The 288,358-nt window shown below is 41.8% G+C and overlaps 2 protein-coding genes across 4 annotated transcripts; one reads left to right on the top strand and one right to left on the bottom strand.

The window, feature by feature from the left end:
- The first annotated feature begins 106,788 nt into the window (after positions 1 to 106,788).
- LOC112227911 (cadherin-7-like) lies at positions 106,789 to 224,776 on the top strand. The gene is made up of 12 exons (XM_024392908.2): positions 106,789 to 107,008; positions 115,351 to 115,951; positions 150,553 to 150,847; positions 159,493 to 159,612; positions 171,356 to 171,523; positions 173,157 to 173,341; positions 173,996 to 174,249; positions 175,452 to 175,588; positions 184,335 to 184,456; positions 210,989 to 211,106; positions 218,533 to 218,784; positions 222,468 to 224,776. The coding sequence occupies exons 2-12, from the start codon at positions 115,706 to 115,708 to the stop codon at positions 222,980 to 222,982; spliced, it is 2,412 nt and encodes an 803-aa protein (XP_024248676.1). The 5' UTR covers positions 106,789 to 107,008; positions 115,351 to 115,705; the 3' UTR covers positions 222,983 to 224,776.
- A 40,201-nt stretch (positions 224,777 to 264,977) lies between these two features.
- On the bottom strand, positions 264,978 to 287,178 carry cdh19 (cadherin 19, type 2). 3 transcript variants are annotated; one of them, XM_024392911.2, is made up of 12 exons: positions 286,905 to 287,178; positions 280,657 to 280,908; positions 280,262 to 280,442; positions 278,934 to 279,053; positions 277,274 to 277,441; positions 273,628 to 273,815; positions 272,728 to 272,981; positions 270,957 to 271,093; positions 270,448 to 270,569; positions 270,058 to 270,175; positions 268,921 to 269,172; positions 264,978 to 267,473 (listed from the first exon to the last, which is right to left on the bottom strand). In XM_024392911.2, the coding sequence occupies exons 1-12, from the start codon at positions 286,908 to 286,910 to the stop codon at positions 266,944 to 266,946; spliced, it is 2,328 nt and encodes a 775-aa protein (XP_024248679.1). In that variant the 5' UTR covers positions 286,911 to 287,178; the 3' UTR covers positions 264,978 to 266,943. The 3 variants fall into 3 exon arrangements, with proteins under 3 accessions (XP_024248679.1, XP_024248678.1, XP_024248677.1); XM_024392910.2 differs by having other exon boundaries at positions 264,979 to 267,473; positions 280,262 to 280,556; positions 280,657 to 281,051; positions 286,905 to 287,177; XM_024392909.2 differs by having other exon boundaries at positions 264,979 to 267,473; positions 280,262 to 280,556; positions 286,905 to 287,177.
- Positions 287,179 to 288,358: the final 1,180 nt, after the last annotated feature.

The raw sequence follows: 288,358 nt of genomic DNA, 5'->3' as shown, positions 1-288,358 counted from the left end.
CTTTTATTTCTTTCATCACATTCCCAGTGGGTCAGAAGTTTGCATACACTCAATTAGTATTTGGTAGCATTGCCTTTAAATTGTTTAACTTGGGTCAAACATTTCAGATAGCCTTCCACAAGCTTCCCACAATAAGTTGGGTGAATTTTGTCCCATTCCTCCTGACAGAGCTGGTGTAACTGAGTCAGGTTTCTAGGCCTCCTTGCTAGCACAAGCTTTTTCAGTTCTGCCCAATTCTATAGGATTGAGGTCAGGGCTTTGTGATGGCCACTCCAATACCTTGACTTTGTTGTCCTTAAGCCATTTTGCCACAATTTTGGAAGTATGCTTGGGGTCATTGTCCATTTGGAAGACCCATTTACGACCAAGCTTTAATAACTTCCTTGCTGATATCTTGAGATTTTTCTTCAATATATCCACGTCATTTTCCTACCTCATGATACTATCTATTTTGTAAAGTGCACCAGTCCCTCCTGCAGCAAAGCCCCCCCACAACATGATGCTGCCACCCCTGTGCTTCATGGTTGGATGGTGTTCTTGGCATGCAAGCCTCCCCCTTTTTCCTCCAAACATAACGATGGTCATTATGGCCAAACAGTTCTATTTCTGTTTCATCAGACCAGAGGAAATTTCTCCAAAAAGTACAATCTTTGTCCCCATGTGAAGTTGCAAACCGTAGTCTGGCTTTTTTATGGCGGTTTTGGAGCAGTGGCTTCTTCCTTGCTGAGCGGCCTTTCAGGTTGTGTCGATATAGGTCTCGTTTCACTGTGGATATGTATACTTTGTACATGTTTCCTCTAGCATCTTCACAGGGTCCTTTGCTGTTGTTCTGGGATTGATTTGCACTTTTCGCAACAAAGTACATTCATGTCGAGGTGACAGAATGCGTCTCCTTCCTGAGCGGTATGAAGGCTGCATGGTCCCATGGTGTTCATACTTGCGTACTATTGTTTGTACAGATGAACGTGGTTACGTCAGGCATTTGGAAATTGCTCTCAAGGATGAACCAGACTTGGGAGCAGACTGCGATTTGTTTCTGAGGTCTTTGCTGATTTCTTTTGATTTTCCCATGATGTCAAGCAGAGGCACTGAGTTTGATGGTAGGCCTTGAAATACATCCACAGGTACACCTTCAATTGACTAAAATTATGTCAATTAGCCTATCAGAAGCTTCTAAAGCCATGACATAATTTTCTGGATTTTTCAAAGCTGTTTAAAGGCATAGTGAACTTAGTGTATGTAAACTTCTGACCCACTGGAATTGTGATACAGTGAATTATAAGTGAAATAATCTGTCTGTAAACAATTGTTGGCAAAATTACTTGCATCATGCACAAAGTAAATGTCCTAACCGACTTGCCAAAACTATAGTTTGTTAACAAGAAATTTGTGGAGTGGTTGGAAAACGAGTTTTAATGACTCCAACCTAAGTATGTGAACTTCACTGTGGGGATGACGTCGTCGATGCACTTATTAATGAAGGCAGTGACTGATGTGATATGCTCCTCAATGCCAACAGATGAGTCCTGGAACATATTCCATTCTGTGCTAGTGAAACAGTCCTGTAGTTTAGCATCCACTTAATTGGACCACTTCTGTATTGCGCACGTCAATGGTACATCCTGTTTGAGTTTTTGCAGGTAAGCAGAAATCAGGAAGATAGTTATGGTCAGATTTGTATGCGTGGGAGAGCTTTGTATACGTCTCTGTGTGTGGAGTAAAGGTGATCTAGAGTTTTGTCGCTTCTAGTTGCACAGGTGACATGCTGGTAGAAATGAGGTAAGACAGATTTCAGTTTTCCTGTATTACAGTTTTTCTCAATTGCTAAAAAAAAATTCTGAAAACTTGCTCCATTTCCTGAAAACATTGAACACAAAACCTCATCTTCAAGCAGTATTTACATAACCTCTGACTCCTCTCGCAAAATGAAACATTCGCCTCAAAACAGTTTTACCTGTGTTTAAAATCAAACACTGCTCTCAAATCATAAACACGTGATCAAAATGATATACACACTCACGCAGTCAGTAAACAATACACCGAAAAAATAGAAAACTCATTGTTCAAAACATTCAATTCTTAGGGAGAAGTACATTTTGAATTTTAAAAAAAAATCATATTTTCCATCATTGTCTTTGTCACGTTCTGACCTTAGTTCCTTTTTTATGTCTTTGTGTTAGGTTGGTCAGGGGTGAGTTGGGGTGGGTAGTCTGTGTTCTTTTTTCTAGGTTGTTATATTTCTATGTGTTTGGCCTAGTATGGTTCTCAATCAGAGGCAGGTGTCGTTCGTTGTCTGATTGACAATCATACTTAGGTAGCCTGTTTTCCCCATTTTGGTTGTGGGTGTTTAATTTCTGTTTAGTGTCTGTTCAGTGTCTGTTCACCTGGCAGAACTGTTTCGTTTTCTCTTCATTATTATTTTGTGTAGTGTTCAGTTTGTTCTATTAAAACATGACTAACACTTACCATGCTGCATTTTGGTCCTCCTCTCCTTCCACCAACGAGAAGCGTTACAGTCTTTTGATGAACAAAAACATGTTCTATCATAGTAGCTTAAAATGGATCAGAAATTACTACTCTGCTTTGCTCTTTGCAATTTTGTTTTTTGTTCTTCCTCCTCCTTGTACCCCTATTTTTTACAGTACTGTACCCTGCATCTCACAAACTTGTCCTTTGTCTCTGTGATACTGTAATTCTTGTTCTTTGTTGATATGAACCTGCAACCAGTCAAAATCTATTGAGCAGTCAGTACTGTTAATAAATGGAAAGCACAATGTTCAGGGCCATACAATTTGTCCATTGTACAGTATACAGCCTACAATGCACTGCACTACAGTATACAATACTAAAAGGGACAAAAATCAAAGGAGTAAACATGTGATCAATGTGCTTCTTCTTGTCTTTGAGCTGGGTCAGGCCAGAGCACTTTGTCGACATCACAAGCAATATTGTCCCTCCTGAGGCAATGGGGGAAGAAGCCTCTTGTGTGCCATTTCCAGCCCTGACATGAGTCTTCACCTATCTCACCACAGGCTAAATCCATGGCTTGCAGCAGATTTACTCTGGTGTAGGGTTGTCTATCATACACTTTCCATCTCCAAGAGGAGAAAAACTCCTCAATCGGATTCAGGAAAGGAGAGTATGGAGGGAGGTACAAGTTCATAAACTACCCATTGATGTTAAACCATTCCCTTACCTGAGCAGCTCGGTGGAAACTGACATTGTCCCACACTATCACATAGGTGGGAATGGGATTCTCATTTAGCTCTTGATCCTGCTGCTCTTGAACCTGCTGCTCAAATAAAATATCTCTTAGATTGGCAATAAATCTTAGAAGGTGCTGGGTGTTATATGGCCCGAGTGTAACATGGTGATGTAAAACACCATGGTTGCTGATAGCACCACAGATTGTAACATTGCCACCTCGTTGACCAGGGACTTCAACAATGGCCCGCTGTCCAATCATGTTTCGGCCTCTCCTTCTCCTCTTTGTTAGATTAAAGCCTGCTTCATCGACAAAGATGAACTCATGGGGTCTGTCCAAGGATTCCAAGTCAAATAATGTCTGTGTAGAAATACAATATACTGTATGTAGGATTTTGTAAGTCGTACAGAGACAGTGCTATACTGTAGAACACAATTAGGCTTCTGATTCACATACATTGTATGTACTGAAGAGTAATGTCATTCACATAGTATGTGTTAGTACTGTAGACAATCTGGATTACAGTAAATGTTTCTGAATGTACACTTACTTGCACATACTGAGCTCGCAGTTCTTTCACCCTTGGTGAGTTGCGCTCAAAAGGTACTCTGAATACTTGTTCCATTCGCATCCTTTAACAATGGAGGACACGGTCAATTGTGGAAATGCTCACACTGTCGATTCCCTGGAAGTGTGTGCTGTCTTGTATCACTCGTTCCTGGATTTCTCTTAGTCGTATTGCATTATCTTGAAGGACCATGCCAACTATAACGGCCTCTTGCTCCCGAGTGAATATAGCTGTCCTTCTACTTGTATGTGGCAGCCTTGCAATTCTACAAAAAGTAGTTGTGCAGTTACAAAACATATTCATGCAGTACAATACATACAGTGATTCACTTTACAAATGTCTATTGAAACAGCTGCATATAGTGTAGTACAGTAAATTTGCAATTGCAAAAATACAGTAGTATCCTGTACATGTCCTTACTATGGTGGACACAGAAAATCAGCTCAAATTGGGTTGCACTCTAAGTCCTGCTTCCCTCATTGTCAGTCCATGGACAAGAACATGGTCTATAACTGTTGCTTGAATTTCATCAGATATTTCCACTCTTTGTCTTCCTCCTCATCCTCCTCTCCCCTTTCTTGCCCTCCTCCTCCTCTTCCTCCTCGTCGCCCACCTCGCATACGTCCTCGTCCTCTCACATTGCTTCTTCTATCCATTCTCAGACTTTCCCCTTCCCACCTTCAACAACCTGTTTGCTCTCTGAACTGGCTTATATTGGTTGTCACACCATTTGAAACAGGTTAAATCAATTTTGAGTGGTTGTGTTCAATCAATGACATGTGTTCTCTATTTGTATTTGATTGTTGCCACTTGCGTTTACCAGTATGAATGACATGTGCATTAGAGTGAAGAATGTGTTTTGAGAATGAGAATGTGTTTAGAGTTTTGCTGAAATGTCTAAGTGAGATCTCCAAATTGTGTTTTACCATGTGAAATGGTTTAAGGTATTGACAACAGACTGCATAATTAGCTAAATGAGTCCAGGCAACTGATAACTTTGCTCAGCCAATGGGTTTTAGTGTTTTAGCAATTGAGAAAAACTGTACAATCACCGGCCACCAAGAGCGTCGCTTTTGGATGAGCATTTCTTCTTTTCTTTTCTTCTTTGCTTATGGCCCTGTACAGCTCGTTGAGTGGGGTTTGTGGTGGTAAATAGGCAGCTATGAAAAATACAAATAGTATGGTCTACAACTTATCATGAGGTATTCTAACTCAGGTGAGCAGCATCTTGAGACTTCCTTAATAACAACCAGCTGTTGTTAACAAAGAGTAAAACACCCCGCCCTTTGATGTTACCTGATGCTGCAGTTCTGTCCTGCCGATATGTAGAAAAAACAGCTAGATGTGTATTATCCATGTCCTTGTTCAGCCAAGTTTCAGAGAATCATAGGATATTACAGTTCTTCAGGTCCCATTGATAGGATAGTCTCGAACGGAGCTTGTCCAGTTTGTTCTCCAGTGATTGTTTATTCACCAACAGAACAGAGGACATTGGGGGTTTATTTACTTGGCGCCGTAGTTTCAACAGGGTGCCTGCACGTCAGCTTCTTTATCGCTGTCTCTTTCTCTTCCAGTTGTTGGTCATTAGGGTCTAGTCCGGGGTGATCAGTATGTCCTGTGCAGTCGACTCATTGAAGTAGAAATCTTCATCCAAATCTAGGTTAGTGATCGCTGTTCTGATGTCCCGAAGCTCTTTTCGGTTAAATGAAAACGGTGGCGGAAACATTATGTTTTAAGAAAAAGTTAAGATCAGCAACAACAACAAAAACATAACATAGAAGAATTTGTCAGGAGCCCGTAAAACGACCACTATACATTCCAGTGCCATTCTGTTAGATAAAGCCTACATGAATTCTATCTACTTTTGAAACACATGCTGTGCCCTAGAATCTTATAATCCTTTAAAGACACTGCTTATTTAAACATCTAAAAGGTTGATTGAAGTTACAAACTCCTTTGTGGAATATTATGATTCTACATTGTGTAAAAACACTACTTTCAGTTTGCACTAGAAACAATCTGTTTTCTTTCTACTAATTAAGGCTGGAAATGGCCAGGGATTGAATGGTATGTATTTTGATTCGAACAATTCTATATGCATTGCGATTCGATGCTGACATTTTATTGCGATTTGATGTTCCAAACACATTGTTCAACAAATTGCTCAAAATGCTCATATGCTGCAGAGGGACAAGAGAGAGCCATGATAAAACGTGTTTTGATCAGTCATGGTAATAAAAGTCCAGACAAATGTTGGCTTACCATTGTTAAAATTCAAAAGGCACTCGCACAAATATTTAGGAGCAGATGAGACCAAAATGGGCTCACTTTAGAGCCCTGTGTGCTGATCATTCTCTGTGTCAGGTTATCAAGGGTGCCCTACAGAACAAGGTGAAGATCATGACTAAGAGCTCCTCTATAGATCTCGTCACCGAGACAGACCATAAGGTGGAGAAAATCATCATCCTTTCTGTCAAGGAGAAGTTCCCCACACACCGTTTATGTTAGTTTTTTTATGTATTATTTCCCCGTCTTTCTGTGGATCATCTATATTGGAGAGGAGTCAGTAGCAGCTGGAGTGGCCTTTGTGTATACAAACAACCGCAAATGGATCATCAACCCTGTGGATGGCACCACAAACTTTGCACATTGGTGAGACCTCTCTATAGCCACTACTATATTTTAGAACTATGTAACATATGATACTGTAGCTACTGGTCAGATATTAGTTGTCATTAGATATTGTGTTGATGGTTCACTATGAATGTTAAGGTTTCCATTTGTAGCGGTGTCCATTGGCTTTGCTGTCAATAAACAGGTAAGTTGTTGGGGAATAATCAGAATTAGTTGGTAACATAGGTAAGATGTTTTATATTCATCATCTGTTTGTAAGTTACTTCTCATCAGAATGTTATTTTTGTATAATACTGTGGCGGGGTTGCAGTATCTGTTCTATGTCAAGACTAAGTTACTTGGGCCGGAGAGAGGGGAGAGGTCAAGCGTGTATCTCTTGGCTCCACAATGTCTGTGTGCCAGTCAGTGTGTCTCTGTGATCTTGTCAAGATAGGATGGATTTGATATGTGGCTGTGTATATGGAGGATTTGTTTATGGTTCTGAGTTTGAGAAAATAACATAGTTTAGGAGACAAAGCTGAACGATAAATTATGCCTATGCTGTCTGGCTCTGTGTGTCTCTGCTATAAAGGATCTCAGTTGCAATGTGTAAGGGACTCTCAGAGAATTCATTGATAGACACTGAATTGATCTGAGAGTCACATAATTAAAGATGGACTTTGATAACTAACTCTGACTTGTGTGTGGTTTGCTCTCATGATTTGGTAAATAGAGGAAATTTCCACGACAAAGTTCACACCTATAACTGATGCAATTAAATTAATATGCAATTCATTAAGTGAACAATTCTAAAACCATTCCTGCTTGTTACTAATGGTAAGCCCAATCACTGATAGCAGTTGCAACAGTGCTTATTGTAACAGGGTGGATATTGCCTGTTAATAGTCAATTGCCTGTTAATAGTCAACCCTCATTGACTCTGCCCTATCTTTTTCAACATTTTCATAGTGCAAAAGAGCTGTTCAAAGTGCAACATTTACCATAAACCCTACATAATCTGGCATCATGATTTAATTTGAAACGTTTCTTCAAAGAGTGGTGCAGTGGTCTAAGGCACTGCCTCTCCATGCTAGAGGCGTCACTACAGACCCTGGTTTAATTCCAGGATGTGATTGGGAGTCCCATAGGGCGGTGCACAATTGGCCCAGCGTAGTCCGGGGTAGGCCGTCATTGTAGATAAGAATTTGTTCCTAACCGACTTGCTTAGGTAAATAAAGGTTACATTTCAAAAAATAAAGAGGCAACTATTTATTTATTGCTCAGTTTACTCTACTCGTGCTAAATTATTGTCCCCTTATAATGCACATTGTTGAAGGAAATGCTCAAATTTTTAAATCATGCTGAATGATTATCCCCCTCGAGTCAATTGACTCACCGATTCATCTATCTAAGTAACATAATAAAATAATCTCCATCAAAACCTGTCAGTTTAAAATAGAGATGTCTGTTTTTTGCATTGGCTGCGTCTCAATCCACTGCATTCGCCTATGGAAACCTTCCGCATCTGTTGTGGATGGTGGCCGAGCTACAGCTGTGTTTGTCAGACCATGAGACATCCCAAATATCGGTCTTCTCACGGACACATCTGTAGCGTCTGAACGGTTTGGCCTATTATGACCACTCTATGGAAAGGGGAGATTCAACCCCCAAAAGTGTCATGGGGTTCATCTGAAGCTAACCGGTATCGGTTAAAAAAAATAAATGGAAGTATGGACGTAGCATTGTGCGTACCCAAAAAGGGGTAATATATCTTTTTATATAACATTTTTTTTAAACAATTTTCTACATTATAGAATAATAGTGAAGACATGAAATAACTATGAAATAACACATATGGAATAATGTAGTAACCAATTTTTTTTATTTTTTATTTAAAAATTTTTTTTGTTTTTTTTTACAAATTTGAGATTCTTCAAAGTAGCCACCCTTTAACTTGATGACAGCTTTGCACACTCTTGGCATTCTCTCAAACAGCTTCATGAGGCAGTAACCTGGAATGCATTTCAATTAACAGGTGTGCCTTGTTGCAATCCTGTTAACGGGATGATATGACAACAGCCAGTGAAAGTGCAGGGCGCCAAATTCAAAAACAACAGAAATCTCATAATTAAAATTCCTCAAACATACATGTATTTTATACCGTTTTAAAGGTAATCTTGTTGTTAATAATCCCACCACAGTGTCCGATTTCAAATAGGCTTTACGGCGACAGCACCACAAAAGATTATGTTAGGTCACCACCAAACCACAATAAAAACAGCAATTTTCCCAGCCAAAGAGAGGAGTCACAAAAAGCACAAATAAAGATAAAATGAATCACTAACCTTTGATGATCTTCATCAGATGACACTCATAGAACTTCATGTTACACAATACATATGTATGTTTTGTTTGATAAAGTTCATATTTATATAAAAAATCTGAGTTTACATTGGCGCGTTACATTCACTAGTTCCAAAAACATCCAGTGATTTTGCATAGCCACATCGATTCAACAGAAATACTCATCATAAATGTAGATGATAATACAAGTTATACACATGGAATTACAGATATACCTTTCCTTAATGCAACCACTGTGTCAGATTTCAAAGAAACTTTATGGAAAAAGAAAACCATGCAATAATCTGAGACGGCGCTCAGAACAATAGTCAAATTAGCTGCCATGTTGGAGTCAACAGAAACCAGAAATTACATGATAAATGTTCCCTTACCTTTGATGATCTTCACCAGAATGCACTCCCAGGAATCCCAGGTACACAATAAATGTTTGTTTTGTTCGATAATGTCCATTATTTATGTCCAAATACCTTATTTTGTTTGCCCGTTTGGTATACATATCCAAACGCTCGTTCTGGTTGAGCGTTACTTCGGACAAAAACTTCAAAAAGTTATGTTACAGGTTGAAGAAACATTTCAAACTAAGTACAGAATCAATCATTAGGATGTTTTTATCATATATCTTCAATAAAGTTCCAACCAGAGAATTCCTTTGTGTCTTGAGGAGCAACGGAACGCAAGTGGATATCATGTGGAATTCGCATGACCAGAAAATGGCTGACTGCCAGAAACCTGTTCATTCTGTTCTTATTCAGTCCCACAACACAGTAGAAGCCTCATTCATATTCATATAGACGGTTGACATCTAGTGGAAGCCCTAGGAAACTTCATTCATATCTCAAGGGGATTTCAATGGGAACTGTGTTGAAAACCTACCAACCTCAGATTTCTCACTTCCTGTTTTGATTTCTCCTCATGTTTTGCCTGCCATATGAGTTCTGTTATACTCACAGACATCATTCAAACAGTTTTAGAAACTTCAGAGTGTTTTCTATCCAATACTAATAATAATATGCATATATTAGTAACTGGGACTGAGGAGCAGACTGTTTACTCTGGGCACCTTTCATCCAAGCTACTCAATACTGCCCCTGCAGCCATAAGAAGTTAAAGTTAATTTGTGGAATTTCTTTCCTTCTTAAAATGCGTTTGAGCCAATCAGTTTTGCCGTGACAAGGTATGGGTGGAATACAGAAGACAGCCCTATTTGGTAAAAGACAGAGTCCATATTATGGCAAAAATAGCTCAAAAAAGCAAAGAGAAATGACAGTCCATCATTACTTTATTAAGACATGAAGGTCAGTCAATCTGGAAAATGTAAAGAACTTTGAAAGTTTCTTCAAGTGCAGTCGCAAAAACCATCAAGTACTATGAAGAATGCCACAGGAAAGGAAGACCCAGAGTTATCTCTGCTGCAGAGGATAAGTTCATTTGAGTTACCAAATTGCTGCCCAAATAAATGCAGACACATCTCAGCATCAACTGTTCAGAGGAGACCACGTCAATCAGGCCTTCATGGTCAAATTGCTGAAAAGAAACCACTACTAAGAGACCAATAAGACCAATAAGACCAATAAGAAGAAGAGACTTGCTTGGGCCAAGAAATACGAGCACGAGCATCAGACCAGTGGAAATCTGTCCTTTGGACTGATGAGTCCAAATTTGATATTTTTGGTTCCAACTGGTGTGTCGTTGTGAGATTCAGAGTAGGTGAACGGATGATCTCGGCATGTGTGATTTCTACCGTGAAGCATGGAGGAGGAGGTGTGATGGCGTGGGGGTGTTTTTCTGGTGACACTGTCTGTGATTTATTTAGATGTCACGCCCATATCCGTTTCACCTGTCCTTGTGCTTGTCTCCACCCCCTCCAGGTGTTGCCCATCTTTCCCACTTATCCTTTGGGTATTTATACCTGTGTTTTCTGTCTGTCTGTGCCAGTTTGTCTTGTTTGTCAAGCTTACCAGCATTTGTCCTGTCAGCTTCTGTCTTTTCCAAGCTTCTCTTTTTCTTGTCCTCCTGATTTTTGACCCTTGCCTGTCCTGACCCTGTACCTGCCCGCCTGACCATTCTGCCTGTCCTTGACCCTGAGCCTGCCTGCTGTCCTGTACCTTTGCTTCTACTCTGGATTATTCTACTCTGCCTTGACCTGTCGTTACAACAAACATTGCTACTTCACACAGTCTGCACTTGGGTCTTGCCTTGATACCTGATATTAGAATTCCAGGCACACTTAACCAACATGGCTACCACAGCATTCTGCAGCGATACACCATCCCATCGGGTTTGTGCTTAGTGGGACTATCATTTGTTTTTCAACAGAACAATGATCAAACACACCTCCAGGCTGTGTAAGGGCTATTTGACCAAGAAGGAGAGTGATGGAGTGCTGCATCAGATGACTTTGCCTCCACAATCATCCGACCTTAACCAAATTGAGATGGTTTGGGATGAGTTGGACCGCAGAGTGAAGGAAAAGCAGCCAAGTGCTCAGAATATGTTGGAACTCCTTCAAGAGTGTTGGAAAAGCACTCCAGGTGAAGCTGGTTGAGAGAATTCCAAGAGTGTGCAAAGTTGTCATCAAGGCAAAGGGTTGCTACTAAGAATCTAAAATATATGTTGATTTGTTTAACACTTTCTTTTTTACTGCATGATTCCATATGTATTTTTTCAGAGTTTTGATGTCTTCACTATTATTCTACAATGTAGAAAATAGTAAATTATTCAATATGTTTCTATGGGCTATAGTTGTAAAAGCCAAATTCAACATTTATGCAAATATTTTGTATATATATATTTTTCTCCTAAAATTCTAAATCAAATAGCTAAATGAACCAGTGTGACCATCTTAAAACAATTTCATATGTCAGTTTATAACCCCCCCAACCCCTTCAAACAGCTTAGACTTATAAGGGTTTTAATGAGGTTTACAGTATTTACTGCACTAAAATGTCACTCTGTAAGTGTTACATTTATTACAGTGTCTTATCACGGTGGCGATTCCCTTTCCACCAGTCAACGTCAGTACAACATACTGTGGGGAGTCACACTCTCGCAACTTAGGTTAAAGGATCTACAATCACGCCTGACAGGCTTGGATTCATTCCTTAAATTATTCCTCTCTTCATCTTGTTGTGAACAGGAACGATTCACGGCACTAAAATAAACAATTGGAACGCAAGACTGTCAAACATGGCGCCAACTAAACTATCCCTAAGAGTGGTAGAGCGTGCTCACTGCCTGAATGTTGTGTATGGAAGTTTGTATGGGTCTCATAAGTTTCCTAATCACAAACAATTTGTTATTCTTAGAATTTCCTGGCCTGGCTATACCAAAAAGTAAGATGGCCAATGCGACCGAAACAATGAAGGCTAACCAGGTTCAGGTTCGCGGCCATGCCCCAATTAATTAAAAGAAACTTACGTTTGTTGTCTTGTATGTCTCGGCTCGGTGCCCTTGGTCGAATCACTTTGTGAGACTAGCGGACAGCTGGCATTGTTCCCCTACTAATCCACGGCACAGGTTCTGTTGGCAATTGTGTGGCATTCTTTAGGGGCTTGGTGGTTCTGATTCCGACTATCTCTCCTGGATGCCCATACCACGGCTGAGTCTGAGTTGCGGGTAGCGGAGATGTTTTGGGTCATTGGACGCATTCCGTGGTGTTCACATTGTCAATCTCCCCAGGGTATGAGTAATACATTGGGCCATTCACTCACTGTCCACAAGGGGGAACCCTCCCCATAGGTGGCGCATTACTGGGATAAATTTCTGATTTCTGCCTGTAGCTCACCAATCCCTATAAAGTAGGTGTCTAGTGATACAGGTTATGGACCCTGTAGGCGATTTGTCGTCGGTAGCAGAGTCGACGGAACAAGCAGGGTTGGACACGACCCTGTTGTTTTCCCATACACAGTCTCTGTGGTTCATATGAACCCCGAAATGAGCTGTCTTCCTCCAGCTCTGCGCTTTTTATTCCTTGGAATTAGAGTTGATTACGAATTGCCCCTGTCTGTTGCCACAGAAGGGGTCTATTTTTCAGAGCTGTCTGTCCCATTCCCAGCTAGGTTACAAGGCACTTTGTCGCCAGTAGGCTGCCTTTGACTGGTCAGTAGGCTAACCTCCATGATAACATTGTGACAACAGGCTAGTTGTTACAACAGTACCCCCAGGTGGCACATAAACACAGTTTTTTCAACTAGTTTTTTCCACAGTGTTCACGGGTGTCAAAATTGTTGTGTCTCCCACATGTGAGTTAGATGAAAAGTGTCGCTTCTCCACGGTTGTCAAAAATGGTGGTTATTTTTCCATTTCCAATCTCTCTGTCCACAAGGTGGCGTCCCGCCTCTTCAGATGACATTACATGGGAGGCTCACGCTCCGCTCCGACCAATGGCGCGCATGCGAAGTGTGGCCCTGTATTATGCGAACAGTGACTTCGGGATACAGGTAACAACTCAGCGCATTCCGTTTCTGGGTCTCGAGCTAGACACTCGCTTATAAAGTTTTTTGTTATCCATATGGAGAGTGAGAGGGTTCCGGCTCTGCTTAGCCAAATTTCGTCTTGGTCACACAATGCGTTTTCAACAGTGCCTACTCCTACTGGGGGTGATGGCTTCTGTGATAGAAGTCGTTCCCTGGGGCTAATGTTGATGCGGCCCTTCCACGCTGAGGGCTAGCCACTCACCTTGACTCATCGCGCAGCCTAAGCTGGTTGCTTTGTGTGGGCCATGGCCCATCAATGGGACCCTCTTCTATTGTGAGGGGGCTCCCATGGGTTGAGATGTATCACGACAGACGCTTTTGTAATAACTTGTCTTGGTTGGGTTCATGTGAGTGACTGATTGCTTGCACAAAGGAGGAAACCACAATAGCACTCCCAAGCAATTTGGCATTATGCCCAGAATATTGTTTTGGGACTAGATAAGTGACACAATGTCTCAGCTTTGAGGGAAGAAGCCTTGTGAGGTATCAGTCAGTCACATGCAGGAACCAACGTTAATAATGAATAATGTAAATCATGCTTATAACTTGTTTGTGTAGCAGTATAAAAGGACTGATAGGGAACGCCCCCTTTCCGAGTTTTCATCATGCTTGTACTGAGTTTGTGAACCTCTCTGCATGTTAAATAAAGATTGCTTCGTTTTCTTTGACTTTGAGTCCTTTGTGTTGAATTTCAACGACAGGCTCCTGACTGTCTGAGTAGGTGGGGCGGGGCTGAGTGTGGGTGTATTTTTCCAAATTCAACAGACATGCATTGTATTAACCAGACTGATAGTAGCTAATTTCCAATTTGTTTAATTTCTTTGAACACTAAATAGAATAAGAATGGAGTTTTAAGTCTACTCAGGATGGTTATAGCCAGACTATCACATTGGCCCTATACCGTAGACCAGTGGTTCTCAACTGATTTTGCATGGGGACCCAAATTTGGGTCGTCAAACCCAAATTTGACGACCCAATATTATGGGGCTGTTGTTGATTACATTTTATAATGTTGTATTGCAGCTGCCTTCTTGGGCAGGTTTCACTTGCAAAATAGACTCTGTCTCAATTATGGTGTTAATGAAGTCATTACACAGCCATGTCACCTGGGGTGGCAGGTATCCTAGTGGTTAGAGCATTGGATTAGTAACCAAATGTTTGCAAGATCAAATCCCTGAGCTGACAAGGTAAACATCTGTCATTCTACCCCTGAACAAGGCAGTTAAACCACTGTTCCTAGGCCGTCATTGTAAATAAGAATTTTTTCTTTACTGACTTGCCTAGTTAAATAAAGGTTTAAAAGAAATTCACTGAGAAAACATTTATTATCAATTCAAGAGAAGAAGCCATTAAATTAGGCGACCAGTTCAGGAGTGGGGTGTCATAAATTATCAGACTCAGAACATGAAATCAAAACCAGCCCAACAATGTTAATGTCAACACATACCAGTCCAATTATGTTAATGAACAGTAACACATACCAGTCCAATTATGTTAATAAACAGTAACACATACCTGTTTCAAATTGAAAAAACAACTATCATTAGGAATTCTTAATCATCAATTATCATGTCAATAGTTTCACAATCTTGAAAAGGGTTTTTAAAAGTGTATGTTTTTAACCAGTTCATTAAAATGTAATATGAATGTCAGAATTAATTAACAATAATAGTTTAATTAATATAGGGAACAATAACTCATTAACCTGTTTATTTATTTATTTATTGTGTGTGTGTGTGTGTGTGTGCGTGTGTGTGTGTGTGTGCATGTGTGTTTGTCTTATCAGACCAGAGGATACTCTCCCTTTACGCTGCTCCAGAACATTGGCAGTGTCATTTCCGGGAAGCGAATGCTCAGTCTGCGATCAAACGACAGCTCCAACAGCAGAGCCTCTTCGTTGCTTGGCAACGTGACGCTCCCCATCTCTACTTGAAAGGGGTCCGGTATACAGTCGTCTTGTCTCCTGTTCTTGAAGTGGCAAAACTTTCCCTGCAGCTTGACAAGATGCTGTTTAACGGGGTTTTTTCTTCAGTGTGTTGCCATGCGCTTTGTTGATCAGATTCTGAATCTCGAAATCAGTATTGGGAAACATATCCTCCAGTTAGAAACATGATTTGCCCAAACAGTATACTTCATCTTGAAGCCACCCACTTTGTCCCTCTGTTCAAATCGATTGTGTCACCTCCCATGCATTGACACATTGAGATAATTCACATTATCAAAAATATCAGCCAGGTAGGCAATTTGTGTGAACCATTCCACACAATCGAAATGTTCGTGCAGAGATGACTTGTTTTCCGAAAGAAACGCAGAAATCTCCGCTTGAAGCTCATAAAAGTGACCCAAAACTTTACCCCTGGCGGACCTCTGCATGATAAAGCACATGCTGGTGCTCGCTCCCCATATCCCTGCAGAAGGCCCGGAAAACACCTTCTTTTCGTGGAACTCTTTTTGATATAGTTGACACACTTGATCACAACCTGGAGAGTTGCGTGGAGCTCTGGCACCATGTCATTCGCTGCCAATGCATCCCTGTATAGGAAGCATCTCTCCAGGATCCGCTTTACTACCGGAGTGCTTTCCCGTCATGGCAGTCCCACGGAGCCCAGGTACATATCCACTGTGTTAAAGACAGGCTCTGCAGAGTTGGTCTCTGACATAGACCGTTAGAATGGCATGGTTAGCCACATCCGTGGATTCATCGGGCGTAATGGATTCATCGGGCGTAATGGATTCATCGGGCGTAATGGCCATTTGCAATAATGCTCTCTGATGTCTGGCGCGTTATGTTCTCAGACATGTCCTGGATTCTCGTCATGGTGTCTCATGGTGTCGTGGATTGGGGCATGGTTTTAAGTTTGTTGGCGGCTGACTCTCCCAAGATTTCAATGCACATATCATTCGCAGCAGGGAGTATGAGATTCTCGGCGCTGGTGTGGGCTTTTTTTGCACATAGCATTGCGCTGGGCCACAAGGTAAGATGCGCGAAATGCCTTTTCATGTACCATGCATACTTTGTTGAATTAATCTTGCGAGGCCTCCAGATATTGACATTTCCTTTAAAAAAAAGTCAGCTGTTTTATCTTTGTTGCTTGGATGCTTGGTGCCCAGATGGCGTTTCATTCTGGAGGGTTTCATGCTCTCATTATATAGGACGCACTACGGTCTACTCACCCTGTCTGTCTTCTATAAATGGGTGTGTTCGTCAGTTATAGCGAATTTAGAATGCACCCTACGTAAAATCATATTTGATAAATTCGGGGTCGTATTTTCTCTTCTTGACAGGGACCGGGTTGTCTGCCTTGTTGTTGACATTGGAAGCGGCAGTAGATGAGGGAGCAGCACGTTTTAAAAACGTGTCCATGATTTTACTCTGACAGCGAGCCAACATGAGTTAAATGACAGCTAACTATCCACATGTGCAATACCTGCAGAACAAATCTGCATAGTTAGCTGTCAATCAAGCTAGCTGTCAGAAGATCTGTATTATCTGATTGGACATGTCACATTTAAAACTAAACAATGTTTCAGAATTACAATTTTATTGCACTTGAGATGTATGTGTGTGTGTGTGGGGGGGGGGTGTCTATGTGTGTCTGTGTGTATTGTATTGGTCAATGAGCGAGTCCGAATTTAGCTAGACATTTCACAACTGCCGACGCACTGCACGTGGAAAGTCAACAACAATAAGGGGTCCTCACGGTATCCTTTCAAAATATAGTATCGGTGCTACGGTTACCTTTCAAAATAATATTGATTTGATTTGATTTTTCATGCACAAGTCCCGCAACCCCTTAAAATCCTCCCCCGACACCTATGTGGGTTGCGACCCCACATAGGTGTTCAGTTCAGAATAACGGCCTTAGACCATCTAGCCCATCTATCCTATTTAAAAAGAACTGAAACAGAAACAGATCATTTGGTTCCATTTAAACATATTTATTAGTGAAACCAAAGTGCTGTAACATATACAGTATAAAATAAATCAGATAGCCTAGTACACAGACCAAAACTTTTCAAATGTTCAAATTAAAAGTATATTGCACTGAAAACCATGGACAGTGGGTTACATCACAAATTCTATACAATTGACAGCAACATAATAAACTAAAGCACTGAACATTGGGAATTAGATCAGAATTACTGCTAAGACTTGATCCATACATTCAATAATAAAATAGCTAGGTATTCTAGCCTAAAAAACTAAAACAATCCATATGTTCAAATAAAAAGACCTGATTAACATGACATCAATAACACAGCCACATCCCGAATCCCCGGTACCGACACATTCAGAAATCAAAAGATGGTTTAGTATTTAGTTTAAAAGCTCTGACAAAGGCCAAGAAAACAATAAACACTTTTTAATGAGAAAACAGTCATCCATTTTGGGTAAAAAAAAACAAAAAAAACATGTAGCCTGTGATGCAATACTTGTGATCATTTTAAGGAGGACAAAAACTACTTAGCCTACATTTGAACACCACTGCATCTTCCCAATTAAGTAGCCTAGCTTAGTTGTCTAAAATGTTAATTTTTGTAACACAACACAATGCCAAAGGTGTGTCAAGTTGAGGGAGTGTGCAATTGGCATGCTGACTGCAGGAATGTCCAGAGCTATCGCCAGAGAATTGGATGTTAATTTATTCACCATAAGCAGCCTCCAACGTTGTTTTACAGAATTTGGCAGTACGTCCAACCGGTCTCACAACTGCAGACGTAGCGGGCATCATGTGGGTGAGTGTCATGTGGGTGAGTGGTTTGCTGATGTCAACTTTGTGAACAGAGTACCCCATGGTGGCGGTGGGGTTATGACAGTGGAGACTCCTCAGAGGAGGAAAGGGAGGACCATCCTCCTCAGTGATTTACATTAAAATAAATATAGTGAAACATTAAAAATATGATCCTTTTTAGATAAAACTGTACAAAATACATTCACATGTCACCATTTAGACCATTCACAGGTCTAAAGTAGCATCAACAGAACTCTGTAGGGTAGCACCATGGTTTAGCCAGAGGACAGCTAGCTTCCATCCTCCTCTGGGTACATTGACTTCAATACAAAGCATAGGAGGTTCATGGTTCTCACCCTCTTCCGTAGACTTCCACAGTAATTATGATAACTTCCAGAGGACATCCTCCAACCTATCATAGCTCTTGCAGTTTGAACTGACATGTTGTCCCTCCAATCAAAGGATCAGAGAATGAATCTAGTACTGAAAGCATAAACTACAGCTAGCTAGCACTGCATATAATGTGGTGAGTGGTTGACTCCAAGAAAAAGAGAATAGTTGAACAGTTTTGAACAGATTAATTTCTTCAAAAATGAAGGAGGAGCTAGCTATATTTCGTAAATTTGTTTCACTTACTTAGCTAGCAAATGCAGCTAGCTAGTTTAGCCTACTCAAACACCCGCCTCAAACAGAGGGATGCTATGTTAGCTAGCTGGCTATGACTATCCAACACTTGAACTCTCCAAGTCAAGGTAAGCTTTTGGTTTTACAAATGTAATGCCACCAGGGCCTGCCGGTGTAACAGTTAAACTGCCTACTAAACTGTACTGCAGGATTGTAGCGGGTTTACGAATGCTTTAGTTATATTTGCTATGTTGACTATTGAATTGCTTTAACTAATATGGTGTCACAGCATCATCGGATTGAGCTTGTTGTCATTGCAGGAAATCTCAACGCTGTGTGTTACAGTGAAGACATCCTCCTCCCTCATGTGGTACCCTTCCAGCAGGCTCATCCTGACATGACCCTCCAGCATGACAATGCCACCAGCCATACTGCTGGTTTTGTGCATGATTTCCTGCCAGACAGGAATGTCAGTGTTCTGCCATGGCCAGCGAAGTTCGCCCCTGGTGACTAAGGTGAAGTTGTGTCCATATTTGTCTTTCACCCCGAAATTCATGGCTATGGACTTCAGGCCCTTCGCTTTTAAGGTATTTATCTTTTCGCCTCCTCCTTTTGCTTCTCCTTTTACTTCTGAAGAGCAACAGAGGTTACATGCCCAGTGTCTGGTGCAAGATTTAATAATGTATATTGAAACGGATTATCCAGTTATGTAACCATCCTTTTGTCTGTTTCGCTAATCCAGCTCCTGGCAGGGTGCTCTTTAAGCATCATCTCTCCCACTGGATAGTGGAGGCTATCTCTCTGGCATATATCAGCAAGGGGCAAGGGTTACCTAGCGGTGTGTGTGCCCACTCCACCAACAGTCTGGCAGCGTCTTGAGCGTTTTTAAAGCAGGTTTCCCAAACTCGGTCCTGGGGGCCCCCCCTGGGTGCAAGTGTTGGTTTTTGCCCTATCACTACCACTCCACAGCTAATTCAAATACCCAACTCATCATCAGGCTTTGATTATTTGAATCAGCTGTATAGTACTAAGGGAAGAAAAAAACAAGACTTGCGCAGAGCGGGGTCCGCAGGACCAAGATTGTGAAGCCCTGGTTTAAAAGGTTGACTATAGGAGATGTTTTTTCTGTGGCGAGTTGGGCATCACCACACACGTTTGTGATGTTTTATCACTTGGATGTCACTGCTCCCAGTGTGCTTACAGCTGGGACAGGAGAAAGTCCCTAGGCAGGCGCCTTATGCGTAATACCCAGACTGCAGCAGTATTCGAAAACAACATAATTTTATCATTATTCTTAGGTATGTTCTATAGCATCTAACAAATATTGCACAAGCTAATACAAACATAGACCATGTGTGTTTCATTTCTTTGTTGCAGAGATAAAGAAGTTGATGATCATCAGTGAGCTGGGTTCTAACAGATAGCCAGAGACGGTGAGCAAGATCTTTTCCGCTATGCAGAAGATCCTGTGCATGGGTGAGTGCTGCTGAGGCACCAGTCTCCCTCTACACTCGTCATCCTTTGGATTCTCTAACCTTGCCAACCTACACTGCCGTCCTATCATGAGGCCAAACATACATGAACTGTTCTCCCTAGTTGTTGAGGTCAAAGTAAAAAAAAAGAAGGTATATCTCATAAAGTCATGATTTGTACACAAGTGAATATTGTTTGCAGATGTTCTTAACCAGAGTGACTTAACTGCTAGACTACCTGAATAGTCTGGAATATGTTAGTAATTAAGGTCTTAATTAACACCCAATCCTCCTCCTTTATCTGTCAGTGGTACAGACAATCAACCGTAATAACTACTGAGTGTGAGGAATTGGCAATAAAATATTGTTGATAACATTTGCCGATTTTTTTCCATTTACAAAATTTTGACAGTGTATTTATGCCCTTTGAATTGTTTACCATATATTTGCTGTCTTTGAGTAGAAAACCTGTAATTCTGTGTAGTATTACTTAAACGCTGTAAATATGTGTGAATATGTGGATTGTCCATCCAGGAGGTCCGTTTGACTTGACATCTAGAAGAATGCTTTCAGCCAACAACAAACCATCGCCGACCGTATCATTAAGGAGATAGACATCTTCCCAGCGAAAAAGGGATGACGCTCCAAAGGAGAAGAAGTCACAATGTTTCTGCTGTTACAGTTGTATCTTGATATTTTTCAGATATTTGCTTATGCCGGTAAAGGTCCACGTTCCAATGGTTAAAGTCAGTATCACTTCATACCTAGCCTGATCCCAGATCTGTTTGTGCTCTTGACAAACCCATTGCTCATTGGCGTAACAATGTGACAAGGAGTTGGCATGACAACACAAACAGACTGGCACTCAGGCTACTTCAAACCCATTGTGAACCAACAGTCTTGTGTTGATGTCAGAGTTTACAATGCCAAGCAGCCTCATGTCTTCAATACACAAGGGGCATTATATAAAAACTTGAATTGTGTGTTTCCATACTAAATGTTCATGGTTTTCCCATGTGTATTAATGTGTAGGCCTACTGGTATGTCACGTTCTGACCTTAGTTCCTTTATTATGTCTTTGTTTTAGTTTGGTCAGGGTGTGAGTTGGGGTGGGTAGTCTATGTTCTTTTTCCTATGTTGTGGTTTTGTGTTTGGCCTGGTATGGTTCTCAATCAGAGGCAGGTGTCGTTCGTTGTCTCTGATTGAGAATCATACTTAGGTAGCCTTTTCCCACATGTGTTTTGTGGGTGATTATTTTCTGTTTAGTGTTTTCTACACCTTTCAGGACTGTTTCTGTTTTCGAATCTTTCACGTTGTTATTTTGTATTTTCAGTGTTCAGTAAAATAAACATCATGAACACATACCACGCTGCACATTGGTCCGACATTTCATACTCCTCGTCAGAGGAGGATGAAGAATTCCGTTACAGAATCACCCACCAACCAAGGACCAAGCAGCGTGGTATCGGGCAGCAGCGATCTCCGGACTCCTGGACATGGGAGGAGATTTTAGACAGCAAGGGACCCTGGGCACAGGCTGGGGAATATCGCTGCCCAAGGGAAGAGCTGGAAGCAGCCAAAGCAGAGTGGCGGCATTTTGAGGAGTTGGCACGGCAGCGCAACAGAGACAAGAGGCAGCCCCAAAAATGTATTGGGTGGGGGCACACGGGGAGTGGGCTACATCGCAGCGCCTCGTATCGGCCGGGCTAGAGTGGGCATCGAGCCAGGTGCTATGAAGCCGGCTCAGCGCATCTGGTCTCCAGTGCGTCTCCTCAGCCCGGGGTAACGCACGGTGTCCCCAGTTCGCCAGCACAGCCCAGTGCGGTCTGTTCCACCCCGCCGCACCGGCCGGGCTACGGGGAGTATCCAGCCAGGACGGGTTGTGCAGGTTCGGTGCTCGAGACCTCCAGTGTGCCTCCACGGTCCGGTCCATCCAGTGCCTCCTCCACGCACCAGGCCTCCGGTGGCAGCCCCACGCAACAGGCTGTCTCTCCGTCTCCTCCCTCCAGGTGCTCCGTCCTGTCCAGCGCTGCCAGAGTCTCCCTCCTGTCCAGCGCTGCCAGAGTCTCCCTCCTGTCCGGAGCTGCCAGAGTCTCCCTCCTGTCCGGAGCTGCCAGAGTCTCCCTCCTGTCCGGAGCTGCCAGAGTCTCCCTCCTGTCCGGAGCTGCCAGAGTCTCCCTCCTGTCCGGAGCTGCCAGAGTCTCCCTCCTGTCCGGAGCTGCCAGAGTCTCCCTCTTGTCCGGAGCTGCCAGAGTCTCCCTCCTGTCCGGAGCTGCCAGAGTCTCCCTCCTGTCCGGAGCTGCCAGAGTCTCCCTCCTGTCCGGAGCTGCCAGAGTCTCCCTCCTGTCCGGAGCTGCCAGAGTCTCCCTCCTGTCCGGAGCTGCCAGAGTCTCCCTCCTGTCCGGAGCTGCCAGAGTCTCCCTCCTGTCAGGAGCTGCCAGAGCCGCCGCCTGTCCAGCGCTGCCAGAGCCGCCCGCCTGTCCAGCGCTGCCAGAGCCGCCCGTCTGTCCTGAGCTGCCAGAGCCGCCCGTCTGTCCTGAGCTGCCAGAGCCGCCCGTCTGTCCTGAGCTGCCAGAGCCGCCCGTCTGTCCTGAGCTGCCGGAGACACCCGTCTGTCCTGAGCTGCCGGAGCCGCCCGTCAGAAGCTGCCGGGGCCGCCCGTCAGTCAGGAGCTGCCAGAGCCGCCCGTCAGTCAGGAGCTGCCAGAGCCGCCCGTCAGTCAGGAGCCGCCTTTCACTCCGGCGCTGCCGGGATCGCCCTCCACTCCGGCGCTGCCGGAATCGCCTGTCACTCCGGCGCTGTCGGAGTCGCCCTTCATGGAGTCTCCCACCTGTCCGGTGCTACCGGAATCTCCCGTCCATTCGGGGCCCGCTGCTAGGGTCCCCAGTCAGAGGTCAGCGGTGAGGGTCGCCGCTTTAAAGGCACCACGGAGGCGGGTAAAGAAGTGTGCAAAGACTATGGTGGAGTGGAGTTCACGTCCCGCGCCAGAGCCGCCACCGCGGACAAATGCCCACCCAGACCCTCCCCTATAGGTTCAGGTTTTGCGTCCAGAGTCCGCACCTTTGGGGGGGGGTACTGTCATGTTCTGACCTTAGTTCCTTTATTATGTCTTTGTTTTAGTTTGGTCAGGGCGTGAGTTGGGATGGGTAGTCTATGTTCTTTTTTCTATGTTGTGGTTTTGTGTTTGGCCTGGTATGGTATGGTTCTCAATCAGAGGCAGGTGTCGTTCGTTGTCTCTGATTGAGAATCATACTTAGGTAGCCTTTTCCCACTTGTGTTTTGTGGGTGATTATTTTCTGTTTAGTGTTTCTGTTTTCGTTTTCGTTTATTTCACGTTGTTATTTTGTATTTTCAGTCTTCAGTAAAATAAACATGAACACATACCACGCTGCACAATGGTCCGACATTTCATAATCCTCGTCAGAGGAGGACAAAAAATTCCATTACATGGTACTTCTCACAGAAAGACCTGAAGGAAGAAAGCATATCACAGTGACCATAGGAACACTGTTCCTTTTTTTCACAAGATAAATTTTTTTATTGCATTATAACTTACTTAACTTTGCAGAAGGCTTATTCATCATCATTTAAATTGTCAAATGTATCTCACTTTATCCGCCACCAATTTATATCAACTACCTAGAAGTTTATAATTGGGTTGTTACTTTATCTTTCCAATTGTTAAATTGGCCAAGTTCAGGGAAATTTATTTAATTAAAAGTTGACAAAGTTATATAGACTCAGGTGTGTTTTGGAGACAGTCATACACGGTTAAATATTGATGAGTGTGCTGCCAATCCTCAGAAAATGACTGGAACAAAGTTAGTGTAATGCTCAAGCTGTTGGTCAAGGAGGTTGATTATTTCTTGGAACAGCAGACAGATACAGTATACCAACCGAGATGGAATCTTTTGAGAGAGTGGCTCAATTTATTGAAGACTCCCCAAAAGCAGATTGAATAAACAGTGGCTTACAGTACTTCTCAGGGTTATTGTTGAAATTATATTTTTTACCTATAAGTACCATCAATGTTTAAGAGAAAGTAGACATTTTTCTATCAGCAAGTCATCTGACCTTCATCCACCCCTGGCCATGTTAAGACAAGTATTTCTACTTTGAATAAGAGGGACATCTTTTAATCTCAATTTAATAGTTATTGTCATTTATAATTTAAACAGTGCATCTGTTTGCTCAATGTTTTCTATCTTACTTAAATGTTATTATCTGATGTTATTATCTGATGGGATTCTCTGCCTCTAACCCTATTACAGGGGCTGGGTCACTGGCTTACTGGGGCTCTCTCATGCCGTCCCTGGAGGGGGTGCGTCACCTGAGTGGGTTGATTCACTGTTGTGGTCATCCTGTCTGGGTTGGCGCCCCCCTTGGGTTGTGCCGTGGCGGAGATCTTTGTGGGCTATACTCAGCCTTGTCTCAGGATGGTAAGTTGGTGGTTGAAGATATCCCTCTAGTGGTGTGGGGGCTGTGCTTTGGCAAAGTGGGTGGGGTTATATCCTTCCTGTTTGGCCCTGTCCGGGGTGACCTCGGATGGGGCCACAGTGTCTCCTGACCCCTCCTGTCTCAGCCTCCAGTATTTATGCTGCAGTAGTTTATGTGTCGGGGGCTGGGGTCAGTTTGTTATATCTGGAGTACTTCTCCTGTCCTATTCGGTGTCCTGTGTGAATCTAAGTGTGCGTTCTCTAATTCTCTCCTTCTCTCTTTCTTTCTCTCTCTCGGAGGACCTGAGCCCTAGGACCTGAGCTCCAGGACTACCTGACATGATGACTCCTTGCTGTCCCCAGTCCACCTGGCCATGCTGCTGTTCCAGTTTCAACTGACCTGAGCCCTAGGACCATGCCCCAGGACTACCTGACATGATGACTCCTTGCTGTCCCCAGTCCACCTGGCCATGCTGCTGCTCCAGTTTCAACTTCCACCTGACTGTTCTGCCTTATTATTATTCGACCATGCTGGTCATTTATGAACATTTGAACATCTTGGCCATGTTCTGTTATAATCTCCACCCGGCACAGCCAGAAGAGGACTGGCCACCCCACATAGCCTGGTTCCTCTCTAGGTTTCTTCCTAGGTTTTGGCCTTTCTAGGGAGTTTTTCCTAGCCACCGTGCTTCTACACCTGCATTGCTTGCTGTTTGGGGTTTTAGGCTGGGTTTCTGTACAGCACTTTGAGATATCAGCTGATGTACGAAGGGCTATATAAATAAATTTGATTTGATTTGATTTGATTTGATGTCAGTGAAATCCTCATGAGTGTAATACTCTGACGACACCGCTCTCGTCGCATGTGCGAGCGTTGCAAAATAAATGTAGGAACCTATGTTATTCAATTATTGCACCCACACTGCTCATGCGCCCCAACGAGCGTTTGTGGTGCCAAGGGCTAAAATTAGAAGTCATTCCTATTTCTGACGCAGATCATGCTGCAAGTTCTGCCTCTCCCGTCTCCTCATTGGTTTATAGAAGCAGGTACCCACGTGCCATCTTCTCATTGGTTATACCCACATGGGTGATTGATAGACTAACTGTTTTGCCTGTTGTCATGGTAATACTATGAAAGTGTAGATACCAATCACCATATAAGTTCAAAGATGAAAAAGCATGGAAGGAGGAGAGATGACTAGAAACGATTTGGTTGACTGTTTTATGTGTGAATTAATTGTCGGAGTAGAGGACCTTGTGCATTTGAGGTAAAATAACAACTCAATGTTTATATCCCAGGACAAATTTGCTAGCAACAGCAAGCTAGCTAAATAGGACAAATTAGCTAGCAAGTGCAAGTTAACTAGCTAAATTGCCGTACATGTTTAATGCTTTTCGACCTGTCCTCAAATTAATGTCATTGGTTCAGAGTTTGTTTTGATATTTTAACCTGTGTGTCGTGATCGCCTTTGGTGTAGGGGACAAAATAAATGTATGCACGATAGCGCACGATGGCGCACAATAGCGCACGCACGCAGCCTCTTTGGGTTCCGTGTAAGTACCTTCATCAAGAAGAAAGCAATTATTTTCACAAAGTGTACTAAATGTTCAATACAACCTCTATACGTTAGAGCATTTGGTCTGCAGAGAGATAATTGAGATTGATAACATTTGAAAATATAAAGTCAGCATTGCCGTTGGAGCTCTGCTATTTTTGCCAGTGCTCTCATCCTTGGCACGGTCACTAATATTAGTATTTTTAGTCTTTCAAATCTCAGATATTTGCTTATTTGACTCGCACAGTGAGCTTCCAACCACTAGAGGACAGTAGTATATCAGCCATTTTGAATGGTACCAAAAAGCTGACGTTATATTAGTAATTTAGCTTGCAGTATTTTTTTTAGGAATAATTAAATTATTATGAATTATCCTTGTGGAGTTATCATTAGTTTCAGTCATAATCATTAGGTATAAATGACATTGCATCTTCTGAAGTTCTTCAAAGCTGCTGAGTCGACTGGTTTTCTGCCCTGAGGATGAAACTGAGAGAGAGAGAGAGAGAGAGAGAGAGAGAGAGAGAGAGAGATAGAAAGAGAGGGGGAGGGAAGCTCTTATGAAATTAAACTATACTGAACAAAAGTATAAATGCAATACATAAGGTGTTGGTCCCATGTTTTATGAGCTGAATAAAAGATCCCAGAAATGTTCCATATACAAAAAGCTTGTTTCTCTCAAATTGTGTGCACAAATTAGTTTACATCCCTGTAAGTGAATATTTTTTCTTTGCCAAGATAATCCATCCACCTGACAGGTATGGCATATCAAGAAGATGATTAAACAGCATGCTCATTACACAGGTACACCTTGTGCTGTGGAAAATAAAAGGCCACTTTAAAATGTGCCGTTTTGTCATACAACACAATGCCACAGATGTCTCAAGTTTTGAGGGATCATGTAATTGGCATGCTGACTGCAGAGCTGTTGCCAGAGAATGTAATGTTAATTTCTCTACCATAAGCCGACTCCAACATCGTTTTGGAGAATTTGGCAGTACGTCCAACTGGCCTCGCAACCGCAAGACCACCTGTAAGCACCCCAGCCCAGGACTTCCACATCCGGCTACTTCACCTGTGGACTCATATGAGACCAGCCACCCGGAAAGTAACTGTAGGTTTGCACAACCAAAGAATTTCTGCGCAAACTGTCAGAAACCGCCTCAGTGATGCTCATCTGCATGCTCATCATCCTCACCAGGTTCCTGACCTGACTGCAGTTCGGCATCGGAACCGACTTCAGTGTTGCAAATGGTCACCTTTGATGGCCACTGGCATGCTGGAGAAGTGTGCTCTTCATGGATGAATCCCGGTTTCACCTGTACTGTGCAAATGGCAGACAAAGTGTATGGCGCTGTGTGGGTGAGCGGTTTGTTGATGTCAGTGTTGTGAACAGAGTGCCCCACTATGGTAGTGGGGTTATGGTATGGGCAGGAATAAGCTACGGACAATGAACACAATTGCATTTTATCAATGGAAATTTGAATATACAGAGATACCGTGACGAGATCCTAAGGCCCATTGTCGCTCCATTCATTGGTCACCATCATCTCATGTTTCAGCATGATAATGCATGGCCCCATGTCACAAGGATCTGTACACAATTCCTGGAAGCTGAAAATGTCTCATGTCACCCATTGAGCATGTTCGGGATGCTCAGGATTGACGTGTACAACAGCTTTTTCCAGTCCCGGCCAATATCCTGCAACTTCGCACAGCCATTGAAGAGGAGTAGGGCGAACATTCCATAGCGAAACAAATCATAAATAATGAAGTATAGAAGGGCTCCCAAATTGATAGACATATGTTCACTTACTCATTACAAGCAAAACAAACTTAATTGAAACATACAACAACAAAGCAGACTGCCCTTGGCCATAAAACTCTGCACAAATCTGCAACTGCACATTTGTATTAAAAGATGCTTTGAATGAGGAGATTGATAGACATGTTAACTAATGGTTTAGAAATCTAAATTAGCTAACTGCAGCATGCTCACTATTCCTTGCCCTTGATTTTAATCTATGAATGTTTTCACGTATGAGCCTATCTACCAGTTGTTGATGTCTCTCTGTAGTGCAGATGAAGTCTGTGATGTCGCAACAGAGATGTTGCATGTCTTTCAAATGACAAATCCAATTTCATTGATCAGAGAAATTCCAACCCCAAAACTCAGCAGTGGTTTATCAAGAGAGTCAGATGACTGCTATAATTAATCACTTCAAGATGTGAAGCAGGTGTTTCCTATTCAGTGTTTTATAATAAAATGGAAATGGTGTTTTAGTAAAGACATTTATTTAATTGAGGCAATCGGGTTGTGGTAAATGTGTTATATTGAACACCTGTGTATTGGCGGAGTTGGTAATTGCTTGATGATAAAGCATAACATTTCCTCAGTGTCTCTAATCTACCCATTTAATGCAGATGTTGCACACACAAATACAACAGAAAAATGACTAACAGGTCAAAAGCAGTTAAGGATCTTCTTACAATTAACTCCCAATCAAAGACGCTGTAAGAAGCAGCAAAAAAAAAAAAACTGCCGAAAAAAGAAGACAAAAGAAAAGAAGAAAAAACAATGCGAATAGAAGCAAAAACAGTCAGTCAGAGGACGGGGAGAAAGCACCCAGCAAAGTCCAATGCAGGGAATGTGCTAAGAGCCCATCTTTCTGCTTCAGTGGACCCCAAAAACAAAGCGGGCAGGCCGTGGCAGACTTTTGGTCCTAGTGGGCATGCAGTAGAAAAACATTTTTTAACACCAACTCACAAATAATCAGGAGAGAGGAGAAAGGCAATTAACAATGTTATACCTCTTCTCATTATCCGAGATCAGCCCAACTGATTCTCAGTTGCTTACGGTGTCCTTCAGATCACACAATTAAACAAAAACCACAGTGCTACAGTAGACTTCCCATTTTGGTGACTTACTGGAGCGAATGAAGGCTATGTACAGGACTTGAACCCCGTGACCCTATTTTTTCCATTACCTTACTTTGTTAGTCACTTGCTTTGGCCAATCTGTTTTTTTTGTTGGCAGGGTCATTGATATGCTAAGTATCTAACCACTGAGACCAAGCCAAATGAATTAGCTTGTCCTGGCTACCAGCCAGCCAGGCTTGGGGCTCACATAGTCCCCTTTGTATTTGGTTCTACATTTTTGTTTGTTTGAAATCTGGTTGAAAAGTTGAAAGGGCTATTGATTTGTCCCTATAGTGCTTTACGATAGGATGAGTTGATATATAACTATCTTTGAGTGTCAGTAAATGATTCATCATCTCATTGTAATCAAGTCCAGTTCAATTAATCATGTTCCTTCAGTGCATAGAGCATCGAGTCTTTAACCCTAAAGAGATACATATTGTTTTTCTAGATTGATGTGAGTTTAGTCATTGATATGACAAACCCCCAAACATTCCTACATACTAAAGTAGTACAAAATGCAATAACTACCACCTTGGTAGTCGCCCTTGTCGTTATGTGGATTGTCATGCCTACGTCTTTGGTCTCAGTGCAATTCCTTTGATGTGTTAATGCATGGCATGTTTGCTTAAGTGGTCCATTTTGCCTCCATGTTGATGAATCATTCTCCTTTGTCTCGTCAATCCGCCATTATCGATTCCTTTAAACAAATGCTGCCTTTGCTTTTTAAACCTGAGATTTAATTACATCTATTGGAGCTGTTTTTTTTCTTCTTCAAAGTGAACACACTTTTGGCACGATTGAACTTTTGCTCCTCTTCTAATCGACCAACCAATTTCCCCTTTGTCACCACCTCACTAGACAAGAGACAGCATCAGAAGAGACGTCCCAGCACCTCTGGAAGAGTACAGTATGACATCAGAAAGGGGCACACCACCAACAGTTAGCCACCATACTACAGGAAGACAGGGGTACTGTGTTACACTCTAATGCAACACACGGTCTCCATTGAATTTCCACGTGTGATTCAAGTTGTTTGAAATGTTAGGAGGAGGAATCAATAGGATCCACTGGCACTAGATAGCAATTAGCCGTTAGAGCTGTCACGTTTGTTTGGCCGGGGGTGGCAGACAGACCAAACAAAAATTAAGTCGGAAGTGAATGCTTCCTATATACGAAAGTCATTTCATTATTAATAACTGAGCAAAGAAAACTCACATCACTCTGATCCAGCTCCCATCGCAGCCCAATGTGTTGCACACTCCATTGCCAATTTTTTAATAGGATGGGATTGTGTTCATGAAACTAGAGCAGAGGTAAGACTACACAAGAGTTTAGAATAGGGCTCTTTCCTCTTAATTAGAAAAAGTAAGGGGAGGAGGGGATATTCCCGTTGAACAATGCTTGAGTTGATACCCATTTTGTTCAAGCTTGGCTGAAGCCTGTTTGGGTGCAACTTTTTAACGCGTGAGTTGTATTTGTCTCACAGATATTGTCCTACATCTGCTGTTCTACTCACAGATGAGCTTTTACCTTCTGCATTTTACTCCCTGTTGTGCTAACTGTGCTGAATTGTGAAATATATTTGTATAAAATGAGTGCTATTCAAAAGAGAAAATATAGAATCATGCCAGAAGGTATTTGTTCCAAGCTTTGTCAGCGGTGAGTTAGACCTCTCCGGACAATAAGTAGTCACCCATAAACTCAGCCCTTGTGTGGGTGGACTTTAAGCCCATGGGCAACCATGTCACCTTGTTTTACCCAGGAGTCTGTGAGAGCAGCCAGTACTCACCCACCCTAAGCACTCCCCAGGGAGTCATTAAATATGGGGAATGACCACAGCCCTTAAACAGGGCGTCCCCAGAGGCAAATCAGCCCCTCATTTGCATTAGCTAGGTCTCTACACCAATGCATATTATTTGTATTTTCCGAGGCAGTGCGTTGTACATTGTGTGTGCATCTCTGGCAAAGATATTTGTACACAGAACCTAAATTCATGTTGCTTTTGAATCACCACATTCAAAAATTATATTCAAATTATATTCTGGCCATAAAAACAGTTGGTGTGTTTTGTGGATAATGCATCTGTAGATTACTTCACACAGAAAAGAGGAATCAATATCAGTTAACCCACGATAATATCCCATAGTTTTAATCAGAGATGATGCTCAACCATAAAGATGTTGGTTTAAATAACAACAGTTTATCTCATTTATAGCAGTTGCTAAATGTAACAATAACTTAGTGTGCTAGTTTGTTAGTGTGTTGTGCAATAAAGCAGCTCTTTTCATGGCCTCTGCCTCCTGCTTACCTCCCATAGATCTGGTAATGGATACAGCCTCTATAGGATTCAGGGATGGGCGGCTTGCTCACCTGTTAAATAGGGCTAGCTCGTAAGTCCATCCTCTAGCAAGGCTTGACGAAGCATGGCCATCCCACTGCCAGAAAACCAGCAACAGAGGGTTTGTTATTTGTCTCTCCTCTCTTGTTAGAAAGGTTTTTTTGAACATTTGAAGCGTTCAAGGTAATTAGGCCTCTTTTTCAACCGCTTCCAAAATACTTTGGTCACGTTCAGTCAACAGATACAGTGCCAGCGAACAATTACTGTGCAATCGATGGGAAACATGTTTTAATGAATACGGTTTGTTTGAGCATAACCGCGTCCACCAGTGCTCTGTTTTGAATCTCCACAAAGAGGGAACACAATGGAAATGAACCTTTGCATTTTCCATTGATATTACTCTGGCTGCTCCAAGGGAACAGGCACACCGCAGAAGGCGACAGCCATAAAAGATGTTTCGTCTGCCAGTCTGTCACAAAAGCAGCATGTTACTATGTGATTGACAGAGCGTTGCTAGCTCCAGGTCCTTGGAGACTTCACTGGGTGGTGGTGGTGTTACAGAGTCACATCTCTGGAAACCTCTCATTTTCGGAGGCAGACAGAATGAGTAGAGCAACCGGCATGGTCTCTCAGAGCAGATCATACCAAGGTCTTGTTAGCCGGTTATGAGGGAAACGCTTTACGGTTGATGTCGAACAGAAAGTCTGTCCAAGAGGAAACATTCTGAAATGAAAACAAAAGAGTTGGAATGATGTATTGTAACTGGCAATGAAGTCCCGCAGCATTGAGGCTTGAAGAGAAGGTCCTGCCAAAGGCCCACACCAGAGTCAAGAAGAGTAGCCGGGAGCTTCGCCAAAGCACTAAGATGCCATTGTCATTGACAAACATAAGGAGAGGCAACGCAACAAGATTTCAATTTACTTACAGTAATATGTTCATAAACTTTTCAATTGACATTACATTCTTGTCTTACCTTTTGTTGTGGCTGGCAATGTGACATTCTTGCTCTGTAGCACCACATTTACTGTAAATATACAGTGCCTTGCGAAAGTATTCGGCCCCCTTGAACTTTGCGACCTTTTGCCACATTTCAGGCTTCAAACATAAAGATATAAAACGGTAGTTTTTGTGAAGAATCAACAACAAGTGGGACACAATCATGAAGTGGAACGACATTTATTGGATATTTCAAACTTTTTTAACAAATCAAAAACTGAAAAATTGGGCATGCAAAATTATTCAGCCCCCTTAAGTTAATACTTTGTAGCACCACCTTTTGCTGCAATTACAGCTGTAAGTCGCTTGGGGTATGTCTCTATCAGTTTTGCACATCGAGAGACTGAAATGTTTTCCCATTCCTCCTTGCAAAACAGCTCGAGCTCAGTGAGGTTGGATGGAGAGCATTTGTGAACAGCAGTTTTCAGTTCTTTCCACAGATTCTCAATTGGATTCAGGTCTGGACTTTGACTTGGCCATTCTAACACCTGGATATATTTATTTTTGAACCATTCCATTGTAGATTTTGCTTTATGTTTTGGATCATTGTCTTGTTGGAAGACAAATCTCCGTCCTAGTCTCAGGTCTTTTGCAGACTCCATCAGGTTTTCTTCCAGAATGGTCCTGTATTTGGCTCCATCCATCTTCCCATCAATTTTAACCATCTTCCCTGTCCCTGCTGAAGAAAAGCAGGCCCAAACCATGATGCTGCCACCACCATGTTTGACAGTGGGGATGGTGTGTTCAGGGTGATGAGCTGTGTTGCTTTTACGCCAAACATAACGTTTGCATTGTTGCCAAAAAGTTCAATTTTGGTTTCATCTGACCAGAGCACCTTCTTCCACATGTTTAGTGTGTCTCCCAGGTGGCTTGTGGCAAACTTTAAACAACACTTTTTATGGATATCTTTAAGAAATGTCTTTCTTCTTGCCACTCTTCCATAAAGGCCAGATTTGTGCAATATGCGACTGATTGTTGTCCTATGGACAGTCTCCCACCTCAGCTGTAGATCTCTGCAGTTCATCCAGAGTGATCATGGGCCTCTTGGCTGCATCTCTGATCAGTCTTCTCCTTGTATGAGCTGAAAGTTTAGAGGGACGGCCAGGTCTTGGTAGATTTGCAGTGGTCGGATACTCCTTCCATTTAAATATTATCGCTTTCACAGTGCTCCTTGGGATGTTTAAAGCTTGGGAAATCTTTTTGTATCCAAATCCGGCTTTAAACTTCTTCACAACAGTATCTCGGACCTGCCTGGTGTGTTCCTTGTTCTTCATGATGCTCTCTGCGCTTTTAACGGACCTCTGAGACTATCACAGTGCAGGTGCATTCATACGGAGACTTGATTACACACAGGTGGATTGTAATTATCATCATTAGTCATTTAGGTCAACATCAACATTAGGTCAGAGATCCTCACTGAACTTCTGGAGAGAGTTTGCTGCACTGAAAGTAAAGGGGCTGAATAATTTTGCACGCCCAATTTTTCAGTTTTTGATTTGTTAAAAAAAGTTTGAAATATCCAATAAATGTCATTCCACTTCATGATTGTGTCCCACTTGTTGTTGATTCTTCACAAAAAAATACAGTTTTATATCTTTATGTTTGAAGCCTGAAATGTGGCAAAAGGTTGCAAAGTTCAAGGGGGCCGAATACTTTCGCAAGGCACTGTAAGTATCATAGTAGCCAGTAGGCGTTGACTAGCCATTACGCTTGTAAACTATTAAACAATGCGAGCAAGATTTCCTCTAAAACATATTGGTTAGCTAGCTACACCTATTGAATAATGTACCCAAACCATATTACACTCTTGAATAATGCAACAACTCACAAGCAAGTACAGTTTTAGCTTATTAAAGTTACCTTAGAACAAACCAGGCATTTTATCAATATCATGGAAGTCATTATATGATATAAATGATCAATTGTGACTGAAAATGTTGATACCTTGGTGAGTTGATCAGCTTCTTGCTGCATGCTTCTTGCCTTGATGATGTCAGTTGAGCTTCCCTAAAGCTAAGGTGACAATTTCAGAAAGCCCAGGACCGAGTTTGGGAAACCGTAGCCTAACCAATGGCTGTGCTGTTTAGGTCTACGGTGGCAGTTCAGGGGGAGAGTCAAAGGCTTCTTCAGTGAAAGGCTGTTAAGTTAAAACCAAGACTTAAATTCAGGGGACATGAGAGGGTATGCCATAGGCCTACCTTTTATTAAAGAAAATGGCAAAAAGCACAGGCCTTTGTTAACTTAACATTTTAAAGAAAAGAAAATGGATTATATAAGGTGATCTATAACAGCGCTTCAGTCCGAGGTGGTTAATGCTAGAAACAAGCTGTAAAATATGACGTGACTCCAATGCATATGGGGACATCATTGTCTATAGCCGAGGAGACAAAAAATTTGACTTTGCTTGGGAAGTAATCTAATTCTGTCACTATCAATTGAATAAGCTATTCACTTTCTGTACAATAGAACATGTTTAAACCCAGACAGCTTTTAGGGAAACACTTGTGACCTTCTCTCATTGGGTTAAGAAGAAGAGTAGCCAGCAGTTAAAGCTTACATTTCTCTGCGTCTGTAGGGCTACTCTGTCTGGGGTGGACAGGCAGGCCTAACTTTTGGAAGTACCATGCTCAGATTCCCAGATGTAATTATTTGCAAACAGGGACAGTTTTGTTGCAAACAAGACACATTCATTTGGCATTAGAGAAATATGATAAGATGAACACATAGACCTATCTCTCTCCATTCTTTGTTATCCTCACAAATAATCCTGATAGGTATCAGTCTGGTGTTTTCTGTAATGACCTTAGTGATCACTGTTTTACAGCCTGTGTTCGTAATGGCTGCTCTGTGAAACGACCTGTCCTGATTTATCATAGACGCTTGCTAAAAAAATGTAATGAGCATTCCTTCCTTCATGAACTGGCCTGTGTAAAATGGTATAGAATCATCTTGAAAAATGTCCCTCTCCCCACAGGTGTGATTACTACCTCTGAGGGTTGATAGCTTGAGGTAGTCACCTCATACAAGTACTTGGGAGTATGGCTAGAGGATACACTGTCCGTCTCTCAGCACATATCAAAGCTGCAGGCTAAAGTTAAATCTAGACTTGGTTTCCTCTATCATAATCGCTCCTCTTTCACCCCAGCTGCCAAACTAACCCTGATTCAGATCACCATCCTACCCATGCTAGATTACGGAGACGTCATTTGTAGATTGGCAGGTAAGGGTGCTCTCGAGCAGCTAGATGTTCTTTACAATTCGGCCATCAGATTTGCCACCAACGGTCCTTATAGGACACATCACTGCACTCTATACTCCTCTCTAAACTGGACATCTCTGTATACCCGTCGCAAGACCCACTGGTTGATGATTATTTATAAAACCCTCTTTGGCCTCACTCCCCTCTATCTAAGATATCTACTGCATCCCTCATCCTCCACATACAACACCTGCCAGTCACATTCTGTTAAAGGTCCTCAAAGCACACACATCCCTGGGTCGCTCGTCTTTTCAGTTCGCTGCAGCTAGCGACTGGAACGAGCTGCAACAAACACTCAAACTGGACAGTTTTATCTCAATCTCAAAGACTCAATCATGGATACTCTTACTGACAGTTGTGGCTGCTTTGTGTGATGTATTGTTGTCTCTACCTTCTTACCCTTTGTGCTGTTGTCTGTGCCCAATAATGTTTGTACCATGTTTTGTGCTGCTACCATGTTTTTCTGCTGCCATGTTGTGTCGCTATCATGTTGTTTTAATGTTTTGTTGCTACTGTACCATGCTGTGTTTTCATGTGTTGCTGCCTTGCTATGTTGTTGTCTTAGGTCTCTCTTTATGTAGTGTTGTCTCTCTTGTCGTGATGTGTGTTTTGTCCTATATATTCCTTCTTTTTTTAATCCCAGCCCCCGCAGGAGGCCTTTTGGTAGGCCGTCAATGTAAATAAGAATTTGACTTGCCTGGTTAAATGAAGGTAAAAAAAAACAACAACCTGTAATTTTGGTCATTTGTGTGTCATAAAAAAATTATGGCATAAAATATTTATAAAAGGCCATTTGTTTCGGACCCGCAAATACTATGATAGATTAATGCAATGCTTTTACTATAAAGGAGCTCTTTCCGCCCCTACTCTTGGCCAAGGTGGTTTGCGAACCCATAACCTTCTGACCCTCAGCCCTGTCAAAATTCCCATGTTGCCATGTAATAATTACAAGATGAAGAATAGTTTCTAAAACTGCATATCTAAGGCTCTGCTCTGTCCAAGAAGTGATGGTAAACGAAAGACTTGTTCTCTGCTATCCACTGTGTTTTAATTATTATTTTGGGTATAGTATCACTTGTTTTGGAAGTGTTCAGGGAGGGTTTCTCCATATGATTATAAATAAAGTTCACTCCCATAAAGTCTGAAATATAGTAAAAAATGTCTATATATTTCAGCTGTTTCAAAAACATTGCTCTGCTATTAGTATTTTTACTGTATGAATTTTGGGCTCAACAAGTTTACTTTGGGTCCTGCTGCCGTTGCTTAGAAACAAATCAAGCTCTCCACATTTTAATGAGCAATTTTGTAATTCACACACTCAAAGTTGCCATTCCAAGGATGCTAAATCAGGTGCAGTCATTGTTTGTTGTGATACTTGTTTGATTGGAGCCAAAATTCTATATATTCCATCACCCTTACCCCACCCTTAACCAGACGATATTTGCTCATGCAGTTTGTGGGTGGATTAGAACTAAAAGGTCAGACTCACGAACTCTGTTGATTACAGTCCCCAGGGAAAGCTTGTTATGTTCCATATTATATCACCACATAATTATATATGTAGAAATCACTACTTTGCATTGGTATACTAGACGTCCTTTAACAAACATTAGTAAAACTCCATAGCTTTCTTGAAAGCTTCAATCGCACCCCTGGGACTGTGGTTCTTCCAGTGATTAGAGTAGCTGAACTCTCAAGGAGTCTGCTCTTTCAATGTGGTCTCAGGGCAATTTCGTATTATTCTGTACGTAAATCGCGATACACCATTTAGTATGATATATTAGCCTGGATTGCTAGACCGTCGCGCATTACGCCCACCCATCCTCTCCGACCAACCTCCATACTTTCATTTCTGTCTAAAGTAACTAGACCATTAGTAGGTATGACACATCTTGGAGGTGCTCATAAATACATAAAGTGTGTTTCGTATGACTCTGAGGCCAAGCTGGCTCTTTGAATTAAGTCCCCCTCCCCCTTCTGATACACAGCTAGCTGGGCTGATCTGGAGGCTAATTGGCCCCTGGGTCGGGCGAGCAGTGTTTACCAGTGTTCCTCTGAGAGCCAGATGAACCGTGGGGGAAGAGGGAGGGTGCTGTGGAGGCTCCCCTTAAGATACAAGTCCCCTTTAACTCCCCCAAATTACATTCAAAAACCATGCCCATGCCCTGCCTCTGCTCATAACCCAACCAGCCATGGAAGACAACCTTGAACTTCACTTTTGGGCAGCAGGTAGCCTAGTGGTTAAAGTTTTGGGCTTGACACCGAAAGGTTGCTGGATCGAATCTCTGAGCTGCCAAGATAAAAAATGTTATTTTGCCCCTGAACAAGGCAGTTACACCACTGTACCCCGGTAGGCAGTCATTGTAAATAAGAATTTGTCCTTAACTGATTTGCCTAGTTAAATAAAAAATAAAATAAATAAAAATGTGACGTGTCTGTCAAAGCTAGTATTTGAAGATCAACCTTTTATATTTTCTACAGCAAAGCAATTTTATATGTAAAGTACCTAAGGCTTGTTTTTTTTTTTCGTAGACAGGTACGTTCATGCTATAATTTAGACTGTATTGGGAAGACATATAGGCTCAACGTGATTTGGTATGTTGTGATATACAAATCAGGGGTGGAAAAATGTTGCTCTTTCCACAAATGAATTGGGTCCACATCTGCTGTACATTAGCCAGACAGCATTCCTTGGAAACGGGACATTCATTTCAATTATGGAGAAGAGGATGAGTGTGAAGCTGTGGACATTTTAGCTTGTCTTGCATTTTTTCAGAATTGGATAGGGAGGTAGGTGGGAGACACAGGAACACAGTAGCAACGTGCTCCAGGCGCATGGCATTCACACCCAATGAAAGACAAATCTATTAGAGGTAAATGCCATGAACGCCAACAGAATACTAAAATATTTCAGAAAGAAGGTTTCAGTGTGGAAGTCAATCTAGTCCGCACTGCTGGAGAAATAACATTGTCAAAGTGTAGGGGGGAAAAAATAGTTTTGTTTTGCATATGCATCCACATTGTCGAAGTAGCTCCGCTATTACAAAACCATTCATCATAGAGATAAGAACGTCTGTTTACTGAAGTGTGTCAAAACAACCTCACCTAGTCCCTTGTTCAATAGAAAACCTTTTTTTGCAAAGGAAATTTAACCAAATAGTACACTGCCAAAAAAAACAACCACAGAACAAAACTCTAGGTATTACAAAAAACACTGCAAAAATCACAAACAATGTGTGTAATCATACATACATCCCCTCAGATTTGGACCATTAATATTGTTCCAAGATCGTTTTTGCATTTCATATTTGAGGTAAAACAAAATCAACACACTCTTCACCAACACGAAACCTCAATTTACATCACAAGCAAAACAAGTGTTGGCTGGTAATGGACCAAACCTTGGCAGTCTTGTCCAGTTGATACTTCTGGGCTTTCTTTGTTTATTTATGTGGCGGGTGAGTCCACTTCCCTGTTGCTAATACCCAATTAGGGAGATGATTATTGATCATAGTGTTGAAAGTCTCCCCTCTCTCAGGATGGGCTCGGTCAATAGGTGAACGTAATGAGCAATCCTGCTTGTTTACAGATAATACAATAGAATACGAGTAGGAGGGGATCAGTGGAGGCTGGTGGGAGGAGCTATTGAAGGACGGGCTCATTGTAATGTCTGGAATGGAATTAATGGAACAGAGTCCAACATGTGGTTTCCATGTGTTTGATACCGTACCATATATTTTATTCCAGGCATTACAATAAGCCCATCCTCCTATAGCTCCTCCCACCAGTCTCCTCTGGAGGGGATACATATGTATAAAATTATTATATTAAAGGACACGAACATCTCTCTAAAAACAGATAAAAAGGCCCACAGAGAAAGTAATAGCTAGTTGTTTTTGTGCTGCAAATAGATACATTAAAGTGTACACAGACACACAGGGATGGACGTATTAGATACATGTTATACTGCAGCATGTCAGTAAATCATAATATCTGCCACAACATAGACAGCAAATGTAGTGAGGTGAATGTGTCTCAATCCTTTATACCACACAACATGGTAGTAGATGCTCTCAGTCACCACTGCCCATAACTCTGTAGCTTACAGTTAAACAGCAGTGAGCTTGGCCTTGACAATACCCATAGAAACCACTAGCAGCCTCAGCACATCACTGAGACCAACAGTGCTAAGTTTTGCAAACAGAGCTACCTCCCAATGCTAGAGGTTGTGGTCACAGATTCCTGTTCAGCCCCATGGTGGTTTCATATGCAAACTGTAATTAGGAGCGAATGCCACCAATGGTCACGAAACAGCGTGAGTGTCACTAATTACCCACTGAAGGCAATTATCTCGGTACTCTTATTTATTTTCCTGCACCAAACTTGGTTATGACCAGAAACTGCCTTACAAACGAACTGCTGTGAGCTAGATTAGCCTGTTGCATGGGACTCAAAGCTGCCTGGCCCATCAAAGACAGCTGCACCACAGTCTGGTTTTGAAGTTTGGTGAAAGGCGTGAAATGGCTCCCTGGTCCGATGCCTGAGGAGCTAAGCGGGGTAATGATATAATGATAGCCAATCGTGTGCAATTGTGTGCTTCTGAATGAGCGCTTTGTCCAAGTCAGTGTGATGAGGGAGTGTGATAGAGAATCCTATCTCTGATAGGCTACATGTACGTTTACAAACATGACCCATTTAAAGTCAGGCATCCCTTGTTTGTTTTAATTTCAACTAGGCTATATGCCCCAGAATAAGCACAACAGCTTGAGTATCAACACAACATCTGTGCTATTACAGTACTGAAAGAAGCTTTGAAACCACAAAAAGATGTCCGAAACACTTTATTTATTGCAGTAACTTCACCTCACCTCTCCCTTAGAAAGTGAAGGCTTCACTCTGCAACGGCCCCCAAAGAGAAACCTCAAGCAAACAAACAAACTTTTCTTGTGCTAATTTACATAGCTAGGTTAAGCTTATGTAAAAGAGATGCATTATGAGTGCTTTGGAGGCCCGGAAACAAACACTTTCACCTCCCTCCTCCCCTTTGACAGGCGAGTGACAGCTATTTAAATGCAAACTGTCATTAACAAACACAACCCTGCGCGACACCTGCTTTAATCACAGCAACAAAGGCGCAGCGAGTGGCCGGGCAGGAGCCCCCTCTCTGTGTGATATTCAAATGATGGGGAGGTGCAGCGCACAAAAACAACAACATCAAAGAATAGGGAGTGCAGAGAGGGAGATGCTGCACTGTGCGCCTCCAAGCACCCGAGTGTTAATCAGCCTAATTTTCAAAGTGATTAAAAGAAAAAGGAATCACACGAAAAGTTATTGCATCACCACTGATGCGAAATGTCCTCCTCCAGTCCAGCAGCAACAAACTTTACCTCATGCCAAAGGCCTGCCATTCAATGTCTGTGCAGTCAAAATGGCTGCCATGTTGACCCTGTTTTAAGTAACATTTTGGGTGCCTGTGTGGGTGCACTTATGTGGCCTACACTTTTCCTCCTCTTTTGATTTATTCAAGTCTTTCTGTAAAATAAATCAATTAAACATTCCTATGGAAATTCCACCACCAATATAATAAAACGTTTGTCAGATCTACCATGTGCAATAAACTTGATGTGGATACATGTGTTTGATTCCGATCTTTATCGCTGTGTAATTTCCCAGCAGCAACAGAGGGTGTGTGTGTGTGTGTGTTACTATAACTTTGGGACCAATGTAACCGCAGTTATTAGACATCTGCTGCCATCCCCGGAGAGAATAAATCAACAGCCACTCGGAGTAATCAAATTGAATCACCAAGTCACCAGTCTTCTGGATATCATTCATTGACAGAGGACATAACATGTATCTGTGAGAGACTGCCATGAATCTCAACCCATAAATAAAGCAATAAATTGTCACCTTATGTTTGTAGGTCGTGCTTTGACTTCCACAAGCCATGAAATAGAATTTGTCCTCAAACCACAGGTAGACCTATTTCGAACCCTGAAAATAATGATAATGATAATGGTAGGAGCGTCCCACATTTGACAGTAGGGACTAGAAGAGTTGGGGCGGGGGGCTATAGTAATTAACTGCATCATCATCATAAAATGCAGCCTGAGAGATGGAATCTTATGGCTTTGTGTAAGCAAATACCTAATTTCATGTGTTCAATAGCCTATAATGAAAGTATTTCTCAAGCGAACAGCTACTGATGGTATGATTTTTAAAAGTAAAATAATTGCTGCATACTTAACCCTTAACCTCTTTAAATGTTTGTTTCAAGGCTATTGTGCTGGTCCCATAGTAGTCTATTTCCCCTCTCAACTGTTCCCTGTCTTCAACTCAACTGCCTCCAGAATGGATAGGCATAAACACTTTCTTTTGTGCCAGCCTCCAGCATGTACCTCACCTTTAGTTCTTATACAATAGATTTTAAGTGGAATAAGCATAAGGAGAAAATAACATGGTCCTTGTTTGTAAGGAAAAGTAATTTGGCCCCTAGGAATTGAGTTTGTGTTTTATCTATTCTCTCCCTTCTCCACCCCACTGGGAACTACAGTATGTATTCAACTCCGGCTCAGACCTCGTAATGCCACACAAATATGCTCCTTATGATCTGAGTCATCTCGCTGAATCATGGGAATTTTGTTGAATCTCTATATTGACTGTGCTAAAATAAGAGAATGCATACATGCAATGGCTTCTAATGCACATCTTCTTACACCATTTTTCTTACACATCTTTCATGTCTTTTACTTCCTGGTTAATGAGATTTCCTCAGGCGTTGCTACAGATGTTAAAGGGATAGTTCAAGGATGGTTTCCTTACCCTGTAATACCCAATTCTATGGACAAGGTATGACAGAAATCCATGCTTTCAATTCATTTCCCTGGCACTGTTTCCACATGCTAATAAGGTTTTGGCATTTGTGGTACAAATTCCATTCAAGTTATGGGACCAACATTTGCATTGTTCACAGATCATGTCCAAATCATCTGAAAGTATGTACAATTGATGGTGAAGCTCAACAAAGTCCATTATAGATGATTTTAACATGATACATGAAAAATGCTAACATTGTTCTCATGACTTGAATGGGATTTGTGGCACAAAGCAAAAGCATTTAATGTTAGCATGTGGATACAGTGCCAAGGAAACCAAACCAAAGCATGGATTGCTGCCATACCTTATCCATAGACTGCTTACAGAGTAAGGAAACTAATAAGTAATTTTTTTATTTGGGTGAACTATCCCTTTAAGCTCTGAAAGCGTGTGCCAGTAACATTTGAATAGACACAAAACCAACCTGGTCCTTTCCTGTTCCACTAACAAGTTCTCGAGCTCTTACCTTGGCACACAAAGCCCATAGGCTTTCATCAGATAAGGATTTGCGGGTTTTCCTTGCAGCGGATGTGGAGAAATCCCCAAAGCCCTGAACAAGACAATCCAGATGACATTTTTAAAAGGGTCTAAGGGAACATTTTCTAATAGAATAGGAACAATACCAGGAAGTCTCTTTCCTTAAAAGCCATGCCATGAAAGTGGTTTAGTTTAGCAGTTAAACAGACAGCTTAAATCAAAAGTTAGTTGTTCCGGCACCTTAGACCCACTAGAATTTGCATACTGCCCCAACAGATCCATGGATGACGTAATCGCCTGCACACTGCCCTTTCCCATCTGGACAAGAGGAATACCTATTTAAGAGTTCTCTTCATCGACTACAGTTCAGCCTTTAACACCATAGTACCCTCCAAGCTCATCACTAAGCTCAGGCCCTGGGTCTGAACCCCGACCTGTGCAACTGGTAACTGGTTTCTGGACTTTCTGACGGGCCGTCGCCAGGTGGGAAAGGTAGGCAACAATACCTCCGCTATGCTGATCTTCAACATGGGGACCCCACAACGTTGCGTGCTCAGCCCCCTCCTGTACTCCCTGTTCACCCATGACTGCTTGGCCACGCATGTCTCCAGCTCAATCATCAAATTTGAAGACGACACAACAGTGGTAGGCCTGATTAACAATAACGATGAGACAGCCTACAGGGAGGAGGTGAGGGCCCTGGTGGAGAGGTGCCAGGAAAATACAGTGCCTTGCGAAAGTATTCGGCCCCCTTGAACTTTGCGACCTTTTGCCACATTTCAGGCTTCAAACATAAAGATATAAAACTGAATTTTTTTGTGAAGAATCAACAACAAGTGGGACACAATCATGAAGTGGAACGACATTTATTGGATATTCCAAACTTTTTTACAAATCAAAAACTGAAAAATTGGGCGTGCAAAATTATTCAGCCCCCTTAAGTTAATACTTTGTAGTGCCACCTTTTGCTGCGATTACAGCTGTAAGTCGCTTGGGGTATATCTCTATCAGTTTTGCACATCGAGAGACTGACATTTTTTCCCATTCCTCCTTGCAAAACAGCTCGAGCTCAGTGAGGTTGGATGGAGAGCATTTGTGAACAGCAGTTTTCAGTTCTTTCCACAGATTCTCGATTGGATTCAGGTCTGGACTTTGACTTGGCCATTCTAACACCTGGATATGTTTATTTTTGAACCATTCCATTGTAGATTTTGCTTTATGTTTTGGATCATTGTCTTGTTGGAAGACAAATCTCCGTCCCAGTCTCAGGTCTTTTGCAGACTCCATCAGGTTTTCTTCCAGAATGGTCCTGTATTTGGCTCCATCCATCTTCCCATCAATTTTAACCATCTTCCCTGTCCCAGCTGAAGAAAAGCAGGCCCAAACCATGATGCTGCCACCACCATGTTTGACAGTGGGGATGGTGTGTTCAGGGTGATGAGCTGTGTTGCTTTTATGCCAAACATAACGTTTTGCATTGTTGCCTAAAAGTTCAATTTTGGTTTCATCTGACCAGAGCACCTTCTTCCACATGTTTGGTGTGCCTCCCAGGTGGCTTGTGGCAAACTTTAAATGACACTTTTTATGGATATCTTTAAGAAATGGCTTTCTTCTTGCCACTCTTCCATAAAGGCCAGATTTGTGCAATATACGACTGATTGTTGTCCTATGGACAGAGTCTCCCACCTCAGCTGTAGATCTCTGCAGTTCATCCAGAGTGATCATGGGCTGCATCTCTGATCAGTCTTCTCCTTGTATGAGCTGAAAGTTTAGAGGGACGGCCAGGTCTTGGTAGGTTTGCAGTGGTCTGATACTCCTTCCATTTCAATATTATCGCTTGCACAGTGCTCCTTGGGATGTTTAAACCTTAGGAAATATTTTTGTATCCAAATCCGGCTTTAAACTTCTTCACAACAGTATCTCGGACCTGCCTGGTGTGTTCCTTGTTCTTCATGATGCTCTCTGCGCTTTTAACGGACTTCTGAGACTATCACAGTGCAGGTGCATTTATACGGAGACTTGATTACACACAGTTGGATTGTATTTATCATCATTAGTCATTTAGGTCAACATTGGATCATTCAGAGATCCTCACTGAACTTCTGGAGAGAGTTTGCAGCACCAAAAGTAAAGGGGCTGAATAATTTTGCACGCCCAATTTTTCAGTTTTTGATTTGTTAAAAAAGTTTGAAATATCCAATAAATGTCGTTCCACTTCATGATTGTGTCCCACTTGTTGTTGATTCTTCACAAACAAATACAGTTTTATATCTTTATGTTTGAAGCCTGAAATGTGGCAAAAGGTCGCAAAGTTCAAGGGGGCTGAATACTTTCGCAAGGCACTGTATATTTATATTCCAGTCTCTGACATTACTCATTCTAATATTTCTATATTTCTTAATTCCTTTGGATTTGCGTGTATTGTTTTGTATTGTCAGGTATTACTGCACTGTTGGAGTTAGGAACACAACCATTTCTCTAAACTCGCGATAACATCTGCTAAATGTTAGCGTGTACAGTACACGATCAAAACAATTTTATTTGATATGATTTATAGGCTGTGGGCTCTGCCCCCGTTTCTCCCATATCCAAATCCATAATCACTTCCTAGTTTGAAGGAAATAATGAGTGGGAAGTGTTTGGTTAATAGGAAACTGTTTATAGTTTAGATGCCCCATTTTTTTACTCCTTACAAGAAATAACTTTCTCAAAGATAAAGATACATTTTCTTTGCGTGGCCTGTAGGAATTGACTTGGCTAATTTCCAAGAACCAAAATGTGGAAGGCTATTTCTAGGGCCTACTTATAGTATATTCGGGGAAAATAGTCCACCTTTGGATTATTACACAAATGAACAACTGATGGGTACACTATGATGCTAGCTAAATCTATTCAAGATTTTCTAAAGCTAGCCAGCTTAATTTTTCTTCACATTCCAACTCAGGCTTCAACCATGCTATGAAGGTGGATATTGATCATGCACCTACCGCTAACTCAAGCCAGGTTTGTAACAGGCTTGTAACTGTGCGTGTATGTCGCACATGGATTGCCCAATGAATCAAACGCCCGAACTCTTGATTGAGAAAATGCTGAAACAGCAATCCATGGGTGAGTCATTACAACAATTTAGTTTTTACCGATATCAAAATGAATGAAAAATTATCCTGCAAATTCAGCCCCCCCCACTCTTATCAATAAAAAAATATTATTTAAGTCATACAAACATTTTACAGTGCATTAAGTTTAAAATGAATCCTGTCGTTACTGAATAACACAAAATAACATATGATTAATAAAATATTTAATCAGTCGTCTTCCTCAAATTAAGGGGATGTTGTTACAATCTTTGCAAGAGGGAGGGAATCGGATTTCATTGGTCCTCAACTCGCAATTAAGACATTCGTGACAAAGGGTAGTTAGCCTGCCCTGGAGCTGGTTAGAGCTGAAGGATTCGCTACCATAAAAATGTATCTGGTTAAAACGTGTCAACGGTTATCCCGAGTTGAACTCAGAATTGACCAAAGTCAATTCACATTCGCCCTCAGTGTAAATCTAAGTGCAATACGTGCTGCTCTGTTCTGGACCAACTGCAATTTGCTTATGTCCTTCTTTGCCCCTCACATGACCACACAACTGGGCCGTAGTCCGGGTGCAAAAAACGAGGGCCTGTACGGCCTGTCTGGTTGATTGAGATGTCAAAATAGCAGAGCAAGCATTTTCATAGAAAGACCTCTTCCCATTTTAGCAACCATTCAGTCTGTATGTTTTGATCATGACAGCTTCCTATCTAGGGTTACACCCAGCAGTTTAGTCTCCTCAACTTGATCAGTCGCCACATTATTCAATAAAAGATTGAATGATTTGTCCCAAAAATTATGCTTTTAATGTTTGAAATATTTAGCACCAGCCTATTGATAGTTACCCATTCTAAAACTGACTAGCGATCAATGTTTGTCACGCCCTGATCTGTTTCACCTGTCCTTGTGCTTGTCTCCACCCCCATCCAGGTGTCGCCCATCTTCCCCATTATCCACTGTGTACTTATACCTGTGTATACCTTCTGTTTGTCAAGCTTACCAGCATTTGTTCCTGTTAGCTCCTGTCTTGTCCCAGCCTCTATTTTCCTCGCCCTCCTGGTTTGTGACCCCTGCCTGTCCTGACCTTGTACCCACCTGCTTGACCACTCTGCCCATCCCTGAGCCTGCCTGCCATCCTGTACTTTTGCTCCACCTCGAGATTACTGAACTCTGCCTGAACCTGAGCGTGCCTGCCGTCCTGTACCTTCTCAGGATTATCGACCCCTGCCTGCCTTGACCTGTCGTTGCCAGCCCTGGTGGTTACAATAAACATTGTTACTTCACACAGTCTGCACTTGGGTCTTACCTTGATTCCTGATAATGTTAAGGGTGTCAATTATTTATTTTTTACTGTCGTAGCCGATGAATATATTGTTAAATTGTCAGCGTACATACAGTGCCTTCAGAAAGTATTCACACCACTTGACTTATTCCACATTTTGTTACTGCCTGAATTCAAAATGGATTAGATATTCACCCATTTACACACAATACCCCATAATGACGAAGTGAAAACATGTTTTTAGACATTTTGCAAATGTATTGAAAATTAAATACAGAAATAATAAATGTACATAAGTATTCACACCCCTGAGTGAGTCAAAACTTTGTAGAAGCACCTTTGGCAGAGTCTTTCTGGGTAAATCTCTAAGAATTTTCCATACCTGGATTATGCAACATTTTTCAAATTATTATTTTCAAAATTCTTCAAGCTCTGTCATTGCTTGATGATCATTGCTAGACAACCATTTTCAGGTTAACCTGGTTTTCATCTACGATTTGACCTGTGCTTAGCTTCATTTCATTTATTTTTTAACCCAAAAAACTCCCCAGTCCTTAACGATTACAAGCACACCCATAACATGATGCAGCCGCCACTATGCTTGCAAATACACAGATTTGCCCCTAATATAACACTTTGCATTCAGAACAAAAAGTATTTTTTTTGCAGTATTATTTTAGTGCCTTGTTGCAAACAGGATGCATGAGTCAATTATGTCAATTAGGTTAGTATTGTGGAGTAACTACAAGGTTGTTGATCCATCCTCAGTTTTCTCCTATCACAGCCATTAAACTCTGTAACTGTTTTAAAGTCACCATTGGCCTCATGGTGAAATACCTGAGCGGTTTAATTTCTCTTCAGCAACTGAGTTAGAAAGGACGCCTGTATCTTTGTAGTGACTGTAGTGGTATACCATCCAAAGTGTAATGAATAACTTCACCATGCACAAAGGGATATTCAATGTCTGCTCTTCTTTTTTTTTACCCATCTACCAATAGGTGCCCTTCTTTGTAAGGCATTGAAAAAACTCACTGGTCTTTGTGGTTGAATCTGTGATGAAATTCACTGCTCAACTGAGGGACCTTACAGATAATTGTATGTGTGGGATACAGCAATGAGGTAGTCATTCAAAAATCACGTTAACCACTTTTATTGCACACAGAGTGAGTCCATGCAATTTATTAGGTTATTTGTTCAGAACACTTTTACTCCTCAACTTATTTAGGCTTGCCATAACAAAGGGGTTGAATACTTATTGACTCAAGATGTCACGAATCCCGCTTCCTGAGTCTGTGTTTGCCTGTGTTTCTGTCCTGGAGTGTGTTTCCCGTGTCCTGGAACGCATCCTGTCTGGTTGCCGGGCGAATTAGCTTGTTGGGAGATCGATGTTCACCCGCACCTGTATCCCATCAGTAATCTGCACACCTGTCCTGATCATCACCTCTCCCCTTCAAAAGCTCTGACCTGACATCCATTCCCTGCTGGATCGTTAGCCATGAACAGTATGTTGTGCCATAGTATCAGCCTCAAGTTGGATAGAATTTGTTTTGTTGTTTTTTACGTATTACTTACCATAAAATTACCTCCGTTTGTTCTGTCTTCAGTTACTCACCCGGATCATTTACCCCATTCCTGCCTGGTCGTCGGAGGATTCCGCTACCCCATTGGATCCACCTATTTACTCCCATCAACTCACCACCGCTGCCCGCTACGCCACCTGGATATATCTACCCATTCACATTCACTTGTAAATAAATACTCACCTTCTTCCTACTCTCCTTGTCCTGGTCTGCTTCTGGGTTCGATTTTGAAAGAACGTGACACAAGACATTTCAGCTTTTTATGTTTTATTAATTTGTAAGAATCTTGAAAACATGATTCCACTTTGACATTAAGGGGGACTGTGTGCAGGCCACTGACCCCAAAAATTCAGGCTGTAACACAACAAAATGTGGAAAAAGTTGAGGGATGTGAATAGTTTCTGAAGGCACTGTAGACACACAGGATTTATTTACGGTCAGTGGAAGGTCATTAGTAAAATCAAGAAATAATAATGGCCCATGCCGGCTGCCCTGCCGTACACCACACTCAACCGAATTTGCATTAGAGAGGCTTAACATCAAAGAAAAGCCTTGGTTTTCTATTCGATAGTAGGTAACTCTATACCCATGCATGATAAGGGAGAGGATGTAAATCCATAATATCAAAATTTGCACTGAAATCTAACAAAACAGCTCCCAAATCATATTATTATCAATTTCTTTGTATTTGTATTTGGTCAAACACGATTTTTCCAAAGGATTGCTGAGCACAGGCTGATTTATCAGCAGTTTGAACCATTAAAGGGTGCTTTGCCATTCTTGGGCAGCAGAATGACCTCTGCCTCCCTCCAGGCCTGAGGGCACACACCATCTTCTAGGCTTAAATTGAAGATGTGTCATACAGGAGCTGCAGCCTCCGTAATTTGCCATCCAGGTTGTCGGTACCAGGTGGCATGTCCTTATTTATAGATAGCAACAGTTTTTTTTACCTCTTCCACACCATCTTTGCAGAACTAAAATGTACAGTGGTTGTCTTTCATTATTTGGTCCGATATGTTTGAATATGAAGGCTCAGCGTGTTGTTTGCATGTCATGCCTAAATTTGCTAATCTTGTCAACAAAAATGTTGTTAAAGTGGTTGGCAATATCAAATGGTTTTGTTATGAACAAGCCATCTGCCTCAATGATTGATGGAGCTGAGTTAGCTTTTTTTGCCTAGAATTTCATTTAAGGTACTCCAGAGCTTTTACCAAGGGTGCAACTTTGGTTTTAGAAGTGGGGGGGTGCATAACTTATTTTTAAAAACTCTGAGAAGTCCGCGTGGTCCTAAAGCATACCTTTGCCTCATTTTGTATCACATTCCAATGATAAAAATGGGGGGGGACAAAAATGCAATTTCAGAATGTGGGGTTCTCCCCCCGTCACCAGTGAAAGTTGCGCCCCTGCTTTTTACTATCATTCATTATATAGTTTAGTTTATATTTGTTTCATTGTATAGTTTCTTCTTTTTGTTTAGTTTAGTTACCTGATTTCTCAATTTACTGTATGTTTGCAAACTGATGTGGTCAGACTTCCATTTGCCTCTTCCCTCTTAGCCATGCAGTTCTTCAATTCATCATCTGTCCATGTGAATTTGGCAGTTCTAACAGTCAGATTCTTGATGAGCACATCAGTAACCGGAAGAGGCAATTTCATAAATGCTTCAAGCACTGCGCCAGGTTGTTCCTCATTACACATATCAGACCAACAAATATCTTTCACATCTTCACATAGAAATCATTGCAAAACCTCTTGTATGATCACTTATACACAAGTCTTTGGCACTTAGATTTTTCTAGATATGGCTATTATAGTATGTTCACTACATCCGATGGGTGTGGATACTGCTTTAAAGCAGATTTCTGCAGCATTAGTCAAATGTGGTCAATACACATGGATGATTTAGTTCTGTGTAAATATCCTGGTTGTTTGACTGATAACCTGAACCAGATTGCGGGCGTCAGTTAAAACTTCAAACTTCTTTTTGAGTGGAAAGCTTGATGACAACCAGTCAATATTTAAGTCACTGAGAAAATATACCTCCCTGTTGATATCACATACATTACTGAGCATTTCACAAGGCATTTGGTGAGGCAGAGGAAGGCCCTAAAAATTGTCAAAGACCCCAGCCACCCCAGTCATAGACTGTTCTCTCTACTACCGCATGGAATGCGGTACTGGAGTACCAAGTCTAGGACAAAAAGGCTTCTCAACAGTTTTTACCCCCAAGCCATGAGACTCCTGAACAGGTAATCAAATGGCTACCCGGACTATTTTCATTGCGTCCCAGACCGCCCCAACCCCTCTTTTTACGCTGCTGCTACACTCTGATTATCATATATGCATAGTCACTTTAACTATACATTCATGTACATACTACCTCAATTGGGCCTACCAACCAGTCCTCCCGCACATTGGATAACTGGGCTATCTGCATTGTGTCCCACCCTCCAGCCCCTCTTTTACGCTACTGCTACTCTCTGTTCATCATATATGCATAGTCACTTTAATCATATCTACACGTACATACGGCCTCAATCAGCCTGACTAACTGGTGTCTGTATATAGCCTCGCTACTTTTATAGCCTCGCTACTGTATATAGCCTGCCCTTTTACTGTTGTTTTATTTCTTTACCTACCTATTGTTCACCTAATACCTTTTTTGCACTATTGGTTAGAGCCTGTAATTAAGCATTTCACTGTAAGGTCTATCTAAACCGCTTGTATTCAGAGCACGTGACAAATAAACTTTGATTTGATTTGATTTTTAATGTCCCGTTGGTAGGATATTCGTGATTGTGCCTCGTCTAATTTATTGTCCAATGATTGTACGTTGGCAAGTAATACTGACGGAAAAGGCAGCTTTCCCACTCGCCGTCTGCTGATCCTTACGAGGGAACCTTCTCTGTTTCCTCTGTACCTGCGTCTCTTTCTCTTGCCAATGACGGGGATGTTGGCCGTGGCGGGTGTCTGAAGCACATCCTGTGCGTCCTGCTTGTTGAAGAAAAAAATCTTTGTCTAATCCGAGGTGAGTGATCGCCGTCCTGACATCCAGAAGCTCTTTATTGTAATAAGATACGGTGGCAGAAACATTATGTACAAAATAATTTACAAATAACGTGCCAAAAAATCAACACACATAATAGCACAATTGGTTTGGCGCCTGTAAAACTGCTGCCATTTCTTCCGCCGCCTTAATTATAATAAGATCCATTTAAAAAATCTAACTTCTGACATTTATATGAATCATTCCAAGGCCACAGATGTGGGATTTCAGATAAGACAGACTCTTTAACACAAACATGTTACGATCAGTAGGTAACCCTCTATATGAAATAGCCATGTGGTTGCATACACCGCTACCGATTGTACTGGAGTGTGAGGCCAGTCAAGGCCTACCTACATTAAATTCTCTTCATTAGTCCTATTCCTCTAAGGAAGTGAAATATATAGCCCCAGACACAACCACCTACTCTCATTAAAAACCCACTACCCAATTCCACTACTTTAATCCTATCTGCTCCTGCTCCTGCACAATGCCAATGGCCTGGGAGGACGGGACACCACCCCTCAACACACCCTGTAACTCTTCTGAAGTAAAATCTTGTATACCCAAAAACATCTCTGCAGCTGCTACCACAACATCTATTATCTGTGATTTATGTTTGATTTGTGCTTTACAATTGATACTCATTGCTATGCAAGCTAAGAAGCCAACCTTATAAATCACTCATTGGCCTATCCCTCTGTGCTGGCACAAACCTACTGCTTACTGGAATCCTCTCAGGATCCCCCACCCTTGACCCATCCTTCTCTAATTTCTTCACTGCCTCAGCATACGACACCTTTTGCACTACTCTGACTCTGGCCACTTCAACCTGCCTCTCTCTCACCAGACATATTTCCGATCCCCAGCAACATGGGCACCCCTACAGTTAACACACACAACTTTATCCACCGAAACTACACAATCCTCTGTCCCATGTCCCCCTGCACACTTTCCACATCTTGGAATCTCCTTCCTACACACTCCTGCGACAAGAACATAAATGTTGCACCTGAAACACTGCAGTGGATTCGGCACAAAAGCTCTAACAGGATAACTGATATATGCTAAAAATGACTTTGTCGGGTAGAGACTGACTCAAAACTCAAAAGGACTGACAGTGACTCCTCTGTTTCACCACGTTCCCTACTTGGTCTGCAACACAAATACATTGTTGCTTAATTAACTAAAACAGATTTTGTATAACCTTTGTTGTACTGCAGCAACCTGTATAGTCTGCTCTCGTAATTGACATATTCCAAAGACCTAGGGCGTGTTCCTCTGCCCAGGCATTGCCAGATGCCGATGCATGCCAGATCTTACAATGTCTGGATAGATATTTTACGTATCAGCTAACCACATCACATGTTATAGCAATCTGGTGCCAGACTGCACAGTCGATGACGTGGCACGCGACCATTGGATGTTCCATGCATCATCCGAGCAGGGGAACGCGACCCTAAGGTTTAATTGAATGGTGTCAGCCATGTCATATGGGTCCGTAAACAACAATAACTTGGTAAAAGGTGTGTGTTTGTGTGAGTGTATGCACTATGCATCAAGCTTGTGGGTTTGAACAGGAATGCTCTCAGACTTGAATCTACTAATGTCTATGGGGGGGTCGGTGGGCTGGAGTAGGCCCACATCCGAGAATTCATTTCTCCCAACCACATACAGTACATGTTCTGCCACAGGGAGACATATCTGGGTCCATATGATTTAAAAAAAAATATATAAATATTAATGGGTTGAGGTGGTAGAAGTCAAAGTCAAATAACCAACCAGTCTGTATGCATGAGTAACACTGGCGTCTGACAACAGCGGTGAAACTTGGACGAGGAAAAGCTTCCCAACGTCTCCCCCAGTCAAGACACCGGAGGATGACGCCTCAAGACAGAATCACATAAAATATGGAGAGAGATTCATTAGAAAGGAGGTGCGCCATTTCAGCCATACATCATAGCTCAGTCGCCAACACCAGCAGACACTCTGTCTGAGATGCTAGTGTGTGTGGGTTGTTCTATGTCTACTACAATTATGGTAACATATTTAGATGTATCACTACTACTCTTGTGTATCATAGCCCACATATGTGTAATTGTCTTTCTCCCACTCCCTCGCTCTATTTCCCTTCTTCCCTGCTCTCTCTGTCCTTGGCTCCCGGAGTCCTTCACCTTGACTGCATATGAATTGTGGGAGTGTGGTTGTTAAAATGTATTTCGCCGAACATGGGGTACGCAGCTGTTGATGAGGTGACTGGGCAGCACAGGTTCACCACCCTCTCTCATTAGCTCAATAGAGACTTCACCATTAGTATCTATGAGGCTGTATGATAGAGCGATGAACTGACAGTGCCCATTCCACTACACATTCCACCTTACAAGCTGTTGGTTCACTTCAGCCCGTGCTTGCAACATTGCAGGTGTGCGCATTCAACTAGAAAACATTTAAGTATACAGTAGCTCACTGTACTTACTGTACAGTATGTTTACATACATCTTGTATGCCCGGTTGATATTAGTTAATTATTGCTCCAATATGGTATGTAGTTAATGTGACACTAGCACCTCCCCTCTCTCCAAGTCCTCCTAGAAAGTACTGACGTAAGGCTTTTTTTTTGTTGAGAAATAGTTGTTCTACAATGTTCTCTCCTGGGCTTCTATTTTTAATTATTCTCAACATATATTATTATTATGCATCAAAGGGTTTCATCAGCAATTTTATCATTGTTATTTTATTATTTTTATTTGGAATTGCATTACCTTACTTCACATAGTGGAAGTGGAATGAGAGGACTCTCTTCTGCAACACAAAATAACATATATTCATAATTGTACAGCTATGGGTCACTTTGCACAACATTGTGTCACTCTCTATAAAGTCCCCACGGATGTCCAATGCAGCCAAATGCAGTGGTAAGCAGAACAAACCACCATTCCCGAGATTTAATTGTATTACCCTTCCCCAGCGCTCGCTCTACCCAAGTAATGTGGATGACAGTCATTTTACTTTAGTTTTCCTTTTCTGTGATTGATCAGACAGAATAAATTATGATTAATGGATAAAGTAAATGGAGACCATTCAATGTGTTGCTATGAATCCTCCCATCCATCTCCAGGCCTCTCCATTGTTTGTACTGTGGGCAGCAGGCATTAGGAATCTCAGGAAAGCAATCAATTTCTCGCTGCATATTAGCTTTATCCACGTCCTCCTCCATATCCCACAGCCATGAGGAGGAAATTGTCGGAATGACAATGGATTAGCCACAGGCACTTTGAATGACTCAGCTAAGGAGGGGACAAGAGTATCTTGGTACCTTAAGGGAACTTTAAAGGATCCTGGATACAAATTCCACTGTCTTAAAACATTTAACTTAACCTTCTTCACTGTCTCCTGTCCCTTGTTGCAGGATATGCTCTAACTCTGTATCAAAAGGAATTGCAGCATAGGCTACTGTAATCATATATTTGTCCATGAAAAATTGGTCAATAACCTAGTTCAATAACCTAAAGGTAGGGAAATTACCAGTGAACGAATAAGCCGGCTACCATTGTGAGAGGACATCGCATTGTGAGAGGACTTCCAGTTAAGATTTATGTGAAATGACTCCGGAGATAAAACTGAGCCTTGCGGGGTTCCTGTATGTACTAGCCCATTCATGTAATTAACTCTAAGTGTTCCCCATTAGCTACGTCAGTTAATAAGTTCCAACGAGTAACATGGGGAGGCAGGCGGACCTCTGGCCCTGGAGATGTTCAACACAGATGAGGTAGAGAACAGAACTGGGCCTTGCCTTAGGAGCTCAAAACGGGCTAAATGGAATTGTCTCTCATGGTCATTGGGAACTAGTAATCTCCACTACTGTAGATAAGATAACCTTTTGTATGAATCACACCACTACATCCCAAAGATCTTTTCTTTCTAACAAGCAGTACAGCGCCAATCTGTCTTTCAAAGCTCTACTGAGGAAGGGTTAGGGGGAATGTACATGTAGGTTGCTGGTCAGGGAACATGGTCTTGTTTGTAGTTCACAAATGAACTCTGTTGTCAAGATTGTGTTAGCCTACTGGACTAAAGCCTGGACTGTACAGTAGCTCTGGGATCTAGCAGAGGTCTTCATTATTCATCATGTGAGCGTACAGTACCCTGTAAAACCATTATTTTATTTTCTGAGTAAATTACTGTATAATCAACAGCATCATACTGTATGAACTGAATACAGTAGATGACCGTAAATTACATTGTATTGTGGGAAAATATTAAACGTCCAGAAAATGTTTTAGGTATTTTGGACATTACTGTAATATTTGAAGTATTTTCTACATTACGTTAAATATGCTATGTAAAATACAGAAGCAGTTCACTTACTGTATTTGTAAGTGTTCAATCAAATCACATCCTTTAAAACCTTTCTGGCGCAGGTGTTGCTGCTAATTTCACCTCGACAACATCCGGTGAAATTGCAGAGCGCGAAATTCAAATGACAGAAATAGAAATATTTAACATTCATGAAAATAGAAGTGTCATACATCAAAATAAAGTTTGACTTCTTGTTAACCCAGCCGCTGTGTCAGATTTCAAAAAGGCTTTACGTAAGCACACCATGCGATTATCTGAGGACAGTACCCCACATACAAAAGCATGAAAAACATTTTTAATCCAGACAGGTGCGCCACGAAAGTAAGAAATAGCGATATAATAAATGCCTTAACTTTGAAGATCTTCTTTTGGCACTCCAAAAGGTCCCAGATACATCACAAATGATCCTTTTGTTTGATAAAGTAGTTCTTTACATCCCCAAAAACTCAGTTTAGCTGGCGGACTTCATTCAATAATCCACCGGTTTCCTTCCTTCAAAATGCATACAAAATGAATCCCAAACATTACAAATAAACTTCTACAAACAAGTCAATCAACGTTTAGAATCAAACCTCAGGTACCCTAATACGTAAATAAACTATACAATTTAAGACGGAGAATCGTTATTGTCTTTACCACACACATGAAAACACTACAGCCAAAATGGGAGCCATTTAGAAAAACTATAAATTCTAGCTCATTTTTTCCAAAAACAAACCTGAAACTCTTTCTAAAGACTGTTGAAACTTTAGTGTTTTCTCGACAAATCCACAAATTATATGCATATCCTAGCTTCTGGACCTGAGTAACAGGCAGTTTACTTTGGGCATGCTTTTCATCCAGACGTCAAAATACTGCCCCCTAGCCCAAAGAGGTTTAAAGCTGGGGTATTCAGCTCTTACCCTTGAGGTTCCCAAGCTTGCTGGTTTTATGTTCTACCTGATATTTAATTGCACCCACTAAGTCAGTTCCTGATTTGAAGGGAACAATGCAAGTGGAACTAGCTTCGAGGTACAGAGTTGAGTTTGAGTGCTCTAAAGAGAGAAATCAGTTTTGCTGTATTGGAATGGATGGTAATTCCACCCCGCAGAATACAACACCATACCGTATTTTTGTAGCGCCAAAAACCCTTTGACCACTAGTGGGTGAATGGTATTGTTGTATTGGCTCATTAACATATTTTGAGGCGTACCTTGTTGGAGGCTACATTTGTTGCACTCATTAGTGTGCAGTGCTGTACCAATTTAACTTCTATGTGGATATATTGACCCATCAAAATCAAAATCTATAGGGGATAGATTGGAGTGACATTTAGTCTAGAAGGTCTGCATCCTGGGGTGTCACCTCTTTGCTGTTGACATTGAGACTGGTGTTTTGATGGGTACTATATAATGAAGCTGCCAGTTGAGGACTTGTGAGGTGTCTGTTTCTCAGATTGGTCACTCTAATGTACTTGTCCTCTTTCTCAGTTGTGCACCGGGGCCTCCCACTCCTCTTTCTATTCTGGTTAGAGCCAGTTTGCGATGATCTGTGAAGGGAGTAGTACACAGTGTTGTACAAGATCTTCAGTTTCTATGCAATTTCTCGCATGGAATAGCCTTCATTCCTCAGAACAAGAATAGACTGACGAGTTACAGAAGAAAGTATTTGTTTCTAGCCATTTTGAGCCTGTCATCGAAGCCACAAATGCTGATGCTCCACATACTCAACTAGTCTAAAGAAGGCCAGTTTTATTGCTTCTTTAATTAGAACAACAGTTTTCAGCTGTGCTAGCGTAATTGCAAAAGGGTTTTCTAATGATAAATTAGCCCTTTCAAATGAAAAACTTGGATTAGCTAACACAATGTGCCATTGGAACACAGGAGTGATGGTTGCTGATAATGGGCCTCTGTATGCCTATGTAGATATTCCATAAAAAAATCAGCTGTTTCCAGCTACAATAGTCATTTACATCATTAACAATGTCTACACTGTATTTCTGATCAATTTGATGTTATTTTAATGGACAAAAAAATTTGCTTTTCTTTCAAAAGCAAGAACATTTCTAAGTGACCCCAAAACTTTTGAACGGTAGTGTATATATACTTTGTGTCATTACACAGTGATTGCTTTGATACTGTATTTAGATTACAGTATGTACAGTATACTGCACCATAAAATACAGTAACCTACTTGCCAATTAGCTGCCTGTAAATTACTGGAAAATTCCCAGCAACCCCTTTACAGTGTATTCACCAAACCACAACTGCTACACATGCAGAGACAGAAAGTATGTCAAAGTAGCTGGATATTTGGGCAGATCATACTGACCTGCTCCACATCTTCATGTGTTAGGTGAGACATCGAGCATTCCAGACAGATATAATTTTTTGTTGTAAATTTCATGAGTTTTGGTGGTGTTTTTGTACAATGACTCATTCATGCTTCTCTTCTTTGTCTTTTCTCTCTTTGATCTAAATAATGAAAATGTTACGTGTTGCCTTTTAGCATTCCTCTTGTATGTCAGAGTTACAAGGCAGAAAGCCTGGGTCACCGATGGCAGTAAAGATTGACATCAAGGTACAGAAGAGGGGTGGGGATGGTGCTGGGGTGGGGGGTAATGGAAAAGCTGTAAGCCTTTGACTGACTCTCGTGAATATGGTGTGTATTAGTGAAATACTGTAGATGCTATACAATGTGCTATTCTGTCTCAATCAGATTCTGTAGAATATTGAGAATATGCTCACCTCTATTTCCACAGACAGCCAAGTTAAATCTTTGAGTCAGTGATTGTATTTAATCTTGATATTTCCCAATCCAGCCTGAGTGAAAGAATGTGTAGTTGAAGAATTGAAGAAGAAAAGTCTTATTTTATGGAGAAAACAGACAAACACAACAAACAAAAGCATTCAACCACTTTCCTTTGAACCTCTACCAAGGTTTACCTTTGAGAGAATAAGAATAAGGCTGAACCCACCATACCAATATTTACACAATTCACAGTCTTTGTTTACCATATGCTCATATCCTCATATCATGAGAACTGGAAAGATCTACTGAAATCACTCTGTGGTGTTATTCATCCATGGGAAAAAGAGCTATTCAATCAATCAAAACAAGCGCCATAAGAGCCAAATGAAAATCCTAGCAGCATTGTCAACGCATGGGTCTGTACGGAAGGGTTGGGCGGGTGGCCAGTTGTTTCTCTAGATCTCCTCCTCCTATAGTTCCCAACCCTCTGCCTCTCATCCCGTCCTCATCCCGACTTATCTTCTCCGAGCTCTGGCTGCGGCAGTAATTAAGCACCAAGCAGCGTTATATCTGGGGAGATACTGCAACGAGCTACCACGGAAAATTAGGCTGCATAATAATGAGGGGTAAGGGACACAGCACTGCTACTCGTCTACTGCCATATTAAGATGAAAGGACTTTCACAGCTAATTGGAGATGTGTTAAACTGCTGGGCGGCCCCTCCCCCCATCCCTAACCCCCCGTTTCTCTACTCACCCCGAGGAAATGTCTATTTCGTTTTTTTTACTGAAGTTCTGTGTGCCATTGCCATGCAATATCATAATTTTTCACATAGAAAAGGATCTGCGGTGAATAATTTAAACACAACTGAGTTAGAATTTAAACTGAACAAGTTATAGGTCCTACTAGCAATTGCCTCTTGCAAAGCTGTTGCTCTGAGCCAAGGTGGGCAGATTTTTGGATTGGTCAGCAATTTACTTGTACCACCTTCTAATTGTGATCGATGATTGATCTTTGATTCCACCTAGCTGTCACCAAACATTAAGGATGTTGTCCTCCATAAGGAGGTTTTTATCTGGCTGTGCCGCAACAATGGCATCAGCAGCATGTCAGAGAATAATTTGAGTAGATCTGGTACTTTGCCCTGCAGCGTAAAGAGATACTATTGTAGTTGTGCTGGAGCTATGGTAAAATACCCCTATGTGTCATATATAGATACCTGTGTTCACTAAAGCTAATTACATGACAGCAATCTAATGTTCAGTAATAGACATAATGTAGAGATATTGTACATCAGAACCTGAAAATACCCTTTTGATATGCTGAGACTGTCATTGTAAACTACTTTGTACTTTGATTTAACTTTGAACAAAAATCCACATCATATCACTTTGCACATTGTCCCTCAGAACAAATTCCACAAATTTGAACTCAATTCTCAAATGTGAATTGAATAATTGGATATTGAAAATGTTCATAACTTGGACCTTCTTGTTGCTATTTATACTGAACAAAAATATAAAATGTGTCATGTGTGAATTGGAAGCAGGGCACCTATCAAGGGTTTTATCTCAGGTGTGGTGCTAGAAGTCAAAGCAAAGGATATATGTGAAGAATTGGATCAAGTGGTTGGTGCACACCGACTGACCCTCATGGTGGATGGAGTGAGGAAGACCACTCCATCAATTCTATTGTTTTTTTGATGAAGAGTCTTTCCCTTCTCACGTGTATTTGTGTTTTAAGCGATACCCTGTCAGAGCCTTCATGCCCAAACCCATGCAGTGTGATGAATGCGTCAGGTGTATGTTGACGGGATGGAAATTGTATGCCAGCTGAGCCTAAATGCTGCAATTGTGATGGTGAACATGCACCCAAATTCCTGTGTCACCCTCCTTTCGTTTTTTGCCTTAAGGGAAAATATGTTTTGGTATTTGCTTCATTATTCCATTGTTGACATAGTCCAAACATGTTTTGCTTGTCAGCAATCAAGTTTTCAAAATATGTAACTTTCAAAATACAAAAGTCATCCCTGTATGATGCATTTTGCATAATTTTCAAAATACAGAAATCCTTCCCGTATGATTGTCAAGCTGGAATAAATCATTCGGGAGACAGGCGCAGGAATGCGTAATAGTTTTTTTTATTAAGCCCCAAATTATGGCGTGCCGTGTAAAGGCATGGGGACGAAGCCGAAACAAACACGTAACAAAAACACAGGGTAGAAACCCAAACAAAAGAGCGAGGAGTACATTGAATAAATACACACGCGCACAATGATTAACCCATGGGACGAGACCCGTAATCATCTGCGCATTACACAAGGGCACAAAAGCCCAAAACACACAGCACAGGTACTCATACGCACCAACAGACAATGTAACAATAATCGAACAAGACCATGGAAACCAAAGGGCCCATATATACAAATACTAATCAGTGGGAATAGGGGACAGGTGTGCGTGATGAAAGCTCCAGAGGGATCGGTGACAATGATGCATCATACATACTATACTGTATGATGCATCATACAGGAATAATTTCTGCATTTTGAATATTATGCAAAACAAATTTCAAGATACACTTGAAGTCGGAAGTTTACATACACCATAGCCAAATACATTTAAACTCAGTTTTTCACAATTCCTGACATTTAATCCTAGTACAAATGCCCTGTCTTAGGTCAGTTAGGATCACCACTTTATTTTAAGATTGTGAAATAATAGTACTACTATTAATAGTAGAGAAAAATAGAATAATAGTAGAGAAAAATTGATCAGCTTTGATTTCCTTCATCACTTTACCAGTGGGTTAGAAGTTTACATGCACTCAATTAGTACTTGGTAGCATTGCCTTTAAATTGTTTAACTTGGGTCAAACGTTTCAGGTAGCCTTCCACAAATTTCCCACAATAAGTTGGGTGAATTTTGGCCCATTCCTCCTGACAAAGCTGGTGTAACTGAGTCAGGTTTGAAGGCCTCCTTGCTCGCACATGCTGTTTTTATTCTGCCCACAAATGTTCTATAGGATTGAGGTCAGGGCTTTGTGATGGCCACTTCAATACCTTAAATTCTTATGGCTGGGGGGCAGCATTGAGTAGCTTGGATGAATAAGGTGCCCAAAGTAAACGGCCTGCTCCTCAGTCTCAGTTGCTAATATATGCATATTATTATTAGTATTGGATAGAAAACACTCTGAAGTTTCTAAAACTGTTTGAATGATGTCTGTGAATAGAACAGAACTCATATGGAAGGCAAAAACCTGAGGAGAAATCAAAACAGGAGTGAGAAATCTGAGGTTTGTATGTACTCAACACAGTTCCCATTGAAATCCCCTTGAGATATTAATGATGTTGCACTTCCTAGGGCTTCCACTAGATGTCAACGGTCTATAGAAATTTGAATGAGGCTTCTACTGTGTTGTGGGACTGAATGACAGCAGAATGAATCAGGTGTCTGGCTGTCATCCATTTTCTGGTCATGCGCATTTCACATGATAGCGACCTGCATTCCATGGCTCCTGAAGATACAAAGGAATACTCCGGTTGGAACTTTATTGAAGATTAATGATAAAAAATATCCTAATGATTGATTCTGTACTTAGTTTGAAATGTTTCTTCGATCTGTAATATAAGTTTTTGTCCGACGTAACGCTGACCAGAACGAGCGTTTGGATATGTATACCAACCGCGCTAACAAAAGTAGCTAATTGGACATAAATGACGGACATTATCGAACAAAACAAGCATTTATTGTGGACCTGGGATTCCTTGGAGTGCATTCTGATGAAGATCATCAAAGGTAAGGGAATATTTAGCATGTAATTTATGGTTTATGTTGACTACAACATGGCGGCTATTTTGACTTGATTGTTCTGAGCGCCGTCTTAGATTATTGCATGGTTTGCTTTTTTCCGTAAAGTTTTTTTGAAATCTGACACAGCGGTTGCATTAAGGACAGGTATATCTATAACTCCATGTGTATAACTTGTATTATCATCTACATTTATGATGAGTATTTCTGCAAAATCACTGGATGTTTTTGGAACTAGTGAATGTAACGTGTCAATGTAAACTCCGATTTATTTTATATAAATATGAACTTTATCAAACAAAACATATATGTATTGTGTAACATTAAGTCCTATGTGTGTCATCTGATGAAGATCATCAAAGGTTAGTGATTCATTTTATCTCTATTTGTGCTTTTTGTGACTCCTCTCTTTGGCTGGGAAAATGGCTGTTTTTATTGTGGTTTGGTGGTAACCTAACATAATCGTTTGTGGTGCTTTCGCTGTAAAGCCTATTTGAAATCGGACACTGTGGTGGGATTAATAACAAGACTATATTTAAAACGGTATAAGATACATGTATGTTATGAGGAATTTTAATTATGAGATTTCTGTTGTTTTGAATTTGGCGCCCTGCACTTTCACTGGCTGTTGTCATATCATAACAGGATTGCAGCCCAAAGAGGACTTTGTTGTTCTTAAGCCATTTTGCCACAACTTTGGAAGTATGCTTGGAGTCATTGTCCATTTGGAAGACCCATTTGTGACCAAGCTTTAACTCCCTGACTTATGTCTTGAGATGTTGCTTCAATATATCCACATAATTTTCCTGCCTCATGACGCCATCTATTTTGTGAAGTGCACCAGCCCCTCCTGCAGCAAAGCACCCCCACAACATGATGCTGCCAACCCCGTGCTTCCAGGTTGGGATGGTGTTCTTCGGCTTGCAAGCCTCCCCTTTTTTCCTTTTTCCAGTTCTATTTTTGTTTCATCAGACCAGAGGACATTTCTCCAAAAAGTACAATATTTGTCACCATGTGCAGTTGCAAACTGTAGTCTGGCTTTTTAATGGTGGTTTTGGAGTAGTGGCTTCTTCCTTACTGAGTGGCCTTTCAGGTTATGTTGGTATAGGACTTGTTTTATTGTGAATGTAGATACTTTTGTACCTGTTTCCCCCAGCTTCTTCACAATGTCCTTTGTTGTTGTTCTGGGATTGATTTGCACTTTTCGCACCAAAGTATGTTCATCTCTAGGCGACAGAACGCGTCTCCTTCCTGAGCAGTATGATGGCTGCGTGGTCCCATGGTGTTTATACTTGCGTACTATATTTTGTACAGATGAATGTGTGTAATTTCAGGCATTTGGCACTGAGTTTGAAGGTAGGCCTTGAAATACATCCACAGGTACACCTCCAGTTGACTTATATTATGTCTAAAGGCACAGTCAACTTAGTGTATGTAAACTTCTGACCCACTGGAATTGTGATACAATGAATTTTAGGTCTGTAAACAATTGTTGGAAAAATGACTTGTGTCATGCAGAAAGTAGATGTCCTAACCTACTTGCCAAAACTACAGTTTGTTAACTTAACCCTTTTAGCTAACCTTTCCACAACCCTAACCCTAACCTTAACCCTTTAATCTAACTCCTAAACTTAACCATAACACCTAACCCCTAGCCTCACTTACAGTAGCGAGCTAGCTAACGTTAGCCATCTAGCTTCGTAACATAGCATACGTTTGCAAATTCATTACATATTGTAAATTTTTCACATTTGTAACATATAATAAGAATTGTAATTCATAACTAAATGGGTGGGTTCTACAACAAGGACGACATACAAGACATCCTCCAAACACCCCACAGGGCCGACATCGCCGTTATTTGCAAGAGGAAGCCAAGAAGGTACAGAGGACAAAGAGGCAGATGCCTGGTCAGGACCTGGAGAAGATGACTGGAAAAGATGCCATTATCGTCAATACAACTCGCCAACATGCAATCATTGGACAATCAATTAGACGAGGTACGATCACGAATATCCTACCGGGACATCAAGATCTGCAATATCCTATGTTTCGCGGAATCGTGGCTGAGTGACGACATTTATATTCAGCTAGCGGGTATACGCTAAACCGGCAAGATAGACGAGGGGGGTGGGGTGGGGGGGGGGGGTGGACTGTGCATTTGTAAACAACAGCTGGTGCACGAAATCTAAGGAAGTCTCTAGATTTTGCCCGCCTGAAATAGAGTATATTGTGATAAATTGCAGGCCACACTACTTGCCTAGAGAGTTTTCAGCTATACTTTTCGTGGCTGTTTATTTATCATCACCAGCTCACATCATCACCATTATCCCAGAAACCCTAGACCCACTCCAATTTGCATAACGCCCAAACAGATCCACAGACGATGCAATCTCTATTGCACTCCACACTGCCATTTCCCACCTGGACAAAAGGAACACTTATGTGAGAATGCTATTCATTGACTACAGCTCAGCATTCAACACCATTGTACCCTCAAAGCTCATCACTAAGCTAAGGATCCTGGGACTAAACCCCTCCCTCTGCAACTGGATCCTGGACTTCCTGACAGGCCGCCCCCCAGGGGGTGAGGGTAGGTAGCAACACATCTGCCACGCTGATCCTCAACACTGGAACTCCCCAGGGGTGCGTGCTCAGTCCCCTCCTGTACTCCCGGTTCACCCTCGACTGCATGGCCAGGCACGACTCCAACACCATCATTAAGTTTGCAGATGACACAACAGTGGTAGGCCTGATCAATGACAATGACGAGACAGCCTATAGGGAGGAGGTCAGAGTCCTGGCCGGGTGATGCAAGAATAACAACCTATCCCTTAACATATCCAAGAATAAGGAGATGATTGTGGACTACATGAAAAGAAGGACCGAGCACGCCCCCATTCTCATCGACGGGGCTATAGTGGAGCAGGTTGAGAGTTTCAAGTTCCTTGATGTCCACATCAACAACAAACTAGAATGGTCCAAACACACCAAGACTGCCATGAAGAGGGCACGACAAAGCTTATTCCCCCTCAGGAAACGAAAAAGATTTGGCATGGGTCCTGAGATCCTCAAAAGGTTCTACAGCTGTAACATCGAGAGCATCCTGACTGGTTGCATCACTGCCTGGTACGGCAATTGCTCGACCTCTGACCGCAAGGCACTGCAGAGGGTAGTGCGTATGGCCCAGTGCATCACTGGGGCAAAGCTGCCTGCCATCCACGACATCTACACCAGGCGGTGTCAGAGGAAGGCCCTAGAAATTGTCAAAGACCCCAGCCACACCAGTCATAGACTGTTCTCTCTCTGTTCTCTCTCTGTCCGGGGGTATCCTGTCCGGGGGTATCATCATCGGATGGTGTCTCCTGACCCCTCCTGTCTCAGCCTCCAGTATTTATGCTGAAGTAGTTTTAATGTCAGGGGGCTAGGGTCAGTCTGTTATATCTGGAGTGTTTCTCCTGTCTTATCCGGTGTCCTGTGTGAATTTAAGCATGCTCTCTCTAATTCTCTTTCTCTCTTTCTTTCGTTCTCTCTCTCGGAGGACCTGAGCCCTAGGACCATGCCTCAGGACTACCTGGCATGATGACTCCTCATTGTCCCCAGTCCACCTGGCCGTGCTGCTGCTCCAGTTTCAACTGTTCCGCTTGCAGCTATGGAACCCTGACCTGTTCACTGTGATTACTATTATTTGACCATGCTGGTCATTTATGAACATTTGAACATCTTGGCCATGTTCTGTTATAATCTCCACCCGGCACAGCCAGAAGAGGACTGGCCACCCCTCATAGCCCTGTTCCTCTCTAGGTTTCTTCCTAGGTTTTGGCCTTTCTTGGGAGTTTTTCCTAGCCACTGTGTTTTTATACCTGTATTGCTTGCTGTTTTGGGGTTTTAGGCTGGGTTTCTGTACAGCACTTTGAGATATCAGCTGATGTAAGAAGGGCTATATAAATACATTTGATTTGATTTGATTTACTACTGCATGGCAAGCGGTACCGGAGTGCCAAGACTAGGACCAAAAGGCTTCTCAACAGTTTTTACCCCCAAGCCATATGACTCCTGAACAGGTAATCAAATGGCTACCTAGACTACTTGTATTGTGTGACCCCCCCAACCCCTCTTTTTACGCTGCTGCTACTCTCTATTTATCATATATGCATATTCACTTTAACTATACATTAATTTACATACTACCTCAATTGGGCCGACCAACAAGTGCTAACCGCACATTGGCTAACCAGGCTATCTGCATTGTGTCCCGCCACCCGCAACCCACCAAATAGCAACCCCTCTTTTACACTACTGCTACTCTCTGTTCATCATATATGCATAGTCACTTGAACCATATCTACACGCACATACTACCTCAACCAGCCTGACTAACCGGTGTCTGTATGTAGCCTCGCTAATTTTATAGCCTCGCTACTGTATATAACCTGTCTTTTTACTATTGTTTTATTTCTTTACTTACCTATTGTTCACCTAACACCGTTTTTGCACTATTGGTTAGAGCCTGTAAGGAAGCATTTCACTGTAAGGTCTTCCTACACCTGTTGTATTCGGCCCACGTGACAAATAAACTTTTATTTGATTTGATGGACATCCACAAATTAATACACACCATGCGAAACATAACATATCATACTAAATGGAGTATCTCAGATTTACATGCAGAATAATATGAAATGCTCTGAGACCAGGTTGAGTGTGTATATCATCACACTTTTTTAGCATTGATTTAAAGCTGAAATTTGTAACTTTTGTGGTGATCATTCTCATTGAAAGCAAGTCCAAGACGCGGTAGATCTGTTCTATGTGCACTATTTCTATGCTTCCTGTTCTTCAGTAACCTTTTTGTGTCTTTTACTTTTGGTTTTGTCCACCAGCTTCAATTTTTAAAATTTTTGTTTGAAAAGGAAAATGATGAATTAATGATAGCAGTTACTTTTTTATCATTGTTGTTGAGGAAAGAGAATCTAATTGATTGATTAGTCACTTTAAAGCACATGCTGTTTTAGGTTTGCGATTTTTTATGGTCATGATTTTGTGTATCATTGAAGCTAATTTAACACCATTTGTTGTTAAAGAAAATGCTCTACATGTGATGCTGGTTAGTGACTTGCACTGTTTTTTCAACATGTTATCCATCATGTCTGTATCCTGTCGAAAAGCATTAAGCAAAGTATTATAACTGTCAAAATATTTTTGCACCCTACAGAAGTCTGAATTACCGTGCAGAACTGAGAAATATCCCACAGTTCATTTTCCACAGCTTCATGAAGACCTTGAAGTGTGAATAACTTTGAGGGAGGAAGGTAGCCTTAAAAAGAAATAAAGAAAGGTAGGCTAACTGTATTATTGGCTTTGTTCATTTATTTAACTGTGTCAGACAGGTTTGAGGTGTTAGCCGGGTTTGCAATGTAAGATGCTGATTCTGAAATACTGCCGGCCTCCTGATCAACTCATTTTTTTTTACGATTAAAATGTTATTCCTGCATTAGTTGGATCCTTTCATCTGTCAGGCCTCATTGTGGCATTTGGCTAATGACTGACAGTGATGGCAACTGTAGACGGAAGCTGAGGGCTGCACAGAATTCGCTCAGATGAAATCTCTTCAACAGCAGGAGATGGAAGAAGTTTCATTAAGAAGAAATGAATTGAACAAAAATATAAACACAATACGTAAAATGTTGATCCCATGTTTCATGAGCTGAAATAAAAGATCCCAGAAATGTCCCATACGCACAAAAAGCTTATTTCCCTCACATTTTGTGCACAAATTTGTTCATGTTAGTGAGCAATTATCCTTTGCCAAGAGAATCCATCCACCTGACAGGTGTGGCATATCAAGACGCCTATTAAACAGAATAATCATTACACAGGTACACCTTGTGCTGGGGAAAATAAAATGCCACTCTAAAATTTGACATTTTGTCACCCAACAGAATGTCACAGATGTCTCACAGATGACTTTTGAGGGACCGTGCAATTGGCATGCTGACTGCAGAGCTGTTGCTAGATAATTGAATGTTAATTTCTCTACCTTCTCCACTGCCTCTAACGTTGTTTTAGAGAATTTGGCAGTACATCCTACCGGCCTCACAACTGCAGACCACATGTATAGCGTCGTGTGGGTGAGCGGTTTACTGATGTCAACTTTGTGAACAGAGTTTCCCATGGTGGGGTTGTGGTTATGGTATGGGCAGGCATAAGCTACAGACAACGAACACAATTGCATTTTATCAATAGCCATTTTAATGCACAGAGATACCGTGACGAGATCCTGAGGCACATTGTCGTGCCATTCATCTGACGCCATCACCTCATGTTTCACAAGGATCTGTACACAATTCCTGGAAGCTGAAAATGTCCAAGTTCTTCCATACTCACCAGACATGTTGCGTTTATATTTTGTTCAGTACAGATAACTTGATCAGTGTATTCTACTTTATCACATCAATATATCCTTAATAGCCAAACACGCAATAATCTGAAAATCAATAGCATTCCTGCAACAAGAGACTGATTCAAAGAATACCTCTCCTAACAAACACAAATGATTAAACATGGTTTGTTTGCAATTTGAGTTTATAATACAGAACAATATGGGGTCAATGCAACCATGTATACATTATAATAGAGTGACCTGGTCATAGGAGCTCTCTGAGGCTTCTTCTTCATGCTAATGACTCCTTTTGCATCATGCCCAGAGGAGAGCTAAACCAAAGTATCTCCTTTTGACCCAGAGCATAATGAAATGTCTCTTTGTCATGCTCTCTGACAGAGCTGATGCTACTGTATATTGATGTTGGCTTCTTTGCATGCACTTCGGAGGGAATGAGAGATTAAATTATAGTTCAAAACCAGGAAGAGGAAAAAAAGGGCAGCAGTGCCTAACCTCGTCCTCGACTCAACTCCCATCAGCTGCATTGTCTCAAGTAATTACATTTACGAGAGAGTCAGTAAGAGAAAGAGAAGCCTCGTGAAGACGAGGGATTCAACTCTGCCAACAGATGTTTGTGAAATTAAAAGACTAGCTACAAAGAGAAAGAGGTGATTGGGGAGAATGAGGGGTACGAAAACAGCTAATTGCAATCTTGAGACAGTGCGAGTGAAAGGGGTTTGAATGCATTCTCTATTTGCGCCCAGGGCTAGAGGAGGCAATGGATAAGCCTGATTTGTACATTCTATAGAAGAATGCTGCCTCAGGATCAAGAGTGAAACATTTTTGCGGTGCCTTTATCTCTGTGCCACACTCCAAAGGGCCCTAGTGGAAATTACTTGGAATGAGGGATCCCCAAAAGAGAAAATCACAAACGGCTCCCTTCATTGAAGTGCTAAAGTACACTGAAAAAAAGGAAGGTTCTTAAATTATTCTTCCTCAGCTCTTAAGGTTCCTTGGAGAACTCTTGTACGATGAAGAATCTTTGAGTTAAGTGTGGGGTTCTTGATGTGTCATCTACGGTTCTTCAGAATTCTAAAGAGTTATTGAAATGTATTGCTGCCTGCAGATGTGTCCCTTTCATAACACACAGCAAATGGTCCAGTGTTAACTAGTGTTGCTTTTACAGTGTGACATATCTAGTGTTGATTCAGGCATTACATTTTCACTGTAATGAGTTAAATTAACACTCAGAGGTGTAAAAAACAGTGTTGGTGTTAATAACCAGTTGAACCAAAACTTCACCGATAATTATTATATGTCCCAGCATGCTCTAATGCAGGTTGATTTTTAGATATATATTTTTAATTAACAAAAAAACAACATTTCTTGATTAGATAAGTTTTCAACCTCATGAGTCAGTACATGTTGGCAGCGATTACAGCTGTGAGTCTTTTGGGGTAAGACTCTAAGACCTTTGCACACCTGGATTGTAAAAATCTGTCTTGCCTAGTTAAATAAACGTAAAATAAAAAATGAAAACATGAGAATGATACTCAGCGATGTGTTGGATTTGTCCCAAACATAACACTTTGTATTCACGATTTCTTTGCACTATTGCCTTTATTGGAAACAGAAAATATTTGCATTATGTACAACCTTCCTTCTTTTCACTCGGTCATTTAGTTTAGTATTGTGGAGTAACGTCAATGTTGTTCATCCATCCTCATATCACATCCATTAAACTCTGTAACTGTTTTAAAATCACCATTGGCCTCATGGTGAGATCTCTGAGCAGCTTCCTTCCTCTCCAGCAACTTGGTTTTATTTTTATTTAACTACGCAAGTTAGTAAAGAACAAATTCTTATTTACAATGACAGCCTACCCCAGCCAAACCTGGACAACGCTGGGCCAATTGTGTACCGCCCTATGGGACTCCCAATCACAGGCAGTTGTGATTGAGCCTGGATTTGAACCAGGGACTGTAGTGATGAATCTTGCACTGAGATGCAGTGCCTTAGACAGCTGTGCCACTTGGGAGTACCCAACAAGGAAGCCTGTATCTTTGTAGTGATTGGGTGTATCGATACACCCGAAGCGTTATTAATAACTTCACCTCTCTGAAAGGGATATTCAGCATCTGATTTTTGTGGTTGAATCTGTGCAAAGAACCATCTCATCTAAGGTTCTTCAGAGAACTTAAAATGGTTCCCCTATGGTGTCACTCTGAATAACCTTATTTGGTTCCAAATGGAACCTTTAATTTAATTGTTGTTGGACCATTAAAAAATCCTTACACTCTACACTCTTAAAAATAAAGTGTACAGTGTGCTCCAGTGAGTGTTGTGATTGCTGGGGTGTGTCAAGACATTACTTTTGATCTAATACTCTAGGGACATCCCCCACTCATCATCACCTATCCCTCCAAAAAGCAATGCTAAAATGCATCACCAGCAGTACTTACCCCTGATACTTTAGACACTACATTTAGTATCTTGTATTTTCAGGCCTGCCTAGAAGACAGCGATGCCTGTCCAGTCAGGTGTGATGATAAAACAGCAGCAGGCAAAGGACTATATGAAATAAATTGCCTCAGGATGGGGATCCATTCTTTGTATCTCCCCTCAGATTCCCTTAAATGACCTTGGTTAAAGACCATCACTTTGTTGGGCCAAACCTGTCACATTTCATCAATCTCACTGCTGAAACTGAGCTGCTCCCCACACGGGATGGCAGTCAGGAAAACAGGAAGATTGGCAATGCCACACCTGTGTGAAATGAACCTAGAGCACAAGCTATCATAGAGCATAACCAACATTCGATTGGTGCAACTCAAATCACAAACGTTTGCATTGTTAGTTACAAAGTTCTTGAAAGCAAACACAGGCAGCACACATTTTTTTCCCCCTACCGCTAATATGTGACTGCACTACTTGCTATTTGCAAGATTAATTGCCAATTGTTCATTCTAGAAACTAACCTTGGCTACAGTCTACCATAAAAGGTGAAACTCAGCAAGTCGTGAAAGTTTGCTTTTGAAAGTAAATGCAAACACAGGCAGCATAACATGTTTTGTACCGCTAATATGTGGCTGTAGCCTACTACTTGTTAATTACCAGTTATGTTGACAGTTAGATTACACTGCAATCTGTGGGGAAAGCTGCTTGTGATTTTTGACATGTGCAAGATGGCTTTATGAAATGGGAAGGAACACACTGAAGTTGAATGACCGCTATGAAAGGCGGAAGAAAGCACAACAGTAAAGTTTCACGGTAGAATTCCGAACGAATACATTAGTCCAGTCTGACAGATGAGTCTTAATTGTTACCTCTGGCAAAGGGACTTCACACAAGAGAACAAAAGCTGGCCTCTCGGCGCCATGCTTGATGCAATGTGACGATGACCTTGCTGCACTGTCCCCTCTGCAGATATCTTTACAAGTTTACGCTGACATACTCCCACGTGGCTCTTTTTCAGGTATATCTTGCTGACAGACTGATTTAGTTAACTCTGTCTGAATTTCATGGTTTAGACTACTGCAGTAATGTCGCTTGCTTAAGATACATTCCTCTTGTTCATCTGTCCCTTTTTGATTGTTCTTTCTTTCTCTGTACTGTATATGGTTTATCCTTGAATGCATTTGAACTAGGTCAGTTACCCTGTCCGTTGCCTCATCAAAGTTAGTTTGGTTTCTTTGAACGTTTCCTTTTGTTCAATGACTGCAGGACTAATATTACAGGTTTTGTAGGCACTGCGTTTGGATTGTCTGCATTGGTTTCGTCCTATGTTGATACTTGATTCATGGCATGTTAGTACATCAGGCAGTCGCTCTTTGATGTTAGCATGATGCTAACACATTGCAGCATGATAAAGCCATCAGATCGGGGTAACGTCACTTGAAACGCTTTCCCTATCTTGATCTACCACCCTCTCCACGGTTGCCTTGTCTATTCTCATGCTTTTGTGATTGATGTCTCAATCCATGTTCACCTGAATGGTGGAACCAACCAAACATGCTGAATCAAGGGAACAATCAGCATGCTTCCCTCTTCACTTGAAATGTTACTTAAGCTGCTATCTCTTTATTTCATTGGTCAACATATCGATGTTCTCTCCTCTGCTTTAAGGGATGTGTGAGAGAGGTTAGAGCACTATCTATGTTGTCAGGGGAGAGGAATAGAATCAGTGGGGAGTCTAAACATCATTCACTTGCTCAAGATTCCATACGGTGAGCCCCCCCCACATGATCGACAGTAAACAACAGAGTGCATCTCACAATGCAGGATGTACACTCCCCTACGTATTTATTTGGACAATGAAGCTCAAATATTTAATGAATTGTCTCTGTACTCCAGCAAATGTTTTCTATGAGGCGAGAGTACAGACCTTTTATCTGAGGGTGTTTTTATACATTTCTCTTTTACTGTTTAGAAATGAAAGTACTTCATCTATCTAGTCCCGCCATTTGAAGGTGTCATAAAGTATTTGGACAATTTCACTTATAGCGTAGTACATTTTGTCAAAAGTTTAGTAATTGGTCCCATATTCCTAATTTGCAATGACTACATCAAGCTTGTGACTCTACAAACTTGTTGGATGCAATTCCAGTTTGTTTTGGTTGTTTTTCGGATTATGTTTTTGCCCAATAGAAATGAATGGTAAATAATGTATTGTGACATTTTGGAGTCATTTGTGTTGTAAATGCGATTATAAAAAGTTTTACATTGATGTGGATGCTACCATGATTACGGATAATCATGAATGAAATTGTGCATAATGATTAGTGAGAAAGTTACAGATGAACAAAGTTCATGCCCCCAAAACGTGCTAACCTCTCACTATTACCAATAACAGGAGAGTATGATATTTGTAACTTTCTCACTCATCATTATTCACAATACACTCACGGTTATCCGTAATCATGGTAGCATTTACATTAATGTAGAAGTGTTCAGAAATACTATTCTTATTTACAATAAAAGTGACCCCGAAATGACACAATACATTTTTGACCAATCATTTCTTTAGCGCACATCCAAAATGCTGGAGTGTAGAGCCAAGTTAAATCCAAACAAAATACGTAGGGGAATGTACATAAGGTCACTTGCTCGATTTTTGTGCATACCTTTATTGGGACTCTAAGTGTAAGATAGAATTTGCTCAATAATGCAGATACTGTCAATGCCTCTACTACTACTGCTAATATTAATACACATTTAATTCAGAATTGAATAGGACAACAATTTACGTTTTTCTTGCACCTTGATCCTGATTCTATCCTGTAAACGTCCATGTCCAAATCACATGTGGAGGTCATCTATAGATGCACACAGATGAGCCAAGCAGCTGGATATCTTCCTGGCAGAGAGGTAAGTGTGTGTGTGTGTGTGAGTGGTGGTGGTGTGGTAGTGGTGTAAGTGGGTCTTGGCTGTGCGGTGCAGTGCAGTGGTTCAGTGGTGGGCATCATGGGGGTGTTAGATGAGCCATTGATCCGTCCCAGCGTGCCGTCCCAGCGGGCGTTGCCTTCTCTCACACCACTCTCCCCTCCTCCTCACCATTGACTTCCTGCCAGGACGCACGCTGTCACGGCAGGACCTGACATTTAATGATCCTCAGATGGAGTAATGTCACATTTATCACTTGCGGCCAAACGTGACGGAGCAGAATCTGAGTGGTGAACACAGGCAGAGAAACCAAACAATAAACTGGGGAAGAGAGAGGCCCGGCCACTCATTGGGGTTCAGTAGAAAATAATACTACTGTAGTGACAGTACAACAGGTTTGCCGTGTATAAGCTCTGAACATGACTCATTGAGTCAGAGGAGCGTTTTGCTGCGATATAAAGCTAGCATAGCAACAAATTCGCCCTTAATCTTAAACCCTCGAGGCCAAGTGTACTCCATATTATACCACATTTAGAACACGGCACTCCATATTTGACCTGCATTAGTGGGACAAATATTTACGCCAGAGGAAGAACTAATAATGTCCTCATAATGTACATTGCTCACTTGACCCCGTCAATACAGTATTTTCACCTCTGGTTCTTACATATAGAGTACCATATCCTTTATGGGTGGCTGGCAATTACAATGGACATAACATGATTGGCACAAAGGTCTTATTAGTTGATAATAAACCTGTTTAATGGGGATGTCACACCAATGATTAAGAAGAGAGGCTAAGTGAATACACTGAGGACAGGGGTAATGTCAGTATGCAAGCCTTCACCGATCTTACCTCACCTGGGTGATGTCTTTGTAAATCTAAAGGGAAAGAGATGAATAATAGATGAATACTTTTTTTTTCAAAACATAGTAGGGAAACCTGATAAAGGGGATAGGGTGGGCTTAGTTTGGATACTAGCTCCGAAATGGGTCTGACTAGTTTGTGACAGGCTTTTGAAAATGTCACCTTTCACCTTGATATCATTCAGCATACAGCTCAGGCACCGGGCCCGTTTGCTGATCTCGATAGCTTGAGCATTAAGAGAGGGAGAACAGTTCATTACCAAGCTATAAGGCTGAAACCCATAGTGCAAAATAGTACAAAGGAATCCCAAACACACTTATTTTGCCCGGCGACTCAGAGGTTGGGTAATTATGCATCCCTCCCAGTGACATATCGCAGCATAGAGAAACTGCTTAACTAATTCTCAGCCTCCCTCCACAGAAGAAACTGAACGTAAAGGGGACTATGGAAGAGATGTGTTAATTTACAAATGGCTTCAGGAAGACTTCATTAAGACGGCTGCAGGAGTGGAGAAAGTGCTGAGTCCTGGAGACACAAAATATTTATTCATCGGCACATTAATGTTTAATTCCTTTTTTCCTATTTTTAAATGGAGGGAGAATGGAGATAGCTTTGAAATTTGACCCTATATGTAAAAGTATAGGGTGACTATGGAGTGCCTCGGGGAAGTGTCATCATAGTCATAAAAAGTACATTAAGATCTGGCAGGGAAGAGGTGCACCTATGAATAGTTAGAATTATTCTAACCATATTCTCCTCGCCTCCCTATGCACTACTCTGTCTGTTGGAGAAGGCTCAATCTGTTTGCTAATTCAGAAAAACACAAGAACTACCCAGGGATGATGTGGGTATGCCTGTGTACTGTATTGGTCTGTGTGTTTGTGTGCGCGTGCATTGCACGTTTAGTATGTGTGTGTGCGTGCGTGTGTGTCCATGTGTGTGGTGATGTAGCTTTGCCATATCACAGATTACTAATGAGCACCAATAAACCTGAGCACCTGACACTGGCCATGAATCAATTCCTTTAATTACTCTTTGACAGTATGAACAGGTAATCACTCTACAACCTGTAGATGACTATTGATACATGGCGGATAGATGACGCTAATGTGGAACTTTTAATACTTAGCAATTCAAATGTATTGTCAGGTCACTATATCATCACTCTCATATGATCCTAGATATTCCTAGTATCTTAAAAAAATCTAAAGAAAGCCTGCCTGCTTGCCTGCCTGATAAAAGACTTGGGTTCGTTGTTAGACAACATTGGTGTGTTTGGTAGAGCTCCAGTCTAATTACAGAGCAACAAATGAGTTGCCAATCATGAGAATGTATTGTCGGCTCTTATCTGAGGAACCCATCAAGTCCACCCAATTAAAAGCTGCGACAAGAGAGAGACAGCGGCAATGAACGGGCCTCTCATTCAGTTAATTCATGATTGCCAATTAAAACAGAATACAGCACAAAGTTGTAAAGCTGTCAGAAGGGGCGGGCTAAATTACCCTTTTCCACTTTGAATGATGGATGCTTTCATTTTTTCTCTCCCTTATCTTATTTATGCTCAAGGCAGAAGGGGGAGAACAAAAGTGGGAACAGTTTAAAGTGTGTGTCGCTAATGACGAAGGTGCCGTGTCTTCTTCGACAACACATGACAAAAAAGTGTGACTTGCGTCGCCATCGGTGAAGGTTTGTTTAGCTTGTTTTCTCTCTCAAAACAGTGTAGCTTGCTTAATTAATTCATAGATATCTGTGAGACTTAAACAGACAGAGGACAGGATGCCATAAATTACTTCACTGTTACTTTCACTAACACCATGTAAAAGAGCTAGCTCTGAAAGCCAAATAACTCATCATCGAGCTGTTGTTGGTATTCCAGACCAATGTATTACAATGTCCTAGAAGATCTGCTTATGACATAAACCATGATCGAATTGTCATATAACATTTCCCGTGTCAGTTTCCCAGACACCGATTAAGCTTACTTCTGGACTAAAAAGCACTTTACATGGAGATTTTCCATTTAATTGAACATGCTTTTATGTCCAGAACTAGGATTAATCTATGTCTGGGAAACCAGCCCTTTGTGTCTTTGTAAGAATCACAATATCAGAAGAATCAGCAAAAAATATCAGGATAGGTCTAACAATAAATCACTAGTATATTGTAATTTGTCAAAAGCATTCATCCAACAGGTTAGATCACATCTCTGGTGTGTGATGTTAGGCCGTAAGTGCCAGCATTAAATGTAATTGTGTGCACAACAGTAGAATAGAAGATGAAAGGGTACCTTATCCTGGCTGGGAGAAACGCCTTGGCGGTGTCTGCTGCACCATTAGCCACTGTTGCCATACTATTGATGGTTTAATTAAAACATGTCAGCCTAAAATATGTCACATTTTTTAAAGGCTTAAATTGATAGCTAACATTAATATCCACTTTCTCAAAATGACTTTTAATTTCACAGGCCAAATTTGAGCTTGTGTCTACACTGGTTTGCCCTCCTTGTTCTTGCTCCTTAAACAATGTGTCAAACCTGGGTGACAATGACACTGATGCTCTGCACTGTGCCGCCGAATACGCCAAGTATGAATGACAAGTGTGCCTAAGAATATCAGTAAACACAACACCAAATTGTGTTCATTACTGAATAATCATCATATAACCATTAAGGTACCGAACATAATAGAGAAGGGAAAAGTAACATGACGTTTAATTACAACCTCCAAACAAAGTGGCTCTAATGCACATCATATCCATTGAAGTACTCAGACTGACCATTACCTGCTAAAGATAATGTTGAGAGTGCTGCTGATGTCCTCTATGAAGTCTGTCTGCCCAGGTATACTCCATTGGGGCCTTTTGTTTCGCCCACTCTTCACTAATCAATATTCTTACGAATGTGATGTCCTGCCTGACCTGGTCTTACAAGGTGTTACCAGCCCCTTGGAGCACTCATGTCACATGACACCTCCCCAGTGGTGGAACAAATACCCAATTAACATACTTAGGTAAAAGTAATGATAACTTAATAGAAAATGAATCAAGTACGTGCTTCTAAACCTGCATTGCTTGCTGTTTGGGGTTATAGGCTGGAGTTCTGTACAGCACATTGAGATATCAGCTGATGTAAGAAGGGCTATATAAATAAATTTGATTTGATATGATTTGAAGTTAAAGTAAAAGTCACCCAGTAAAATCCTACTTGAGCAAAAGTGTTGAAATATACTTAAGTATCAAGAGTAAGTGTAATTGCTAAAATATACTCATGTATCAAAAGTAAAAGTATAATTCATTTCAAATTCCTTATATTAAGCAAACCAGAGGCCACCATTCTTGTTTTTTATTTATTTACGGATAGCCAGGGGCACACTCCAACACTACAAACAAAGCATTTTTGTTTAGTGAGTCCACCAGGTCAGAGGCAGTAGGGAGGACCAGGGATGTTCTCTTGATAAGTGCATGAATTGGACAATTATCCTTTCCTGCTTAGCATTCAAAATATAATGAGTACTTTAGGTGCCAGGGAAAATATATGGAGTAAAAAGTATATTATTTTCTTTAGGAATGTAGTGAAGTAAAAGTAAAAGTTGTCAAAAAGACAAATAGTGAATTAAAGTACAGAAATCCCCCCAAAAAACAACTTATGTAGTACTTTAAAGTATTTTTTACTTAAGTACTTTAAGTCACTGCTCCTCCCTCCATCAGTGTTAAGACAAGGCACTGATGTATTTTCTCAAGCTATCAAAGATCTAGGGTGAAATACAATGATTCCCCCGTCACCCCAAATTTCTATAAGTCTACAACATATCCAGAAGATGAGAATAAACTACTCTCATGCATAGAAATTCATAGCCAAACATACAAATAACTGCCAAAATAAAGGAAACACTTGAGTGAATGAGGAATACAACGTTTATTGAAAGCAGGTGCTTGCACACGTGTGGTTCCTGAGATAATTAGACAATCACATCATACTTACACGGAACCCAAACTGACTGTACGCGTGTGCCATTGTGCGCCATTGTGCATTAATTTATTTTGTCACACCACACCAAACGTGATCACGACACGCAGGTTAAAATATTAAAACAAACTCTGAACCATTAATTTGGGACAGGTTGAAAAGCATTAAACATTTATGGCAATTTAGCTAGCTGGCTTGCACTTCCTAGCTAATTTGTCCTATTTAGCTAGCTTGCTGTTGCTAGCTAATTTTTCCTGGGATATAAACATTGAGTTATTATTTTACCTGAAATGCACAAGGACCCCTACTCCAACAATTAATCCACACATAAAACGGTCAACCGAATCGTTTCTAGTCATCTCTCCTTCTTCCAGGTTTTTTCTTCTCTGGACTTTATATTGCGATTGGCAACTTTCATAAATTAGGTACATTACCACCACTGAACTTGTTCGTCTTTCAATCACCCACGTGGATATAACCAATGAGGAGATGGCACATGGGTACCTGCTTCTATAACCCATTGAGGAAATGGGAGAGGCAGGACTTTCAGCGCGATCTGCGTCAGAAATAGGAATGACTTCTATTTTAGTCCTTGGCAACGCACATGCTCGTTGGCGCACGTGAGCAGTGTGGGTGCAATAATTGAACAATATAGATTTCTACATTTATTTTGCAACGCTCGCGCACGTGATGTTGTCAGGGTATTAGGGTCACGTATAAAAATGCCCAGTCGCCCATTATTTTGGCTATCATGGCTAGAAGAGATCTTTGAAAGAGGGATCTCAAAGGAGCATACAGGTGTAGGATCTACATTTGGTAACTCTTTTGATGCTGAGAACATGTAGTGTATTTACTGTTTAAAAAGTCTTATAACATTTTTTATTTCCACTTTAAAATGTCAGACTTGACTTGCCCTTACAAAAAATGCATCAACCCCTACAAAAAATGTCCATTCATTTCAATCCACATAATAATTCACATTTTCTGTTGCTGCAGGATTATTTTCCTGCTGTAGCAAACTGGCTCAAATTAAGATCCTACATCTGTAAAGGGTTTAAAGTATGTGTGTGTGTGTGTGTGTGTGTGTGTGTGTGTGTGTGTGTGTGTGTGTGTGTGTGTGTGTGTGTGCGCGCGCATGTGTGTGTCAGTCACCAGTGGCGCAACTCCATATTAAGTTTTTGTATCCTTTATATACTTTATTCCAACTATTATGTTGGTGTTTCCTTTATTTTGACTGTTACCTGTAGCTTCCGAGGTAGCTTGTTCGAAGTCCTCTTATAGCTTCACCATTATTACCCCCAGAAGAGATTCTCATGGTGCGAATGCAAGAGATAAAGCTATCTTACCTAGACTCCATTGGTGAGATAGTGATTATTCCCATTGTAAGTTGTGAAAATCCTTAGACAACAGAGTGAGGATTACCGTGACTGTGTTCTAGTGAAACAGCCAGGAAGGAGAATGGAGAAAATTATATTTTCAATTTCGGCTCCAGTGGCCAGCCATGTATGGATCCACAGGGGAGGAGCTCGGCAGGTCAAGCTCTTTGTAACAGATTAAAAGGGGGTCTCACTAATGTCACCTACCCTGGGAATCAATGATGTGGCCCAGGAAATGAAAGCAGTGACGGACCGACACTAGACAGCCACATCACATCAGGCCCCTGTCACTGTGTCTCACAGTGTCCACCCTGGGCCCTTCGTTTGATCCTGGAGGCTCGGCCAACCCCCAGGGGCCCCCTGTCAGTCTGAGTCAGCGTGGACCCCGTCTGCACACTCCAGAGGCGTGGAAGCCCCAGGGGCACTCTCAGACAGGCTTAGGGCCATATAACACCCGGTCCCTGGCTCAATCAACTCCTTCCAATCTGGACTGCACACTGCTGCACCCCTGGACAAATAAACCTCTCTGCTGTGGATAGAAAAAGAGAGAGCGAGAAGAAAGTGTTGTAAATGGACTTCTTCTTGAATGTAATCACACCTGTGACCTCTTGAGAAATGTAAAGACTTGCGTTTGAAATAGGAGAGAATAAACTGGGATAAAAATAATGGATTAATACTGAGGGGTTACTCATAGTACTTCAAGTGGTTACTATGAAATATGAGACATGTTTGTCCTTGAGGGAGAATGCACTATTATTCACATTGACAAGCAGCAATGCTAATCTTTTCTGCAATCTTGTTTTTATGCTCTGATTGCCTCAATTCATCAAGGAATGTGCACTAATGATTTGTTGTCACGATCCTCCTTCAGAATATTCTTCAGAGTTGTAACTCTATGTAACTTTATGTAACTTTTTGGCACACACACACACACCCACACAAATACATGCACACATACATACATACAAACACACACACACGCTAACTAATGTGTGAATCTGATATCCAGTACATGAAGCACACATGTTGTGTTGTTTTACTTCCCTGCAATACCATCATTCCGTTTGAACTAATTTGGTAGTGGAATGTATATATCAGTATTTTACCTCACCCATTCCATCATTGAACAAAATTGCATTTCTTAAATGAATATGGCAAATGGTCCAAAGAGCAAAAGTAATTGAAAATAATAATATTTTTTAAACAATCTTTTCCCATCAAGATGAATACGTTTTTTAAAATACATTATATTACCTCTGAACAATCATGAAATTACCAACGAGGCATAATTATAATATAAAGAAATCATCTAGATAATGAAAAATGTATCATATATAAACCTGGCTATTATTCCCATTTTGCCCATTTATCTAATCGCTTAGCTTTAATATCTAGGCAAATGATCAATCACTTTCAGGGCATTCTCTGTTGTCTTGCTGATTACTACTTTTGGAAATTGTGATCATATAACCCTTTAAGATGACTAGCTAACCTGGCTAAGTAAACAATAAAAAAATACTGTATATTGGTAAGTCCCCCCTCTCTCTCTCTCTCTCTCTCTCTCTCTCTCTCTCTCTCTCTCTCTCTCTCACTGATTGACTCAGCAAGCACACTCCCCATTCTAAGAAAAAAACATGTTGATGAAACCAGAAGACCTCAGAGTTAATCAACAGCCATGCTTCATTTGGACGGGCAGAGTGGGACCTAATCTAATGAGTGTGTGTATATGTGTGTATGTGTGTGTTAATTCCTGGTAATTCCTGAAGACCCTATGTTCTCATCCCCGTTTGTTCAAGTTTTGGAATTGGTTAATTGAGCCTACCAGAGTGATATCCCAAACACCTATTCACTTCCGTTCTCCTCTTATTTCAGGGGGTGCTGATTATATTATGAAAACCCATCCATGGTGCTGGATCCACGGGTACCACAGGAGGGCATGACTCCTTTTTGACTGTGCCAAATCCCAATTCATACAGCGCTTTTGCAGGAACAACTCCAACTGCGTTGTTAGTAGATGTATTTGCTTTCCTCCTTGTCTCACAGGAAGAATGAGAGGCCTTGTTTCCCTGCTGCATGGTGGCCAGAAACACTCCAATTTGTTCAAGCAAACAGAGCACAGATGCTGGGGAAGCTTTGGGATGAGGAAGGAGGAGCGAGAGGAGAGAAGAGAGGTGGAGGTAAATGAGAGGATGAGGGGGGTAACATGCTCTTTGCCAAGCAGGCAACCACGAGGACCATCCCATGTGAGAGTGAATGCAACAGGCCTCAGCAGTGTTTTCAGCCTGATCACTGGAGCATGTGAACACACACTTCCCCGTGGTAGAAAAGTCTTTCATTTCAAAGCCAATGCTTCTCTCTAACTGTCTCTCCTTCACTCTCTCTTTTTTTCTCGCTCTCATACACACACACACGTACACACGCACAGTAATACACAAACATGGAGACACTCTTTCTGTCTGGTTGACAATGGGAGAGAAAAACTCCTGGAGATGACACAGCCAAGAGGTGCTGTCACAATCTTTTGGAGCATCTGTTACCTTTCTAAGGAATCCTGATTGAGAACCCAATCGCTACATTGACAATGAAAGTCAGACAAAACACAATGGGAGAGAGAATAACACATGATTGTATACTGTTAAATGGAGTCCAACATGCTGATCCACACATTCATCCCAGGTTACACTTTTGTGCCTCAATGTGTACAATATCACAGATCAAAGGGGCTACTAAGCGTGCAGGCTTTTGCTGTGGCCCTCCTCTAACACACCTGATTCTACAAATCAGCTGCTCACCATGCAGGACTTTGATTAGCTGAATCACTTGTGTTAAACGATGGCTAGAGCAGAAGCCTGTACACCCAGTAGCCCTCCGGGAGGAGGGTTGGCCACCCCCGTATTATGCTGCATACTCTCTCCCTCTGCAGACTTCATTTCCTTTTTCAAGACAATCACTGTAATTGAGGCAGCTGTGGAATATAGGCTAATACAATATTTGCCCTGGCCCTTACTTTTTCCCCCACTGTACTGTAACCGACATATCAAGTTACACAAGCTGTCATGGCACTTTCTCTCTGTCTTGTCTTCGTCTTTCTCTGGCCGGCAGCGCCCCGTCTGGAAGAAGGCAATTGTCGAGAATGACCCATGCGCCTGTACACTATTTCAACACACTTGAATCCGAAAATGCCCGTTTATCAAGTATTACGTTCTGTCGGCCTTGTTTTTTGTTGTTGTAATTTCCATATGGAGAGAGAGGTGGTTACCACCAGTCACATGAGGGACTGACTCAGCCGTTTCTTCACAGTCATCTACAAGTCATGTCATCTAGCTGTATGTCCAACATTGATGATGTCACAGAGTAGCAATTCAGGTTGCACAACAATGGTCTTTGGGTGCCTCCAGTCTGATGCAGCTCATCTAAAAAGTAGGTTTAATTTTAAGTTGGGGGAAATCAAGTATTCACAGTCGTCTCTATGACCAGCCAACCAGGGCTTACAAAAAATCTTAGCCCTAGGGAACAGGAGAGAGGGAGATTAAATTAGTGTAATCTGAATGAGGATTGCCTGAATATGGTGGTTCAGGGAGTGAGTGATTGTATCCGCCTGTAGCTACTGTCCACAGAAGGTTGGTGGCATCTTAATTGGGGAGAACGGGTTCGTGATAATGGCTGGAGCAGAATCAGTGAAACTGTATCAAATACATCAAACACATGGTTTGATGCCATTCCATTCACTCCCTTCCTGCAATTATTATGAGTCGTCCTCCCCTCAGCAGCCTCCACTGCTATTGTCTGTGCTCCCATAGAAAATGAGTATATGACCATCCTAATCAATACCCTGAATCCACAGTGATTAGGTTGTTTCTAAGTTTGGGATAATGTAACGCAATTTAATTTCAATCAGTTTTCTGTCTATTTTTGTCACAGCGGTGCATATCTTCTAAAAGGGCGAAGAGTCGCTGGCCTCATCTCTAGAACATCAAGGACCCGGTTCATTTATGCCTATGAGCTCTGTGCAATTAGAGACGCTAGCGCGCTCAGATAGAGTAACATGAAGTCACAGTGGGCAAGGCCCCTCTGCCGCCTTATTAGCCAGACACAAAGTCTCCTCTGATGTGGCTCTTTCTCAATAAGAAAACAATTAGGCTCATCTGTGCACTGGCCTCTGTGCAATTACAACAGAGAAGGAATTCTTAATGATAACCATGAGATGGCCTTGAGTTGGTGCAGTCAATCACTAGCATGGTGGATGGGAAATGTAATGTTCCCTTTCAGTCGGTACTCTTGGTACAACACAACTATGGGGTGTCGCAGTCTCGCTACTTCGACTGAAGAACTAAAATCAGGTCTGACAAGGCCAATGAAATCTGTGCCTCGCTGGAAGCCCCGCATCCGAACAGGCGATAAGACAGAGACTTGGATTAATTCCTTAAATTCTTCCCGACACAGGTTAAGGTTAACAAGCCGGGTTCGAGGTCACGACCATACCTAAATGAATAAAAATGGTCTAGTTGTCTGGCTCCAATCAGTTTGTTTGCGAAACTGACACTGACACGGCTGACACTATTTCTCTAGTCCACGGCACAGGTTCTCTTGACTGTCGTGTAGCATTCTTGAGTATGTTTTCAAAAGTGACTTCCTCTCCTCTCCCAGGTGCCCATACCTCAGCTGAGTCTGAGTTGCGGTACGTGGAGATGAATTGGGTCTTTGGTAAGAGCTAATGTCTTGTCTGCCAGGGCGTGTTGTATGCTCTAGCTGCCTGTTTTCAACCCGGCTCCTTTGCGCTCTGTTGCCGGTAATGGAAGGCTACTCAAAGAGAGAAGTCTGCCAGGTTCGGTGGGTACCCCGTACCCCCCACCTGTTTCTCCTCGGTCAAGCACCGCTTGCCTCTCGTCCCAGACTTGTCAGTGAAGGGTCTGGTCCCACCTCGGTGATCCAGTCCTACGTAGACTTTCGAGACCAGGCTAGCTAAACAAGCGCTGCATAGCGTGCTAGCCAGATTAGATAACACACCGAGACGAGCTAGCTACTACTAGCTATTCCTGCCTCCCCACAGTGGATAGCTCTCTTGTTTAGTAAATGGAACATGTTGCGATCAAAGAGGCTAGCTTGCTTAGACTAAAAATCCTCCTGCTAATGTTGTCTAGCATGCTTAACTTCCGACAAAGGGAACTTACTAGCTTTCCTCTGCCGTTATGGCAACCCCATTCCTATTTCCAATTACTGGAGTTGGAGGGAGTGGAGGAAGCGGGGCTTGTGTGCACCTCTGATGAGGACGCAACCCCCGGAGTGTGGGTCCTTAGCACAGGTCTGAGCGACGGACCAATGGCAAGCATCAATGGGGTTGTCAAGCTTATGAAACTGGCAGGTAAATGCTGCCAGGAGATGGCAATGTTTCAAATAGGCCTAGCTTGTGCATCAGTATCATTAAATATCTAGTATCTCTACCAGGGCTCTTCAATGTCGGACCTGGAGAGCCAAAATACTTTTTGTTCATCACCCTCTCCTTATAAATAAGGGACTAATTCAGACCTCAGACATCAGGTGATTGCAATTAACTACCAGATAGAATAAAAAAAAACAGAAGTTGTTCTGCCCTCCAGGACAGAAATTGAACAGCACTGCTCTAGACAGATAGGTTGCCTCCAACAATATACCAATGTTCCAGCATACACGGTACAAGTACCCGAGTCAGAACAAAACGTCACCGCCTTATACACTTGCTGCCATTGTGTCAACATCCAAGCCGGACACAAAGTACTAGCAAGCCAGCGCAGGTTATTTAACAGAGTGATCTGCTGTTCCAGATTTCGGCTCAGTAGTGTTGCAGTTCTACTCTTTTTACTGACTCAGATCTTCAGATAAAAGAACAAATCTTTCAATGCATTTTGTTCATTTGATTCAGTAATGCCAAGAGCACACAAGACCTTCTACTGGCAAACAATTAACCAAAAAATCCAATGAATGATTATTCTACAAGCCTCTCATTCACCAAAGGGGGCTTATTGTAAATTTAATTTGTGACTGAGACTTATGTGTGCTTCAAACAATGTAAATTTGTGATTACCAGGTACACAAATACGCATATTTATTGATAGCTTTGAAATAAGGTCTCGTTGCGGCCACAACCGGACTAGACTTAGAACGACTCTTGGCGGAATGCCCTCGGCTTGACTGCCTCTAAGGAGATTAGCACAATACCGTTTGCGGACTGCAGCAGCCCCCCCAAACTATTTGTTCTCGAGTTCGAGTGTTTGTGTTTGTTTTGGTTCTACAAAGCTGTGTACCATCGATAACATTCAATAAATTAATTGCATTAATTATTGCACCATGCGCTTAATTATGAGTTCTAAGCATATATTGTTCTTGGTCGACGTGTTCAAACTATTGCATTTCATGCCTTAGAAAGCTATTAAGCATATAAGTGCAATATCATGTCATTTTTTAAAGAGGGGAGTTAGGCTACATGCGCCTACGTATATGTTGTCCACAAATAACATGATCGACATGTTTGTAAAAAATGTGTTGCCTGTTCTAACAGTATTGCAAATATGAACACAACACAGACAGGCAAGGAAGTCTAGCGATGTCATGTTTGTCATAGCTGATGAGTTACATGCAGCTATTTAGGCAGGGCAGATCAAACACAAGCAAGACACAGACAAGCTGTCAAAATAGCGATTTAATGTTATTTTCTCGTCATCGTTGCAAACGTTGGCTAAGCAAGAGGCAGACAGGCAGTCAAAGTATTAGTGTTCTTTTTCCAGGAAATCTGGCTAGTGGCTACTACATGGCAAAAACTACAATTACATTTTTTTCAGCGGGGACTCAATTTTTTCAACAATTCCCATTTTTTCAACAATTTCTGTGGACAAAATGTTTTTCTCCATACTTTCTCGTGTCACCATCCCAAATATAATGGCACAACCTTAATATCACTACATTACAATTTTTACATGAACAAATAACATTCAATACATTACATTTTCATCTCTTATCAACATGAAAAGAAATCAATAAATATATTTACTAAATTTTTAAATATATATTATCTTTCTCAAAAAAATGGTATATTGTCGCATGCAATAATCTGTACTCTATCCAAAATCAAACAAAACATTTTGTTGAGTGCATTTCGCGTGGCTAGTTTGCATCATCTACCTTCAACATTTTGTTTAGAATCGCTATGTTTGGAAATGTCTGCCTTCAGGCTAGGGAAACAGTTACATTTTTCAGGCTTGACCCTCTTGCCCAAACTCGTGATTTGTTGGGAGAGTTATCGTTTCGGAAGAGGACATTGACCGGAAAAAAATTGTTCCTCTGAAATTCCCAAGACAATCCGACATCCTCCCCAGACTGAGTGCTGTTGCTCTAGTCTGGGATTTCCGAGACTATGAGATATCGCTAGCTAACAGGGAAATACTACAACATACAACATGGCTCATAGCCTCCCATGCATAGGCTACTTTCTGTCTCTTATACTAAAACTAAAACTAAATCATATAAAAAAACGAAATAGAAATGATTTTATCAAACTGAAGCTGAATAAAAACGAGTAAATCAAGTCGTGAAATCAAGTCATGAAACCTTAACATAAACCCTCAAATGAGCTGTCTGTCTCCAGCACAACACTTTTCATTCCTGAGAATTAGATTAAATTACGAGTTGATTTTATCTGTTAACACAGAAGGGGTCGGTTTTTCAAAACTGTATGTCCCATTCCCAGCTAGGTTTCAAGGTGTGCGGTCATCAGTACCTATGGACTGGTTGGTAGGGTAACCTAAATTGTTACGGTTTTCTAGTGGTGATGAAGGAGAGTCGGACCAAACTGCAGCGTGTCGATTGAGATTCATGTTTATTCAAATAAAGAAACACGAACACTACACAAAACAATAAACGTAATCAAAACCGAAACAGCCTATCTAGTGCAAACTAACCGAGAGTACACATAGGACACTAAGGACAATCACCCACGACAAACTCAAAGAATATGGCTGCCTAAATATGGTTCCCAATCAGAGACAACGATAAGCACCTGCCTCTGATTGAGAACCATTCCAGACAGCCATAGACTTTGCTAGATAACCCACTAAGCTACAATCCCAATACCACCACCAAAACCCCAAGACAAACACACCACAATTACAAAAACCCCATGCCACACCCTGGCCTGACCAAATACATAAAGATAAACACAAAATACTTTGACCAGGGCGTGACAGAACCCCCTAAGGTGCGGACTCCCGAACGCACAACCTAAACCTGTAGGGGAGGGTCTGGGTGGGCATCTGTCCGCGGTGGCGGCTCTGGTGCTGGACGTGGACCCCACTCCATAATTGTCTTAGTCCACCTCCTTAGTGTCCCTTGAGTGGCGACCCTCGCCGCTAACCTTGGCCTAGGAAACCTAACAACGGGCCCCACTGGACTGAGGTAGCTCGGGACCGAGGGGAAGCTCGGGACCGAGGGGAAGCTCCGGGAGTGAGAGGAAGCTCTGGAGTGAGAGGAAGCTCAGGAGTGAGAGGAAGCTCAGGAGTGAGAGGAAGCTCAGGAGTGAGAGGAAGCTCAGGAGTGAGAGGAAGCTCAGGCAGGTTGATGGATCTACCAGATCCTGGCTGGCTGGTGGTTCCGGCAGATCCTGGCTGACTGGCACTTCTGGTGGATCCTGGCTGACTGGTGGATCCTGGCAGACTGGCGGATCCTGGCTGACTGGTGGATCCTGGCTGACTGGCGGATCCTGGCAGACTGGCGGATCCTGGCAGACTGGGGGATCCTGGCTGAATGGCGGATCTAACTGATCCTGGCAGACTGGCGGCTCCTGGCTGACCCTGGCAGTTCTGGCGGATCCTGGCTGACTGGTGGATCTGGCTGACTGGCGGATCCTGGCTGAATGGCGGATCTAACTGATCCTGGCAGACTGGCGGATCTGGCCGACTGGCGGATCCTGGTTGACTGGCAGTTCTGGCGGATCCTGGCTGACTGGTGGATCTGGCAGACTGGCCCTGGCCGACTGGCAGATCTGGAAGACTGGCTGATTGACTGGCAGATCTGGAAGATCTGGCAGACTGGCGGATCTGGAAGAGTCTGGCGGACTGGCAGATCTGGAAGAGTCTGGTTGACTGGCAGATCTTGGAAGAGTCTGGTTGACTGGCAGTTCTGGAAGAGTCTGGCTGACTGGCAGATCTGGAAGAGTCTGATTGACTGGCAGATCTGGAAGAGTCTGGTTGACTGGCAGATCTGGAAGAGTCTGGTTGACTGGCAGATCTGGAAGAGTCTGGTTGACTGGCAGATCTGGAAGAGTCTGGCTGACTGGCAGATCTGGAAGAGTCTGGCTGACTGGCAGATCTGGAAGAGTCTGGCTGACTGGCAGATCTGGAAGAGTCTGGCTGACTGGCAGATCTGGCGGCGCTGGGCAGCCTGGCGGCGCTGGGCAGCCTGGCGGCGCTGGGCAGCCTGGCGGCGCTGGGCAGACTGGCGGCGCTGGGCAGACTGGCGGCGCTGGGCAGACTGGCGGCGCTGGGCAGACTGGTGGCGCTGGGCAGACTGGCGATGCTGGGCAGACTGGCGGCGCTGGGCAGACTGGCAGCTCTGGCAGACTGGCAGCTCCTTGCAGACTGGCTGCTCTATGCAGACTGGCATTTCTGGCTGCTCCATGGCGGCGCTGACAGCTCTGGCGGCTTCTGGGCAGACTGACAGCTCTGCAGACTGGCTGCTGGGCAGACTGGCAGCTCCTTACAGACTGGCAGCTCCTTGCAGACTGGCAGCTCTCTGGCTGCTCCATGCAGACTGACATCTCTGGCTGCTCCATGCAGACTGGCTGCTCCATGCAGACTGACAGCTCTGGCTGGTCCATGCAGACTGGCAGCTCTGGCTGCTCCATGCAGACTGACAGCTCTGGCAGCTCCTTACAGACTGGCAGCTCCTTGCAGACTGACAGCTCTGGCTGCTCCATGCAGACTGGCAGCTCTGGCTGCTCCATGTAGACTGACAGCTCTGGCTGCTCCATGTAGACTGACAGCTCTGGCTGCTCCATGCGGACTGGCAGCTCTGGCTGCGCTGAACAGGCGGGAGACTCCGGCAGCGCAGGAGAGGAGAAAGGCTCTGGCTGCGCTAAACAGGCGGGAGGCTCCGGCAGCGCTGTAGAGGAGAAAGGCTCTGGCTGCGCTAAACAGGCGGGAGACTCCAGCAGCGCAGGAGAGGAGAAAAGCGCTGGCTGCGCTGAACAGGCGAGGCACACTGAAGGCCTGGTGCGTGGTGCTGGAACTGGTGGTACTGGATCGAGGACACGCACAGGAAGCCTGGTGCGGGGAGCTGCTACCGGAGGACTGGAGTGTGGAGGTGGCACAGGATGGGCTAGACCGTGAAGGCGTACTGGAGATCTTGAGAGCAGTGTTGGCACAGGACGTGCAAGGCTAGGGATGTGCACAGGAGGCCTGGTGCGTGAGGCTGGCACCAACTTCACCAGCCGACTAACACGCACCTCAGGACGAGTATGGAGCGCTAACCCAGGTGCCATCAAATCCCCAACACGTTCCGTCGGGCGAATTCCATGCAAAAAGCACCAACACAGCAACTCCCTCATTTCTCTCTCCTCCAATTTCCCCATTAACTCCTTCACAGTCTCTGTTTCGCTCACCTCCAACACCGGCTCTGGTTCTGGTCTCCTCCTTGGCTCCTCACGATAAACAGGGAGAGTTGGCTCAGGTCTGACTCCTGACTCTGCCACACTCTCCCTGAGCCCCCCCCCAAGAAATTTTTGGGGCTGATTCTCAGGCTTCCATCCGCTACGCCGCGCTGCCTCCTCATATCTGCGCCTCTCAGCTTTCGCCGCCTCCAGTTCTTCCTTGGGGCGGCGATATTCTCCAGGATGCGCCCAGGGTCCTTTACCGTCCAGTTCTTCCTCCCATGTCCATTTCTCCAGGTGGTGCAGCCTCTCCCACTGCAGCTGCTGCTGCTGCTGCTGCTGCCTGTTAACACGCTGCTTGGTCCGTTGGTGGTGGGTGATTCTGTTACGGTTTTCTAGTGGTGATGAAGGAGAGTCGGACCAAACTGCAGCGTGTCGATTGAGATTCATGTTTATTCAAATAAAGAAACACGAACACTACACAAAACAATAAACGTAATCAAAACCGAAACAGCCTATCTAGTGCAAACTAACCGAGAGTACACATAGGACACTAAGGACAATCACCCACGACAAACTCAAAGAATATGGCTGCCTAAATATGGTTCCCAATCAGAGACAACGATAAGCACCTGCCTCTGATTGAGAACCATTCCAGACAGCCATAGACTTTGCTAGATAACCCACTAAGCTACAATCCCAATACCACCACCAAAACCCCAAGACAAACACACCACAATTACAAAAACCCCATGCCACACCCTGGCCTGACCAAATACATAAAGATAAACACAAAATACTTTGACCAGGGCGTGACATAAATAATACTATTTTTTTCCATGGGTCTTTTTTTAATGCGTGTGGTCCAGCTCTGGTTGCCAGCCAGTTACCGGAATGCATCTTACTGCCTAAACTGAGTGAGGCTCGTTGTGACAACAATACCCGCAAGTGACACTGCCAATCGGGGAACGTTACTGATCGCCGGAGCCCTTGTACCCAAAGTGGGCCAGGCTTTAGGCAAACCTTGGCACATGAACACAGATTTTCAACTAAAGTTATACAGTGTTCATGGGTGTCAAAAGTGTTGTGTTTCCCACATGTGAGTTCAATGAAAAGTGTCCCTTCTCCAAATTCAGACACACAGTTGTTAAGAGTGGTAGAAATGGAACCAGTATCTCCCAGTCCACAAGGTGGCTTCTCGCCCCTTCAGATGGCACTTCACGGGAGGCTGGATTATGCGAACTGTGACATCAGGGTACAGTCTGCAATTTGTTGTGCGTCCCACGCGCCTCTGCGGTGTCATCACCTCAATTGTTCCCAAGGCAGTTGTTATGTATACATTGTTGTTTTAACTATAAGTGTAAAATGTATATATTGTGTGTTTTATTGTTCCTGGAGGCTGTTGCCATAGTGATAACCAAAAGATACCCGTGTTGCCTCACTCCCTTCTCCAAAAGCAGGCAATCCGAGTGATTCCTATGTCGGAGAACCAGGATGGCTGGTGCAGATGGCATTTCCTGGTTCCGAAAAGGGTCGCGACTTAGAGTCCAATTCTAGACCTACAGTGCATGCCCTCAACAGGCACATCAGAATCTAAACATTCAGAATACTCACGAGCCACCGCTATTACAGTGGATTGGCTGGTGGCATCAGAGTCGAGGGAACAAGCAGTGTTACACACATCCATGCTATTGACCCGTATTCAGTCTCTAGGCTTCATAAGAAAACAGAAAAAGAGCTGTCTGACACCATCTTAGTGCCTTCCACTTCTCGGTCTTGAGCTAGACTCAAGCCTGTATCACACTTTTCTTTCCCTATAGAGGGTGTCTGGGCTCTGCTCAGCCCAATTTTTACTGGGTCTTACAATGCATTTTCGCCAGTGTCTGCGCTTACTGAATGTGATGGCTTCTGTGATAGAAGTCGTTCCCATGAGGCTATTATTGATGCAGCACCGAGGGCTAGCCACTCTGAATGTGTCTCGCCTTAACCGGTCGCATCGGGTGTCCCTCTGCTATTGTCACGGGCTCCCATGGGCTGATTTGTATCCTGCAAGATGATCAGGACAGATGCATCCCCCTAGGGTGGACAGTGGTGCGGAGCGAACTGCATGTTGATTACCTGGAGCTCCTAACATTGTATCTGGCGCTCAAGCACTTCTTCCTGCATTTGTCAGGGCAACTTGTGTTGGTCAGAACCGACAGTGTGTCAGTAGTAGCGTACATAACCTTGGCTCGCTCCCTATTCCTGGGAAGCAGTGCACACATACTCTCGCTTCGGGCCACGCATAACCCCGGTTGCCTCAAATGGGCCTGGCCCCCGAGAGGGCCAATCTGATGGTTACTTCTGAACATTATTGCTACTATTCAGTCCACAAGGGTGCCCTCCATAAAAGGGCTGTAAGTGGCAAGTGTTTGAGCTTTTGTGCCAAGATAAAGGACGTGTTCCTTTTCAGTGCTCTGTAAGGGACATCCTAATGTTCCTAATGGGGGGTTTCGAGCAGTCGGGCATTCACCACTATAAAAGTGTACATGGCCACTATTTCAGCATCTCATGTGGGAATTGACGGAGCCGTTGTGCGGTTCCTGAAACGTGCGCACTGTCTCAGACCAGTCTTTACACCTATTGCGCCCAAGCCCCTTTTGAACCTCTGGGGACAGAAGATCTGAATATCTTCTCCTAGTGTTCATGGCTTTGGCCTCGGCTAAACGTGTTTGGGAACTCCACGTGTTATCCGTACCTTCAGGGCGAAGGCCACTATCCTACAGGTTCTGAGCTTTGGAGCTATTTCCCTTTGCCTCCTCCTTTTGCTTCTGAAGAGAAACAGAGCTTACATGCCTTGTGTCCAGTATGAACTTCACGCATGTACATTGAGCGGACCCGAAGTTATGTGACCAGATTTTGGTCTGTTTTACAAATTCAGCTCACAGCAGGGCGTCCTTTAAGCATCGTCTCTCCCACTGGGTTGTGCCATATGGCAGCAAGGTTCAAGGGTTACCTACTGGTGTATGTGTCCACTCCACCAGGGTTCTGGCACCATCTTGGGCAGAATTTAAAAGGTTTACTGTAGGGGATATTTGTGCTGCAGAAAGAAGGGCATCACACCACCACTTTTGTGAGGTTTTATCGCTTAGATGTCACTTCTCCCAGTGTGCAGTTAGCTTACAATGGGACAGGAGAGGGTCAGGAGAGGGTCATTAGGCAGCACTCAGTGTGCACAATACCCAGACTACCACATCTTGCCATGAGCCATTTCATTTGGTGTCCATTGGGGCCGACTTTGGGAGGGATATCAATTCCCCATATTTGTATTGCACAGAGAGTACCAAATAAAAGGGAACGTAACGTTATGACTACAGATACTTTTTCCAGAAGGAGGAAAATTAGGTACAATACCTGGGCTACGTTCAGTAAGTTTTTACGTTCTGGAACATTCAATTGACATCCGGGATTGTAACATACCCTGTTTCACTGAAACATGGCTCTCTGGATACATGGTGTCGGAATCAGTACAGCCACTGCGATTCTTTGTGCGTCGCACCGACAGGAATAAACATCTCTCAGGGAAGAAGAAGGGCGGGGGTGTATGTTTTATGACTAACGACTCATGGTGTAATTGTACCAACATACAGGAACTCAAGTCCTTCTGTTCACTCAAGTCCTAGAATTCCTCACAATCAAATGCCGCCCATATTATCTCTCAAGAGAATTCTCTTCGGTTATTATCACTGTAGTGTATACCCCCCCCAAAAGCCGACACCACGACGGCCCTCAAGGAACTCCACTGGACCTTATGAAAACTGGAAACCATATACAGTATCCGGAGGCTGCATTTATTGTAGCTGGGGATTTGAACAAAGCAAATTTGAGAACAAGGCTACCTAAATTCTATCAGCATATCGATTGTAGTACCTGGGCTGGCAAAACACTGGATCACTGCTACTCTAACTTCCGCGATGCATACAAGACCCTCCCCCACCCTTCGTTCGGCAAATTCGATCACGACTCCATTTTGCTTCTCCCCTGCTATAGGCAGCAACTCAAACAGGATGTTCCCGTGACTAGGACCATTCAATGCTGGTCTGACCAATTGGAATCCACGCTTCAAGATTGTTTTGATCGCGCAGACTGGGACATGTTCTGGGTAGCCTCAGATAATAACATAGATTTATACGCTGATTCAGTGAATGAGTTTATAAAGAAGTGCATAGGAGATGTTGTTCCCACTGTGACTATTAAAACCTACCCTAACCAGAAACCGTGGATAGATGGCGGTATTCAAGCAAAACTGAAATCGCGAACCACCGCATTTAACCATGGAAAGATGACCAGGAATATGGCCGAATATAAACAGTGTAGTTATTCCCTCTTTAAGGCAATCAAACAAGATAAACGTCAGTATAAGGACAAAGTGGAGTCACAATTCAACGGTTCAGACACAAGATGTTGTTTTGTCTACAGGCAATCACGGACTACAAAAAGAAAACCAGCAACATCATGGACACCGGCATCTTGCTTCCAAACAAACTAAAGCATTCTTTGCCCGCTTTGAGGATAATACAGTGTTACCCACGTAACAGACCAGCTGGCTGGTGTGTTTACGGACATATTCAATCTCTTCCTATTCCAGTCTACTGTCTCCACATGCTTCAAGTTGGCCACCATTGTTCCTATACCCAAGAAGGCAAAAGTAACTGAAATGAATGACTATCGCCCCGTAGTACTGACTTCTGTCATCATGAGGTTTGAGAGACAAGTCAAGGATCATATCACCTCCACCTTACCTGTCACCCTAGACCCACTGCAATTTGCAACCCGCCCCGATAGGTCCATAGACGATGCAATCACCATCACAACACACACTGCCCCAACCTATCTGGACAAGAGGAATACTGTAAAAATGCTGTTCATTGACTACAGCTCAGCATTCAACACCATAGTACCCTCCAAGCTCATCATTAAGCTTGAGGCCCTGGGTCTCAACACCGCCATGTGCGATTGGGTCCTGGACTTCCTTACGGGCTGCCCCCAGGTGGTAAAGGTAGGAAAGAACATCTCCACTTCGCTGATTCTCAACACTGGGGCCCCACAAGGCAGGAGAAGACATGGGCGGTTGGAGGCTGCAGGATCCAGGGGGAGCCAATCTGGATGGGAGTGCCGCATCGCCTCTGGTGCCTCCTGACCATTTCTGATTGATTAGGGAGAGCAGACTAGCAGAGCTCCCAATGTCACTCTCCAATTAAATAACTCTCACCACTGAACTGCTGCCGCCTCCTTTCCTGATCAATCTCTCGCGCTCTTCCTCTCTTTCCGACTTGGATTCTCTCTTACTATCAGTACATCCTCCCTCTCTTGCTCTAGCTAACACCTAATTTAACTTTTTAAACATCTGTCTATCCATGATATCTCCCTCAACTATTTCTCCCCATCCCTCTCTTCCACTCAACCTTATTTTCCTGCCTTCCCCTCCCTAATTTCTCTTTTTCCACCACTCGGACCCATACATCCACCATCCTCTCTCATTTAAAGGTCAAAATCTGGTTTTTCATGAAATTGGATGATATTTGGATGAAACCAGTTCAAAGTATGATGACTAAAGTATGAAAAATGACTGTTGTGTCTACATTGATAAAGCTTGATCATAAAGTTACTGGTCCCCTCCCCCATGTCAAACACTTGGATTCAGGAGCAGGATTATTAAAGGGTAGTTAGCCATGTGAGAAAAATACATTTTTCTTTGATTTTCACCATTTCTATCCCCCCAAAAATATTATGAGTGATATTTGAATCACTCAAAAGGCTATTTTAGATGGGAATCAGAATGACTGTTAGGGACATTTATGCTCTCTCACCTACTTTTCCAGATCTGGCAGAAAGAGGCTGCTTTTTCTATTGGTTTGGGTAACTTCTTCAGCTCTGTGCACTATGGTACATCATAGAGGAGACAAGGATGGAGAGAATACCTAGATTCTACCATGGCAATTAAAAAAGAAGCATGCTTGTCAAATAATGCAAGAGGTAAAGAACAGTAAGCACAAAACAAAAGACACAATAATATAATTATCTAAAACGTCCTCTTTCTCAGGTTTCTCTCTCTCTCAGGATTCTGTCTTCAACTGTTTTTTTTATTTCACCTTTATTTAACCAGGTAAGCTAGTGGAGAACAAGTTCTCATTTGCCACTGTGACCTGGCCAAGATAAAGCGTAGCAATTCGACAACACAGAGTTACACGTGGAATAAACAGAACATACAGTCAATAATACAGTAGAACAAAAGAAAACAAAAAGTCTATATACAGTCAGTGCAAATGAGGTAAGTTAAGGAAATAAATAGGCCATGGTGGCGAAGTAATTACAATATAGCAATTAAACACTGGAATGGTAGATCGGCAGAGGGGAACCATCTAGTTGTGCAAGTACATATAACTTTCCATATTCCTTATTAACTTCCTCTCAGTTACAGTATTAGTCTCTAGTTTAGCACTACCAATCCCTAACATGAACATGCTCAGTCCTCCCCTCCCTTAATTGGACATGGCATGTGCGCATATATACATTAGCTGCCCTCTCTGAGAAAGAACAATGTTCTGGTTTTACCCAGCTAATGACATTGTGATATAAAATAACCACCAACCCTGATACACAGACACCATCATGTTGGACTATTAGTCTACATCTGTGGCTTTGATAAGGGTGGTCTCCTATTGTGTGCAAATTGTGTTATTAAACACAGCTTTAATTAGAGTCACTGGGCTATGTCCCAAATGGCACAGTGTTCCCTATATAGCACATTGCTTTGACCAGAGCCCTATATAAGGAACAGGGTGCCATTTGGGATGCAACCATATTGTAGCTAAAAAGCTGTGGAACAAATGGGTAATAGCATATTGGTTTGATCCCGAGGTCTGTCAACATAGCATAGACAAGCAGCATGACTGTATTGGGTCAGTCTTTTACTGCACTCTTTGTTGCCTAAGGAGCCCAGTTAGTGGCTAATTGGATGAAAAACCTAACTTTCTCTAGATGGGAACCGAAATATGTATAGGTTGTCGCGAAAAATGTGGAGGAACGGTAAAACTATCAATTTAAAAAATGTGGAACTTGCACTGCAGGCCAAATTGGAGCAGCAATTTAGGCAAATATTTAAATAATGTAAAAACATATTGCACTGTTATGATTTTTTGGGGCTTACACATTACTGGCAGACAATTCAATATTTCAAGACCATAATTAAAATTCAGATTGAATGGACTATTCTAAATATGATTCCCTTTCCAGTCCAATTATTTATTCATCTTCTGAAACAAACCGAAACCAAATGCTCAATAGCGGGTTCAAAGTGAACCACAAGACTTCTGAAAGCTCATTTAAAAAAAGCATAGACAGAAACATCTAAAAACATAGGCCTCAAAAAAGTACTGACAGACAATCAATGTGAATAGCTACTGTACTGAAGTTTATTAAAAGCTTAAAAGCTATTTGCAAGTTTAGGCCACCTGGATGGCTTGAAATGACATAAATTCCATGAGTCATCATAGCCCTATCTCCCTGTATGTATTTATTTTAAGTTAGCTCAGAGTCCCATCAAAACCACAAACATTTAAAACACTTTAGATGGTGCCATCTGCCGCCACTGTAAAACTCAACGTCAACAAAACAAAGGAGAAGATTGTGGACTTCAGGAAACAGCAGAGGGAGCACCCCCCTATCCACATCGATGGGACAGTAGTGGAGAGGGTAGTAAGTTTTAAGTTCCTCGGCGTACACATCACGGACAAACTGAATTGGTCCACCCTCACAGACAGCGCCGTGAAGAAGGCGCTGCAGCGCCTCTTCAACCTCAGGAGGCTTGAAGAAATTCGGCTTGTCACCAAAAGCACTCACAAACTTCTACAGATGCACATTCGAGAGCATCCTGTCGGGCTGTATCACCGCCTGGTACGGCAACTGCTCCGCCCACAACCGTAAGGCTCTCCAGAGGGTAGTGAGGTCTGCACAACGCATCCCCGAGGGCAAACTACCTGCCCTCCAGGACACCTACACCACCCGATGTCACAGGAAGGCCGTAAAGATCATCAAGGACAACAACCACCCGAGCCACTGCCTGTTCACCCCGCTATCATCCAGAAGGCGAGGTCAGTACAGGTGCATTAAAGCAGGGACCGAGAGACTGAAAAACAGCTTCTATCTCAAGGCCATCAGACTGTTAAACAGCCACCACTAACATTGAATTGAGTGGCTACTGCCAACACACTGACTCAACTCCAGCCACTTTAATAATGAGAATTGATGGAAATTGATGTAAAATATATCACTAGCCACTTTAAACAATATAATATAATGTTTACATACCCTACATTACTCATCTCAAATGTATATGTATATACTGTACTCTATATCGTCTACTGCATCTTTATGTAATACATGTATCACTAGCTACTTTAAACTATGCCACTTTTGTTTATATACCCTACATTACTCATCTCATATGTATATACTGTACTCGATAGCATCTACTGCATCTTTCCTATGCCGTTCTGTACCATCACTCATTCATATATCTTTGTGTGCATATTCTTTATCCCTTTACACTTGTGTGTATAAGGTAGTAGTTTTGGAATTGTTAGGTTAGATTACTCGTTGGTTATTACTGCATTGTCGGAACTAGAAGCACAAGCATTTCGCTACACTCGCATTAACATCTGCTAACCATGTGTATGTGACAAATACATTTGATTTGATTTTGATTTGAGTTAGCAGCACTGTAAGACTGTTCTGTAATTTCAACAGTAAAACACTGTAAAATGGACAGAGGTCAAGAACAATTCAAATCAGGTTTTTCAGTTTGACAGTAGGGTGTCAGCAAATACAATTAAAAGTTTACACTTGTCGTGTCTTTGGCTATGCCGGATTAAGTGATATGACATGCTATTCTATAAAATAATTTCTCCGTAATTAACATTACCTGATTGAGCTAATCATGTAAATTTAATTAACTAGAGACTCGGGGCACCACTAAATAATATTTATAGAGCTGATATCTTCCGAATAAACTCTTAAAGACCTGGTAATATTTTACATCAATAGCAGTCAATATTAATCGTCACCTTAATTCAGTCTCATCTGAAAGTTGTAAATTCTTGGTTATCTTCACGAACCCTGGCTAACAAGTTGAATCAGCAATACAAAATTGAGTTTAATTATTTATTTACTAAATACCTAACTAATCACACAGAATTACACATACACATAATTAATCATAACTTGATTACAAATGACGTCATAAAGGAAAACGTCCCTAGCAGGCGGAACAGATATGACAACAAAAAGGGGCTGGGTTTGAGTGAAAGAGTGGGAAGAATGAGTAACAAATGAAGAAGCTGTGCTATCGTAAATACAGTATCTTTTGCATTCTAAATTACCGCCCATTTGGAAAAGGAAAATGCAATAAATATTTACTCTGAGCTGCGCTTCGGTAGGCTGGTGGTAGATGGAAGGCCGTGTTGCCAAACCGAGTCCTTTGTCCTTTGAAGAATGTCTCTGGTGGTCAATTGAATATGTTGTAGTAATGTCGTTGTGTGATAGACGGGATACTCTGTCTGTTCCTTCCGAACCCTCGTTTGCAGCTGCTGTTGCTAACTCAAGGGCTAGAAGGTATCACTTCTGTAGTGAATAAGAGTTCAAAGTTCATACCATTCGCAACCAAAGCTCACGCTGTTGTTGGCTTCGTTCTGTAGTTATTATCTGAACCATTCTGAAATCGACCCGTCGTCCTCACATCCTCGGAACAGGAGGTTATATTGTCGTCAAGGCTTTATATAGGAAGGGAGAGGAGGGCGTGTTTTTATAACCCATGTCCCTTCACAGGGGCGGGCCACTGATTGAGCAGAGCCCTAACCTTATAAAAACACATCTCACATGTTAGAAGCTAAAATCACATTTCATCCCATCACGAATAATTTCATTTTCAAACATTTAAATTGAACAACAATTCAATGTGAATCTGATAACTCAGATGTTTAGACTTTCCACTGTAGAGTTTATGTCATCTTACCATTGATGAGAATGTCTCAGATGACAACCAAACTGACATCATATTCATTAAGTACCACCGCATATGTTCAATTGGTCGGCTTACCAGAATATAGTTTATTTCCCCCCACCTTCTGATGTTCCCAGAATCTCTATGTTAACCAAGGGGCTTGCAAATGTAACATCAGTAGGGTAGAGAGAGGAAAAAGGGGGGAAGAGGTATTTATGACTGTCATAAACCTACCCCCAGGCCAATGTCATGACACACTATTCATCCAAGGCAAAGATACTCATATGTCTCCCCTTTCCTCTGTCTGGTGTTAGCTAGTTACTGGTTTGCTAGGTGCTCAGCCAGAATGAAAGAAAAGGGGGGTAATGGTCATTCAAAACTCTGAAGCAGCTGTCAAGTCAACACATCTGTCAGTACTACTGTCAACTGCATCACAAGAGAAATGCCAAATGAGAGCTGCATTAAAAAACGGACACCACTAGTTAAGTTTCAATCCAATTTGTGACAGATTTTAAAGTGAATATTCTAAAATCTGCATAAAACAACATGCACATTTTCCCACCGAAGATGTTTCCATCAAACAGACTTATTTTGGATAAAAGTCCAAAATACTGAATGAAAAATACAAATGAATGAGTTTCCATTGTATTTTCAATGATGCTGATGGTTTTGCCACAAAAACTGTTGCATTATATAGCACATGTACCCACTCTGGTCTTGGCACCATGGCCAGGGGGGTGTAGTTTGGGGGTTGGGATGGTGGTGCTCTAGCCAAAAGCTTAGTGGCATTTCCCCAGTATCTACTTGTAAAGCCTCAACCGGTGTGGTTTTAAATGCACCATCACACATCCTGAGTGCCCACACTTGCATCCTATCAAGGCGCAACAGTGATGTAAAAGCCGCAGAACCATTTACAAAGCACCCATAATCTATGGACAATCTCATCAAAGTACAATACATATTCAGTAAAGATTGACTATCTGCCCCCTAATCATGCCCAAATATTGTCCTCATAAGATTAAATACTTTCTTACATTTAGTGTCAACACATGTAATATTGTGTCTCCATATTTCATCAAACCATAGCCCCAAATACATACATTTTGTTACCCTTTCCATTTGTTCTCCATATAATTGATCACTGACATCTTCCTAAATCTTTCTGTTCGTGAACAACATGTGGCAAGATTTAGATACAGATAACTTGAAACACCATGAAAAGGACCATTCCTCTACTGCTACAACAGCACCTTTCATTTTCTCAATTACATAAGGAATACTCCTTCCCCTTTTCCAAATAGCACCTTCATCTGGATTTAAGGCTACCTCTATACCCTTCTGATATCCCCAAAGATATCATCAACATGAATAGGATAGGACTAATAGTACTACCCTGTGGAGTTCCATTTTCCACCTCATTCGCTTGATAACTCCGTTCCCACCCTGACCTGGAAGGTTTGGTCGAACAAGAAATCCACAATCAAGTTGTACATTCTCCCACTAATATCCATTCCATTCGTATCAATTCAATTATGTTTAATCAGTAGACCTTTCCTTCACATTCACATATATGCTTTATTGGCGTGTCGCTTGGTTCACAGCAGCACTGTTGAAATGATAACTTTGTCAGAGTTTTGAATGACTCTTCCCACCTTTTGGTTCCATGTTGGCTGAAGACCTATCTAACCAGTAACTAGCTAATACCAGATAGAGATGAAAAGGGAGACATATAAGTATCTTTGCCATAGATGAATAGTGTAAACTTTTAATAATATTTGCTGCAGTCAACTTTTGGCACCAGTAGAATAACTATGTAATTATTCATGGGTTGCATGTTTCCTCACAATATTGTTTTGAACATTTGTTTTGTACTGATGCACAAATGAGCATTCTACTCAATGCATCGTCAATGAGCACTGATGAAGATTCAATCAAAAGTGCAGTACAGTGGCTTGGAAATACAATGACTTTCAAAGGGAGGCGGCCGGTAGTATAGTGGTTAGCGTTGGGCCACCAAAAGGTTGCTGGTTCGAATTCCCGAGCCAACTAGGTGAAAAATAGGTTGATGTTCCCTTGAGCAAAGCACGTAACCCCAATTGCTCTGGGAAAGAGCATCTGCAAAATATAAAAGGAGGAAAATAATTTGTTGGAAAACCTTTTGCCATCATTTTGATGTATCCAGATTGACATTAGATGCAGTACAAAGTTAACTAGTTAGCTAAGATTGAGGGCAGGTCACCTGATATTAGCTAGCTAACTTTAGCATTGCTACCTATTTTTGATTAACTTTGCTAGCTAATTACAACATTGCCATCTGCCTAAAGTAAATTTGATGACATGATAATGCTGGCAAAGTTGATTCCTACTGAACATTTGACTGCTTTAGCAATGCCATTGTATCTCTAGGCACTATAGCATAATTTACACTAAACAGTCGTTAGCCTCTGTCCAGAATGACTGGGCTTATCATGACTTTAGGGTACCACTATTGCGCCACCGCTAGAGTGCGGCTTGAGAACGTTCATAACAATGACATGACACGACCGAGTGACGGAGGTGCAACCTATGAATATAAACCACACCCCTCCGCAAACACATCTTCTCCGATGTTGGTTACAAGGTGGTAATTATTTAAATAAGGTAAGAGAATATCATGTTATCATTGGTATATTCAAATGATTGTTAGGGTGATGTCACCCTAGCCCCTTAAATTACCCGACACTATGTTTAACAGCAGAGAAAAACCCCAAATTATATTTTTTCAACTTGAAATTTGATGACTTTTCCTAGAGTGACAACAACATTAGAAAAAGTGAAACATCACCTTTGTTCATATTTACATGAAAACTGTACACCACCAGGGTACAAAGATTGCCGTAGGGTCATTTTTGACCTGGAAGTTATAAAATAATTTACACACCACACAAAGACACATGCACGCACACACACACACACACACACACACACACACACACACACACACACACACACACACACACACACACACACACACACACACACACACACACACACACACACACACACACACACACAATGAAATTGAGATTATGTGTGCTACTGATTGAACTCAGCCAGTAGCACCTGAAGAGGAAGATCACCATGGTTGGCACAGTTAGAAAGAACAAGCCTGAGCTCCCCCCTGGACTCCTCACAAAAGGGGGAGAGAGGCCTTCTCATCAAAGTTTGCCTTCACCCCCACCACCACTCTAGTTTGTTACCTCCCAAAGAGGAACAGGAATGTGGTCGTCCTGAGCACACTGCACAAAACGGCTGAGGTCAGTGATCGTGAGGAGAGAAAACCAGCCATCATCCTAGACTATAATCACAACAAAGGAGGCGTGGACAACCTGGACAAGGTGATTGGAACTTACAGCTGCAGGAGGATGACTGCCCGCTGGCCCCTGGTCATCTTCCATAACATCATTGATGTGTCCTCATACAATGCCTTTGTGATATGGAACAAGATCAAGATCATTTTAGGGGTTTAGTGAAGGCGGGTCATGTTTTACCCTTAGGACAAGGGGAGTATACAGAATGTTAAGACTACACAAGGGTTAATAATCCCACATCTTGAATCCAAGTGTTTGACTTGGGAGAGGGGACCAGTAACTTTATGATCAAACCGTATCAATGTAGAAGCAATCGTAATTTTTCATACTTTGTTCATCATAAGTTGATCTGGTTTCATCCAAATATCATCAAATTGAATGAAAAACCAGATTTCGACTGTTCATGACCTTTAACTGATATGTGGTAGTGGTTCCCTAACAATGTAATTTATATAGAGTGCAGATCAGAGTGGCAGCAAGTCCCAAACCTTTATTGGTTGAGTGGCTAGCCATGTCTTTTTTATCTGTTTCCCCTGGAGTCACTGTCAGTTTAGAAGCCTTTGTTAAGGCCTAAAATGGAAGTGATATAAACACCAAATATCAGTTAGTATACTGTAATGTATAATTACATATTCACTATATGCAATTGCTGACTTGTTTTTCCCCCCATTACAATTCAACAATGAGGTACTCTTTTGCTGCATATTCACTGCAGCATACTGCAAATTGTAGAAATTGTGGTATCACTGGCTCATAAACATTTACAAATTAAATGTATATATGAAACATCTCAGATTGGTAGCAGGTCTTAAACCTTTAATCGTTGAATATTTAACCATGTCCATTTTATCTGATTTCTCCTGTAATCACGGACAGTTTGGAAGCTTTTGTTTAGGCCTCTACAAGTACAAGTGATATAAAATATCTAGTATTCATTAATAATCTGTTATGTACACATGCCTAGCAGCCAATCCCTTGTAAAAACAAACTATTACTGCTTAATAGTCACTTTTACAGTCTTGTACTATGCTTCATTGCATTTAAATTATTGTCATTTATCGGAAGCTGTCATCAAAATACTGGGGATATCTCAGTAAGGTACTGGCATTATCCAGAGATAGTCAGAGATACAGTATATCATAAGATATCTTGTTGTAATTAGAATTGTTTTGAAGACCAGTGTATGCTTAACTACAACAACATGTTCAGCAGGCTAATGGGTACAGAAACGTTTTACTTGCTATGGCTGTTTTTTTTAAATCAACCTTGGTTGAATGCATCAACTAGTAAGTTGCACCCTCTAAATTACACAAATGTAGGCCTAAATGTAAATATCAAAATTAAAACTTGCAAAGAACACTAAGTAATATGTCACTGGATAATTAAAGTAAAATGCTGTAATTGTAATTGGTACAGTAAATTAGGTTACACTAACTGACTTGGTACTGTATATAAGACTACAGTAACAGTTTGGTACCATGACATGATTACAGTCGCTGTACTGTAAATCATTTTGTTTGGTCTGGTAGTCTTGCCCCAGTTCACGCCTGGCATTGTACCTTGCGCCTGTTTGTGGGACTACCCAAGACCCTACGCAGCTGGCTGGGGAATCTCCAACTGAGCCAGCTCTGGTGCAGCCAGAGAGAAGGAGAGGACCATCTGAATAATTTTCAGTCAGCGAAGGCACATTCGTCTGTTTGCACGTGTGTGTGTGTGTGTGTGTGTGTGTGTGTGTGTGTGTGTGTGTGTGTGTGTGTGTGTGTGTGTGTCTGTGTGTGTGTGTGTGTGTGTGTGTGTGTGTGTGTGTGTGTGTGTGTGTGTGTGTGTGTGTCTGTGTGTGTGTGTGTGTGAGTGAGAGAGAGGAGAGGAGAGGAGAGGGAAAGAGAGAGAGAGAGGAGGGAGAGGGAAAGAGAGAGAGAGGGAGGGAGAGGAGAGGGAAAGAGAGAGAGAGTGAGGGAGAGGAGAGGGAAAGAGAGAGAGAGGAAGGGAGGGGGAAAGAGAGAGAGAGAGAGGGAGATGGAGATGGAAAGGGAGGGGATTCGGGGATCGGAGTTCCTGCGCTGCATCTCTTCTACGGTTCACCAATGCGCGTTGTGGTAGTTATTCTATTCACCTGTGCACGATCAGGAATACGTTTGTATTACAAACTTTTCATATATTTTTTGTCATCATCACCTCTAGTGGTAGCCAACACGGAAAGAGCTAAACTTTTATAACTTACGACCTAACCAATACGAGGTAAGTTTTATCGAATAATTGAAGTGAGTAAATTCAAACCTATGTTACGTGCATTTCCACCAGAGTTGTTGCTTGCAGCAGTTGAGAACGATTCCACTGGGACACGAAGTTGGCGTATGGTTAATTCATGACATTAAATTATATTTCGCTAATTCTGTCATCAGTATGCAGTGGACACAGTTTTCCTGCAGCGGCTGTTCACTGATATGTTTGTTGACCAAGGGTTTTGTGGTGAATGGTGCGTCATGGACATTTTAATGCCAAACATTTTTAACATTCGATTGAGATATCTCGCTTCCCCTGTTGCTGTCTCATTTCTCTCTACACAGTTGGAGGTGAGCGCTATAAGTGTCAGACCTATTTATGATATGCTATGGGATGTTCTTAGTCTCTAGCCTTCAGTTCAATGTGGCTTAATGTAGCTATGAATGATGCGACGCTCCATTTTGGCACCGATATTGGAACATGCATGCGCGTTGTTGTTTCAAAATAACTTTATTTGTGTAGACTATTGTATGTGCACATTTAGCAGATTCATGTTAGGAATTGTTTTGTGAACGTATTGTCTTTGAATATGAATAGCATGCCAGGAACTACGGTATGTATACCGTGGTCACTTATGGGGTATTTGACGGAATGTACATTATAATAGAAAAGGTAATAACAAAGTTCTAACAATTAAAGCTATCAACCTGCTTTTCTTGGCAGTGTCTGGAATGAGAAATAAACACGTGATGCATTAAAACTTATCAAGCATGAAATGCATCCTACTAATTCATCAAATGAAAAGTTATGATTGGCATTGCATACCATGATGACAACAACGTATTGGTCGTTTGTCACTGCACAGTCGATACACCGACGTATGGTACTTTATAAAATGGTAGATGGGATACGCAGAGCAAACTGCATAACGCACGGACGATTCTGCCAGAATTCTCCTAGACCTTGCTAAGGTGGGGACTGATTGGGGTTATTTTTATGGTGTGTGTTCCACATGATATTCATACTTTAGATGTCATATTCATCTATATTCTTTTCAGGTTCTCCACACTGTAATTTAGGAAATTCTCATTCAATACAGGAGCGAATTAATAAGCAATGCTTTCATCATTTGAAAATGAATTTCAATTATTAATGTTGCTTGAGATTGGATTTGTTTTATTGCTATGAATCAGCCATTTTCTTGCACAACACAAATCAATCAGCTAATTTTAATTGGAGTGATGCAATTAATCAATTTGCTCTCTAATCAAATTGACTTTTGAAAAGTTTGTCTGCCGTTGCAGGTTGATACATTTTGCTATTCAGAAGACTGATTCATTCATTCCAGCCTCTAATTAGGTCTGCGGAGATAGTTTTCACAAAACAAGCCTATGCTTTCTTAGGTTTGTGGCCCCTCCCCATCTCAGACAGTAATACTAATTTGGACTCCTTACAGTGTGTCTACCCCACTATGGAGAAGTACTCTTACACTCTCCTTCTGTGATAGTACATATTACAAACCTATAACCCACCCCATTAGATGGATTGCTTTGGCTATACTAAGGCTAAGAGGTGTGGAGCGAAGCAATTGGAGGCTGATGCTTCGTAAAACCCATAGAGATTTGAAAGGCTATCTGCTCTCAGCCACTGGCAGGCTTACATCAATGAAAAGTCCTTACATTTCCTAGAAAAACACTTTTATGTGACCAAGTCACTGAATCACCTACATACAGTATCACGATTGTCCCATATGAGACCTATATTATGGCTATTTTTTAGGTACAGCCTCCTTTACTAATAATGTTGCCAACCATCCTGTATTAAATCAAAGATAGTTGGGAACAGATTTTCAATGTTTCAATACCATGGCATTGGGTTTATGAACTGATATACAAAACAACAATTGATGCATCAAATCATTCTTTACAATTTAAGCTATTATATGAAATTCTCGCTACAAAAATGCCACAAGGAAACAGAATCATTAGAGGATCTCTTTTGGTACTGTCCATTAGTGGATTGTTTTTGGAGTCAAGTCCAGGAATGGTTGTTATGCTATAATATCAGGGTGTGGTTGGACCTGCAAACAGTATTGCTGGGGGATTTGAAGGACCACAGTCATTCAATAGTAAATATCATTGTACTCTTGGGTTAACATTTTATTTTCCAGGCAATTTCGGCAGAAATGTTGCAGATGGGGAGGTTCAAGTCCTTAGTGAGACAGCATGGGAGAATGGAAGGATGTATTGTGAGAGGAAATTGTAGAATGATTATTTACTGGGAAGATGGAAGATCTGTGGCTGTCTGAAGTAAATATATACACAAACTTACAGTATAAATGTTTGAGGTCCTCCAGTCAGGGGTGAGGGTGGGGATGGGATTATTGTATGTTTTGCGTTTCGCTATTCATACTGAACCAAAATATAAAAGCAACATGCAACAATTTCAAAGATTTTACTGAGTTACAGGTCATATGAGGAAATCAGTAAATTGAAAAAATTTAATTACGCCTTAATCTATGCATTTCACATGACTGGGAATACAGATATGCATCTTTTTGTCACAGATACCTTAAATATAATGAGCCTCACAATGGGCCTCAGGATCTTGTCACGGTATTTTTGTGCATTCAAATTACTATCGATAAAATGCAGTTGTGTTCGTTGTCCGTAGCTGATGCCTGCCCATACCGCAATCCCACCGCCACCATGGGGTATTCTGTTTACAACGTTGACATCAGCAAACCGCTCACCCACAAGACGCCAGGCACATGGTCTGCTGTTGCGAGGCCGGTTGGATGTTCTGTCAGATTCTCTAAAACCCCATTGGAGGCAGCTTACGGTAGAGAAATTAACATTGAATTGACAGGAAACAGCTCTGGTGGATATTCTTGCAGTCAACATGCCAATTGCACGCTCCCTCAAAACCTTTCACATCTGTGGCATTGTGTTATGTGACAGAACTGCACATTTTAGAGTGGTCTTTTATTGTCCCCAGCGCAAGGTGTACCTGTGTAATGATCATGCCGTTGAATCAGCTTCTTGATATGCCACACCTGTTAGGTGGATGGATTATCATGGCAAAGGACAAATGCTTACTAATAGGGATGTAAACAAATTTGTACACTAAATGTAAGAGAAATAAGCTTTACATTTTGTGTTTATATTTGTGTTCAGTGTATGTTTTGGTTTCATGCTGTGAGCAGGGTGTGTGCTGGACCTGGTAGTTATGGGTGAGCTCGCTTCCATAAGGGCTTGGTTCTTCCCGCCCTTGGAAAATCCTTTTGGCCCAGGGCATTGCCAGCGTCTCGGGGCCTGTAATCAAACCCACAAATGCTGATGCTCCAGGTACTCAAATAGTCGAAAGAAAGACAGTTTTATTGCTTCTTTAATCAGAACACAGTTTTCAGCTGTGCTAACATAATTGCGAAAGAGTTTTCTAATGATCAATTAGCCTTATAAAATGATAAACTTGAATTAACTAACACAACGTGCCAATGGTACACAGGAGTGATGGTTGCTGATAACGGGCCTCTGTATGCCTATGTAGCTATTCCATAAAAAATCTGCCGTTTCCAGCTACAATATTAATTTACAACATTAACAATGTCTACACTGTATTTTTGATCAATTTTATGTTATTTTGATGGACAAAAAATTAGCTTTTCTTTCATAAACAAGGACATTTCTAAATGGTCCCAAACTTTTGAACGGTAGTGTATATAGATGGTCCAAATGGTCCTCCACACTGAACCCTTTCTGTGGGTTGTCCCACTTGGTTACACTCTTAGAAAAAAATATTAATTGAGGAGGGGTAGGATTCTACCAAGAACCTATAGATGGGTCTGTTATGCAGTGTTTATCACTAGACCCTTACAGTCCATTCTATGGTAATAGGTGATTGTGATTTGCCATTGGGTGATCGGAGTGCTGCAGTGCCACTTGTTCCCTCAGAATTCACAGTGACTTAGTTGAATATTGCTCCAAATCAGCTATAGAAAAACAAGCATCTCTACTGTACTCCTTAGGGCTCTTGCGTTTTCAGTAAAAGATCAGAATTATAAGATTCTGTTATTCCGTGAATAGGGAGTTGTCTCAGTGGTTTCTTTGAACCCCCTCTCTCTGTTTGAATATCAGAAAGCCAGTGCCCATACTAACCTTACTGAGCTTATACGAGCCCATAGCAATCAGACAAGGGGTCCAAGACGGAGTAGTGAAATGCAAGTGTTTACAGATTAGAACTAACACAGACAACTGGCCAGTATTGACTTTTTAGTGTTACATTTCTAGTGTTGATTCAGGAGTTAATTTCACTGTAAGAGTGAAATTAACACTTAGTGGTGTAAAAGAAGCCTGTGTTGGTGTTAATGAGCATAGTTATTGTTTTACACTGTGGTGAGTAAAACAGTCCCATCAAAACCACGAGCATCATTATCATGTTTCCCAGAATGCTCTACTGCGGATAGGTTATTTTTCTAAACTAATCCAATCAGTTAGTTCGATTTATTGCACCTGTTACCAAAATTGTTGTTCCAGATTAAGTGGTTTAGGTAGTCTCCATTTTCAATTTCCATTGTCCTTACAGTCATTCTGAATGCAGATGAATAAAAATATAAACTGTTGGCAATCCTAAATCTGTCTGGATTCCAATCGGAATTATCCATTCATTTGAAAGTCAGCATAATGTGACATTCAGGTCAGATGTGGTCTATAAACCAGGAGATTCCTGACACCGCTGTTAGGGGACACCAAAATAAGACCTTGTAATATGTAACATATATTGTCATAGTTTTGCCTAAGGACTCGCTTGGTGAAGTACAGTCATGGTTGGTAACTCTATTATGGTCAGTGCAATCCAGATCCTTGGGACGTCCCTACTCTTAACCCCAACCTTAACTCCTACCCTTACCCTTGAAGTTACCTTAACCATAACCTTAACCATTTTACATTTTAACTTCAATGGGGTAGGGAAGTCCCAAGGATTCCGGATAGCACGGACCACTCTAAAAGTCACAAACATTTTTAAAGGACCCTGGGAAATATGCAAATGAGGCTTTACACTATACACCATTTCATTATATTTCACTCCATTGTAGATGGAAATTGTGTGATTTTTTTTACCCCAGAGTAGAGCAAGTGCATTTTATATTTAATTCCAGATCAGAGTAAAATACTAATTAGTTCACTCCAGTGCATAGTGAAATGCCTATTGCTTTACTCCAGTTTATAGTGAAATCCTTAATATTTCACTCCTGTGTATTGTGAATTTCACACAGCCAGTGTACATTTTCTACTCAGTATAGGGTTACAGAAACACTGTCTAAATGTTAACATTTTAACACTTTTGAAAGTGTTAAATTCACTCTGTTAAGAGCGGATGCATACTGCATACACACAGCAAAAGTGTTAGAATTAACACTACAGGGAGTAAGTTTAACACTTCCAATTTTGCTGTGTATTTGTTGTGCCCCGGTAGACACTGTGAAATCTACAAGCTATACGAAAGGGTGGAAATTAGTGATTGGTTACTAAGCACTCTTAATCCCATTGTGAGGCGGGCAAATGGGATTAGAGACCTCAGAGAGAGAGAGAAAGAGAGAGAGACCGAGACCCTTGGTACATGATGCAGATGAATATTTACTTCTCACTGTATCTCCAAAACTCTAATTTCTCCCTTTTACTACTGGTATTTTAAAGCAGCTAAACACCTTCCAAGTCAGCGATGTGTAAGGTGATGCTTTTTATTATATCCTTTTGTTATATCCTCAAGTGCAAATGGTGGAAGGACAACTTCATTCTTCAAGCAAAACAAAACAGATATTTATCCTGTACACTGAAGGTTGTAAACATCTGCTCTTCCTCTCTCCATCCCTCTCTCTCTTGCTCCTTCTGTTTCTTATTGATGCATATAGCATCAGCGAGCTCTTGACTCTCACTACAATTCATTCCCAGTTCTGTCCTGTGGGGCTCTGGGTTAAGCACAATAAGACACATTAATTTGTCTGCTCGCCTCAGCCTGACCCTGCACTGGGCAGATCCTCTCCAACACAATACCACAGTCTCAACCTGCCTGCCTCTGCCTCTACGGCTCTCTTGGTTCTCTCTGCCCTCCAGCCAGATCTGTTCCACTTTCTACCACTACCTGCCATTAAATCGGATGCAGGAACTTTGCATTTACTTTCTCCCTGTGTGTGTGTGTGTGTGTGTGTGTGTGTGTGTGTGTGTGTGTGTGTGTGTGTGTGTGTGTGTGTGTGTGTGTGTGTGTGTGTGTGTGTGTGTGTGTGTGTGTGTGTGTGTGTGTGTGTGTGTGTATTCCATTCCGTACATCATTAGGCTTTTCACATTCAGGACACAAACAGGTCACCTTGAGATGTTTGTCTGTTGGCGGGTCAAGTGGGACCCAAGGGATCCTGAGTGGCGCAGCAGTCTAAGGCACTGCATCGCAGTGCTAGAGGTGTCACAACAGACCTGGGTTCAATCCCAGGCTGTCTCACGACCAGCTGCAGTACACAATTGGCCCAGTGTTGTCTGGGGTAGGCTGTCATTGTAAATAAGAACTTGTACTTAACTTACTTAAAAAAGGGGTTCTTGGGAGTTTCTTAGAAGTGAGCAATGGTTCTATGGAGAACCATTTCTACTCAAAGATTCCTTTCTCTTGGAAAGGGTTCTTTGCAGTCTGAATGTTTGCAGAGAACCTTCTTGCTAGAGGATCTCTCCACTGAAACAACCATTGATGTCGCTAAATATGAGTTGGCAGCAATTTCATCTAATTCATCTTCTCCTTCTATTCTTTATCTCAGTTTATACCAGTTTTGCGCAGGACTAGCATAACCGTGTGAAGGTGGAAACAGGCTGATTTAAATTCTGTGAAGTGTAACTGCTCTTTTTGCCTCCTGAAATAAAGCCGCAGCTATGTAATGAAAACACTTCTGAAGCAGTGCATGATACCATCATTTATCTCTATGTGTTAATTACCAGCACTTGATAATGACTTCGTTAAGGCACGAGTGGAGCGGAGCAAATGACTTCCAACAGGATGTGGTGTTAGCTGTTTTTATTTCGCTCCCAGGGAGGAAGAGGAGAAAACACAATGAGTGATAGAGACTGTGTGGGAAGAGAGAGGACATTGCATGCCAAGGTAATTATCTCCATTGGCCAAGGCATCTGCCTATAGTCTATAGGAGGAGAGAAAAAGACAGGTCAGAGAGGAAACAGATGTATGCATGGTCAAGAGTCTCGGTTTCTGTTTCTTAAGAGCTCGCTTTCAATTTCAGTAGTCCTCTTGCGATTTTTGTGAGTTTTCTTCTGGCTGACTTGAATTGGTAAGTCAAGTGATATTTGGTCATGTACCTAGTGAATGGATTGACTTTTGAGTGTTTTCACACTGTCATTACATTATTTTATGGCTAAGCCTGCTCAGCTCTCAACTAGATAACAAGTCACAGTATACTGCTCAGGTAATTTTCCAATGGTGGTGTCGCTGGGATGTGGTGTGATATATGCTTAGACAACAGTCGATCATAATAAGCCTATTTCACTACTTCCACTAGTTCCTAAAGGCACGTCGTTGGTAGTCAATCCCATGCAGCAGCATGGTGGTGGCTGAGTGACTGAGGCAGAGATCGCGTTGCATGCTCATATGGCGCTCCGTAGTCCTCACACACACAAACTGCTGGGAGTAGAGGTCAGAACACGAACCGGTCCGTCATGTTGCTGACAGCTCAGATTTATTTTTAATCTTGTGGATGAGGGCTTGCCAAACAGATCAGGTGCCTTGTTAGTGTTGTGTGGAGAGCCATAGCGGTATTACTTTGTGCCCTTCTACAAAGAAAATGTGACAAAATAACGACCTTGGAAAAGGTAAATCTGCAGTAATGTGAATTCAGCACGAAAGAAGGCCGAACGACACTTAATTGTTATTCCTACTGCCCACAATTTTTATCCCTGTATGTGGAAATCACTTTTCTTGTGTACATAGATAAGCCAGGTCATTTTGCTCCAATATTCTTGTTAACATTTGACCTCTCTCGATCTGGGTTTAGTTGGGAATGGGAATATACAGGGTAGGTTAAGTACGTAGAACTTTATGGGCCCTTGAAGGATACTATGTTAATTGTATTTACCATATTTACTGTCTATTCATTTTTGTTCGATTTCTTTATCAGTGGTTGAAAAATGTAATTATCATTGCATCAGCAAGCACATTACTTAGTGTCTAAAGTGACTGCGGTCACTGAGGCAATTTCGCTGATGGCAGTTTCTCTCTCTCTCTCTCTCTCTCTCTCTCTCTCTCTCTCTCTCTCTCTCTCTCTCTCTCTCTCTCTCTCTCTTGCTCTCCTCATCCCTTTGTTCTGATAGGTGCCAATTACTCCACCCCTGTGGTGAAGAAGCAAGCTTCCCCGTCGCCATTGACCCTCAATCTACCCCCAATGTCAACCCTCTATCTCCAAAGTGGAGGGAATTACCACAGCTTTTGTCTACAATCAAGACCAATGAACAGCAGCACCACTCCAATACCCAGAGCTTGACTTTTTCCTTTTTCTTCAATCCAAGTACTCTCTTCTTCAGGGTTGTATCCACGGTCTTCTTCTTTTTCTTTTTGGCAAAACATTGGGTCAGGAGGACAGTGGGATTAGGCCCTGAGGGTTTTATCATTTCTCTGCTGTGTGATTTTTCTCTCTCCTGGGCTTGTTGCTTGTTGGAGGGGTCCTAAATGAGGTGGTGTGGCTCAGGAAGTGTGTGGAGAGCAGGTGCTCTCCTGGCTCTGCTGCTTCCCCTCTGGGAGCTGGGCTGCTGGGGGTTGATCTCTGCCTCTGGGGCCTCTGGGACACAGAACCAGGTCCAGCACACTGCTGGAGGCCCATGGGAGCTGCTTCGCAGGCACAAACGCAGCTGGGTATGGAACCAATTCTTTGTCCTGGAGGAGTACACAGGTGAAGAACCGCTGTATGTTGGCAAGGTAAGTGTTTGCAGTTCATGTGTATTTGTATAGCAGTTTGAATGAGAAACAAACAATAGATATTGTTTAGCTGCACCATCTTTTTAGAGAATAAGAATTTTCAAGATTTCATCACTCTGATCACTAGGAAAACATGTATATATAATATGTCAAAATAAGTCACTCTAATTGCTTATATGTTTTGTTAAACACATCCATATCTATTTATAGAATTTGTCATTTTAAGCTCATGTTTCAGTCATGTGTTGCTTGTCTCTCAAGTTTATTGCATTCCACACAGGTTGAAAAAAATAAACATAATTTTTTCAATAATTAGAGTAAGTGATCTTTTGAACCATTAATCAAACAATGCTGTTTTTTAAAAATTTTAATTATATATTGACTCTCTCTTTTAAACTGTATTAGAGTATCAGCAACTCACAACAATTGCCAGTAACCACAGCTCATTTCAGCACCACATTTAAGCAGACAGCTCCCTCTCAGTGAGGGCCTGAGCTCAAATTGGGCAGATGGGCCTCATTTGCATTTCCTGGATTTCTGTTTTCTTGAGGAATTTCGTGGTCTTATAATCAAATCAGGTTTCAGCTTTCCGCTCATCTGCAGGATAATTGCTCAGGTCTGCATGTGTTTGCAGGCTCTGCACTCACAAACACACTTCCTGACAGTCTCTGAACTAGATAAGTGGTTCCAGCAGCAGGAATTAGGATAGTTGTGACTCTCCCATTATCTCCCATTGAGTGCTGGAGTAATGTTATGGATAGGAAGCCAAATCACAATGTGTATCCTTAGTTTCAGTGAAACCTTTATGTAGTATACTGCATATACTGGCCTCGGTGATTATGTGTATTTACTATGGTTGTGGTATGCATTTTATTGTTATTTATTTGTAGTCTTTGTTAGTCATTTTATTGGTTTCTTTGTACAATGTTGACCTTTTAAAGTTGGAATGAGAGCGGTGCAGAAGGTCAATCTGGGCCACTGAGTTGAACCTGAGATTTCTCTGACTCGTACAACTCCAGTACGATAAAGTTAAGTGGATAAAAGCACCTTTTTCATTGCCCTCCAAGCACTCGGTCAGGCTTGTAGACTGTAGAAATAGTAGCATCAAAACACAAAAAACTGTCACTCATACAATCAAGTGGTTAAGAAATACAAATGGTTTATAGCCTAAATAATGATTGAGGATAAGGGCCTATGGAGAATCTTTTTTTGTGGAATTACACTTTATGCTTTGTTTAGACAGATTAGAAACAGGAGAAGACAGAGGAGTCAAAGTGGGACAGGCAGAAGCGGGAATTGAACCCCTGACTTCCGGGGCAGTAAAATGGTATATTTCATTGTAGTCTCATTGGAATATTACCCACTCAACCACACAGCCACACTGTAAACATAAATTCTGGGGTAAATTGAAATTGACAAAAAAAACACACAAAAAAACATACTTAATAAAAAATGTAACCTTTAATTAACTAGGCAAGTCAGTTAAGGAGAAATTATTATTTACAATGATGGCCTACGCCGGCCAAACCCGGACGACGCTGGGCCAATTGTGCGCCCCCCTATGGGACTCCCAATCACGGCCGACTGTGATACAGCCTGGAATCGAACCAGTGTGTATGTAGTGATGCCTCTAGCACTGAGATGTAGTGCCTTAGACCACTGCACCACTCAGGATCCCAACAAACTGTTAATTTCATTCCTTTTCCGGTAATGCTCCCAGTTCCTGGTAAGGTGTTACACACTTAAGTATTGTTACAACACACCATGTAATGTTTCAAATCATCTCAGGATGATGTGTTTCAGTACTCCAGCAAGAAGGTTTTGTCTCCTTCGCAATGGTGGCAGTTCAGTTGCTACCAGTTTTGGTTTTACAAAACACTTAATTTTAACACTACAGTGTCAACGGAGACAAGGTCCACAGCTTTTAATAGGAAGCTTTTGTAGGTATTTAAGAAGAATGGGCAATTATTCATCCATTTTAGTCATCTTTCAGGATACAAGAGGATCTGAGATTTTTGCCTTATGCCTGGTAGCCTCCCAAACCTTAACTTCTCACCCCCTCGCATGGCAGACCAATCAGATCTGTTGATTCCTAGAGGTGATGCATGTTGCCCAGGAGCAAAAGGGACTGTCACGTTAGGTGTCATGACACTGTTTCTGACATGACAGGAAGTTCTAACCTCGTGGCTGAGGTCAGAACTTTGCGTTCATTTGTTTTTTTGTTTTATGGACTTCAAGTGAGAACCTAAGTGAATGTTATCATAAAACATGTATATATTTAATGCAATATCATAGGTATTTCATAAGGCCTTAGTTTGAGTGCCTAGTTTTTCCCTAATATAGGGGCCTGAAACCCATACACGTCACTTTGAACCAAAACCAAGCCCGTCATTATCATATTTCCAAGCATGCTCTACTGCAGGTTGATTTCAATCTTTTTTTTATGTGTTTTTGCTTGTACATTGATTGATACATCTTATGCTAAACAAGATAAATAACATACATTTTTCTAAACTAATCCAATCTGTTAGTTAGATTTTTTTTTTGACCCGTTACTGAAATGGTTGTTCCAGTTTGAATGGTTTATGTAGTATCCTCACAAAGTTCATAACTCTGGCAGGCATTCTGAATTCAAGTTGTAGGTGAAGAAGAGCTTCAACTGTTTGAGAGCCAACTCTGGGTGGATTCCAATAGGATTTACACATCACTTTGCAAGCCAGCAAAATATGACTTGCAGGTAGGGTTGCAAAATTCTGGGAGCTTTCCTGAAATTCCCAGGTTTCCCAGAACTCCCAGGTGGAAGATATCTTGAGTCCTTCAACCAGGATATCTGGGTATTTTGGATAAGTTACTGGAATTTTGCAAACTTTACTTGATGTGGCCTGTAAATAATCAGTGTGCGATATTGTCATACATTTAATTTTAACCTCTTGAGTGTAGGGGGCAGTATTTTGATGTTTGGATGAAAAACGTACCCAAATGAAACGGCCTATTTCTCAGGCCCAGAATCTAGAATATGCATATAATCAGATTAGGATAGAAAACACTCTAAAGTTTCCAAAACTGTCAAAATATTGTCTGTGAGTATAACAGAACTGATATTGCAGGCGAAAACCTGAGGAAAATTCAACCCGGAAGTGTTGTTTTTCCTGAAATCTCTCTGTTCCATAGCCTGCCTTCACTCCATTTAAAGGGATATAAAAAATAATCTTTATGGAACAAAAGGAACATTTATTGTGTAACTGGGAGTCTCGTGAGTGCAAACATCCGAAGATCTTCAAAGGTAAGCGATTAATTTTATTGCTATTCTGACTTTCGTGACCAATCTACTTGGCTGCTAGCTGTTTGTAATATTTTGTCAACTGAGAGAGATGTCCTTACATAAACGCTTGGTATGCTTTTGCCGAAAAGCTTTATTGAAATCTGGATTAACAACAAGCTAAACTGTGTTTTGCTATATTTCACTTGTGATTTCATGAAAATTAAATATTTTTAGTAATTTAATTTGAATTTGGCGCTCTGCAATTCAGCGGATGTTGACGAAAATGATCCCACTAACGGGATGGGTGCATCAAGAAGTAACATTCACAAAGAAACTCACTTTTTGAAGGCCACAGGATTGGAAAGGAATGAATTCAACAACCATGTATCTGTCACAAAAATTATAGTTATGGTTGGTAACTCTAGAATTCACTCAAAAAGCAAGGCACTCTGGGAAATATTTGAATAGGTTTTACACTAAGTAGTGTATTAAGTTAACACTGGTTCCAGTGTGTATATGGTCCCACTCTTTCAGTATTGATTCAGCACTCTGTGTTAATTTAATTTAAGACTGGTTCCAGTGTGTATATTGCCCACTCTTTCAGTGTTGATTTAACACTCTCAGTGTTAATTTAATACTGGAGAATTTGCTGTGATAGTCCTCCTATTTATGTAATGAAGAAGAACTTACTGTGTCTCCATAATGATATGTATGCTCGCACTCAAAGAAACAAAGTGGCCACTACTAGATGCAACATATTTTGATTGATTGGTGGAATTGCATTTTATAAGTCTTTATGTGAATTTCCAAAATGAATAACAGTGATAATCCCAAAATAATGTAGTGTGATTTCTTGTACATAATCATCTTAATAATCATCATTTTGGACATTTCTGTACATGCAATACTTGAGTCAGAATATCTCAACACTGGTCGGCTGTTGGTTATTACACAGTAAGTCCCTCTCAATAATGATGTATACTGAGTCAATAGTGCCACTGTGCCAGCCATGGATAGCCATAATTTGGCATCTGTGTGCAAACAATCCGACAGACCCCCCTAGTTGGATCTGGTCATTTGTCTAAGCAGAAGCAGGGGGATATATGATATAATGTGGGGGAAATGGGAAGTCATCACTTTGGCCTGGCTGATCCCGCCGCTGCTGCATCTGCAGCCCTGCTTGGCTTTAATGGATTCTGTCAGATTGTGAAATTCAGAACCAAATGTCTCATTATGCCTTGGCACTGTGCCTGGGGTAAGTGCACTGGCCTAGAATCAGCTGCAGTCACAGCAAGCCGGCGAAAACATACATTAAAGACTCAAAACTACACAGTGTCGACTGAAAATTGGTGACGCATATTTAAGCAAGTGGGAATGGCGTTGTCGGAGTAGTGCTTACACTTAACAGATGCTCGGCGGTAAACATGACATAATTGCAGTGATTATGTGCGGTGATTATCGTTTTGTGCACAGGGTGTTCGAGTTACTAAATATTTGCAAGTACCAGTGTGGAGTCTGGGCTGAATTAGTGATCTAAGTAGGCATGCAATTCGGTATCACTTTTATTCCTAATTAGTTGAGTCAACTTTTATCTCTAAGCTTTCATTTTGTGTCTTGTCTGTGTTCACCAGAACGTGTACAGAAATCACAGTTTCTGAGCAATTTTACAAACTTCTGAAAAACATTATACTGACTTTGTTGATGAGCTCCTACCATGGTAGTGTCCTCCTTTCCCATAGGTCTGTTCACGTTTCAGTGGCTACAGTGCTTTGCCCATCAACCCTCAGGGCAAGCAGAGCGCCCGTTCACATCAAATGGACCATCGTAGGGCACAACAGACAGGACCCTTGTGCTGCGTCTAGCTTATTTTTAGAGCCTGTTTCCAGAAACTGAAAGCCTGAATAACCGTCCAATTAATGGATGGACTTATTTCCCTTTTCTTCCTTTAATGGCTGCTTTCAGGGCAGTATTATGAAGACTTTTCCCTGCCAAACACACAACTATGGGCCTTTGTCCATGTGAATGGAGAAGCGCAAGGATAGGCAGGAGATCGGAAAACATCTGTGGATGAGCAGCTGGAAATTTGAGCTAAAGCAGACTTGTACTGAGTTCATGAAGTACAAAGTACACATGCTCTATCAACATGTAGTCTGTAACTTGAAAACAAGTGTATCTGCAACTTGGGTTTTACTGATCACCACCAATTGCGATGCGAGATGTTTTCCCCTCTTTAGTTCTTGGCTGAATCATTCCTACTCTGGTGGCAAATAAACTTCAATAACTAAGCCTATAGCGAAAGTCATTACATTTTTGAAGAAAACACACGCACGCACACACACGCGCACACACACACAGGATGATACCCATGCTAGCTCCCTCATTAGCATTCTGTTAGAGGTTCCCTTTCAAATGGATTAGTGTCATAGAGCCCGGCGTGCTATGCCATGCCTCCACTGAGGGGTCAGTCCCAATCTTATCTAATCACTATCTCCACTCATTTACCACAAACAGGGAGGCAAAGCTGGCTAGTGGAAGGGGCCGCATGCGCTAGCTAAAGAGGAGAGAAGATTAGAGAATTTGAGCTGACGGGGGGGTCATCATATCCTAGGAACTACCCCAGGGAGAGGGTATGGGAGTGGGGGAGCTCTACATGGAGCCTGGGACCTCTGGGAATGTTGTGGTAGTGGGGGTTTGGAAGCAACATTATGCTATGATCCAGGGAATGAAAATAGATGATGATTGTGGTGTACCTTCTAAAGGACTAGTTGTGGCAGAAAAATAATATTCTGTTAGTACTTTTTTTGATAGTCTTTTCTCCATAATACAGTATAAAATGCAGACACTTTCACTTCACCCTTTATTTGTGACTGATGTGTCAGTGTACACACTATAAGAAACTATTTAACTTCTCTTTGTCTTGAGAGATGGGGCAGAAGACATCGGGGCTTTAGGGGGCTGAGGCAGGTATGTCCCCTGGGGCCTGAGAGTGCAAGGTATAGAGCAGAGGATCACTGTTGACCTATCACCTTGCCATGAGAAGCATCCTTTGGGCTTGATTTTCCCACTTTATGGTACACAGCTGGTAGGGTTGCTAAGAAACAGAGGTAGAGAGAAGAGCTAAATCATTGCTGACTAGTTCCATTCTAGTTTGTTTGATGCCCCCTAGTAAAATTGTATCTTGCTCATATGAAGGTAGCCCAAGAGGGGTGGATGGTGTGTCTTGGGAATTGTTTGTTTATCATAGGTTATATTATGGTTTGAGGTATGGTTAGAGGTAGGGGATTGAGTTGTTGAAATTGTTGAAGTTCTATATTGACTTTTAGGGATCCAAACTAGTAAGACCTTGAATTTTTGATAAGGTGTCCTCAGCCTTTTGTTGAAAGTATTATACACACACACACACACACACACACACACACACACACACACACACATACACACACAAGCTCACACACACACACACACACACTGTGCCTTGTACATGGTCTTGCCTGTTATCTTCCGAAAAAATTACAATGTCGGGGGAGACTTTGGATCAACTTATAATTTTTTCCATAGCTTGTTGGGCCTCAAGAAAATAAGTTATTTGAATGATTAAAATACACAAAATTGTGACAGACAGGCTTGATTTGGTCTTATGTAGCAACATTTTAAATTGTGTTTTTTACGTTGGATAAAAGTAGAGCTAGGAAATGGTATATCATACACTATAGAACAATGAGAAAGTAATTCTGATTTGAAAGTTGATAAACTTGTAACCCCATTTTGAGAAAATGTCCCTTGGATGTTTTAATACACCTACTGGAGAGCTCTTCTTTGTTTACACCCAACCGATCTCTGTAAGGATTCACATGTGAGGCCATGTGCTAAACAGAGTGAGTACGGTAGTGTACTAAACAACCAAAGATATCAAGACTAAAGGCTGGTTTATACTAGGTCTATTGACATGTCTGTATACAGTTGTCACAGTGACATCATGAACATTCTATAGTCGTCCGACATCAAACTTGTCGTTGTCGTTTAAAAAAATATATAAACACAAAAACAACTAATCAAATCAAATATATTTATATAGCCCTTCTTACATCAGCTGATATATCAAAGTGGCTGCATGACATCAGCAGCCTGGTGGTCCAAAATAGCATAACTGGTGTATTTTAACACCAGTAAACCATCTGTTTAAAAATGTATGTAGTATTTGTAAATCTAGCAAACGAGGCAACTAAAAGCCACTTTCTAAACAATGTGTTGGTTAGTTTCTAGCTTATTAGGTAGCTAGCTAGCTAACGTTAAATTAGCTGACTAGCCAGTTCAAATAATAACCATATCATATAGCTGACAACATCTTAACATGAGCTAATTTGTATTCATTATTACAGGAAAATAAACTCAAAACAAGATAATTATTTACAGTTTAATGGCAAGCTAATTACAGAAAATAGCTTATGGTTGTGAGTGTGACGAAATAAAAGCAGGGGTTTCTACCGAAGAAATTTAGAACTTGGACACTGTCTCGTTGGTCTAACGTTATATCCTTATTTGACTATGGTGCAGGCCATGTTGTTCTTCACATTAACATCTCTAGTGAACACACACTATATCAAATAAAATCTACATTTATTTGTCACATTCACAGGATATAGAAGGTGTAGGCAGTACAGTGAAATGTTTACTTGCATAGTGGAATCTTTTGTTTAGACATTTAGCTAGCTAGCTAAACAATGAACCATAATCCTAACACATAATGTTACTACCCTGCATGAATCTACAGGTAGCTAAAGCTAACCAACTAGGTTCAATGTTAGCTAGCTAGCTAACATTAGGCTATTACTAGCAATGCAAATGGCTCTGAGATATGAATAATATTACTACGCAAATCATACATGTAATGTTAGCTAGCGAACCAGCCCGCTAACATTAGCTAGCTAGCTAACTTGCAATGATAATTACTTTCTGACAAAATGAGGAAAGTATGATATTTGAAAATGTAGCTAGCGAGACTCTCTTACACGTGTATAGGGATGAACGCTTCTCCCTCCTTGTCATGGATACCTTGGTTGCCCTTAGTTTGAAGATGTAATCTGGAGACAGGTGTTTTATACAACAGCCTTCTGTGTGTTCTCTTTTCGATTCTCTCCACATATTTACAATCAAACGCCTGAATTTTCTCCACCTCCTTAGCTATCATACTCTGCTTCCACTGGTCATTCCACTGATTTCAGTGGTCCTCCAGAAAGTGGAGAGCATTAGCAACACTTTTGCAGTTATTTGTAATATTGTTCAAAAAAGCTGCATTGGAAAGGATTACCTACACATATTGAGCAGCTCATGTCATAGACAGAAGCATGCTACATGGCAGACCAATCCGAACTCATCTCTCGGGCATGCTCAGCCCATCCATTATCTCAGCCATGGCTAGCAGGAAGGTTCCTCACCTTTTCCGTGGCTAAAACAACTACGCTCGTAATTTAACAATTGTATTTGTATTTACAAATGGCATACGTTTGTTATTAAAGCACATGTAAGTTCACATGTTCCAGAAGGCATTTCTGCCCCCCCAAAAAATGTTTTTAATTTTAAAACAAAACGTTTACGTTCAAATGCCTCTCCTGTGAAGTAGTGACGCTCGACATAAGCCTCGTTTCCTGAAACGAGTCCCAATTACACTATAGCTTGAGATGGATAGGAGTCAATTTGCCCTGTCATTAGCTTTTTTCCCTCTAAATAGAATTAGACAATGACTAATCAGATTACGGTATCAACATTAATTTTCAGACAAGTGTCTGTTTGTAATTAAACAAGTTTAATCTGGGTGTATCAAATACCGGACCAGGAAGCCATGTTGTATAATGCACTATTAAATAGAAACCATTTTGGAAATTGATCCACATCGTCAGTGAGTCTTTCAGGTATATGCTGGCAGCCTGTTACATAATATATGATCTCTTTAAAAATCACAAGTTGTGAATACTTTGCTATGGTATCGACAGTTCAGTGTTGTCTTGCTTTGATATTGCGTTGATATAAGGTCAGACTATTTCTTTCATTTCACTGTCAATACTGTAGGTGTTATTCTTGCCTCTTCAGCTTGAATTAAGTTGTGTCTTGAAGTGGTTTGTTGGAAAGAGTTTGTGTGAAGTCATCCTATTCTTGGAATGAGGCCCATTCATTTTCAGTGGGGGAGATGAGTCCATTGTCTGGCAGCGGTAAATTGTGCCCTTGGCTGCAGGAAGCTATGCAAAGCAAAGACTTTGGGATGATTCAGAAATGGATTGGGCTATGATCTAAGGTTCCTGTTGAGTTCTGTGTGACTGTTCCTGATATCCCACAGAAGGAATGTTTGTCGATAGAATGATTTACTGGGTTTCTTCGGCGGGGGATAAATGCATTCACTTCTGCAGGGAATGTGTGTACACATCAAATGTGTTCCCTCCCAAAGGCCAAGGCTGTCTCATGTTGAGGTTTTAAAGGTATCGTATTGTTTGAAGTGGTACTGCTTGTTTGAGTTGGTTATTATCCCCTTGGATTGTAGTGGTATGGAAGACTATGTAAATGAGAATTAAATTATTCTCCCCTATGTTCTCTTTCAGTCACAGGTATCACGTTTCCCTCACACATTTATTTTGTAACATTGAGAGTGAGTCACGGAAGTCATATTCACTTTAATGCCTGAGCTATCCACATCCACAGACAATATTACTCAGGTCTTTTGTGTTTGCTGAATGAGTCCTTGAGCCCTATTCAATCGAAACAGGTAACTGAGATAAAAAAAATACCATTCTTCCAACAGCGAGAAGCAAGTTTGAATTTAAATGCATTCTACTTGTTTCACACTGCCATTCTTCTGTTGAGGACATTATTCCAAACATGCACTCTTGAACCCCAAGAAATATAGTGTTTTTGACATATGCTTGCATTCAGTATATGGGGATTGATTTCTGCCATGTGTACATTATGTTTTGGCAAGTATCTACCTCCATACAGCTTGATTAAATAAGGACCATTGTTTTCATTATTTCTTATCTTATTATTTTTTAAATGTACATTGTACATTGCTCACAGTTATTCACATAGTGTTTACTCCCTGGGTTAACCCTATGGGTAATGTATTGGCTTCTCTGTGACACTTCAGTATATCCAGCCACACTGACAAATCAATAAGTTATTTAATTTTCTATTTCATCAATTAGCAGACAAATGAATCTAATCATATACTGAAGCTAAAATTAGAAGAGACTTTACTCTGGGCAAGAGCATACAATCTAAGAAGGAACTTTTTAGTACCACGGGAGATGCGGCGACATTTACGATTTTTACTAAAGGCCACATTCAACAATATCAGCCACCAAACGTTGGCAAACCTTTTGAGCGCTGATCAAATTTCAGTAGGTGATATACATATTAAAGGGAAATTTCACCCTGGCTCTGCCACGGCATATTTTTATTTTATTTTATTATTTTTTTATTTTTTTTAACATTTATTTAACTAGGCAAGTCAGTTAAGAACAAATTCTTATTTTCAATGACGGCCTAGGAACAGTGGGTTAACTGCCTGTTCAGGGGTGGTTCTACATAAAAAAACAGCTTTTTTTAATCATAAACAATTATCTAAACCACAAGCTAGAAATAGCACATTTTCATTTCACTGGTAGAATCAGGATGTTTCGACTCCCTGTGTATTTGTGAACCACAAAGTGAACCACAAAGTCCCGTATTCATAGCGAATGCTGATAGCGCCAGCTAGGTAGAGGTAATGTGCCCACAAACTTAAATAATGGCATTGTTAACTTCGAACGACCAACACACAGTCATTTCAGGATTTCTCTAGGCAATATTTTTTGTTTGTTTTTCACTGTTTAACATCATGCCCGTGTGATTCAGCCAGTGGTTTGCGGCTATTAAGAATGATGCGGTCACCAAAGATTATCAGAGGGATTTTCAGGCTGAATTGATGAGGAATACATTTCAAAGACAGCTGAGAAGTGATGCGATACCATCGTGTTCGTCTTCCTTCACAACAAAATGGAAGATTATCAATTTCACCCATGCCATGGTAGTCACTGCTTGACTGGTCGCTGCCTTTAGCAGAGTTAACATGTTTGTTTGTTTGTTCGTTCTATCTTTGACTGACCTTAGCTAATGTAAGCTGGCTAATGTTACCAAATAAGAGTATCTACATTTGGTAGCCATCTATTCCACCCTTGTCTGGAAAACAATCTGTTAGTAAAAATAGAATTGTCGATATAGCAAACTCACTCTCTGTTTGTGTGTTGGTAGCAATGATGAATGTGTATAAATCGTCTGGTTGGTTAGTTGGTTCTCAGCCAGTCTCAACTGGCTAGCGATCTTGCTTCCAATTTAGACACTAGTTAACAGCAAGCTGACAATATTGAAATGTCCATGTTAGGTATGCTTAACTAGCCCGTCTAATAGAGATCAAAACAATTAATTAAGTGGTTAAATTGTGTATTGTTGTATATTTTGTTGTATGTGGTATAGAATCTGATTCCACCAACATGCGCTCCCAACACCTAGCTCTGCACAAGCTGAATGTAAGTTGGCCAAAATATTTCATGCTGACGGCTAAGATAGCTCAATTTCCATTAAGCGTGGTATAAACATGAATTGGATACTGTTTGTATGGTTTGGGTTTGTGTTATGGGGTTACAGGTGGTTTGAGGTAGCCTGAGGACCACAGAGTATCTTCCAGACGATGTCATCAATTTAGTCTACCCCTCTTCTCATTTTACCTTTTCTTTTTGTAAAACTCATGTTATCTGGAGTGATTCCACAGTGCCTTGCTGAAAAATAGTCCAAAGCGGGGGCATTTCGGGTAAACAAGCATGAGGGAGCGAACACACCTTGTGGTTATGGAACACACCAAGATTGTGAGACAGAAACCAGGAAGGGACACCGACAGTAATGATACAACCACCTCATTCTTCTCTGCAGATTTTTAAAACACAATGCAAAGACCTGTCTACAAAATTCCCCTGCAAAGGGCTACTATTGACAAGAATGATCTGTCAAAGTCAATGTGCTGGAGGAGGTTTACAGATGGTACATTGAGATGAGGAGTTTTTTTTTGGTTGTACAGGGTTGTGCTTGGACAGTAAATGTATTGAGTATGAGCGCGATTGAGGTGCCTTTTTTCCTCATGGAGAAAAATAGTAAAATGCTAACACCACAACCATGCCTTTCCAGGAGACATGCAGTACCCGCAAATCTTCTGCACGAGAACTGAACAGTTGGTGGTTAAGAAGCCCTACACCACTTTCGGCAGTCTTATCCAGTTGGCCGTTTTCCGCAGACAGGACAAGCCCATTACCATAAGCACAAAGAATCTCAGCTTCCCCAGCCCACCATTGCCAGTGTACCGAAGCCTGATAAAGGAGTATGGCTGCGTTTACACAGGTAGCCTAATTCTGATTTTTTTACTAATCAGATCAGTTCTGAAAAAGACCTGGAGTGAATAAGACTAGTTAGTGGAAAAAAAGTTAAGAATTGGGCTGCCTGTGTAAACACAGCCAGTATGGCTCAGCATAAGACCATGTAGAACAGGGGCCTCTAACCCTGTTGCTGTGGAGCTATCCTCCTGTAGGTTTTCACTCCAAACCCAATTGAAACTAACCTGGTTCAGTTTATCAACTAGCTGATCATTAGAATCAGGTGTGCTAGATTAGGGTTGGAGTGAACCTGCAGGATGGTAGCTCTCCAGCAGCAGGGTTGGAGAGCCCAAAATAAATACCCTAAATAAATATGGATAATTTCGATCAATTTTCAAAATGTGTCTGCCCTTATGTATTCACAGAAGATATTTATATAAGCTGTATAGGGCTCTGTAGCATCAAACAGATGCTAGACATTCAGATATGATATTCAAAGAATGTTTGTTTATTTATAAAAATCTAAAATACCAGAGTGTAAACAATTTAATGCTAACTCAAGAGTACTGGGTATTCAACAACAATGTTATATGGTAAAAGTAACATACAATTTCTGGGGTATGAACAGTATAGTACAGTTCAGTGTGTCCAAAATGTGTCTCAGGTATAGAGACACACAACCAAAGATTCTTGCTGAAATCTTGTCTATTTCAAGTCTTCTCTCATTGATTGAGACAGATGGGTGTCCATCCCAAAGTGCTACATGCCATGATGACAGAGATCTGTCTCGATCAGACAGTGAGAAGACATGAAATAGAAAGATGGCAGTGCATATATTGTTGGATTACTTTATGGAGAAAAAAAGTATAACAGAGCATTTTCTAAATTCAAACTGACCCCCTGCAACTGGACACAGACATTTTATGAGACTCCTGTTTCCCCTAATCAAGGACAAAGACCTTATTGCTAAGGTTGGTCAAATTCTCTGTGCTACACCAAACAGTACCTATCCTGTAACTCCCAGTAATGGATACCAAAAATATTTGGTTAAATTACATTATCTGGTGTAACAATCTGTAGCTAAGAGAACTGGTTATCAGCAGATAATGGGATAGGTGGTCATGATGAAATTGCCATTCCGAAGAAACATGCAGTAAGTATGTGAGTGTTGTCATGATCAAACTGCCATCTGCTTGAAATCCAGCATAATGTCTAACCCCTTGAGAGGGATACAGTTCTGCTACAATGACACACGGAGGCAAAGGAAGTCTCTTTCTGTACCTAGAATCCAGGTACAGAAAGAAGCCCAGGCACCACATGATATTGTCTGTAAGACAAAAACAAAAAGACTATACAGTTTGAACAACAGTTGAACCGAGACAGCATAACAGCAACATTAGGGCAGACTAGTTGAACATGCATACATATGCACAGGTACAGATATTACATGTAAAACAATATCTAGCCAAATAGAAATAAATATGGCATAACCCTCAGCTTTTGCACACTGACCAGACTGCACAAATGAGCCTAGGTAGGTAGACAGTATCTACCTTCAGCCATGTCTATCAGGTATGCTTAGGCACATTTTTTAAATAGTTAAAACCAGCTTCAGTATTAGAGATTTACAACAGTAAATTGTTGTATTATTGTTTCTCCTCACTGTTTTCTAGGAGTCTAAAACTTTGCACATACACTGCTGCAATTTAGTGGCCAAAATCTAAATTGCACCTGGGCTGGAATAATACATTATGGCCTTTCTCTTGCATTTCAAAGATGATGGTACAAAAAAATTCAAAAGAATGGTTGTTTTTTTCTTTGTATTATCTTTTGCCAGATCTTTTGTGTTATATTCAACTACATTCCTTTCACATTTCCATAAACTCCAAAGTGTTCCCTGTCAAATGGTACCAATAATATGCATAGCCTTGCTTCAGGGCCTGAGCTACAGGCAGTTAGACTTGGGTATGTCATTTTAGGTGAAAATTGAGGAAAAAAAGGGGCTAATCATTAAGAGTTTTAACAAGAGTTCTGTCCGTGGTGCTGAATGAACAGTGTACTTTTCCCTCTGTGTTGTTCATTGCATTGTTGTTTAATAATGAAAATACCTACCAAAAGGAGAACATGGATATGGTTTATTTCTGTGCATGTTAAACAAGTAAAATAAGTAGCATATCTGGATGTGATATTCAATAGATATATCTGTCAACACCCATGTATAATCCTGTAATATGATTCTGGCCCACAATGGCAAAAATATATTCCAATGTGGCCCTCCATTGAAAATAATTACCCAAGCCTTTCAATAGCCCATAATGACAAAGCAGACAAAGGTTTTTAGAAATGTTTTGCAAATGTATGAAAAGATAAAAACTGAAATATTACATTTACATATATGTATTCAGACCCTTTACTCAGTACTTTGTTGAAGCACCTTTGGCAGTGACTACAGCCTCGAGTCTTCTTGGGCTCCCTGGTGGCGCAGTGGTCTAAGGCACTTTATCTCAGTGCTAGAGGCGTCACTACAGACCCTAGTTTGATTACAGGCTGTATCACAACCGGCCGTGATTGGGAGTCCCATAGGACGGTGCACAATTGGCCCAGTGTCGTCCAGGTTAGGGTTTGGCCGGCGAAGTCCGTCATTGAAAATAATATTTTATTCTTAACTGACTTGCCTAGTTAAATAAAAATTTAATAAATTATGCTACAACCTCAGCAACCTTCTTTTCTGCAGATCCTCTCAAGCTCTGTCAGGTTGGATGGGTAGCATTGCTGCACAGCTAATTTCAGGTCTCTCCAAAGATGTTCGATCGGGTTCAAGTCCGGGCTCTGGCTGGGCCACTCAAGGACATTCAGTGAGGGATGGGGGCCAGAGCACAAAGCACCACTCAACACAAGTTGTAGTCTTTCAAAGGCTGGAAGACGTCCAATCGCTGAGACGTCCACCGCCATTGGACGTCCATCGCTGTCGTCCATCGCTGACGTCCATCGCTGAAAGACGTCCAATGGCACTATCGAAAAAGGACGACCACATCTACATCCCAAAAACATGTATAGTGCGATCAGTATAAGATAGTCTTCGGAAAATTCCACAAAGCAGGACTACATGTATTTTTAGATCTCACTCCCCCCATCAATACAACGTAAGTCATCATATGGTGTATCATTCAGAGCCCAAAGTCTTGACCTGCCTTCCTCCTGGGCAATTATATGTGAAACACATCTCACTGTCCTAGAAATGCCTCAGACATGATGAAAGCAAGCCCAGATTCCCCCAGGGTGAAATTCCCCTTTAAGGTTACCGTTCCTCTAGAATTACCAAATAGGCTGATTTGGAAGGTGTTTCAAACAAACAGAGTGTATCCCCAATGACCCAATATGTTTATTCAGTCGGGCCTAGTTTGTTGTAGTTGAGACTTCTGTCTTGGGTTGTGCGATCATTTCTGCCCAGCAAGTGTGTGATAATGTGTGTACTGCGTAGATCTGACTTCATGATGAATTCCAGTATGATCAATCAATTATGATATTGCTGTGTTGTAGTCTGAACTTTGAGACTCCATGTCAGTGACTGAATGGGTATGTTTTGTCACTACCTACCTCAGCTCCTTGTGACTCTGAGGCTGTCTTAATATGGACATCGTACAGAGGGCCTGTTTACCTACCTTGTGATAAGTCACAGTGCTTATTTTGCATCCTTTGACTGGAATGCATCAGGCTTTATGGCAGCTGCAGTCACATCACTGGGGATCCTCTAGTCATAGCCTTCTCAACTAAACAAATAGAGACACTTAGCTCCACACACTTCTGCACTGTTAGCATAGTCTTATAGGTTTCCGTTGTGGTGGGCTCTTGGCGGCGGTGGAGTGTGTGTGGATTTACATGTGGACAGTAGAACTATATCATAATTCAAGACTGTCTGTTGTAAAACGTTATTTGTCTCTTTCAATCTCTGACTCAGGTTGTGTCCCAAATGGCACCTTATTCCAGGGCTGGCTCTAGGCTTTTGGGGGCCCTAAGCGATAGCTGAGTGAGCGTGACAAACAAAATCAATGGAGGTCAGGGCCCGTGGGCACGTGCCTTGCGTGCCTGATTCGGCCATGATTACAATGAGTTTAGATACCTGGCTAGACTAACTTACCAATCTAAAAATGTTTAGCTGGCATGGCTAATTGAGTGACTGACGTAACGAGCGAAAAACTGCTGATGCACAACCAAACTTCGAAGTTGCACCCTGTGTATTCTACTATTCTAACTCTCAACAGTAAGTTGAGACCCCAACTGAGTTCCAAAAAATGCAAAAAATGTAATGTTGCAGTTTTAACTTTGACACGTACCAACAAGCAGGTGTGATCATTCTACAGTTGTCCCTGGAGCATACGCTCAAACCAGTGTGATTCGAACGCTTATTTAGAACGTCCGGTTTCGATTGACGCAACAGTCAGCGTTTGAACTTGCCACACTGTTTTTTTCTCACAGAAACAGTTTGCACAAACAAAGTACTTACAAAGTTATGTCCTAATGTGACCAGTTTATTTTTGGATGCAATGTTCAGACATTCACAGAAGTAGCGACAGCATAACACAATCATCCAAACCGGAAAATATTGGCTACATTAGTCCTAGAGCTAACTGAGGAAAGATTGACGTACACGTACAGTCATATTTAGCTAACTCTGACAGAAAACACAATATGAATTAGCTAATAGCAATTACTATTTACAATTCATCACATCACAGGTGAACTCACCATTGATCGAAATAATTGAGTAAAACACTTTCTAAAAATCAAAAGTAATCCAACGATGGGTAGTTTGTGGGCACCACAATGTTTGTCTTTTCGCGTCAACCAAAGATAAGAAGAGGAGACAATATGAGATAGGTATGTTTGTACTGTAGCATGCATGTTAAAGGCGTGAGTTGTCTATGATCGTTCACTTCCCGGAAGTTTACTCGAAAAATGAGTGAACCATTCCTTCACCTCATTATAACCTATTTGGTCTGACAGATGTTTACGTGACACCCAGAATGCATTGTATAATGTCAATAATGTCAGATATGTGTGGCGCCATGTCAATAAACATGGCGCCACACATATCTGGCAAATAGCTTAGCATTGGCTCATCATGATCAGGACAACCTTCAAGAAAGTATTGTATACACATCACAGGTGTCAATTACAATCTACGCAATAATCAGAATGCATTATTTGCCATCAGTACTTCAAAACATGTGAATAAAACTGTAAATACATTATGCTCCATACATACATACATACATACATACATACATACATACATACATACATACATACATACATACATACATACATACAGTTGAAGTCGGAACTTTACATACACTTAGGTTGGAGTCATTAAAACTCATTTTTCTACCACTCCACAAATGTCTTGTTAACAAACTATAGTTTTGGCAAGTCGGTTAGGATATCTACTTTGTGCATGACACAAGTCATTTTTCCAACAATTGTTTACAGACAGATTATTTAACTTATAATTCACTGTATCACAATTCCAGTGGGTCAGAATGCGTCTTACTTACTTGTGTCATGCACAAAGTCGATGTCCTAACCGACTTGCCAAAACTATAGTTTGTTAACAAGAAATTTGTGGAGTGGTTGAAAAACAAGTTTTAATGACTCCAACCTAAGTGTATGTAAACTTCTGACTTCAACTGTAAGTTTTCTGCAGTTCTGCACATTTTTTCCATGGGGCGGAGAAAAAAGGTTATATTTGTATAACACATTTCCTTCAATTCTACCCATTTTTGTGATTGGGTGATTAGGACCCTCTGTAATTTGGAGGTCAGGGCCCTGCGTGACTGGTCGGTATTCGGCTATAATTACTACAAGTTTAGCTAGCTGGCTAGACTAATATACCAATTAAAAAAGTGGTAACTGACATGGCAAATTGAGTGATGTCAGTGACTGACATAACAAAAGAAAAATTGCAGATGCACAACCAAATTTCGAACTTGCACCTTGTGTATTCTACTATTCTAACTCTCACAACATTAAGTTGAACTGACTTCCTTTTGGGATGTGGGGCCCTAAGTGACAGCTTATGTCGCTCATGTCTGCAGCCGGCCCTGCCCTATTCCCTATGTATATGGTTCCTGGTCAAACATAATGCACTATATAGGGAAAAGGGTGCCAGTTAGGATGGTGACCCAGTTTTCTGCTGACCTCTCTCACCAGGACCTCTTTGACAGTCTCCATCCAAGTATATTTAGTGAATACGGCCTAAGTAAGAACTATTGATATCATCTTTGTGGAGTGGCCACATGAAAGTGCTTGAAGTGATAAGCACCCTTAAACCAACAGCTTTTTAATCAAAATAATGTGTGTCAAGCTCTACTATTTAAACACTTTAGTTTTCGAGAGGGCTCGAGTGTGTTTGTGACAACAAGTGTAAACAAACTTGAGCAATAATATTTTTCCAGTTTAACCCCTAGTAGACACGTGGGACGTATATTCATATCACATTTATTTATGACAATAACATATTTATTTAAATCACAATGACTTTAGAACAGATTCATTAACAATCAATAATGACAATCAATAATCAACAATCAATAATCAATAATATACACACAATATTTAGAGAGCTTTGGGTGGCAGGGTAGCCTAGTGGTTAGAGCATTGGACTAATAACCGGAAGGTTGCAAGTTCAAAACCCGAGCTGACAAGGTACAAATCTGTTGTTCTTCCCCTGAACAGGCACTTAATCCACTGTTCCTAGGCCATCATTGAAAATAAGAATTTGTTCTTAATTAACTGACTTGCCTAGTTAAATAAAAATACAGTTATTTGTTCTCTACCTATATAGTACTCTTAAGTACCCCAATTCATGTGAATACTTGTTTGTGTGTATTTGTGTACCTAGTGCAGTCCCCTCTATATTGCTCGTCCAACAACCTTCAAATACAGAAATGACATTTAATCAAATTGCTCATGTTATTCACTTTGGCATCATCAGGCTCTCTTTGGAGTCGCCCTTGACATGTGTTTGTTAATTAAAGACATGCAGGAGTACCTCCCAGGCCTTTTAATCTAGTGCCCCCCCGTTTTGTCAGTCTTGCCACCGTGGCAATTTGTCATCGACTCAGATGAAAGTCATCAAGCTGGTAATCAGGACAACCTTTTCGCTTTTCTCTTTTATCCCCCCCCACCCAACCCAGAGATGCATAGCACACAGAATGGTAGCATGAATAGGCATCCCCCTTTCAAAGAATTATGGGGGAGGGAATCAAAGCTCTTTTCCCCACTAACAGGCTCCTTAGATACAATCTCTGGGTGACCTTTTTTTCCTCTGGGAAGTAATACAGCCCACCACTGACAGCTCACAGCTCACTGACATTCACTTTGTACTAAAAGAAACCCTCCAATGACATGCATTTTCCATGAGTCGGAAATACAATACAAGAAGACAGAATTTGCATTTATGTAATTTCCTTACATTGACTAGCCTCCATGCTAGCCCCAACAGCAGCAGTGTGGTGTCATAGAGTTGAAGTGCATTAGGTAGAACTGAGTTGAGCCAAACAGTGAGCTTGACACATACATCACCAGAAATCCAACCAACCATTCATACTAATGAGATTAACAGCTAGACCTGGTGACATATGGCTAATTCAAAACCCTGGGCTTTGTTTTTATGCAGTAATTTCTGTCGTAAAATATTTGGCTGATTCATATGGTGTTGTTGGCTAATCCTCTGGCCTTTGGGTAAGTGGGCAACTCGTCTCATATACTACCGATGCTTTTAATCATGCTAATGTTAATGGGTTGGTAGAGTAAGATGCCGGCGCTCTAATTAAGGTGGAGAATATTCTAGTTGTTCCCATCCAATTTTCTTCCACTGTGGTAATTGGGATTGCTTTCTGAGGCATTAGGATGACTTGGCGGGCAGGTGCAGATATGAAGTCTCTCTGACGTTGAAGAAAGGCAGAATTCCGAAACTCATTTCTGACTTTGATGGAAAGATGATTTGCTCATGTGCGCAGCCAGAGAGCAGTAAGGCTTGCTTTATCCTCGCCGAGTCTGTCTCTGTGTAATTTTTTAAATTGGGCTGAATCTAAAAAGGGAAACATTATCTCCTATACAACCTTACAACCAAGCAAGAGACACTCTCCTAGATCCTCTACAAAGCTTTCAATATTTCTCTCCTCACACTAAGTCATTTGATTTGAGAGTCAAATCAGTATTTGCCACCGTTCAGTCATGATAGGGGAAACAGACAGATTAGCTGTAAATTAGTTGGAAATTAAACCACCTGCTCATATCCTGTAGTGTTTCGGCGGCAGACATGGGTTCAAATATTGTTTCACATTTTTGGTTCAGTTGCGCCAGGCAAGCTCAATCAAGCCCAGATACAGTATTTGAAATGGTTTCAAATATTATTTGAACCCCCTATTTAGTTAGTGACCACCTCAAAGAGCTCAAGACAAACGACACATCTCTGAAACAGCGACCTAATAGCACTTTCGTTCATTTGCTTTATATATCACAGGGCAATGTGTTCCCCATGATAACCTTGATGTTACCACTGTGATGGATATGGCCAGCACCTGGCCGCACCATTCTGGCACATTGTGACATCTCGTATAACCTTACCTGAATGTCTCCTATGACATGTCACTTTATTATGGTATTAAGCTAATTTACCATGAGATTCTATAGGATGATCAGTCAACATTAGAGAGAAAGCCCACGTTGCTCACTGTCACCCAGACATTGATGTGTAAATACCAGGGGGAACGACTGCCCCCTCTCATCGAATACAGGATGATGGCGTGCAGTGGCTCTTGACCAATTCTGCTATTTTGTGTTTGTTTTTTTACACAGATCTTAAAATGTTTTGTACGTAATGTCTCCGCCATCATTTTCTATAACTAACTAACCTTGATCTGTACAAAAATGTCCTCTTCATCGAGTCGGCAGCTCTGGAAGTTCTGCTTACTCTGGACTAGGCCCTAATCCCCTGGTTTCAAAAGAGGAAGCGACGGAAAATAGAGGCAGGTGAGGCGGCCTCCTGACGAGACTACGTCGATAAGCAAATAGACCGCCATTGCCCGCTGTTCTATTGGCGAACCTGCAATAGCTGGAGAAAAAACTGAATGAGCTATCCTATCAACGGGACCTGAAAAACTGTAATATCCTATGTTTCTCAGAGTTGTGGCTGAACGATGACATGGATATACTGTACATCTCGCTGATATTTATATGCATCTTCAAGACAAAGGGGAGGGTTGTGTCCCTTTGTTAACAACAGCTGGTGCGCGATCTCTAATGTTAAGGAATTGTATCAAGTTTTTGCTTGCCTGAGTTAGAATAACTCATGATAAGCTGCAGACAATACTATTTATCATCTACATTTTTCATAGCTATCTATTTACCTCAGACAATCTGCACCTGCAGGATTGTCTGAGACCAACCACCCGGACAGCTGATGAAACTGTGGGTTTGCACAACCAAAGAATTTTGGCACAAACTGTCAGAAACCATTTCAGGGAAGCTCATCAACTGTAGATGCTCGCTGTCCTTACCAGGGTCTTGACCTGACTGCAGTTTGGCGTCGTAACCGACTTCAGTGGGAAAATGCTCACCTTCGATGGCCACTAGCATGCTGGAGAAGAGTTCTCTTCACGGATGAATCCTGGTTTCAACTATACAGGGTAGATGGCGCCGTGTGGGCTGGCGGTTTGCTGATGTCAAAGTTGAGAACAGAGTGCACCATGGTTGCGGTGGGGTTATGGTATGGGCAGGCATAAGCTACAGACAACGGCAATGGCAATTTGAATGCACAGAGATATAATGACGAGATCCACCGCCATGTTTCAGGATGATAATGCATAGCCCCATGTCGTCATGATCTGTACACAACTCCTAAAAGCTGAAAATGTCCTTGTTTTTCCATGGCCTGCATACTCACCAGACATGTCGCCCATTGAGCCTGTTTGGGATGCTCTGGATAGACGTGTAGGACAGCGTGTTCCAGTTCCCGCCAATATCCAGTAACTTCACAAAGCCATTAAAGGGGAGTTGGACAACATTCCACAGGCCACAGTCAACACGGATCAACTCTATGTGAAGGAGATGTGTCACGATACATGAGGAAATTAGTGCTCACACCAGATACTAACTGTTTTTTTGATCCCCGCCCATACCCTTCTTTTAAGGTATTTGTGACCAACGGATGCGTATCTGTGATGTGATATCATGTGATATAATTTAGTCTGACTGATTCCCTTATCTGAACTATAACTCTGTAAAACGTTGAAATGGTTGCATTTTGCGTTTATATTTTTGTTCAGTGTATTATGATCACTCTATTGTAAGGGGAGACTCTCTCGAACACAATGGTGTTCTCCGTTTTGCTCTACGACCTCCCCAAATATGTCAGGAGACTCCTCTGAAGTCGGTACTGTCGATGTGTCAACTTCTGTTTGGTAGCGTCTAAACCATTTGGGCTGCAAACATTTGGAAAGTATGAAGGTAGATTTGTGCCTACTCAAAAAAAGAGGTAAATATGTGAAAAAAATATAGTTTTTTTTATATCTCCTTGATTTAGGACAGACACTTCAAAACCTTGTTTCTTATGATATATTTTTTGACTGTCCTTTTTGCCATTTATGAATGAGTTATTGAATGTGTTTCTATGGGCTTTAGTAGTAAAGGCCAAATATATATCTATATATTTTTGTATACCTAAAGGTGTTCTAAATTTTTTATCAAATAGCTAAATGATCCACAGTATGACCAAACAATGGATCGTCAGTATGATCTAAAAACCTTCTACAGTATGCTCACTTCGAGGCAAGCAACACTGAACCATATATGAGAGCACCCGCTGTTCCAGACTCTGTCTAATCTGTCTTCCAGTAGCCAATGTGAGTAATATCTTTAATTAAACAGGTTAACATTTGCAACAGACGGAATACCAGGATGCTTACTCAAGGCATGCCTTGACCAGTTGGCAAGTGTCTTCTTTGACATTTTCAACCTATCCCTGACCTGGTCTGTAATACAAACTTGTTTCAAGCAAACCACTATAGTCCCCGTGCCCAAGAACTCCAAAATAACCTGCCTAAATAACTATCGCCATGTAACTGTAACATCTATAACCATGAAATACTTTGAAAGGCTGGTCATGGCTCACATCAACACAGACTCCCTGGATATACTTCAATTCACAAACCGCCCCAACAGAATCACAGATGATGCAATCTCTATTGCACTCCACACTGCCCTCACCCACCTGGACAAAAGGAATACCTATGTAATAATGATTTTCATTGACTACAGATCAGCATTCAACACCATAGTCCCATCCAAGCTCATCACCAAGCTCGGGACTGAACACCTCCCTCTGCAACTGTATCCTGGATTTCCTGGACTTCTTGATGAGACGCCCCCAAGCCATGAGGGTAGGCAACAACACATCCGCCCACACTGACCATCAACACGGAGGCCTCTCAGTGGTGTGTGCTTAGTCCTCTCCTCTACTCCTTGTTCACCCACGACTGAAAGACTGCGCATGACTCCAACACCATCAAGTTTGTTGATGACACAATGGTGGTAGGACTGATCACTGACAACAATGAGACAGCCTATAGGGAAGAGTTCAGAGACCTGGCAGTGTGGTGCCAGTACAACAACCTCAACATCAGCAAGACAAAGGAGCTGATCGTGGACTACAGGAGACAAAGGGGCGAGCACACCCCCCTCTACATCGTTGGGGCCATAGTGGAGTGGGTCGAGAGCTTTATGTTCCTCTGAGTCCACATCAATAAGGAATTAACATGGTCCACACATGCCCACACAGTTGTGAAGAGAATGACAGCTCCTCTTCCCCATAAGGAGGCTGAAAACATTTGGCATGGGCCCTCAGATCCTGAAAAGTTTCTACAGCTGCACAATTGAGAGCATCTTGACTGGCTGCATCACTTCTTGATACAGCAATTGCAAGGCACCCGGCCGCCATCAAGGACCTCTATACCAGGCGGTGTCAAAGGAAGGCAAACATTTTTTGTCAAAGACTCCAGTCACCCAAGCCATTGACTGTTCTCTCTGCTACCGCATGGCAAGCTGTACCAGTGCACCAGGTCTGGAACCAACAGGACCCTGAACATCTTCTACCCCCAAGCGATAACACTGCTAAACAAGACTGCTAAATAGCTAATAAAATGGCTACCCAGACTACCTGCATTGACCTTATTTTTGCACTAACTATCTTGCGCTTGCTCCATGCACACACACTGGACTCTACTCACACACATATACTTACACTGACACCCCAACACGCACACACACGCTCACACACACCACACACTGCTGCTACTGTCTATTATCTATCCTGTTGCCTAGTCACCACTATACCTACAGTATATGTACACTACACGGTCAAATTTTTAGAACACCTACACATTTTGTCTTTATTTTTACTATTTTTTACATTGCAGAATAATAGTGAAGACGTCAAAACTATGAAATAACACATACTGTATGGAATCATGTAGTAACCAAAAAAGTGTTAAACAAATCTAAATGTATTTTATATTGAGATTCTTCAAATAGCCACCCTTTGCCTTGATGACAGATTTACACACTCTTGGCATTCTCTCAACCAGCTTCATGAGGTAGTAACCTGTAATGCATTTCAATTAACAGGTGTGCCTTGTTAAAAGTTCATTTGCGGAATTTATTTCCTTCTTAATGCGTTTGAGCATTTCAAGAACTTGAACATTTCCTCAAGTGCAGTCGCAAAAACCATCAAGCGCTATGATGAAACTGGCTCTCATGAGGACCGCCACAGGAATGGAAGACCCAGACTCTGCTGCAGAGGATAAGTTCATTGGAGTTACCAGCCTCAGAAATTGCAGCCCAAATAGATGCTTCACAGAGTTCAAGTAACAGACAACATCTACTGTTCAGAGGAGACTGTGTGAATCAGGCCTTCATGGTCAAATTGCTGCAAAGAAACCACTACTAAATGACACCAATAAGAAGAAGAGACTTGCTTGGGCCAAGACACGACCAATGGACATTAGACTGGTCGAAATCTATCCTTTGGTCTGGAGTCCAAATTGGAGATTTTTGGTTCCAACCGCCATGTCTTTGTGAGACGCGGTGTGGGTGAACGGATGATCTCTGCATGTGTGGTTCCCACCATAAAGCATGGAGGAGGAGGTTTTATGGTGTAGGCGTGCTTTGCTGGTGACACTGTAAGTGATTAATTTAGATTTCAAGGCACACTTAATCAGCATGGCTACCACAGTATTCTGCAGCGATATGCCATCCCATCTGGTTTGCGCTTAGTGGGACTATCATTTGTTTTTCAACAGGACAATAACCCAAAACACCTGCATTTTTACCAAGAAGGAGAGTGATGGAGTGCTGCATCAGATGACCTGGCCTTCTCAATCCCTCGACCTCAAACAACTTGAGATGTTTTTTGATGAGTCGGACCACAGAGTGAAGGAAAAGCAGTCAACAAGTGCTCAGCATATGTGTGAACTCCTTCGAGACGGTTGGAAAAGCATTCCAGGTGATGCTGGTTGAGAGAATGCCAAGAGTGTGCAAAGCTGTCATTTTTGACCGGTAGTGTACATCTACCTCAATTACCTCTTACCCCTGCACAATGACTCAATACTGGTACTCCCTGTATATACAGTGCCTTCAGAAACTATTCATACCCATTGACTTATTCCACATTTTGTTTTGTTACAAACTGTATTGAAAATGGATCAAACTTTTTTTTATCACCCATCTACACACAATACTTCAAAATGACAAGGTAAAAACATGTTTTTAAAAATGATAACACATTTACAGAAATACACTATACATACGAAAGTATGTGGAAACCCCTTCTAATTAGTGGATTCCGCTATTTCAGCCACTGACAGGTGTATACAATTGAGTACACAGCCCTGCAATCTCCATTGACAAACATTATTGGCAGTATAATAGCTTTACTGAAGAACTCAGTGACTTTCAATGTGACACCGTCATAGGATGCCACCTTTTCAACAAGTCAGTTCGTCAAATTTCTGCCCCGTTAGAGCTGCCCCGGGTCAACTGCAAGGGATGTTATTGTGAAGTTGAAATGTCTAGTAGCAACAATGGGTCAGCCGCGAAGTGGTAGGCCACACAAGCTCACAGAATGCAACCTCCAAGTGCTGAAACACTCTGCGAGTAAAAATTGCATTCTCTGGAGTGATGAATCATGCTTCACCATCTGGCAGTCCGACGGACAAATCTGGTTTTGGAGGATGCCTGGAAAATGATACCATCCCTAATGCATAGTGCCAACTGTAAAGTTTGGTGGTGGAGGAATAATGGTCTGGGGCTGTTTTTTATGGTTCAGGCTCGGCACCTTAGTTCCAGTGAAGGGAAAGCTTAATGCTAGAGTATACAATGACATTCCAGATGATTCTGTGCTTCCATCTTTGTGGGAACAATTTTGGGAATTCACTTTCCTGTTTCAGCATGACAATGCCCCTATGCACAAAGCGAGGTCCATACAGAAATGATTTGTTGTGATCGGTGTGGAAGAACTTGACTGGCCAGCACAGAGCCCTGATCTCAACCCCATCAAACACCTTTGGGAGGAATTGGAACGACGACTGCGAGCCAGGCCTAATCAAACAACATCAGTACCTGACCTCACTAATGCACTTGTGGCTGAATAGAAGCAAGTCACCACCGCAATGTTGCGACATCTAGAGCAAAGCCTTCCCAGAAGAGTGGAGACTATTATAGCAGCAAAGGGGTGACCAACTCCATATTAATGCCTATGATTTTGGAATGAGATGTTCGATGAGCAGGTGTCCATATACTTTTGGTCATGTAGTGTATCTCATTTACAGTTGAAGTCGGAAGTTTACATACACTTAGATTGGAGTTATTAAAACTCGTTTTTCAACCACTCCACAAATGTACAAACAATAGTATGCAAGTATAAACACCATGGGATCGCGCTGCCGTCATACCGCTCAGGAATGAGACGCCTTCTCTCTCCTAGAGATGAACGTGCTTGGGTGCGAAAAGTGCAAATCAATCCCAAAACAACAGCAAAGGACCTCTTGAAGATGCTGGAGGAAACAGGTACAAAAGTATCTATATCCAGAGTAAAACGAGTCCTATATCGACATGACCTGAAAGGCCGCTCAGCAAGGAAGAAGCCACTGCTCCAAAACCGCCATAAAAAAGCCAGACTACGGTTTGCAACTGCATGTGGGGACAAAAATCTTACTTTTTGGAGAAATATCCTCTGGTCTGATGAAACAAAAATAGAACTGTTTGGCCATAATGACCATTGTTATGTTTGGAGGAAAAAGGGGGATGCTTGCAAGCCGAAGAACACCATCCCAACCATGAAGCATGGGGGTGGCAGCATCATGTTGTGGGGGTGGCAGCATCATGTTGTGGGGGTGTTTTGCTGCAGGAATGACTGGTGCACTTCACAAAATAGATGGCATCATGAGGAGGCAAAATTATGTGGATATATTGAAGCAGCATCTCAAGACATCCGTCAGGAAGTTAAAGCTTGGTCGCAAATAGGTCTTCCAAATGGACAATGGACCCCAAGCATACTTCCAAAGTTGTGGGAAAATGGCTTAAGGACAACAAAGTCAAGATATTGGAGTGGCCATCACAAAGCCCTGACCTCAATCCTATAGAACATTTGTGGGCAGAACTGAAAAAGCTTGTGCGGAGGAATGGGCCAAAATTCACCCAACTTATTGTGGGAAGCTTGTGGAAGACTACCCGAAACGTTTGACCCAAGTTAAACAATTTACAGGCAATGCTAACAAATACTAATTGAGTGTATGTAACTTCTGACCTGCTGGGAATGTGATAAAATATATAAAAGATTAACTAAATCAATCTCTTTACTTTTATTCTGACATTTCACATTCTTAAAATTAAGTGACCTAAGGCAGGGAATGTTTACTTGGATTAAATGCCAGGAATTGTGAAAACCTGAGTTTAAATGTATTTGGCTAAGGTGTATGTAAACTTCCGGCTTCAACCGTACATGTCACGACTTCCGCCGAAGTTGGCTCCCCTGCCTGTTCGGGCGGTGCTCGGTGGTCGCCGTCACCGTCCTACTAGCCACTACCGATCCCTTTTTCGTTTGTCTGTTGGTTTTGTCTTATTAGTTTCACCTGTGTGTATTTTAGTTTAATTAGCGTCCTTACATATAGTAGGTTGTTCCGCCCTTGTTTTGTGCGGGATTGTTTTTTGTTACTCTGTTGTATGGTGGTTTTTCGTGTGTGTATTCTCCAGACTATTTTGGTCCTTGTTTGGGCTGGTCAATTGTATGCGCCCTGTGTGTTGGCGTGACCGTTTTTGTGCGCCAGAGAATAAATTGACAATCTACTGAACCCTGCTCTCTGCGCCTGATTCCACCCACCACTCCTAGTAAATCGTGACAGTACATAATTATTCACACCCCTGAGTCAATAGTTTGTAGAAGTACCTTTGGTAGCGACCACAGCTGTCAGTCTTTCTGGGTAATTCTCTAAGAGCTTTCCACACCTGGATTGTGCAACATTTGCCCGTTATTCTTTTCAAAATTCTTCAAGCTTTATCAAGTTGATTGTTGATTATTACTAGACAAACATTTTCAGGTCTTGCCATAGATTTTCAAATAGATTTAAGTCAAACTGTAACCAACCACTCAGGAACATTCACTATCTTCTTGGTAAACAACTCCAGTGTAGATTTGGCCTTGTGTTTTATGTTATTGTCTTGCTGAAAGGTAAATTAATCTCCCAGTTTCTGGTGGAAAGCAGACTGTAGCAGGTTTTCCTATGGGCTTTGCCTGTGCGTAGCTCCAGTCCTTAACGATTACAAGCATACCACCACTATACTTGAAAATATGGAAAGTGGTACTCAATAATGTGTTCTTTTGTATTTGTCCCAAACATAACACTTTCTATTCAGGACAAAAAGTGAATTGCTTTCCACATTTTTTGCAGAATTACTTTAGTGCCATGTTGAAAACATGATGCATGTTTTGGAATGTGTTAATTCTGTACAGGCTTCCTTCTTTTTAATCTTTCAATTAGGTTAGTATTGTGAAATACCTACAATGTGGTTGATCCATCTTCAGTTTTCTCGTATCACAGCCATTAAACTCTGTAACTGTTTTAATTTCACAGTTGGCCTCATGGTGAATTCCCTGGCTGAATTTCCTTCCTCTCCGGCAACTGAGTTAGGAAGGACCCCTGTCACTTTATTGTGACTGTGTGTATTGATACACCATCCAAAGTGTAATTAATAACAACACCATGCTTGAAGGGATATTCAATGTCTGCTTTTACATTTTTTACCCACCTACCAATGGGTGCCCTTCTTTGCGAGGCATTGGAAAACCTCCCTGGTCTTCGATGTTGAATCTGTGTCTGAAATTCACTTCTGCGAGTTAGGGACTTTACAGATAATTGTACGTCTGGGGTACAGAGATGAGGTAGTCATTCACAAATCAATCATGTTAACCATTATTATTGCACAGATAGTGAGTGCACTAATTATGTGAGTTGTTATGCAAATTTTAACTCCTGAACTTATTTCGGCTTGCCATAGCGAAGGGGTTGAATACTTATTGGCTCAAGACATTTCAGCATATCATTTAAAAAAACGGAATTTCATTTTGACATTATGGGGTATTGTATATAGCCCAGTGACAAAAACATCTCAATTTACTTGATTTTAAATTCAGGCTGTAACACAACAAAATGTGGAAAAAGTCAAGGAGTGTGAATACTTTCTGAAGGCACTGTAGCATGGTATGTTTTACTTGTTATTGTAATTCGTTACTGTATATTTATTCCTCTTGTCACTTTTTTAATATTTAATTACATGTATTTTTCATTAACCCTGCATTGTTGGAAAATGACCTATAAGTAGGCATTTCACTGTTAGTCTACACCTGATGTTTACGAAGGATGTGACAGATAGAATTTGATTTGATTGATGCCACGGAAGTTCAAGGCCGACCGTCGTACTGCAGGCATTGTTAGCAGAAAACAGGATCCCCATTATAGTGAATGGAAAAATGGCAATCTTCAGGGTCAATCTTCATGTAAACGGAACATTTTTGAAGACAATCATGGTACCAATTAATTATTGCTTCTAATACACCAGATATATGCCCTTGAACCAATTATTTTAAAATTGCACACAGAACAAGTTCTAAGAATAATTGAGTTGCCAATGGCAGCCTACAGTACCCTGGTCTGCCTTCTTACTTGAATGACTCAATGAGAGGGGGAAGCACTGAGAGCTTACAGCGTCACTTCCTGGAGTAGCTCAAACTGCGCATGTTATGCCTCCATGAGACACCAACTTACCCGACTTCATTTGGCTTCAATGTACTGTTGAGTCTTCACATAGGAATGAAAGGTGTCACATGATAGATGGCTTGATCCAAGGCTTTGTCCATTCATACAGTATATACAGTCATTGATACATACAGTCGTACAAACACCTTGGTATGCTCCATGCTGTTTAGTTACAATTTACACGAGCTTGCTGTTGTTCGAAGATGCTGTAGCAACCTGTTACCCCTGGTAGATTGCTTTCTTTTTCTAGGGTTTTTGGGTGGTTGATAGTTGCTTTTCATATTGTTTTTTTTTTTTTAAACATGGTTCAACCTAATCGGAGACACATCCAATGAACAAACAATGCAATGAGTGCCTATAAATGAATTCCAATTACATCTGAGAATTTGGCACTTACAGAGTAAATAGGAAATTATAATGAAACACTAATTCCAGTATCAGCTCCCCTTTTCCCAGAGCTTATTGTTGCTCCCAGTGCTCCTTCATTACACATACAAGTCTAAGGACCCAGAATGGTACCTAAATGAATGCATCATCTAGCTTTTACATGACATGTTTCTGGTAATTACCGTCCATATACCAGTTCTTCACTGGCTGTTTCTTTATGTGTATCTACTTACTGTATATACAGGTAAATTGCTAATGAAGCAGATGTTGGCTGTGAAATGATTGTAATGAGATTGTTCATGTAGTAATTATCTGTTTTTCAACATGTATGTTTTTTTTTTACAGGTGTACGTGTGGTGCGAGTGTGTGCTTTTCTAAGCAGAGGCATGGTAACTACATAGCTACTCCCGAACAAAGGCAAAGGGAACTAGAGAGGATCATGGTCTCTAATGCTCCCCCCCCCCCTGATTTGAAGGGAGGTAGGGCGGGGGGTGAACACACTGAGGCCTTCTCAGAGCAGAGGCAGGGATCACCATGGCTACTCACCAGAACCAGGGGTGAAGTGAATAAATGAAAAGCTCAGCACAGCAAGAGCTGGAGTGTGCATTGACGCTCTCTCGCCTGCATTTTTAGCTCCTTTTGTGGTGCAAAGGGACCTCTCTCCCTTTCCTTTACACTTCACAGTTTTTCTTCACCCTGAGTATTATGTTTGGTAGTATAACATGTTGTACTTCACAATCAAACCCCTGTTGGGCTTCATATATTGTTTTAGGCACCGGCAGAAGCAGTTGCATTATTGTTGCAATAAATGCATTGACAAAATAAGCATAGACCATAGTACTGCACTCAATAACATCTTCCTTGTACTGTACATTCCGACCAATGTAAGAAAACAATGTTGTAAGGACTGTCCCCTGATAATTATACACTTTTGATAGTTTGATTTGGTAGCCTACAACTAAGGCAGCATTTATTTATTTTTACAGCGTATACTTCCTTCTTTACTTCCTCACAACATAACGAAGTGTTTTACAGTAGCCCACAAGCATAAAACACAGCCAGATCAACCAATGTTGTTTCTTTACAGGTTTTATTTTGGTCTATTTGTGAACCATGTTACTGCCCTCATGGAAACCCCATTAAACTCAACCGTTCAAACCGAGGCGCTCCTTAGCAGCAGCAGTAGCCAATAGGCTGTTTCGGTGTACCAGAGCCAGTGTTGCTTCTGGGTATGTATTTGCGCCTGACTCAGAACTGTGTGTACACAGTCCGTTAAATAGAATAAAACTCTCTCTCTCTCTCCTCCTGAGAGAGAGAGGGGGAAATACAAAGCTTGAAACATGTATCCGGGATTTCATTTATTTATTTATTTAAAAAAAAAAAATCTTATTTTATTCTTCCAAGGCTTCCAGTCGTCTTTGTCGTTTTCTACAAAGTACGTCAGTCAAACAGGGAGGAAGAAAAGAGACATGGCCAGTGCAATAATAACAGTGCTAACACACTGTGACTGAACAATACAGCAAAGATTAAAACCCCATTAAGCAGCACCAGAACCATTCAAAACCAAACAGCCTCTTAGCGATTGTGATGGAAATGTGCCATACATCGTAATGTGTATAATAACAGGTGAGATATGGCCATGGGGACACAGTTTTTTCTTAAAGTTTGGCCAATTGCAGTCTTTTTAACGCTCCGAGGTAAACAAGTAAACACAAAGCAAACGTGATTGCCCCAGGAGGACTGTCTGCATACAAAGTGGCGATAAGTGTCAGCATTGATTTCACTGGAGTTTTTCTGCTCTGTTCCACTCACCCTATCGTACTCTTGCTGTGTCGCTGGCGGCAGTGTGTTTTTAAGTTACACTGCTGTACTGGGCTGTGGAGCATACTGGGTTCTGTTCATCCCAAGGGAGGTAAAGATAGGATGTTTATGTACATTTTTGCAAGAGAAGCAACTATGGTGCTCGATTTAAAGTTCTACATAATAACAGTAGAAGTTTGAAATAGCACCTGAAAATGAGCAAAGACAGTTAAAAAACAGGTTAGATTAAAGGAAGGAAGTGGTATTCTACAGGGATACACTTTTTAATAGGACCTACTGTGGCATACATATTTTATGTAATATACTCACTTCTGAATAGATTCAAAGTGGAACACTTGAAGCCCATTGCAAAAAAAAGCCAAGCGTAAAGCTAACAACCCAGTTTTGAGAGCGACTACATGCCGCAGTCAGTTGACCCCTGACCTTCAGTTACATGCTTTGTGGGCTGTCAGCTTTGTCCTCCCTGTCTGTGGTATTTTCCCGGAACACACTGCCATCGACGGCTTGCTCAAGATTAAATGTTGACTCTCCACTGCAGTTGACAATTTACCTCAAGTTTGCTCCTGACAGCAGGGGATGGTGAATAAACAAACGGCTTCCCTATTGGAGTGTCAAGAGGCGCATGCTGAGGCATGCCCATGCAACCAATACCATCATTATGCCCCAGACATGCCATTCATCAACAGCCTGATGGAATCCATTAATAAAATACATTTGGTGTCCGTCTGAGGCTCTATTGGATATATAAAACATACATTAAGCCTGCAGCGATATCCAAGCAATCATTTGATACACCTATTGACTTGAAAACAAAAATGATACTGCCAGATGCCCGCTGGGATACAACATGGATCTGTAAAACCTTTGTTGCATCCCAAATGACACCCTATTCCCTACATTGTCCACTACTTTTGACCAGAGCCCTATGGGTCCTGGTCAAATGAAGTTGTTGTTGTTGTTTTCTTGAAGTGAAGTGCTTGGGAAATAACCCTGTTTCAAATGTAACTACACTGTAATCCCTGGGAAGGTCTGGGCTTCTTATCCTACAGAATTGTGCTAACACTATGCAACACTCTCCATATTCCCACCAGACTGCTTATTAGAATGCATTTATATTGCACACAGCCATACTCACAGAGCTTTGAGACTTCTGGTATCCTGTTTTACAAACAATGTGCACTTTGTTCACTTATTTTTTTTGTTGGTATGTGTTTATTCAGCACAATGTTTCTGCCCAGGAAAAACGTTGAACCTATTTGAAATTGCACAGATGTACATAATGGATCGATCATAATGGTATAGCATTGGATTTGGTTTTATAAGTCACCAATCTCCTTTCTACTGACTGACATTATCTCTGGTCTCCAATTACAGCTCCACTCAGATGTAGACAAAGGGGATGGCAAAGTGAAGTACGTGCTCTCCGGGGAGGGCTCCACCTCCATCTTCACCATCGACGAGAACACGGGGGACATCCACGCCACTAAGCGTCTGGACCGGGAGGAGCAGGCCTATTACACCCTGCAGGCCCAGGCCGTGGACCGGCTCACTAACATCCCTGTGGAGCCCAGGTCAGAGTTTGTTGTCAAGGTCCAGGACATCAATGACAATGAGCCCAAGTTTCTGGATGGACCCTACATGGCAGGGGTACCAGAGATGTCAGCACTGGGTAAGCCTCTTTCTCAGCCTCTCTCTCTCTCTGTTTGTTTGTCCCCAGTCCTCTGTCCTCGTCTCTGTCTATCTATCTGTCAGTCTGTACGTGATTTTGACATTGATGTCTGTATGTCTGCCTGTAATCTGCCTCTGATTCTCTCTCTCTCTCTACCTCTTTCTCACTCTCTCTCTCTATTTCTGTCTCTGTCTCTCTGTCTCTCTGTCTCTCCCTCTATCACATTTACTCACCACTACCCACCACTATCTGAAATATCCTACATTTATCTCTCTCTGTCTCTCAACTCACTTGCTTCATCTATGTTAATAAACACAGTCTACGCTTTATTATAAACATGGAACTGAATCTGTGGCATTCATTTGTCTGTCAAACTGTGCATGATTGTCATAGCCACAACTGAAGAGGGTCCTTTTCCACACACACAGAGGTTTTCTTTCTAGTGTTTTCATTAACTGTTGCAGTTTCAAAACACTGTGGTTTTAAAAGCTCCAAAATCTAATCTGACCCGTTACAAAGTGATTACTACAACTGGTTAGTTCCATTAAGTGGCTCCCATTGTTCCACATTGTACATGGTTTAGATGCGGTTTTATACCTAAAATAGTGAACAACCTCATGAGCCCCCCAAAAGATCATTGCTAGTTTGAACGATGAAAGCGGTGAAATATCTGCTTATACAAACAGACCCGAAACCTCGATGTTGAGCAATGAATCTAGCGAGTTCAGAGATGGCAGATTATTCAAATCCAACAGGACATGTAACGGAACACCTCGCGAGGTGCTTCGCCACGGAAACAAAAGCTTACCGCACAGTGCCTGGGGACACCGTGAGCCAATCCTGTCGGAATGGGAAATGTGGATTAAGCCTCCATTTAAAATTCATGTGACAATCTGCCAGGGAGAGGAATAAGAGGCTCCACACGCCAAGTGGCAGACAATGTCTCCCAATCTTCAGGGTTAAGTGATATGACAGGCACAAACACACCAACCTCAATATTCTTATCATGTAGACCCAGAGACAGCAGAACATTGCATCTATGTGTTGTATCTTCCTCAGGCTGATAGGCAGAGATGCCAACAAGTGGATACATGGAGAGACTGTTTGGTGTAAAGTCAAAATGGAGCCTATGCTAGGCATTAACTGGCAATGATAGGAGTATTTTCCAGGCCAATGCAGTGCTTTGCTCATAACATTTATGTCATAGGCACTGAGATCTTATAAGGATTAAGCAGCCCAGAGTCAACGGGGGGTAAAGGTGGGGTCTGGCTTAAGGAACTAGAGGATTCCACTACAAGGGCTAGGTGGCTCGTGTCCAACGGGAGATAAGAGAGGTAGAGCAACTGAGCACTTCATCTGCAGTAAAGGAAGCACTCCGAACACCAATAGGCCGGGTCACACTCTCTGGCTTATTTACATCGCCATGGTCTTCATCTGAAGTTGTTAGAACAGCATGTGAATTATACATCCCGCTCTTTGTAAATATCTGCTCAGGGCAATTTATAGTACAGGAGTGGGCCAGGCACCTCTTGTCCTCCATAACTCCTTCATAGATGTCTTTAAATCATTAATGGGCGTAGACCGGCTACCTGTAATGAATTGGTTCAATTTAGAGGAAATCATGAATTTAATTAATTAAAGCAATTAGATGGTAGTTGCTTGTCTCATACACATGGTAGCCCTTATGGCCCGGGGATCTAGGAATACTTTGTCTTAATCACGCCTCGGGATGTCAAATGATAGACAAGAGGGGCTTGAAGACATTTGGCTGTGTGACAACCTCTGAGCAGCCAAGGCACAGGTCTCAGGTCTACACGTCAGACAGACGTTCCCCGGGAGCTGATGGAGGGCTTAGGGAATGTAATGTCAGGCCAAGGCCACCGCCTCGTAGAAATGTACCACCCACCACTCCTTTATCCACCTGTCATTGTTCTTGTCTAATTCATGGATGGAATAGTCAGTTAATTCTGGAAGAGAAAACGAAAGGGGTGCTTCGGTTTCAGGTGACATGGATAAAAACTCGGAAGACAGTTCATTTGAAATGATTATTTCCCTGTGATTTGAGATTTGGGGAAAGCCAAAGGAAATGTAAGATGGAATTATGGAGCCCATTGATTACAGTACCAGTGTGACTAAGTGAGATTGTAAGGATCAGAGCATTGGCACCCACCTATAGGCATATCCTGGGCACAGCAGGGCCCAGGGTTTGTCTTTCTTCGGATTTTGTCATTCATTTTCACACGCCAATTACAAATAAAGTTGAACTAGTCTCCGTGCAACAATCCCTGCTTATCTCAAGCGGACGGGAGCAGGTGTGAACGTGCAGGAATATAATCAACTTAATCATGGGCACCAATGTTGAATACTCATCAAGGAGCTGCAAAGTTGGTGAGCTTAAACTGCAGGTTTTGAATATTGCTTTTGTAATATCTAATCATCAGTCACACACCCACACTCAAATCCGTTTTGTACTAGAGAGGAACAGAGTTGCTACTAACATTTCTTACCACTCTCACACTTTGCTGATTATGTGACCTTTGTCAGCATGTTGCACTAATGTACAGTACACTTACCTTTTGAACTTCTTAAGCCTTGCTGGTGAAAGTTTACTCTAATGGTAATTCTTTAGTATATGTTAAGTTAAGTAGAAGAGAAGTCAATTCTTATCTTCTGTCTCATACACATTTTGTTCAACTAAGTATAAAAAGGTACAAGCCATAACGATGCAAAACATATAGCTTACAGTTTTGGATACTTGGATCATGTTTACTTGGAGATGAGTATTTATGGTGGCAGTTGGATCCAGTCTTGTGTCTGTAAAGCTTTGATGAATACCTGTCGGCCATTCAAATTAGACATGCTGCTACATTTATTTTCATTACTGTCAGCTGACAATCGCTCACCCTGAGATGCAGACTTGATTAGGAACCCCTGTTTTGTCCCGATTCACTGGAAAAAAAATGAAAATATGAGAAATTTATCAATCACACAAATGAAGACAGACAAAAAGTGAAGTGACACAGACAGGCACATGACAGCTGCATCGAGAGGAACCGTGTAATATATTCTGATGTGAGGATGTTTATCCGTTTTGGACAACCACTCTTGAAGGCTGGCTATTCTTATTCGTGACCTTGACTGCTATAAATATTACAGTGTTTCACAACCAATTTCCTCTAGCCTGGGTATCAGTACAGATACACCACAGAAAACACAAAATAGACATCTGAAAGAACCACATCAGAACCATTATTGAGGGATAACCTAAATTAGTTTTAGCTTACTGCAACTGTGTAGTGATAAGAATTGTGAATACCATAGCACAGCTCTCTAACATGTGACATTGATTGACCTTGTTTAAAAAAAAAAAAAATGTTGTAATATAACCTGCCACGACTAAGACGTGATGATATAATCTTGGGAGTCCACATAAAACTAGCTTGATGATAACTTCTCGGTGTCCACCCAGACATTCTTTTATTATATTGCTCAAATTCAGGACCAGCGCCTGTTAATTCTGGTTTATGACTGGAAATACGCCGACCTAATCTTCCATTTCCAAAATCACGTCATTCTGTAAGAGTACGTAAAATATGGCTCATGCAAGAAAGTGTTTTTTTTACAAGGGTGTTTGATGCAAAATAAAATATAACCTACTTTGTAAGACAGGCCCATACTGTAACGCATAAAGGAAAGTGCCTAAGACACCAGCAGAGATGCATGGCTATTAAAGTGAAATATACAAACATAAAGCAGCCTATTCATCTGACCATGCTCAACAGAAAATGGCACACTTGTGGGAAACATTGTTTTTATTCCAAGGTTACGTCTCCTATGTCAATGGTTGATAGTTGCATCTTTGTCAAATCAGAAATGGGCATCAGCTTCAAAATCACCAATAACGCAAATTCTGAGACTTACTTTCCTTGATGGACTAGTACATCCTCACACAATTTTTTTTTAATGTAACATCCCAGCCAATATAATAGTCTTTTGTGATAAATTCACCCTAGAATGGCACTGGCTCTCCTAGTAGCTCTCTATTGAGGTCCAGTTGTTTTGCATGGCAGATTACTGGCTCAGTACACTTGGTTCTGTTATGTTACAGATAAAATGCTGGTCTCCGTCAGGGGCCAGACCATAGTTCACAACAGAACAATAGAGGTAAATTGTCTGATTAGGGGTGATTACTGGACCTTTGTGCATTCAGTCCTTGACCAAAGCACTCCTTCCAACAACCTTGTTAATCCATGTTTCTGAAACGTCAAATTTCAATGTTGTTCCAAACGTCTGATTTCAAAACGCTTAATTAAGGTTAAGTTTAGGCATTAAAAATGTTTTAAGGTTTGGGATAGGCTTAAAACAACCTCTTGCTCCTACTTGAGACGCAGACGTCCCACCTAGAGCTCTGGAAATGCAAATGCGCTACGCTAAACGCTAATAGTATTAGTTAAAACGCAAACGTTCATTAAAATACACATGCTTGGTATTGAAATAAAGCTACACTCGTTGTGAATCCAGGCACCGAGTCAGATTTTTAAAATGCTTTTCGGCGAAAGCATGAGAAGCTATTATCTGATAGCATGTAACACCCCAAAAGACCCGTAGGGGATGTAAACAAAAGAATTAGTATAGTTGGCGCTACACAAACCGCACAATAAAATATAAAACATTCATTACCTTTGACCATCTTCTTTCTTGGCACTCCTTGATGTCCCATAATCAATACTGGGTCTTTTTTTCGATTAAATCGGTCCATATATAGCCTAGATATCGATCTATGAAGACTGTGTGATAAACGGAAAAAATAGCGTTTCATAACGTAACGTCATTTTTTAAAAGTTAAAAAGTCGACGATAAACTTTCACAAAACACTTCGAAATACCTTTCTAATGCAACTTTAGGTATTACTACACGTTAATAAGCTATAAAAATCATCAGGAGGCGATGTAAATTCGATAGCTGGTCGTCTGGAAAAAATGTCCGGAAAAACACAGAGACGATGCATCAAGTTGGTGGTCGGAGGGAATCGGTTCCCTTTGGTCGGTTCTACCAAGAATCAAATCAGAATCAAATGAGAAGACTCTATACATCCTGTGGAAGCTGTAGGTACTGCAACCTCGGCCTCATTTAATACGGTTCACCTTTAACAATGGGTTGAAGTGGCGCATGGATATTTTTTTCCATCTCCAGTGATCAGATTTTCCTGCGCTTTTCGATGAAACAGACGTTCTGTTATAGTCACAGCCGTGATTTAAACAGTTTTAGAAACGTCTGAGTGTTTTCTATCCACACATACTAATCATATGCATATACTATATTCCTGGCATGAGTAGCAGGACGCCAAAATGTTGCGCGATTTTTAACAGAATGTTCGAAAAAGTAGGGACATTAAACATTAAAAAATGACTCTCTATCACTGGATTCAAACATGCCACATTTACCACCAGGGGCAGATGCTTATGCCCATCCCTCATCCCCCATCCACCATCCACCATCCACCATCCCCCATCCCCATCCACCATCCCCCACACCCTAGCTAAACCGAAACCTACTTGAAGGTAACAGCGCTCACCATTGGCCCTAGTGTCCTGTTTCTACGTCGTCTCCCGACGTGCTCAGAGATGGCTACGGTCCAGCTGTGTAGAGGCAAACTGCTTTAGGAAATATGGAATCTCAACATGCTAAAAGTGTCATTAACAATCACTTTAAAATCAAATTAAATTGTGTTAGTTCTAAGAACAGTTATACATTTTTCAACCTCTATTGCAAGTTTCCAAACAACTGGGGGAAATCACAGTACCTAGCATTATTCATAGTCACCGCAGTACATTTTCAGTAATAGCCATGCGTTTTAATTCACGGTAACAGCTCTGCCGTTTCTAACCAATACCGTACACAGGTTTCTACAGACCAAAGTTGCACCTTAATTATAATAAACTAAACGGATTACAATTAGCAACCATAAGATGATGTAGAATGGTAACAGTGTATGGTATCCATAGGTGAGAGTGTTCATTGTGCAGCAGTGTCTGTGTCTTCTAAACTGACATATGGAATTGTTTTAAGAAGGTCATAACATGGCTCATTTAGCTATTTGATTTTGGATTTTAGGACCCCTTTAGGTATACAAAAAACAGTACCTGTCAAAAGCATTCAAGGGTTTTTCTTTAGTTGTACTATTTTCTACATTGTAGAATAATAGTGAAGACATTAAAACGATGAAATAATACATATGGAATCATGTAGTAACTAGGGCCGCCACACCGCCGGTCACGAGTCATGAAGGCAGTCAAATTCCACATTCCACATTCCACATTAGGCTTTTCCAAGCTCTGATGCTGCTGCTGGTCATTATTAGCCTAACAAATTTGCTAACTGCCTGGTACTCAGCAGTCTATTTTCCTTCTAATCACTTTGACATCAATGCAAATGTAATCGAAAATCGAATCAAACACTTCATGACAGCCTAGGAGCTCATGATGTGTAACATTTCTATAGGCTATGCAATTGCGGGTGAAAACAGTGTAATGGCCGCTAATGAAAAGAGGAGGATCCCATGAGCTTTCTATAGGCTAGGTCTAAAATATTTATTTCTCAACTTTCTTAATATTAAGCATATTGCTTATATTTACAATGGGAGTATAGCCTACCTGGCTGGCATGAAAATAAACCACAGGGAGAAGCGTTCTCCATTCGCTATTTAAGTACATACACTACCGGTCTAAAGTTTTAGAACACCTACTCATTCAAGGGATTTTCATTATTTTTGACTATTTTCTACATTGTAGAATAATGGTGAAGACACCAAACTATGAAATAACACATATGGAATCATATAGGAACCAAACAAGTGTTAAACAAATCTAAATATATTTTATATTTGAGATTCTTCAAATAGCCACCCTTTGCCTTGATGACAGCTTTGCACACTCTTGGCATTCTCTCAACCAGCTTCACCTGGAATGCTTTTCCAACAGTCTTGAAGGAGTTCCCACATATGCTGAGCACTTGTTGATGACTTTTCCTTCACTCTGCGGTCCAACTCATCCCAAACCATCTCAGTTGGGTTGAGATTCGGGTGATTGTGGAGGTCAGATCATCTGGTGCACCACCCCATCACTCTCCTTCTTGATCATATTGCCCTTCCATAGCCTGTATTGGGTTATTGTCCTGTTGAAAAACAAATGATAGTCTCACAGACAGTGCCACCAGCAAAGCACCATCACACCTTCTCCTCCATGCTTCACGGTGGGAACCACACATGTGGAGATCATCCGTTCACCTTCTCTGCGTCTCACAAAGGCAAGGTGATTGAAACCAAAAATTGCAAAGTTGGACTCATCAGACCAAAGGACAGATTTTCACTGGTCTAATGTCCATTGCTCGTGTTTCTTGGCCAAAGCAAGTCTCTTCTTCTTATTGGTGTCCTTTAGTAGTGGTTTCTTTGCAGCAATTTGACCATGAAGGCCTGATTCACACAGTCTCCTCTGAACAGTTGATGTTGAGATGTGTCAGTTACTTGAACTCTGTGAAGAATTCATTTGGGCTGCAAATTCTGAGGCTGGTAACTCCAATAAACATATCCCCTTCAGCAGAGGTAACTCTAGGTCTTCCTTTCCTGTGGCATTCCTCATAAGAGCCAGTTTCATCATAGCGCTTGATGGTTTTTGCAACTGAACTTGAAGAAACTTTCAAAGTAATTGACATTTTCCGTATTGACTGACCTTCATGTCTTAAAGTAAGGATGGACTTTCGTTTCTCTTAGCTTATTTGAACTGTTCTTGCCATAATACGGACTTGGTCTTTTACCAAATAGGGCTGTCTTCTGTATACCACCCTTACCTTGTCACAATACAAATGATTGGCTCAAACGCCAATCAAGAAGGAAATACATTCCACAAAGGAACTTTTAACAAGGCACACCTGTTAATTGAAATGTATTTCAGGGGACTACCTCATGAAGCAGGTTGAGAGAATGCCAAGAGAGTGCAAAGCTGTCATTTGAAGAATCAAGAATAAGAAAAATATATATGTTTAACACTTTTTTGGTTACTACATGATTCCATACGTGGAATAAGATTTTGAAGGGTCTTTCCTTTATCTTGGAGATATAAGAAAGCTCAGGAAATATATATATATATACATTTTTACACATATTTAAAGTATTTTTTGGGTAGGCACAAAACTTCCTCCATACTTCCAGATTCTTTTTAAACTGGTTACCTTCAGAGGAGTCCCGTGACACTTGTGGGGGTCGTAGAGCAAAACGGAAAAGACCATCATATTCGTGAGAGTCCATAGAGAGGGCGAAATCATTCAGATGCGACAGACATTTTTCTTGAGAAGACTGATTTTTGACCGATTTTGATGGGGATTTATTTATTTTTTTACTTAGACTGATGCACAAGTGATTAAAATGTTATTGTACACCAGGGAAGTAGTAGTAAGTAGTATGTTTACCAAGCACTACAGTACATTCCTGATGGTAGCCTATATAGAATAAGGTGTGATTTATACTGAATATATAACATTGACATTTGTAAGCTTGTAGAAATGCTGTCACACATGCTGTTGATGTGAGAGCTGTGTCTCTACAGATGGCTGATGTTGTCTTAATACCTAATTGGATGCTGTCTGTGCAGGAACAACGGTGGTCCAAGTGGCGGCCACAGATGCAGATGACCCCACATATGGGAACAGTGCCAGGGTGGTCTACAGCATCATCAGCGGACAGCCTTACTTCTCAGTCGACCCAAAAACAGGTAGGCGGGCTGACTGTTGGGAATAAGAGTTGGCCGTGCATTCTGGACCCTAGACATACTGTATCACTAAATGTTATTCATTGAATTGTTGAAGATATTTGTTCAAGATAGCATCAAACTGTAGCGGTTTCCATACTTTGCCAAAGTTACGTAGTTCACATGGTAGCAGATACAACATGAACTAAACTAGCCACCCAACTCTTCATATTTTGGTGCAACTGTAGACAAAAGAAACAATATGCTATCATACATTTTCTCTAAACACAATAATAGTTTTTTGAGCATTCAACAAATATAAAGCAAAGGATCTGCCAAACAATGTTGGGATGTGAGGTGGTTGTTCTTGCTCATTAGCCACTGCCCCGCTGTGGGGAACGCTGGCCTCATGCAAAGCACTGGGAAGAAAACAGACAATTGCAGGTAGTTCCATCATGTTTGGCTTATCACCATCTTTTTCTCCCAGTAACACATCCAGGGGATATCTGCTTACATGCTGAGGTTTTATAAGTTTGTCTTTGAGGAAACTCACTGACTTGTTAAAATCAATGGAAACTTTTTCCTATACAATCTTAGACGTAAAGGTGCCTGAAATAAACTTTTGGGTTGCCACGACTGTGGAACCTTTCCAGATAAAAAAAGTTCCTTGAGGAACCCCTATGTAAAGGTTCAAGCCGGAACCTTTTTAATAACATATTGTAGAGGTGGCAGTCTGTCAGATTGGAGGCATGGCTTTCAGATACTTCTTATTGACCACCCATTAGCATAAATATTTATGCATATTCTTATATAATATCAATACTATTAACATTGCTGTCTACATATTGTAATAAAGTGGTAACTTTTCCCACTTTGGTATTTGCATAGGCACTTAAGGAACTCAGACACCTGTCTTCAACATTAACATGTAATGTAATGACACTACATCAGATGAACAGGAATGACATTTACTCTAACAGGTGGCCCCCACAAAAATGTCTTAAAGCCACGCCCCTGCTTAGCCACACCTCTACTCCAGGCTTCCTCCAGGAACCTGTTAATACATTGAACCATTAAAGGTTCAACCAAGAACTCCTCAACTAAGTGAAGGTGCAAATATGAACCCTTGACTAGCAATGGTTCCTTGAGGAACTCCAGGGGTTCTTTGAGGAACTCCAGGGTTTCCTTGAGGATCTCCAGGGGTTCCTTGAGGATCTTCAGGGTTCCTTGAGTCACAACTAATTTGAAACGTGCACTTTGGATAAAATTAACTTATATGTCTTGAATAACAGAGTCCATGACACTGGGTGGGCAAATAGCAACCAGCCAGTCCTCTGATTCAAAACGATACGTGTTTCAGGAAGTGCTTTCAAACTAGTAGACATTTGCAGCATTGTCAAGTCAAGCCATGCTGTGAAGCCTGGCACATTAGCCTGTGTGGGGAACAAGATTGATAGAGATTTGATTACTTGAATGCGTCCTCACAATGATCTTTAACAAAGTTAACGAAACCACTTCAACTCAGCATTAAGTCTCAAGTTGGAATTCGTGACATCAATACCAATCAGAGCGAGAGCCGACATTTGCTTAAGTAATGTTTAAGCAGCACGTCTGCCCATTACTCCGTCTGCATAGTTATTTCATAAGACTCCTCCAGTTCAAAGAATGGAACCCACATGCTAATAGCAGCAAACTATAATGCGTGTTTCATTAGCTAAGTAGGCTCTTTAAATCTTTAAATGTGATCTTTCATATTGTTTTAAAGAGGTTCTGATTACTGAAGAGGTCACTGAAAGAAAAGTACTATTCAGGAGGTCCAATGGTGCTCTTTAACTTCCTGGAAAGCCAGATGCACTATGTGAAGGTCTTATGAAGAAAAACTTCCAAAAGGACTAATTCGAGGCAGAAAGGAGTTGGAGCATTCAACAAAAAAGGTAGAGAATTATTTATGTTAGCATTAATCCATTGTTAATCCACTTCGACGTCAAGCTGAAGTTTTCCTCAGAGTTGATTTTTGTTGTTGTTCCTTTGTTTGCTGAAGCGCGAAGGCCCACCTGAATGCCAGACAAATCAAATCAAATCAAACTGTATTTGCCACATGCGCCGAATACAACAAGTGTAGACTTTACCGTGAAATGTTTACTTACAAGCCCTTAACCAACAGTGCAGTTCAAGAAGATATAAATAGTTACCAAGTAGGCTAAAATAAAAAGTAATAATAAAATGCAACACAATAAGAATTACAATAACGAGGCTATATACAGGAGGAACCAGCACCGTCAGTGTACAGGGGTAAAGGCTAGTTGAGGTGAACAGCGAGTAGCAGCAGTGTAGAAGAGGACCATCCAGGACCTATTGTATAGGTCCTGGATGGCAGGAAGTTTGCCCCAGTGATTTACTGGGCCGTTCGCACTACCCTCTGTAGCACCTTACGGTCAGATGCCGAGCAGTTGCTGTCAGGATGCTCTCGATGGTGCAGCTGTAGAACCTTTTGAGGATCTGGGGACCCATGCCAAATCTTTTCAGTCTCCTGAGGGGAAAAGGTTTTGAGGTGGACTATGTGTCATCTTTTTGCATGATTTTGCGGTGAAGTTTTCTGTGAGAGAACTCCACAGGAGCCTTCTCTTTCTTGGAAATATTCATAAACCAAGTTGTTTACCAGGCTGGTCAATACTGTTATCAGTAATTGTAAGAAGTTTTGAAATGGTACATTCTGTATAGCTTGGTGGTGCAGTCTCTTGCAATCAGTGTAGTGATATCACAAATGTCTTTTGAGGGACACCTTAATGTTTGCATATTTTAACCGAATTTGTATGCACTTTACATTTGCAGACACGACATGGAGGAATACATACGGCAAAGCTGAATCATACACATTGTGTCTGGCGCAGGGGAAAATAAAATGGGCTTACATGCCAGGTTAAGAAAGAACATATGGAATAACTGGACATGTTCTTAGTTTGACAAGAATATGAATCCATTTAAATGCAGCTACCTGTGACAAAAAAGGCCAAAGGTGAATCCTGTTTCTATGTCTCTGTAAACCACTAATCACACTCATTTGTTGAAAAAGACTGTGCCTTAGTGAAAGGGTGACTTTGACAAAGTGCTTGAGCTGAAAGGCACTCATTAATCTCTAGCTACACAGCAACACTGCACCACCAGCGATTAAGGGGCTGAGGGGTAGTGGGCAGGGAGGTGGACAACGTCACGTGTGACCTGGACTTGGAGGGTTTGCATCCTGGCTCACTTTTGTCCAGCAAGTCCCTTTACTTGGCATCTTAATCCCAAATTGAATCCTCAAGGTGCCCTTCGGGGAAAAAAGTGGTTAACCCTGAATAGCTCCAATAACTTCCAAGCTGTAAAGGTAATGTATAATGTGGGCAAAATACATACTTTGCTGTGGGTGAGGGTGGCTTATTAAACATCCATTTTGTAATGTAGCTCAGGAAATAGCACACTTGAGTTTGAAGGTGAAAATTGAAAGGCGGTGCACTGCAATGCGTTAAGGGTGAGTGTTAATTGATGAAAGACTCAATGAATAAATGTAGCTATGAATGAGTGTCTGGTCTGTCTACTGTTTGTTATGATACTCATTATGCATTTTTGAATGGCATTAGTAGAAATGGACCATGACTAACAACGATTAATAATGCACTCCTCCCTGCACAACACTCACACGCAAGTACACACACACACACACACACACACACACACACACACACACACACACACACACACACACACACACACACACACACACACACACACACACACACATAGTTGCATACACCTTAGAGGCAGAGATGGGCACTCGAGCACATCAGCGATGCCAGCCATGTCTGCTTGCTTCAGACCTCCGTGTCCTCACTACGGGAAAGAGCGGAAAGGCCAGGCGTCTACGCGAGGATTAATTATGTTTAAAGGGGATATTTAAGACGGGCCTGCGTGCATTTCAATTTGACGTAGGCGCTACTTCTGCGATGACAGCGTTTAGAGCTTCACCGTCATCTCTTTCAGCTCCTCCGGTCATGAGGAAGGAGATAATTTCATTAAATGTAAAATGCTCAAATAAAGAAAAAGGCCAAGGCCAGTCTAGCTGCTCTCCACCTGTTCTTTCATCTCATTCTATGTCAGGGCTAAGATACCAGATACTGAGCCTGAAAGATGGTTCCGAAACCCGGTAATCCTGTTCTGATTAAGATATTGGCCTGGCCTTTTGGGAGCTTTCCACTGTGGGTGTTCTCTAATCTGTTCGAATCATGACACCCACACACGCACACGCAGACACACACACATACAGAATTGTGCATCACCTCAGGGAGATTGTTGTACTATCCACTCCAGTGACTGGAGGACATTACAGCTCAGCGTAGATATAAATCTGGCCTCCCACCATTCTGCCAGGTAATGTACAATACAACCTGGCTCTATCTTTGGTATAATACTCAGAAAGAAATACCCTTGGCAAAAATCCTTTATCTCACCCCTGCACAGCAAAATTCGATTGGTAAATTGAACACTGTGGGTTTTCAATTTAACACTTTTGAAGTGTGTATATGACAACCAGCAAAAAGTGTTGAATTTACACTTTTCAAAGTGTTGCCCTTTTAACACAGATACTTTCCAACACCAGTGGCATTAAAATGTTACACAAACTCCGTGTTAAAGGTAATGGTGTTCACTGATACCTTGTATTTAACACTTGTATTGCATTTTTACACTAGGTCAGTGTTAAAGGTGCGCTGGTATGGTGTTCACTGATACCTTCTCCAGTGTTAAAGCAACACTGAGATTGTTCAATTTAACACTGGTCAAATGTCTATATGGATCCACACTTTCAGTGTTAAATGACCACATTGCTTAGTGTACAGCGTTATTTGCATATTTAAAATCAAAATCAAATCAAGCTTTATTTAAACAGCACATTTCAGACATGGAATGCAACACAATGTGCTTCACAGGAAAAACTAAGAAAATTAAGAAAATAAAAACGTAAATATTTACTACACAACAAACATAAGAGGATAAAAAACAAAAGAATATCAATAAAACTGAACGACTAAAAAAGGAGTCTCTTATAAATATGTCCCCAGTTTCGGCCCCCCTCAGGTTCAGTGGCAGGCTATATCAGAGGCATAGTAACAATGGCTGCCTCTCCATACCTCTTGTTTCTAGGCTTTGGGATGGTTAAAAGGCCAGTTCCAGAAGACCTGAGAGACCTACTGGGTACATAACTTAAAAGCATGTCTGACATCTATTGGGGAGCACAATCGTGGATTGATTTAAAAACCAATAGAAGAATCTTAAAATGTATTCTAAAACTCACAGGCAGCCAGTGCAGAGACATTAAAACCGGTGTAATATGTGCTCTCCTTCTGGTCTTGGTCAGTACCCATGCTGCAGCATTCTGCATGTTTTGCAGTAGACCAGTGGCTTTTTTGGGTAGACGAGACAGGAGAGCATTACAGTATCAAGCCTAATTATAATAAAAGCATGGATGAGTCTCTCTGTATCAGCCTGAGAGAGAAATGGCCACACCTTGGTAATGTTCCTCAGCTGGTAAAAAGATATATTGGTCACATTCCTAATGTGTGATTCGAAATGGAGTTCAGAATCTAAAATAACACCTAGGTTTTTTACCTGGTGTTTTATCTTTATTGCCGTGAATTAAAATGTGAGGCCAGATTCTCTTTCTGTGTTTTGGCTCCAACAATAAATACCTCGGTCTTGCCTTGATTTAGCTGGAGTTGCAAGCCATCCAAGTATTTAAATCAATAATACAATAATACAGTAAACTAATAATTTATCTGTGGAGCTTAAATCCTCTGGTGACACAGAGATGTAAAGATGTGTATTGGCTGCGTAGCAGTGAAAATCATTGCTGTGCTTTCCCATAATGCCTTTGGAGTAAATTGTAGAGTCACCACCCATTACTCTATTTGTTAGTGACAGAGACTTGGTTGTTGCATTCATAAATGTTCAGTCCTGTGGCCTTCATAAAGTGAGCTCCTAAGCAAATATGTTATAAAAAAGTATAATATAACACAAAATATAAAGCCTTATTATGAGAGCCTAGTTTTAACATAATTCAGTGGACTGAAGCGCGTAGTTTACAAGCGAAATCAGGCTTTCATTTTATTTTACATTTAACTAGGCAAGTCAGACATTTTTATCTACAATAACAGCCTACCCCGGCCAAACCCGGACGACACTGGGCCAATTGTGCTCTGCCCTTCAGGACTCCCAATCACAGCTGGATACAGCCTGGATTTGAACCAGTTACGCCTCTTGCACTGAGATGCAGTGCCTTAGACCACTGCGCTGAGATGCAGTGCCACTCAGAAGTCCAAAGTCACATAATTATTTCAAGTCACATTATGCTGGCTTGCAAGGTGATGTGAAAATATCCAGGGAAATATGATATTGAGGGGCTTGGTTTTGGTATAACACTGGTTATTAACACCAACAATGGGGTTATTTTACACCATTGAGTGTTTCATTTAAAACTTACAGAGTTAGTTTAGCACCTGAATCAACACTAGAAATGTTGCACTGAAACACTAGGTAAAACTGGCAACACTAGCTGCCATTCACTCCATTCATAAAGTAACACCACATCAACACCAAAACTGCTTACACCAGGATATGAACACTGCCGATTTTGCTGTGTGAGATGTCTGGAGCATGTATGACATTTCTCATATACAGTAGCACCCCCCCCCCAAAAAATATTCTATATATATATTTTTTTTTACAATGTAACAGTAATATTACTGAAGATGAGTCACAGTTATCTACATCTCGTAATGTTACATAATTGTTTAATGTTATACCACACAGACCACCAAGATATGGGAAATTTACAGTATCACGTATAGTCAAGGTGGAGAATGATGCCCAGGAAACCTCAGCCGATAGCAGTTCAATCTGTGTATCTTTCACAGTTTGAGTGAGATAAATTGTTATTGAAATACGTATCTGTGCTCTGGATTGGAATCTTTCAAAAGATAAGTTGGATGTAGAGAATATTTGTAAGGTGGCTTTTCATGAACAAACTAAAAGGCAACAACCTCTCTATGAGGTTGTGCTATTCCCAGTGTATATGGTCTTTTTCCCCTCTTGCATCTTACATGGATCAATTGGGTGTAGGTGGACCCCCGGAGGTTGAGGAAATCACACCACTCTTATTTAAGTTTCCATCGCCTTCATCATTACCTTTCATAGCCACACGGATGGTAGGCCAGAGGGTTTCCTATCCTAGCAAAGTGCTCCAGTCCCCACACTTTTATTTCCTCCTCCCAAGACGAATGTCAAGGATCCCTGTCTTTTTGCAGGGAGAGTGGCCTACCCCTCTGCCTCCAGCACTGGGGAGAGGGAGACAGCGAGATAAATGTGCGGCGGCTACAATGCGTCTGCTTCGGCAGCACCGGAGGCGGAGGGAGTCACGGTGCGATGCCGATGTGGGGCCATGCCGCGATAGCGACAGAAGGATTTTAATCATCGCCTCTCCCCAGGAATGACACGGGTGCAGCACAACAGAGATATAGAGCGAGGGGGGCTGGCACCCAGCAGACAAACAACAGCCTGGCGACATAGCCGTGCGGATTAGCACTGTCGCTCTGTGAGAAATATGTGTGCTGCTGGCCAGGCGGGCGGCAGGCGTCGGGAGGAGAAAACACATTGCATTTTTTTTTTACCCCCACATGCTGGAATAAGGATTCATGGCATCATTAACCACAGCCTATATCTCTTGGGCACCAATGCACAGAGCTGATATTAAATAAGTATATCAATTGTATGTGAAGCCTATCTTTGTTTAGTGAGATTATTCACTTGGTTTACCGCTGGCTGCACACACTTAACATATTTTCTTACGGGCTACATTTCAAGTTTTTGGGGTAAGCCATTGTTGTTGTTGTAGCTGTTGTTGTTGTTTGAATGTAGCCATTAGCCAACTTTTTCGAACAGACAACTTCTTCTTTTCCAGAATTCTTTAAGACGGTTTTGTTCTTTCAAGTTAGAACTTTATTGTTTTCTGTCTCTGTGGTGGTAGTGATAGATAGAGTTGAGAGAACAGGGAAAGTTTTGTTTGTTTTGTACCTAGACTGGTTTGAGGGACCTCTGTTGAATTGAAGGCTTGAAGCAAGCTCTCTGATGCATGTCAGCAAACAGGGTTCACAGGTGTCACAACAGCTGACACTGGGGCACTGTTGATGCTCTTTAATTGGCTACAAGGTTACACAGTGGGGGAAACTAGCAGCAAACCCGATGAATCTATGAATAGATGGATGGATGAATGGATGGAGGAAAGGGGGATACAGCTAGGAACAGGAGAAGATGGATGTATCCAATCCACACATCCACACATACAGTAGCTCCATAGACAGATGCTTTGACAAACATGAAGGCATCAGGCGTTAAAAATAAACCAGCTTCTCGACTGACATGTTCTGACTCCTCATCTTAAACTGGGAACCAAAGCATTGACTAAGAGGCAGCTGTGGTTTTCTCCCAGTAGGAAAACTTCACCCACTATTCATTAGTTTGTGCTACTACTTGACTTTATTGACCTTCATTATGTTGTGGCGAGAGCATGGCAGAGGCCTCAGATAAAGAGGTGGACGGCATCGTAAAATGTTGCTAATTGAGTCACTTACTTCGACTGGGCCAATAACAGACTATCTGATTTGTAAGTATAACAAATGTTCAGGCAGTTGGTCTAAATACCTTGAAACACTGTTTTTCCTTGGCGAACCCAGGCTTCATTTGTGAGATGTATGCATCTTTTTGTCAAGTCTTCAGGCTGCGTTCACTATGTTGCTGTGAGAGTGTGTATGATTGTGGGTGGTCATCAGGTGTAGGGGTGGATACACAGGTACATTCCAAAGACAATAGCAATAATGTCCTATTCTTTACAATAGAGTCCAGTGGACCTCTCTATGCAATCTCTGGATTTTTAGGAAAACATGTCTTCAAACCAATGCATATGTAATTACTCGACTTAACCTGAATTTGGGAGGGAAAGAGAGAGGAAGTTTAGTTTCCCATTAAGTCAACTACAAATTTATTTGCACAATTTAACCAAATCAATGCATGTGAAATGCATGTGAAAAAGGTCATTCAAATAACCAAATTCAACCTAGCTAATTTCCGATTTATACGAAATTGTATGACTACAGAGGTAGCAAAACTGTACTTCAAATTTGCTTGATAGGAAGCCCAATAGCCATCATCACTGTTACATCCTCAGAAAGCATGAGCTCCTGAGTTGGGATAATCTTGTGCAATACAGCGACGCATGTCTTGTATTCAAGATTCTAAATGGCCTGCCCCCCCTCAGTATTTTGTTAAACAGAAAACCCCAACATATGGCAGCAGATTCACAAGGTCTGCCATGAGAGGTGACTGTATAGTTCCCTTAAGGGAAAGCACCTTTAGTAAATCCGTTTTCTCTGTGAGAGCTTCCCATGTCTGGAATACATTGCCATCAGACACACATAATTGCACCACATATCACACTTTCACAAAATGCTTGAAGACATGGCTAAAGGTCAATCAGATTTGTGAACATGGTCCCTAGCTGTGTGTTGTCGCTTTCCATGTTATCTGTTGTCTGTAGCTTGTGAGGTGTGGAAACACTTTGTTGCATTTATGAATTTTGTCTTGCTGCTTTTTGTTCTATGTTGCTCTGTCTGTATGCTACATCTTGCTTGTCCTATGTTGCTATGTCTGTATGCTATGTCTTGCTTGTCCTATGTTGCTATTGTCTATATTGTAATTGTTTTTAACAACCTGCCCAGGGACTGCGGTTGAAAATTAGCCGGCTGGCTAAAACCGGCACTTTTACTGAAATGTTGATTAATGTGCACTGTCCCTGTAAAAATAAAATAAACTCAAACTCAAACTCAATGTTTGGATCAGACATGGCAAGAATCTGTGCCTAGTTCTTGAGTAGTTATGATCAAATTTTGTCCAGAACACACAGATACCGTTTTTTCAACATTGTCATCCTCTGGTCTTCTATTTTATTAAGGTCTCTTAAGGTCAAGTCCCCTGAGATGTGCTTGTGTGAATTATAAATGTCTCGCATATCCCATTGATATCAATGTTTGATTAAGTGGGAGTTTGATTCAGCCCATAACCACTCTGTTTGATTATTTAATATTCACCATAGTCTAATTAAAAACTCATATTTCGGGAATGAAAACTGAAGAGGGGTTGAAAAGGCTACCCAGTTTTTCTGATTTTTTGTAAGAGTCACAGTGTATCACACTTACATGACAAATGCAATGTATCTTGATTTAACAGATTGCAATAAACCAAACTTAACTCAGGCTGACTTCATCCCCAAGATTATTTGATTAGTTAATTCTGTATCAAGCTCAAAGAGAGAGACTTAGGGGCTATTCTCATTGACAAACATTTAAGGAGACGCAGCGTGACGATATTTCAATTGACATACAGTATGTATTTACACTTTTCAATTTACATTACATACTTGCCTTACTGTACCTTTTGTTGTGGATGGAAATGTGACATTCTTGCTCTGCAGCTCCAAATTTACTGTAAATATCAGCATCACAGTAGCCAATGACTAGTCAGTAACCTTCCCACTAAAACATATTAGCTAGATGTTAGGTTTATGTTCTCGATCATACACGCATTAAGTGTAGCTTGCATGACAAAAACACAGCTAGCTAGCTATGCCAGCTAATAACACGAGCATATCAAACATGAAAGTTTACCCCTCTCATAGAAAGTTTACCCCTCTCAAGACGTGACAAATACGTATGTTTACATTACAGTAATATCTCTCAAGAATCGATACCTCTCGAGAATTAATACCTCTCGAGAATCTCTCAAAATTCTCCTTAATTCTCATTAATGAAAAAAAAACTTAGAGAGAGCAAGCAAACCTACGTGATCCAAACTGTTTTTCTCGGCTTCCTGAGCTAGCTACTTATTAATGAGTAATCTTCCATGTTCCGTAGGAATCCCCAATAAGTGCCTTTTAATTTTTTATTCTGAGCTGTAAGTCATTAACCATGAATGCAACAGTAATTGCCTTATAATGATTAGGACTTTTTGCCATTAAAGATTTGTGGTAATTTTGTGGGATTATTACGATTTTCATCTTTAGAGTCAGGAGATAAAATGCTGATTTCCATTTCATAAGTTGGCGTATTCTTTCAAAAGCAATTACCATTAAGCAACTGCATAGGGCCACAGGCCTTTGCTATAGATAACATTCTTCTCAGCACCTACAGAGATTGAGTGTATAAAGTTGACCATAGAAGTGTTTTCACTTTAATGTTAGGATTGGAAAACAAAAGGTTAAGATTGTTTGACACTTTAAGTCCATGTTTCTTCTCACAAAAGGGAACCATCAACAGGTGCAGCAGTGCCAATAACCCAGATAAACAAGTGCATAACAACTTATTTTCAAGCAAGAGTTAGGCATCTTTGGAGGCATTTGCTTTTTTTTCTCTGCTCCTGTCATCCCTCTCTCTCTCTCTCTCTCTCTCTCTCTCTCTCTCTCTCATCAAGCTTTCTTTCTCGATTACTCTCTACTCCTGTTATCCCTCAATCTCCTCTCATGTCCCGCCTCTCTATCCACTCTTGTCATCCCTTGCAATCTATCTATCTCTGTTTCTCCTCTCCCATCATCCCCTCTCCCATTTCACTCTTATCTTCTACTCTTATCATCCCTTTCTCTTCTTTCCTGTCATCCCTTTCTCTCTCTCTCCCACTCTCTCATCTCCAGGCGTCGTCCGGACGGCACTGCCCAACATGGACCGAGAGGTGAAGGACCAGTACGTGTTGGTCATCCAGGCTAAAGACATGGTGGGCCAGATGGGCGGCCTCTCCGGCACCACCTCTGTCACGGTCACCCTCACTGATGTCAATGACAACCCGCCACGCTTCTCTCGTAGTAAGAGTCCTATATGCTTTGTTCGTCACTAAATCTGACGACATGCCCTCTATCTATTTCCCTCAGACAAAGCCCTAAACCCCTCCATTCACTGTCATTGCAGTCTCACTATGGTGGAGGTTTGACATAAATCTCTGCAATCACTCTCCTTCACAATGGCAGACACGTACAGTAGGGGAGAAAGCTTTGGGTGAAAATGTAGTCTATGCTTGATATTGCAGATTCATTCAACTACAGTACCCCTTTCAAGCGTATGCGTGATTTTGCTGTTCGTCGTGGGTTCACTGCCCCTTTCTGACTAATGGTCAAAGGCTTCAAATGCAGTTTGCCCTAGAAGGTATAAACCTTTCTCCCGCTCCCCTCACTCCACATCAGAGTTGAGGGATTTCTGCAAACATGGATACCAGGATCAATCAGGCTCCATTTTTTGTTGTCATCAGCCTATTTCACGGCGCGCTAATGGGTTCCTGGCCAGGCGTTGGGATTCAAAGGCATGAGGTGCTTCTCATGATAATCTGTGGCCCTGGCAATTGCTTTACCGCTGATAGTCCCTCCAACCACCGCTGCCTAGGCAGTTACACTCACCGCTGGACTGCCATGAAGTCAAGTCAATTTGCTGGAACCCGGAGGGGGGGGGGGCAGGTTCAAGTTTGCACAACAAATCGTCAATGCCGCTTTAACCCAGCGCTGTTTTGCTGCGTGTGCTGGGAAGAAAGATGCTTTGGGACCAGGTTGGGTGTGAAGTCCCCCCCATCTGTATCCCCCACCTCCCACCCAAGGTCATGGGTCAAAATCAATAGAGTATGACAGAGCACCACAGCTGATAGTCTAGAAGCACTAGCCCTTGGAGGAGAGAAGAGGAGGGAAGTGAAGGCTGGAGGCACAAGGACAGAGAGGAGGGGCGGTTACCAGGGGGCAAAGAGGGGCATACACAGTACGAAGGGAGGGGAAGAAAGGCATTTTTGGGGGTCTTCCACAGCGAATTAAAAAGCCATTACAAAGATTACACAGCGGCAAACAATGTCAAGCAGATTAGCATTTGGAGCGCGATGTCGGGAACCACTGGGGTGAGAAACACGGAAAGATCTGGTAATGAGCTCCGTCATGGTGATTGGGGAGATTATGATTATTTATATGATTCCCTCCTTTTTTTCTTATGAGAGTGCTTTATGTCAGGGAGGTGCAGACAAAGACACCGGGAGCACAATGGAAGAGTTTGCTTGTAATAGAATCTTCCAGTGAACATTTCATCCCACCGAAGCATATTCCGCAGGTTCTCCCATTCACTTTGGTCAAGAGATATTCTGTTTCATGTAGAGTGGAGTGGTCAGAATACGTAATACGTTTTCATATGAATACAAACAACTCCATTGTTATAAAAATGTTAAGGTTCAATAAAAAATATATTTGCCCTCTCCACCATAAATGTCTTGAATGTAAAACTAGTCATTTAATATTATTGTCACTATTTCCTCATAAATTTGGATAAAACTCATCCTGGACCATTACTTTGTAGTGTGACCACTCATTGTGAGAGAGGGAACTCAAAGGCAGCTGTAGTGCACTATGAATCTGAGCGGCTAAGGAGTAAGAAAACCACCTCATCTCTAACTACTACTTCTCTTTCCTCCAGAGAACTATCAGTACATGGTGCTGGAGTCCTTGCCCGTGGCGTCCGTGGTGGCCAGGGTCAAGGCTCTGGACAATGACATAGGCCCCAATGCAGAGATGGAGTATAGGATCATGGAGGACGGACCTGGGGTGTTCAACATCACTACAGACGAGGACACGCAAGAGGGCGTCATCATCCTTCAAAAGGTACGCATGCTGTATCCTTATAGGCTGTGGCCCCAAGCCAGCTTTGTCACAGGGTCCAATCTGATCTTTTGTTTGTTTTCGCCGTCACCGATCATAGACGAGTGCCACAGAGTGGAAAGTCATGCAGACAATAAACACAGACAATAAATGTGTCACATCAATGGCCCTCCTATATTATAGGGCTACAACTGTGCGCCCAATAAGCCAAACAGATGACAACATATCTTCCAAACACTATTATTTAGAAATGCCTTTCACTGTGATGTGTTGTGTGCCTTTTCTCACAATCAATAGTTTGCTTTCACACTACACAGTAAGTCAATATAAAACGTCTGGATGAAAAATATATTTGTGATAGAGAGTCTGATTATGTGCAAGATTGCATAGGGTCGTTGGACTCTAGCGCCAGCATTTCTTCAATCTACTGGTGTAGCGCAAGGCCATGTTGCCATGAGCGATGCACATACAAATATCTTTATGGCTTTGCCCTCACCATTTACAGCAAATGTGGCCAGTGCAGTGTGCTTAGAATCCAACCAATTAGGATGGGCTCCACCTTGACCGGAAGGTTACTGTCAATTTCATTTTGAAGAAATGTGAAATAGCTTTTAATTTCAATTTTTGTTTTGTCTGTTTACTTTATGTTTGTCTTAGCCTTTAGACTTTGAGACCAAGAACAGCTTTAACCTGCGAATCGAAGCCACCAATCGGAATATCGACCCTGCGTTTGTGCACCTGGGTTCGTTCAGCGACACCACGTCGGTCAAGGTGACGGTGGAAGACGTGAACGAGCCGCCTGTGTTCTCCACACAGCTTGGCAAGATGGTGGTCTCCGAGGACGCCAGAGTGGGCATCTCCATCGGGAGGGTCTCCGCTCACGACCCTGACTCCTCCAACAGTGCCATCAGGTAGAATCCAGCTCTCCAGTTATTATATGCCATTACAGGCAGTTCCTCTGTTTGTCCCAGCCATTTTCTCAAGTGGCCCCTGTTTCTTAAAATAACTTTGCCCCCATGCAACAGAGTGGCGAATTCAGGCCATATAACCCATTTCTTTCAGCATGTTGCCACAGCAGGTTGACAGGAGGACCAAACACCTTTTGAGCAGTACTGTAAATACACGTTCACGTTCCAGTGCCTCAATAGCACCTCACTGACAGAGTTCTAAACTCCCTCTGTGACTGTGCGACATGCACTGAAGCCAGATGTCGTGCGTTCGAGGGACTGCAACATTTGTAAAAGTGAAATGCCATCTAAAATGAGCAAAGGGCATTCCCCCAGGAGGGTCAACAGTTTGTACCAGCTCCATTGCATTTATAACACAACACAACCACTCAGAAAGGCAATCTGCCCCATGTCACTCATGAGACTCCCTCTCATTACGCATTAATTGAAAATAAAAGTGTTGTGTGGTAGTATTCATGCTCGGGGCGTTAGGATTGTTAGTAATCTTAATCAGAAAATCTAATTACACCGCCATTGTGGGTGTAAATTGCCTCTTTTTGCTGCTGTGGAGGCTTTCAGCGCCTGCAATAATATGGCCCTACCTCTGTTGAAATTAGAATTATTGTGGAACTAATGCAGCCACAAGAGTCAAATTACATTGAATAATACCCTTTGGATACCAGCTAATTGAAGTTGTCTTTTTTTCCAGAAATATAAGCTGCTGTATAGAAATTGATAGTGTTTGTTCTGTGTTCAGCATTAATGTATTGCTGTCCAATTTCACATTTCTACCTTAAAAACTTTGATTGAGAGCAGTTCTCGTCAAAATCTAAAGGTTGCAGAAACCTCTCATTCATAGTTCAACATCATGATCGTTTAATCTAGCATTAAAAATTGATAAGAAAATGGCAAAATTGCACTTGTTGACACTCAATAATGTTCTATGCCAATGTACTGAAACCAGAAGCACTTTAAAATAGTTAATTTGACAACGTTGGAAGGTGGAAAGTTCTTATTCCTTCAGAAATGTTTAAAGAGAGAAATTATTACATGTAAAATCCTTAGAACTTTCTTCAAAAGGAAAATACCTCATCATAGCTACGTGTCTGACTGTGTGTCTGTCATTCTGCCTGTCTGCCTGCCTGCCTCTGTCTGTCTGTCTCCAGGTACTCCATAGACAGAAACACAGACCTGGAGCGTTTCTTCAACGTGGATGCTCTGAGTGGGGTCATAAGCACAGCCAAACCCCTGGATCGAGAGGTCAACTCTGTCCACAACCTCACTATCCTTGCCATGGAAAGCCGTAAGTACCTGTGCGCACACACACACACACAGACAGACAGACAGACAGACAGACAGACAGACAGACAGACAGACAGACAGACAGACAGACAGACAGACAGACAGACAGACAGACAGACAGACAGATAGACAGACACACACACACACACACACACACACACACACACGTCTGCCAGTCTGTTTTATGAAGGCCCTGCATAAAGTATTGTTGTCCTTTCTATCTTGTCATGTAGCCAACCCTCCCCCATATTCAACACCCCACAATGCCACTGCTTCGTCATGACTGCATTAACGTGACGAAGCGTGTGGGACGCGGCGGGGTTGTCAGGGGAATCTTAATTCTGACGTAAGGTGGGAGCTTTCGACCTCTGGGTCTCCGTGAGTCGCGGCGTGTGAGTGGCAAGCTGCTAACTAAGGGCAGGCGCAGGTGAATTATGCTCATGTGATGTGGGGGAGAAGAGGAGAGAAACGAGAGGTGCAGGAGTGCCTTTGAGACGTCCTTCCATGGCTTTAAGGACAAAGAGGCCCTCGCATTCCCCCCCTTACGTGTCTTTTTGTTGAGCAAAACTTTTTGTGGAAGGTACTACGCAGCGCACAGACTCCATCGGGCGCTCAATGTCGTCAAGATACTGTACGTCGAGTTTCCTGGTAGGCCTATTTGGTGGGGAAACTGTGAAGCCAGCTCTTTAGCCTATTGCCTGTTTCTGTTTGAGTCTTTTATTAATGCCCCAGGGCAGTGATTGGGGACACTGCCCTGTGTAGGGTGCCGTCTTTCGGATGGGACGTTAAACGGGTGTCCTGACTCTCTAAGGTCATTAAAGATCCCATGGCACTTATCGTAAGAGTAGGGGTGTTAACCCCGGTGTCCTGGCTAAATTCCCAGTCTGGCCCTCAAACCATCATGGTCACCTAATAATCCCCAGTTTACAATTGGCTCATTCATCCCCCTCCTCTCCCCTGTAACTATTCCCCAGGTCGTTGCTGTAAATGAGAACGTGTTCTCAGTCAATTTACCTGGTAAAATAACGGATAAATTAAATTAAATTAAAGAGTGTGAAACAATGTTGTATCCGTTTGCTGCTTTTCATTAATTTATGCATAGTTGTTCTTTATATGGCCTTAAAAAACAGTTTTCCTATGGCCAGAATATTATCTATAGGCAATTGCATATTGAATTTTTATGAGTTATAAAAATAGAAAAAAATGGATCTGGTAAAATGCAGACATTTGGACGTTTCAATTAAAAAAATACTTTTTCACCTGATTATAGAAACTGAAACATTGTGATTTTAAGAGACACAAAGTAACAGCCTATGATTAAAGGGTTAGTCTATACTGAGCTCTCACCATCATCATCATTATTCACATCATTCCAGTTCAATCATGTCACAATTATCAGATTTGGTATTGACATGAGTGAGCAGGCTTTCCGAGTGAGTAGACACATGGGCAGGCCTACCAACGGAAAATGTCTGAAAACAAAAATGTTATGATATTTGGACCACAGAAATCCCATGTTGATATAAAGTGTCTGCCTTTTTTGCCTACATTTATATAGAACAACATCACAAAATCCATTTGGCCTACGTCTTTTTTTATTTTGTCACAATATGATACAGAAAATGTTGGTTATTTCAAAAGAACTGAATACAATATTTTGAATTGACTGTTTATAGGCTATTATAGTACAGATCTTTCCAAGGTTCAACTTTAAGACAAGGGCATCTTAAAAACAATCTGTATTTGTCCATTTTTCCCATAGTTCCTATTTTCAATAAAGCAATTATATACAGGAAGGAGGAAACACCGTGCACCTGGCAACCTTGTTTAGCGCGCACTGCGCCCGGCCCACCACAGGAGTCGCTGATGCGCGATGAGACAAGGAAATCCCTACTGCCCCTCCCTAACCCGGGCGACGCCAGGCCAATTGTGCATCGCCCCACGGACCTCCCGGTTGCGGCCGGTTATGACAGAGTCTGGGCGCGAACCCAGAGTCTCAGAGTCTCTCTTAACCACTGCGCCACCCGGGAGGCCCCAATTTTCAACATTGGAATGTGATAACATTGGAATGTGGTAAAGTGCTGCCCTACCTAGCTGGCGAGGACACTCAGGTGAAGCCATTGAGTAAAATAAATTACAATGAAATAAAGCTTTTTAGCTTTTGAACCTGTTTTAAAAATAAAAAATGTATGATCGCCACTATCCTTTTTCTAATGTATGTGTCACGCCCTGGCCATAGAGAGGTTTTTATTCTCTATTTTGGTTAGGCCAGGGTAAGACTAGGGTGGGCATTCTAGTTTTTCTATTTCTATGTTTTGGCCGGGTATGTTTCTCAATCAGGGACAGCTGTCTATCGGTGTCTCTGATTGGGAATCATACTTAGGCAGCCTTTTTCCCACCTGTGTTTTGTGGGTAGTTGTTTTCTGTATAGTTCATGCACCTTACAGAACTGTTTCGGGTTTTCCACTTTGTTATTTTGTTCAAGTGTTTTGACTAATAAAGAATCATGAACACTTACCACGCTGCGTTTTGGTCCGATCCTCATTACGGCGAGAGCCGTGACAGTATGAGACATCAAAACATTCCAGATAAACCTCTCCTGCTATCACAACAGCTGTTCACTTTACTGTCATTTGGAAAATCATTTGAAAAATCAGCTGATGATTGTTGAAACAGGGTTCAAGTTCAATGTCAGTTCCCACTTGCTTCAAGATGTTAACAATTGTTCCTGTACACCAGAAAACGTAACTAACTGAACTAAACTAAACCATCGCACCGTATCACTCACTTCTGTCATCAGGAAGACGTTTGAGAGGCTAATAAAGGATCATATCACCTCCATCTTACCTAAAACCCTAGATCCACTACAATTGGAATACCGCCCCATCAGATCCACAGATGACACAATCGCCATCGCACCGCACACTGTCTTATCCCATCTGGACAAGAAGAATACCCATGTAAGAATGCTGTTCATCGACTATAGCTCAGCCTTCAACACCATACTGCCCTCCAAGCTCATTACTAAGTTTGGGGCCCTGGGTCTGAACCCCATCCTGTGCAACTGGGTCCTGGACTTCCTGACTGGCTGACCCCAAGTGGTAAAGCCCTCTACTGTACTCCCTGATCACAGATGACTGTGTGGCCACACATGTCTCCAACTCAATATTCAAGTTTACAAACAATACAACATTACCATCAACATGAGACAGCCTATGTGGAGGAGGTGAGGGCCCTGGCAGTGTGGTTCCAGGAAAATAACCTCTCCCTCAAAGTCCACAAAATTAAGGTGATGATAGTGGACTTCAGGAGACAGCAGGAGGAAGCATGCATCCATGCACATCGATGGGACCGCAGTGTAGAAGGTGAAAAGCTTCAAGTTTCTCGGCGTGCACATCACTGACAACCTGAAATGGTCCACAAAGACTATTCAACCTCAGAGGCTGAAGAAATTCAGAAGAAGACCTCTAAGACCTCCCAAGTGGTGCAGCGGTGTAAGGCACTGCATCTCCATGCTAGAGGCGTCACTAGAGACCCTGGTTAGATTCCAGGCTGTATCACAACCGGCCATGATTGGGAACCCCATAGGACGATCCAGCATCATCCTAGTTAATGTTTTCCTGGCGTAGGCCATCATTGTAAATAAGAATGTGTTCTTAACCTCTTGCGTCGACCCGAGACGCAATCGTCCCATCTAGCCATCAGCAAATGCAAATGCGCTACGCCAAATGCTAATAGCACTCGTTAAAACTCAAACGTTCATTAAAACACACATGCAGGGTACTGAATTAAAGCTACACTCGTTGTGAATCTAGCCAACAAGTCAGATTATTAAAATGCTTTTCGGCGAAAGCATGAAAAGCTATTATCTGATAGCATGCAACACCCCGAAATACCTGAATGCGACGTAAACAAAAGAATTCGCGTAGCCGGCGCTACACAAATAGCAGAAATAAAATATAAAACTTTCATTACCTTGGACGAGCTTCTTTGTTGGCACTCCTATATGTCCCATAAACATCACTATTGGGTCTTTTTTTCCCGATTAAATCGGTCCATATATACCCAAAATATCCATCTATGGAAACTGTGTGATTCAGAAAAAAACACTGTTTCAAAACGCTACGTCATTTTTTTAAATTAAAAAAGTCGACGATAAACTTTCACAAAACACTTCGAAATACTTTTGTAATCCAACTTTAGGTATTAGTAAACGTTAATAATCTATCAAATTGATCACGAGGCGATGTGTATTCAATAGCTCCACGATTTCAAATCATGTTCCAAAATCTCTCTTCCAAAACTTCCTGTCGGAGACCGGATGGAAAGTGGTCTCTCTAAGAAACAACGAGAAGGCAATCAAGTGGGAAGCTGTAGGACTTGCAATCTCGGCCCCATTTAATTTCGTGCCCCTTAAACAATACATGCAAGTGTCGCATGGATATTTTTTTCAGTTTTCAGTGATCAGTTTTTCTTGCGCTTTTCGATGAAACAGACGCTCTGTTATAGTCACAGCCGTGATTTAACCAGTTTTAGAAACGTGAGAGTGTTTTCTATCCACACATACTAATCGTATGCATATACTATATTCCTGGTATGAGTAGCAGGACGCCGCGATTTTTAACAGAATGTTCGAAAAAGTAGGGGGTCGACTGGCTTGCCTAGTTAAATCAAGGTTAAATAAATACAAATAAAAGACCCTCACAATCTTCTACCGTTGCACCATTGAGAGCATCCTACTGGGCTGTATGGCCGCCTGGTTCAGGAACTGCACTAGTCGAAAACCGCAGGGCTCTCCAGAGGATAGTGTGGTCAGTCCAACGCATCACTGGGGGCACACCGCCTGCCCTGCAGGACATCTACAGCACCCAGTGTCACAGGAAGGACAAGAAGATAATCAAGGACTTCAGCAACCCGAACCATGGCCTGTTCACCCCGCTACCATCTAGAAGGCGGAGACAGTTCAGGTGCATCAAATTTGGGACCGAAAAACAGCTCCAAGCCATCAGACTATTAAATAGTCACCACTAGCTGGCCTCTGCCCAGTACCCTGCCCTCAACTTTAGTCGTTGTTACTAGCCGGCAAACACACTGTACTCAACCCTGCACCTTAGAGAGTCATTGAACACTGGTCACTTTAATAATGTTTACATACTGCTTTACCCACTTCATATGTATTTACTGAATTCTAGTCAAGGCTCATCCTATACTTTATAACTACTGCTGTTCACACGTTGTATATTCATATACTTTCCATAATGTCTATAAACACCATCATGTACAGTTGAAGTCGGAAATTTACATACACCTTTGTCAAATACATTTAAACTCAGTTTTTCACACTTCCTGACATATAATCCTAGTAAAGATTCCCTGTCTTAGGTCAGTTAGGATCACCACTTTATTTTAAGAATGTGAAATGTCAGAATAATAGGAGCGAGAATGATTTATTTCAGCTTTTATTTATTTCATCACATTCCCAGTGGGTCAGAAGGTTACATACACTCAAATAATATTTGGTAGCATCGCCTTTAAATTGTTTAACTTGGGTCAAATGTTTCGGGTAGCCTTCCACAAGCTTCCCACAAGTTGGGTGAATTTTGGCCCATTCCTCCTGACAGAGCTGGTGTAACTGAGTCAGGTTTGTAGGCCTTCTTGCTCACACACACTTTTTCAGTTCTGCCCACAAATGTTCTATAGGATTGAGGTCAGGGCTTTGTGATGGTCCCTCCAATACCTTAACTTTGTTGTCCTTAAGCCATTTTGCCACAACTTTGGAAGTATGCTTGTTCAATGTTCATTTGGAAGACCCATTTGTGACCAAACTTTAACTTCCTTGCTGATGTCTTGAGATGTTGCATCAATATATCCACATAATTATCCTCCCTCATGATGCCATCTATTTTGTGAAGTGCGCCAGTAACACCTGCAGCAAAGCACCCTCATAACATGATGCTGCCACCCCGTGCTTTATGGATGGGATGGTGTTCTTCGGCTTTTTCCTCCAAACATAACAATGGTCATTATGGCCAAACAGTTCTATTTTTGTTTCATCAGACCAAAGGACATTTCTCCAAAAAGTACGATTTTTTCCCCATGTGCAGTTGCAAACCGTTGTCTGGCTTTTTTTATGGCGGTTTTGGAGCAGTGGCTTTTTCCTTGCTGAGCGGCCTTTGAGGTTATGACGATATAGGACTTGTTTTACAGTGGATATAGATACTTTTGTACCTGTTTCCTCCAGCATCTTCACAAGGACCTTTGCTGTTGTTCTGGGATTGATTTGCAGTTTTTGCACCAAAATATGTTAATCTCTAGGAGACAGAAGGCGTCTCCTTCCTGAGCGGTATGACGGCTGCGTGGTCCCATGGTGTTTATTATACTTACGTACTATTGTTTGTACAGATGAATGTGGTACCTTCAGGCATTTAGAAATTGCTCCCAAGGATGAACCAATTTTTTTTCTGAGGTCTTGCCTGATTTCTTTTGATTTTCCCATGATGTCAAGCAAAGAGGCGCTGAGTTTGAAGGTAGACCTTGAAATACATCCACAGGTACACCTCTAATTTACTAAAATAATGTCAATTAGCCTATCAGAAGCTTCTAAAGAAATGCCATAATTTTCTGGAATTTTCTAAGTCGTATAAAGGCACAGTCAATTTAGTGTATGTAAACTTCTGAGCCACTGGAATTATGATACAGTGAAATAATCTGTCTCTAAACAATTGTTGGAAAAACGACTTGTGTCATGCACAAAGTAGATGTCCTAACCGACATGCCAAAAATATGGTTTGTTCACAAGAAATGTGTGGAGTGGTTGAAAAACGTGTTTTAATGACTCCAACCTAAGTGTATGTAAACTTCTGACTTCAACTGTACATATTTAGCACAAGTCAAAAGTTTGGACACACATACTCATTCAAGGGTTTTCCTTTATTTGTACTATTTTCTACATTGTACATTAATACTGAAGACATCACAACTATGAAATAACACATATGGAATCATGTAGTAACCAAAAACGTGAGGATCTGGGGCCCATGCCAAATCTTTTCAGCCTCTTAAGGGGGAAGAGGTGTTGTCTTGCCCTCTTCACAACTGCGTTGGTGTGTGTGGATCATGATAGATCCTTAGTGATGTGGACACAGAAAACTTGAAGCTCTCGACCCGCTCAACTACAGCTCTGTCGATGTGAATGGGGTGTGTACACTCCATTTCCTGTAGTCCACGATTTGCTCCTTTGTCTTGCTGACATTGAGGGAGAGATTGTTCTGGCACCCCACTGACAGGTCTCTCTGACCTCCTCCCTATAGGCTGTCTATAGTTGTCGGTGATCAGGCCTACTACCGTCACCAATGATGGTGTTGAAGTCGCTTGCAACCATGCAGTGGTGGGTGAACAGAGAGTACAGGGGGGGAGTAAGCACGCACCCCTGAGGGGCTTTCTTGTTGATGGTCAATTTGGCAGATGTGTTGTTACTTACCCTCATCACCTATGTTGAACGCTGAGCTGTAGTCATTGAACAGCAATGTCACATGGGTGATCCTTTTTTCCAGAGGGGAAAGGGCAGTATGGAGTGCAATAGAGATTGCACCATCAGTGGGTCTGCTGGGGCGATATGCGAATCAGTCTTCTCCTCGATGCACAAATAGTCACGAAACCAAACATGGTAATCACCATCCCTCAAGTAAATAACTTGTTATTCAACCATAAATATAGGCCTAAGACGAATGTTCAAATAATACTTCTTCCTCTTGTCTCGATATAGTAACACATATGGAGTAAACATCTTTAATAATAACTGTACTAAATGTCATAACAGCCCTTCACTGAGGAGTCGTTGGCCTGTGACACAGTCAGACTTCTATTCTCTTCACAGCGGAAAGTGGCAGCTGTAGAATCAGGCGTCCAAACAGTCTCTCTCAGAGCCCAGGACGCCTTTTTACACTATTTATAGTAAATGGGCTTTTTGTGACAAAAGTTGGCAGAGGAGCACTTCTTCTAGCTAAGGGATCTTGTTCATTTGAGACGTGGTCGGTCAGCGCTCACATTTCATCCGCACTCTGACTCTGCTCCGAACATGCCAATGACAACAAATCTGTGCCCCGGGGTACCACACGTCCTTTTCACTACTGTCAAATCAGCCGCTCCCGAATGTCAGCCAGCGCGCCATCTCTCCTGTCAGCGTGGCTGCTGACGCCAGGCTAAATCATCGTCCATCCAGGCTCTCAGGAGCCAGCCGTTTATATTCAGTGCCACATTGGTGTCAGAGAGGGGAGCCAGTGGTGGAGCCTGTGGTGCCGGATGCTCTGTACTACAACTACACAGTCACCTGCATCTGAAATGGCATCCTATTCGCTATATACTGCAGTGCTTTCAGCAGAGCTGGGTTCTATATAGTGCACTATATAGGGTATAGGATGTCATTTATTTAGCATCCCTAGCCTTTACCACCACAGCTTTAGCTCCACTCCAATCATAATCAGCTGCTTGATCATGTTGGCTGATCCCCATCAGAGCAACTAAGGATGCCAGTTCACAGAGAAAGCCTTGTATATTATATTAGAACGGGCACTTTTGGCCACAATTTGCTAATTTTGCTCGACCTTTGTGATTCATTCAAAAAGACATGCGAAAGCTCGATAGTAGGGAAAGTGGAGGAGGGTGACAAAGTTAAGACAGGGTAAAGTATTGAAAGTTATAGCTGGAGTCAAACTGTGATATAAACTCTTTTTCTCCCTGTCTTTCAGATGATCCAACCCAGGTTGGAAAAGGTTTTGCTGTCATTACGGTGCTGGACATCAATGACAACCCTCCGGTATTTGCCATTGAGTATGAGACCCTCTTGTGTGAGAATGCCGCTCCTGGACAGGTGAGAAACTGAAGATACTGTACGTTTTCTGATGGGGAAGGAAATGATATACATTGCTTATATACTTTTAAAATGTCAGATATTTAATAATTTAGTGTGTTCCTCACACACTGTTTGATTCCCATTGGTTGGCATCATGCGGCCTTTGGAAACCAATATTCCCAATAAAACTTGAATCGGTCCCAGACTGTATGGATCATCCCCTTTCAAAGCTTGAGGTAATTTCAGGGAGACACTTTTAGATCAAATTGCAGGTATTGTTGGTGTTTGTATCCTTAATTATCAATGTTACAGTCATTTCTGCTGCTGCTGCCAGCTGAATTAATGACAGTGTTTGAATTTCCCGTGGCTCTACAATGATATCATAGAGTAACATGATATTTCATGCTGGGGTGGAGTGGGTGTCTGCCCGGGTCTGATTCCTCATTCGGAGTGTGTGTGAGTGTGTGTGTGCGTGCGTGTGCATGTGTGTGTGTATAATTAGAGGATCAGTGTGGCGGGCACTGGAGCGGAAAATGCATCACAACATTATGCAAATGAAACAGGGGAAGGCTGGAATTTAGTTTCAGAAAGGCGTGTCAGGCGCTTTAGCCGTGCAATACATTCTCTCTGTGTTTAGCATTTGGCCTCATTGTCGCCAAATGACTGCTGCAATGGCAATTCGTCTACTCCTGGCATTTGGAAAACACAATCAGAGGGGGGAAAAGGCAAGCATGTAGAACTGAATAAGTACGATTGATCAAAATGATGCATTGATTTGGGAATGGCTATTAGGCCTGTTTAAATATGTTATTTACATTCCCCTTGATCACAGTGGGGTGTACAAGAATAACAAAATGATTTGATTTGGAAAATGAAAGCAGTCTTACGTAGCCTACACATTCGTCTTGTAACCACAGTATGATATAAATCTGTTCTGCCATGGGAACCAGTTAAACTCTTTGGTTTGGGGACAATTTGCCTTCAAGTCTGTAGGATCGTTAAAAGGCTATTGGTAGTTTGGTAGTCCATTTGACGCAAAACTGAATGAACAGCTTAACCAGAGCCACAGACTTCTGTTGCCCGCCTATCCCATCAAGTAGATTGTTTGGTCGATTAAGAGTTTCAATGTGTTGACATTTCTTGTTCTCACATATTTAATGGTCTCACTCCACAAATGAGTCATTACCTTGGAGTGAAATTATAATTTTCTTGATTGAGGTGTTTGAAAATATTACATTATTGTGTTGAAATGTTGGACCATATTGTGTAGCATGCCATCTCCTGTCCATGCCCTTTGAATAGCATTATTTTTAGGACTTTGCTTTTTCTCTTTCAATAAAAAGCTCTCTGCTGCACTTTAAGCTAGCCTATACATCACATGCATTTGTCCTTGTCACACCATGATACATGAGGAAATTGCTTTACCTTTACGTGCCATCACCTTCCTTACCTTGTTCTCATACACTACAGTTGTGTGTCAGAGGCAGCCCAGGGTTTGACTCAGAGTAGGAGTGCTGATCTTGGATCGTGTCTCCCCTGTCTGTGTAATCTTATTCATTACGATCTAAAAGGCTAAACTGATCCTAGAAGAGCAGTGCTTGAATTGTTTTCTTTCAAATCCTTGATTGAGCTTGCCTGGCAAAATCAGACTAATTGAATACTCCCAAATCTTCAAACCATCAGTCTCTCTGGCTCTCCAGGCAGGATCAATCAAACACTTAAAATATTTAAAAGTAAACACTATTTGAACACAGGTCTGGTCAACGCACTGGTCTAATTATTATTTCTTCCCTCATACCTGTAAAAGTGCCAGGCCAATGTGTCATGGTTGACCTGTTTAACCATATGTACCACACATGTTTTCTTTAGACAGAACTAGTTCAACAGCACCACTTTTTTCCCTTTTTTTCGAAGAGAATGGTGCTGGAGGCGATGGCTGCCGTTTTACGTGCTCCTAACCAACTGTGCTATTTTGTTAATTTTTTCAGGTTGTTTGTAACTTGTTTTTTAAAACTTATTTTGTACATAATGTTGCTGCTACCATCACTTATGGTATCACTCACTTCTGGACATCAGAACAGCGATAATTCACCTCGAACTGTACAGAGATTTTTTCTTTAATGAGTCTGACGTGATGGATATACTGCTTTCTTAGAAACGGGCCCAAATCCCCGTAATATGCACGAAGAAAAGACGGAGAAAAAGGGGGCGGAGGTCGGGCTGCCTTCTGAGAATTCATAGGCGAGTGTGTAAACCACCTCTACCATCATTCCTATTAGCCAACGTGCAATCATTGAATAACAAAATGGATGAGCTCCAATCAAGGATATCCTACCAACGGGACATTAAAAACTGCAATATCTTATGTTTCACTGAGTTGTGGCTAAACGACGACATGGATAACATACAGCAGGCAGGGTTTTCGGCGCATCTTCAAGATAGAACAGCTGCCTCCGGTCATACAAGGGGTGGCGGTCTGAGTCTATTTATAAATAACAGCTGGTGCACAAAGTCTCTACATTTTGCTCACCTGAGATAGAGTATCTCATGATAAGCTGTAGACCACACTATTTACCAATAAAGTTTTCATCTATAATTTTTGTAGCTGTCTATTTATCAACACAAACCGATGCTGGCACTTAGACAGCACTCATCAAGCTGTATCGGGTCATAAGCAAACAGGAAAATGCTCATCCAGAGGCGGCGCTGCTAGTGGCCGGGGACTTTCATGCAGGGATACTTAAATCCATTTACCTCATTTCTACCAGCATGTTATATGTACAACCAGAGGAGAAAAAAACACTAGACCGCCTTTACTCCACACACAGAGACATGTACAAAGTTCTTCCTCGCCCTCCATTTGGCAAATCTGACCATAACTCTATCCTCCTGATTCCTGCTTACAAGCAAAAACTAAAGCAGAAAGTACCAGTGACTTGCTCAATACGGAAGTGATCAGAGGACGCAAATGCTAAGCTACAGGACTGTTTTGCTAGCACCTATTTGAGAATGCTATTAATTGACTACAGCTTGGCATTCAACACCATAGTCCCCTCATAGCTCATCACTAAGGGAAGGACCCTGGGACTAAACACCTCCGACTGCAACTGGATCCTGGACTTCCTGACTGGCTACCCCCAGGAGGTAAGGGTAGGTAACAACACATCTGCCACACTGATCCTCAGCACAGGGGCCCCTCAGGGGTGTATGCTCAGGCCCCTCCTGTACTCTGCATGGCCAAGCACGACTCCAACGCCATCACTAAGTTTGCCGATGACACAACAGTGGTAGGCCTGATCACCAACAACAGTGAGACAGCCTATAGGGAGGTCAGAGACCTGGCAGTGTGGTGGCAGGATAACAATCTCTCCTTCAACGTGATCAAGACAAAGGTGATTATTGTGGACTACAGAATATGATTGTGGACTGAGCACACGCCCATTCTCATGGATTGGGATGTGTGGAGCAGGTTGAGTGTCCACATCACCAACAGACTATCATGGTCCAAACAAACCAAGACAGTCGTGAAGAGGGCATGACAATGGCTATTCCCCCTCAGGAGACTGAAAAGATTTGACATGGATCCTCAGATCCTCAAAAAGTTATCCAGCTGCATCATCGAGAGCATCCTGACTGGTTGCATCACTGCCTGGTATGGCAACTGCTCGGCCTACGACCGCAAGGCACTACAGAGGGTAGTGTGTACAGCCCAGTACATCATTGGGGCCAATCTTCCTGCCATCCAGGACCTCTATACCAGTTGGTGTCAGAGGAAGGCACTAAAGATTGCCAAGGACTGCAGCCACCCTAGTCATAGACTGTTCACTCTAAGGTCTACCTACACCTGTTGTATTCGGTGCATGTGACAAATCAAATTTGATTTGATTTTTTAGTTTCTACACTGAAAAATTATGAGGTTAAAAAGAACCCAGCGCTGGTTAAATAGTGGACAGGACACACACATCGGGTTTCACTTAGCCTCGTCACAAACCAGGCTTCTCTAAAACGGGAAACCTGGGGAAGTTCCATAGCAGAAATTAGCTAAAGAGGGGTCGGAAACCTGGTGTAAATCAGTGACGCCTAGCAACATGACAAATCTTGCTTGGGGGGAGCTCCAAAGGTGCTCACCAGATTAGTGCAGTAGGAGCATCTGTCAACAAAACAAGCATGGGTGACAAAACATTTTAGAATGTTTGCAGCATGCAGCATTTCTCTTTTATTTCGAGGTGAGCTAAAGTTCCAGGAAGAGGGTAGAAATGGTCTACAATGCTGGCCGAATCAATATTTTTAATTCTGATGTTTCTAATGTGATAATTGTCTGTAAAGGCTAGCATGAGGGGAAAGAAGTAGCTAGCCACAATGAGGTTAGTTTTTACCTTGTCAGCTACCTACTGTAGGTATAACTAACTAGCTAGCTACTTGCTAGTTAAATATCTCTCAAGATTATAAAGCCAACAAAATTTTAAGAAAAACTGCATATTAGTGACCTAAAAGGTTAGCAGCTTATCTAAGGTCAGTGATACATACAGCAACCATGCACTGTCTATGGGACCAACTGCAATCATGTTGCAAGCAACATTGATAAAATGAACGAAATAAAATAAAATGAACCTCATACAATGTTACCTGTAATGCTCATCTTCCGTAACCTAATAGTCATTTCCTTATTTTCATACAGTACTGAACCCCCTCCCCTCTTTATTGCAGGATTGTGATGGATGATTAATCTACATTGACACTAGTTCATTTTAAATAATAGTTTACCAATTAAAATAAGTTTAAGAACTTCACTTCAAAGAATCAATAATTCATCACTTCAAAATGTACAAATAACTAATATGGAAAGATTAGACATCTTAATCTAAACAACAGTAGATAATTGAGTAGTAACAAGTAGGCTAATATTGCTAAAGCATGATTTCAGGTGAGAAGAAAGAAACGACATACCAGTGGTGGCGAACATTGCTCCACTGATCCCTGATCTACTGGGTGAGCAGACTTATTTTATTCCAGCTTTGCAATAGCACACTTGATTATCAAAAGTTGAGTCAGGAGTGTTATCTCTGGGCTGAAACAGAACCCTGCACACCCAGCAAATCTCCAGTAGGGTTGGCCTGCTCCAAATGTAGTAGGTTTATACATTGTGTGTGATCTTTAACTGTATTTTTGTTTACTTTTGATAACATAAGTAGGTCATAACATACTGTATAACCCATGTCATATAGGATGTACCCTTAGTCTCTTGGGACATGCAAACAGGCTTCCACAGTTTAACATATCTGAGGACAAAAAACATCACAAACAAACAGGCTTCATTATACTCAAATTTGACAGCACTGAAAAATATGTTGCTATTATCTCTCTGTCCTCAAACTCCTCCCCTCTAGGGACTTGAACTGGATAATCTTTTCATAATGCCCTCCCACGAAATTACCTGCCCTATCCAGTATCCAGTAGCCTACACTGTCCCTTTACTGACAGCTGGAACTGAAATGTCAACCTATTCAATGGCTGTTATCTACAAATGTATTTGGAGACTGAGTTTTAATTTACAATGATTTGATTAAGATAGCTGGCTAATAGAATGTTAGCTAGCTGATGACATTTATTTGACTTTGCTAAACAGTATGTAAAGTTAGCTAGCTAGCAGCTCTGTTTGCCTACAAAGTGGCCTACTGTAGCCAGCTAGCTAGCTAGCTAATAATACTTACGCTCGTCGTCGGATGATAAATGACCGGACCAAGGTGCAGCGTGGTAGGCGTATATTCTCTTTTTATTTGATAACGTAACACCGTGAAAAAAAAATGAACACAAACCGAACGTAAAGCTAGTCGTGCATAAAGCAACAAACAAAGACAAGATCCCACAAAATCCAAAATAGACAGAAAAGCTGCCTCCGATTGGGAAACAAACACGCCAACATAGAAATAGAAAACCTAGAATGCCCACCCTAATCACACCCTGACCTAACCAAATAGAGAAATAAAAAGGCTCGCTAAGGTCAGGGCGTGACAAATACATTGTTTTTTACCATAAAAAAAATGATTTACTTAAATCAATAAGTTCTCCCACTGCCTGTTTTTGGGGTCCTTACAGAAACAAAGTAATGGGCATTTTTCATGAAATTTTAGGTGGGGTGGTAGCAAAGCTCAGCCAGCAGCCATGTGGATGAATAGAGACACGTAATAAAGTCTGTCAACAAAGCAGTTAAGAACATGTTGACTTTACCAGCATAATCCATTTCCAATTTCAATAAATATAAATCACAGACTGACGGCTACACTTGATTACTTGAAAACTAGCATAGGCAACAACTACCCGGATTGACAACTGTGTCACACATAACACACAGCACCCCTTCTACGGCCGTGTTGGGGGATGGTTCTTGAAATGTAACATACTGTAGTATAGTATTCTACAATATATTAAAACATTTTATAGTAAGCACAACAGGATCGAGGGATACTACAGTGTGTAGTATAATATTCTACGGTATAAGTTTACTACATAATTCTATTGTAAGTACTGTAGTATTCTGTGGTAAACTGTAGTATTTTTTCATGTGGGAATGTCCCTACTAAGCCATGCCTCCAGTCTTACCATCTGACCTGGTGGACCCTAGCTCAATAACTCAGCATCAACAACCCAACTTAAAGAAAACAATGGGTTGTTTGTGACCCAACTGGCTAGGTCCAATATTTACCAAAATTGGGTTGTTTTTAATCATTTTATAGAATGCACTGCCTGTGGCATTATGCAAATATAAAAAAATATATAGATATAATAAAAATATATATAAAAATAAGGGGGAAAAGTTTACATTTGAGCTGGATAAAAACCCTATTTGAATAACAAGGAGCCATCAAGCTGTCTGTTTTATACCAGGATGGGTGGACTTGTTAGCCTTGCAGCTGTACAATGCAAAGCAGAGCCTCCCTATCTTTTTAATTAACATGTATCTCTCTATACGTCCACCCTCGGGAATGGAACAGCAGAGAGCACACAAACAAACTCCTATAGACTCTATCTGCACATGGGCAGCCGCCTTCCCACTTCCCAACAAGCTTAGTTAAAACCTACAGCTGCCCACTGGAGAACTTCTCCCCCATTGGCCTGTAAGATTAAAACATAATGTTTGCCGTTCGGCTCAGGCTGTGTGGCTCTGTAGCACAGATTAGCCGGGAGCGCGGTGGTTGGAATAACCTGCCATCATTCAGGCCTAATTAGGGGCCGTCTCGTGGCACTGGCTCTCTCCAGAGACGCTACTTGTTACGGATCATCGGTGTGTCTGTCTTCTGCCATAATATTAATTTATATTACAACGGAGAGGAGGGGGGGAAGAGGGAGAGAGCAGAGGTCACACGCTTACAATCATTTCCATCAGTGTAGCTATTACATAAATGAGTGGGCTTTCTTGGCATTCTGCTGCCCCAATCTGCCACCCTGTGCCCCACCCCACCCCTCCCCTCTCACCCAACACACAGCCCCCGATAGACCTTGTCCCATCAAGTGCCCCCTTACTTTGTTATGTTTGTTTTTGTTTTCCATTGGGCTCCTCTATTGATTGAAGAAGGAAAACTACAGAAGTTAATCATAGCTACCAAAGTGAGGTTGATATATTTTCTTCATTATTTAAATCTGTTGTAAATATTTGTTCTATTAAAATAATATGTGTGTTTTCACATATTGTACTTCTTCTTCCTGTTCCAATTAAGATTCATTATAGGTGTTTCTTGAAGATGGTAGTCAGAAACAAAACATTTAATTGAAGGGGGAGTTGGAAAAACAACGTCTTGGCACATGTGTCAGGAGAGAGAAAAAGAGGGACAGTTCAGTTGAATCTGTAAAAAGGGTGTAACACGATTCAAAATAGTGTATATGGTGACCCTCAACAGCATCTTAGCTCAGGTATTCAGTGTTCTCAGACAGACAGGTAGCTTCAGGTACACAGAGTCTCTCTCTTTTTAAAAACACTTTCCTATAACCTCTCACAGAGACCCGGGTCTCTTTTTCAAATGATCCCCACAATATACAGTACCAGTCAACAGCTTGGATACACCTACTCATTCAAGGGTTTTTCTTTATTTTAACTATTTGCTACATTGTAAAATAATAGTGAAGACATCAAAACTATGAAAAGTCGGTAACCAAAAAAGTGTTCAAAAATGCAAATATATTTTATATTTAATATCCTTCAAAGTAACCGCCCTTTGCTGTGCCGGTCCTCATGAGAGCCAGTTTCATCATAGCGCTTGATGGCTGTTGCGACTGCATTTGAAGAAATTTCAAAGTTCTTGAAATGTTTCGGATTGACTCACCTTCATGTCTTAAAGTAATGATGAACTGTCGTCTCTCTTTGCTTATTTGAGCTGTTCTGGCCATAATATGGACTTGGTATTTTACCAAAAATGTCTATCTTCTCTATACCACCCCTACCCTGTCACAACACAACTGATTGGCTCAAATACATTAAGAAGGAAATCAATTCGACAAATGAACTTTTAACAAGGCACACCAGTTAATTGAAATGCATTCCAGGTGACTACCTCATGAAGCTGGTTGAGAGAATGCCAAGAGTGTGCAAAGCTGTCATCAAGGCAAAGGGTGGCTACTTTGTTTCAATTAATTTGTTTAACACTTTTTTGGTTACTACATGATTCCATATGTGTTTTTTCATAGTTTTGATGTCTTCACTATTATTCTACAATGTAGAAAATAGTCCAAAAATTAAGAAAAAGCCTTGAATGAGTAGGTGCATTCAAACGTTTCACTGGTTCTGTACAGAAATACACATTTTTAGCAGGTCACAAATTAAGATCTTATAATAGTGGACTAAATGTTCAAACTTCAGCCTGTGGACAGAACACGCGTTGGGTTATTTGTTGCCCACCAGTTGGGTCTCTTAAAGGCTCTGCATGGTCCATCTGTAGTCAGCAGCGGCATTAAAGCATTTACTGCGATAAGGTCTCCACAGAAGTCATAGCATTTATACTTCTAGCGCTTTGCGGAGCAGAGCTGTTGTCAAGGAAGTGAGTTTGTGTTTATACAGTACCTCCTGACCCACCTACCGTCAACCAATCATGTCAATGCGGAGCTATACGGAGCTATACGGATCCCTCCGGTTTTGTTTAAAAAATTGGGAGGCGCATGGTGATTGCGTCACACCCTCAATGCGGGGCCTCCAACCAAATTTACGGCTCAAGCATAAATCAGCTTTTAGTTGGGTCATTGAACTATGATCCATCGGGTCAGATCAGAAGACTGGAGGACATGGCTTAGTAGGGGTGTGGATTTTCGATTGTTCTGTTTGGCCACCCATGAGAGTAAATGTCATTCCGGTTCATCTGTTCTGTTGTGTTGTCAACACGTGTTAAGGTTGAGCACTGAGACTACATTAGTTTATTGAGGTTTACACAAGTGATAACTATCCCAAAATTGGGAGACGCATTTACACTTAAGGAACTCATACTCTTCTGTAAACCTCATTAAATCTAAAAAAGTTTCAGTGCTCAAATTTAACATGTGGAAATTTAATGACTGGAAAGACGTACTCTCATGAGTTGCCAAAAATAACTATCTAAAAGCAACGCCACTACTATAAGCCACGCCTCCAGTCTTCTCATCTGATCTGGTGGATCATAGCTCAATAACCCAGCATCAATAACCCAATTTAAAGGAAACTATGGGTTGTTTGTGACCCAACTGGGTGGGTTCAAATAACATGTGCTCTGTCCAATATTTACCCAAATTGGGTTGTTTTTTTAACCCAGCATTTTTTTGTGTATCCACATAAAAAAATACCATAGTATACTATGGTATAAATACTATAGTATTCACCGTAGTGTTTTTGCAGACTAAAATCTGCAGAAACACTACGGTGAATACTGCAGTATTTACTATAGTGTTCTACAGTATATTACAACATGTTATAGTAAGTACTACACGATCAAGGGATACTACAGTGTGTAGTATAATATTCTATGGTATACTAAAGTTTACTACATAATTCTATAGTAAGTACTGTGGGTACACTGGAGTTTAATCCATATCTGCTTTGTCTATGTCTCTTGGCTGGACGAGACTATTTTGACACACAACAGTCCTGAGTTGAGCTGGCTGACTTATATAAATGAACAGAGATTGAAACAATGGTATTTGTTGACCATTGTGAGTATTGATTACAATCAAACTCCAGAGTATGTCTGAATTAGGGCCTCAGTGGGGGTATTAGCGGTGGGTGGATGTTTAGGAAGCGTGGGGGGCGTGAGGTCTTGTCGATTTGGGGGAAATTATGTTATGTTTGATGCTGGCGCTCCGATGCGTGTGTCGAAATCGCTAAGCAGTTTACTTCGAAGCAGTGTGCCGATGCTTGTATCACTTTATCAGAAGAACATGATCAATGACGTCCGAAGATTTGTTTCATCGAAAAACCACCTGATTGGTTTGATAGAAGACAAAAAAGGCTTTTCAACACAATTGGCAAAAAACAACAACTCTATGCTACAGGAGGCTTCAATCCCCATCACTAATTCGGGGCAAGCTGTATGTCACTGTGTGTCACTGATGTGGGTGTTGTTTTCGGTGTTGATGCCGCGGTGGGGGCAGGAGTGAAACTGCGAGAAGCAAGGGGTGTGAAAACCATGGACCCTGCCCCCTCCCAGTGTCAACACCACCCCATGATGACATCCATCTACCCACCCCCCCATCTCCCGTAGCCATGGTAACAGTCCGTGTATATTTGAACTCTGGATTCAACTTTCAATACCACCCGTTATCTTGTGTGGAAAAAGATCCTCATCATCTGTATATGGACAGCCTGACTGATGTAAATGATAAACTTGGGCCAATCAAATTAATGAGCCGGATTGTCTGTCCATGCTGACGTGTTGAGTGCCGCAAACGTGTAATTTCACCTATGCATGATGAAACCTTTGACAGTGTTCGTTATGCCCGCTCTAGAGACAAGTGATGATAATTCAATCACGACTAGAGTTAGGTGTCAAGTTGCTGTACGGCCGTTATAAAGAGAGGCAGCAATCACGGTTGTTGTCGCAGTCAAAAAACAAATGGTAAGATATAAAATCGAGATCTCGTTCTACAGCCCTGTCTAAACCCAGACACTTTGAAAGTGATCATTTGTAAGGTTTTCTTTTGCCTTATCTTGATTTAGCTCAGACAAGTTAGGAGGCCATCTAACTTTATAGAGGGGCAATTTATCTGTAATTTATCTCTAATCAGGTTGTGGGGCAGTAGGATCGGGCAAGGACGGAGGTGTGTGTGTGCGCGTTACTTTGAATGAGCAAACATTCCCTGCCTTCCTCTGTGTTTATCCGGTGCCGACGTAAAGGCACAAATGAAGACATGGTGGCCCTTTTATGTCTATTTGATCTGAGACCCAGCCGTGTGTAAACTCAAAATCCTTCTACTTCTGTGATTTATTTGACTCCTCAGTCTTGCCTCTGACAGGCACCGTTCAACTGTTAATGTCTTTCTGTGTGAATTTATGTCTACATCCGTGTCTTTTCCCTTCCGTCTCCTACTCGAACCATTAGAGGATTGGCCGCCGAAGAGCTTACGAAATGGTTTGCATCACCGCCTTGCTAATGAAAGGCATTAGATGTGTACCTTCCCTCTCACTGCAAGTCATGAATTAAATTGATACCTTCCTCAAGATGAGTTTATTGCAATATTCATAGAACATCAAATGGGTCCCATATCCTTCATTATTAGGGGTTAAGGCAAGCCACATATGTAGAGGGATGTCTGTATTTGTATTGAAATGTGTATTTCACTGCACATGCATGTTATATGAAATAATAGATGTATATTGCACCATGTGAAGAAATTATGTATTTCATGTTGCGCAGATGTGCATACAGTGCTTCCATGTTCAGGCTATAATGTCATGTATTGTAGCAGTTGCTCACTGTATCTACCATGATACACACGTCTAAACCAATGAGTGAATTTGAGATTTCTGCCAATTTTTTTTGTCTAATTTTAATCTCAGCACCAGGGAGTAGTGCACATGCAATATTCATGAAATCACACATGATGATAAAATCTCCCTGGGTCTGTCTGTCCTAATTGGCAGGGTGTCTTTCTCCACCTCCTCTAGTTTCTAATACCTGACAGCTTGTAGCTACAAGCATTTAATCAAAGATGACAACTGATAATCCATGTCTCAGCCATGGGGATCGTTGGCTGCCTTTGTGTTACGTTGTGTTTCTGTCTGAGGTTACTTTAAATGTATTCCTCAATATGGTGGGTAGTAAGTGATAATTTAGCATGAAGTGTTTTTAACCTTTTACAGAAGTGGGCTAAATCAGGGTCACACAGAGTGTTTTTGGTAGTCTTAAACTATGGGCTTAAAGAAAACGACACCTGTACCATGTCAAATATAGAGTTTAAATGTGTACCATTTTTAGTTTGCATCCCGATATTACATTTTATATACATCACAGAAGACTGAAATATAACAAAACTGTTTGACATAGAAACACCGGATTTCGGCATTTAAAAATAAGGTATGTTTATTAATTACAAAATTCTGGAAAATATGAATAACATTTCACCCATGAGGTCAGTTGAGGGTGATTTGGTCAATTGACTGCAGGAAAGGGGTATATACTATGAACTTCTTTGCTTGGATGAAATCCATGATTTTAGGGGATGTCATTAGGTTGAGGTTCTTCTTGTGGATGACTTCATTGGAAGCAGTGGAGACAAAACACTATGCTGGACTGTAGACGTAGGAATGGCGGCGTACTGTATATCACTAACTATGATGGCCCTTGTATTTGTATTTATTATGGATCCCCACTCTTCCTGGGGTCCAGCAAAATTAAGGTAGTTTATACAATTTAGGTAGTTACGGTAGTTTATACAATGTGTGTGTGTGTGTGTGTGTGTGTGTGTGTGTGTGTGTGTGTGTGTGTGTGTGTGTGTGTGTGTGTGTGTGTGTGTGTGTGTGTGTGTGTGTGTGAGTGTGTGTGTGTGTGCCAATGTTTGTGTTGCTTCACATTCCCGGCTGTTCTATAAGGTGTTTTTTATCTGTTTTTTTATCTCATTTTACTGCTTGCTTCAGTTACTTGATATGGAATAGAGTTCCATGTAGTCATGACTCTGTGTAGTACTGTGTGCCTCCCATAGTCTGTTCTGGCATTGGGGACTGTGAAGAGAACTCTTGTGGCATGTCTTGTGGGGTATGCATGGGTATCCGAGCTGTGTGCCAGTAGCTTGTCAAGACAGTTTGATGCATTCAACATATTCAATACCTCTCATAAATAAAAGTAGTGAGGAAGTCAATCTCTCCTCCACTTTCAGCCAGGAGAGGCAGCAATCACGGTTACACTAGTACCCCAGGTCATCTTAGGTTTCATTACATACAGCCGAGAAGAACTACTGAATATAAGATCAGCGTCAACTCACCATCAGTACGACCAAGAATATGTTTTTCGCGACGCGGATCCTGTGTTCTGCCTTACAACCAGGACAACGGAGTGGATTACATGCAGCGACCCAAAAAAACGACTCAGAAAAAGAGGGAAACGAAGTGGTCTTCTGGTCAGACTCCGGAGACGGGCACACCGTGCACCACTCCCTAGCATTCTTCTTGCCAATGTCCAGTCTCTTGACAACAAGGTTGATGAAATCCGAGCAAGGGTAGCATTCCAGAGGGACATCAGAGACTGTAACGTTCTATGCTTCACGCAAACATGGCTAACTGGACAGACGCTATCCGAAGCGGTGCAGCCAGCGGGTTTCTCCACGCATCGCGCTGACAGAAACAAACATCTTTCTGGTAAGAAGAGGGGCGGGGGCGTATGCCTCATGGCCAACGTGACATGGTGTGATGAAAGAAACATACAGGAACTCAAATCCTTCTGTTCACCTGATTTAGAATTCCTCACAATCAAATGTAGACCGCATTATCTACCAAGAGAATTCTCTTCGATTATAATCACAGCCGTATATATCCCCCCCCAAGCAGACACATCGATGGCTCTGAACTAACTTTATTTAACTCTCTGCAAACTAGAAACGATTTATCCGGAGGCTGCATTCATTGTAGCTGGGGATTTTAACAAGGCTAATCTGAAAACAAGACTCCCTAGATTTTATCAGCATATCGATTGCGCAACCAGGGGTGGAAAGACCCTGGATCATTGTTACTCTAACTTCCGCGACGCATATAAGGCCCTGCCCCGCCCCCCTTTCGGAAAAGCTGACCACGACTCCATTTTGTTGATCCCTGCCTACAGACAGAAACTAAAACAAGAGGCTCCCACGCTGAGGTCTGTCCAACGCTGGTCCGACCAAGCTGACTCCACACTCCAAGACTGCTTCCATCACGTGGACTGGGAGATGTTTCGTACTGCGTCAGACAACAACATTGACGAATACGCTGATTCGGTGTGCGAGTTCATTAGAACGTGCGTTGAAGATGTCGTTCCCATAGCAACGATTAAAACATTCCCTAACCAGAAACCGTGGATTGATGGCAGCATTCGTGTGAAACTGAAGGCGCGAACCACTGCATTTAATCAGGGCAAGGTGTCTGGTAACATGACTGAATACAAACAGTGCAGCTATTCCCTCCGCAAGGCTATCAAACAAGCTAAGCACCAGTACAGAGACAAAGTAGAATCTCAATTCAACGGCTCAGACACAAGAGGCATGTGGCAGGGTCTACAGTCAATCACGGACTACAGGAAGAAACCCAGCCCAGTCACGGACCAGGATGTCTTGCTCCCAGGCAGACTAAATAACTTTTTGCCCGCTTTGAGGACAATACAGTGCCACTGACACGGCCTGCAACGAAAACATGCGGTCTCTCCTTCACTGCAGCCGAAGTGAGTAAGACATTTAAACGTGTTAACCCTCGCAAGGCTGCAGGCCCAGACGGCATCCCCAGCCGCGCCCTCAGAGCATGCGCAGACCAGCTGGCCGGTGTGTTTACGGACATATTCAATCAATCCCTATACCAGTCTGCTGTTCCCACATGCTTCAAGAGGGCCACCATTGTTCCTGTTCCCAAGAAAGCAAAGGTAACTGAGCTAAACGACTACCGCCCCGTAGCACTCACATCCGTCATCATGAAGTGCTTTGAGAGACTAGTCAAGGACCATATCACCTCCACCCTACCTGACACCCTAGACCCACTCCAATTTGCTTACCGCCCAAATAGGTCCACAGACGATGCAATCTCAACCACACTGCACACTGCCCTAACCCATCTGGACAAGAGGAATACCTATGTGAGAATGCTGTTCATCGACTACAGCTCGGCATTCAACACCATAGTACCCTCCAAGCTCGTCATCAAGCTCGAGACCCTGGGTCTCGACCCCGCCCTGTGCAACTGGGTACTGGACTTCCTGACGGGCCGCCCCCAGGTGGTGAGGGTAGGCAACAACATCTCCTCCCCGCTGATCCTCAACACTGGGGCCCCACAAGGGTGCGTTCTGAGCCCTCTCCTGTACTCCCTGTTCACCCACGACTGTGTGGCCACGCACGCCTCCAACTCAATCATCAAGTTTTGCGGACGACACAACAGTGGTAGGCTTGATTACCAACAACGACGAGACGGCCTACAGGGAGGAGGCGAGGGCCCTCGGAGTGTGGTGTCAGGAAAATAACCTCACACTCAACGTCAACAAAACTAAGGAGATGATTGTGGACTTCAGGAAACAGCAGAGGGAACACCCCCATCCACATCGATGGAACAGTAGTGGAGAGGGTAGCAAGTTTTAAGTTCCTCGGCATACACATCACAGACAAACTGAATTGGTCCACTCACACAGACAGCATCGTGAGGAAGGCGCAGCAGCGCCTCTTCAACCTCAGGAGGCTGAAGAAATTCGGCTTGTCACCAAAAGCACTCACAAACTTCTACAGATGCACAATCGAGAGCATCCTGGCGGGCTGTATCACCGCCTGGTATGGCAACTGCACCGCCCTCAACCGTAAGGCTCTCCAGAGGGTAGTGAGGTCTGCACAACGCATCACCGGGGGCAAACTACCTGCCCTCCAGGACACCTACACCACCCGATGCTACAGGAAGGCCATAAAGATCATCAAGGACATCAACCACCCGAGCCACTGCCTGTTCACCCCGCTGTCATCCAGAAGGCGAGGTCAGTACAGGTGCATCAAAGCTGGGACCGAGAGACTGAAAAACAGCTTCTATCTCAAGGCCATCAGACTGTTAAACAGCCACCACTAACATTGAGTGGCTACTGCCAACACACTGTCAATGACACTGACTCTACTCCAGCCACTTTAATAATGGGAATTGATGGGAAATGATGTAAATATATCACTAGCCACTTTAAACAATGCTACCTTATATAATGTTACTTACCCTACATTATTCATCTCATATGCATACGTAGATACTGTACTCTATATCATCGACTGCATCCTTATGTAATACATGTATCACTAGCCACTTTAACTATGCCACTTGGTTTACATACTCATCTCATATGTATATACTGTACTCGATATCATCTACTGTATCTTGCCTATGCTGCTCTGTACCATCACTCATTCATATATCCTTATGTACATATTCTTTATCCCCTTACACTGTGTATAAGACAGTAGTTTTTTGGAATTGTTAGTTAGATTACTTGTTCGTTATTACTGCATTGTCGGAACTAGAAGCACAAGCATTTCGCTACACTCGCATTAACATCTGCTAACCATGTGTATGTGACAAATAAAATTTGATTTGATTTGATTTGATTTTTGATTTGAGGAGAGATTGACTTGCATATTAATAAAATGATCTCTCTGTATACATCGAAGGGCCAGCCGTGCTGCGCTGTTCTGAGCCAATTGCAATTGCAAGTCCTTTTTGTGGCATCTGACCACACGACTGAACAGTAGTCAAGATGTGACAAAACTAGGGCCTGTAGGACCTGCCTTGTTGATAGTGTTGTTAAGAAGGCAGAGCATCGCTTTATTATAGACAGACTTCTTCCCATCTTAGCTACTACGCGCATCCAACCTGGAAGCCAGCCGCACCAATGTGTCGGAGGAAACACCGTGCACCTGGCAACCTTGGTTAGCGAGCACTGCGCCGGTCCGCCACAGGAGTCGCTGGTGCTCGATGAGACAAGGACATCCCTACTGACCAAGCCCTCCCTAACCCGGGCGACGCTAGGCCAATTGTGCCTCGCCCCATGGACCTCCCGGTCGTGGCCGGTTACGACAGAGCCTGGGCACGAACCCAGAGTCTCTGATGGCACAGCGCCCTTAACCACTGCGCCACCCGGGAGGCCTAACAAGTAACTCTTTATCCACATTATAGCAGGTGGTGTAAAGCCATAACAAATACTTTTTTTCCAGCAGCGGACTATGATCAATAATGTCAAAAGCTGCACTGGAGTCTAACAAGACAGCCCCCAAAATCATTTTATCATCAATTTCTCTCAGCCAATCATCAGTCATTTGTGTATGTGCTGTGCTTGTTGAGTGTCCTTCCCTATAAGCATGCTGAAATTCTGTTGTCAATTTGTTTACTGTAAATTAGCATTGTATCTGGTCAGAAGTTTACTAAGGGTTGGTAACAGGCTGGTTGGTCAGCTATTTGAGAAGGTAAAGGGGGCTTTACTTTTCTTAATTAGCGGGATGTCTTTAGCTTCCCTCCAGGCCCGAGGGCACACGCTCTCTAGTAGGTTTAAATTGAAGATGTGGCAAATAGGAGTGGCAATATCGTCTGCTATTATCCTCAGTAATTTTCTATCTAGATTGTCAGACCCTGGTGTCTTGTCATTATTGATAGACAACAACATTTTTTTTCACCTCTTCTGTATATTATATGTCTGCATAGGTTCTAAGCATACCTCTACCTGTTCAAATGTAATTTTAATGAGGGTGTCATTCTGACTGTTGTAAATCACACATCTCAATATACTGCACTACATAGCTACATATGAGGGCACAGAGGTCCGGACCTCGGTCATTTTTTTGCATTCAAAAAAATCTACAAAAACTCAGGAACTCAGTCAGGAACTCAACTAACTGTTGAGTTAGAATAGTAGAATACATAAGGTGTAATTTCAAAACTTGGTTGTGCATCAGCAGTTTTCCTCTTGTTATGTGTCTCACTGACAGTCACTCACTTAGCAGTCAATTAACATTTTAGATTGGTAAATGAATCTACTTAGTCTGGCCAGCTATCTAAACTTTTAGTAATCATGGCTGAATTACCGACCAGACACGTAGGGCAAGTGCTCAGGGGCCCTGTCCTCCAGTGGGGAGGGGGGCATTGATTTAGTTAATCACTATTTTGTTTTCAAATAAAGTATTTTTTATTATTTTTTAAAATACAATTACACATACAAAACATTTTTAAAAAGGGAATGGGTATCAGTGATTTGTGGAAACAAGTTCACAAAAATAACAAACAAATCATAAGCGACCAACTGTACAAAACCGAATAGAAAATGAACAAAAGAGAGAATTACAGACTAGGACAAAGACAGTTTTAGTCCTTTTTATCAAGATTTTTTTTTATAAAGTTTTTTTTTAAAGATAATTGCTTAGCTCTTAATACCAAGTAGTAGATCTTGTCCAATAGACAAATTAATTGAACCAAAAGGTTAGAGTTGATTTCAGGTTAATTGCTATACATTTTCTTTTTAGTCACTCTCACTCAGATATCATATTAACATGGCATAAGTCATGGCAAATTGTGTAGAAATGCAGAAAATTTGCTTTTAAAACTGCAAAAAATCTCTCCCCATCCCATGGCATAATGTGTAGAATTTCAGGAAAGTAACTATAAAACACAGTACATGGGATTCTAACACATATCATAAATACAGGCACATTTCATGGCATCATAATTAATAAAAACAACATGATATTATCCTAAGGTGCCAGATTACATTTAAACTAGTGATGCACCGATATGACATTTTTGGCCGATACCGATAACCAATATTGAAAATTTTAGCGGCCTTTTAAGCATTCTAGTACAGTTAAATAGTTAACACACACACATGGATGCAGCGGTCTAAGGCACGGCATCTCAGTGCAAGAGGCGTCACTACAGCCCCGTTTGAATCCAGGCTGTATCACATCCGGCTGTGATTGGGAGCTCCATACAGTGGTGCAGAATTGGCCCAGCGTCATCCAGGTTTGGCGGGGTAGGCCGTCATTGTAAATAAGAATTTGTTCTTAACTGACTTGCCTAGTTAACTAAAGGTTACACACATACACACACCACACTGATCAAAAAGTTATTTTGTTGGCATTTACATATGTCCCCATTATCAGTAAAATATAATCAAAACCTGTTTTTTTCACTTACTTGCTGTGCTGTTTCGTTGTTTATTTGTTCAGTCGTTTTATTCTCAACCAGGATTTCTATGGAATGCCGTTTGAGTCTTTGCTTTGGAACACCGTTTGGGTCTTTGCTATGGAACACCGTTTGGGTCTTTGCTATGGAACACCGTTTGGGTCTTTGCTATGGAACACCGTTTAGATCTTTGCTATGGAACACCGTTTAGATCTTTGCTATGGAACACCGTTTAGATCTTTGCTATGGAACACCGTTTAGATCTTTGCTATGGAACACCGTTTGGGTCTTTCCTATGGAATACCGTTTAGATCTTTGCTATGGAACACCGTTTGGGTCTTTGCTATGGAACACCGTTTAGATCTTTGCTATGGAACACCGTTTGGGTCTTTGCTATGGAACACCGTTTAGATCTTTGCTATGGAACACCGTTTAGATCTTTGCTATGGAACACCGTTTAGATCTTTGCTATGGAACACCGTTTGGGTCTTTGCTATGGAACACCGTTTAGATCTTTGCTAAGGAACACCGTTTGAGTCTTTGCTATGGAACACCGTTTGGGTCTTTGCTATGGAACACCGTTTGGGTCTTTGCTATGGAACACCTTTTGAGTCTTTGCTATGGAACACCGTTTGGGTCTTTGCTATGGAACACCGTTTGGGTCTTTGCTATGGAACACCGTTTAGGTCTTTGCTATGGAACACCGTTTGGGTCTTTGCTATGGAACACCGTTTAGATCTTTGCTATGGAACACCGTTTGAGTCTTTGCTATGGAACACCGTTTGGGTCTTTGCTATGGAATACCGTTTGGGTCTTTGCTATGGAACACCTTTTGAGTCTTTGCTATGGAACACCGTTTGGGTCTTTGCTATGGAACACCGTTTGAGTCTTTGGGTGTCAAAAAAGAAAACAAGGAACAGTAGATATATGACTGCACGTCACATAATAATTTAACGCGTTCATACATTTTGTATGTAGTTATTACACATTGATTACACTATCACTTGCATTACATGTCACAACGATTCATCAATACGTATGCTATGATGCTGGTAAAGTTGTCTCGCACACCTACAGTGCTGGTCGTTTGTTTGGATGCAAACAATGTTCTTCCCCAAAAACAAAGCAAAACAACATAATCTGTTTCAGTAGCTATAGTTAGCTAGCTAACTATATAGCTAGGTGTTATCATCTAAAATAACCCTCAAATTTATTAGACAGTTTTTATTTGATTCATGGTGGGCGGACTCATCTATGTGAAGCTAGCCACAATAAGGATTAGCCACAATAGTGGATTTTGGGGTTAGCCTTCAAAATAAAAGTACCGCACAATTATACTATTTGTATTCATTTGCATCAATGTCAATTATAAACTTTTATTTTGAAGGCAAATTCCACTATTGTGCCTAATCCTTATTGTGGCTGGCTTCACAACACATAAACATGCTTCTACACTTGCATTGCTTGCTGTTTGGGGTTTTAGGCTGGGTTTCTGTACAGCACTTTGTGACATCAGCTGATGTAAGAAGGGCTTTATAAATACATTTGATTGATTTGATTGATAACTAAGCCCAGTCGAGCCTCACTAGCCAGATGAAGCTAGTTGGCTGCTCATAACATTAGCTTTGGGCAACAGGGTTAAGTAGCTGGCTAGCTATTTATTTTCATGAACTGAAGTTCAATTTCAATAGGCGAACAACAAGTGGCAACCTAGCTAATACTTACTCACATTGTGGGCTAGGTTATGAATGCTTTGTTGCATGTGTAGTGCAACATTTTACATGGCGTCATTACGGCATGTAACTAGGTGATATAAGTATGCATGTCAGCTTTGACATCGGTTTTGCACATCGGCGTTGAACTAGACATTGGTCGATACTAATGTTGGCATTTTTAGCTAATATCGACTTATTCCGATATGTTCACCGATATATTCTGCAGCCCTAATTTAAACCAAGTATTGTTCTGCATATCTAAGCATAACTCTTGAGCTGTCTGTTTCCTCCTGATGGGTGGTTCTTTTTTTAAAGAAACAAAATATGCTTCTCTGCATCTCTGCTAAAATCTGGGTAAAAGACTGAAAGGAATGTATCTTATTGAGTACATTTAGTAATTGCTTGCAGTAATTAATTGCAGGCATAACAGCTAAGATAGTTAGACAAGCTACTCTAACTTGATTGATAGACTGAAATGGCTTGGTAAACTCTTAGAAAAAAGGGCTCCAAAAAGGTTCTCTGCGGAGAGATAGGATTCTACCAAGAACTGTTTTGATCAGAAGAACCCATTTTGGAAAACAAGGGTTCTTTGTAAGGTGAGGGGTTCTACCTAGAACCTATACATTCCTAAGAAACGTTTTTGGAAGAAATTTGGAAGAAATTTCATTTTTGGAAGAAAAGTATTTGATGATTCTTTGGAAGGCAATAAGAATTATTTGGAATCCAAGAAGGGTTCTACATAGAACCGTATATAAAATTTCCCAGCGTGCTCTATTTCAGGGAGATTTTCAAAAGTGTTTGTTTTACTGTAATAATTAAAACTATGTTTTTGCATGTACATTGCTTAGTTGATTAATTTTATGCTACACAAAGATAAATAACATAGTTTTCTAAACAAATTATATCTGTTAATAATTAGATTTATTGTACCGATTACTAAGATGGTTTTTCCAGTTTAGATGATTGAGGTAGTCTCTGTATTCAGTCTTCCTTACCATGGAAGTCGTTCTGAATGCAGGTTGTAGGTGATAAAAAATATTGTAACTCTGGTTGGACTCTAATAGGAATTACACATCAATTTGCAAGCAAGCATAATTTGACTTACAGGCCTGATGTAGCCTGTAAACCAGGTGATTTCTAACACCACTGTGTTAGGGCATAATTAAGCTCTCAAATAAAGGCCTTATGGTATATCTAATTTTTTACCTTTATTTTACAGTTAAGAACAAATTCTTATTTTCAATGACAGCCTATGAACAGTGGGTTAACTGCCTGTTCAAGGGCAGAAGAACAGATTTTGTACCTTGTCAGCTCAGGGATTTGAACTTGCAACCTTTCGGTTACCAGTCCAATGCTCTAACCACTAGGCTACACTAGGCTACACTAGGCTACACTAGGCTACACTAGGCTACACTAGGCTACACTAGGCTACACTAGGCTACACTAGGCTACACTAGGCTACACTAGGCTACACTAGGCTACACTAGGCTACACTAGGCTACACTAGGCTACACTAGGCTACACTAGGCTACACTAGGCTACACTAGGGCTACACTAGGCTACACTAGGCTACACTAGGCTACACTAGGCTACACTAGGCTACACTAGGCTACACTAGGCTACACTAGGCTACACTAGGCTACACTAGGCTACACTAGGCTACACTAGGCTACACTAGGCTACACTAGGCTACACTAGGCTACACTAGGCTACACTAGGCTACACTAGGCTACACTAGGCTACACTAGGCTACACTAGGCTACACTAGGCTACACTAGGCTACACTAGGCTACACTGCTGCCCCTCATTGTCATATAATTTTAAAGGCTGATAAGGCTGATTGAGCTGTTCATAGAGGGTTCTTGGAAGAACCCTCCAAAGATAAAAGGGTTATTGGTAGAACTCTTCACAGATCATTCTAGGAAGAACATTTATATAGAGGGTTCTAGGTAGTACCATATACAGGGGGTTCTTTGAAGAACCCTACATAAAGGGTTCTAGATGGAACCCTTTGCAAAGGTTTCTGGCCAGCACCAAAAAGGGTCCCCTATGGGAAGAAACCAAAGAACCCTGTATGGTTGAGCTTAGCACCTTTTTCTAAGAGTATTAGATAGTTATGAGGTTGGTGTTGGAACATTGCTGCGGGGACCTTGCTTGCATGTAGGCCAGTCAAGTTCTTCCACACTGATCTCGACAAACAATTTCTGAACTAACTTGTTAGAAAGGTGGCATCCTCTGACGGTGCCACGTTGAAAGTCACTGAGCTCTTCAGTAAGGCCATTCTACTGCCAATGTTTGTCAATGGAGATTGCATGGCTATGTGCTCAATTTTATACACCTGTCAGCAACGGGTGTGGCTGAAATAGCCGAATCCACTAATTAGAAAGTAGTGTAGCGTAATAAAATTAATTTACAAAACTTTCTGCCATTCCTGCTTATTACCGGCAGCTAAAATCAAATCAAATGCTGTCTGTCACTACACTCTCTCTCTCCTCCTCCACTGATGATACTGTCTGCATGCACTAGACTAGAGCATCTAGTGTCTTGCCTCGTATTCCTTTGCTCTGTGGTGCACCTTTGAAGGAACCACTTACTAGCGAGAATAAACGGGGGGGGTACTCCTTGCCTGGTCCAGTCAGTGTGCCGTCTCCGCAAAATAGAGCTGACAGATCTTTTATAAATAATGAGCAAATAAAATGTTATTTGTCATATGCTTTGTAAACAATAGGTGTGGAATCACGGTGAAATGCTTCGATTCTTCTCAGCAATGCAGAGAGAAAGATAATAGAGAAATAATAGAAAAGTAAAACACGTAATAATAAAAGTAATAATAGATACACAATGAGTAACTGTAACAGTAGCAGCAGCGTGTGTGATGGGTCAAAAAAACAGTTTGTAGAAAAAGTGTCTATGCAGATAGTCCGAGTAGCTATTTGATGAACTATTTACCTAACTACTGTATTTAGCAGACTTAAGGCTTGGGGATAGAAACTGTTCAGGGTCCTGTTGGTTCCAGACTTGGTGTATAGGTACCGCTTGCCATGTGGTAGCAGAGAGAACAGCCTATGACTTGGGTGGCTGGAGTCTTTTTTAGCGCCTTGCAGTCGGATGTCAAGCAGTTGCCATAACAAGCGGTGATGCAGCCAGTCAAGATGCTCTCAAGGGTGCAGCTGTATAACCTTTTGAAGATCTGAGGACCCATGCCAAATCTTTTCAGTTTCCATTTTCATGGCCTCTTTACAACTGTGTTGGTGTGTTTGAACCACGACAGATCCTTAGTGCTGTGGATACCGAGGAACTTGAAGCTCTCGACCCGCTTCACTACAGCCCCGTCGATGTGAATAGGGGCATGCTTGGTCCTCTATTTCTTGTAGTTTACGATCAGCTCCGTTGTCTTGCTGACTTTGAGGTTGTTGTCCTGGCACCACACTGCCAGGTCTCGGACCTCCTCCCTACAGGTTGCCTTATCATTGTTGGTGATCAGGCCTACCATTGTTGTCTCATCAGCAAACTTAATGATAGTGTTGGAGTTGTGCATGGCCAGGCAGTTGTGGGTGAACAGGGAGTACAATAGGGTACTAAGCACGCACCTCTGAGGGGCTCCCGTGTTAAGGATCAGCATGGCAGATGTGTTGCTGCACCCGGAGTGGCCAGTCAGGAAATCCAGGATAAAGTTGCAGAGGGAGGTGTTCATTCCCAGGGTCCTTAGCTTCATGATAAGCTTGTTGAACTCTAAGCTTTAGTGAATGAACATCATTCTCACATAGGTATTCCTTTTGTCCCGGTGGGAAATGGTAGCGTGGAGTGCAATAGAGATTGCATCGTCTGTGGCTCTTTTGGGGCAAAATGTGAATTGGAGTGGGTCCAGGGTGTCTGGGATGATGGTGTTAATGAGAGCCATGACCAGCCTTTCAAAGCATTTCATGGCTACAGATGTGATAGTCATTCAGACAGTTTATCTTTGTATTCTTGGGCACAGGGACTTTGGTGGTCTGCTTGAAACATGTAGGTATTACAGACTGGGTGAGGGATAGGCTGAACATGTCAGTGAAGACAAGATGATAAACGTTGGCTTAAAAAGTTTAGTAATTAATGTAACGTGTGAAGAAAAAAAACAGTACAAATCTGAGGGGGCATGAAGCCTCAGACTATATTGGGAATAGGGTGCCGTTTGGATGTATCCTAGCTCTCACAGAGCAGTTGGAGCTCCTACTGCAACTGGACATGGGATGTGTCCACTTAGAGAAGCACCACACATAGACTGCTACATAATGCTGGTGTTGACACAAGTCTGTGTCGAGTTTGTTAAGCTAAATGTTAGTTCATTGTACAAAGATATAAGCACAGCCACTTGAAGCAGGGGTGCTGCAACACCCCCTGAAAAATCTAAATAAACAAATAAACTAAAAACATTTATTTAAAAATAATAATAATTCACAAAAGTAGTGCACTGGGCCTTTACTAGTCCTGTATTAGCGGACCGATATAGCCGTCTGCACCCCCACCCCCAACAGCACCCCCACCCCAATTCTTCACACGACTATGGATATAAGCAGACATTTTACATGTTAAATGTTGGTATATGAGGAGTTATGCTAGTGGATATAGGTTTAAGTGGCAATGTGTTTTTCTTTATTGACATAATTCAGTATCTGGTACAACAGATAATAACACATTTTTCCTCCATCCTCTTTAGCTAAAGCTGTTTTTATTCACAATGAAAAAGAGGAGGGTAAAACATTTAATTTTTGTGTAATGAGTTTGTTTTCCGCCAAAATGTATTTTCTTCCAAAAATTTAACATATATATCAAACATCCAGCCCGTAAGGATGTCCAATCTGGCACGCAAGTGTTTTGAGTAAAACAGTTGAATAATATAATAATATATATATTATATTATTCAGCTGTTTTACTCAAAACACCTGCGTACCAGATTGGTCCTCCTCACGGGCTGAACGTTTGATACGCCTGGCATTGGCATTGCTAAGTTGTCCCTACATTGTAACCTAAGAAGAAAACAGACTATGTTTTGCTGAGAAAATCGATTCCGGAGCTTTTTTCTCATCCCTAAAAAGCTGCATTAGGCTCCTCTTGCCAAATAAGCACTTACTGCAAGTGATAAGTGATGTAAAACCATAGCCAACATCATAAAATAAACATTTCATAAATCAAAATCAAGTTTATTTGTACCAATTTACTCAATCTATTGCCTTGGCCTTGTGTTAAAAGAAATGTATGTATGCTAGTTTGTAAATTAATCAAAACATGTGAAGGCATAGCAGTTCACCATGTTCAACCAGCACTGTTAATTCTTACCGATATTCCTGAATAAAACAAAGAAACTGTGGCTATGGACTAATGACCCATTAGCCCAAACCAATTAATACTTTTCATTAATCAATCAATCAATCAATCAGCTTCACAATTTGGGGTTGTCATTAGGGGTCCAACCAATCAGAGTGGTTGTGTGTTCCATGTGTTCCGAGTACCATACAATCCGAGTGGTTATGTGTTGCACAGGTCATCCAGACTATCAGCGCTGTGGACAAGGATGAGCCTCCCAGTGGTCATCGCTTTTACTTCGCCCTGCCTCCATCTGTGGCCGGCAACTCCAACTTCACTCTCCGAGACAACAAAGGTAGGTGTTTTCTCCTCGTCAAAGTACATCAATTAACAGTCCATTACTGACAACAGAGAAGAATGTGAGGAAAACGTTACATCAAAGGGGATTGGAGTTTGTAAGGACTACAAATCCAGGGTCAACTATGGCCATAACAGTCCTGCAAGTATGGATTGAGAAGTCTTTCTTGTCCATGTTTGATTTTTCAAACATGAGATATTTCAAGACCTTTTTGATTGATAGTAGTTGCTGAAACAAACTTTCTGAGAATGATTCTGACGGCTTATTCATGTCTGCTTCACCTTTAAATCAATTTTATGGATAGGAATATCCACGAATGTTAATTGCAGGTTTAGATGTGTGGAGGCAAAAACAGGTTTTGAAATGTAATGACTAAATTTGAAAGTATAATTTAATCTCTAATGGTATCATGCCCATTTGCACAAAATATTTTCCTCCTCTGTAAATATTGTCTGGTCTTCTATTCCTCACTTGCTATGATTCATATGTCACTGCTGGTCAAGTACATTTGGAAATCAAACCAACAATGTAATTTCTCAACGGGTGGCATAGAAGAGAATGTAATATCTCTGATATCTTATATTATATGAATTATTGGCTCCATTTGTTGATTTTCTTGTATTCTCTTTGTTATTGAAAAGAGAACATAATGGCACGTACAACAAACTCCAAAGCTAGTCGCTGGTGCTGTACCATATGTATTCCTGCAAATGCCCAATAGACTATGTGATCTGTGAGATACAGCATTTCATATATACTGAACAGAAAATATAAACACAACATGCAACAATTTCAAAGATTTTACTGAGTTACCATTCACAGGAGGAAATCAGTCAATTGAAATAAATAAATTAGGCCCTAATCTATGGATGTCATATGACTGGGCAGGGGCGCAGCCATGGGTGGATCTGGGAGGGCATAGGCCCACCCACTCTGTAGCCAGGTCCCACGATCCTGCAGGTTAAGAAGCTGGATGTGGTGGTTCTGGGCTGGCATGGTTAAACGTGGTCTGTGGTTGTGAGGCCGGCTGGACATATGGCTGTTACGGTGAATGTATTACTGCCACACCGGTTGTCATGAGTCATGACAGCAGTCAAATTCCAAGTGAGTGTTTAGTCAAGGTAGTTGATGCTGCTGATGGTCATTAGTAACCTACCAAACATGATAACTGCCTGGTACTCAGCACTCTATTGTCTATCTAATCTCTCTGACATCAATGCAAATGTAATTGAACATCTAATCAAGCACTTCATGAGAGTCCATGAGCTCAAGTTGTGCAACATTTCTATAGGCTAACAATTGCATGAGAAAACAGAGTGGTGGCCTCTATTAAAAAGAGGAGGATCCCATCAGCTTTCTATAGACTACTACCTACTATATTTATATTTCATCTTTCCTAATATTAAGCACATTGCTTCACTTTACAACAGGAGTATAGTCTACCTGTCTGGCATGAAAATGAATCACCTGTTTCGAGACAGGTGCACAGAAATGGTCCATTCTAAATCAAAACAAATTTCAAACATATATTATTTAGTCTATGTAATGACAAGATTAAATCAAGAATCGTGTGATAGGTGACAATATTAGCCTATCACTTGTGAATGATGTAGTATCACTTGTGAATGATGTATTATCACTTGTGAATGATGCATTATCACTTGTAAATGATGTATTATCACTTGTGAATGATATATTATCACTTGTGAATGACATATTATCACTTGTGACTGATATATTATCACTTGTGTACGATCCCCAGCTGTTACGCATGCCTTTTTTGGGTGACTTTTTCAAATCATAGTCGCACACCTCATATAGCCTAGCCCATAGGCCTATATGTTTTGATAAGGTTCGTATCACAACTAAAGTAGCCAAAAAACTTCTTAAAATTACGCACATTAATCCACTTTACAACTGGTGTAGAGCCTACATGGCATACATACACAGAGAATGAGTTTCAAGTTTGGGGAAGATAATTTTCACCATAAAAATACACATTTATAATAAAACCATTACATGCATAATCGCATTTGTTGTCACTTTTGAGAAAGGGGTTTTCCTGCTAATCAAACATTTGCGCGTATAGCCTACTGTCGTGTGTGCATTGCTGCCTTTACAATGTGAAGAAACAGCGTAATAGTTTATCAACATTTTAGCCGAAATGTTCTCGTCTGTAGCGTCAGGCTCATTGCTTAAAACAGGTTTTTTGATGCAAGTGGTTGTATTCATTTGGGATCTATCGCATCCCACAACTATCCCTGACTATGTTTATAGTATTTATGTCTCGCACAGAATAGAATAGGTCAACTTTTGTGCTATGGGGGATAGTAGATTGACATAGGCTAGTGTTTTTGCTGTTCGTTAGGCCTAATCATCTTGTTGGCTGACGAAAAGTAAATGTGGACAGTTTTTCCAATATCTTCAATATGGGCAGTTGCGAGGAGTGCAGTTGCGTCTCCGATGTGTCTGTCTTCAGTTGTAGCCTGTGCGAAAGACCGATCACATGACAGAGAGCCATGTTAGTTAGAGGTGCTTCAGCAGGCAGCTGGGAGAAGGGAATAATAATCATTATATTCAGCCAAAGGGCACAACGACCACAGGCCGCAAAAGGCATGGATTTTTTAGGGGTCATTACGGCCACACAAATGAGATGCATTCGGGAAATTCGAGGCATTATCAAGTGCTTGTCAAGTTGTAAATGAGAGACTGACGAAGTACATTAAAAAAATAAACAAAGCTCATGCTTCTCATGCAGCCTTAGAATGTATTAAAAAATCTAAACATATAGCCCAATATTTGTATCACAACTATGTAGTCAGCTATGTTCAATTGTATTCTTCAAACTATAAAATAATATAAAATAATGCCACGGAATTCGAAGCAAATCTTGTCTGTTAAATCAACTAGTGTAGCCCACAGCAACATGGCATAGACAGATCAGGGCCTAACATAAGGACAACTCAGACTATGCTATCCTGTTCTTCTGAAATAGACTACATTAGACTACAAATTAGACTACATACTTCATATCATGTTTCTTTAGACCAGATCAAATCATGGATTTATTGTGAAGGTGAATGCTATATTACATGGATTTATTAGACTTTTCAAATGTAGATGTTCCAAAGGTCTTCATTAGTTTCTTGTAGGCTATGCGTGAAAGCCAGGAGACGCTAAATGTGTTTATCTTAATTAATGGTTAATTACCATGAGACCGGCAGTTATTTGCTTGACAATCACCTGCTGACAAAATGTTATGACTGCCAAATTCTCTAAAACGTCATTGGAGGTGGCTAATGTTAGTGAAATGTACATTAAAACCTCTTAAGCTTCCCCCCTACTTTTTCGGAAATTCTGTTAAAAATCGCGCAACATTTTGGCGTCCTGCTACTCAGGCCAGGAATATAGTATATGCATATGATTAGTATGTGTGGATAGAAAACACTCAGACGTTTCCAAAACTGTTTAAATCACGGCTGTGACTATAACAGAACGTCTGTTTCATCGAAAAGCGCAGGAAAATCTGATCACTGGAGATGGAAAAAAGTATCCATGCGCCACTCCCATGAATTGTTAAAGGTGAACCGTAATATATGAGGCCAAGCTTGCAGTACCTACAGCTACCACAGGATCTATAGAGTCTCCTCATTTGAATCTGAATTGATTCTTGGTAGATCCGCCCAAAGGGAACCGATTCTCTCCGACCACCGACCCGAGGCATTGTCTGCCTTTTTCTCCGGACATTTTTCCACACGGCAGGCTATCGAATTTACATCGCCTCCTGATGATTTTTATAGCTTATTAACGTGTAGTTATACCTAAAGTTGCATTAGAAAGGTATTTCGAAGTGTTTTGTAAAAGTTTATCGTCGAATTTTTAACTTTTAAAAAATGACGTTACGTTATGAAACGCTCTTTTTTCCGTTTTCCACACAGTCTTCATAGATCGATATCTAGGCTATATATGGACCGATTTAATCCAAAAAAAAGACCCAGTATTGATTATGGGACATCAAGGTGTGCAAAGAAAGAAGATGGTCAAAGGTAATTAATGTTTTATATTTTATTGTGCGGTTTGTGTAGCGCCGACTATGCTAATTCTTTTGTTTACATCCCCTACGGGTCTTTTGGGGTGTTGCATGCTATCAGATAATAGCTTCTCATGCTTTCGCCGAAAAGCATTTTAAAAATCTGACACGGTGGCTAGATTCACAATGACTGTAGCTTTATTTTAATACCAAACATGTGTATTTTAATGAACGTTTGCGTTTTAACTAATACCATTAGCATATAGCGTCGCGCATGTGCATTTCTAGAGCTCTAGGTGAGACGTCTGCGTCTCAAGTAAGCTCAAGAGGTTAAATTCTCTGGAAACAGCTCTGTTGGACATTCCTGCAGTCAGCAAGCCAATTCCTCACTCCCTCAACTTGAGACATCTGTGGCATTGTGTTGTGTGACAAAACTGCACATTTTCGTGGCCTTTTATTGTCCCCAGCACACGGTGCACCTGTGTAATGATCATGCTGTTTAATCAGCTTCTTGGTATGCTACACCTGTCAGGTGGATGGATTATCTTGGCAAGGGAGAAATGCTCCCTAACAGGGATGTTGTAACGCTTGTCGTTGGTGGAAGAAGGTGAGGACCAATGCGCAGCGTGGTAAATGTTCATATTCTTTAATGAAACAACTGAACACTGAAAAAACATCAAAACGACAAGCAAACAGTCCTGTACGGTGAAGAAAAACACAGAACAGAAAATAATAAACCATACTAAAACAAAGACATAACAAAAAGAACTAAGGTGTCACGCCCTGGTCTTAGTATTTTGTGTTTATATATTTATTTGGTCAGGCCAGGGTGTGACATGGGTTTATTTTGTGTTGTGTTTTGGTATTGGGGTTTTAGTAGGTATTGGGATTGTGGCTGAGTAGGGGTGTCTAGCATAGTCTATGGCTGCCTGAGGCGGTTCTCAATCAGAGTCAGGTGATTCTCGTTGTCTCTGATTGGGAACCATATTTAGGTAGCCTGGGTTTCACTGTGTGTTTTGTGGGTGATTGTTCCTGTCTCTGTGTTAGTTGTTACCAGACAGGCTGTATTAGGTTTTCACATTTCCGTTTGTTGTTTTTGTATGTTTCGTATTTATCATCATTAAAAATGTCTCGATTTAACCACGCTGCATTTTGGTCCGACTTTCCTTCGACGGAAGAAAGCCGTAATATAAGGTCAGAACGTGACAGTAACCCCGCCCCCAAAGGTGCGGACTCCGGCCGCAAAACCTGAACCTATAGGGGAGGGTCTGGGTGGGCGTCTGTCCGCGGTGGCGGCTCTGGCGCGGGACGTGGATCCCACTCCACCATAGTCTTTGCCCGCTTCTTTCCCCGCCTCAGTGGCGTCTTTAGAGTGTCGACCCTCGCCACCGACCTCAGAATGGGGTCCTTAGCAGCGGGCCCCGAATGGACGGGAGATTCCGGCAGCACCGGACCGGCGGGAGACTCCGGCAGCGCCGGAGTGAAGGGCGGCTCCGGCAGCTCCTGACTGGCGGGCTGCTCTGGCAGCTCAGGACAGCCGGGCGACTCTGGCAGCTCAGGACAGACGGGCGACTCTGGCAGCTCAGGACAGACGGGCGACTCTGGCAGCTCAGGACAGACGGGAGACTCTGGTAGCTCAGAACAGACGGGAGACTCTGGCAACTCAGGACAGGAGGGAGCACCTGGAGGAAGGAGACAGAGAGACAGCCTGGTGCGTGGGGCTGCCACCGGAGGCCTGGTACGTGGAGGAGGCACCGGATATACCGGACCGTGGAGGCGCACTGGAGGTCTCAAGCATCAAGCCTGCACAACCCTACCTGGCTGGATACTCCCCGTCGCCAGGCCAGTGCGGCAAGGTGGAGACCACACTGGGCTGTGCTGGCGAACCGGGGACACCGTGCGTAGGGCTGGTTCCATGTACCCCGGCCCAAGGAGACGTACTGGAGACCAGATGCGCTGAGCCGGCTTCATGGCACCTGGCTCGATGCCCACTCTAGCCCGGCCGATACGAGGCGCTGCGATGTAACGCACCGGGCTATGCCTGCGCACCGGACACCGTGCGCCTCACGGCATAACACGATGCCTGCCCGGTCCACCTTTCTCCAAGGTAAGCACGAGGAGTTGGCTCAGGTCTCCTACCTGACTTAGCCACACTCCCCGTGTGCCTCACCCCTAAGACATTTTTGGGGCTGCCTCTCGTCCCAACCTCGCTGCCATGCTGCCTCCTCATACCACCGCCGCTCAGCTTTCGCTGCCTCCAGCTTTGCCTTGGGGCGGCGATATTCCCCAGCCTGTGCCCAGGGTCCTTCTCCGTCCAGAATCTCCTCCCATGTCCATGAGTCCAGAGATTTCTGCTGCTGCCCGATACCACGCTGCTTGATCCTTTTTTGGTGGGTGATTCTGTAACGCTCGTCGTGGGTGGAAGAAGGTAAGGACCAATGCGCCGCATGGTAAGTGTTCATATTCTTTAATGAAACAACTGAACACTGAAAAAACGAACAGTCCTGTACGGTGAAGAAAAACACAAAACAGAAAATAATCACCCACAAAACACAGGTGGGAAAAGGCTACCTAAGTATGATTCTCAATCAGAGACAACGAACGACACCTGCCTCTGATTGAGAACCATACCAGGCCAAACACAAAACCACAACATAGAAAAAATAACATAGACTACCCACCCAACTCACGCCCTGACCATACTAAAACAAAGACATAACAAAAAGAACTAAGGTCAGAACTTGACAGACACAAAATTTGAGAGAAATAAGCTTTTTGTGCGTATGGAAACTTTCTGATATATTTTATTTCACCTCATGAAACATGGGACCAACACTTTACATGTTGCGTTCATATTTTTGTTCAGTATATGCTAACAGTATATACTGATTGTTATAAACTGGGTGGTTCGAGCCCTTAAATGCTGATTGGCTCACAGCCGTGGTATATCATACCGTATATCGGGTATAACAAAACATTTAATTTTTACTGCTCTAATTACTTTGGTAACCAGTTTATAATAGCAATAAGGCACCTCGGGTGTTTGTGGTATATGGCCAATGTACCACGGCTAGAGGCTGTATCCAGGCACTCCGCTTTGCGTCATGAATAAGAACAGCTCTTAGCCATGGTATATTGGCCATATACCACCCCCCCCCCGTGCCTTATTGCTTAATTATACCACAGTTAAATAAATACTGTATGTGTTTTCTATCCACTGTGTTTACTGTCCACTGTTTTTACTGTGTTCACTGTGTTTACACAGTGCTGTCCTAATATAGACAATGTACTGTTTCAGCTTGTATCAGGACTGTGCAGGGTTTGATCTCTAAATACTCTTCCCCTTCTTCCTTCTTCCTGACTGATCTGGTTCTTCATTTTCCTCCCTTCCAGACAACACGGCGTCCATCGTAACGAAACGTGGAGGATTCCGAAGGCGGGAGCAGGTGCTGTACCGACTGCCCGTGTTGATCGTAGACAGTGGAAGCCCCGCGCTCAGTAGCACCAACACCCTATCAGTGAGCGTGTGTGACTGTGACTCGGACGGCGTAGCCCAATCATGTGGGGCGGTGGCGTACACACTTCCTGCTGGCCTCAGTACAGGGGCCCTTGTCGCCATTCTGGGCTGCATCATTACACTCCTGGGTAAGAACAACCGTGACGTCAACTACTGGAGACAGTGTGCATGTTTGAGATACACAGATTCTTCACAGGTCTACATAGGTCAACAGATCTTCATCATGCCTGGAGCAATGTTTAACCTATCAAATTTGCTATGCAAACCTGCACATAATTCACATTCTTATGTTGTCTTCAGTTCTTGAATAATCTTTATTTTTTATGTAAGAGCTTACTAATGTGATATGTGTGGGTATGGTAATGTCTTTGTGGGTTTAGGGGCAGAGTATGGGTATAGGATTCTACATTTTGGGCCGGTTTTGACTGTACCTGGGTTTATGACGTGTGTCTCTCATGATGCTAACACTAGTCCCATTTGCTATGAGCTTTTGTTATTAATGATTGCACTTAGATTGAATCAACTAAGCAGCAAACGATTGCCCATGAAATCCAGAGACAAGGTCTTTATACCACAGCACAGTCAGAAGAATAGTTTAATGCACTGGTGAACTTTATTGAACACTGAGATGGAGTCTAAATAGGATATACAATAACAAACTTTTTTTTTTTTGATAAGGCCAGCCAAGACTCGCTTTCATTTATATTTGCAAAAATGTGCTTAATTTCTATTGCTAAGGAGAATACTTTTCGTAATGATTGAGATATTGAATGAGGAACACGGTAAAGACGTAGTGGCGGGGCTCTGAACCCAGCATTGCTAATGTGTGCGTGTTTGTCAGTTTGTGTCTGTGTCTGTGTGCGTACACTGTCCGTGGGCGCACGTGTCCTTGTCTGCCTCCATCGGTCTGTGCTGCTTAACTTTGTCTCCTTTTCCCCCATTCTCTCTATCATCCCATTCCCCTTCTCCCTGTTTGACCCTCCCTGCCACCCCCTCTTGCATTAACACCCTGTGCACAACCCTTCCCGTCCTGGCTCCCAAATCTTGCGTGCCTCCATCAAGGCCTATTTCAATCTGCGCTCCTGTAATTGGGGATGTGATTGCGTGTGATTGCATTGTTTTGGTTGAGAGGAGAGCTCAGAAAAAGACCAGAGGTGCTGCTGCCGTCGTCCTCAGGTGCTGTCAGTCCAGGTGTCCTCCAGCCGTAGTAGAATAGAACAGACCTCACAATCTCTCGCTCTCGCTCTTCTCTCTCTCATCAAAGAAAAGCAGGGCCTCCATCCCCACACCAACAACTTCTATTCATCTTTCATCACTGAGTAGAGTAGCTATAATGACAGGTGGCTAAGATGGCAGGTGAAAATTGAACAGCAACTCCTTGAGATGTACCAACCTGTTTTCTTTGTTGATTGATAAGAGCCCACTTCACAATGTCCATGAGTTTCAACCACTCACCAGCTCACTTACCTATCATATAGTTGTGTGACTATTGTGTGTGTGTGTGTGTGTGTGTGTGTGTGTGTGTGTGTGTGTGTGTGTGTGTGTGTGTGTGTGTGTGTGTGTGTGTGTGTGTGTGTGTGTGTGGGTGTGTGTGCGTGCGTGCGTACATGGTTATCTATGTAGTTTTTCTATCAAACTGGACGGTCATTAGTTTTAGGTCCACATGACATTAAGTAACACATCTACTGTTATCATTTAGAAGACATGTCCTCTGTCTTCCACTAAATTGTACACCCTCAAAATATAATATTTTTTCCGAGATTTTTAGCTGTCATCTAAATCCTCTTTGGAGATGAATATCCCCATGGTCATAGTGACATTGAAACTGCAAAAGAAAGTTGGCAAGTCATTATTTGAAACGATTTAGCACCTTTTTATTTTTTGAGGTCCGGTCAGGTGATGCGTCAGACACGACCAATTAGGGCTTTTAAGTAGCACCCCCTCAGCGCCAGACGTCTGTTGCCATGACTATTGTCACTCAAACCAAATGATTTTCTCACTACCCTGGCCACTCTAATTCTGAATTTGCCTGACTATGAAAAAGTGGAGGACCACAGTCCCAACTACTCGTATATGACTTATTGAGTGATTAGTGATGCTTAACACAACTACTGGGAAAGCAAGAGATAATTATGCTTATATAATAGTACATAGCAGTAGACCGTAGTGTATTCTCCCCCTACACAAGTAGTTTGTTTATCTGTGATCTAAATTAGTTGACTAGAGGCAATACACCAAATGTATCATTTTATTGACAAACATTATTGTCTCCATGAGACATATTGTCCTCATAATGATGTGTCCATTAGTCCTTTTGCCATCAGAATGTAGTTGTCTTTTACAATTATGCAGCAATATGGAAGGTGTGTGGTTTGTGAGTGACACAGCCAGTGAATAATCAGCCTGAGGTTTAGACAGAGCTAAGCAAGCAGAGTGGCGATGATGAGGAGGGGTCTTTTTGCTTCAGTTCATTATAATGATGTACACTAGCAAGGAGAGCCATGGCAGCACAGAAAACTCTGCTTGCACAGTATTGATTGTGCTTGATGGATCTTTTAAACAATTCAATTACAGCAAATCCAGGATAACATCAAATAGATTTTTGTTTGTTTTTTTGTTTGTTTACCATCTGCATCTATGCAGTGTTGATCCACTCTAAAGAGGGTATTTATTCATATGAAGGCTTGCTGAATAATGTCTAGTGTGGTGGTCATTGTATTGAAGCCGCTTGATGACTGTCACAGTGGGTCTTTTATATGCTTGGCCATCTTCCTGCAGCCACTCGTAAGGCATGATTGGCTCCTGGCCAACACCCAGTATGTGATGATGAGGCACAGCATAGCGCCTTCTAGGTATTCAACCCTAAAAAGCTTGGCTGGAAGGCAATGAAGATCTTCTCTTTCATTGTGCCACCATATCATGATTCATCTGGAAAAGCATTACCGAACTGAATGGAATCTGGAGAGCTCTTAAGCTCCTATACAATCAGAGGTGAACCAATGTACTATTCTCCTCATTGATTCCAAGGGATGTGTCATCTTTCAAAATAGCATTTCACTAAAGCTATACAATTACACACATAGAAAATTATATCAACATTCCAAATAATGGCAGTAGTGGTAGTAGCAGTAGTGAGGGAAACAGACCAGTGGTATTGACAGATTAAACCATGTTTGAGTAGTACCACGGGTGGAGTAGTAACACACTGTAGCTATTAGAGCCATGCATTCAGAAGCCAGTCACCAAACAGCAGTCAAAAGGCTCTCCATTCATCAGTGTCTCCCCGAGCGTTTTATGTAACACCCCCACCCCTTCCAGCTTCTCCATTTGCTCTCTTATTACGAGGTGTGAAGCGGTGTTTGCCTTCGTTTTCCCAGGCCCTTCTCTCTAGCCCGCGGAAGCCAGACGCAGCAAAGGGAAGAAATATGGTCCCACAATGCGATATTTCACTGGCACCAGTGCGACGTTGATGGATGAAGGATCATTAGACATTTGCCAGTTTGCTTCGGTGTGGAGAGTTATTTTCAGCAATAATATATGGGACCAGGGATTGGAGAGGGGTGCCTAGAAGTTCAGAAATTCCGGTTTCAGGAAGTTTTCTGTCCGTTTGGAAGTGGTGCACAAAATGGAGGATGGAGGAGAGAAATGTATTGATGCAAAGACACTGTTTCAATGTTTTATTTTCACATTCATCAAATATGGGCTATTATTTTCCATAGATTTATCATCCAAGTGTACTGTGCCTTTATATTGAATAAGTATCCTAATGCTGATGGTTAATAAACATTGACTCTTCTCTTTCCTTGTTCAGTGATGGTGCTGCTGATTGTGTCGATGCGTCGGAGGAAGAAGGAGCCCTTGATCCTGGAGGAGGAGAGGGACGTGAGGGAGAACATCGTCCGCTACGACGATGAAGGTGGAGGAGAGGAGGACACTGAGGCCTTCGACATGGTGGCCCTCCGCAACCTCAATGTCATCAGAGACCCCAAGGTTCGGCGAGACGTCACCCCTGACACCCCCACCTTCTTCCCCTACCCGAGATCCTCCTCCTCGCTTCCCGTCTACAAGACCCTGCCGGACAACGTGGTGTTCCGAGAGTTCATTTGGGACCGGCTGAAGGACGCAGATGTTGATCCAACAGCTCCGCCGTATGACTCTTTGCAGACGTACGCCTTTGAGGGGAATGGTTCGGTAGCTGAGTCGTTAAGCTCCCTGGAGTCACTAAGTACAGACTCAGAGCAGAACTACGACTATCTCAGCAACTGGGGGCCGCGCTTCAAAAAGCTAGCCGACCTCTACGGCGACGGCAAAAGCGTGTTCTCATAGCCGACATTTTCCCGAACTTATACAGAAATCAACAATGGTAATGTATTGTAATAAAAAAATATAATTAACAACTAGTCTGCCAAAGTGCAGGGTGCAAGAGTCTGAGAACAAAAGTAAGAAACAAAAAAAATCTTGACTTAAAAGGTTTGGTTTGTTTACTTGCCTTGGATTTTGGATTTTCTAAAAGGGTGACTTGGCAAGTTTTGACATGTAACTTCAAAAGTGACTTGACTGAAAAGGAAACCTTGTGAGCAAAGACATTAAAAGGTTTCAAAGTTGGGCTGGGGTCCAGCAATCGACTGTGTACGTGGTAGGCTACAGTATATTTATGTGGAGGCACCTGTTCTCTCATTCCTGTGATGGGCACAGACCCAGCAGTCTTGTTTTGATGCATTCCCTTGCTCTTTTTGTTTAAAAAAAAAACACTTTCTCCTAAAGTGCTCGGTCCCCGGCGGCTAATCAGTAGAGTAGTCACTCAACTATTCATTTGAAAGTCGTCAAGAGTGTCAATGTTTTGTTTTTGTTTGGTGTTTTTCAGATTACGAAGGAAAAACTCTTCTTAAGTCACAGACTCGCGGAGAAAAAACAAACAAAGAGAAATCAGTCAGTCATATCTTTCAGTGCTATTTGTGACAAGTAGTCAAGTGTACAGATCGGTTGAAGAGGAACCACTACTGTTAAATTCTTGAGAGTTTTGAAATCTGACCTCGTGTCTACAAGAAATTGTGTGTACTGTGGTCTGAGAAAAATAATGCAACTGATCTGTGTGTATCCTTCGATAGGTGCAGGAAAGTGTTAACTTTCTCCTCTTAACCTAGCATTTTACAGATGTTACTATGTGGTGTTTGCCTTTGAGTCTATTTTCCTTAGGCCTGACTCTTTCTATTTGCCAAGTCCAATTTTATGTAATACTGATGTAATAACAATGATGTAACATTATGGTTGAGATGGAAAATCCATATCCGGATTGAACCTTCAAATAAAGTATTTTTCATTATTTGCAAAGGAATTTGGAATTCACGGGCCAACATTTACTCTTGCCCAAGGAATTCAGTTGACGTTGTGTTGGACCGTGGAAGATACTTGCAAAGTGAAGACTTGTTTGGATGTATTGTTGTGCTGGGCTGAGATGGGTCACGTACATAGCTGCAGGAAGATGTTTAGGGGTGCTGCGATTTATTTATTTTTCGCCGGGGGGCATAATTGTTTTGTGCACGCTATAGACAGCTATATCAGTCCACTATTACAGGACTAGTAAAGACCCAGTGCATTCATTACTTTCGTGAGAGACTTTAAAAAATATATATTTGTATTAATATATCATTTTTTAGTCCGAAGTTTTTTTATTTTATTTTTTAAAATGCTGCAGCACCCTCAGCATCCTACTTCCAGCGGCTATGGTTCCATAACAACAACAACAACAACAGCAACAACAACAACAAGCATTTCCTGTTGCTCACAGTAACTGCAGTAAATCAGCTTGTCCCAAAAATATTCTGCAGAATGAAATCATGTCCGCCCATGGTGCACATTTTGTTCATTGATTATGAAGTACACTGTATGGCGAGAATACGGGAGGCAAAGGGAGCATTTTATTTCAAACAAAATGCCTTTTGAACTGTTCCCATTGGAAGTCAACATGTTCATCAAAAAAGTATTCTTATTTATTTTGAAGAAGCAGAATTATATGATGTTGGCAGATGTTTTTATCCTTTTTGCTGACAATAAAAAGGACATTCTGTTCCTCAAAAGACTGAGGGGACTTCTTTCAGTTCTTTTGAACATTAAAACATCTAGGATATGTCAGTGTTTAATTACATTATCAAGGTGTACCACATGCTTTGAGAGAAATAAATGATGGGTTGTTTGAGGAGATGGAGATGCAGAGCTGCCTTTTTGCCTGGCATGAATATCAGCAGGCATAAAACACACACACACACACACGCACATTTTCTTTGCCTTTGCACAACTCTGGGATCCAGATGGGAGGGGGGGTACAGAGGGAGGAGGAGAGAGAGTTTTCTATTTGTTTCACGTCTCCTCTCGATGAGGCTTTGTACTTGAAAGGCCCGTTGGAGACAAAGCTGCAGACTTGACGCTCTGTAGAGCCGTGTGTGATGGATGGCTTGCACACTGTCGACCCTCTTAAAGAGCCTTTTGCAAATTAGCCAGGCGCTCCTCCTGTGGTGGGATCAGCCTCTTATCTGTGTGTGCAAATAGTTCTGGTCAGATCATGTGAACAGTCGCCTTCACACACATTTTTGCACTCCCTATGGTGTGTGTGCTCGTGTCTGTGTGTTGAGCGAGAAAGAGAGAGAGAGAGACCAGGGGGTTGTATATTGCTCAGTCATTAGTTATGAAGGCATTACCTATAGTGCTTACCACGATTTCCCTTTTAAAGTAATTATTATTTATCAAACCATAAAGATATAGATTTGGCCTAATCAGCAATGCAAATGCTTTATTACCGTATAAGGAGGAATTCATCCAATTTACTTGCAATGAAGATAATGGAGATTTTACGGGATTTTCTGATCGTAAACTACTGAATATGAGATGTCATATCTGGTTGATTGATTGGTTGGATGTTATCTTCAACTCCAGTGTCAACCTTACCTTGGCCTCTGGAACCTTCGATTTAATCAACTAAATATGGAACAGAGAGCTTTATAAACCAGCTCTACAGTGAGAAATAGCTGCACTCAATTGCCCAGTGCCCCAAACACATCTATTTACAATGAATAGTTCATCAGACCAGAACCCTAATATAAAGTCTTAGGGCTCTATTCAATGCGTATTGCAGTAGTTCAGCTTTATAGCGCGACTGACAATTAAAGGCAATGTCCCTGTGGTCGCGGAGACTGCATTCACGGAAAACGCAGTATGTGTGGGCTCAATCTGACATGTCCTTTATATTTCTAGCACACAATCTATAATGCTTCAGCCCTTAATAAGATGTTGTTGTTGTTTTTAATCATTGTCATTACCGAATTCCGGTAATTGAAGATGTTTTGACACAGGAAGAATTTTGCGTATGGATAGCTCACTGCATGGTTTCCTCTGTATTGATAAAGTTTTGTGATGCAATATGGAGAAGAGGTAGCTTCTCGGGCTCTTTCTCGACAGTTTGCCGAGGTGCCTGAATACAATTGACAGTACCGTAATTCACTGTGATGCAACAGAATGCAATGAGGTTGTTATGCATCTTCACTTGGGCCGGTAAATATGCTCCCTCTCCTTACAGGTATTGATATAGTTTCTGAAGCTTTGAAGAAAAGCAAAGGGAGAACATCTGAGGAATATGAACCATGGGCCATGAAAAGCAAAGATAAGCATGTTCATTTTGGTCCTGCTACTTACAATACTTTGTCATATTGGCCACTCAAGAGTTGTAATGTGAAGAGCCAACGATTGGTTAACTTTTTTCACAATCTAATGAACTAATTTAGAAAGATTTCTCAAAGACTGTTTGAGTTATAAGCAGTCAAATCTGCCCTTGAATCCCAGTTATATTAGTTATAAATGTTAATATAAATGTTAAATAAAATATATTAATAAATGTGTTGTAAGGTACCATACCAATTGACAGACAACAAATCCTTTCAGAAATGTCTAATTCACATCAAAGTGCTACTCCATCATATTCTTGTTGACCTAAACATTATATTTGGATTTTTATTACTAGATGCTTGAACTCACTGACTGAGGCAGACTCGTAGTCTATTCCAAACACTCACCACATACCACACACCACAGACACACAGTACCATCCTGACACCTAGCCCATTTGCATGTGGAAACAGGGATGATTAATTGTCATGTCACATACATTCATAATCAGGCCGAGTGTCTTTCGTCTTCCTCAAACTCCCCTCTCATAGTCTCACAATGAAAAATGAATTCTATTTGAGTGTCATACTGTACTGTAGATCAGTCATTTTGTGATCCATCCGCACCCAGTACATTTCTCATAATTCTACCATTGCAATAAAACCTTACTCTTGGACATACATACTTACTAATGACACTAGTATTCTTATGTTTTTTGACAGAGATGGTATTGACTTTCTACAGTCGTTTCAAATAGCAGCCTTTAATATGGTGTTGATGGTTGATAATGACCAGACTGCACCTGTCAATCAAAATCAGCAAAGAGTGTCTCCAGAGACCAGAGCCTGGGGGCACTGAAGAGCATTCAGGAACATGATGGTATCAGGGGCTCAATCTGTACCGCGGCAGATTACACCATGCTGGCCCCTGAGGCTTGGTGGTTTGGGGGCGGTATTTTCAGGCCCTTGACGTTCCACGTTATCATAACCCTTTATCACCAACAAATTGCTCTGATGAGGAGTGGGCAATATTTAGAGACAAGGGAGCGTAGAGGGACATCTTCTTCCTCAGACGATTTCCATTGGAACACTGCTCAATTGGAACACTGATAATGGAGTCTGACCTATTGGCTGCCTGCAGTTACAATCATTTTCTGTAATAGTAAACAGGTTTCTCAATGTAACATTCACTGTCAATTTGTTTTGCTGTTTCTGGCTGACTCTAGAACTCTTTTTTGCTGTTTCTGGCTGTTTCTGGCTGACTCTAGAACCACGGTAAGATGGTTTGGCAGAAGGAAGGAAGGAAGGAAGGAAGGAAGGAAGGAAGGAAGGAAGGAAGGAAGGAAGGAAGGAAGGAAGGAAGGAAGGAAGGAAGGAAGGAAGGAAGGAAGGAAGGAAGGAAGGAAGGAAGGAAGGAAGGAGTTGGATATTCCTTGGTTTCACTCTTGGTATGTTTTAATTTGCTGGATCATGTGCTGAAATGAAAATCAGAGAACAAACATACAATCAACAAAATGCCATAATGCATAAATTAAATTATCATAAAGATATTTTCACATGATTCAATAATGGCAAATACAAAAATCAGAATTAATCTACGGAATTTCAACATGACTCAATTTATCTTAAAGGGGCAGTGCAGTTAAAAACTTCAATTTCCTGTTTGTTTTATGACATCTCCACACCGTGAGGTCGAAAATTATGATAATGCCCTTTAGGTGTAAGAGCTCTTTGAAAAAAATGCCTTGGATTGCATCCTATTCAAGTGGGATGGATCTTTTGGCCCACATCATGAAATCACAATGTGATCTGATTATATACTAGACCAATGACTGTTCATCTGGGAAAGGGGGTGGGCTATAGACCATCCTATCAGCCAATCAGGGCTGTGCATGTAAATATATTCCAATTTGTTTCCTAATGCCCACACGATCAGACTGAGCATTTCAAAGGCCAAAGGAGGCTCAGGGAAATAAATAATAAAAAATATATTTCGGGGAGTTAAAAAGACTTGAGGGGAGCTTTAAGTAATTTCATAACTCAGACCAGCAATATCTAGCACTAATTAACATCATTCGTCAAATATTATTACAACCAAATTTACCGCCAAAAGAATAAAGGGAATTGCACTCCGGGAGCCACATATAAGTTTACAAACAATCATGAGATAACTCAAAACAATCGCCTGCATTAGGGAAAACAGTTAAATAAAAATAAACACCTATTTACCAACATTTGCTTCTTTGACAAACACAAATCAAAGAAAATGGTGAACTGTTGCTGGAAAAGTTGGCATGTGAGAAGTTGAAGCGTTTTTAGGGTCATGTCTAGAAGGGATAGAGCTTTCTTTTGCATTTTAGCTAACCCTCACCCCTTTCCTAACATTAACCTAATTATCCTAACCTGCTACGTTAATTCCAGATACCTGCTGGGAAAGTTCTCCTAACCTGTTATGAAAGGTCAAATCTGACAAAAACTGTATACCATCGAGTCAAACACAGTTTTTAATGTCAACAAAGGTTGTCTATTATATTGACAAGAAATTTGAGAGACTGTTCTAACAATGGAAATACATGTCCTCAAGATGGAAGGCAGGCAGGAGGATGTGAGACCAATTGGGACCATTATAGCCAATGAAGGGCATATACACATGTGAACAACATGCCATTAAGATAGATAGAGGACTCATCTGTGCCATTATCAAGTCCGAGAAAGTATGGGCACTACCATTGAGTCTATCTCCATTTTAAAGTAATCCATTTTCTTCTTCTTCATTGGCTGATTGATCCCAAATCATAGGAAGAAGCAATATGCCCGGGATAGAATATGGACTGCCTTTTGAAGCCTGTTGTTAATCATATTGTGATTGTCCAGTATATATTAGGGATTGGTTTATATATTAAGAGTATGTGAGACAAGGGAGATGTACCTGTCCACAGTTGTTTATTAGGAAAGGGAATTGTACTAATTATCTCTTGTTTTGAATAAAACAACAATTTTGTCTGTCATGTCTGTTGTCACTACCATTGCTACCTAATTTTGCTGCATTCCCCCTTCCCTCTTTAAAAGGACCACAATGGAAATAAGTTTTTATGCTTTATTGTGTTATCCTTAATGGTTTTCTTAAATTGTATGTGGAGGCGTTACTGGCTGGAGCGCCCTTATGGTTTATATATGTTTTTAATTGTCTAATAAATTCAATCAATCAATCAACCAATCAATCAATGTAAACCAGTGAATATTGATTTCCAAGTTTACCCAGCTGCCACGTCCTGACCTTAGTTCCTTTTTATGTCTCTATTTTAGTTTGGTCAGGTCGTGAGTTGGGGTGGGCATTCTATGTTTTTGTTCTATGTTTTGTATTTCTGGTTTTGGCTTGGTATGGTTCCCAATCAGAGGCAGCTGTCAATCGTTGTCTCTGATTGAGAACCATACTTAGGCAGCCTGTTTTCCCACTATGATTTGTGGGTAGTTGTTTTCTGTCTTTGTACTAGTTACCGGACGGAACTGTTTCTGTTGTTTTTTTTGTTTACTTTGTGTTGTTCAGTTTAATAAAAATGACGAACACTTACCACGCTGCATATTGGTCCGATCCTTCCTACTCCTCGTCAGAAGAGGAGGAAAACCGTTACACCAGCGTGAAACAAAACTTCATAACTGAAGTCTTCTATTTTTTCCCTTTTTCACAGACAAAACTTCCCACCTAGACCTCTGGCCATCCATCCCAGGGTGCTCTGTGTTAGCAGGGAGACAGCCTCCGCCTCGACTGTGACTTTTCTCCCCTCGCTGCTGGTCCTTTGAACAAGAGAAAATGGGGGAAACTAGGATCAAAGGGCCTTGCAGCACTATGTTTTATTCTCTGTTTCTCTCAATGCCTCTCACAGTGCCCGGGCATTCAGCGAGAATAATGTCAAGCCTGAGGGCTGTGTACGGTTCCACTCAAATTAGACTGATCCCAGACCTGCACAATATAAATAATTATCTTGTGATGCGTGAGTGCAACAGCTTACTCCTTGGGCGCCCCGGGTATTAGAGGATTCCAAAAGTAGACCAAAGACGTAGAAGAAAGTAGAAATCATTTGAAATGATTCTACAAGAATTTAAATAGAATAAGAAACTTCAAAAGAATTCAATTTTGACCCATTATCGAAACATGAATTTCCATGTAACATGAGGCCTTGTAGCACGTGAGGATATAATGACATCACAGAGTTGTGTTGAGAGGGTACTAAAGACGGGAGCAGGCCAGCAGGAGAAATTAGAAGCCTTTTATTAGTTAAAGGGTAATTCCACCACTGTTCAACCTCAAATCCACTCTCTCCAGCACCATCCCAGTGTGTTTATATGTGAAAACGGGGGATTTCTATTATCTGTGGTTGAAAAGATGAGAACAAAGTTTTTTTTTAAAGAAGTAAAGTAACAAACAGGGATTTTGATCCAGCCTTAATGGCCATGTACCCTTATAATCACTACCCGGCACAGCCGGAAGAAGAGGGCACCTCTCAGAGCCAGGTTCCTCTCTAGGTTTCTTCCTAGGTCCCTGCCTTTCTAGAGACCTTTTCCTAGCCACCATACTTCTACATCTGTATTGCTAGCTCTTTGGGGTCTTTGGGGTTTTTGGCTGGGTTTCTGTATAAGCACTTTGTGACAACTGCTGATGTATAAAGAGCTTTATAAATACATTTGATTGATGGATTTTCAAAACCTGCAACAAGTTTTTATCCAGAGGGAGGGTATTTTCTTGCTCCCCATGTCACCATGAATCTCAAAGTGCTTGAAAATCATTGTTTTAACTTTTGATGTCATCATTGACGATGTCATTCTGCGACAGAAAGGTAAACATCATTTCCAATTGAGCCGACGTATGCAGCTTTTCCCGTGAATGCATTCTCCACTAAAGCGGGGTCATTGCCTTTCATTTTCAATCACACTGTAAAGCTGAACTTCCGCGATGCATATTGAATAGAATCCTTTATATTTTTTACCACAAAACATAGAAACATGCCCTTTTCACATATGTGACCGACCGCCTCGATTCGGTCTTATGTAGCAAAATTTGAAATTGTGTTTAGTACATTGGATAAAAGTAGAGATCGACAGCTAGAAAATGGTATATAATACACTGCAGTTGGGGAACAATGGCAAAGTAATTCTGCTTGGAAAGATGATAAACTTGTAACACCACTATTGAGAAAATGGCCTTGAATATTCTGGTACACCTACTGGAGATCTCTTCTTTGTCTACAGCCATTCAGCATCGTTCACACCCTCTTAAGCCTTAGCCCCACCCATCTCTTTAAGGATTCACATGTGAGGTCACACTATATTAAATTAAATCTACATTTATTTGTCAAATGCACAGGATACAGAAGGTGTAAACAGTACTTGTACAGTGAAGTGGTTACTTGCATGGTAGCAATATCAAAAACAGAGTGTCCAGATAAAAATATTGTATAAATATTTTATCACTATTAGATGACGCTTACTAAATTGATCTAAACTCCGGTCGACCGTGACGTGTGCAGAAAGTAGCCCATCACTTTTTCCAACTGATCTGTCGATAGGGCCTGTTAAATTCAGGGCATCAAAGTTGTTGAGAGAACGTAATATCTTTCAAAAACGGTGTGGTAGAAAGGACAGTCAACACATACTGAACAGCTCACGTTATAGACAGAAGCATGCTACATGGCAGATGAATCCAAACTCATCTCCCGGCATGTCCAGCCCATTCATTATCTCAGCCAATTATGGCTCGAGGGAAGGTTCCTGTCTTTTTCCGTGGCAAAATTAACTAGGATTGTAATTTAACAATTTATTCATATTTACAGATGGCAGACACGCTTGTTATTAAGGCACATGAAAGTTCATATGTTCCAGAAGGCATTCCTGACAAAAAAAAACACATTTTGATACAAAAAATAAACATTGCCGCCTACTGAATCCAAGTGTTTGACATGGAGGAGGGAACCAGTAACTTTAGCCTTGTTCAGATTGGCAGTTTATAGTGACTCAAACCCTATTTATTTGCATATCTGATTTGAATCGGTTATTTTTCCTGCAGTCTGAACAGCCAAAAAGCGCATAGAATCAGCTTGGTATGTGGTTTGAAGTCAGATACAAATCTGATTCCTGGCCATGTGACTTGTGTCTGAACATTCAAATCTGATTTATTTTCCCTCAAGCAGTTTTTGACTGTTATTCCGCATATCTTGTTGCTTGCTAGCTATTCTGTTGACAGGACTCGTTTTGAAAATTGGATAATGTTATCCTTTGAGGCTTTACCCTATGATTTTGAACATTCAAAGCAACTGGGAATAGTCCATGGCAGGCATTGTTGTCTCCTTAGCTTGCTACATAACTTCTGAGTGATAGGAAGCACAAGCACCACCACCAATCAGCCTGGACTCTAGAGCAGTGGAAACGCGTTCTCTGGAGTAATGAATCACACTGCACCATCTCAAATCAAATCAAATTGTATTTGTCACATGCGCCGAATACAACAGGTGTAGACATAATAGTGAAACGCTTACTTATAAGCGCTTAACCAACAGTGCTTGAAGAAGTTTTAAGAGAAAAAATTAAAATAAGTGTTAACTAAAAAATACATAAGTAAAAATAGAAAATAGAAAATTAAAGGAACAAATAATTAAACTGCAGCAGCTTCTTAACAGTAGAAGCTGTTAAGAAGCCTTTTTGAACTAGACTTGGTGCTCTGGTACCGCTTGACGTGCAGTAGCGGAAAGAACAGTCTATGACTAGGGTGTCTGGAGTCTTTGACAATGTTTAGGGCCTTCCTCTGACACCCCCTGGTATAGAGAGAGGTCCTGGATGGAAGGAAGCTTGGCCCCAGTGATGTACTGGTCCGTACACACTACCCTTTGTAGTGCCTTGCGGTTGGAGGCCAAGCAGTTGCATTCCAGGCAGTGATGCGACCAGTCAGGATGCTCTCGGTGGTGCAGCTGTAGAACCTTTTGAGGATCTGAGGACCCATGCCAAATCTTTTCAGTCTCCTGAGGGGGAACAGGCTTTGTCGTGCCCTCTTCACGACTGTCGTGGTGTGTTTGGACCATGATAGTTTGTTGGTGATGTGGACACCAGGAACTTGAAGTTCTCAACCTGCTCCACTGCAGCCCCATCGATGAGAATGGGGGAGTGCTTGGTCCTCCTATTCCTGTAGTTCACAATCATCTCCTTTGTCTTGATCACGTTGAGGGAGAGGTTGTTGTCCTGGCACCACACAGCCAGGTCTCTGACCTCCTCCCTATAGGCTGTCTCATCATTGTCGGTGATCAGGTCTACCACTGTTGTGTCTTCTGCAAACTTGACGATGGTGTTGGAGTCATGCCTGGCTATGCAGTCATGAGTGAACAGGGAGTTAAATCGGGGACTGGGCACGCACCCTTGAGGGGCCCCAGTGTTGAGGATCAATGTGGCGGATGTGTTGTTCCCTACCCTTACCACCTGAGGTCGGCCCGTCAGGAAGTCCAGGATCCAGTTGCAGAGGAAGGTGTTTGGACCCAGGATCCTTAGCTTAGTGATGAGCTTTGAGGGCACTATGGTGTTTAACACTGAGCTGTCGTCAATTAATAGCATTCTCACATAGGTGTTCCTTTTGTCCAGGTGGGAAAGGTCCATGTTGAGTGCAATAGAGATTGTATCATCTGTGGATCTGTTGTGGCAGGATGCAAATTAGAGTGGGTCTAGTTTACAAATAAGTTACAAATAACGCGAAAAAACATACACAATAGCACAATTGGTTACGGAATGCTAAAACGGCAGCCATCTCCTTTGGCTCAATTATCATGCCATCTGGCAGTCCGACGGAAGAATCTGGGTTTGGCGGATGGCAAGAGAATGCTACCTGCCCCAATGCCGTTTGGTGGAGGAGGTATAATGGTTTGTGTCTGTTTTTCATGGTTCGGGCTAGGCTCCTTAGTTACAGTGAAGGGAAATCTTAACTCTACAGCATTCAATGACATTCTAGATGAGTCCATACCTCCAACTTTGTGGCAACAGTTTGGGGAAGGCCCTTTCCTGTTTAAGCATTACAATGCCCCCGTGCACAAAGCGAGGTCCATGCAGAAATGGTTTGTTGAGATTGGTGTGGAAGAACTTGATTGGCCTGCACAAAGCCTTGACCTCAAGCCCATTGAAGCATCTTTGGGATGAATTGGAACGCCGACTGAGAGCCAGGCCTAATAGCCCAACAGCAGTGCCCGACCTCACTAATGCTCTTGCGGCTGAGTGTAAGTCCCCACAGCAATGTTCCAACATCTAGTGGAAAGCCTTCCCAGAAGAGTGGAGGCTGTAACAGAAGCAGAGCAGGGACCAACTCCATATAAATGCCCATGATTTTTTAATGAGATGTTCGACGAGCAGGTGTCCACATACCTTTGGTCATGTAGTGTATTTTGATTCTCTTGTGCAGTGGTGGAATAAGTACTCAATTGTCATACTTGAGTAAAAGTAAAGATACCTTAATAGAAAATGACTCAGGTAAAAGTGAAAGTCACACAGTAAAATACTACTTGAGTAAAAGTCTAAAAGTGCTTGGTTTGAAATATACTTAAGTATTAAAAGTACATGTATTTGCTAAAAAGTAAAAGTATTAACATTTCAATTCCTTATTTTAAGCATATCAGGTGGCACAATTAAAAATATATATTTTAATGATGGATCGCCAGTACTCCGCCACTACTCCGATCCTAGCAGCAACCTCAACGTGCCCTTCTCTCACTGGACACCTCTGAACTTCAGCAACCATGGGTACCCCTACAGTTTACACACAACTTGTTCCACTGATACTACACAGTCCTTTGTCATGTCCTCCTGCACACTTGTCACGTGTAGGAATCTACCTCCCACACACTGCTGCCACATTACCATAAACTTGACACCTAAAATGCCATAATGGATTAGGGACAAAAGCTCTCACGGGATAGCTGACACATCTTAACTTTACTTTATTGGGTAACTCAGTAGTACACACAGTGTCTTCTCTGTTTCATCACGCTCTCCACCGGGTCTGCGTCGCACCAAACGACGCAGACCCATCTTCAACTTGAGTTGAACCTCCTCAACACTTAACACCACTCCAGTTATCCCTGCTTTCAACTACACCCTGCTCTGGAGAGAAAAGCAAGTCACAGTTTTTGTACCCAATCAAGTGGTGTGGAGCGCACCTTCCCTCTGGATGGCAGAAATAGCAAAAATCAACACGATTCCACTTCGAGTCACTTTCACCTACCCAACATTCCCCAACCTCTTCTCCACCCAACCTGACACCACATATGGATCTGCCAGGAGGCAAGGATCCAATGTCTCCAAAACTCTTACTCCCACCGGGCCAGAATCCTCTTTGTCATCATCAGGATGAGACTCAAACGTGGCGGTCATCACAGCATGAATCACCATTCCATATTTACTCAAATCACAGCTGCTCCTTTTTCTCCTTTTTTCCTGTCCACCTTTTCCTTCATCAGCCCTTCCTTCATTCCGTATTTACTTATAATACATTTCACATCAGTAAATGTTTTCCTGTCCACTATCTCGCCCCACACCAGCAGCCTTGCCAGTAGGCTGACCAAAACTTTAAATGTCCCTGAACGAATACAAACTCCACTCGCCCCATAGCTGGTTCCAGAACGGCCCTTTAACGTGCCTCAACACTGGCACTAACCGGAATTACATTTACTATCATGGGTGGCCAAAAATAACTATCTGAAAGCTATAGATCTACTAAGTCATGCCTCCAGTCTTCTGATCTGACCTGGTAGATCATAGCTCAATAACCCAGCATCAACAACCCAACTTAAAGGTCATGAACAGTCAAATGTGATGACCAAAGTTTGAAAAATGACTGTTGCTTCTACGTTGAAAAAGTTTGATCATAAAGTTACTGATCCCCTCCCCCATGTCAAACACTTGGATTCAGGAGGCGGGAATATTATAACTCTCATTTTAATGCACCAATGGTAACATGATATTGTCTTATCTAATTTAAATAAGTACCTGTCACGTTCTGATCTTTATTTCCTTTGTTTTGGTATTTATTTAGTATGGTCAGGGCGTGAGTTGGGTGGGCAGTCTATGTTTGATTTTCTATGATTTGGGGATTTCTATGTTTCGGCCTAGTATGGTTCTCAATCAGAGGCAGGTGTCATTAGTTGTCTCTGATTGAGAATCATACTTAGGTAGCCTGGGTTGCACTGTTTGTTTGTGGGTGATTGTCTATGTTGATGGCTTGTTTCAGCGCAGCTCGCATTAGCTTCACGGTTGTTATTTTGTTTACTGTTTTTGTATAGTGTTCAGTGTTTTCTTTATTAAAATTCATGATGAACACATATCACGCCGCATTTTGGTCCTCCGATCCTTCTCGCCTCTCCTCTTCAGATGAAGAGGAGGACGACCGTGACAGAATCACCCACCAACCAAGGACCAAGCGGCGTGGTAAAAGACAGCGACGGCAGCAGCAGCAACAGCAACAACAGCGGCCGGCATCACAGGACTCCTGGACATGGGAGGAGATACTGAATGGAGAGGGACCCTGGGCACAGGCTGGGGAATATCGCCGCCCCAAAGCAGAGCTGGAGGCAGCGAAAGCTGAGCGGCGGCGATATGAGGAGGCAGCACGGCAGTGCGACAGGTACGAGAGGCAGCCCCCCAATTTTTTTTGGGGGGGGGGGGCAGACGAGATGTGGTACTAAGCCAGGTAGCAGACCTGAGCTCACTCCTCGTGCTTATTATAAGCAGCGCATTACTGGTCAGGCACGGTGTTATGCGGTTAAGCGCACGGTGTCACCAGTACGTGCCCATAGCCCGGTGCGCTATAGGGCAGCCCCCCGAAAGTGCCATGCGAGTGTGGGCATCGAGCCAGGGCGTATGGTGCCTGCTCAGCGGGTCTGGTCGCCGGTACTCAGTTTTGGTCCAGGGTATCCTGTGCCGGCTCTGCGTGCTGTGTCTCCGGGGCGCTGGGAGGGTGCAGTGCGTCCTCTGCCTGCGCTCCGCTCATGCCGGGCAAATGTGGGAATGGAGCCTAAGGGAGAGGTGCATGTAGTAAGCACTAGATCTCCCGTGCTTACCCACAGCCCGGTTCAACCTGTGCCTGCACACTGGAGGGTCCGGGCTAGAGTAGTTGTCCAGCCTGGGGAAGTGGTGCCAAGGTTGCGCACCAGAGCTCCAGTGCTCCCCCACAGCCCGGTCCTTCAGGTGCCTCCTCCTAACACCAAGCCTCCTGAAGGTCTCCCCAGCCTGGTGGTTCCTGTGGCAGCCCCACGCACCAGGCTGTCTCTCTGTCTCCTCCCTGCCGGAGTCTCCCGCCTGTCCGGCGCTGCTGCCGGAGTCTCCCGCCTGTCCGGCGCTGCTGCCGGAGTCTCCCGCCTGTCCGGCGCTGCTGCCGGAGTCTCCCGCCTGTCCGGCGCTGCTGCCGGAGCCTCCCGCCTGTCCGGCGCTGCTGCCGGAGCCTCCCGCCTGTCCGGCGCTGCTGCCGGAGCCTCCCGCCTGTCCGGCGCTGCTGCCGGAGCCTCCCGCCTGTCCGGCGCTGCCCCTCTGTGCCGAGCAGCTGCCCCTCTGTCCCGAACAGCTGCCCCTCTGTCCCGAGCAGCTGCCCCTCTGTCCCGAGCAGCTGCCCCTCTGTCCCGAGCAGCTGCCCCACCTCTGTCCCGAGCAGCTGCCCCACCTCTGTCCCGAGCTGCCCCACCTCTGTCCCGAGCTGCCCCTGTCCAGTGAAGTGGGATCCGCGTCCCACGCCAGAGCCGCCACCGCGGACAGACGCCCACCCAGACCCTCCCCTATAGGTCAAGGTTTTGCGGCCGGAGTCCGCACCTTTGGGGGTACTGTCACGTTCTGACCTTTATTTCCTTTGTTTTGGTATTTATTTAGTATGGTCAGGGCGTGAGTTGGGTGGGCAGTCTATGTTTGATTTTCTATGATTTGGGGATTTCTATGTTTCGGCCTAGTATGGTTCTCAATCAGAGGCAGGTGTCATTAGTTGTCTCTGATTGAGAATCATACTTAGGTAGCCTGGGTTGCACTGTTTGTTTGTGGGTGATTGTCTATGTTGATGGCTTGTTTCAGCGCAGCTCGCATTAGCTTCACGGTTGTTATTTTGTTTACTGTTTTTGTATAGTGTTCAGTGTTTTCTTTATTAAAATTCATGATGAACACATATCACGCCGCATTTTGGTCCTCCGATCCTTCTCGCCTCTCCTCTTCAGATGAAGAGGAGGACGACCGTGACAGTACCACCTATTATTAACCAACATCGGACAAGGCGTGTTTGCAGAGGGGCGTGGTTTATATAGATAGATAGCATCTCTACTGGTGCCAAAATTTGACTTTAAGGTGTCGGCAAATATAATTAAATGTTTACACTATTCGTCGATGGCAAAGATATGGATATGTCTCCCCTTTCATCTGTGTTTGGTGTTAGCTAGTTACTGGCTAGCTACAGTAGGTTTTCAGCCAACATGGAACAAAAAGGTGTGGATGGGTCGCTCAAAACTCTGATGCAGTTGTCATATCAACACATCCGTCAGTGCTGCTGTGAACCGTATCACAACAGACATGCTGAAAGGGAGATGTATATGAAAAAGTGTGTTTTGTGTATCACCGACTTTGTATGAGTTGATTTTACTGCAACACTGCTCACTGCATCCAAATTTTTCTTGACATAGGCATTTCAAAGAGCTGTCAGTCAAGGCAAGCAAATTAATATATGCTCTCCGCCCACTCAGCCTGTCTTCTCAACCGTCTTGGTGATATTTCAGTCATTCAAAAGGCTATTTTACATTGTAATCAGAATGACGGTTCGGGCCCTTTAAAGAAAACAATGGGTTGTTTGTGACCCAACTTGTGTTCTGTCCAATATTTACCTACATTTGATTATGTTGTGTGCGTGCGGGTAGCAAACAAACATGTAATAATTAATGTTGACTCAAACTACCACCCTTAGGGCAGGAATATCAAATGAAGCATAAACTCCAACTGTTTCATTGTCATAATTCAAAAATAAATGGAAAGCCAGAAGTTCAGGAATGTTGATCGGAATTTCTCCATTTATCTGATTCGACACCACTCACATTCAACGAAAGTAGATTACTTTATTTTTACTTTATGATACTTAGTAGAAATGCAGGGATAATAGCTAGTAGGAGAATAAGCTAGTACACTATACAAGCACCATGTCTTGAGAAGAAGAGCATGTCCTTTTTTTTGCATTCGCATGGCAACTACACCAGTGAGGAATAGGAGTAATGAGAAGACAATAAGTGGGAACACTTCTAGATGGGCAAAAACATGTCAAAGCAACATCAGTATTAATGAGCCATAATCGTATGTTTTTCATCATTAGCCAAGCTTGGGATGGGGATGTGTGGGTGGCATGTTTGCTTATCATGTTGACATGGAAAACAGTTACACGCAACATGGAACCTCCATTCAATCAATGTGATCTATTTTAGAATGCTGCCTGCCACGGAGAGGGACTGTAGGACTCATTGGTCCACCAAAGACTTGGAGAACCGATTTGGTGGACCAAGGCTAATGAAGCACACATCCAAAGGTGGGAGATTCAAGTTGAAATGTCTTGTCTATTTGCGCTGTCTGTTAGTACACAAAAACGGCACGCTGATAACAATGGCTCGCTATCTTAAGCAGGCCAGACTTCTCCAGCTAGATTATGTATGGGAGTCCTTTCCACCAGTCTATTACACACAGCATTTCTGTTTTGAACTAAAAGTTTCTCATCTATATGTGTTTTACGCCATCTACAAAGCAGGGACTGAACACGTGAATTTTTTTATGATACAGTACAGTAGTTGTAGAGAACATTTTATGCTGCGATATGAGTGAATGAGTGAGTATGTAACAGTACTTTCCCACTCAACTTGAACTAGCACTTATCAATTAACACTGTACTTTTGGACCTGATTTTAGAGACAGGTCCTTCCAATGTTTCATAATCTATTTATTTATTAAATGTATTTCTGAAATAGATAACAGTTTCTCATTCCTCAGGAAAAACAGCCCAGTGACTCCATCATTTATCGGTTAACCAGTGGCTTAATTTAGTTATTTCAAAGTGGTGCCACATCAAGAGTGTACTGTATTTCTATAATAAAACTGTTGGGAACAATGAAAAGGAGGAATTATCCTGGTACTATATAATTGAGTTTGACCAGGTGCCCAGCTCTATGTCAGCCTAATCTCCCTGCAGTGGTGCTGTCTCGCTCTCTCCCTGGGAGACAGCGGAGGCCGATAAACTTTGCAGCTCCCTCGTACCTGCACAATGCACCCTCTGCATTATTCATGGGTAGGGTCTAGAGCATCTTCAAATGGCCTGTCATTTCCTTTTTCCTTCCATCACAATGGCCATATGCCACAGACACTAGACAGGACTGGGGGTAGGCATTCTGAGGGTGAGCCTGAATTTCCTTTACAGACGCTAACATGGAAACATATACATGTTTTAGCATGTAGGACTCTTGGGAACTCAAAACCTGCCATGGCAGATTTCAATCTTTTGCTGTTTCGCTATCTCCTCCCACGGTTGACACCTCCACACAGCCAAATCAATGATGTACATTTAGATCTGAAAGTGTAAAATGAACACTATTTTCAGTAAACATATGAGTCCCACTGTACTGGTGTTAAAATACCACCTTTGAAAGTGTTAAATATTTAACTCTGTTGCAGTGTTCAACATTTTACTCTTAAAGTGTTCAAAGGAACAAAATTGTGGTGTTTGTGTAGCTCTACTGTAGAGTAATATGCAACAACTACAGGGTAAAACATAATACTTGATTTAAAGTAAACTTGTCTCACTTTTCTAAGTGCTGAGACTGCTTCTCAGTGTAAGACGTTTTTTGAGTGTTTTAACACTGCTTAGTTTAAAGCCATATTCAAATATTTCCCAGAGTGCCTTTTGAGAAAAATTGTGGAGTTACCACCCGTGACTGTATATTTTTGTGATAGAGACATGGTTGTTGCATTCATCGATTTTTGGTCCTATTGACATCGCCAAGTGACATCCTAAGCAAATATATAATCATACACAGCGCTTTGAACCAAAACCATTCCTATTATTATCATATTTTCCAGCATGCTATTGTTTCAATATCTGTTTGTGTATGAGATTGATACATTTTATGCCACACAGAGAAAATAACATAGATTTTTCTGAACTAATCCAATCAGTTATGTAGTGTCCTGACAATATTCCTACCCCAGGCAGTCATTCTGAATGCAGGTTGCAGGTGAATAAAAATTCCAACTGTTGGATCTGGCTGAATTTCAATAGAAATTACACATCACTTTACAAGCTGGCGTAATGTGACTTGTAGGTAGTGTTGCAGAATTTGGGTAATTTTCCCAGATTTTACAGGAAGCTTGGTTGGAGCTTTCCTGGAAACAGAAACAGGAAATTTGACATCCTTCATCTAAGATTTGGGGAAAATCTGGGAATTTGACAACCCTACTTCCAGGCCTGTTGCCTGAGGTATGAACTGGGGCACAATTATGCAGTTTTAACTAAAGGTACAGAGGATGGCATTACACTAAGAGTTTGTACCCCTTTAGGAACAAATCTATACCTTTTTATCTGAGTGTGTAATACAATAGCCTAAAATATCTGGAGTGCAAGTTACATTATGCTGGCTTGCAAGGTGAAGTTTAATTCCTTTCTGAACCCAGCCAGTGTATCCAACTTTCAGATTTTTTTTATGGACCGCACATATATTCAGAATGACTGCCATGGGTGGAAGACTAAGCTCTGTGACTACATAAAGTATTTTCTTATTCTTTGGGTATAACGATGTGCGCTGAGAGTCAGAAAGCAAGTTCAGGGAGTGAGTGTTTTAATAAAATAAACGGAATACAAAACAAGAACCTCGAACACCGCACACACATGAAACAGCAACAATGACGCCTGGGGAAGGAACCACAGAGTGACATACATATGGCAGGTAATCAAGGAAGTGATGGAGTCCAGGTGAGTCTGACAATGAGCAGGTGCGCGTAACAATAGTGACAGGTGTGCGCCATAACGAGCAGCCTGGTGACCTAGAGACCGGAGAGGGAGCACACATGACAGTAGCCCCTCCCTGACCTGCAGCTCCAGCCACATGACACCGACCAAAGTGACGATCCCGGGGAACAGCAGCTGACGGTCACCTCTGCAGAGGCGCAGGAAACCCGTCAATCCGGCTGAGACGCAGGAGCATGACAACCTAGAGTGCCGAAGAGAAAGTATAACTGACGGTACCCCCTCCCCGCCGTGTTCGGCTCCAGTCGCAGGACGCCAACCCAAGGAACGATCCTGTGGATCAGGAGCGGACCGGTCACCCCAGCTGATGCGCGGGAAACTGACAGACCGGCTGAGGCAGGGGAGCCTGGCGATCCGGTTGAGGCATGTGATTCTGACGTGGAAGCAGGGGAGCCTGGTGAGCCGGCAAAGGCATGAAAGCCAAAGGCATGAAAGCCTACCAGCTGAGGCAGGGGAGCCTGTCGATCCGGCTGAGGCCTGAGAGCCTATAGTGGCTCCCGGACCCAGCTTCATTCCCACCTAGCCAAAAGAACACACTCCCGGATGCTTCCCTTAGGTGAGGCTTCATTCTATAACGATGTGCGCTGAGAGTCAGGAAGCAAGTGAGTGTTTTAATAAAATATACAGAACATAATACAAAACAAGAACCTTAACAATGCATAGACAAGAAACAGAAACGCCTGGGGAAGGAACCAAAGGGAGTGACATATATAGGGCAACTAATCAAGGAAGTGATGGAGTCCAGGTGAGTCTGATGACGCACAGGTGTGCGTAATGATGGTGACAGGTGTGAACCATAACGAGCAGCCTGGTGACCTAGAGGCCGGAGGAAACTTGACATTGGGATGGTGTTAGCGTATTGGAATCCATCTTTTAGGTGCCTACACTGCATCCTACTGTACTGTACTGTGAGGCCAGTCACGGCTTATAAATTCCCGGTAATTACAAAATTGGGAAAAGGGGAAATTACCCTGCCAGCTATTAACCATCACTAAACAACCCACCACCCCATTTCACTATTTAACCTGATCTGATCATACTCCAGTCCAACGGTCTGGGAGGATGGAACACTACCACTCATCACACCCTGCAACTCTTCTTCAGTAAAATCTCACACTCCCAAGTACTTCCCCGCAGCTGCCACCACAACCTATATTTTCTGCAGTACAGTTGATAACCTTGGCTATGAATGCTAAGTAACACACCTTAGGAAAAGGAAAAAACAAAAATAAATGGAGGAACTTATTCAAGAATGATCCATTGTAATATACACTGCTCAAAAAAATAAAGGGAACACTTAAACAACACAATGTAATTCCAAGTCAATCACACTTCTGTGAAATCAAACTGTCCATTTAGGAAGCAACACTGATTGACAATAAATGTCACATGCTGTTGTGCAAATGGAATAGACAGCAGGTGGAAATTATAGGCAATTAGAAAGACACCCCCAATAAAGGAGTGGTTCTGCAGGTGGGGACCACAGTCCACAACCCACACAAGTGGCTCAGGTAGTGCAGATCATCCAGGATGGCACATCAATGCGAGCTGTGGCAAGAAGGTTTGCTGTGTCTGTCAGCGTAGTGTCCAGAGCATGGAGGCGCTACCAGGAGACAGGCCAGTACACCAGGAGACGTGGAGGAGGCCGTAGGAGGGCAACAACCCAGCAGCAGGACTGCTACCTCCGCCTTTGTGCAAGGAGGAGCACTGCCAGAGCCCTGCAAAATGACCTCCAGCAGGCCACAAATGTGCATGTGTCTGCTCAAACGGTCAGAAACAGACTCCATGAGGGTGGTATGAGGGCCCGATGTCCACAGGTGGGGGTTGTGCTTACAGCCCAACACCGTTCAGGACGTTTGGCATTTGCCAGAGAACACCAAGATTGGCAAATTCGCCACTGGCGCCCTGTGCTCTTCACAGATGAAAGCAGGTTCACACTGAGCACATGTGACAGACGTGACAGAGTCTGGAGATGCCATGGAGAATGTTCTGCTGCCTGCAACATCATCCAGCATGACCGGTTTGGCGGTGGGTCAGTCATGGTGTGGGGTGGCATTTCTTTGGGGGGCGGCACAGCCCTCCATGTGCTCGCCAAAGGTAGCCTGATTGTACCGAGATGAGATCCCCAGACCCCTTGTGAGAACATATGCTGGTGCGGTTGGCCCTGGGTTCCTCCTAATGCAAGACAATGCTAGACCTCATGTGGCTGGAGTGTGTCAGCAGTTCCTGCAAGAGGAAGGCATTGATGCTATGGACTGGCCCGCCCGTTCCCCAGACCTCAATCCAATTGAGCACATCTGGGACATCATGTCTCGCTCCATCCACCAATGCCACGTTGCACCACAGACTGTCCAGGAGTTGGCGGATGCTTTAGTCCAGGTCTGGGAGGAGATCCCTCGGGAGACCATCCACCACCTCATCAGGAGCATGCCCCGGCGTTGTAGGGAGGTCATACAGGCACGTGGAGGCCACACACACTACTGAGCCTCATTTTGACTTGTTTTAAGGACATTACATCAAAGTTGGATCAGCCTGTAGTGTGGTTTTCCACTTTAATTTTGAGTGTGACTCCAAATCCAGACCTCCATGGGTTGATAAATTTGATTTCCATTGATCACTTTTGTGTGATTGTTGTCAGCACATTCAACTATGTAAAGAAAAAAGTATTTAATAAGAATATTTCATTCATTCAGATCTAGGATGTGTTATTTTAGTGTTCCCTTTATTTTTTTGAGCAGTGTATTATACAAATAAAGTTGAACTGGATGGAAAATGGGGAAAAATGCATGACATTATTTTCAATTTTCAGCTTAGAAATGTTCCCAACATTTTTTTACTGAAACTTGTTACAAATGACGGAGTCACTCATGATTCACCAAACGGTATTTTGAAAGAGGAAGACAAGTACTTTAAGAATATGTTTTTGTTTCAGTGTCCTCCATCTCCATTAGCCGAAGTTAATTGTATAGATTTCTTTCCTATTAGTTTTTCTCAATTTCTCAATAGATTTTGACTGGTTGCAGGTTCATATCAACAAAGAACAAGAATTACAGTATCACAGAGACAAAGGACAAGTTTGTGAGATGCAGGGTACAGTACTGTAAAAATAGGGGTACAAGGAGTAGGAAGAACAAAAAACAAAATTCAAAAGAGCAAAGCAGAATAGTAATTTCTGATCAATTTTGAGCTACTATGATAGAACATGTTTTCGTTCTTCAAAAGACAATGACGGGAAAATATGAATATTTTTTAGATAAAAAATGTACTTCTCCCTGAGAATTGTATGTTTTGAACAATGTGTTTTCTATTTTTCGGTGTATTGTTTACTGACTGCTTGAGAGTGTATATCATTTTGATCACTTTGTTTATGATTTGAGAGCAGTGTTTGATTTTGAACACAGGTAAAACTGTTTTGAGGCGAATGTTTCATTTTGCAAGAGGAGTCAGAGGTTATGTAAATAGTGCTCGAAGATGAGGTTTTGTGTTGAATGTTTTCAGGAAATGGAGCAAGGTTTCAGAAATTGTGTTTTAGCAATTGAGAAAAACTGTAACTAAGTTGACTGTGCTTTTAAACAGCTTGGAAAATTCCAGAAAATTATATCATGGCTTTAAAAGCTTCTGATAGGCTAATTGATCTCATTTGAGTCAATTGGAGGTGTACCTGTGGATGTATTTCAAGGCCTACAGTCAAACTCAGTGCCTCTTTGCTTGACATCATGGGAAAATCCAAAGAAATCAGCCATGATTTCAGAAGAAAAATTGCAGACCTCCACAAGTCTGGTTCATCCTTGGGAGCAATTTCCAAACGCCTGAACGTACCACGTTCATCTGTACGAACAATAGTATGCAAGTATAAACACCATGGGACCACACAGCCCTCATACCACTCAGGAAGGAGACGTGTTCTATCTCCTAGAGATGAACGTACTTTGGTGCGAGATGTGCAAATCAATCCCAGAACAACAGCAAAGGACCTTGTGAACATGCTGGAGGAAACAGGTACAAACGTCCACAGTAAAACGAGTCCTATATTGACATAACCTGACAGGCTGCTCAGCAACGAAGAAGCCACTGCTCCAAAACCGCCATAAAAAAGCCAGACTACGGTTTGCAACTGCACATGGGGTCAAAGATCGTACTTTTTCAAGAAATGTCCTCTGGTCTGATGAAACAAAAATAGAACTGTTTGGCCATAATGACCATCGTTATGTTTGGAGGAAAAAGGGGGAGGCTTGCAAGTTGAAGAACACCATCCCAACCGTGAAGCACGGGGGTGGCAGCATCATGTTGTGGGGGTGCTTTGCTGCAGGAGGGACAGGTGCACTTCACAAAATAGATGGCATCATGAGGTAGGAAATTATGTGGATATATTGAAGCAACATCTCAAGACATCAGTCAGGAATTTGAAGCTTGGTCGCAAATGGTTCTTCCAAATGGACAATGACCCCAAGCAAAGTTGTGGCAAAATGGCTTAAGGAGAACAAAGTCAAGGTATTGGAGTGGCCATCACAAAGCCCTGACCTCAATCCTATAGAACATTTGTGGGCAGAACTGAAAAAGCGTGTGCGAGCAAGGAGGCCTAGAAACCTGACTCAATTACACAAGCTGTCAGGAGGAATGGGCCAAAATTCACCCAACTCATTGTGGGAAGCTTGTGGAAGGCTACCCAAAACGTTTGACCCAAGTTAAACCATTTAAAGGCAATGCTACCAAATACTATTGAGTGTATGTAAACTTCTGACCGACTGGGAATGTGATGAAATAAATAAAAGCTGAAATAAATCGATCTCTTTACTATTATTCTGACATTTCACATTCTTCAAATAAAGTGGTGATCCTAACAGGGAATTTTTACTAGGATTAAATGTCAGGAATTGTGAAAAACTGACTTAAAATGTATTTGGCTGAGGTTTATGTAAACTTCCGACTTCAACTGTATGTATGTGTATACATACATACATATATACGTATATATATATATATATATGTGTGTGTGTGTGTGTGTGTGTGTGTGTGTGTGTGTGTGTGTGTGTGTGTGTGTGTGTGTGTGTGTGTGTGTGTGTGTGTGTGTGTGTGTGTGTGTGTGTGTGTGTGTGTGTGTGTGTGTGTGTGTAAATAGATATATTTACCCCAAAAATACATGGGGGATTGGAAATGATGCGGACAATTACATTGACGGAAGCCACAATCTATCTGCAATATTAAAGTTGACCCCCCCCAAAAAAAAAAAAATCTATAAATAAACAAATAAACAACATAAACCCACCTGACTGAAGCACATATTTTTCCCATCCATCTCCATTGGTCTCTGCCTACTCACAGGTTCCCTCACCCTGTACCCATCTTCCACTTCCAATCGCTACACTGCTTCAGCATACAACGCTTTCTGTACTACTCTGACCCTGGTAACCTCAACCTGCATTTCTCTCACTGGATCCCTCCAATCTCCAGCCCAATGGGCACCCCCACACAAAACACATAACATTCTCCATTTATCCTGCACACTTCTAGGAATCTCCCTCCTACACACTACTGCAATATGACCATAAGCTTGGCACCTTAAATACCATAGTATTTTTACCTAAAACATCTAAACTGGAACAACCATTTCAGTAATGTGTGCAAGTCCAAGTAACATATTGGATTAGTTTAGTGCATGCTGGGAAATATGATAATTATGGGTGTGGTCAAAGTGATATGTATGCGTTTCAGGCCCCTGTATTAGGGTAAAACTAGAGCCTCAAATAAGGCCTTATGAAATACGGATATTATTGTGTTAAACCTCTCAGTGTTCATTTGTTTGTTTTTTAAAGTGGAGAATTTGCTGTGTACATCTTAATTTATAGCAATTAATCCAAGGACAGGTACTTAATACGGTGTGTTAAAAAAAAATCTATGCCGACCTAAGACCATTAGAGCATGAAAACATCAAGATTTCAATGTAGAATAGGTCTTAAATGTACAACATCAGCTGTTATATAAAAGGAAAATACAGTGCAGTGAATGAGAAGTTTCATTAGTTAACCCTTGAGGTAAAGTACACACATATGATGTTTTGTGCTGCTTCCCACTGGGCACACTCTGGTTGAATAAACATTGTTTCCACTTCATTTCAATGAAATTACATTGAACCAACGTGGAATAGACATTGAATTGTCTGTGCCCATTGGGTATTTTCATTTGCAGCTCCTTGACATCTTGTCAGCTACCTTTGAGACTTACCTTCCAGGATGGCGTCCCTCGCGTTATTTGTATTTACTAAGTTTATTTGCATGACGAACCCCCAAAAGGTATTTCCCTTAGAGGTAATTGGGATTGCTGTCATTGTGCCTCCCTAATGTCTCAAAGTCAACATTAACATATCATTAGCTCTTTCTGGGACCGTTCACTCAGAAAATTACTGGCCTCCAAAGACCTTCAGCTGCATCAACATGAACATAACGTTGAGATGATGACGTCAGCTTCTTGGATAGTAGCCTAACTCTTTGAGCTTATTTAGAATCCCTACAATGGGTAAATTGACTTTTAAATGCACTGTAACAAGGAATTTTCACAAAATATTATTTTATATGGTATTACTAGGACACCACAAAATAGGACACCACAAAATAATAGGACACCACAAAATAATAAGGGTTCTTTGGGAAGGGTGATGGTTCTACAAGGAATTAAACTGACCCAAATAACCCTTTGAGACTTTCAATGGTTCTTTGAGGTTTAAAAAAGCGTTCTTTCCTCTTTTAGTGATAATTAAAATGTAGGGGATGTGGCTCATTAGAATATTTTGGGGCATGGTTTGTTCACAGCAATTTTTGTTCAGAGTGAGAATGTCATTCCAGTTTATCTAATCTGTTGTGTTATGTTTAACATGTTATACAGTGCATCTGTAAAGTTTTCAGACACCTTCACCTTTTCCATATTTTGTTACGCTACAGCCTTGTTTTAAAATGGATATAATTACTTTTTCCCCTTCATCAATCTACACACAATACCCCATAATGACAAAGCGAAAACAGGTTTTTAGAAAATTTTGCAAATCTATAAAAAATAATTAAAACAGAAACACATTATTTACATAAGTATTTAGGCCCTTTGCTATGAGACTCGAAATTGAGCTCAAGTGCATCCTGTTTCCATTGATCGTCCTTGAGATGTTTCTACTACTTGATTTTTAGCAAAAACAAAACCATGAGGTCGAAGGAACTGTCAGTGAGTGCCGAGACAGGACTGTGTCGAGGCACAGATCTGGGGAAGGGTACCAAAACATTTCTGCAGCATTGAAGGTCCCCAAGAACACAGTGGCCTCCATCATTCTTAAATGTAAGAAGATTGGAAGCACCAAGACTCATCCTAGAGCTGGACACCCGGCCAAACTGAGCAAAATGGGGGAGAAGGCCCTTGGTCAGGGAGGCGACCAAGAACCCGATGGTCACTCTGACAGAGCTCCGGAGTTCCTCTGTGGAGATGGGAGAACCTTCCAGAAGGACAACCATCTCTGCAGCATTCCACCAATCATGCCTTTATGGTAGAGTGGCCAGATGGGAGCCACTCCTCAGTAAAATGCACATGACAGCCCCCTTAGAGTTTGCCAAAAGGCACCTAAAGGACTCTTAGACACAAAATCACAAAATCTCTAGTGGTGCCTGTAACTTAACAAAATGTGCAAAAAAATGTGGAAAACATGGAAAAATTTGCAAGAAGTGAAGGGGTCTGAATACTTTCCGAATGAGAAAGACTAATATATATCCTTGTGCCTCTTGAGAATGTTGACTAAGTCAGTAGTTCTCAATTCTCTCTTAAGGGACCCACAGCCGTTCCAGAACTAGCACACCTGATTCAACTTGTTAATTAACACCATAATAAAACCTATGGATTTCTTACAATATAATTTGGCTATAAAAACAGAACAAAAACCTCTGGTTCTACAAAGAACCTTTGAGATTGGTTCTATGAAGAACATTTCTCATTTTCCATAAAGGTGATGTATATAGCCCCAAAAAGGGTTGTAACCATAGCACAACGCTTTTTTGGTGCAGTATAGAACCGGTTTTTAATGGTTCTATACAGAACGTTGGGAAAGAGTTATTTATAGCACCATACAGGTTCCATTTAGAACCAGATGGGCATGGTTCTTTATAGAATCTTCAAGAAAATGTTTGATATAGCACGAAAAACGGTTCTGCTATTGTTACAAGCCAGATAACCCTTATTTGGAACTATATAGAACCCTTTGTTTTTAGTGTGTATACGTTATTTTTTACTTACATAGATCAAAAGTTAATGTCTTATCTGCTTTATGTAAACATCTTCCAACAAAATGAAATAAAAACAACTCCACTTGCTGTGTATGTGCACAAAGTGGTAATAACATATTAATAGTATGTTTTAACTAAGATAGGTTGCAGGGATTGCACTGTTGAATTGTTGTTGTTGTTGTTTCCTGTCATTCCCTGAATACAGCTCATAATAAGACAGTGTGACTCTTGTTTAAAGGCCACTGTATGACTGCCAGATGGAGGAATACAAGATACTTTCAAATTACATTCTGGACCATATAAAAGAAAAACATGATGTACAAGTAAACACATTTTGTGCTTTGTTCAAGCAATAGATTTATCAATTTTGTCTGAATATACTGTGCAGATGAGAGACAAAACGTAATACTTAGAACTTTTCAATCATTAAAATGGTTTGATAAATGTTGATTCATGCCCCATGCTACAGTGACATTGCTGGCCTACTTACATGTTAACTCGCCGTTGAAAAAACCTTGACATAACTACACTTTTAATAAAACGATGAAAAGCTACTATGGACTAAGGTACTATGCTTTATTCAGGAGTAAAAAAGGGCCCCTTAGATATATATCCCTTTGAGAGATACAGTGTGGATAGTATGCCTGATCTCTCTGCAGCTGCATTTGAAAGTCGACGGACTAGGAAACGTATCTATTTCCCCACATCCTGCAGGACATGGATCTGCATTTCCTCTGCACTTTGATAAAGCAACAGCCAGCCAAGCTGTCAGCCTCCATTAGCAGCCTCTCCACCCTGCACTGACAGCTGCTGTGTGTATGCGTGCGTGTTCGTGTGTGTGTATGTGTGCGCGCATGCATCTGTGTGTGTGTGTGTGTGTGTGTGTGTGTGTGTGTGTGTGTGTGTGTGTGTGTGTGTGTGTGTGTGTGTGTGTGTGTGTGTGTGTGTGTGTGTGTGTGTGTGTGTGTGTGTGTGTGTGTGTGTGTGCGTGTGTGTGTGTGTGTGTGTGTGTGTGTGTGCGTACGAGAGCAGCTTGATTTTGAATACTTTTTGGACAGTCTGAAAAAATATCTGGGTACAGGGCCACATTTTGACAACCATAACCTTCTTTAAAAGCAGACATTCTTTAAATACCCATCACATTTTCACTCACTTCAATCTAAACTCAAACTGAACTTACCATTTAATTTACATTAGAGTGGTAATTGGTGTTGTCAATGTCCCAGCTTCAACGTAGCTAATGTAGCCACTTAAAAACATCTATCTTCCTCTCTGTATGGCCAGAACACACTCACATACATGACAATGAATCAATTTGACCAAAATAAATCATTGCTACAAGAATCTAGACAACAGCATGTTGTATATTTAGACTATGTGAGATACAGCTGCTGCAGAAAATGTTTACCTTTTTGACTGCAGGGTTCCAGTGCAAACACAGCCAAGCCTTGGTGTGTGAAGAATGCATAATGACACCCGAGTCCTGTCACACTTTGTACAGCATAATGATTCAAACGTCTTGAAGGGCAGGACAAGAAATCCTCACAGTTTATTTTCACATTTTCAGTCCCTGTCGAAGTGTATACAGAGGATGGTTAAACCGCGATAAATTGGGCAGAAATTTGGCAATGAGTTTCGACGCGATTGTAATGTGGCTTAAATTGTATGCCCTTTAAGGCAAGGGGGACGAACCTCCTCAATGTCAGTGCGCTCCCCCACATGTTGAGTGCTTAGTTTGCAATGCAGTACAAGATCCCCCGATCTGCTTAGTATGCATCCACTTGAGTTTCCTAAAGGTTACCAAACCTAATTAGACATTTATGCAGGATCTTCAAAGGTCCCTCCGTTAATAATGATGTGCTAATTCCGAGGACTGCATCGACGGCTTGTTTCTGCTTGCAGGAGTATCCCCCCTCACAATATGTGCATACACAAAGGGGATCGAGACGGCGGCGGAAATATTAGGCACAAGGATTAGATCAGATTGGTCGTCCGGGTCTAAAAAACGGATTTTAGGTACTCTTTTGTATATGACCCATAAATGCTACACAGATCCATGGGTCCTGTTGTTGGGAATGGAAAATTAGATCATGATAACCCTTCATAATCACTTCATCTTGCTTGCTTTGGAAGTAGATTCATGGAGACTGAAATATGCGGAAAACACACTCACATCTCAAACACATCTCAAACACACTCACACCTCAGAGGCTGATGTTAGGATGTTGCCTTGTAGGCTATCGCATATGTAAAACTCCTTGCAGACAGCCTATAAGGCAGCATCATGACTTATAAGCATCTGAGGCTGCTATTGAATCTGATCAGCCTGCCAGGAATAGAGCACACCCAGTCTTTATCATATACATAATGCACTGACTGCTAATATGCCTGCAATGAGCTTTACCTATGAAACAGCATACATGGTAGAATCCGGACTTATCAGCCTCTGAGGCTGCTATTGAATCTGATCAAACTCAGGCTGAAATTGAATCTGATCAGCCTGTCAGGAATGGAGCTCACCCACTATGTAAATGTAAATATTATCCATAAAACATGGTGTCCCTTACAATTATACACATATTAGTTACGCAAGCTAACAACCAGCATAGATAACAAGATAACTAGCTAGCTAACAAGACTACTTAGCTAACCAGCAAGCTAGCTTGATCGCTCACAAGACTAGCCATGTTAGCTGCGTTGTTGCTTGCATGTGATTGGCTGTGGTCTTGGGGGTGGCACACAGCCAGCGAGACAGGCTTCCTATCAGGTATTGTTCATGCCTTAAATGCCCCACGAGGGCTTAGATGGCTAAAGAGCTCTTAACTCACAGTAAAGGACATTTACCTTGCTATCATTCGAATTTATAAACTGATAATGAGCTCCAAACACAAACGAAAGCATGATATCAGCAAGAAACATACCATCCCTTATTTGTCCACTCCTATTTATAGAGTTTATCTTGTGGTCTTAACAAAACAACTTTCGTTATGTCGTGACCATAAGATAAATAAGATGTGATCTCAACATAATGAGGGGGAAAAAATTTATTCATAATGTCCTCTCTGGAATTCCGTACTCATGCCCTTTATCGTGATTAACTAAATGGAATTGGCAAATTAATCTGCAAGTACAGAGGCATCTTTGCATCAAGCCTGGACAGTGCCTCAGGTAACTGTAAATGACAAAACATCCTAAATAAAATTACATTTCCATTTATTAATCAATTATGAATGGCAGCTAATTAGTGTTATGCCAGAATAATTTTCTCCCTCAATGTCAAAACTGGAATTGTAGCAGTTTATAATTTATAACACGTTATGACAAAATCCCTTACCCCACTTTATAACGATTTTGGTGTATTTTAGTACTGGGAGTGGGACGCAACTGATCGAATGTGATCTAGTTTGTAAATAAAGACACTGCATAAACATTGCAATTTCAGGTTTGATGGAATTCCAGTGTGTAATGTGTCACCTGCATATGTGTGTGTGTGTGTGTGTGTGTGTGTGTGTGTGTGTGTGTGTGTGTGTGTGTGTGTGTGTGTGTGTGTGTGTGTGTGTGTGTGTGTGTGTGTGTGTGTGTGTGTGTGTGTGTGTGTGTGTGTGTGTGTGTGTTAATAATAAGGCAAATTATAAGTGGAAGTTAAGAGGGGGTCAAATTTGTGAGAGTAATTTCTAATTTCTGCTTCACTGCACGTCAGTGGAAAGGCCTGCATTTTGAGTGATGGTCAAAACAAGAAAAAGTGAACAGCAAACCCTGTGGTGAGGAAGAGAGAGAGAGGGAGAGACAGAAGGAGACAGAGCGAGAGAGAGAGAGAGAGAGAGAGAGAGAGAGAATATCCAACATCAACACCTTTTATGGGCATGTCATAGACCCCTCAAATTCAGATCTGGACCTTTAAACCAGTTCCACTGCTTTTCTTAAAATTATTCATTTAATAAGGGACTGATTTAGACCTGGGAAACCAGGTGGGTGAGGAAACCAAGTGGGTGAGGAAACCAGGTGGGTGCAATAAAGTATGTTGAGATCACGATGTATTAATTTCATTATCACTACATAACAATAGTTGTTTTGTTGAGATGACGAGATAATCAAAGTACCATGCATCATCCATTAATTTGTTCAGATGCACAATAACCACTTCCTCAAGGAGCCCTGCGGCTGCGTTGATCGCAATGCGGGGCATTAAAGCCATGAATGATGCCTGACAGGCAGTTCTCTCCCAGGCTGCATGTCGCTCCCAAGACTACAGCCAATCACATGCAAGGAACAACACAGCTAATTTGGCTAGTCTTCTGAGCTAGCTAGCTAGCTTGACACCATGTTTTGTGGATACTATTTATATTCTCAGTGGGTGAGCTCAATTCTTGACAGGCTGATCAGATTACATTTGAGCCTCAGAAGCTGATAAATCAGGATTCTGCCTTGTATGTCATGCCTGCTCCCACTCCCCCTCGAGCACCAGGCTGCCCATCATTATGCACACTTGTCACCATCGTTACGTGCACCTGCGCTTCTTTGGACTCACCTGGACTCTCGTGTCAGCATTATTGTTGTTATGTTTCCCCTGTTCAGACGCTGTCCTTGTTTGTTTCATGTCAGTTATTTATTAAATATTCACTCTCTGTACTTGCTGTACTCCCTGTACCCAGCATCTGTCCTTATGTTGTAGGCTATTTCATAGGTAAGGATCCTTGCAGGCAGATTAGCTGTAAAAGTCCTTTATAGGCATATGCATATCTGATCCAGGGGATGAGCTCTATTCCTGGCAGGCTGATCAGATTCCATTGCAGTCTCAGAGGCTGATGTCAGGATGCTGCCTTGTGCGCTATTTCATATGCAAGGCTCCTTGCAGACAGCCTATAAGGCAGCATTATGACTTTTGAATCTGATCAGCCTACCAGGAATAGAGCACACCCAGTCTTGATCACATACATAATGCACTGACTGTTAATATGCCTTCAATGGGCTTTACATATGAAACAGCCTACATAGCAGAATCCTGATTTCTCAGCCTCTGAATGGCTGCTAATGAATCTGATCATGTTCTGAGGCTGAAATTGATTCTGATCAGCCTGTCAGGAATGGAGCTCACCCACTCTGTACATTTAAATAATATCCATAAAACATGACGCGTCCCTTACAATTACACACATATTAGTTATGTGTATAATTGTAAGAGACACTTCATGTTTTATCAGGTAGAACAGAAATCCAGTGGTAGTTCAGGCCTCGTAGGGTAAGATTTGAATACCCCAGGCAGAGACCATGCCCAGAAAGTGGGAAGAAATACCAAGGAAAGTAGCAGTTTTGTAAGGACCTTTCAGGGGTGAATTTAATGAGAAAGTATCAATCCTTTAGCTGAGAGAGAAGGCCCTGACAGCAACACAAAGTAATCTCTACTTTATTAAAAAGACTATTCACATTTGACTCTGTAGAGCCTGTAGTTTTCCATAATAGTATTCTCATAAGAACCAAAGGTAAGAACAATATTAAATTAGAACAAGGAGCAGTGGTATGAATGATGATTGGACTACATGAAATTCCCATCTTCAAGGGCTACTCTCAAGAGAAAATTGTATTTCAAGGACTTCATCTCTGATCATGGTTGAGAAAAAGCTTGTGTGGACAACTTTCACTGCTTCAAATGCAGCTCGAAAGATCATGACAAATAGAGGGCAAGCCAAGAGAAGTAGGTGCCTTTGGCAATTCAACTTTTCACCAGCACCAATAGCTACCAGCTAGTACATGCATCATGTTTAAGTAATCTCTGCAAAGGCAATGTTCTCTTGCAAGACATTTCTAAATGGTCAAATATTGCACTCAGAGACCTACAGTACCAGTCAAAAGTTTGGACACACCTAAGGGTTTTTCTTTATTTTTATTATTTTCTATGTTGTAGAATAATAGTGAGGACATCAAAACTATGAAATAACATATGGAATTATGTAATAACCAAAAAAGTGTTAAACAAATCATAACTTTATATTTGAGATTATTCTCCACCCTTTGCCTTGATGACAGCTTTGCACACTCTTGGCATTCTCTCAACCAGCTTCATGAGGTAGTAACCTGGAATGCATTTCAATTAACAGGTGTGCCTTGTTAAAAGTTAATTTGTGGAATTTCTTTCCTTCTTAAACCTCTCTAGGATATGTGGGACGCTAGCGTCCCATCTGGCCAACATCCAGTGAGGTTGCAGAGCACCAAATTCAATTTCAGAAATGCTCATTATAAAAAATCTGAAAACAAAACATATTTTACATAGGTTTAAAGATTAACTTCCTGTTAAACCAACCACAGTGTCATATTTATAAAATGCTTTTCGGCGAAAGCATACCTAGCGCAAAACATAGCCCGGAACATAGCCCAGTTGACAAATTATTACAAACAGTAACCAGCCAAGCAGAAGCGTTACAAAACTCAGAAATAGAGATAAAATTAATCCCTTACCTTTGATGATCTTCATATGGTGGAAATCAGAAGACATTCATTTACTCAATAAATGTTCCTTTTGTTCGATGAAGTCTCTTTATATCCAAAAACTTCAGTTTTGTTAGCGCCTTTTCTTCAGTAATCCACAGGCTCAAACTCAGTCAAAACAATCAGACAAAAAAATCCAAATTGTATCCGTAAAGTTCATAGAAACATGTCAAACGATGTTTATATTCAAGCCTCAGGTTGTTTTTTAGCCTAAATTATCTATAATATTTCAACCGGACAATAACATTGTCAATATAAAAGGTAAACCAGAAATGCACATGCGCCTGAAAAAACTTTGCGTCACGTTAGGGTCCACTCGTTCAGACTGGTCTTACTCCCTCATTTATAAGAATACAAGCCTGAAACGATATCTAAAGACTGTTTACATCTAGTGGAAGGCATAGGAACTGCAGATGGAGTCCTATGTCAATGGATATTGTAATTGCATTGAATAGAAAACTACAAAACCAAAATAAAACGACTTCCTGAATAGAATTTTCTCAGGTTTTCACCTGCTAAATCAGTTCTGTTATACTCACAGACACTATTTTAACAGTTTTGGAAATAGTAGAGTGTTTTCTATCCACATCTATCTTATATGCATATCATATCTTCTGGGCCGGATTAGCAGGCTGTTTAATTTGGGCATGCTTTTCATCCAAAATTCCGAATGCTGCCCCCTACCCTAGAGAGGTTTTAATGCATTTGAGCCAATCAGTTGTGTTGTGACAAGGTAGGGGTGGTATACAGAAGATTGCCCTATTTGGTTAAAAAAAAGTCCATATTATAGCAAGAAGTGCTCAAATAAGCAAAGAGAAAGGACAGTGCATTATTACTTTAAGACATGAAGGTCAGTCAATCCGGAACATTTCAAGAACTTTAAAAGTTTCTTCAAATGCTCTCTCAAAACCCATCAAGCGCTATGATGAAACTGGCTCTCATGAGGACCGCCACAGGAGAGAAAGACCCAGAGTTGCCTCTGCTGCAGAGGATAAGTTTGTTAGAGTTATCAGCCTCAGAAATCAGTAGTTAACTGCACCTCAGATTGCAGCCCAAATAAATGCTTCACCAGCATAGCTACCACAGCATTCTGAAATGATACACCATCCCATCTGGTTTGCGCTTAGTGGGATTATCATTTGTTTTTCAACAGGACAATGATCCAACACACCTTCAGGCTGTGTAAGGGCTATTTGACTAAGGAGAGTGATGGAGTGCTGCATCAGATGACCTGGCCTCCACAATCACCCGATCTCAACCCAATTGAGATGGTTTGGGATGAGTTGGACTGCAGAGTGAAGGAAAAGAAGCCAACAAGTGTTGTGCTTGTGGGAAGTCCTTCAAGACTGTTGAAAAAGCATTCCTCATTAATAAGCTGGTTGTGGGAATGTGAAGAGTGTGCAAAGCTGTCATAAAGGCAATGGGTGGCTACTTTAACAGTTTGTTGGTTACTACATGATTCCATATGTGTTATTTCAAAGTGTTGATGTCTTCACTTGTATTCTACAATGTAGAAAATTGTACAAATAAAGAAAAGCCCTTGAATGAGTAGGTGTGTCCAAACTTTTGACTGGTACTGTAAGTCAGTGGTACCAAATGTGTTGCAGAATGCAGTTATGAGCCTAAAAAGGGATACAGACATCTGCCTTTCAATTATGGATTATTCAGCCAATTTTATGGAAATTGACGATTACAAACAAACCAGTTTTTAAACAATAAACAGATAATAATTCCACGTTACGCCACTATTTTTTATGTTTTATGGACAGTAAAAAAAAAAAAAATTTAAATCAAGGGAGAATACCAATGTGGACGTTGTGAATGCTTTCACCATTAAGAATCCCCTCCAAGGTATTGGATCCTGATAAGCCTAAAAATAGTAACGTTTGCATGATGTTGTACTACTGCATTTTCTGTCAGATATTACTCCATCTCACATCGTGCTGGGATCAAAGGAGCGGTACTGTACAAGATTGTCTGAGGAACACATAGGAACACATTGCTCTGGGTGTCAGTTTAACAAAGTGTATGCCAAGTCTAGTTACATTTTGATTTAGGGGATAAATATTTTAATGCTTCATGCCATTGACATTTAGCTTCAGACCTTTTTAAGTCTCTGATCAGCCTTATTCAATTTAACGGTCAACTGGTATCTTCTGATACCTCAAGCAGAAGTATAATTTTTTCCTACAATTATGTATCATTATTCAATGCAGACATTTTCATATTCAATCCACATGGCAGACACTGCATTGTGTCAAATGTTCATTAGAATCAATCAAATCCAAAAGTATTCCCCATTCAGACACATTCCTTCTCACCCTGGTTCCTTTTATAAGAGGAATTCCAACCCCAAGCACTGTGCTTCATGCTCTTGCATTGTTCACATTTAATATCTAATAGATGAAGTTCCACTTTTTTCATTAAGCTAAGAGCTTTTTCTATCCATCTACAATCTCATCCATATGCAGATGTCATCTCTGGTCATTACCATTCATTTCAAGCTACATTTCTGAGAACTGGGTGTCACCTTTATGGCTCGGAGTGGAATTTGAGTAATGGCGCTAATACGTTTACATCAGCTCTTCATCCAGATCTCATTACACATATGAACATACAGAAGTGGATATACCACGTTATTATGAGAAGGTGATGATGAATGTAAATATCTCCCTGCTCAATCCCAAACCATGATTGAGACAATCCTACCTGAAAGTTTTCCCATTTGATGACCTTTAATAGTTTTTCTTTAAAGAGGACTGGACTGGCACTGCATTTTCTCAGTCAAACTGCTGTCTCTGGTCTCTCCAATGAAAGCCATCATAATAAAACACCTTTCGACTTTGACACAGTGCTACTATGATGAGATTGGCACTTCGTTTTGAAAGAAGAGCTGAATTGATAACCTGGCTGCAGCAATGGCAGCAACAGACAGATACCATTGACATTGTGAAACCGTTCACGTGTTCATTAAATGGACATCATTACATAAATAAAGGGAGCACTGGGTTAAATTAGCCAGGATATGCAGCATGGGTAATGACAAAAAAAAACTGGAAGGTTAAATGGCCACATGAGCGGAAAGGCATTAGAGGCTAAGGCACTTTAGAAAAATGTCCAAATATTGAATGGTAATGAGGTGTTTGACTTGAAAAGACTTGTGACACATTGTGTCACCTGCCCAGTCTGCTGAATACCATTGTGAGACTCAACTTTAATTAGAATTTTCGGAGAAATTCTGAGACTCCGGCAAAAGGTGCATTTCCAGGCTACGTATGACCAGTAAGACAGTAAAAACAGTTAATAATCAGTTTGAGGCCCTCTTTGAGATAGATAGCCATTGTGAGACTCAACTTTAATTAAGCACCCCCTATCCACATCGACGGGACAGCAGTGGAGAAGGTGGAAAGTTTTAAGTTCCTCGGTGTACACATCACAGACAAACTGAAATTGTCCACCCACACAGACTGTGTGGTGAAGGCGCAGTAGCGCCTCTTCACCCTCAAGAGGCTGAAGAAATGTGGCTTGTCACCTAGAACCCTCACAAACTTTTACAGATGCACTATTGAGCGCATCCTGTTTGGCTGTATTAACGCCTGGTACGGCAGCTGCACCACCCATAACCGCAAGGCTCTCCAGGGGGTGGTTATTCCATTCCTTTACTTAGATTTGTGTGTATTAGGTAGTTGTTGTGGAATTGTTAAATTACATTTGAGATATTGCTGCACTATCGGAACTACTGTAGAAGCACAAGCATTTCGCTAGATTCACAATAACATCTGCTAACCATGTGTATGTAACCAATAAAATTTGATTTGATTAAATTTTTTGAGATGAATATAAACAATCACAACTTTTAAGAGGGCCTTCTCTATCCTGCCCTCTTGCCACAACAAAGGTTTGATTTCAAAATTCCATTGCATCATCTCGAGCGAAACAGCTCCTGTGAGTTCCACATTGACCTTCTTAGACAGAAAACCGTCCAATTAGTTGATGAGGAGGTGGTGGTAGAGAGAGACCTTATCACCTGGATATTGCCTTGAACTAACCGTTACTGCAGCATTCACCCACACAACAGCTCCTAGCAGCAATGTTTTACGCCAAACTAAAGTGACAGTTTCCGTATTTCACATGAATTTGAATTGAATCCCTCAAGCAGATATCAGAACCCCAGGCTTCAATAGGGCACTCGCAGATGTTTTACTTTCTCCTTGAGACATTGTGTCCATCTTTTCATTGCTTTTTTCCCCTTTTACTTTACCACTTACGGTGTATACATGTTGTCTAAAGGGTGTAGTGAAGAGTGCTGTCTGTCCTCTGAGTTGATGACAGGGCAGTGATGAGGCGCTGGATGACTCACCAAAAAGCACAGAGAACTATTACATATGCCGTGTGTGCATGTCTCACATTTCTGATGGGGACTAGCTTGATCTCCCCCTTCTCAAGGGAGGAATTTAAGGGTGAGGCCTCTGAATAGAAGTGAATACTTATATTTCTGAATAGATATTTAAACAAACGGTTAAAGACTGTATTGAAGTTTGCAAAGTTGTCACGGTCTGACCATCGTTCGTATGTGTTTTCCTTGTTTTAGTGTTGGTCAGGACGTGAGCTGGGCTGGCATTCTATGTTGTGTGTCTGGTTTGTCTATTTCTATGTTTGGCCTGATATGGTTCTCAATCAGAGGCAGGTGTTAGTCATTGTCTCTGATTGGGAACCATATTTAGGTAGCCTGTTTTGTGTTGGGTTTTGTGGGTGATTGTCCTTAGTGTCCTTGTTCCTGTCTATGTGTTAGTTTACACAAGTATAGGCTGTTTCGGTTTTTGTTACGTTCTTTGTTTTGTAGTGTTTATAATTGATTCATGTTTTACGTTTGTTTATTAAACATGGATCGAAATCTACACGCTGCATTTTGGTCCGACTCTCCTTCACCACAAGAGAACCGTTACAAAAGTAAAACTACCATATTTGTTTAAGGCTGTTTTATAGTTATAAATTCATAATACAGAACACAAGTGCACAGCTTGTATTTCGTAGAACAATACAAAGGTAATGAAAGGTAGTGTTTACCTGTATATTAACGTACACAGAAAATCTCAAGCATTAACAGAAAACAAAATGAACATTGAGCGTGTCGAGTCTGTGGATTCATAGGGACACCACAACAGTGTTGAATTAAAACACTGCTTAGTGTAAAGCCTTGTTCAAATATTTCCTAGAGTACCTTTCATGTAAATCCTAGAGTTTACCACCCATTACTGTACTTGTTACCGACATAGACATGGTTATTGCATTCATCCATCTGCACACCTATCGACATCACCAAGTGAGATCCTACGTGAATATGTCATCATGGAAAAAGATATGTATTTAATAAGGCCTTATTTTGAGGGTGTATTCCGGCCCTAATTCAGCGGCCGGAAACTCATACGCGTGCGTCACTTTGATCCAAAACCAATCCCATAATTATCATATTTCCCAGCAGTTAGATTTTGGGGGAAATGTTTATTTTGCATTGATTTATCAATCGTATGCTACACAAAATAATTAACCTACATTTTTCTAAACTGATCCAATCAGACCGATTTTTTGCACCCGTTACTGAACTGTTTGTTTCAGTTTAAAAGCGTTAGATAGTCTCCTCAAAACGTTTGTAACACTGTTTGTCATTTTGAATGCAGGTTGCAAATGGCTAAAAAGTCCAACTGTTGGATCGCTTAACTCTGGATTTCAATAGGACTTACACATCACTTTGCAAGCCAGCATAATGTGACTTGCAGGTAGGGTTGGAAAATTCTAGCAACTTTCCATAAATTTCAATTTTTTCCAGATGTCCTTTCCTGAAAACGGAAGCTGGAAATTTGAAGTCCTTCAACCAGTTTTTAGGGCCTTGGAATTTTGCAAACCTACTTCAAGGCCTGATGTTGCCTGAAGTATGAACTGGGTTGTGGAGGCTCCTCAGATGAGGAAGAACCATCCTCCTCATTGAATTTCATAAAATGTAAATAGTGAAACATTAAAAAAGTGATCAGATAAAACTATACTAAATATATTCACGTCACCAAATAATTGATTAAAACACACTGCTTTGCAATGAAGGTCTACAGTAGCCTCAACAGCACTCTGTAGGGTAGCACCATGGTAGCCAGAAGACAGCTAGTTTCCATCCTCCTCTGGGTACATTGACTTCAATACAAAACCTAGGAGGCTCGTAGTTCTCAACCCGTTCAATAGACTTAATGACAACTTCCAGAGGATGTCCTCCAACCTATCATAGCTCTTTCAGCATGAACTGACGTGTTGTCCACCAAATCAAAGGATCAAATAAGGAATCTAGTACAGAAAGCATAAGCTACATCTAGCCAGCACTGCAGTGAATAATATGGTGAGTAGTTGACTCCAAGAGAAAGACAATAGTTAAACAGTTTTGACAAAAAAAAATGTTTTAATGAAGGAAAAGAAAGAGAGTGAAGGAGAGAGCTAGCTATACTTTTTTGGTATTTTTTTCACTTTCACTTACTTAGCTAGCGAATGCAGCTAGCTAGTTTAGACTACTCAAACACCCGGTTCAAACAGAGAGGAGCTCTATGTTAGCTAGCTGGCTATCCAACACTGGAACTTTTCCAAGTCAATGTAAGCTTTTGGTTTTATTTATTTATTGCCACAGGGGCCTACTGGTGTAACTGTGATACTGCTTGCTGCTGACTGTACACTGTACTGCATGATTGTAGCGGGTTTACTAACACGTTAGTTCTAGTTGCTACAGTATGTTGATGTTAATATTGTGACAACAATGTAGGCTGTGTAGAGAGGTTAGCATTTATGATATGAAGGTTTGGCTAAGTGAGGTTTTTTCACTTGGTCACAGACTGCTGATGTGTTGTGCACTGAAGTCCACAAGCTAAGGGAAAAGGTGAGAATAGGAGAGCGCGTAGATACGAGGTGGAATTATACAACGATCAAAGGGATCATGCTGTTTGTATGTGGCTGCTATGAAAGGGAACTACTCAGGGGTGTATTCATTCCGCCGATTCTGTTGGAAAATGTTCATAAACGGAAGCAAACGAAAAGAAACAGGGATAAACATACCAGAATTTGTCCAATAGACACTATTGTTTGCAACTGATGGCTAACGATTACACCCTAGATCAGCTAGATGCAGGCAAGAGTGTGCAACACAGTATTGAACGTGTCAATGTCTGTCACCTTGATTACTCAAATATCTCTCGACCTGTGCATCTACCTAGTAAACTTTAATTCATAGGCTAGGTTGTAGCAGCCTCATGGGTATAAGGAAATGTCAAGTATTATGTAGTGGCCTAAACCAGCGTTTCCCTACCTCAGTCCTGGTGCCTCCCCTGGGTGCACATTTTGGTTTATGCCCTAGCACTACACAGATGATTCAAATAATCAAAGCTTGATGATGAGCTGGTTATTTTAATCAGCTGTGTGGTACTTGGGTCGGGGGCCTCAGCACCGAATTTGGGAAACCCTTGCCTAAAACTATCAATGTTACATTGAGCTGGGTGAAAGGAATATGAATGACAGTCATCCAATTTGCTGCAATAGAAATAAGGCCATGATCATAAAAAATATAATGGTCCTCATCTTAAACTGCACCGACTGCCACTGGAACTGGAGTGCAATTATACACTTATAACTAAAGGTACAAAGGATGACCACACAGCAGCGCTTCCCAAACTCTGTCACAGCCGATTCAAATGATCACTTGATGGTTAGTTGATTATTTGAATCAGCTGTGCTAAGGCAAAAACAAAAACATGCACCCCTTGGGGTCCCGAGGACTGAGTTTGGGAAAATCAAATCAAATGTTATTTGTCACATGCGCCGAATACAACAGGTGTAGACCTAACCGTGAAATGCTTACTTACAAGCCCCTTAACCAACACTGCGGCCTCCTGAGTGGTGCAGTGGTCTAAGGCACTGCATCGCAGTGCTAGCTGTGCCACTAGAGATCCTGGTTTGAGTCCAGGCTCTGTTGTAGCCAGGCCACAACTGGGAGACACATGGGGCAGGGCACAATTGGCCCAGCGTTGTCCAGGTTAGGGGAGGGTTTGGCCGCCAAGGATGTCCTTGTCCTATTTCGCTCTAGTGAATCCTGTGGCGGGCCGGGCGCATGCACGCTGAAACAGTCGCTATGTGTACAGTGTTTCCTCAGACACATTGGTGTGGCTGGCTTCCAGGTTAAGTGGGCATTATATCAAAAAGCAGTGTGGCTTGGTTGGGTCGTGTTTTGGAGGACGCACGGCTCTTGACCTTTGCCTCTCTTGTGTCCGTATGGGACTTGGAGTGATGAGACAAGACTGTAACTACCAATTGGATACCACGAAATGGGAAGAAAAAGGGGTAAATGTATTTTATTCTATTTTTTTAAAACAGTTCAAGAAATAGAGTTGATAAAATATTTACTAAATAAACTCAAGTAAAAAAAGTTTTTTAAAAAGGAACACAATAAACGAACAATAACAAGGCTATATACAGGGGGTACCGATACCGAGTTCTGCCTTACAGGGTACAAACTCGGTGTCTGTGGGTTTTCGCTCCTCCCTTGTACTTGATGAATTAAGGTCACTAATTAGTAAGGAACTCCCCACACTTGGTTGTGTAGGGATTTATTGAGAGGAAAAAAGAAAAACCTGCAGACACTAGGCTCTCCATGGAATGAGTTTGACACTCTTGAACTACAGTGACAACCTTTTATGAGTGTGTAATGCAATGGCCTGGAACTCATGGTTTACAGGCCACATTAGGTATGCAAGTCACATTATGTTGGCTTGCAAAGTGTGTGTAATTCCTATTGGAATCCAGCCAGTGTGGGGATATCCAACTGTCGCATTTTCTTGTCAACCTCAAAATGCATTAAGAATGACTGGTTGGGAAAAACTAAGCCATGAGACTCCCTAGGGGTGCAATAAGCCCAAGTAACATATTGGATTAGTTTAGAAAATGTTTGTGGTTTCATATTTGAGTAGCATAAGATTAATTAATCAATCAATGTACATCCACAAACAGATATTGAAACAAACAATATGATAATGATGGGTGTGGTTTTGGTTTAAAGCGATGTGTAGGACTTTCAGGCACTTGTATTCGGGTGAAACTCTCAAAATAAGGCCTTATGATATATGTATGCTGTTGTGTTAAAGATAACTTTTTATAACATATTTGCATAGGATGTCACTTGGTGATGCCTATAGGACCAAAAATGGATGAATACAACAACCATGTCTCTGTCACTAACAAATACAGTCATGGGTGGTAACTATACAATTTACTCGAAAGACAAGGCACCCTGGGAAATATTGGAATAAAGATTTACACTAAGCAGTGTGTTATTATAACACTGTTCCACAGACTGACCACTTTAAGTGTTGATGTAACACTCTCAGTGTTAATTTGGTTTTTCTCACACTGGAGAATTTGTTGTGTAGCTACAGGTCCTATCTAATTCATCTGCCAAGAAAGTTCTGGCATGTGTCAAGAAACTTATGATGCGCTTATGACACTGTCATGAAGGTTCAAATACTAGAATGTGTTACCCATCTTTAGAACTAATGCAGAATGAGGTCACGTATAGAAAGTTATGTTGCTTTAAATACTGTTAAAAAAATATCAAGAAACTGCCTGTTCAACAAAAACATATAACTGTCATAACACTGATAATAATTATTACAGCTAGCTCCACTGTTTTCAACCATACATGGGAAGAAAACATGAACTTATTTGTCTCTTTCATCAGGATGTCAAAATTGAGTTCAGGGATGTGCTGTACTATTATATATGTTATTACGTTAAATTAATTAAATAAAAAAATGTCAAACAAATGTTAGCTGTTCAGAAGGTTGTCTCCTCCTCCGCTCCCCCATGCCAGAGAGTCAGTCTGACAAGGCGTGATCCGGGGTCCCGGGGACATTGGTCAGCATCCACAAAGTCCCATGACTCTAGGGAGCTAATGGACCCCGTGGGCGACCCTGTGCCCTCGAAGGCGTAGGTCTTCAGGCAGTCAAATGGCGGCACGTAGGGGTCCTGATCTGCTTCATTTAGCCTGTCCATGATGAACTGTTTAAAGACATCGTCCTCGGGGCCGATGAGGAGGGAGTGGCGGAGAGACATCGACATTCTGATACTGGCTGCCACCTCCTCTCTGCGGAGCCTCCTGTCCCTCCTGCGGGGGTGGGGACGAAGGGGGACAGCAGGCTGACAGAATCCCCCAAGGTCACCCCCTCCTCCGCCTCCTATTTCTCCGTAGTGCAGCACCTTCTCTGAGACCCCCTTAGGCAGCTCCAGCTCCTTCTCCGCTCTCCCCAGCCCCTCCAGCTGTTTCCTCCGGTGTCTCCTCAGCATCAGCATTACAATGCACAGCACTGGAGACACAAACCAACAGGAGATGATTGTGTGCTTTAAACACACATGCTGGCAAAATCCAAACAGGTCTGGATTAAGTATGTACACTCTTTAATGACAAGTAATAGGGCGGGCATTGATTTTTTCTATTATTTGGGGTTAATGTGAAATTCTTTAAGGGGAAACATTGAGAGGAAACAATTGGGAAAATTAGATACAGATGTAGGATCTTAATTATTTTGTTGCTGAGATCTTCCAGGAAATGCAAAGTTGTAGAGTATTTTAGTTTTAAAAAGGCTTCTAAAGTTTGCAGTTTCCAATTGAAAATGTCAGACTTGATTTCCCAGATGAAAAATGCATCAACCCCTGCAACAATCTCCATTAAAGGTAGTAATATGACGTAGACGCAGAGGGTTGACAGCATAGTGGGTTCATTTCCGCAACAACTACGAGCATTGAAGTGCGATGTTCAACTTCTCCGCTGTTTTAGTGGCCTGGCTACCATGCTTTAACTGTGGTGCTGCTCGTGGCATCTTCATTTCGCTGAGTCTACCTTTTGTTATAAACCACATAATAATTAAAAGATCTTGTTGCTGCAGGATTATTTCCTGCTGTAGCAAACTGGTTCATATTAAGATCCTACATCTGTGCCATCATTTCTGCCAATACTGTAAAATAATATTTGATCTGAAGTCATCATTCATATTTAGCCTCATACAGTATCCAAATAAATACATTCTTTAGTGTGCTTTTAAGCCTAAGGGAACTAGCAATAGCGGTAGTGGAGTAACCTCGTACAACCATCCGGATGTCTCGCAACCAAGTACTGGAGAGCTAGTAGCGGAGTGCTTATTGAGGCTAGTATTGGAGTGCTTTTTGTATTGTTTTCATGGGGTATTGCACTCATGTGAGGGGATGTTAGCCCAGTAAGCATAGCTATTAATATTTAATGTGATGGGCATAAGGATTACCCAAAGCAACAGAGGTCATTATAAAGCTCTACACTATTGCAAACCCATCAATGTCCCATGAAGCATTGGTATTGATGCATTGCCACAAATAAAGCACATTACTAGCTGAAAAGGGACACCATTATTTTTGCTTTGCTAAGCATTTAGAAGTTTTACATTTGTGTTAAGGGCACACTAGTGAGTTTGAGTAAATTATGACTGTTATTAATGAGAGTGGGATAAGTTTCAGAGATATCCAACTATATAGCCACACACTACATACTTGCCCAGTCGATTTGAAGTGGAATTGCACTAGCTCACACTAACACAACCAGTCTGTTGAAAAAGAGTCACGTGTAACTTGTAGATCTGAAACAGTTGATTTGAATCAGGATATGTTTCCATATAAACACATTCAAAAAGAACCCATCATATCGGATCCAAAGCATTTTAATGCAATAACGCATAAAAGAGAAAATACCAGATATGCCCATTCCAAGAGTACAGTGTCACTGACCTGTGAGTGTTGCCAGGCAGACCAGGAAGCCAAGCAGGGTCTGTAGGCTGACCCCAATAGAGATGGCCAGGGCCTCCACCCCGCCTGTGGGGCAGTGTCCGGTGGGCTGACAGCTGCACACGCTGATGGTCAGGGTACTGGTACTGGAGAGGGCTGGGGAGCCACTGTCCGCCACCACCATGGGCAGCAGGTACTGGGCACGGTCCCTACGGGTGAATGAGCTCCGCCGTGCCAGGATGCTAGCACTGTTGTCTGTGATGGATGGGAAGGTTTTATTTGAGGAGTGAACCTGATTTTAAAGGTTAAAACCTCTACATGATCGGTGGGTCCCCCACGGGACTGTTGTGCTGACTTAGGCTAATGTGATTAGCATGAGGTTGTAAGTAACAAGATAATTTCCCAGGACATAGACATATCTGATATTGGCAGAAAGCTTAAATTCTTGTTAATCTAACTGCAATGTCTAATTTACAGTAGCTGTTACAGTGAAATAATACCATGCTATTGTTTGAGGAGAGTGCACAGTTATGAACTTGGAAATGTGTTAATAAACCAATTAGACACATTTAAACAGTCTTGAACAGAAATGCAATGAGTCATTGGATCAGTCTAAAACTTTGCACATACACTATCTATTGGCCAAAATCTAAATAACGCCTGGGCTGGAATAATACATTATGGCCTTTCTCTTGCATTTCAAAGATAATGGTACCAAAAAAATACAAAATAACTGTTTTTTTCTTTGTATTATCTTTTACCAGATCTAATGTGTTATATTCTCCTACATTAATTTAACATTTACACAAACTTCAAAGTGTTTCATTTCAAATGGCACCAAGAAAATGCATTTCCTTGCTCCTGGTCCTGAGCTACAGGCAGTTAGATTTGGGTATGTCATTTTAGGCAAAAAAATAAAAATTAAGGGTCCGATAGATATGTATGGTGTCCATTTTAGGACAGCATCACAGGTCTATGAAAGTTGCTTTAGACATGTGATGATGTCCTAATATGGACACCGTAAATATATAAGCTTGTCTATCTTTTCTTTCAGTGCATAGCTACACAGATGCTTAAGTGATGTCGGATTGTGTTCATGAATAGTTTGAATAACAGTTATTGGATCTATCTGTACTTGACCTTGGTTGTCCCTGATTGTGAAATTAGGGTTGATGTTCTTCTCAGGGACCATGGAGAAGTAGAAGTGGTGTCCCTCCACAGGGTCATCCAGATCCACAGCGTTGATCAGCTGGATGAGCTTACAAGACACACAGACATAGCTGTCAGACCATGGTTCTGACTGACAGTGACTCTCAATGAGCATCGGAAAATACAAAATAGCATTGATAGTCCTACCTAGGGAATATCCCAACATTTATCTACGACAGTCAATACAAGGTAACTGACAAACTAACTGAGATAGCCTGTAATTGTGATTCAGCATTGTCCTCTCCGGGATACAGCCTATAACCTGTACAGAAGGCAAATGTTGCATTATTCTCAGTTAAAATAGTGTGGGGTCCATCCTACCTCTCCTGACTGTGTGCCCTCACAGATATATGGCTGGTACTCTCTGGCAAGCATTGGCGCATTGTCGTTTATGTCCAGCACTTTGATGAACACCACCACAGATGAGGATAGATGGTTCTGCTCTGCAGTTGTCAAGATAGACATTTGTTGGAGTCCGTTGGACACATGTATCATAAATGCTTTGGAAAAGCTCTGTCACAAAGGCAGTTTAACGTGATAAATTTTACTGTAATAGTCACATCTCCTTGAATTACAACGGTGGCTCAAATCATCACTCAATCCCAAAGCAGAAGGGATATTGGACAAAATGAAAGCTATAAAAACAGTTTAGAGCATTTCAGGAGAGTTGAATATTGTACATCCTTTGAGGCTAGTTGAAGATGGTTCAGTGTACCAGTAAGCTATTGCCAGTCATAGTGCATGTTTGCCATCATAGTGGATTGATGTGCTTTTCTCTGTATTGTCAATACCTTATTGTATTTTGTATGAACGAGAGAAATTCTCCTTACTTGTTTCCTTGGCATTTATGGTTAGATTGTGCCAGGCTGCTTCCTCACGGTCCAAAGGTTTCGCAACAGTTACAGTCCCATTGTTTGGGTCTATTTTGAAAGCTTTTGTGATATCACTGCTTTTGTCAATGGAATATCTGCAAGAGAAATCACCAGGACACACAGTTAGCAAGCAATGCAAAGCGCTGGTTTCTCATAGCTGAGCAGACAAAGCACAGCGATTCCACCGAGAGATCCTTTGAGGAAACTGTTCATTTTTCTGTTGCCACCTACACAAATTCAACGGGCTCGAACAAAGCCCGGTATGACAGAACAGCAATACAACAAAACAGTATGAAGAATTGTCGAGAATGACATTGTCAGGTGAATGTTTCTCAGAATGCTCTATATCTGAATAAAATACCATTCCAAAACATCTGGGTAAAATCAGATAGTGTTTTTTTTCTCCAACTTGCCTTCCTGTGAAGGCCTCCAATAGAAGCTACAGCATACTGTGAGTGATATGCAGCACCTGCCACTCTTTAACACTGCTGGGCTACAGGCAACAGCACTGTCTCCGCAGCAACGTGCCCCACTTGCAAATGACTCTAAATCTGAATTCCATATGCCACCTCATACGGCGCTTTATTACATTTCTAGCGTCCTCTGCGAGTCACTTTGTGATAATACCACAGCAATAGATAGAAAAGCCTGTGAGGTATGAAGAATAGCCATGATTTATTCAACAGGCCTCATTTCCTGCTAAAGTAATATGAGGTAAATATGACCATGTACGGGCTATCCACTAATATCAAGGGTAAAAACAAATAAAATGCAGTCAGTAAGCACATTTCCATCCACAGTCGTACCGTATAAAAAAATGATCACAGTTGTAAAGGAAACAGGAAGGTGTCAGTATAATTTCAGAAATGTCGACAATTTGTTAGTTTGTCATGTTGTGATATTTTGGTGTCTGTAAAGTGAATTATGCGACAAATTGCGGAGGAAACGATTTTCTTGCGCAATTGTTGATATAATAACCGTCATATCAAGGTTCATTTGCAGTCATGCGATGCTATGTTATGTGGTCCTCAGACTACGACTTAAAAAAGCTTGTTCTGTTTATTAGGCTACAGATGAAATAAGTTATAATGAACTTCACAGGTTGGTGATGTTCCTTTGCTATAAATATTGAGGGTCTTATTAATTTGTATGATGATTGGTGCTTAGCTACCAATTAACAAATAAGAAAGATCTTGCTTTTATCCATCTCATCCAGTGGATGCTGCTGAGGGGAGGACTGCTCATAATAATGGCTGGAACAGAGCAAATGGAATGGCAACCAACACATGGAAACCATGTATTTGATACCATTCCACTAATTCCGCTCCAGCCATTACCACGACCCTGTCCTCCCCAATTAAGGTGCCACCAACCTCCTGTGATCAAATCATATAACCTAACCTGTCAAGTTTATCTGTGAACAGTTGTCTGCCATTAATTGCAATAGTTTGTCTGACAGTCCTTGATAGAGTGGAAAATGCAAATGTGCTACTTTTTTATGCTGATTTGATTATATTTGCATGAAAATATGTCGCAAATTGGATTGAAACCTAGCCAGTGATACTACTATAATTATAATAATTGTTTTACTCCAAGGAGGCATCCGTCTACATGTGAACAGCTTAGACTGCTAACTTAGCAGTGTTAAGTGCAACCTATGGCTGGGGTTAGGAGGCGGGACATCTGTCCAGGTTATCTCCTATTTGACAGTCATGGAGTGTCACTTTACCTGATTGGGTTGTTGATTGCATCAGTGTCTCTGGCGCTAACGGTACCAACCACGGTCCCCGCCACCATATTTTCCAGAACCTTCCACTCATAATCGGGCGCCATGAAGATAGGGGGCTCATCCACGTCCTCGACGACAATCTTTAGGGTCGTCCTGTCCTGAAACTCGTTGTAGCTCAGAAAGCGGGTGTCTATGTGATCGTTGACAGCCTTCGCAGACATTACGAACCGTCGCTTGCTCTCATAGTCCAGAGGCTAAAAAAGTACAAAAAAATCAATAACAGCTCTTTGTAGCTAAGCTCTTACTGGAAGGCACTTTTTGGTATGGAACAACTAAAAATACCTCTTTTGTTGATCGATTTTCCAGCAGTGTGATACAGTATGCCACTTTAGATTAATTGGCCAAAATATTATGAAGACATAACCATTTCACAAACCCTGAAAACCAGCACCCTGCTGTCTTCTTTGAAGTCCCATTTCCCCCAATTCTATCAGATTGGACGAGGAAAATGCATCATTCAAAGTCATTGAGCCACCAGCTGTGGTCTTGCACTTAACTGATGCAGTGTTTAGATTGACAGTCAATGATGAGCCAATGATTTTAATAACAAGCCGATTTCAGCCCCATTCAATTCCCCTGTGTCTTGAATGGAATAAACAGCGTATCGAGAAGAGCACAAAGTCTACTGTAAATGACTTGCACAATAGAGGAAAAGGCCATTCAAAGACATAACTAACCTAAAAATATGTTTCTATAACCATAGACAACATGAAAAACAAATAGCATAAAGAAGTCAAAAGATGTAAGTACGGTGTCCATATCACGCCAGCATCACAAGGATGTAACACTTTGCATTGGTGGCTAAAGTACAGTAAAGTACAGTGTTTTAACTATCTTCACCTTGGCCAGGAGGACCACTCCTTCCTGTGTGACTGGATCCGTTTGGATCTTGAAGGTGGCGCTCTCCTCCAGGTCCTCTAGACTGTAGTTCATCCTGGCGTTGATGCCCACATCACCATCGTCTGCCATGATCCTGCCCACGGTTGTGCCCACCGCAGCAGACTCCAGAACAGCAAAGGTGTACAGGTCTGGGGAAACAAGAGCCCAAGGAGAGTCCAAGGAAATCGATGAATGGATACATCTGTTCAATTGATTCTGCTGCTACAAACAGATACAGTATGTTGGATAAGGAACATTTGTGAAAACATATAACTTTTCACATTTTCAAATGCCTGCAAGAAAGTAATAAGGACTGTCCTTTTGCATATTGTATACAAGTTCCTAGTCGTTTCCTGTGCGGCTGAAGAAGTGTGGTGATTAAGTTGTGAATAGCCAGTGAAGGGTGTCTGTAGTAGCGTGGAAAATTATAAACAGAAATCATTAGCGGTCTGTAGGAACCGATTGTGGTGAGGCATAGATAAGTCATAACAGGTGATGGGTCTACATAATCCTGGCCCAACTCTAATAAGATGATGAGAAAATGTGATTGTGTCTTTATTAAGTGAATCTATTTGGATGACTGTCACAAGTTGTGGACGCTCAACAGACTACCCAAAACAAAAACAACAAACGACGATTCTCTGATAATGACTTTCAATGACTTTCAAAGGTTCCAAACCACCTTACACGTATTGGTCAGTCTGTGAGATATAAACTCAGCAAAAATAGAAACGTCCCTTTTTCAGGATCCTGGCTTTCAAAGATAATTCGTAAAAATCCAAATAACTTCACAGATCTTCATTGAAACAGATGTAAACACTGTTTCCCCTGCTTGTTCAATGAACCATAAGCAATTAATGAACATGCACCTGTGGAAGGTCATTAAGACACTAACAGCTTACAGACGGTAGGCAATTAAGGTCACAGTTAGGAAAACGTAGGACACGAAAGAGGCCTTTCTACTGACTCTGAAAAACACCAACACCAGGATGGCAAAAACAACTGCCTGAGTTACATCAGGAACGCACAATACCTTCATTACTGCTCAGGCTGTCCACAATAGGCTGAGAGAGTCTGGCCTGAACGATTGTAGGCCTGTTGTAAGACAGGTCCTCACCAGACATCACCGGCACCAACGTCGCCTATGGGCACAAACCCACCGTCGCTGGACCAGGCAGGACTGGCAAAAGTGCTCTTCTCTAACGAGTCACGGTTTTGTCTCACCAGGGGTGATGGTCGGATTCGCGTTTATTGTCAAAGGAATGAGCGTTATAGCGAGGCCTGTACTCTCAAGCGGGATCGATTTGAAGGTGGAGGGTCCGTCATGGTCTGGGGCGGTGTGTCACAGCATCATCGGACTGAACTTGTTGTCATTGCAGTAGTTTTTTTTTGGAATTGTTAGTTAGATTACTTGCTCGTTATTACTGCATTGTCGGAACTAGAAGCACAAGCATTTCGCTACACTCGCATTAACATCTGCTAACCATGTGTATGTGACAAATAAAATTTGATTTGATTTGATTTGATTTTAATTCTGTATGTTACAGGGACGACATCCTCCTCCCTCATGTGGGACCATTTCTGCAGGCTCATCCTGACATGACCCTCCAGCTTGACAATGCCACCAGCCATACTGCTCGTTCTGTGCGGGATTTCCTGCAAGACAGGAATGTCAGTGTTCTGCCATGGCCAGCGAGGAGCCCGGATCTCAATCCCATTGAGCACGTCTGGGACCTGTTGGATCAGAGGGTGAGGGCTAGGGCCATTCCCCCCAGAAATGTCCAGGAACTTGCAGGTGCCTTGGTGGAGGAGTGGGGTAACATCTCACTGCAAGAACTGGCAAATCTGGTGCAGTCCATGCACTGCAGTGCTTGGTGCAGCTGATGGCCAAATTAGACACTGACTATTACTTTGATTTTGACCCACCCTTTGTTCAGGAACACATTATTCCATGTCTGTTAGTCACATGTCTGTGGAACTTGTTCAGTTTATGTCTCAGTTGTTGAGTCTTGTTATGTTCATACAAATATTTACACATGTTAATCTAGGGTAGGTGGGACGCTAGCGGCCAACATCCAGTGAAATTGCAGAGTGCGAAATTCAAAAATACTAAATTCAAATACTTAACATTCTTGAAAATATATGTGTTGTACATCAAAATAAAGTTTAACTTCTTGTTAATCCAGCCGCCATGTCAGATTTCAAAAAGGCTTTACGGCGAAAGCAAACCATGTGATTATCTGAGGACAGCGCCCTTCATACAAACACATGAAAATCATCTTTCAACCAGGTAGGTGCGACACAAAAGTCAGAAATAGCGACATAAAAAAATGCCTTTGATGATCTTCTTCTGTTGGCACTCCAAAAGGTTACATCACAAATGGTCCTTTTGTTCGATAATGTCCTTCTTTATATTTATAAAATCTCAGTTTAGCTGGCGCGCTTCAGTCTATAATCCACCCATTTTCCCTTCATCAAAATACATACAAAATTAATCCCAAACGTTAATAATAACCTTTTCCAAACAAGTCAAACAACATTTATAATCAAACCTTAGGTATCGTAATTCACAAATCAATGATAATATTTCAGACAGAGAATCGTTATTGTCTTTACCGGAGAAAATACCAAAGAATGCGCTTTCTTCCTCGCGCTTGGAAACATTACAGCCAAAAAGGCCTACCTAAAAAAACTAACATTTCTGGGAAATTTTTCCAAAAACCATCCTGAAACTAGTGGAAGCCCTAGGAACTGCAATCTGGGAGGAATTGGCCTTCTAATTAAAGTAATAACAATTGAAAAAAATGGGAAGCTGAAATTGTTTTGGGGGGGGGGGTTTGTCCTCGGGGTTTCGCCTGCCATATCTGTTCTGTTATATGCACAGACATTATTTTAACAGTTTTAGAAACGTTAGAGTGTTTTCTATCCAAATCTATGTGCATATCCTAGCTTCTGGGCCTCAGTAACGGGCCGTTTACTTTGAGCACGCTTTTCATCCAGATGTCAAAATACTGCCCCCTACCCCAGAGAGGTTAAGTTTGCTGAAAATAAACACAGTTGACAGTGAGAGGACGTTTCTTTTTTTGCTGAGTTTATAAGTCATAAACTTGTAAGAAACTATTTGAAGCATACTGCATCTCAAAAAGCATAAGTAGATTTAGAAAAAAAAGAATGTCGTACTTTGTTAAAAGTGCTGTCCCTGTTTTCCCATTTGAGAGAAATTGATTTCTTCCCTTGGCATTCATTTAGAGAGGTTTATCTCAGAGGAAGCCAGGTTTGTTTCCAAAGGTCATGACAAATGTCCTTTCATGTGTGAATGATTAAATTCATCCAGCGGGCTCACAAACAGACACACACACGAGCGCAGCCGCGCCACACACACACACACGCGCACTCGCGGGCACACATGTTCGCTCAGAATATACATCTGCTTGTGTGTTTAAACTGCAGTATACAACAAGAAGTAAGAGCAGAATACAACTGTGTCATGCAAACTAAAGAGGCTGAAAATACTCATACTCCTTTCCTCTTTTGTGATGTGAATCAGCATGTGCTAGAGGATTGGAAGTGGCACATTGACTCTGTGGAAGTGACTGATGTGACTCACTGTGCTGGAAGGTGGGTCCGTTGTCATTGACGTCCGTCAGGCTGATGGTGACAGTGGTGGAAGCAGAGTAACCACCGCTCAGTCCCAGCATATCCTTCACCTGCACCACCACCAGATACTGGTCCCTAGCCTCCCTGTCCATGTTGGCCATCGAGGTCATGATGATGCCTGAGGGTGGGGGAGGGAGAGCAGAGAGAGAGAGAGAGGGGTAGGAAGGTGGAGACAGAGAGGGGGCGGGTGAAGAGAGAGATACCACCCAGAGAGAGAGGGGTGAATACACACAAATCTTTCTTATGTAAATCAAGTACTTGCTCTTTAAAGATGTTGAACATTACATATTTTGTATTCATGGACCCATGTGAATGTCTCTATAGTATACACTACATTAGTAGCCTAGCTAAATAAAGGTTAAATAAAACATATAAAAAATACATGGCCAAATGTATGTGGACATATGCAACATCTCATTCTAAAATCATGGGCATTAATATGGAGTTGCTGCCCCCCCCCTGCTGCTATAACAGCCTCCACTTTTCTGGGAAGGCTTTCCACTAGATGTTGGAAAATTGCTGCGGGGACTTGCTTCCATTCAGCCAAAAGAGCATTAAAGAGGTCAGGCACTGATGTTGGGCGATTAGGCCTGGCTCGCAGTTGGCGATCCAATTCATCCCAAAGGTGTTCGATGGGGTTGAGGTCCGGGCTCTGTGCAGACCAGTCAAGTTCTTCCACACCAATCTCGACGAACATTTCTGTATGGACCTCGCTTTGTGCACGGGGGCATTGTCATGCTTAAACAGTAAATGCCCTACCCCAAACTTTTGCCACAAAGTTGGAAGCACAGAATCATCTAGAATGTCATTGTATGCTGTAGCATTAAGATTTCCCTTCACTGGAACTAAGGGGCCTAGCCCGAACCATGAGAAACAGCCCCAGACAATTATTCCTCATCCACCAAACCTTACAGTTGGTACTCTGCATTCGGACAGGTAGCACTCTCCTGGCATCTGTCAAACCCAGATTCATCGTCGGACTGCCCGATGGTGAAGCGTGATTCATCACTCCAGAGAACGCATTTCCACTACTCCAGAGTCCAATGGCGGCACGCTTTACACCCCTCCAGCCGACGCTTGGCATTGGTGATTAAGGCTTGTGTGCAACTCATCGGTCATGGAAACCCATTTTTTTAAGCTCCCGACAAACAGATCTTTTGCTGACATTGCTTCCAGAGGGAGTTTGGAACTCGGTAATGAGTGTTGCAACCGAGGACAGATGATTTTTACGCGCTATGCACTTTAGCACAAGGTTGGTCATGTTCTGTAAGCTTGTGTGGACTACCACTTTGCGGCTGAGCTGTTTTGCTCCTAGACGTTTCCACTTCACAATAACAGCACTTACATTTGACCAGGGAATCTCTAGCAGGGCATTCATTTGACGAACTGACTTGTTGGTAAGGTGGCATCCTATGAATGTGTCATGTTGAAAGTCACTGAGCTCTTCAGTACAAGCCATTCTACTGTCAATGTTTGTCTATGGAGTATGCATGTCTGTGTGCTCAATATTATACACCTGTCAGCAATGTGGTTTAAATAGCCCAATCCACTCATTTAAAGGGGTGTCCACATACTTTTTGCCTTGTAGTTTATCTATCTCTCAACTATACCTGTCTTGGGCTCCACAGAGAAGTAGGGCTCCCCCTGTATGATGGAGTAGATGAGCTTGGCATTGTTTCCGAACAGGGGATCGTCAGCATCTGTAGCTGTCACCTGGGCCACGATAGTCCCTGTGGAGTGGGAGAGGATCACACAGGCAGGTTTGGCTCAGGCTACAGCCTCCCAGCCACCCTCCAGCAGCCAACGGGGAAATAAAGTGATTATGCCACGTTCCCACAGGGTCTGTCTGGCTCAGGGGTGCAGAGGGAGGCGGTGGGCAAAGGAGGGATGGGATAAGGCTGGGTGCCCAACGCTCACCGTGGCCTTTCACTAGGCACTGAGGCTGGGCAGGTGTGCGTGACAACCTCTCCACCCTCCACCGTGACATCTCTCTTTCTCTTTGTCTCTCGCTCCCTATCGTTCTCTCTCCTCGTTTCTCTCCTCGCCTCCACCACTCTGTCACTATCTTTCTCTGTCCCTCTCTTTCAGTCTGCATGTCTATTTCTGTTTCTTCTAGCGACCACTCTCTCTTTCGCTCTTGCTCTCTCTCTATTAGCCGGGGTATTACTTTCTGTATCTCTCATTCACTATGACCACCTCTGTTTGTGTCTCCACCTTTTCTTTTTTCCTCTCATTCTCTCTCTCTTCTACTCTTTCTCTCTCTCTCTCTCTATCCAAGTCCATGCATTATGATTTATTACAAGAAAGATATTACTCTGAAAAGGCAGATTACATATAAATTGAAATGGTTAGGCTTGCGCTATGAAATGGCACTAGTAATGATAACATTATTTACATAAGAATAAATCATATGAGGGATTCAGAGGTATGATACACAAACCAATACTTTCAACTTCCTGAAAGGGCGACTGACGACAGCCTTTATATTATTTTATCATTTCAAATTAGATGAAACAATTAATTTATTTCAAATGCTCTTCAAGGTACATTTCAAACCTGTATGAAATCCCCTGGACCATGTGAGGGACTCACAAATCACAACTCCAGGTGCTAAGCAAAATACATTCATACGGTAAATGTACTTGTTTTAATTTCAAATGCTCTTCAAGGTACAGGTGCAGGCAACATTTCAAACCTGCATAAAATCACCTCTGCCATGTGACTTGAGGGACTTAATCGTAACTTCATGTGCTCTGTAAAATTCACAAGATCCCTCAACTAAGATTTTTCATCAACCATATGCGTAATTTAAATGTAATTGACTGTGTCACTGTCCATACTAGGACAGTCTCAGGAGGAGTTATTTCAAACTTCTGCTGGGACTGAGGCTGTCCTAATATGGACCTGTAGTTTCCGCATACTGGTGTGTCAAACATACCCATGGGACACATCTCAGGGATGCTGGAGACATAGGGCTCGTTCTGGAACTGGGGGATGTTGTCGTTGATGTCTTGGACCTTGATGATGAACTCTGACTGGGGCTCCACGGGTTCGTTGGACTTCCGAGCAAGGGCATGAGCCTGCAGGAGGTAGAAGGCCTTCTCTTCGCGGTCCAGCTTCTGCAATGTACGAATCTCTCCTGAATATTCATTAATCTCAAACATCTCCCCTGCACCTTCCCCCGACAGTATATACTTGATAGAGAAATCCCCTCTGTCGTAGTCTGATTTTAGCTGAGGGAAAGGAGAAAAGAAAACAAATCTACTGAGAATTGAGTCAAAAGCCATTGACTGCTATAATGTAGGACATTTTCATTCAGGGGAGAACTGGTACCTGGCCAATCACGCTTGGAGTGGGGTCCTCCTCTGGGACAAAAATCTGTTTCCAGATCCAGCCTCGTCTGAGTCTCTGGTGTAGAGCTGTGGTGGGAGACCCCTGGCCAAGCTGGTGGTCGGGCTCCAGACTGTGTGGAGCTCTCGTCTCACTCAAAATGCAGCATGATGTCAAGGACAGGATAATAACTAAGTCCAGCATACAAGGACACCGCATTGTGATAGTCCGCTGATCCATTTTCTGAGCCTCTCCCTGTGGTTAGCGCACAGAGGTACAGATGTCACTGGTTCATTAAAAAGGTTCCTCTGAGCATCAGAGAGACACAGTGATATGGCGAGGACCTCAGAGAGGTGGCTGGCCACCCTGCTGTTGGCCTGTTGCTGTAGACAGTCATTCTGTTGTGGAAGGGACAAGGATGGTTGGAATGGATGACTTGTTGAACTTGTTTCATAAGATGAATATTCCAACATATTCATAAGATTTTGTAATGATTTATCAAAATGGAGATGATGGGTGAATTAATTCTGGTCAAAGCAATTTGACCACATTGAGAGATGGAATCCTCATCTGAACAATACACAACCAAGATCAATTTTTAATAAGAAGAGAAGCAAGTCATCTTTCATATTTGATTGTTGTTTATCTAGCTGACAAGATGAAAGAGTATTTTTTACCAGGCTTTGACACAAATCTAAGTACCAGCCCTGGCCTCTATCAACCCCTTGTCAAACACTGCATTTAGAGGCATGAAAATACATTTTAAACAGCTATTACTGACAAGCGCAGCTTCCACGGAGATATCCAAGAAAAGTTTGTGTGTTTCTGCTTCTTGGAAGGATGGTCTAATGCTGGGATTTTGACTTGAACGCTTGTGAGGATAAAAAGCCTCCTCTGTTTTATGAGGAAACAAGGCCATGTATTGTATTCCATGGGCGAGCAGTAGGACCCAAACATCATTCCTTCAGCATGATACAGCTCTCTGCAGCTGACTAATCGATAATTGGTCAGACATGGACAATAGAGACACGTGTGCCTGGAAAGAGCATCAAATGTCCTCTGAAATGTGGAGCTTCGGTCAAGTCTAGGACATCGCAGGATGACTACATGTCTAATAGTAGTTCCGGAAGGGTGAGTTTAGGGAATGTAGAACCCGGCTACAGGCCTGGTCAATATTAACAATGGAAATAAAGAGATATGAACTGTAGACCATGTTTTACTTATCTTATATTAATAAAATGTTAAATGTTTTGTACACAAAAACTGAACTGACAATTCTAGAGCATTTTAGTGGTTTTCTGTTTGAGCTGATAAATCAAGTTGTTTTTTTTAATAAACTTTTTGACAGTGCCATCATGACAACCATGCAATATATCTGCTGGTCGCTTCTGCCATTGACAGAGAAACCAATATGAAGCCCTTTGCATTGGTATGGTAACCAATAGTGATACTCCACCAACAGCTGGTGTCTCTGTCATTATAATGTCTTGTTTCTATTTTAGTGTCTTGCTAATCTACCGTTTCCCTCAGATTGTCTTCATGCTGTTCCCAATATAAATCTTGTCTCATAGAGATCAGGTGTGTAACTGAGTCAAATAGTTGCTGTCTGACTATTCTCTCCTGATGCAAACATTGCCCCACGATTCCTTTTGTGTCTCCTGTTCAGAGAAACTCTTCAAATTATTCTGTGGTGAGAATGGCTTAAAGGCTCAGTGCAGTCAAACATGTGATTTTCATGTGTTATATATATATCCGCATCGTGGGGGTTGGAATAATACTGTGAAATTGTGAAAATTATGATAATGCCCTTTTAGTGTAAGAGCTGAAAATCCTGCATGACATTTCAGCCTGTTTTGTTGGGATGGAGTTTTGGCCCGCCTGGAGAAATTAACAGGCAGTAATTTCATTACAAAAAGCTCTCATAATCTGGTCTCAGAATTAGACCTTCATACATTTTTCTCAAACGTCAAATTTCGAAGTTGTTCCAAATGTCTTAAATGTTTGGTTACTCTGTATCGGTCCAAGGTTAAGTTTAGGCATTAACTCAAAATTCTTAAGGTAGGGTATTAACTCCAAATGGTTAAGGTAAGGGTTAAGGTTTGGTATAGGCTTAAAACTAAAATATCTAAAACAACTTTCTATCATTGGATTCAAACATGCAACCTTTGGAACCAGATGCGTACCAGCATCTGCCATCCCCATCCACAACACAATAGCAAAACCAGACTATTGGTAAAAGAGCTCACTGTTGCCCCTGGTGGCTGGTTTTCGCATTTCCATGTCCTTAGACATGGATAGACGTCGAATACTGACTTTGATGATGGGTGACCTGCCTGATTAATTAATACACCAATAAAAAAGAAGAAGAAAAATGTGTTCTAAACCTCTTCCAATAACAGCTAGTTTTATGTTTTCCCCTCCCCACTCAGACCACTCCCAAACAGTCCGAGCAAATTTCTAGCTCGAGAAATTGCTCTGTGCTAAGAAGCTATTTTTGTTCATATTTAACCAATTTACGAATCACAGTAGGATACTTAATTGTTACCCAGAAATGATTTGATATTGAGATTTTTTTAAAGTCTGCATTGGGACCTTGAATTCAAGATATGAAATAGTAGTTTCATCAAAATATCATCACCATCAGCGAAATGCTTCTAGTAGTTTAACATTTTGTATGTTTCTGTACATTCAGAAATATAGGCCGTCAACGTCACCAGAGATAATGCTGTGTGCAATAATATCAAATAACACAATAATTCTGTCTGCATTTTGAAATAAGTAGTGGTCTCTGTAGTAGCCATGGAAGTAGTCTGACTGCCTAATGGTCGTATTTTATCTTGTGAAAGTATTTGCTGTCAAGCTCCATACATTACAATGTGATGGTAAAAATCTATTACCAATGCCCAATTTCTTTTTGAAATTCAATTTGGTCGCACAATGTGAGTGAAAGTGTATATGTTTGTGTGTAAGTGCGTCTTTAACTGGGCATATTCATATCAGCACGAGCCTCGTGGAAGGAAATTCCAATTAGTGGCCAGTGAATCGTAAAGTAATGATGGGCCTTCATAGGGCTGCCAAGCAGGCTAACTGAACGCTGATGGCCAAAACTAGAAAACAGCCTCCGACTCTACTGAGGCAACTCCCAGTGGTTTAACATCTCCCAACTAGGTACGCCAATAAATATCAGTGCCAGATAAGTCACACACCACCGTGACTGGCTGACACACTGCCCAACAGATCTAGAGATAGCTGGCTAACAAGATGCAATAGAAGATGGTGCATAGACTAGACAGAAAAACAGCACCCATGCTTTTATACAAAGGCTCATAAAAATATGGTGCTATAGGCAGGTCTTTCACTGAAGTCTGTCCTAACTCATAAGTGCTGTGTCGTTTGTTTAGAAATACCTAATGCCATGACAACAGACTGATATGAATACGCCAGGTTTCCTACCAATCCATATTGTATGCTAATATTTCTATGCATGTCCATTAGCAAAGAATTTTTTGCAATATCTTTTTTTCCCATTGTAATTAAACTGAAATGGCATCTGGCTCAATGGCATCAACCCGGGGCGGCAGGGTAGCCTAGTGGTTAGAGCGTTGGACTAGTAACTGGAAGGTTGCAAGTTCAATTCCCTGAGCTGACAAATCTGTACAAATCTATTGTTCTGCCCCTGAACAGGCAGCTAACCCACTGTTCCTTGGCCTTCATTGAAAATAAGAATTTCTTCTTAACTGACTTGCCTAGTTAAATAAAGGTTAAAAAAATGAAACATTTAATAAAGTAGTACAATGAAACACAGCATGGATGGCACACTGAAAAATGGCGTGGATGGTGGTGGATGACTTATTCCAGAATCTGTCAAAAATGCAATAAATGCTAAATTCGCTGTGGTGTTGATCTGAGCAACCCCAGAAAGTGGTCTGTTTTCCATTCGTTGCACCATTTGAATGTATTTTTGACGTATAGGATCACTGCATGTAGAACTTTCCGGCTGGCAAACCTTTTTTTCTGAGGTAAGCAGGAACATGTACACATCCCCACTACGACATGACATGACAGAGTGAGAACGAGCTGGGGTCTCGCAATGTTAAACACTAGATCCAGTGAGACTAGTCACACTATTTTCCTATATGTGATCTCATTGAGATATGTACATGCTTCACATACTGTTAAACTACCTACCTGCCATTTCTCAGAACTGGCTGCATTAAACATGTGTGCAATGTGCCATAAGGCCCGTATGTGTAACACAAGGTAGTCTATGTAGACAAAGACGTTATAACAGAGTAATGTCAGTGTAATAAGACATGTAATAACAATGTAACACTCCAGTAAGGGTATGTCCATCACAGAGTAAATGTTTTGTCCGTGTGCAGAGCATGCTGTACTTTTATCCCTGGCATGCAATCAGTGGAACAAAGTAACAGTACAACAATTGTGTAACTAGTCAATTTCAGAAAAGTTGTATGCCTATAGATAGCCAGCCTGAAATGTCACCGGAATACAAAACATTGCTGAATGATCCTCCTTTTATTTCCAGCAGACAGATAGAATGGTTGATCTCCCTGTGAAGAACCAAACCATCGTTGGATCACTTCACCAAAACTAAAATGCATTTTAATTGGTCATTGGGGAGCCCATGTTGGGACATGTTGTTTACTGTTCTGCTTCAGAAAGCAATGTCATCTACCTCTCCTAAATCAGGAACATGAATACTCCAAGATGAACAAAAACAATGGCAGAATGTCACGCTACCATGTACTACTTAGTAGAAGTCTTACTGTATTTGCGTGTTGTTATGTTAGTCATTAGTGTCTACAATGTATCACTAACGTGGTAATTTTAGAGTGAAAAAAAGTTAATTGTTATCTTTTTTTAAGACATTCTTTGTACATTCACACTTTGATATTTCTATGTGTAAATTGTTTTGTCTCATTAGTTTCATAAGCAATTAGAATAACGCATCTTAATGAAGAATGACAATGTACACTATAGAGTTCAACATGTTCCGAGGAGTTCTTAATTAAGACCACAATATCACCAGAGTTTACATTGCAATTCTTCATTAACATACAGTACATTATACTGATTGATCATCTGTCTTATACAGGCAACTGTAATGATATGTGTTAACCAGTAGAGACAAAAGGGACTAACAGTTTGAGATGCATTGAGCAACAGTGAGGTCATTCTATAGATATGACATCTGGGTGTTTAACCCTTGGTCTTCAATGGTCATGCCCCTGTGGAAATCGAATTAACATAATGTAAAAAATCCCCATCAAACTTTGTCTGTTTAAGCTAGAGATATTTTTATTTGCATAGGCTGGGTCTCAATCCACGGCATCTGCCGATATCACCCTTCCGCATCTGTGGTGAAAGGTGGCAGAGCTAGAGTGGTGTTTGTCAGACCATGAGACCAAAATTTGGTCTTCTCACGAAAACCTGTAGCATCCGAATGGTTTGGCCTACAAACTATCATGACAACTCTAGTATGACCACTCGAGTGAACGCTGAGACTCTCACAAACACGATGGTGTTCTCCGTTTCGCTCTAGGACGCCCAAAATACTCACAAGACGGAAGGTCCCGGTACCAGTTCAAATAATATATTGAAGTATAGTTTATGGAGATAGTTTAGTGCCTAAAATAAGGGGATAAATAGATGTAAAAACATGAATAATAATCATTATCTGATCTTTCTTATATCTCTTAGATATAGGACAGAAACTTCTGAACAAACTTGCTTTAGATTGTTTGGGGGGACTATCTGTTGTAGTGAATATCTTATTCAATGCGTTTCTATTGGCTAATAGCATTGATTCCAAATTCAATGTTTCATCCAATATTTTTGTAATATTTTTTGGACAATACAAAATCAAATAGTTAAATGATCCTTGGAATGACCATCCCTTTACAGAAAGCCCATTCAATTGATTCATTTTTATAAAAATGTATTCATGCTTTTATTTCAAGATTTGTAATGTTTAAGGCTTTATAGAGCATATGATATACTTGATATGATATACTTAATAACGGTACATGAACAATGATGAAAGCATTTCTTCCAAAAAAGTTGGTCTGGTCCCAGTTTCACATAATCCAGCATCAATAGTCAGTTACATGTAATACCTACATGTTAAATTAAATAAACCATACCGACTTAGAATTGAATCATCTCTAGTAGATCTATGTCTATACTCTTTATTAATTTCACATTCTGAAAGAAACATTAGCTACACCCACCTTCATGCGTGATTGTTCTCTCTTTAAGCCACTCTTCAACAGCTGCTACCAACAGAGATCGTCATGGTGTGGAAGAAAACACACAGTCTGGTTAACTAAGGGCCCTGGTACTGCAGATACTGCTTTTCAGACCCAATAATAGTAGCAGCAAATGGACATGGTTCTCACAATGCGTAATCCCTTCCACTGACGACCTCCCCCTTTCTTCTTCTACTTTTCTTCCCTTTTTCTCTCTTTCTCAAACTTCCCTTGAAAGAACAAACACTGGCACTATTGTCTGGGTGCACATCTGAACAGTGCTGAACACTCACGGCCTTCATTGCCATGCAAATAGCCCCAGCCTGGAGATACAACAGGATTTCTATCTTTCTACCCGGCTCTCGCTTGCTCTCCCTCTCTCTCTCTCTCCCTCTCTGTTTGCGAACAATCCAGCACTTATTAGAATCTTGCTTGTGCGGCAGGATGGCAATGAATCCAATGAGACTATTTCTGCGAGTGATAAGAGGGTTCAGTCTGTTTTTGACATTTAAGCCCGAGGAGAAAGACGGAGAAAGCCCTCGACGTAGGCCTTGTCTTGATATTGACACGAGTTTTGAATTCATGTGTGTTTGGACGTGAATCGTCTGTGGACACTGTGGGACTACTGTGGAGAGTTCACACTACTCTAACTGTTGTGGACGAATGATTATCCCTAATGATAATGGTGCTCACTCCAATAACTGAAAGCTACTTTGCCCCTTAGGGCAAACGTAAATAACACTATGATAAAATATGTTTTACACAATACATTTTTTGCTCCCTGACCAATAAATTAGCACTGGCACTGAGGAGCAGGTTGGAAATCAGCTTGATGGAAACTATGCATGCAAAGATATCTGTAGATTTGCTCTGAGGCAGAACTTTCTATCTTGGCATGTACACTAACTAATCTTAAAGGTAAAAAAAAATACAAGAGTTGATACATCACGCGGTGAAATCATTTTGAATATTAAATAGCTCCCCATGTGTTTATGACTTAACTTTTATTGTAGTGGCTGTAGCTCATTCCCCTCTCTCCGCAGATACAAAGTTTGTGCCTATTTGTCATGTTCTGACCTTGGTTCTTTTATTATGTCTTTGTTTTAGTATGGTCAGGGCGTGAGTTGGGTGGGTTGTCTATGTTAGTTTTTCTATGATTTGCTATTTCTGTGTTTGGCCTGGTATGGTTCTCAATCAGAGGAGGCTGTCAATCGTTGTCCCTGATTGAGAACCATATTTAGGTAGCCTTTTTTCTATTGTGTTTCGTGGGTGATTATTTTCTGTTTTCTGTTGTGTGTCTGCACCAGCCAGTACTGTTTTCAGTCGTTCTCTTTGTTAGTTTTGTTATCTCCGTGTTCATTGAATAAATATGGACACATACCACGCTGCACCTTGGTCCTCCTCTTCTTCCACCAACGACGGCCATAACACTATTC

Source organism: Oncorhynchus tshawytscha, linkage group LG29 (genome assembly GCF_018296145.1).
Source record: "Oncorhynchus tshawytscha isolate Ot180627B linkage group LG29, Otsh_v2.0, whole genome shotgun sequence".
Lineage (NCBI taxonomy): Eukaryota > Metazoa > Chordata > Actinopteri > Salmoniformes > Salmonidae > Oncorhynchus > Oncorhynchus tshawytscha.
The sequence above is the reverse complement of the archived record's forward strand: the minus strand, read 5'-3'. Positions and strand labels throughout refer to the sequence as shown.

Coding starts and splice junctions, on each gene's coding strand:
- LOC112227911 (XM_024392908.2), top strand. CDS start 115,706: ATGAGGTGGTGTGGCTCAGGAAGTGTGTGGAGAGCAGGTGCTCTCCTG. Junction 150,848..159,492: donor ACCAGAGATGTCAGCACTGG/GTAAGCCTCTTT, acceptor CTGTCTGTGCAG/GAACAACGGTGGTCCAAGTG. Junction 159,613..171,355: donor CTCAGTCGACCCAAAAACAG/GTAGGCGGGCTG, acceptor TCTCATCTCCAG/GCGTCGTCCGGACGGCACTG.
- cdh19 (XM_024392909.2), bottom strand. Junction 277,442..278,933: donor CTCTGTGGAGCCCAAGACAG/GTATAGTTGAGA, acceptor CCCCACCCTCAG/GCATCATCATGACCTCGATG. Junction 269,173..270,057: donor CACAATCAGGGACAACCAAG/GTCAAGTACAGA, acceptor CATCCATCACAG/ACAACAGTGCTAGCATCCTG.